Source organism: Eleutherodactylus coqui, chromosome 7 (genome assembly GCF_035609145.1).
Source record: "Eleutherodactylus coqui strain aEleCoq1 chromosome 7, aEleCoq1.hap1, whole genome shotgun sequence".
Classification (NCBI taxonomy): Eukaryota; Metazoa; Chordata; class Amphibia; order Anura; family Eleutherodactylidae; genus Eleutherodactylus; species Eleutherodactylus coqui.
This window is the reverse complement of record NC_089843.1, coordinates 50,926,526-51,214,883: the sequence shown is the minus strand read 5'-3', so window position 1 is coordinate 51,214,883 and position 288,358 is coordinate 50,926,526. Positions and strand designations below refer to the sequence as shown.

The 288,358-nt window shown below is 43.0% G+C and overlaps 1 protein-coding gene across 1 annotated transcript; it reads right to left on the bottom strand.

Annotated features, from left to right (window-relative positions):
- Positions 1-54,372: 54,372 nt before the first annotated feature.
- FGFRL1 (fibroblast growth factor receptor like 1) lies at positions 54,373-215,163 on the bottom strand. Its single transcript, XM_066572999.1, has 7 exons — positions 214,989-215,163; positions 206,841-206,932; positions 115,952-116,224; positions 69,304-69,384; positions 66,138-66,422; positions 61,179-61,532; positions 54,373-58,832 (listed from the first exon to the last, which is right to left on the bottom strand). Exons 2-7 carry the CDS (start codon positions 206,899-206,901, stop codon positions 58,432-58,434), a joined length of 1,455 nt encoding a protein of 484 aa, XP_066429096.1. The 5' UTR covers positions 206,902-206,932; positions 214,989-215,163; the 3' UTR covers positions 54,373-58,431.
- Between the last annotated feature and the right edge of the window lie 73,195 nt (positions 215,164-288,358).

Here is a 288,358-nt window from a genome sequence, read left to right as displayed (position 1 = left end):
CTTGCCCACCGCTGTGCTGCCACGCCGCGCGACGTCCTGCTGCTGCTGACACATCTAGATTGCGAGACAGAGGTTGAGGAGGAGGAGGAGGTTGCTTTAGTGGAAGAAGCATACACCGCCGAACATACCACCACCGAGCTGGGGCCCGCAATTCTGGGGGTGGGTAGGACGTGAGCGGTCCCAGGGTCTGACTCTGTCCCAGCCTCCACTAAATTCACCCAATGTGCCGTCAGGGAGATGTAGTGGCCCTGCCCGCCTGTGCTTGTCCACGTGTCCGTAGTTAAGTGGACCTTGCCACTAACCGCATTGGTGAGGGCGCGTACAATGTTGCGGGAGACGTGGTCGTGCAGGGCTGGGACGGCACATCGGGAAAAGTAGTGGCGACTGGGAACTGAGTAGCGCGGGGCCGCCGCCGCCATCATAGCTTTGAAGGACTCCGTTTCCACAACCCTATACGGCAGCATCTCAAGGCTGATAAATTTGGCTATGTGGACGGTTAACGATTGAGCGTGCGGGTGCGTGGCGGCGTACTTGCGCTTGCGCTCCAACAGTTGCGCTAGCGACGGCTGGACGGTGCGGTGCGAGACATTGCTGGATTGGGCCGAGGACAGCGGAGGTGAGGGTGTGGGTGCAGGCCATGAGACAGTAGTGCCTGTGTCCTGAGAGGGGGGTTGGATCTCAGTGGCAGGTTGGGGCACAGGGGGAGAGGCAGCGGTGCAAACCGGAGGCGGTGAACGGCCTTCGTCCCACCTTGTGGGGTGCTTGGCCATCATATGTCTGCGCATGCTGGTGGTGGTCAGGCTGTTGGTGGTCGCTCCCCGGCTGATATTGGCGCGACAAAGGTTGCACACCACTGTTCGTCGGTCGTCAGGCGTCTCTGTGAAAAACTGCCAGACCTTAGAGCACCTCGGCCTCTGCAGGGTGGCATGGCACGAGGGGGCGCTTTGGGAAACACTTGGTGGATTATTCGGTCTGGCCCTGCCTCTACCCCTGGCCACCGCACTGCCTCTTGCAACCTGCCCTGCTGCTGCCCGTGCCTCCCCCTCTGAAGACCTGTCCTGTGTAGGCGTTGCACACCAGGTGGGGTCAGTCACCTCATCGTCCTGCTGCTCTTCCTCCGAATCCTCTGTGCGCTGCTCCCTCGGACTTACTGCCCTTACTACTACCTCACTGCAAGACAACTGTGTCTCATCGTCATCGTCCTCCTCACCCACTGAAAGGTCTTGAGACAGTTGCCGGAAGTCCCCAGCCTCATCCCCCGGACCCCGGGAACTTTCCAATGGTTGGGCATCAGTGACGATAAACTCCTCTGGTGGTAGAGGAACCACTGTTGCCCAATCTGAGCAGGGGCCCGAGAACAGTTCCTGGGAGTGTTCCCGCTCCTGAGCATGTGTCATCGTAGTGGAGTGAGGAGGCTGGGAGGAAGGAGGAGCAGCAGACAGAGGATTCGGATTTGCAGCAGTGGACGGCGCAGAACTGTGGCTGGACGATAGGTTGCTCGAAGCACTTTCTGCCATCCAGGGCAGGACCTGCTCACACTGCTCATTTTCTAATAAAGGTCTCCCGCGTGGACCCATTAATTGGGCGATGAATCTGGGGACGCCAGAAACGTGCCTCTCTCCTAATCGCGCAGCAGTCGGCTGCGACACACCTGGATCAGGAGCTCGGCCTGTGCCCACACCCTCACTTGGCCCTCCGCGTCCTCGGCCGCATCCACGTCCTCTAGGCCTACCCCTACCCCTCAGCATGCTGTATTACCAGTGATTTGATTTCCCAGGCAGGAAATAAATTGGCGCAAGCCTGCAGGCCAAATATAATTTTTTCGCTTTTTTGCAAAGGGAAGGCCCCACTGCGGATATTCAATGAACAATACGTTTAATTAATAACTGTGGTGTGTCCCTGAAAAAGTGTCACACAACTTTAGTGTAGCAGAGTTATTAACTCTGGCAGAGCAGGTATTTGCCAGTCAGGAAAGACAATGGCGCAAGCCTGCAGTAAACCGTAGCTGGTTGCGTTTGATTTTTGTACGTTCTCCACGCAGCACACACGTACACGGAGACCTTAGGACTGACACAGGCAGGCCAAATGTAATTTTTTCCCTGCTTTTTTGCAAAGGGAGGGCCCCACTGCGGATATTCAATGAACAATAACTGTGTTGTGGCCCTGCCTACACAATTCTGTCCCTGTAGTATCAATGGAGGGTGCAATGCTCTGCACAGACGATTTTTTGAAAAAAAAAAATATGCAACACTGCTAACAGCAGCCAGCACAGTACTGCACACGGTTAAATTTGGCCCTAGAAAGGACCGTTGGGGTTCTTGAAGGCTACACTCACTCCTAACACTCTCCATGCCTAAGCACCACTTCTGTCCCTAATACCGGGTGCAATGCTCTGCACTGCCGATTTTGAGAAAAAAAAATAAAAATTTTCCACTGCTAACTGAAGCAGCCTGCACACAGGTAAATGTGGCCCTAAGAAGGACCGTTGGGGTTCTTGAAGCCTACACTCACTACAAACGCTCTCCCTACAGCAACTCCAATAGAACAGCACTTTCCCTCACTAACTCACACGGCATCTGAGCCGAGCCGCGGGAGGGGCCGACTTTTATACTCAGGTGACATCTGATCGCCCCAGCCACTCACAGCAGGGGGGTGGTATAGGGCTTGAACGTCACAGGGGGAAGTTGTAATGCCTTCCCTGTCTTTCAATTGGCCAGAAAAGCGCGCTAACGTCTCAGAGAGGAAACTGAAAGTAACCATAACACCGCGTGGTACTCGTTACGAGTAACGAGCATCCCGAACACCGTAATATTCGCACGAATATCAAGCTCGGACGAGTACGTTCGCTCATCTCTAGTGATTATCATAGTCAGTGCGGTACTGTAGATTAAGCCTGTATGTTGACAAAAGTATTGGCACACATATAGAAAGTGATGACATTTGATTTTATTCACATTTCTCAGTAGGGTGTTGGGCCGCCTTCAGCCTCAATGACTGCAGTAGCCCTCCTAGGCACATTTTTTCCACCAAATTCCACTAGGTGTGTGGAGAGATTTGCCTCCATTTCTGAAGGAGAGCTTCAGATAGTGATGTGGGGAATGGAAGGTGTGTAGAGTGTAAACAGATATGACTTTCTAGTTTATCCAAAAGATGCTTAATGTGATTGTGATACAGACTTTTGGTTAGCAAATGAAGTATGCAGATGTTCTGCTCCTCAAACCAAGCCTCAACACTGTGTGCTTAACGACATGATGCTCAATGATAGACACGGAGCTGTGCTAATTTATTCTCACAGGGTAGGTAATGTCACATTGTGTCTCTTTACTGATTGGTTTTGAGGGTGGACGTCACTATAACCAATGGTCCTAGTCCTTCTGAGAAAAAACACCCTCACACCATAACAGAACCTCCTTCAAACTTCACTGTTGGGATGAAACGGTCGCGTAAAAGCCAATCTCCAGGCAACTGCCACACCCAAAGGTGGCCATCTGATTGGAAGATGGTGTACTGTGATTCAGCTCTCCACAACACTTACTTTCACTCATTTACAGTCTAAAAACAACGCTTCAAGTACCATTGCAGGCGCCTCTGGGCATTTACCGCTGTGATGTTGGGCTTGTGTGCAGCAGCTCGTCCATGGTAAAGCTGGTTCTGGTGCTAATGGATGTTCCAATGGCCTGTGACTAGAGATGAGCGAGCACGCTTGGTAAGGTGAGTTACTTTTGCCTGACAGTGCAGGATTGGTGGGGGTCACAATACTTTTGCCAACATAGTGTATATGTATTTCTACTCAAATGGCAATAGTGGCATAAAGGGGGTGATTTCTGGTCAAGCTAACTTTATGCCTAAGAAGATTGTTACTCTTTTTCTTGCCTTGCTTTGTTAAACATGGCACACTGTTCCATTAAGAGGTATCGGAGCTTTTGTGCACAAAAAATCATTTCACACATACCTTGCCACATTCCTACAGAAATAAATGGTGCACTTTTCTGCTTTTAACATTGAGTTTTCTTTCACATGCATTTAGAAAAATTAATATTTGGTTTGCAGGCTCCCTCACATTTAGGTTTCCGGCTGGGGAGGGTTCCCAGCCTGATCAACTGGTCTTGCTCATGAATGTGCACAAGCTCAGCTCACCCTCCCCTCACTCAGTGACTGTGTAGCATAACCACACCCACCAAGTACTACACAGCTATCTCTCTATCCTCTTTCTAAGTAGCTCCTACTATGTTACTCCTCTGCTGATAAGAGCAGAAAATTCACCCACAGTACATTACAGCTTTCTGTAATAGTAGCGTTCTCTGTTCTCCTCCACCATCTCCTGACACTATCATACAGCCCTCTGTAATAGCTCAGTGGAAAGGCAGTGAATGCACGTTTACAGCATGGAAGGAGCTGTCAGTTTACTCTGACAAAATTTGCTGAGATTCCAGTCCTCCAGTCTGCAGTGCCTTGGAAAATAATTTAAGAATAGAAATCAAACAATCAGAATTTTTTAATGGAAACCAATTACAAAAAGTCTTCATTTCCAAAAACACTATGATTAAAAAAAAAAAAGAGTGTACATAATGCTGGTGCTTTTTGTTCTGTAATAGCAGGCAGGAATTGGAGCATGCATCACGGGGAGTCTGCCAAAACTAGGTGGCCCATACATATAAAAAGTCAACTCCATGTTGAAGCAGGGAGTGTGACACAGCAGAAAGTTGTTAGCATTAAGAAGTTGTCCCTCTTACTGAGACCATGTCCTGGTAAGTTAAGTATTAGCTGCTGATGGACAACTGAGGTCTGGATACCTACCATGTTTCCCCAAAAATAAAATACTGGCCTATATTAATTTTTGCCCCACAAGAGGCGCTAGGGCTTATTTTCAGGGAACGTCTTATTTAACTTACCCAGCAGGCTCAGTCCAGATCCTTCCCGCTGCTTTCCAGAGCACCAGCGCAGTTCCCACTGTCCTGGGCCTCCCACACAGGATCACTTCCTGGTTAAGGGATTCACAAATCCCGCCTCTATGAAGAGATGGCTGTGATTGGATCTTTGAGTGCTGCATTAATTGGCTGAGCAACACTCGAAGAACCAATCATAGCTATTGCTTTGAGGAGGCGGGATTTATGAATTGACTGAGCCACTGCTTAGTGAAAGAATCCCGTAACCAGGAAGTGATCTTGTGTGGGCAGCCTCCACAAAAATCCTGAAAAATCAGGCTAGGGCTTATTTTCAGGACAGGTTTTATTTTCATAGAAACATGGTAGTTTATGCTAACTTTGAACAGCTGTCACCCAAGGTCACTGATGCAACTCGCAGACAGTTATCTATTATGCTGTCATTGAATTGCATTGTTCTTCATTAGAGATGAGCGAGCACCAAAATGCTCTGGAGCTCGTTGCTCGAGTCGAGCTTTCTGCGATGCTCGAGAGTTCGTTTCGAGTAACTAACCCCATTGAAGTCAATGTGCAACTTGAGCATTTTTTTATATGACCCATGCTCCGCTAAGGTTTCATTCGTGAAAATCTGCAAAACCTACGAAAGTGATGGAAACGCCACAGAAATGGATAGGGCAGGTGAGGGGCAACATGCTGGGCTGCATGTCAGGTTCCCAGGTCTCACTATTAAGCCACAATAGCGGCAAGAGTGACCCCCCCCCCCTAATAATTTTTACTTCGGACAAACCCTCATTAGCAAGGCACACCTTAGCTAAGCACCACACTACCTCCAACTAAGCACAATCACTGCCTGCGGGACAGACCGCTGCCTCTTCTCCTGGGTTACATGCTGCCCAACCCCCCGGCACGACCCTGCGTCCGCAGCGCACGCAAAAGTGCCCCTGCGCAGCCCTCAGCTGCCCTCATGCCACACGCTGGCCTCATAGCCACACCACCCTCATGTCTATTTATAAGTGCGTCTGCCATGAGGAGGAACCGCAGGCACACACTGCAGAGGGTTGGCAAGGCCAGGCAGCGACCCTCTTTGAAAGTGTGGGCGATAGCCCACAATGCTGTTGAGAATTGATAATAAATTGACGTTCCCTCTTCATTCCAATCGTTTGCCACCTCTGTCAGGAGCTGCAAACGTGGGCATAAAGGGGAGTCCGCTGCCAGCCCAGCACTTCTACACATCTCCACAATGCAGCAATACTCGGTGTGGGAAGTATGTGAGCGGGCCCTGGGTCAGCCTCTGTCCCAGAAAACACCTTGTGTGGCCCAAGGTGCTGCGAGTGACATAGCAATGGGGAATCTATGTGTTCACACACTACTCATTCTGTTTGGGTGTCGGATACCTCATCGACAACGCAAGGGGTAAACCATCTGCACTCTGCACCCTACGCAAATCTGTCAGTGTTTTGGGGACAGACAGGTACAACTCTGCTATGGCAAGTCTGTGTGCACCCACAGCATGGGTGGCTAGCAGGAACACACAGACGGTACAGAAAGAAATCCCATTGCAGTGCCCCAGATAGCTGAGGTTACGTGAGAGGGAATACATGTTAGCTGCGGCCCACACACCATGCCTTAGACATTCAGGGTTATTTTTAAAAGTGCCAGGCAGGTACAACTCCGCTTTGGCAAGTCTGTGTGCACCCACAGCATGGGTGGCTAGCAGGAACACACAGACGGTACAGAAAGAAATCGCATTGCAGTGCCCCGGATAGCTGAGGTTACGTGAGAGGAAACACATGTTGGCTGCGGCCCACACGCCATGCCCTAGACATTTTTTTTTTTTTTTTTTAAAGTGCCAGGCAGGTACAACTCCGCTATGGCTAGTCTGTGTGCACCCGCAGCATAGGGGGCTAGCAGGAACACACAGACGGTACAGAAAGAAATCGCATTGCAGTGCCCCGGATAGCTGAGGTTACGTGAGAGGAAACACATGTTGGCTGCGGCCCACACGCCATGCCCTAGACATTTTGGTTTTTTTTTTTAAAGTGCCAGGCAGGTACAACTCCGCTATGGCTAGTCTGTGTGCACCCGCAGCATGGGGGGCTAGCAGGAACACACAGACGGTACAGAAAGAAATCCCATTGCAGTGCCCCGGATAGCTGAGGTTACGTGAGATGAAATACATGTTGGCTGCGGCCCACACGCCATGCCCTAGACATTCAGGGTTATTTTTAAAAGTGCCAGGCAGGTACAACTCCGCTATGGCAAGTCTGCGTGCACCTGCAGCATGGGTGGCTAGCAGGGACACACAGACGGTACATAAATAAATCCCATTGCAGTGCCCCGGATAGCTGAGGTTACGTGAGAGGGAATACATGTTGGCTGCAGCCCACACGCCATGCCCTAGTCAGTCTGGGGTTTTTTTGGGGCCAGATAGGTAGAACACCACGATAGGAAGACTTAGTGCACCCTCCTCCTCCTCGTCCACAGGCCATACACGCTGAACAGATGGGAGGCAAGCAGCATGGGTACCCTCTGCAGTTGGCCCAGCTGTCTCTTCCTCCTCAGGCTCCTCCCCCTCATCATCCTCCAAAACGCGCTGAGATATAGACATGAGGGTGCTTTGACTATCCAGCGACATACTGTCTTCCCCAGTCTCCTGCTCCGACTGCAAAGCGTCAGCCTTTGTGCTTTGCAGCAAACTTCTCAGCAGGCATCGCAGAGGAATGGTGACGCTAATGATTGCAGCTTCGCCGCTCACCATCTGGGTAGACTCCTCAAAGTTTCCGAGGACGTGGCAGATGTCTGCCATCCAGGCCCACTCCTCGGTAAAGAATTGGGGAGGCTGACTCCCACTACGCCGCCCATGGTTGGTATTCCACTATTGCTCTACGCTGCTCATAGAGCCTGGCCAACATGTGGAGCGTAGAATTCCACCGTGTGGGCACGTCGCACAGCAGCCGGTGCTCTGGCAGATTAAACCGATGTTGCAGGATCCGCAGGGTGGCAGCGTCCGTGGTGGACTTGCGGAAATGTGCACAGACGCGGCGCACCTTGCAGAGCAGGTCTGACAAGTGCGGGTAGTTTTTCAGAAACCGCTGAACCACCAGAATGAAGACGTGGGCCAGGCATGGCACGTGTGTGAGGCTGCTGAGCAGCAGAGCCGCCACCAGGTTATGGCCGTTGTCACACACGACCATGCCCTGTTGGAGGCTCAGCGGCGAAAGCCAGAGGTCGGTCTGCTCAGTCAGACCCTGCAACAGCTCAGGGGCCGTGTGCCTCTTGTCACCTAGGCTGAGTAGTTTCAGCATGGCCTGCTGACGCTTGTCCACCGCTGTGCTGCCGCGCCACACCGACTGTTAGCGACATGCTGGTCACATTTCTTAATTGAGAGGTAGAGGTTGCGTAGGAGGAGGAGGAGGGTGAGGGTTCAGAGGAGGTGGCATAGACTGCCGCAGATACCTGAACCGAGGAAGGACCCGCTATTCTGGGTGTGGGTAGGACGTGTGCGGTCCCAGGCTCTGACTCGGTCCCAGCCTCCACCAAATTCCCCCAGTGTGCCGTCAGGGAGATATAGTGGCCCTGCCCGCCAGTACTTGTCCACGTGTCCGTGGTTAAGTGGACCTTCCCAGTAACCGCGTTGGTGAGGGCACGATTGATGTTGCGGGGAGACGTACTGGTGTAGGGCTGGGACGGCACACCGGGAAAAATAGTGGCGACTGGGGACTGAGTAGCGTGGGACCGCCGCCGCCATCATGTTTTTGAAAGCCTCCATTTCCACAAGCCTGTATGGCAGCATCTCCAGGCTGATCAATTTGGCAATGTGCACGTTTGAAGCTTGAGCATGCGGGTGCATGGCGGCGTATTTGCGCTTGCGCTCCAAGGCTTGCGCTAGCGACAGCTGGATGCTGCGCTGAAAGACATTGCTGGATGGGGCAGAGGACAGCGGAGGTGAGGGTGTGGGTGCAGGCCAGGAGGCGCTTGTGCCTGTGTCCTGAGAGGGGGGTTGGATCTGAGTGGCAGGTTGTGGCACAGGGGGAGAGGCAGTGGTGCGACCTGGATGCGGCGAACGGCCTTCGTCCCACCTCGTGGGGTGCTTGGCCATCATATGCCTGTGTATGCTGGTGATGGTGAGGCTGGTACTGGTGGCTCCCCGGCTGATCTTGGCGTGACATAGGTTGCACACCACTGTTCGTCGGTCGTCCGCACTCTCACTGAAAAACATCCACACCTTTGAAGAGCTAGGCCTCTGCAGGGTGGCTTGGCGCGAGGGGGTGCTTCGGGAAACAGTTGGGGGAGTCTTCGCTCTGGCCCTGCCTCTACCCCTGGCCACCCCACTGCCTCTTCCAACCTGTCCTGCTGCTGCACTTGCCTCCCCCTATGAAGACCTCTCCTCAGTTGGCTTAGCGAACCAGGTGGGGTCAGTCACCTCATCGTCCAGCGGCTCTTCCTCCGAATCCTCTGTGCGCTCCTCCCTCGGACTTACTGCCCTTACTACTACCTCACAGATAGACAACTGTGTCTCATCATCATCGACCTCCTCACCCACTGAAAGCTCTTGAGACAGTTGCCGGAAGTCCCCAGCCTCATCCCCCGGACCCCGGGAACTTTCCAAAGGTTGGACATCGGTCACGACAAACTCAAGGCAGGGCCCCAAAACAGTTCCTGGGAGTCTGTCTGCTCATCAGAATGTGTCATTTTCATGGAGTGAGGAGGCTGGGAGGAAGGAGGAGCAGGAGCGAAAGGATTCAGAGATGCAGCAGTGGACGGCGTAGAAGACTGGGTGGTCGATACATTGCTGGATGCATTTTCTGCCATCCACAACAGGACCTGCTCGCACTGCTCATTTTGTAATTAAGGTCTACCACGTGGACCCAAAAATTGTGATATGAAGCTGGGGACCCCAGAAACTTTCCTCTCTCCTAATCCCGCATCAGCCGGCTGCAATTCACCTGGACCAGGAACTCGGCCTGAGCCCACACCCTCACTTGGACATCCGCGTCCTCGCCCGCGTCCACGGCCACGTCCTCTAGGCCTACCCCTACCCCTCAGCATGGTGTATTACCAATAGAGCAGACACAGAGCGGTTTGAATAATTATGCAATTAGTGGCGTGCAGTTGGAGGCTGACAGCGGTTATGTAACGCACACTGCAGTCCGCAAAAAATTATACGCTAGGCTGCAAAAAGGCCTAGCTGGGTAATAGTGAGCGACTACAACAGTAATGCACAGTAATGCACACGCTCACAGGTAGCACTAAGGAGGAGTTTTTTTCAGATTTTTTTGAAAAAAACAGCAGCCTAAGATAACGTGTATATGTCCTTCCCTCTATCAGCAGCTGTGGGCGTACGCTGTGCGTGAAGTTGACGGGACGCACAGAGCGGTGTAAAAAATTAGGCAATTATTGGCCTGCACTTGGAGGGTCACAGCGGTAGGTCAAACAAAATATACGCTGGGCTGCAGAAAGGCCTAGCTGGCTAATAGTGAGCCACTACAACAGTAATGCACAGGCATACAGGTAGCCCTAAGGAGGAGCTTTTTTGGGGTACTTGTTGACAGGATTCGACACTAGCACTGTCCCTGCCTGACCAGTACTGCCCCTATACTCTGTATAATTGGCTGCAGACTAACAACGCAATAGTCTGCAGAGCCCAAGATGAAAAAAAAAAGTGCAAAACTGCTCCCAGCTGCCACAACAGTAATGCACACGGTCAGATGTGGCCCTAAGAAGGACCGTTGGGGTACTTGTTGACAGGATTCTACACTACCACTGTCCCTGCCTGACCAATACTGCCCCTATACTCTTTATAATTGGCTGCAGACTGACAACACAATAGTCTGCATAGCCCAAGATGAAAACAAAAAAATTGTGCAAAACTGCTCCCAGCAGCCACAACAGTAATGCACACGGTCAGATGTGGCCCTAAGAAGGACCGTTGGGGTTCTTGAAGACACTAACACTCTCCCTATAGCTGCAGCAGCACCCTCCCTAATCTCTGCCAGCGTGTGTCTGAGGTGAGCCGCGGGCGGGACCACTTTAAATACTCTGTGGTCACTTGATCTCGCCAGCCACTCACTGCAGGGGGGTGGGATAGGGCTGGAACGTCACAGGAGGAAGTTGTAATGCCTTCCCTGCATGTCTATTGACCAGAAAATGGCGCAAAACATGCAGGGAAGGAAATGGAATTGACTCGAGTACCGCGTGGTGCTCATCTCGAGTAACGAGCATCTCGAGTACCCTAATACTCGAACGAGCATCAAGCTTGGACGAGTGCGTTCGCTCATCTCTATTCTTCATTAAAAACTGTTTGAAGCATGTGGTCAACTTGACTCTGCATTATCTCTGCATTACCTCTTATCCCGTTAACCCTGTGACCAGGCACATTTCCACCGATTACAATAAATAGTGAGAGTTCCAAGAAAAGTGGCTCCTGTTGTGCTTGAAGGCTTCCGGACGGTAAGATCGATTCTGAATCTGACTGAGACTGCACCTTTGATGCAGGTGTTTCAATGGCATCGGTTGGTAAGTCGAGCTTTCAATGGGGGTCCTGGGACTAAAATATTGATGACCTATACTATCAACATCTGATTGTTAGCCACTCACGACTCCAGACGATCAATTGTTTGAAAAGGCCAGTGACGTCAAGTTCATTCGTCACATGACCTGAGAGCAGTTTTGTCCCATTCAAGTGAATAAAACTGAGCTTTACCGGGCACTGCTGCTACGAAATGTATGACACTCAGCATGATATGCAGTGAAGGTTGTGGTGCTCGCCTGATTGCTGCAGCCACTTCAAACAGTTGGTCAGCGGAGGTGACAATGATAGGTCATCAATATTTTAGCCCCAGAAAGCCCTTTAAGCAGAGTCATAGCTAGTGTCACATCAGATACGACTAGTTTGTACAACCAGAGATTGCAAGTTTTAGATATAAATGCGGAGCTAAAGCAAAAAATTAACCAGAACCACCCAAACTGGACTGTTTTTAAAATGAAGTACCCACCCCATAAAGGACCATCCCATTGTGGGAGAGAGACCAGAAACAAGTCCAATGCTAACTGGCAACAATCACACAAACCATTAACCTTGGAGACTAAATCTACCAAAAGTACAAAGCTGACTAAAACACTACTTCTGGACCCTAGAATAACCTTGAACTATACACAAACAGTATAACCGGCACCCTTAGAACTAAGGGACCGGTTTATATACTTTATATTTACCACTGATAGGCTTATTGGGTTAACAGACAACCCAGCTCGTTTATCAGTGCTGACATCAGAGGAAGATATTACTCCCTTGGTGTCCAGTGCTAAATGGCAGCACGCATCACATGGTCCAAGGTGTCGTGCGGATGTTACCCTAGACCTAGATGAGAACCTGGAAGTCATGATGTTGTCAACGCTGTGACATCTAGGCTTTCCTTCAAAGATTCTGTGTACTATCTTAACCCTATATCTAAGTAACCAAGCCAACTCGGAGTAATTTGTTGGCACTCCTACTAGTGCCCTACCAGCTCTCCAAACTGATAAGCAAGCACAAGGGCCAAGAAATTACCCATTTATCACCCTTCGGGGCTCTCTGATGAATCATTGTAATAGACAGGGTTTTTTTCTCTGGAGTTCCCATTTAAAATGACAAAGTGCACACAATATGTTAGATATGCAGAAATCTTAATTATCCCATCATCTGTAGGAGATTTCATTATAGAAGGAAAGTACAAAGCGTACCCAGGTATCTGAAGATCACAGCTGATCCCCGCTGCAGATGTCTGTGATGATGATATTGGTGATCAGGATGCACCGGCTTCTGTCTGACAGGCGGTGTACACACGGCGTCCTCCTTCATTACGCTGTTCTCAGCATTTTATGTTTCCCTTTGCAAATCGTGCATTAAATTATAGTTTTCAGAAGCTCATTAGCTGTCAGATAGTCCTCTCCGGTTTACGCTTCCTGCTCACTCACAGGGAAATTAATGTCCTTTATACATTTGCTAATAGATTTTGTAAATGTCTATTTTTTGGGTAACTGCTAAGACTGGAGAATTCAGTATTGTATACAGGACTAGAGATAAGCGAGCATACTCGCTAAGGACAATTGCTCCAACGAGCATTGTCCTTAGCGAGTACCTGCCCGCTCGGGAGAAAAGGTTCGGCTGCCAGCGCCGGGGGGGGCGGGGATGAACGGAGGGGAGATCTCTCTCTCCCTCTCCCCCCCCCCCCCCCCGATCCCCCCTGCTCACTGCCGCAACTCACCTGTCACCCGCGCCGGCAGCCGAACCTTTTCTCCCGAGCAGGCAGGTACTCGCTAAGGACAATGCTTGATCGAGCAATTGTCCTTAGCGAGTATGCTCGCTCATCTCTATACAGGACCCAAGTAGTTATCGTTATCCTCCCCAGAGATGGTTTTATGTGGGATAGTACCCTATGTGAGACTTTCTATTGGTACCCCCAACCCATATTGTATACAGTTGTCGCGGGTGACATAGTTTCACGATACGATGCAGTTGACAGAGTTACAAAAATATGTGACTTTCATTATGAAGCAAAGAACTGCAAACAAACACTAAGGGCTCATGTCCACGGGCAAAATGTGATTTAAAATCCGCAGCGGATCTCCCGCACGCGGATCCGCATCCCATAGGGATGCATTGACCACCCGCGGGTAGATAAATACCCGCGGATCGTCAATAAAAGGCATTTTAAAAAAAATGGAGCATGAAAAAATCTGGACCATGCTCCATTTTCATGCGGGTCTCCCGCGGGGACGGCTCCCGCGGGCTTCTATTGAAGCCTATGGAAGCCGTCCGGATCCGCGGGAGACCTAAAATAGGAATTAAAAGCATTTACTCACCCGCAGCGGGCCGCAAAGCTCTGCTCTTCCTCACGGCCGCATCTCCCTTGCTTCGGCTCGGCGGATGTGCCCGGCGCATGCGCGCGGCACGTCGACGACGTGCCGGCGACGTGCCGCCGGCGTCAGGAATTCATCCGCCGGCCGAAAATGAAGATCCGGCCGTGAGGAACAGCTGACCTTCGCCGCCCGCTACGGAAAGGTAAATGCTTTTAAATTTCTATTTTCAGCGCTCATGTCCGCGGGGCAGGAGGGACCCGCTGCAGATTCTCCATTGAGAATCTGCAGCGGATCTGATTTTCCCCGTGGACATGAGGCCTAATAAGCTATGGCTAGCTAAGGCTTAGGAATATTGTTATATGGCAATAAAAAATAATACTTTTTCACACTTGGTATACAATAATCACAATTTTGGCAACACCAAATATCAATCAAGCAATCTGAGTTTTAACACAGCGTAGTGGAAGACCGGATCACAGATTACTGCACGCAGTCTATTCATCAAGGAATTCTCTTCCATGCTTTTTGGTATCCGGAAATTATTTACTTACACTCTACTTGCATGTAAGTGTCCAGGGTAGACCCTGGTCAAAGTCCCAATAAAAGTTTTCCCCTAACTGGTCAAGCCCTGGGTAAATCCCTACTGGCCATGTGACTAGTGCTCAAATTATTTTCTGACTCCAAATATGGAAAATTATTTCTGGATCACCGACTCTTCTGAAGTAATCAGTGACTATGACATGTAATATTAGTACACTCAAGAAAAATGCCAGGCCCCTCTCAAACTCGTTTAGTGAGTTCACTATCACCACATCCTCAGACAGAGAGCTCCATAAACTCACTGCTTTTACAGTAAAAACCCCCTTCTATGTCTGTGTAGAAACCGTCTTTCCTCTAGATGTAGAGGGCGCCCCCTTGTTGCAGTCACAGTCCTGGGTATAAACAGATCCTGGGAGAGATCTCTGTATTCTTACCTGATATATTATGCATAATTATTAGAGCGCCCCCTTGTTACAGTCCTGGGTATAAATAGATGATGGTTGAGATCTCTGTAGTGTCCCCTGATATATTATACATAGTTATTAGGTCGCCCCTCAGCCGTCTTTTTTCTAAACTAAATAATCACAATTTAATAACCTCTCTGGGTATTGTAGTCCACCCATTTTACTTATTACTTCAATTGCCCACCTTTGGACCCGCTCAAGCTCTGATAGGTCCTTCCTGAGTACCGGTGCCCAAAACTGTCCACAATATTCCATGTGTGGTCTGACCAGTGACTTGTAAGCTCAATGAAGATCTAAAGAGCCATGCAGTCATCTTCATATTACAATAGATGACATAGGTTAATAGGGAACAAGGATGTGATGGTAATGATTAGTGATGAGAGAACTTTTGAAAAGTACAGTTTGGCTAGTTTGCCGAACTGTTGCAAAAAGTTCAGTCTAGTCCGAATTAGTTGGAACCAAACCAGAAATTTACCAAAACCTCTAAAACTGGTGTATAACACTTTCTAAGAGCCATAAAAGTCCTACATAACTCTCTGAGTGTTATATACTGGAGTTCAGGACTAGTATTGAGCGAACCAAACCCTGTTTCTGTTAGAACTTTGCTAAAAGCTTGTTTCAAAATTGTGCCAAACTGAACTTTTATCAAAGTTCAACCCAAAACAAGGCTCTACTGGCTTGGTTTGCTCTACACTGACAATGATTGTTTCTAGTACTTCAGCCTTTGAATGATCTGGCATCTTGGCAGTCCAGAACATTAAGGTTGATCTCGTATATATTATCACGATACAAGTTTTGCTGACTATCCGGCCGATGTGATATTGTATAGAGTGTTGTACAGAAGTTCACATTCCATCAATGGGTTTAGGATAATAAGTGGAGTTCTGTCTTTATATTCCAGTACAAGGCGTTGCGCTCGCGAACATTCCTGTGGTAAGTTGTGTTTTTCTTTTATTTCACTGGATGGTAACATTTCCTTAGGGCTTACTAAGACTTTATAGTATTCATTTTAGACTTTGAACCTCCTGTCGCCCTTTCTTCTGTACAAGAGTTTGGCCAGTAACCGTAGAAACCAGCCGAGCTCTGTTATTAATTATACCTACTTTCCTAACTTTTTCTAGATTTTTACTAATGTGAATCTAAAGATTAAGTCAGCATGACCATCTAAGAACCAATCGATCTTACCACATCATGGATATTTGCTGGGCCAAGCTGCTAAAGTCATTATCTGTACTTGGACCACTTTCACTTAGTGTTTTCCAATGAGAGCTTTAGCTGTAGCAGAACATAATTCGCCTTAATACAATGCAATAGATTAGCAATAGGCTTGCATCCATCAAGTTGATGGATTGTATGAGGACAGGCTTATGTTGCCCATATATTAGTAATAGTGAACAGGAAAGGATGAATATCTAATTGTCCAAATTCTTTCTGGTTACATCTTGTTTAAGGACAACAATGCCGCTCATTATGACATATGCAGAGGTCTCTGGATAGGAAGAACAAGCAAATACTCTATCCTGTAATTGGACACCTGAGCAAGAATAAAAGTAGTATTTAGTTCCATGTGTTAATTTTTGTAGGGCCTCCTTTGGCCCTAATGACATTGGATATTCTCTATGGCATACTTTCTACTAATGTCTGATACACTTCAGCTGCTACTTCCCTTCATTCACCCTACAAACATCTGCTGTTCATATTTCCCGACACAGTGTTCCAGTTTCTCACAAGAATGTTCAATAGGATTCAGGTCAGGACTCTGTGCAGCCAGTCCAATTGTGGAACATCCATATCCTCAAACCAATGTAAAACAGCATTGGACTTGTAACAAGGAGCGTTGTCTTGTTGGAAGTTTGGCCGACCATTCCCAGAGTATTACCACATGGTCTGCAGAACATTATTGTCTAGAATGTCAAGGTACACCTCTGTGTTCATGGTTCTTGCGACTACAACCAACGGACTGTGACCATGCCACATGAAACATCCCCAGATCATAATGGAAACTCTGCCGTACTTAACTGTTGGCACAACAAACTCAGGAAAAGATGTTCTTCAGGCATCCTCCACATCCAGGGGTATGTCTATCTGATTTGAAGATGGAGTAGCATGATTCATCACTCCATAGAACGCTCTTCCATTACTCAACTGTCCAATGATGTCACTCCTTGCACATTGTAGATGGGCCCACGCATCTTCTTTGAGAGATCTTTCCAGATGTTTCCAGGATGAATGAAGGGAAATACCAGCTGAAGTGTATCAGATATTAGTAGAAAGTATGCCACAGAGAGAATCCAATGGTATTAGGACCAAAGGAGCCCCACTAAGTATGTACATATGGGAATAAATACTACTTTTCATTCTTGCTCAGGTGTCCAATTAGTTTTGGTAAGATAGTTGAAGGTCCAACAATAGTGATACATGCCCATTAGTACCAATCTGTTAATTATTGAAGATTTCCCATACATTATGCGGAAATGTTGGCTTGAGGAAGGTGCCATTCCTGAGCACTGAAATGCGTTTCCTGTACTGTCCATATTCACTATTGGAATAAAGGACCATTCTTATATGCTCTGGTGGGATTTGGATCTTCTTTCACAATACAGGAGTCAACACTTCTAGGAGAGGGGGAACCTGTCAATCATACCCCCCTCCTCCCGAGTAAGTGTCGCTCTATGGCCATTATCTCTCTTCTTAGATCGATATCTCTCTTGGTGCTGCTGCCATATCTAGGTAGCGCAGAATTTTTTCTGTGTATAAATTATGCCCGGGGGATTCATCATCCCTCTGGATAGGGGATATTGTCAGATCCACCCAGGACGCACTGGCTCTGGAACTCAAAATCTTCATGCAAATGCACACAAGCTAAGCACCAACTGAAAGTGAAGTGTAAAACTACAAACGGAACTCACGGACAGACATAAATCATGACTGACAAACACTCGAAACACTCACCAGCATATCTGCACTCATAGCCAGATGGAATTACCATAGAATGTATGAGATATTAGTTTGTTTTTTGTCCAAGATACTTAAGCCTATGAACCCACTTCAAGGATCCTCGTTGTCTCACAGGTCCCTACTCTCACAAGACAACTTCCACATGACTCCTGCCTGCAAGCAGGGTGATCGTCCTGATAGGGACGGCCCCACACTAGAACATAAGGACCTTACTATGCCCGAAATAGTAAACAACCCAAAGCAGGACAGGACACAGTTCAAACCACACACTAAGGAATGCATCCCCCATAGAATAGGACTGTTCATACACCATGTCCGGCCACCTGCACAGACCCATAGAACAACACCCCTGCTCACACAATACCAAGAAAAATACATGGATGTAAACCCTAGGGAAATGAGGAAACTAGCACCCATTAGCCAAAGGGGCTGGTTTATATGTGCAGCAGACCAGTGGGTATGGGCTGGCTGGACAAATTCCACACCCAGCCAGCTCAATTATCCCACACCTGTGAAGGTGTGCTCCTGGAACCCTGTAGAACAACAGGTCCCAGCATACAACCGAACAGATATATGCTGGAAAGAAGTAGTATGACCCCCGTCAGGGGATCTCTAACCATTGGTCTATGAAAGTCCCTATTAGATAATCCTGAATAGGTGTCAGTGCACCATTCAGCTTAAATAGCACTTTACAACTGTGATTGTCTATTTTTCTATGTTTAAAGTTAGTTCCGAGGGGGTATAAAGAGTTGCTGTTTTGTACTATTCATACATTTTGGACTATTTTGCATTATTGTGATTAATTGGTAAGTATACTAAAGCACGCATCAGTCGCACGCCCAGATAAATGGGGAAGGGGTGGAGAAAGCAATGGCAAACTACTCCACTATTTCTGCCAATGTACTTTATGGATCACAGCAAAACGTTTTCAAACACAGTGCCGGAAGGTGGGCCTCCTGGGCCAGAAAGGACTCAACACGCGACCGGGGAAAAACAAGGACAAAGTTTGAGTAGCTCAGTCATTTGTGACACAGGCTGGACAAATCTGCAAAGACTTTGGTCTGTTGATGTAGCATCATGCAAAATAAATCATCTATGTTTCACAAAGGTTCACAGTATTGGAACTTGGAACATCCGCGGCATGAATATAGGCAAACTGGGCATCATAAAATGGAACAGCTCAACATTGATATTCTTGGCATCAGCAAATTACACTGGACGGGCAGTGGGTATTTTAACATCACAACTACACGGTTTACTAGTCTGGGAAGGACAACGCCATATGCAACTACTCGGTTTACTACTCTGGGAAGGGCAACACCAGATGCAATGGAGTAGCTCTTATCACAAACAGGAAAAGTGCTAAAGCCTTCAATGCTTCAAGGCCATAAATGACTGAATAATGCCCCTATGCTTCCATGGGAAGCCTCGCTCTCACAGTTTTGCAGATTTATGCACCCACCTCTGATGCAAAAGAGAAGGACGTTGAAAAATTTTATGCGGATCTTCAACAAGCAATCAATCAAGTCCCTGCCAAAGAGATTATCTTTATTACTGGGGACTTCAATGCAAAAGTCAGAATGGGAGAAGAACCACCAGTTGTTGGCAAGTTCGGGTCAGGAGAATGGAAGGAGGCTGGTGATTGTTTGGTTCAATGCTGTCAAGAAAATCATTTATTGATTGCAAACACGTGGTTTGAGCAGCCAAAACGCCATTTATACACGTGGATAGCTCCGAATGGACGGCATTGCAACCAGATTGACTATTTTATCTGCCACCAACATTGGAAGAGCTCAGTACAAGCAGTCAAAAAGCTACCTGGTGCTGATTGTCGTACTGACCACTAGCTACCCGTCGCGAAAGTCAAACTCTGTTTCAACAAGACAATAAGATCACCTGCAATGAAACACTTTGACACCAGCAACATCCCAGAAAAATATGCAGTAGAGGTAAAAAACAGATTTGAGTTAGTCAGCACAACTGAAAAAACTCCAGATGAATTATGGGAAGAAATGAAATTTACCATAACAAATGAGCAGAAGAATTCATCGCTTACAGAAACCCACAAAAAGTCCAAAATGATTCTCGGATGAGACAATCAAAATTGCCAACAAGATAGGAATAGCCAAAGCCACTGGCAACAGCATTGATTTTGGATAGCTAAATGCTGAATTTCAGAGAGAAGTGAGACAAGATAAGAAGCATTACTGGAATATGTGATCGGAAGAGTTAAAGAAAGTGAGCGCATGGGGCGATACCTCAACATAAGGAAACAAAGGTAATGAAAACAGCAAGTAATGGTAGAGCCAAGGAGGGCAGAGAGCAGAGAAAGCTACTATTACAGGGGGCCGTGATTTACTCCAGGTGAATTTACTGTGAAAATCGACAATGAGGAAATGAGGAAGTTGAAGCTGTTAAAGATTTCCTCTTCCTCGAATCCCAGATTGACAGCAATGGAGAATCAGAACCAGAAATCAAACGAAGAATTGTACTTGGCTGCAATGCAATGCCAGAAATGGCAAGCATGTGGAAGAGCAAAGATATTAGCATTGCTTCAAAGATCCAAATGATAAATGTAATCGTGTTTCCGATCACCGTATACGCATGCAAAAGTTGGACACTTAGGAAGGCAGATAGAAGGAAAATTGATGCTTTCGACCTATGGTGCTAGAGAAGAATGCTGCGTGTACCATGGTTAGCAATGGTCACCAACAAGCAAACAGCGGCTCTCCTACTTTGGACATATCATGCGAGCCAATTCTCTGGAAACAACATTGATGCTCAGAATAGTTAGAAGAGGATGGCAAACAGTATGCTGGCTGTACACAATCAAGGCAGATACAAACGTGCACATGGAAGAACTGAAAGAAGCCATAGGGAAGCATGGAGAACAAGGATCCATAAAGTGACCAAAAGTCAGCCTCAACTGAACGGATAATCATCATCATGATTACCCTGAAGTGGTATGCAGCGGCTCTCCTTATAAGCCATTTATATATATATATATATATATATATATATATATATATTTTTTTTTTATGTACGGAACATAAATGTTAATGAAGAGCATCATTTTTGCTAATTCTGGTGAGCAGTGCACATCTCTGACTCTGATTTTTGTGTTTTGTATCCCATCTACACAATACTCTGAGAGCTAAACACATCAGCAGCACCTGCGCAAATCTCTATACTACTTTGCTATAATGTATCAGTCTGCAGTCCGACTGTTTGGCTCACAGAGCTTTGTGTAGACTGAATACAATTGTATCCACTACTAAACTGAGAGCAGAACTATCGTGTTTCCTCAAAAATAAGACCCTGTCATATATAAAATTTTGCCCCAAAAGAGGTACAGTGTCTTATTTTCGCATGGAGCCATGTCGGGAAAGTAGGGAGCCTGACTCTCCACTGATGTGTGCCCATCTTTGAAGTGGTTGTACCACTCCTTTATCTACGTGGTGCCCATTGCTTCGTCCTCAAAGGCCGTTTGAATCTTGCGGATTGTTTTTCACTTGGGGTAATCGCCAAGCCTTACACAAAATTTTATGCAGTAGCGTTGTTCAAGTTTTTCTGTCATTTTGTCAAAAGAGAAAATCAGACGGTGCTCACTTCCACTTCCTCACTCATCGGCTGTTTGCCAGCGACTGACAGCTTCTGCGGGCAGGAAAAAAATCCAAGCATTGCGATTCTCTGCTCGCGGCAGGCAATTCACAGCATGCTGCGAATTGCCCCGATTCTCCACGGTCAGCCTATCTATTAGATAGGACTGACCGTCAGAGATTCGGCGGTGGCTCCTGCTCCTGGGCGGCGGCTCCCGTGGCGGAGCTTCACCGCGGGATACCGCATCGCCCGTGGACAGCCGGCCTAAGTCTCAGTAGGAGGTCTGTCACTGAGGCTGGAGTGTCAGCTTAGTTTTCACCCCTTATCTCTTTTCTCCTGCACTTTATATCAATTAATTTATGACCACAACACAGATAGACTTTGCTGTGGTCATAGATGAGCTCACTAGAAGGTGCAGGAGAGGAGAGAGCTGAGGGAAACCAAATTATCAGTCCAGCCTCATTGACAGATCTCCTACTGAGACTTTGATTACAGTGCTTATATACGGTGACATGTAGAAGCTGCAGAAGACAAAGCGGTACAAATTCCTTCTGCAAGAATGATTGTCAGCCCAAACTACATGGGTTGACAATAAATAAAGGCTATATACACCTTTGCACTCTTTCTTTTCTATTAATCAATAAGTTTTTGGAAATGAAGACTTTTTGTATCGTGTTTACATCAAGCATTTCTGATTGATTTCTATGCTTGTGTTGTATTCCAAAGCACTGCAGACTGGAGGACTGAGATTTTAGCAAATGTTATCAGTCAGAGCAAAGTGACAGCTCCTCTCCCAGCCTGCTCCCCTGTTGTGAGGGCTCAGTCACATGGGCGCCGATCCGCCCGTATTTCTGGAAAAAAGAGCATATGGCTGGCAATGGAGCCGGTTATGTGGAGATTCATCCGCACACGGTGCGGCCGTTTTATCGTTTAGAAACACGGGTGGATCGGCGCTCATGTGACTGAGCCTTGAAGGTGCATTCACTGCCTTTCCATTGTGCTTTCACAGAGGGTTGTATGACACGGGATGGTAGAGGAGAGCAGAGAAAGCTACTATTACAGAGGACTCCATAACAGTGCTGGCGATGGTGGAGGAGATCAGGAGTGCAGAGAGCAGATAAAGCTACTATTACAAGGGGCTGTCGTTCACTCCAGGTGAATTTTTTGCTCTTATCAGCAGTGAGGGGGAATGGACTAGCAGCTACTCAGAGAGAGGATGAAAGATAGCTGTGTAGTATTGAGTGGGCGTGGTTATGCTACACAGCCTCTGAAAGAGGAGACATGAGGGGGGGCTGAGCTTGTCAGCATTAATAAAAGACTATCTGATCAGTGAACGCCCCCAGCCAGAAATCTGAATGTAGGAGAGACTTCAAACTAAGTATGAGGTTTTCCAAATACATAAGAAGTAAAATTCAATGCAAATACAGATACGTGCATTATTTTTTCTGCAGGGACTTAGTGAGTTATGTGTGTATTCATATTTTATGCACAAAGGATCCCATAGCGTTTAGGGTAAAAAATTCCTACCCTCCACCCCATACCCCCACTCCCAAAGGTGCCTTTGAGGTATAGTATATTCCATGATGTAATTTTATCTGACATAGGATGATTCTTCCATGAGTTCCCACAATATCACTGCACAGGTCTCTACAGAGGGAAGACTTGATTATGACCATGTGTTTGGATTTTATGAAAGCATAAACTGAGGTCCCCTGTCCATTCCAGCTCTGTATTGTTAGACCGCCGTATGAATTCCTACCTGAATGAAACCTGTAGGTTTACTTGCAGTAAGCACAAATGTTTCTTCCTCGCCATTGCCTTGAGCTGCAACACCAATCCCACATGTGACCTAGTCCAAAGAGCTGACACTCCTGCTAAAGATGTAACTATTCATATTTATATGTATTTATTAGTATTCGCACTTTATTCATATTTTACTACTATGTTGTATGAGAAAAGAAAATCCAATGAAAAATGCCAATTTAAAGTTACATGTAATCTCAACCCACTGATGTGAGTCCTAAACTGGGGGGTTCATTTTGCCCTCTGAATCCATTGGGATCTGTTTTTAAGGGTTCATGTGCATACCCCAAGGCAAAATCTGTTACAGGGCCCCCACCACCATGTACCATATAATACTGATGTCTTCTTATGTGGCAAAGGAGCCTCTGAACTTCCTCATAGATCCGGTTTTAATAATTTCTCATGGCTTTCAAAATCTCTGCTTGCGGTCAGTGACTGGGGACTTTCATTGTTTACTCCTAGTAGATAAATATCTGTCCACAGTCATATGATCAAACAGCTAAATAATAATAATCTTTATTTTTATAGCGCCAACATATTCCGCAGCGCTTACATAGACAGGGGGAATACAGAAAGACAAAAAATACAAAAATTACAGAACCATGGTTACCTAGTAATCAGTTGATTGAAGCAATAGGGGTGAGGGTCCTGCTCCAACGAGTTTACATACTACAAGTAATGGGGTGGTACAGAAGGTAAAGGGCTGGAGATGTGCGCGGTATGGCAAGGTGGAGAGTGAGGGATGCTATACACAGACAATGGTCAGACATTTAGCCGTGTGACGGCAGAAACGGTATGACTGCAGGAGCGGTTTATGATGGCTAGCAGGGATCGCAGTCAGTAGGTCAGGGAGCATGTTATCAGGCGGAGTACAGAGGGGTTTGTTTAGGGAATGCGGTATGCCTCCCTGAAGAGGTGCGTTTTTAGAGCACGCCTGAAGTTCTGCGAGTCCTGGATTGCTCGGGTAGCCTTTGGTAGTGCGTTCCAGAGGACAGGTGCTGCTCTGGAGAAGTCTTGGGGGCGGGAAATGGCTCAGTACAGTTATCAGAGCTGTATCTTCTAATGAGCAATCCTCCTATGTAGTGTTGGGTGGACTTTTGAAAAGTTTGTTTCGGCTGATTCGGCTGATTTGTCAAAAAGCTACATTTGTGTATAAATGTCCTAAAACTTGTGTAATACACTTATGTAACTCTCCTGCCTTACAGTGCTGGGTTCCGAGGTTCAAATCTGACCACAGGCAACATATGCATGGAGTTTGTGTGGGTTTATTCTTCATAATAATAATCCCATTTTTATATATGGCGCATACATTTATGGAGAAAAAGAACAAATAATTTTAGTGGGTTTGGCCAAGATGAACCGTCTGAAGTCACCTCTCTGCAGCTGCTGAATTCATGAATGGGTGAGTGCTGCCTCTGATTGGTCACAGTGCTCAGCCAATCAGAGCCAGCCCTTACAGCAGGCGGGGATTTTAAATCTTCATAGCAGTGCAGGAGAAGAGCCGACTCGACGCGCCAGAGCCCCGGCAGATGCAGAGAGGTGAGTATAGATTTTTTTTTTTTTTACACATTTTTGGGATGCTTTTCAGAAAAGGGCTTATATTTTAAGCCCTTCCCCGAAAATCACTGCAGTGCTTGCTGGCAGCCCATTGCTTTCAATGGAGCCGGCTGTATTGGCGGCTCCATTGAATTCAATGGGAGAACATCGCTCTCATCTGCCACAGCTGTGACAATGCTGTAACAGTGTTCAGTGACAAGGGGACTCCCCGTGGAGATAAAGAAATCATCTGCCACAGCTGTGGCAGAGAATCGCGATGTTCTTCTAATGTCAATGAGGCTGCTGCAACTGCCGCCGGCCCGATTGGCCAAAGGTGAAACCCCCTGGATGTGACAGCATCCAGGGGTTTCACATCCAAGGAATCCCCTGCTATAGCTGTCACAGCCGCAGCAGGGGATAGCAGACAGCGCACTTTTTGAGCGGAAAAACGCTGCTAGGTGCGTTTTTTGCTGTGTGCCGCGCAAACATTTGCATGTCAAAACGCCCGTGTGACTGAGCCCTTAACACTCTGCACCACATCAGGCCCGTTTGCTCAACACTAGACCTACAAAATCATCAACGCATTTTAATTTTTTGGAAGTAAGCAATGACAGGCACAATTCACTGACAGCAAGCATAGAGACTGGAATTCCCCTTTAATTCATGAGTTGTTTAAATATTTTTGTGATTCCATCGTGAATAACATGGAAAGGGTAAAATCTGTTGCATTACAAGAAAGGTGAGATTAAAGTTGGCACAAATCTCTTCTAGGCAGGACTTGATTATGACCATGTGTTTGGACTGTACGAAAGCATCAGCTAAAGTCCCTCGTCCATTCCAGCTCTGTATTGTTAAATTGACTTTGACACAGCAAATCCTACAGGATCTATATTTCATAGCTAGGAGAAAGATCCTGCTATTCTATCCACTGTTCTGTAAGTGGAGGATACTTTCTACATGTGGAATGTGCAGTAAAGAAGGCTACTTTGGGGAGTTGCTTTGCCTGTGACCTGCATCATCTCTTCCAGGCGTGGGTGGTTCTCCGAAATGTCCCGAACTATTTCAGGAGGCCCCCCCGTGGATTGCACAGGTTTTATTTAAAGGGTCTCACAGACCTACGTTTATGTGCAACCATCAGATGCAATCCTGTGGAAGAGAAATAATGGGACAGATTTCCTATTGCACCAGTTTTCATTCCTACACATCACAACATTTTCTTATGTTCTTTCTTCCACCTTAAAGGGGTTGTCCCGCGATGCAGGGGTTAAAAAAGAACACCGCACAGCGCTTACCTGAATCCCCGCGCTCCGGTGACTTCTTACTTACCTGCTGAAGATGGCCGCCGGGATCTTCTCCCTCGGTGGACCGCAGGGCTTCTGTGCGGTCCATTGCCGATTCCAGCCTCCTGATTGGCTGGAATCGGCACGTGACGGGGCGGAGCTACACGGAGCCGGCATCCTGCACGAGCGGCCCCATTGAGAAAAGAAGAAGACCGGACTGCGCAAGCGCGGCTAATTTGGCCATTAGACGCCGAAAATTAGACGGCTCCATGGAAACGAGGACGCCAGCAACGGAGCAGGTAAGTGAAAAACTTCTTATAACTTCTGTATGGCTCATATTTAATGCACGATGTACATTACAAAGTGCATTAATATGGCCATACAGAAGTGTATACCCCCACTTGCTGCCGCGGGACAACCCCTTTAAGGGCTTTACCCACTAGTCTTTTTTTAACGCTTCGATATCGCTGCGTTTTTTTAATGCAGATGTCAATAGGACTTTCTAATGTTAAAATCGCATCGCACAAAAATCGCAGAAGCGCAAACTTGCGATTTTTGTGCGATGCGATTTTCACATTAAAAAGTCCCATTGACATTTGGGGGGGGGGGAAGCTGTGAAATCGCAGCGGAAAAAAAAATGTTAGTGCGTAAAAGCCCTTAAAGGGTTAAATCTACTACAGATCTGCAGCAAACTCTGTAACAAAATCCACAGCAAATCAGCGACCTGTGAACGCACTCTTAGGGCGCCTACCCACTTGCGTTGCCGATTTTCGCGCGTGAAAAACGCTGCGTTTTTGCGTGTTTTTTGCAACCCTCCATTGACATTCATGGGTGCATTAAGAGAAAAATAAGGAGACATATGCAACTGACATTTCCTATGTGAAAAAACCCCACAAAACGGAAAAAAACCCAGATGGACAAGAACACATTCTATACTAATTGCTCTTGAGAAAAAAACGCAAAACATCACAGGAAAAAAAATCGCAAGTGGGTAGGCGCCCATGATTGTCAATGGAGGGCTGCAAAAAACACGCAAAAAACGCCACGGAAAACGCGCAAAAAACGCACGAAAATGCCGCGTTTTTCACGCGCGAAAATCGGCAACGCAAGTGGGTAGGCGCCCTTAGGCCTCATGTCCACGGGGAAAATCAGATCCGCTGCAGATTCTCCATGGAGAATCTGCAGCGGGTCCCTCCTGCCCCGCGGACATGATCGCTGAAAATAGCAATAAATGAAAATAAACTCACCTCCCATCCGCTCCGTTTCTTCTCTTCGCTGCGGCGTCATCTTCTCTGCGTCGCGGCCGGATCTTCTTTCTTCGGCCGGCGGATGAATTCGTCACGCTGGCGGCACGTCGTCGACGTGCCGCGCGCATGCGCCGGGCACATCCGCCGAGCCGAAGCAAGGGAGATGCGGCCGTGAGGAAGAGAAGACCTTCCCGGCCCGCTGCGGGTGAGTAAATGCTTTTAAATTCCTATTTTCGGTCTCCCGCGGATCCGGACGGCTTCCATAGGCTTCAATAGAAGCCCGCGGGAGCCGTCCCCACGGGAGACCCGCATGAAAATGGAGCATGGTCCAGATTTTTTCATGCTCCATTTTTTTTTAAATCACTTTTATTGACGATCCGCGGGTATTTATCTACCCACGGGTGGTCAATGCATCCCTATGGGGTGCGGATCCGCACGCGGGAGAAGAGTTAATATCCGCTGCGGATTTTAATTCTTATTTTCCCCGTGGACATGAGGCCTTAGGGTGACTATCCACTACAGTTTTTTTTTTCACTGCAAAATTTGCAGCGTTTTTTTTTCTGCAGGGGTCTATGGGACTTGTAATGTTAAAATCACGATTTCGCGGTAAATTGCAATTTTGCGCGATTTTAACATTACAAGTCACATAAACCCCTGCAGAAAAAAAAACACTGCGAATTTCGCAGTGAAAAAAAAATGTAGTGGGTAGTCACCCTTAGACCGGCTTCACATGGGCGTATTTGTGCAATAAAATGTGCGTGCGCACTATGCAAGAAATAGAGCCCATTTATTTGACTGCGCTCATTCACATGCAGGTGTTTTTCCTGCGCACTTTGGTAGCCCAAAAAATATAAACAGCATGCTCATTGAGGATGCACAAATTTCTGTGCGGGCCTCTACGAGACTCTCCCCCGTGTGCAGGGGGCCTTAGACACAATTTTTGCTATTCATATAAATGGGCGTGGCTTTATGTGAAGGGGTGTGGCTTCTGTAAAAACGAAGCATGGCCAAATTGTGACTTCATGTGCCAATATTTTGCTGCAGTCTAACGATGCTCAGGCAGAGTCACTGTGATAAAGCTGGGTCAGGAGGGGTGTTGTGTCTCCTTAAGGAGAGCACCCTAAAAGAGGTGTGGAGACACCTAAAAGGTGAGTGAGGAGACTTATAAGAAACCTACTGCACACTGATGAGGGGCAAAGACCCTGAAACAGCTGTCTGTGTATGGTCTTCTGGCTTGGTTTCCTATTCCCAATCATTGTTAAGATTTGTTAAAAAGTGACTTTGATTTGCAGGAATGCTGCTATCCAATAGGTGGCGCTGTAGAGGTGTTGTTCCATCTTCCTTATTTTGATAAAGCTGCATATTTTAAGACTCATGGGCATATTTACTTTAACCAGTGTTTCGTACTGCACACCGCCATAAACTATATGCTGCCATAACGGCAAGCCTCTTAATACATGTGTCTCATTTGGTGGCACTTCCATGTGGCAGATGGAAAAATTGCATTTTTTTGCCATAGACTTCAATGGAGAGGCTGAAATCTGCACTAAAATCCACAGTAATCTGCACAATAGCTGTGAACTTGGAGAGTAGATATCCACTGAGAGTTTTCAGGTGTTAGTGCTAGACTGGTTTCCGGACTTCTTTGCCCTGGGATCAGGAGATTCTGAGCAATATGTAACTTATACCCGGAGACTCCTGCCACTGATAGCCCCTGTTTCCACATGATGCCCTCTGCCAAACTGGTATGGCATGGAGCCTGGACACAAGTCATTATTTGCATCACTGCCAGAGTATGTAGATAAGGGCACGATGGTGACTCTGAAAGAGTTGGGTCTGGCACTTCCAGCCACAGAGTAGGAACGGTTGACCCCATCTCGAACCAAATTCCCATTGCCTCCAGAAAATAAGAAAAACCCTAAGCCAGATCCCAGGGCCCTCTCACAATTGTATGCTGGGGTTAGCTGTAGGCAATACATGGGGTAGCAGTTACACTCAGGCCCTGGAGCTTGGAGTAGCCCAATGAGAACACAAGGTAGGCTGTCCAGTTGTAAACTATTTATGGTTATCTTTAGGACAGTCCATCAATAGTAGATCGGTGGGAATCTATTGCCTGGAACCCCCTCTGATCAATTGCTCACCCACTGAGCTGATTTCTGCAGGAAACAGACAGCTCCATTCTCACTACAGTGGCCAGGCTTAGTATTACATCAAAGTTTCCATTCAATTCAATGGGAACTTACTCTGTAATACTAAGCCTGGCCACTACAGTGAGAACGAAGCTGTCTGTTTTTCGCAGAAACCAGCTCAGGGCACAACAGCTAATCGGCAGGGATCTCCGGCAACAGACCCCTACCAATCTATTCTGGATGACCTATCCTAATCAAACAATAGTTTAAAACTATACAACCCCTTTAAGGATTTTGCATTGGACCCCCCAGAGCATCATGATAAGCCTCTAGTTACAGATGCAACATTTCGAGGGGCCATTGGGAATTTGCCAATATTAATGCAACTTTTTTGTATATATTCTTTGAATTCAATTTTCAAAAATTCTTCCAATTCCACATTCATCTTGACCTTCTCTCTAGTGTCTTCAGACCCGTAAGCTCAGGGCAGTCTAGCTGCGAACACAATGTGGAACAAATACCATGACGAGGTTAATTAAATCCAGTTGGACTGGCAGCTTTTTAAACAAGCAAAAAGTCTCGGCTGGAAATTGAAAAAGACTCAGGTAATACACACAGCGTGGCTAGGGGAATTGGCTCGCTAATAGTTCTCTGGCCCTGAATCCTATGCCACTATCAGCACAAGAGAGCTATCTGTTTGACTCCGCTCAGAATTTATTTTACAGATCATGTTTCTGGCCTTCTGGGCCAAGTTTCTATCCTTTTTGATATAAACACTGGAGTAAGAGAGTCAGACACACAGCCGTTATCTGGCAGGATGGCTCAGTGCCTCTGCTGAATACTTGCGCTGGGAGATTTATGCGATCAGTTTCAGTCTCGAACTTTCCTCGTTATCGGCGTTGATAAGCGCTCTCATTCCTTCCACGGGAATGGCTGGAAAAATGAATAGGGCTAAAGAATTGTTATCATTTTGAGCCTCTGAAGAAGTTAGAGAATCTGTAAGAAACCGAGAGAGATTCATATCTTAAATCCTGCACTGAAAGGTGCACTAAGCAATGAGAGTTATCTTGAAGACATTGGAAACCTATGACTGGCTGAGTGACTTAGCAAAGGCTCCAACCGTCAATAGACATTTTCGTAAGGACTAAAATTGAAATTGGGCTGCAGAGGTTGAAATCACATCCATTTCTTTAGAGTTCAGGGCAAGATTATAGAGACAGCACAATCCACCTCTATAGGTACCTAGGGGAATGCCAACATTTACCTCCCTGCCCTAATCGGTTCCTCTGATTAAAATCACAACAGAATTGGGAGATTGTTGGTTGGCCAGCAGCTGTAAAGGCCCACTACCCTACTATTCTCTTTTCAAGGTTACCTTGGCATACACTTTCCATGCATGCAATCACCCCGAAACAGCTGTCTGTGTATGGTTATTCTGGCTTTGCTCATTGCCAGTCAGTGTTATAAGGCTTGTTATCAAAGTCTGACATTGACTTGCAGGAATGTCAGACTTTGATAACAAGCTGCCCTCCAGCTGTCTGTGTATGGTTATTCTGGCTTTGCTCATTGCCAGTCATTGTTATAAGGCTTGTTATCAAAGTCTGACATTGACTTGCAGGAATGTCAGACTTTGATAATGCTGCCCTCCAATAGGTGGTGTTGTAGAGGCATTGTTCTATCTTCCCATTTGCATATTTCCCAGAGGAGCACGGATGGCCTTATAAGCCTGCTCGCACACCTTCTAGGTGCTCTCCTTAAGGAGAAACAATCCCCTTCCTGACCTTAGTAGTTACTATTTATATGGGTAATGCATGTAATGCTCGTCTCTTGGACTCCCGATACTCAGGGAAACAGGAACTCCCCGATGGCCATTTTACAATCCTATCCAGCCAAGATTTAAGGAAGAGGTAAACAGGCATAAGTTGTCAGGGCTGGTTAGGAACGAATGACTGGAAGTCCCTACAACCAACCCTCTTCCCTGTCACTACCTACTTGCCCCCCCCTGCTCTAACCTCCAGGGCGACAACTGGGCGGCGGTCCCTACTCTGCACTGAAGGAACCCCGGGGACAGGGACAGGAGGGACCAACTAATCAGAAGACCGAAAATAACAAAAATCCAAGTCAGAACTACGAGAGTTAATAACCACCAAAGAACTATCAAGGGATCCAGACAAAGACAGATAGGTCAGAGCAAACCGGGTCAGAGGACTAGAGCGAGCAACCTGAGTTGATGTTAGCTGGAGAACAATTAGCAACCACTGGCAGGGACTGACAGTGTCTGCAGAGCTAAATACCCAAAACCCCTCCTAGGTCATGGTGGAGCCTGATGACACACCAGCCGGTAATGCATAAAGTCCGGCCCTCCTCCGGCCGTGCCCCCTAACAGGGGAACTCCGAGCCCAACCACCGAGGTGCCGCCTAGCAGCGCCTGCGGACCCCACGCCCAACACCAGCCCGGATGCCAACCACCCCAGACGACCCTTGGGTGACACCGCCACGCCGCGCACCGCCACCGGCGACCGCAAGTCCCCTCCTGACATAAGCGTCTCCATAAGCCCCATAGACCTTAGTGAAGAGGACAGCACACATGCTGCCAACTTCCTTATGTGTGGTTGCAAAATGGGGATCCACTGCTTGGGATCCCTAGCAATTAGCAGATCACTCGGTCCCCTGTTAGTGCAAAGAGGCAGGCCATTGTCAGACATAGGGGGTTGGAGCAGGAAGTTTTAGAGGCAGCTTCAGTCCCATTGAAATTAATAGGAGTGAAGCCGCCTATTACACCTCCGGTTCCGCATTGGAATCAGAGCAGGGAGTCTTAGAGGCATCTTTGCTCCCACTGATTTCAATGGGAGTTAAGCCACTTCTGAGACTTCCTGTTCTGACAGTGGGCTGGATGATCAGCTCATTGCCAGGGAACCCGAGGGGCAGATCCCCAACAAGAAACTACTAATGACCTATCTTGAGGATAGGTTATCAATAGCATTTGTCTAGAAAATCCCTTTGATTTCCCCATATGTGTGCCAATTGCGTGCCAACGAGGCCCGGAGACGTGTATTGTTTTGATGTGCTCCAACAGAAGGCTTTTCACCCTAATAGTTATATATGCTTCAACTTTAATTGAATATGCGTTTGCTCCAAAAGCCTACACAGACATATATGCACAACTAATGTCCGCTACGTAAAGTTCTCCATTCCAGAAAAAGCCAGAGAAAGACAGATCATACAATTTACCTATAGGATCTGCTTTCCCATGACTTCTAACGGGGTCTTGGTCTTCTGCTAGCCACAAGACTTCAATGTGAGGCGATTCTTTGGGGAGGTTAATAATCTGGATAAACTAATGGGAACCGAGGAAAAGTAACACTCATGACATTGTTGGTCACAATTGTACAAAACCATCATCACCTGGTCTGGCCGTTGATAGAAGTTAAAATGTTTTTTTTTTTTAACTTTTAATTGGACAGACAAAGCAAGAAAGGACATTCACGCTCTCAACTTGGTTTGATTGCTTATATGCATCCATAAGAAATCAGGGTATAACTAGGAAACAATCCAGCTTTTTTACACAAGTATGTCCATGCTCAAGAGAGTTTTCAAAAGTTCAAAAAGTTCATGTTCTTATCTTGACCCTTAACCCCTTGCAATCCAATTTTAGATTCAGGGTTTCCTAGGGGGCTTTCTCTTTGTCACTATACAATGGCAGTATCTGCTGGCTAGAGCCAGTACTGTGGTATGTGACATGCTCCCGCATGAGAGGCCCCCGACAACAGAGCGGCCAGTAATATACAGTAAGAAAACCCTGCCGGACGTCTTCTGACTTCGGAGCTGTACAGCCTTCAATCAGAATGTCTTTAGACATCAGACAGTGGATTGGAAAGAGTTGAAGGGCTACTCCAATGAAAGCACTTTTTTCCATCCCTTTCCCCTCATCGGATTTCCTGTCACATTCTGGAGGCCTCCTCTGTGTATTGCAGCCGCCTCCATGTAGAGCAGTGTAATGGAGGTGCCCAGTACCCTCCTTTACAATGTAAGCAGCTCGGCAGTTTGGAATCTGCGTCCGATGGCCGCACTATGAGTATCTGGCCAGAAGGGGGAGCGGAGAGACAGGGGACTGTCGCCTTCCAGTACTGCTCTGGTGAGAGCTGTGGCGCTGTGTAGAGGTCCCCTATGCAGGCCACAGCTGCAGCCGGGATGGGGAGGTGGAGAGAGGGCACAAGGCATCAGAGTACCAGACGAAGCCATTTTGCAGAAGCCTCCTAGAGGCTGTGTGTGTGGGGAAGGACTTTTGAGCAAGTTAGTTATTAATATGGTGTACTGGGTATTTGGAGGTTAATACTGTGTTGTGTAAAATGTACTAGTTTGGCAGAGGGCTTCACGGAGGCGCTAGGCGCCATGGATAAATTATGTGATAGAAGTGATGTACCGCATTTAGTGGAGTGTATCTGATGTACCTTATACACCAACGGTGCAGTTAGTCCGCGAGTGGGCGGAGCTCTGAAGATACATCTGAAGATCCGTGAGTGGTTGAGGTCCCTTGCCGGTCCCTTATTGAGAGACATATTGTAATGAGAAACTCCGGTTAAGTTTACGTAACATTCAAGTACCAAGCCATTTCTACTGAGCACAAATATTCACCCGGTTGTTGCTTAGTAAAGGTTATTTTTGCTAAAAAAGAAATCTGGCCCCCGTTTGTCAGCTGCTGTGCCATCCGGAACCTGCATGGCACTGCGACTCACGACAGCAGCCCCCTGTCTGATACTTATCTTGAGGCTACACAATTTCTACCTACCGGGGGACAGTAATGAATTATTTGCATTTATATTCATCAAAATAAGCTACAGACCATAAGTATACAGTCAGGGGGATGAGCTGTGATCTCCTCTAGTATAACTGTGTGATCATCATTTACTGTGACAGGAATGTTTGTGTCCCCCTCTAGGCAGTTTTTGTGGTAGGTTCATGTTCACATGCATGTATTTTCCTCTGCATTTCAGTTAAGCAAAAAACAACGCAACGTGCTCTATTATTCATCGCACGAAACGTCCCCATAGAAGTCAATGGGGATGCGCAAATGTGTGCAAAATGCGCTCGACGATGCGTGAAACAAGAAAAAGAACACATTTGGAACTCATTAAACTAATTAGCTATTTCAGTGGTGCATTTTAGTTTGCTAAGCGCAAGTGAACATGCAAAAAGTACAGTAAAATATGCCGGTGCACGCCCAAAAAAGCATTGTTCGTTCCGCAAAAACACTACGTTCGTGTGAATCTGGCCCAATACTGGTGAGCTTTCTGTTACATTGCATTAATTACAAAAAGGAGGGATGTGGAAATAATGATGTATATAGCTCCAGCATTTAAAAAAAATATATAATAATTTTTATTAGATTATATCCATAGAAAGGTAAAAATGCTCACATGAGCGAACAGGGAGCAACGCGTTTTGGCAAAAAAATAAGCATTAATTATAGCAAAAAACTAACGCAGAGGCCCCTGTTCGATCTGTTTACCTTTCTATCGATATATACTCTAATAAAGATTCATTTTTTAGAAGAAGGGCTGGAGCTATATACATTGTTCTTTCCACATTGCTTTCCTGAGAAACCGGCTTGGCATTGTTCTCCATGCACCCCCTTATTGGAGGTTGGCGGTTTGGCATAATGCTGTGGATCAAGAGTTTTGATGAGCTGTATTTTACCTTTTTACTGTTTATATAATATGTAGCAATAACCAACACAATCTAACGAAATCCAGGTTATAAAGTTTAACGCACAGTTCCTCTTTTTCTACAGCACAGATGTCTCTAAAGCCAACTCACTACCTTTCCCCTGGCAGATATCTCAGTCTGTAAAAATAGGGGCTTTAGTGATACAATAGTGTCTCTTATGGTCCGATCTCCCTACACATTGATGGTGCTGCAGCAGGCCTGCTGATTCTTCGCTAACTCTCTCTCTCTTGTTGTGTGCTCACAAATAGTCTTTTCTGAGGCCAGACTCACTTAACGTTTTATTGTGCAGGATGCCCCGCTGGTACTGTTCTGCCACAGGAGCCGTTAGCCCAGTTTCCTCTCTCAGGTACTTGTCGCTGCTACTGCACTCTCCTTACTCCAGGTCATGGTATTACTGCTTCATCCCTGGTCTCAAACAGCACAGGACCCTGCTTCCTGAGTCCTTGGTCCAGCCTCAGCTCCCTGAGTCCTTGGTCTGGCCCCTGCTTTCTGAGTCCTTGGTCTGTCTCCTGCTTCCTGAGTCCTTGGTCTGTCTCCTGCTTCCTGAGTCCTTGGTCTGGCCCCTGCCTCCTGAGTCCTTGGTCTGGCCCCTGCCTCCTGAGTCCTTGGTCTGGCCCCTGCTTCCTGAGTCCTTGGTCTGGCCCCTGCTTCCTGAGTCCTTGGTCTGGCCCCTGCCTCCTGAGTCCTTGGTCTGGCCCCTGCCTCCTGAGTCCTTGGTCTGGCCCCTGCTTTCTGAGTCCTTGGTTCGGCCCCTGCTTCCCGAGTCCTTGGTCCTACACCTGTTCAGTCTGCTATGCAGCAAAAATTGTTCTGTTTTATATCAGAGCACCAACCAATCACTCAATGTCCAGTGAACTTGTTCAATACTAAACATTAGTGAGGGTCCTTGTTTAGGAGCATCATCCTGGGAGCCTGAAGAACTTGATGACATGCGATGATATCTCTCACTAATGCCTTCTGTTGCTGAGTAGTCTGTGGCTCTTTTCATGAAATGTCTTCGTGAAGTTCAAATGTAAGAGTGCCCATGCACCTTCAATAACTGTTGGAAGAACGTTTATTCATCTCACAGCTGTTTCCACCTATCCCCCCATACACATGAATATTTGGTTTGCCCAAGCATTTGTGTATTTGAGGAGTTAAAGGGGCTATTCAGGAATTTGATTTCCTCGCTGACACCTGCGGAGTTGGACTTTCAGCTAGGTTCTGACAAGGAGTTATGTGGTCCACCTGTGCCGATGCAGTGATAGAAAGAGGGGCTTGCTTAGTTATTACAATGACTCCAGAAATGGCTGATGGACACAGATGCCAGAGAGAAATTGAAATCACCAGATAGCCCCTTTAAGCTACAGTCAGACACCTCTAGTGGTGGATTGAGAAATGAAATTCAGTATCCTCAATCTTCCTTTCTGCTGACCTCAATCATCTGTTGGGGATATGTTGAGCCACCCCATACACATTAGACAGTCGTCCAGATCCACCATTATCAGTGGGTTCAGACGACTAAACTCTAATTTGTATGGGGACCTTAAGAAAAATAAAAGGGATACAAAAACAAGTACAAAGCATCTCCTTTATGTCCTCCTAGATACCCACGGACCATGGTACAATGTTTTTTCTCCTCACTTCTGAAGAGCCGTCAGTAGATTTATCTCAAGTAATGCACAATTGTAGTAAACCTTCACAGACGATAAACAAGTTTGACGTCTTATTTAAACAAGATCCAGAACTAATGGAAACATTTAATCACCTGGTGACGGCGCCTTGTCCCTGTCGGAGTTCACTTCATCCCATAAAGTTCTAAACCTTTTATCTGTTGACGCCTCCTAACCTAGTAGTTTTTGGGATTGTAAAATCTTCTTCTTCATAGACTTAATCACCCTTCGTCTGTAATATTACCATATTACACACTTGTTCATGATTTTGTAGGTTGTGAGCTGAATATAGTGTTTTATGACTCGCTTTCGGTGACAGATTCTTACTACATAAGAGACAGATGTTCACAAGAAAATTTGGAATGTTTAAAAGACTTTTTGATTGTTTTTTAGTAGCCTTTTTTTAATTACACTAAAGGGGTTCTCCATTTTGGACAATAGCTACTCGTAACAAGGGCCCTTTGCTGAGTTGATTCCAAAGTATTTCCTTACTGGAACTCACAGTGATCAGCAATAATTTGCAAGGAAGTAGTGGCAGCAAGTGCTCAATTTCTCTACAGTGCCTCGAGAGGTAAAATTAAGTATTACACAATGTACATCTATATCAATGGATTTTCTATGTAAAGCCAGACAGCAGTGGTCCTCCAGAGAAACAGATGCTCTTTGTAGCCACTCTTCATTCTGACCAAGAGCTGGTCCTGAACAGTCAACTTTAAAGTCATAATTTCCCAGCTGTGCAAATTATTTAAGTAACCCATATTATGAATCACCCATATCACCCAATATTACCATACTGTACCATAGAGGTAGACTATGCAGCTTTCAAGAGGTCCCTCAAAGAAGGGGGACCTAGTCTTGGTTGGCTCTGTCTCTATTTTAATTGATGCAGCAATGCTATCAAACTAGAAAGAGAGTAAGTAGTCTCCCCACATTGGAAAAATGTATATAGATTTTTTATGACAACCTTAATAGTATGATAGGCTTAAATACAGCGGCTCAGCTCTAGTATAACTCTAGATAATGCAGTCACCATATAATGTACTTAGTGATAGTGATTACAGTGCAGATACCTCCAGTGATCACAGGTGACGTCATCCCTAGAGTTGTCCGCATTTGGTTTTCTTCTCTCTCGGACCAGGCCGCCATTGAGATTTCTTCCAGCCATGACTCTCCTCTGCACACTCTCTCAATCCTACTGCTGCAAAACCTAGTCAACTGTTTAGCACCCCCCCCCCCCATAGTAAAAATATTCTCTCTTTGGCCCCACTTAGTAATAGTCATGCCCTCTGTGGTCCCACTTGTTGATAGTGACTCCCTCTGTGGCACCACTTACTAGTGGAACCTCCTGTGTGCCCCATTGAGTAAGACCCCTTCTGTGGCCTTACATCATAACAGGACTCTGTGGGTATTCCCATTAAGTAACAAGATTCCATTTGTGGCCCCAAATAGTAATACAGACCCCCTGTGGCATCTTACCAGCGCTGGATAGGAGCCACGGGTGTAGTAGCTGTGCAGGTCACTAGAGAGTAGTCAGGATAGCCAGGAGTCGTTAACAGGAAGTGTTGGTTTGCAGTACAAATGGATGAGGTAGGTAAAATAGTGAGATGGAAAGTCAGGAGTCAGCAATGGGTGGTTTTGGTTTGCAGTACAGAGGGATGAAGCAGGAATCATAGTCAGATGGAAAACCAGAAGTCAACAAAGGGGAGTCTCGGTTTGCAGTACAGAGGGATGAGGAGGGAAACGTAATCAGATGGAAAGCCAGAAGATGGTATCAGGAGTTCTTGTAACAATAGCAGAGGAGCAGGCGGAAGTGCAGCTGATTACTGCTGTGAAGCAGAATAATCATGAACTGGAGGAGTGTCAGGGTCAGGCTTTTATAGTGAGCCTGATTACAAGCAAGACAAGGCCAGGACAGGGAGGCAGGAACTAGAATACATAGGATCATGGAACAAGATAGGTTCATAAGGGGAGCTTTGTCTAGCAAACTGGATAGCTCAGCAGTGAGAGCTACTGACTGGAGCACAGGAGGTCCCCAGGTCGATTCTTGACACCTCCCTTGTGAACCTACTTAGTAACAGGACCCCACGGGTGCACCCATCTAGTAATAGGACTCCTTCTGTGACCTCAAATAGCAATAGTGACCCCCTTCTAGGCCACCACCTTTATACACAGCTGCGGGGTCTCACACCTAGAAGTCCAACTACTGGTAGAGAAAGGGGTTAAAGTAATGGATATACACCACACAGGTCACCCTGCTAAGACCATGCACAGCGTCAGCTTAACCCCTCTCTCTACCCACTGCCAGATATCTAAGAGCGGGTCTGGGCGGATTACAATAGGGAAGGTTTGACTGGCCCCATCACCCTTATTATAATCCGCCATTGGTGGTGGTACAACAAAGCATCTGAATGAGACCTAATCTTGGCTATAAGGCCCTATTGTTTATGTATAGCTCGGCTCTAAGGTCCACTACTCAAATGTTTTACAGGTAAAGATAGAGTAAACTTGGTCATAGCTATACTTGTTAGTGGATTTAGTGGATATAGTCGAAGAGATGAGCTGCAATACCAACACAACCAGTAGACAGATGTGGTGATGTTTCTGGAAGAAAACAGACAAGTTTTGATAGACTCCAGCCATGTAGTTTCTGTAGCATCTCCTCATTAGATATCGATACGGACGCACAGACATGCTTGACCAGACACAGCAAAGATGCAAAAAAGACAAAAAGAAGTCCAGCTCAGCTAATAGGAAAAATATATAATAACACTAAACTTTAATTTGACATGCTTCTTAAAAAAGTATTAAGGTCCAAAAATGACCATAACGCACAAGAAAAATACTCTAAACCTACTGATGTGTTTCCAACACAATGCAGAGCTCTTAGTTGTAGCCAACGACTAAGGGCACTGGATGGTGTCAGAAATGTTTTTTTCAGTCTACACGACTTTAATATATATTTTTTAAGAAGCATGTCAAATTAAAGTTTAGTGTTTTTATACATTTTTCCCATTGGATAAGCTGGACTTGCTTTTGTCTTTTTTGCTCCTTGAGGTAATCTTATTTTGTATAATACTGTAAGGGTTAAAAATGTCCAAAAAGTGAATTATACACATGAAGTCGGGTGGTCTGCTGATCTCCACTAAGCCCCACTATAAAAGTTATCAGCCAAGCTCCCATCATAAATTATTGTTTATTGCTAAGGCAAACATTGCGTTATTCAGTGACATAAACATGGATTCATCCTGACAATTTACAGAAGTGAGGTTTCTTCAAAAACTGGGTGTCTGCCTCCAGCCTCTTCCATATTTGGTAACTTTTTACATTGTATACAAAAAAAATAAGACGTAAAAGAAGAAATGAAAAAAGCGGACAACATTCATGGGAGTGCTAATGGCTATCGCCAGACACAGATAATGGAGCCATGTACAGTATTGAGGACTACACCATAGCAGTCCCGGAACCTCAAGTGTTGTCATATTAATGTCATAGCAGGATGTATACAACACACTCCAGATACTGATGTAGTAGAGCTTAATATGTCATTGAAATGTCTGGGCAAGATAACATATTAGGGGGATCTATTACAAATCACAGGGAACACATCATGATGAACTGTGCCAACTCTACTACATAAATCTGTACAATAGTAGCTGTATTTAAACAAACTTGTAAAAAAAAAAAAGTTTTGTTTCTTAAAGGGATTGTATTATCCGAAAATATAAACAAGGACACACAGCAGGCTGATGTTTCTTGTTTACTGCAGCTTTTTTTTTTAAGCTTTGCTGTGTAGACTGGGACAGAGCCAATGGAGTCATCTCATTATCATTAGTGGTGAGGGATTTAATGGCAACTGTATAGTATTGAAGGTAAGGCAGGATTGTAACACACATAAGGCTCTGTGTGTATCTTCTCTGTGGTTCTAATGGCTAATGGTGAAAGGGTTGTGCTTAATCTCTTTCTGGAGACTGTATTAATCTATTGACACTTCTCTGGCCATTAACTCTCATTCATTAGACGTGACCTGTTTCCATGCACAGACCAGCATTAGGATGGTCGGACAGAGGACTTTGCAATAATACTCTCTGGAAGCCAGTTTCCTCTCCACCAATAGACTGTTTACCTGTCCAATCCTGAGGTTAAGTAAATAAGTCGCCATATAGTGCATTGTTACAGTTTTACACTGTGACTGAGAATAGTAAGTTGAGCAGTATCTATGTTTCCAAAAAGTTCTATGTGCTGCTCGAGTATTCTTATTTCCAGATCGGGTCCTGGTTCTTAAGCATCTAAAGGGCTGCAAACCTGGAGCGCTTTCGCCATAGGTCATCTGTCATAGGACCCGTGGTCGAATGCCATTCTCCGCAGCCTGCTCGTCGGCTTTCATTGTCTCCTTGCTGCACTACCTCAGTTCCATCCTGTTTTTGGCCCAAAGGCCGCGTACTCTCATCTCTCTTCTTAAAAGACAATGTGCGTGCTTCAATTAAGGTCCCCCACTGATCTCCAACCACTTCCGGCTGTATTAAGCCTCCTACCCCCATGGAGGATGCCTAAGCAATCGGTCATATAGCCATAATAAAGTCTTCATGTTTAATGCTTGAGGGGTCTGGACCGGACATATACATGGTAGTTATTAGCTAACTCCGGTGTACACCTCCAACTTTCTGAGCAGAGGCGTACATATATTTAAAGGCTGCACTCAATTCCAGTTGCAGCCACTGTGCAAGAATATAGAGCCCCTTTAAATGAGTTCTCATATATACAACATGTGAAAAAAGCAAAAATCCATAAATGAATCATTATAGTGGTGGGGAAACAGTTATATAATTCCCCATCTGTTCAGGTTCTTTGTTTGTACTCCATTGTATGCCAGCGACTGTCTGATCGGCTTGTGTGGACATTGCTGTTGACTAGGCACAGCATCTACCTATTATTTCACACAATATTCCTTTACAGGCACTGATGAAGTGTAAGTTACTTGGATAAAGTGTGTCATAAGCAATACCAAACAAAACAGCGAGGCCGAGTGGAGGCCAGCAAAAGCCGCACGCTGATCCTGACCGGCTGAGACACTATTGTTACATTTTTTTGCTTGGTGTGGACAAAAGCCAGAGGCAATAAAAATATATATAAAGTCTTTCAGAATGACTGATTACTGCTGACAGAATTCCTCTTTCTTTTACTGTTGAAGCGGAGTCTAAAAAAATGTATTCTAGAGCCAGGCAATGAGATGGCACCACCCGTCAGGAAAAGGGCAACCAGGCCAAGTCCACAACTCATAGTCATTTAGTATATGACTGCTTCCAGAGAGTGCAGCAAGAACCAAGATGGAGCCCCTCCCGATGCTGAGTCATGCTACCAGCCAAGCAAAGAGATGGCAACACCCATCAGGGAACAGGAATCCAGGCCAAGACTGGTTCAAGGGTGTATAGCAAGAATCTAAGTGGAACCTCTCCTGGTAGTGGGTCATGCTATCGCATTTGGACATGAAAGTTAAAGCTCACTATCCCTCATGAGAGAAAAGGACACCCTGAGTTTTGGACTAGTTCCTCTTCTTAATATATGTTTCCATAATTGAGGAGAAGGATAGACATAACCATGTTGAAGGTTAATGGGTCCAACCTGCTATAGCTCTAGAGGCAATGAGATGGCACCACTCATCAGGGAACAGGAATCCAGGCCAGGAACCATCAGGGAACAGGAACCAGACTGGTTCAAGGGTGTATAGCAAGAATCTAAGTGGAACCTCTCCTGATAGTGGGTCATGTATCGCATTTGGACATGAAAGTTAAAGCTCACTATCCCTCATGGGAGAAAATGACACTCTGAGTTAGATGCGGCCATAATCATTTAGCATATGACTGCTACCAGCGAGAGCTGCAAGAACTAAATGAAGCCCCTCCTGATGCTAGGTCATACTACCAGCCAAGCAATGAGATGGCAACACCCATCGGGGAATTGGAATACAGGGCAAGACTAGTTCAAGGGTGTATAGTAAGAATCTAAGTGGAATCCCTCCCTGGAGGTGGGTCATGCTATCACATTGTGACATGAAAGTTGAAGCTCACTATCCCTTGTGGGTAAAAAGGACACCCTGAGTCTTGGACTTGTTCCTCTTCTTAATACGAGCTTCATAATTGATAAGAAGGTTAGACATAACCATGCTAAAGGTTATTGGGTCCAACCTGCCACAGCTCCAGAGGCAATGAGATGGCACCACTCATTGGGAAAAGAGTAACCAGGCCAAGTTCACAACTCATATTCATTTAGTACATGACTGCTTCAAGAGAGTAAAACAAGACCTAAAATGGAGCTCCTCTATAGCCCCAAAGGTGTCTGTACTATAGAGGCAAACCATGTGGCTGCTATGAGGCCTGAGGACAGTGGGAGTCCCATCCTGTCTGTTTTAGGGTGGCAACAAGAACCTGCACAAGACAATATTTTATAGAATAATTTGTTCTTGTGTCGCTGCAAGATTACTAACTTTTTCATTTCTCTGCTGATGGGTTTCATGGGGGGCTTATATTTTGCATCATTATGGATGCAGTGATAGCAAGTATGTCAGTGTTACACTGACAGGCAGCCTATTAGGTTCTGCCTTTGGTTTATGTACGGTACATGACAGATCTGGGGGCCAATGTTACGGTTCAAAAGAATTATTCAAGCTGCAGGTTCTTCAAACAGTGTGTACAGAAATGCATAAGATCACATCAATAAACGAATACAGTGCAGACTGTTTCTGATACGGTATAATCTGTAACACCTTAAAGGGATTCTATCAGTAAGATTAAAAAAAATATACTCACCTGCATCCTGCCCTGCATCCTTGTAGAGTTAAATCTGTAAAAAGAAAAGAATAAACCCCCCCCCCAAAAAAACTCACCTAATCCAGTTGATGTATTGCCACCGCTGTTTACCTGCCGCGTGCAGGGTCAGCTCCAGCGGCTCCTGAGCGCTCCCACCGTCCTGGCCACATCTAACCTCTGTCAACCATGGAGAGTTGACAGTGAGTGCACATGCGCACTCGCCGTTGACTCTCCGAGGATGGCAGAGGTTGGATGCGGCCAGGCCAATCAGTTGGCGACGTGTCACTTGTGACGTGCCGACCACTGACCCGGGCGGCAGTACTTGCCGTCCGGCATTGTCAGAGCAGGGGCGGAAGCTGGCACTTTGCCAGCTTCTGCTCTGGGATCGGACAGCTGCCGGAGAGAAAAAAGAGGAGCAGCAGCCTCCCGGTGACCGGCCCCGTACGGCACAGGTGAGTATGTTTTTGTTTTGTTTTTTCTGACAGGACATCTTTAAGTATGAGCCAATTACTTTATCTATAACTGTCAACAAAACAAGAGACTTCTATACTGGAGCAAGTAAAATGGAAACGAAGAAGAGAAGAAGAAGAGAGGAAAAGGGTAGAGGGTAATGGGGGAAGAGGGAGGACTGGTGAGGGGTGGGGGTCACCTAGTTAGGTCTTCCGGGAGATACTGGGATTTACTTAGCAGATTATGACCTGACAGGGTCAATGCATAAATCACACATCGGCACGAGGCTCAGGACGGAGCGATCCCACTAGCTAGCAATAAATCTAAGCCTGGAGAGGCCCGAAACTGAATCCAGACAGCCCATGCTGTGTAGAATTTGTTGCATCTCATCTCGTCAGTAGCGCAGAGTTCCTCCATATATTTCAAATTGTCCAAGGACTCAGACACATTAACCTCGAGGGAACAACAGTGGACTTCCATTTCCAAGGAATGATTTGCCTCATGGCAAATAAAAAGAATCTCAGCAGAGATCCCTTGGTTCAGTCCAAAGAGCCTGAAATCATTGACAACAAGGCAATCTCGGGGGTGACATCTATCGGACTCTTACACACTGAGGCATAGAGAGCAACAATCTCCTGCCAAAGAGGCTGGATTAAAGGGCAGGACCATCACAGGTGAATAAAAGTCCCTCACTCCTGTACGCACCTCCAGCACATATGCGGATACTGAGGGTAAATCCCAGCTAACTCCACTGGTGTCTTGTACCATCTGGTCAAGATTTTATAATTAAGTTCTTGTGCCCTACTGGACATGTTTATCTTATAGGTCAATACATAAGCCTTCCTCCACAACTCCTCCGGGGGTTCGCTGCTAAGATCTCATGCCCAGCTCTGTTCTAACGTCCTGCCTCCCTCTCTCAGGTCGCTCTCCAAGAGCAGTCTATACAACACAGAGATCCTAGATAGGCTCTCCGGAGTCGCAAAGCACAGACTCTCGAAAGAGGTTGAAGGGTGCCCAAGAGATTGTATGTTACCTGGTGACCTAATATAGTGACAAAGTTGTAGATATTGAAACCACGCTCCGGTCAGGGGGTCCTCGCCATCTCATATCTCCTGCAGGGACTTGATGCTTGAGCCCACAACAAAGTCACGTACCCGAGGGGATGGGTCTATTATTCTTGCCGTCAAGTAGGTGCCCCGGAAAAAAGGTTGGGACATCCAGGTTGCCCACCAAGGGGGTCAGAGGACCCTGGTTGGTGATCCGTCTTGCCCTACTAGCCTGATCCACTCTGACTGCAATAAAGTTCTCAAGGAAAGGTGATAGCCCCAAGTTCTTATACTTCTCCCTACCCAGTAGCCAGAGAAGCCCAGGCCCCTGGTATGGGACAGAGCCCTGTTCAGAAGAGAAACTCCTGTTGAGAGGAGAAAGAGGTACAGAAAGAAATGACTTTACACACAAAGAATTGTGTGTTTACTGTGTCCTCTTGAATAGAGAAAAAGAAGTGCTGTTGTGAAGAAGAAAAGGAGTGCTGGTTGTGGGGGATTCCCTATTGAGAGGAACAGAGTCTGCTGTCTGCAGACCTGACATCTCACGAGAGGTGTGTTGTCTTCCAGGTGCACAAATCAAAGGTGTGTCTAATAGGCTGTCAAGACTTTTCAGTCCTACAGAACACCACTCATTCCTACTAATACATGTAGGGGCAAATGACACTGTAAAAAAGGACCTCCCAGTGGATGGAAGAAGGCTTCTAGAGGTGAAGAAGATGGAACAGGCTTCTAGAGGTGAACAACTGGAACTGCTGTAAGCAGCAGCACATTTGAAAAATACTTGGGTATACTAATAGATCATAGACTGAACATGAGTTAACAATGTGATGCAGCAGCCAAAAAGGCAAACACAATTTTGGGATGTATTAAGAGAAGCATAGAGTCTAGATCACGTGAGGTCATTATCCCCCTCTACTCTTCCTTAGTCAGACCTCATCTGGAATACTGTGTGCAGTTCTGGGCACCCCACTTTAAAAAAAACATAGACAAACTGGAGCAAGTTCAGAGAAGAGTTACCAAGATGGTCAGCGGTCTGCAAATCATGTCCCATGAGAAACGATTAAAGGATCTGGGAATGTTTAGCTTGCAAAAAAAGAAGGCTGAGAGGAGACTTAATAGCGGTCTACAAATATCTGAAGGGCTGTCACAGTGTAGAGGGATCAGCCCTATTCTCATTTGCACAAGGAAAGACCAAAAGCAATGGGATGAAACTGAAAGGGAGAAGGCACAAATTAGATATTAGAAAAAACTTTCTGACAGTGAGGGGGATCAATGAGTGGAACAGGTTACCACGGGAGTTTTCCTTCAATGGAAGTGTTCAAACAAAGGCTGGGCAAATATCTGTCTGGGATGATTTAGTGAATCCTGCACTCAGCAGGGGGTTGGACTGGATGACCCTGAAAGTCCCTTGCAACTCTACCATTCTATGATTTAGCTTCAACCCACAGTTTGTGGGCTCTACCGTGTAACAAATCTAGTATGCATTTAGTCTAGGAGGCCCTGTAATAAAGCAAAAAATGTGGAAGACCCATACCTTCTACTCCCTTAGAGCTAGTGAGAGCTCTCCAGTTCTGCCTGGGCCTGCAACACCCCCCCCCCCCCTACTGAGATTAGCCTCATCATAGATCTTCTGATTCGCAGAGGGACCGCCTGAGGAAGTTTTATAGGAACAGTCTGCAGAATATACAGAAACCTAGGCAAAGAATTCATTTTGACTGTGTTGAACCTAACAAACCATGATAACAGTAGAGTCTTCTATCTATCAAAATCAGCTTCTAGCGCAGTGAATATTAGTCTATAGTCTTTCAAAAAGGCTGTTTAAATCTGCTGTAATCACGGTCCCAAGGTACCTAATCTCATCCTCCTTCTATGTCAGAGAGAACGTGGGCCTCAACCTCAGGTGCCAGAAGGTTTATACTGAGTATTTCTAATTTGTTTAAGTTCACCTTAAAGTTAGATAGCCTCCCATACGTCTCAAATTCTTTTAATATACAGGAAAGCGCCACTCTAGGGTTGGTGACAAAGATCAGGAGGTCGTTTGCATACAGTGCAGTTTTGTGCTCCCTCTGTCCCACCTTCACCCCTCAAATGTTAGAGTTTGTTTTAGGAGCGTTCACCAGTGTCTCCATCACCATAATATATATGAAGGGGGACAGGGGACAATCCTGTCTTGTGCCATCTGCATTGGGGGAGACAGTTGTCCATTAACGCAAACCTGTGCCGAAGGGCCCCGGTAATAGGCCATGACCAAACTCAGGAACCTAGGGCCGAGGCCCACATGGGGGCCAAAGGGATTACAGAAGAGATCACAATTGACCACAGCATCTAAGGGGTTGAAATGAGTGGAGTGTTGCCTGTAAAATATGGCTGGTATCTGCAAGTGATGGCATGGGCACAGCTCCTGGGCACTACATCAGTATGTAATTATATGGTGGTTTACAGGAATGTCCCTCTTACTACAATGTCACGCGACAGGAAGGCGTTAAAGAGAACCTCTTAGCTCTCCTGACATGCGATTAGTGTTTCTCTTTCTAATCAGCCAGGTGAATAAATCAGGCCAATTTTCATGAAATTGGCTTAGGTCAGCCCAACCAGATTTTTGACAAAAATCACTGAAAAAATGGCTTCCCCAAGTATGTCTTCAATTAGAATCTAGAACTTCAGTACTGCAAGGCAGCAGTGCTAAGAACTAAGCCACAACATTTGTTCCTCCTTGTTTTTAAGAGAAGTACAAAAAGAATAAATGCAAAGAAAATATAGAAATGACATACAGTTGTTGTCCTTGGACAGATTTAAACCTAGAACTCTAGCACTGCAATGTAACTCTAGCAGTGCTAACAACTGACCTTTTTTCTTCCGCAGAGGAAGAGAATAACAAATGCGAAGAGAGCATACAAACTCCATACAGATGTTGACCATCGTCAGATTTGATCCTAGAATTCCAACACTGCAAGGTAGCAGTGCTAACAACTGAGCCACCACACTTGTTCTTTTTTTCTTCAGAAGAGGATAACAATAAGAATAAACCTAAAAAGAACATAAAAACATCATACAGCTGTTGCTTTTGGTCAGATTTGAACCCAGAACTCTAGCACTGCAAGTCAGCAGTGTGAACAACTGAGCCACCACACTTGTTCATTCTTCTCCGTTCAGTGAGGCGTACAGAAGTCTTTTCCAGCAGCCCACCTCCATTCAGAGTAAACAGGCAGTCACTCATAGATAAGAGACTACCTGTTTAAAAGGGCCAGCAGCAGCTTAGTTTATAGACGAGCTAAAAAAAAACTGCTTACATTCCCTGCCGGGTCCCATGTTCTTAGTGAGGCACATATTGGCTTGTGTAAAAGTGCCCTAACACATAGCTGACAGTTCTTTCATACTGAATGTTTCCAGGATGAATGACAGAGAAACTGTACAATGTTGAGTCTTGAGAAAATAAGCTCCAGAATTGTTGTTTTACTGAGGACTTACATTTACTAAAACAAACATACGTTCCTTTAATGGGATTAAGTAATTTAGAAAGTCCATCTTCATATACAGTATCCGTTTACCAAATTCCAAGTTAATAGGAGAAGGATCCACTTCTCTTGGCCAGACTGGGTAACGACTACAAAGAGCATCTCTCTCTGGAGGGTCTATTCTGTCCTGCATTACATAAACAACCCACTGATATGAATGGACAATGTGTAATTCTTAATTTCCCATGTAGGAGTGATGTAAGGAAATTAAACACTTATTGCCAGGTTTCCCTGCAGATTACACCTTATTACTGGGGATTCCAACAGGGGACCACTTTGTGATCCATAGTGATGAGCAAATTCTGAAAAGTTCGGTTGGGCCCAAATTTCGGCAAAAAAGTTTGGTTTAGTCCTAATTAGTTCGAACTGAACTGGAACTGGAACCAAAACCCTTAAAACTAGGGCATAACACGGTCTGACAGCCATAAAAGCCCAATATAACATTCTTAGGTCACCTAGGAGTGTGTCTAAGTCTTTTTGAACTATTTGTAAGGCAAAGTCAATGAAGAAAAAGAAAGGAGAAAAAAAAGACTACTGTTTTTTTTTTTCTTCTCCTTCTTTTCCCTTAATTTTCTCCTTTTTTTGTTTTTTCTTATTCTCCTTTTTAAAAAAGGGAAAAAGGACAAGAAGACGAAGGAAAAAGAAGTTCACAGGGGTCTGCCGAGCTGAAGCTTTCCGAGGTTTGGGTTTGCGCAGAACCGATCTTTTAGTAAATCTCTATCCAAAAGATGCTTTGACTGTTTCGGTTTGCTCAACACTAGTGATCAGCTCATATTCAAGGGACTCTTCAGAGATGAAGGGAATTCCTAAATGGAGAACCCCCACTAAGAACCTTGATAGAAAGTTTCTACTTGTACTGCCCACATAACTTCTCCCTTATTATGTTTGGCTTCTCTGTCTCCTTAACATGATATCACAGTAATGTTCTCATCTACTTGAGCCTGAAGATATTTTTCTTGCCTCTGCTGATATGTTTGGCAATTACTATATTGTTAATATTCAGTCATTCAACCCCTCAGTTATTTGCTGATTCTGCCATCATATTACATCGCGCTACGTCTGACCGTGGAGAACACATTTCCAGTGATGCCTTTTTTGCACTTCTTCATTAGACATAGTCTTCCAGAAACAACAAATTGAAGGACATTGATTGAAGTCATTTAGATTCTTTCCATCTTTTTTTTAACCATTTCTTAATTCCTATAACCATCAATGCATGTTATACCTATTTTATTACATATAGTTATTGGACAGCTATAAGCAGTATCAGACTGAGGCTCCTCAGTCTCACCAGATTAGATTACTGCTTACAGCACGTGTATATCCACTTTCAACCCCTTCCCGTTGCACTTTTTTTAAAATTTTTTGTTCTAACTTTTCAATGTAGCATATAATTTATTGGAAAACTTAAATATTTCTAAGTGGGCTGAATTTGGAGTCCCTCCCCCCAGTTTTGCCATTTTAGGGTGGGAGGGTTTTACAGTGTACACGGCACAGTAAAAATGACATGTCCACTTTATGCTGCAGGTCAGCGTGATTACAGCAATCCCAAATTTACATAGTTTTTTTGTTGTTGTGGAGCTGGTACTGGTATTCCATTCCTTCCCATATTAGTGAATGGAATGAGCTGCCATGCTAGACACCTAAACAGAAGAGTTGCATGACTATATAAAGAATGAAGGAGCTGCAGCACTTGTAGGAGCAACACATAACTAGGTGGGTCTAAAAAGTTCTCTTGATTGATGATTTAACATTTTTCACCACAAGGCTTGGCTATTTTTGGCTAAATTGAGCCTAATAATTCCCTTTTGACTGTTACTGCAAAGAGAGATTATTTATTATCCTTGTGGTTACCCACAAAAAATATTAAAAGAAAATCTGTTCAAAGAATAAAACTGTTTGTGCTGTGAATGTATTGGCACCAGGCCTTTTACAAAAAAGAAAGAAAGACTTGGTTTATTAGCATTCAACAGGACTTTTTTTTACCCTTTTTCAAAAAGTTGCTCCTTGGATCTGGTTTATGAAGTATTGAGTGTACAGCTGGGTATGGAGTTGTCTATACACCGAACGCTGAGTGGCCATATAAATGCCAAGTGCCAAATTCCCCCAGTATATGTGTTCAAGCTCCTAGTTCCTGTTATTGTGGATCTTTGGTGGTTGGAAATTATCATGTTGACTGTATGGTTGCTACCACCTGGAACAGAACTGAGAACACAGAACTGTTGAAAAGTTCAGTTTGGCCGGTTTGCCGAACTTTTGCAAAAAGTTTGGTTTGGTCTGAATTAGTTTGAATCGAACCATCAGTTCATCAAAACCCATAAAACTGGTGCATAACACTTCCTAAGAGTCATAAATGCCCTGTATAACACTCTTGAGTATGTCATACAGGACTTTTATGGCTTTTAGATAGTGTTATACACCAGTGTTCAGGAATAGTGTTTAGCGACCCAACTAGTTTCAGGTAGAACTTTGTGCCAAACTAAACTTTTAGCAAAGTTCAACCTGAAACAGGGTTGGTTCGCTCAACACTAGAGAGTGCTTTATTAAAGTAAAGCAAAACCTGATGGTTGCTGGACCATTTCACCTCAGCCATCACTTTATAAGGTGGGAATACTCCTTTAAGTATGCTACTCATTCAACATCGTATTAATGAACATGGACTCAGCATTTCGTTTTACTAGTAAACCAGTAATTTGTGGGTCAACTCATTTTTACAGGTGTCCATAAACCAATGTTAATAGACAAATGGTCCAATATATTACCCGAAGAGACTAAGATCCAGCAGACTGTGGTCTAGTGTCTACAGCCAGTCTATGGAAAAGTGAGAGCAAATAAAATACAGTGGTAGAGATTGACTAAGCTAAATGCGCCAGCATTCCAGTAATGTTTGTGACAAGCTTGCACCCACTTTTGTATTTGAGACACTTTCTACATCTCACATGTCAAAAGGGTGTGGCTTTGTGGAGAAGACACATGCTTTGGTTGGTTTATCACTGGCATTTTACTCTTAAACTTAAGTATGTTGGAATAACATGCTAAATTTAATAAGAGGCGCGCTGCTTTTAATAGATGTGGCACATGTTTGCTTGACCGTGTGCCAGATATTTAATCGATGACTGTTATGAGCTTCTGGCATAAATTATAGTAAATATGTTGGTACATTGGAGACTATGCCCCTCCCACTAAGCCTCACTCACTTTTTTGGAAAATGATGAGAGCGCCAGAAAATAAAATATGACATGCACCAAATATTATACATATCTGCATTATTTTTGCTTAAAAAGGATGTCCAGGGAGGCGAAATACTTACACAGACCCACGTGTCGGAACCTAAACGTCTGGCTAGGTTCGAACACCGAGTCACATGGTAAGGTCCCTTTCTTAGTGCATGTCACATAATTAAAAGGGTTGGCTGTTTGGCTCATTTTCGTAACCAAGCCACCCCCCTGCTCTGTCTTGATATCAGCTGTAAAAAAGAAGGGGGCTGGCTTAGCTGTAAAGCAAAGATAGATTCCATACCACGTGACTTGGTGTCGGAACAGAGTCAGAGGTAGAGCTTCAGACACTGCAGGTCCATATAAGTATTTAACCTTCTTGGACAGCCCCTTTAAGGTATTAAATGGTCAAGATCAGGGTTCAAGGTCTTTGGAAAAAGTAGAGTGAACCCTACAGAAGATGAAGTAGAACTTACTAGTGTTGCTGCCGTTGATTGGCATGGGTCACAGAGGTCATGATACAGATGACATATCTATGACAAGGTTCGTTGCGAGATAACCCCATTTAAAATGTTAAAAACTTACATTTTAATAATGGGCTACATAGTATTTTGCTATTGCTTCATTTTCAATTACATTTTTATTATCGTCTTTGTTGTATTCCATTGTACTCAGATGATGACAAGATGCTCTTAGGTAAACACAATAGAAAAAGGGCAGAAAATGTATTCAAGGGGCCGATCTGATACATGTATAAAGAACAGGGAAAGAGCAAGGTTTCCATCACAATTATTTTTGTGTTCCTATAAAAATCATAAAGCTTCCTCCAACTATTATTTTCCCATGGATTCTACCACTATATAAATAGTTTACGAGGACAAGTTAACACTTAGCCAGTGGTGGTTTGGCCGATCCCCACCATGTCATGGTTTGTTGTAAATTCTTATTCAACAAAACCTCCAGGTCACATTACATCATGGATTTCTTGGTTTGTCTACCTTGGGTCAATTGACCTTTTAGGGTACATTCATCTCAGTGTTTTTCAACTTAAGATTCTTGCAAATAGGTTAGAGGTCTCTCGTAAGACAGCAACAGAAGTCGGTTTTGCAGTAGGCAAGGATTAGTTGTAGGAGTTTTTTGTTTAGGTAATATGTTTGAGAATACCAGCCTAGCTAACGGGATGAGTCTTATGACCAGGACCAGGACCCTCTTTAATAGTGAAGACCTATTAAAGCTGTGTAACTCTTGGCATTGAAGGGATGCTTAAAAGGGTTGCTCTATCCGGACAACTGCTACCCATGTGCCTTACTAGAGCATCCTGGCATCATGGTGGGAAAGATTCGCCAATTGAGACCCCAATCTATAAGCCAGAGTGAAGAGCTGCTAACAAGCAACAGCTTCAACTCTAGTGGACTTCAGTTGTCCATGTATTAAATGAAAAACCATTAATTTAATTTCTACCATAATATTCTACAAGTAAAACTAGCACCCAACTGCATTATCCACTGGCAACATTAGCTGTTAGCTATGTTTATCTTTTAAGTTGGATCTGTGATGACCAAATGATTGTGACAGCAGCTCACAGATTAGGGGGCTTGTAATGAATATCTAATGATTTGAATGGGTATCATGACATGCCTGATTTCCCTTGGCAGGGCTTAACCCTTTCCAATCCAATTTGTATCCTGGTTTTCCTAGGGGGCTTACTCTTTTTCTGCCGTTATACAAAGGCGCTATCTGCTAGCTAAAGCCAGTACTGCATGAGGTGACACGTTGGAAAGGCTCTGACAGCAGAGAGGCTAGTAATATACAGGAAGGCCGCCTGCAGACGGGCGGGTCGGATCCGGCGGCGAGAATTCTTGCCGCGGGACCCGACCCCAGCGCCTGCAGAGAGGAGCGCATACTTACCCGCGCCCGGTGGCCCTGGCTCTTTCATGTGCCGGCTGCTCGGCGCATGCGCAGACCGGAGCCGGCGGGCCAGGTGAGTGACGTTTCTGTGCGAGGCTCTGCGAGCCCCGTACAGAAATAGGACATGCCGCGGTTTGTTTTCCGCGCGACATTTCACGCGGCCAAACCGCGGCCGTCTGCATAGGAGTGTGTATTGTAATGCACTCCTATGCAGGCTTTCAGTGGCGGAAATCCCGCGGGAAATCGCGCTGCGGGATTTCCGCCCGTGTGCAGGCGGCCTAAGAGATCCCCGACGGACGTCTTCCAACATCAGAGATGTACAGCCTTAAATCATGATGTCTTCAGAGGTCAGACAGTGGCTTGGAAATGGTTAAACCATAAATAGCTGATCAAGAGTCTTACCAAAACCCCACAATATGCATCTGGTCCGAGGAGAAAGACGAAATATAAACAATTACCTATTGAATTCGATTTTCCATAATTTAGAGGCAACCGTCTGTGCCTTACATGAGTTTCATAAAGAAAACTGGCACCTAAAAGGGGCTTCAGACCAGCAGAACAAAATATTGGCATGATGAAGAGGTAAAATGGCCCACCTAACATCAGTATACATAAGGGGAAATCAAATTGGTGAACTTAATGATTGGCAGTTAGTGAATCTGAAAGTCCGGCAGACCGACTCCTTCGTTAACAAAATGAATAGCGTAATAAACAATCTAAAAGAATTATCCAAAGTAAAGAAAAACAGAATTAAAAACAAGAAGAAAACAATGGGTTCTGGACCATAGGCAGATTTTATGAAAGCTACATATGGCACATTTTTATACACATCTTACTATACAAAAATGTATAATATACACTTTTACATATCTAGATGCAAAAAAATAAAATAACAATACAAACGAAACATAAAGGGAGGTGATATTACAGAGATTATCAGACACTGAGCTTCATTAGATACAACAGGAACATTCTAACATTTACAAAAAAAATAATAATAATAACTTCTTGCTGTTACCAAAAATAAAATCTTATAAAAAGCCATTTTGCCCAGAAGTTGGGATTATTATTTTAACTGTACAAACACACCTAACAAAATTAGATGACGATTTATTTGTGTTTCATGAATATTGCATGGGGACTAAATTGTAATATTAGTTTGGTTTTTGCTAACTATTGATCTTGGATATCTGATATATATATTAATTGAATATAGCCATAGACTTCTTTAGCTAAAGGTCTTTCCTTAAAAATTTTTGAGAAATTTGACAAAAAAATTTTGAGAAATTATTGCATTTTTTAATTTTTTGGATTGGCAGTAGATAATTTGCTAAGAGCAAGTTCCACTTTTTGGGTTGTTCGTTCTTGACTTGGTTGTTTTGGGTTTACCACCTTGTGTTGAATGAATGCACAATTCGTTCCTATTTTATAGGTGTATTCACTCATACTGGGGCTCATACCCCAACTTCAATGGACCAATGATCTAATGTGTTTTTGATAACCCTATTGGTTAGAACCAGGTAAACAAATAAAATTTGTGTTGACTGCATAGAGTAAATGGAGACACTTTTGAAGACTAACCAGCCTGGATATGTGGAAAACCAACACATCCCCAGGACTGAGTGAAAAAAACAAAATTTGAACAAACTTACAAATCAGTGTTCTTATGCAATTTTTTGCCAATTATTTTTGCATTATACAGATGTAGCAAAGATTATCTTGAGACTTAATGTGTTAAGAAAAAGTTCTGTACCACAGTTTATCCACTCTTTCAATAGTTTTAATGGCTTTTTTGTTGTTAAGACAATACAACAATAGCTCTTCCATGGCTTAATATAAGATAACTTGTCATGGAAAGTTATAACGGTTAAGTTAAACTTTGCTGCATCTGTACATTACTGATTTTAGAAATGCTAACCTAATAAAATGCTATCCACCACTGTGCGCAGGTACGGAAAATTCTGGGACTTTATCTTACAAATCTCAGGTAAATGAGAACAGTGGTGTTGTCCATAGTAACGGCACGGCATTATTGGTTGTCATGGCAACAACACTGATTCTTCCTTCAGTTATTTTTTGACCAGCATTGAAGGGTAGGTATAAATACCGTGATATAACCCATGACAACATATTCATTGTCAGATTCCAAGTGGGAATTAAGTTTACCCCTTCATTTATTTACCTTAATTTTATGGTTGTTACAAACTTTTTTTGGATTATTATGTATGCAAGAGAGGTGATACATGTATATAAACTTTACGTCTCTCTCCTCACACTGCTCTTATAATACACCTAAAACAGTAGTTTTTTTTTAATACAGACAGAAATATCATAAGGCACGTGGGAGATATATAATGTTTGGCTAGATACTGGTAGCATTTGCGTCATTTCTTAATCATAGTCAACATTTTTCAATAAAAAATGTACATTTTTTAGTTGTTTTTTTAAAAATATATCTACAATTGTAAAAGTTTTAAAGGGGTTATTTGGTTTTCGAAACCCATTTTCAAATTTCCTATTAGAGGGCGGTAAGAGGCTACAAATAGTGTCTCCCACACTGGAGAACCCAGCATATCCATGTAATAAATGGACAACTCACTGATTTCATGTAATGCTTAATTTTGCCTGTGGAGGCACTGCAGAGAAACTACACAGCTGATTGCTGTAGGTCCCTAGTGATATTCTGCGATCAGTTTATTTAAAGGAGTACTGTCTAAGGGGTACTTTACACAGGGCAATTATTGCCCCAATTCTTACTGGAAATAGGAAAATTTGGGCGAAAATCAGCCTGTGTACACACGGCCTTCGGCAGGGCACTGCATGATAAATTTTTAGTTCTTCTAAAGACTAAGTGACTGTTGGGCCTTGTCAACAGGAGCCACTCAATGCTTGAGCAACTCCTGTTTACTGTGAATGGAGGCAGGCAGCTCGCTCCGCTTCCATTCACTTGAACAACTATTGCTCATGTGTAAGCACAGGCGCAATATTCGGCCATGTTAAGGGACCTTAAGATTTAAAAAAGGCGTATCCAAGTTGACAACCCTTTTAATTTCTTATTGAAGGTGCGACTTTTGAGGGGCAGTCCTACCTTTATGCTGTAGCATCCGAACAGCTCCCCAATATTGTGGAACAGTAACAAAAGACTCTGATTAAAGATTTGTGCAGGCAACAATGTTTTTTAATAGGAATTGATCAAATTCTGAGTTATCCGCATATTTATTTTCTACAGACCAAACGAAATACGAATTTGACCCATAGGACACCCAATATCATTCCAGGTGTTGCCATATTGGGAATGTCAATAGGTAAAATTGCTGATTGCTAAGTAAATTCAGTTACTTTGCATACTAAAAAATAAAACATTTGTTTTTATAGTTTTATGATATTTTGGTCACTAAGTGGCGCCATTCTAAATCCGATTGACTTTAAATTTGACAGAATAACCGCAGTATCAATAAATAATGTGTGAAAGATCTCTTCTTTTACCGAATTTCTAAAATCTAAAGAAAATTCTCTTTCGAATCTGAAATGTTCAGATTGAGAAATGATAAAAATACCTGCAGAAGAACACAGACAAGACCGGAACACACACATAATAACATTTATCTCTAGGCATAAAATATACATTTAACCAATGTCTCATAAAGCTTTAATCTTAGGAATGAGGGGATACTCTGTACAAGATTGTCAACAGGAGCACTGCAATTACATAGGTAAAGTTGAGCAAAGTATACAAAAACATAACTCCGACTTCATGGACCATTTAACGATAACAATAAGGGCGGTGTAAGGGGTGTCGAAAGGCTAAAACTTTTCTTTTAAAATAAAAAATAAAAAGTATGTGCCCCTTTGCCCTGTACTATACTCTTTAAATAGTCAATATAAGTTGCTACATAAGGAACATTTGGGAGTCACAAGAAAATAGGCATACAAAAAAAAAATTAAAATTAACATCTCGTCGAAAATAATATTTTACATAGACATTTTTTCTGTTTAACAAAATAAATTAAATATACATGGCTTTAGTTTAAAATCTATATAGAATTACACATTTTCTATAGTCACAAAATTGCTTTATAAAGTCTGTACTCGTTATGGTAATGATTATAAGGCATCTTTCTGAGACGGTGAAATGTTATTGTTTTTATTAACTGTAGAATATTGCTTTTTTTTCTCGAAAATACTCTTTAAGTGAGTTTTATCCACATTTTTATCCTAAGCGGTTTGGTTTAGAGAACCCATTCTATAGGTCTTTCCAGCTTCTACTGTGCTTAAGATCTTCTATGATGTGAGTGATATCCATCAAGAAGACACAAGGCTTAGTGACTTGACTAAGAGAGTGTTTAAGGGTTAACGGAAGCAGGCACTTTGAGCAACATGAAATCACTCAAGAAGAGACTACCGTATTCTTCACTGTTGAACATGCTAGCTTATCTCTAATGCTAAGAAATACTACCTTCATGCAAATCTGTCCAATAGTTGACTTTTCATACTTCGGTGGACCTTTCGGAAGACCAAACGTTGACCAGTACCTAGAGCTTGGTCAACCAAAAAGGCACATATGTGACAAATGAACTAGTGAGCTTGAGTGACCGTTGAGTGGGATGCAGCGCTGAATGATAATTGACCCACTCATTGGTGGAGCACAGTGCTTCTGATAGAAATACAAAAACAAACAAAAAACAGCAACATTGTCCCCGATTACACGGAGATTCTATCATCCTTCATGATTCCATTAATTATAACATATTCATGTCTACTGGCAGTGTAGGCTGAACCAGGCAGTCTTTTCGTGAGGTACCGCTGAAGAAAAAAAGTTCTTGGTGTATAGCATTTAACACTGATAGTGAATATGTTGGTGCTGATGAACTTTGCCTTCGACATGAGAGTGCGTATGGGTATGGATGTCCGTGTAAATCTTTGGGTACATTTTTGATGCCATTCCATTAGCCAAAATAGGTCCTTGGGGAAGTAAATGTTGCTGTTGAGCAACGTACTCCTCATAGTTTATGGAGGAGATGCAGTCTTTGTCTACCATTTGTGGTATACAGACTCTTGGCTGCGGTCTATGAATGACAGCCGCACTCGGAGGAGAACATGGTTTCTTCTTGGTTTGGCAAAGCCATAGGAGAATAGTTCCAAATATAAAAACTGCTCCGGCTGGAACCCCGATAATCACTGGCCATGGAAGACTACTGGTTGACACACTTACAGGTGCACTTGGAGGCTTCGGATCTGTAGATGAAGTAGAAGAGAAGAAAGTTTATGAAAAAATGGATTCAACTGATTAAATCCAGAAAAAGAAGAATGAAAAACAGATGTCAGGCAAAACTACGGACTACTAGTGCTCTACAGAATTCTGATAACACAACATCTGCCAAGTAGCAATGCACGCTGCCAGGAAATAAGGCTTTGTTGTAGGTGTCCCATTAAGGTCTTAAAGGACAAACAAACAGTTTGCTTTTGTTCAGCGCGGATCTCCAAAGGTTCTGTTTTATTTTGTCTTTGCCTTAATGTAGCAGAATAAACCTTCTCTGGCCACATGTGGTTTCAAAAATACCATCGCTCAGCAGTGAGTCTGGCTGCCTAGAGCAGCCTCGAAATAAAATGTGGTTAATTGTCACTAATACCTTCCTCTAATGTCAACAAGCCAGTCATTTCAACTATGCAGGTCCAGTTGCACAAAGCTTCCCATGCCAGATTCCACTGTGCCAGACAACTTGATGTTCATCCAGGTCTTTAGATAGAATAGCAGTCAACTGGCCAATTATTGTATTACACAGTGCAGTCATTGCTACCTATACAGTTTCAGGCTTTAAAAGCAGATGTTTTATGGGACCCCACTGCACCTCCATATGCCTTCAATCACATACATGGGGCTATGTTCCATCGGACATCGTATAATGGCATATAATACCCCATGAGATTTATATGACTTCACATAGACTCAATTGAGGTATCATACAGCCTTTACTATGTGCATGAGGTCTTTGGACATTGTATAGATGTGAAATTGTGGATTATGGATTTAGATATAATCAAAATAAATTAAGAGCAAGATCAATTAATTGTGGGTTGCTTATACATGCATTATCTAGACTGGATATTTAGTGCATATAATACTATAATGTAAAGGGCTAGGAAAATTAATCAAATTAATTTGATTAGGAATCATTTTGCTGAGGTACAATTCTAAAGGCCCATTTAGACACAACGATTATCGCTCAAAAGCCATCTGTTGAGCAATAATTGTTGCCTCTAAACGCGCGGCTGTCGTGCACTGTGCGTGCACTATTTGTTCATCGGTGATTTCTAGCAAGCTAGAAATCACTGATGACTCTTATCAGTGCCGCACACTGATTATCTCAGAGGGCTGCGCTGATAGTATTATTTCAGCTGGTATCCCGCTGGCAGTTCTCAGTGGTACACCAGCTGAAAGCTCTGAGAACAATGCAGCTGTTTGCATACACAAAACAGCTGCTTTGTTCTCAAAACTATCGCAGTGGTATCCTGCTCCATCTGCATTAACTCTTAAGTAGCTAATTAGCTACTTAGAGTTATGCAAAGATGATCACTTAAAACTGTCACTCAAACTGTCGTTTGAACGTATTTTGAGCCATCATCGTTCCGTGTAAATGGGCCTTCAGTTTCGTCAGAATAGTGAAATCGAGATCGCTCTACTTTCTGTGGGTAGGGCTACTATAAGGCTGCAATTCCCTTATGGTATTTCTAGCGTGTCTAGCAACAAAAGAAAAGAAAACTGAGCTTAAAATCGAGGAGAGATTGAAAAAAAAAATTAAGATTTAGTCTCTGCCCAACTTGCCCAACCCTAATTATGCCTATCAAAAAGTGACCTTTTAGACTCTCTTCGCATATGGTATTCATTTTCCACAAGGAGTATTTTTGGTAGTAAAAATAGTTGAATTTCGACAGAAGCATTGGGATCCCATTATTACTCAATTGTATCCCTCAGAATCTTTTGGAATCTATTTGAAAATTGATTTCTCATAGCTGTCATGGCCCCATTAGCTAAAATGATAGTAGTGTAAGCCGAGCCTAATGGCCCCAATCCAGACAGACATTGCCAGTCAAAAGAGCTAAAATATAAACAGGTGTCTCATATATGTTAATGATCATACTATATATATATCTCTTAAAGGAAATCTCCAGTTTTGAACAACAACTTACAAAACTCTGCAATAAAAATCTACAGAAGATATTAAGTAGCATTGTAAATACTTTGATTTACTTATATTGTACTTATCCTGAGTTTACAGGAGGTTTCTTCTTCATTTATGTCTTAATTCAGAATAGTGCTGGATCACATGTCTGAAAGAAGGTGGAGCTCATCTGCTTGATGTTTGTAAGGCAAGTATGTACAAGAATGGAGAAGGCCAATAGGTTTGGTTGCTATGGGTTATCACACACAGGTATTATATGGACCCTAACATACAGTAGCCATTTTGTGGGTGGCATTCCCCAAAGACTCGTTCAGTCCCCAACAGGTCTTCCTCCACTATATATATGTGAATATCACATTTAAAATCGAGTATATTTTTACACAATATCATTTCAACTTACCTGGTAGTACTGTCAAAAAGGCAATTTTAAAGCTGTATCCCATTGTGTTGGCGCCAAGGCAAATATACATCCCAGCATCCTCTTCTTTTGCTCGTGTTATAATGAGTTTATTTAAATAGGAACCATCAGGCCGAGACCAAACATCTCCATTGGGTAGGACAATAAATTTTTGGCCACCGAAATCGATGGTGGAATTGTACTTGCTTTCTGACCCATACTCAACCCTCTTCAACCATTGAATCACTGGCTTCACATCACTACGGACTTTACACTGGAAGGATGTTGTGCCCCCGAAATCCACAGTGGTGTTGACCGGGTGGTTACCCGTCAATATAGGCTTAGACTTTGTTCTCTCTGATGGAGAAAGAAAAATAAATAAAATTATTGTATTACTGCAAGGCGTAGTCACTATTTGTGACTACCAGATCAGTTTTACAGCAGGTCGTAAAATGGGATCGCTTTTAGATTTCATAAACAAAATGATCAAAACGCAGGGAACACAAGATAGGGCAAATAACAGTAACAGACATATGGGGATGGGGACGCCATCACTAACCAACTTAAGTGTAACAGACCCTGCCTAAAAGCAGGGCGATCACCCCGATAGGAATGGCCCTCATCAAGAACCTAGTAGGCCTAGTCTGTCACTAGATTGAGGATGGGGAAGATGTTTAATGCAGAACGATGGAGCTATGTATACAACATGGTATTTAGTAGAAGTGAATAAGCTCTATAAAGAATAATTAATTACAGGTACTTAGCTGACGGAAGTCAACTATCTCACCGAACATCTCAGGCAGGACAATAACTGGTGCCCAGAATAAATACACTTCCATCACGGCTGATTGGCTGGTGGGGGGAAACACTTCCCTGTCAGCCAATCAGTCCATATACCACAGGAGAAGTGGTAGCAGGGTTGTAAAGAAAGACATATTACAGACTGAACCTACTGAACGATTTTTGACAGATGACACCCCAGGGACTTTCTCTTGTGACAGGACGAAAGCACTCATTGGCACTCAGCACCGAATGATAAGGCACATGTGTCAAAGGTGCGGGCACATGGACCGGGGCTGACATTGTGATGTCTTCTTGGCTCTACCTGATTGCAGCTGGTGCACTGCACCACCACTAAAACCATGATAACCCATCAGAAAACAGAAGAAACTTGATATTTCCATTACTATATTTGGCTATGGTCATAATTAGAGATGAGCGAGCACCCAAATGCTCGGGTCCTCGTTATTCGAGTCGAGCTTTTTGTAAAATTCGAGAGCTCTACTCGAGTAATGAACCCCATTGACTACAATGGGAGACTCGAGCATTTTTGTATTTGGGCCGCCAGGTCCCGAGCTTTTTTTTTTTGGTTTGTGTGTGTCTCTCTCTCTCTCTCTCTTTCTCCCCCTGCTTGCCAGCCAGCCAAAAAATTTGCCGTTGACGTGCGCTGCATCGCAGCGGGGAGGGGCAAAAACTGAAACGTCACAGCAGGGAGGGGCCAAAAACTGGGGCAGGGTCGAACACGGCGTGATGCTCGCTCGAGCACCATAGGGTATGCTAATACTCGAACGAGCATCAAGCTTGGAAGAGTACATTCGCTCAACTCTAGTCATAATCTTTACATCTTTGAATTCTTTGTGTACAGAAATGTGCCTAACTCATTCTCACATTTTTCATTATTTATTCCCTCCTCCCCTCAACTTCAGTAAATCTTAATATCATCTATATAAACAATAATAAACTGATAACTATTAACTAACCCCCAGTGTACCTCTCTAGCGATCATTTCTTTTCTATACTGGTTTATGTTATCTTTATAATTCCCAGCCGATTCCTGTCGTTTTGAGTATAGTGCCACGTTGTATTGGTGAACTGGTTCATACACTCAGTGATTTCGTTGGGGCTAAGGAATTTCTCTAAAAAATCTCTCCATTTTTTGAAATATTTTGGGTCTTGGGATTCTACGAGCTGCTGTATCTCCACTCCCTCCATTTTTAGGAGATATTTTAGTTGCTGTATAGTATCCGTTATCTCCGGGGGTTTGGCTAGCAGACAGTCATTCAACAAGCACCTCTTACTGATCAAGAGAATAATATGAGTCAAATTGGCCTTTCTTGTCTCATACAGTAGAGAGTAGAATGTGAATGCCTGCAGTTTTAGCTGTAAAAGCTGACCCCGAATGTCTCTCACCAGCTTTTGAGTCTCGACTCAGTACTTTTTAATCTTAGGACAGTGCCAGATGCCATGCAGGAAGTCGGATTTTGATAGGGAGCATCTAGGGCAATCATATAACCTCATTGGACCGTTGGGATTCTGAGGCTTGTCAAACCCATATATTGCCCCGTGAACTATCTTAAAGTATATTTCTCTCCATTGTTCATTTGATACAGCTTTTCTCACAGATGTCCAACCCTTAATTATTCCCTGGGGCAACTCTGAGTCTTGGAGATCTCGCTCCGATTTTTTAAAATAAAATAGAGCTGTCCTCTGCCATCCACCCATCTCTAAATCTAGAATACAAGATGGAGATTGAGTGTTTATGTGAAGAATTTTTCACTAGGATATCAATAGGATTAAGTATCGCTTCCTTAGATGCATCAGTTTTCCCGTAAGAAATTTCGCACTCGTGCATATGGGAGGAAGTAAGATGTGGGGAAATTGTATTCCTCACACATTTCCTTAAACGTCCTGTATCTAGGTGCTTCTGGGTGGATAAGATATTGAACTTTCATAATACCTTTATGATGCAAAATTTCAACCATTTTATTGTCACGCTCCTCCTTAAATTCTGGGTGTTTCCATAGGTCCATGTGTTTAGAAATTTTAAATGACAAGCCATATGCCCTACAAGCTGTTTTCCAAGCTACTATGGTATCCTTTGCCATGATAGAGTGTTTACTCTTAATTGGAAGATAAGTGAAGCTTGTATGTAAGAGGGCATTAAGGCTCCATGGGTTGTACAGTATCGACTCTAGTCTTTGTTTGAATAATCATTGGAGCCCAGCACCCAATCTAAGGAGTGTCTCATAAGGCTGGTAACATTATATGTGCGAATATCTGGAAAATTGAGTCCTCCTCTGCTCTTGGAGAGCATCAACTTTTTCAAAGCAATGCGAGGGCGTTTTCATGCCCTTATAAAGGCCACGAATGCCGTATGCAGTTTCCCCAAATCTCACCATTGCAGTAAGAGTGGTATTGTCTACAATGGGTAGAGGAGCCTTGGGAAGCTGATCATTTTAATTAAATGACATCTGCCCAAGAAGGCGAGCGGAAGGTTGCTCCATCTATCCAATTCCTTAGTTATTTTTAGTAATATTGGGGGATAGTTCAGTGTGAATAGGGTTTCTGGCCTCTTATCTATATTTATTCCAAAGTACTTGATAGAATTGCCTTGAATCCTGTTTCCCAATAAACCAAAGACTCGTGGTAAATCATATTGCGGTCGCGCAAACGCTAACAAGATACCGTCTGCAAATAACATAGTCTTAACTGTCCGACCACGGACCTTGGTGCTTTTGATCTCTATGTTCCCTTCTAACAGTCGTGCCAACAGTTCGATGGCTAAGTTGAATAATAGTGGAGATAGGGGGCACCCTTGCCTGGTACCTTTCTATAGAGGAAATCTTAGGGAAAGGAAACCCGGTGTGTAGATTTGCGCTGGAGGAGAGGAATATAGATTCCATATATAGGAACAAAAGAATCCCATTCTGTCTATTGCTTCCTTCAACCATGGCCATGAGACATTATCAAATGCCTTTTCCGCATCAATCGTGAGAAGAGCCGGGGAGGGATGATCTGTTGAGTGTAACTTAATGTCATCGAGGACTGTCAAGATTTTCCGTATATTTATAATAGCCGAACGCCCTTTTGTAAAACCTGTTTGCAATGGGGAAATTATTTGGGGCATGATGGTGTCTAGGCGGTCCGCCATAATTTTTGCCATTAACTTTAAGTCAGTGTTAATTAGGGAAATTGGTCTACACGATTTAGCGTCGGTAGGGTCTTTTCCAGGTTTGGGTAGCAGCTTGATATGGGCTATATTCATATCAGAGGAAATTGGACTTTCCCACATATAACCATCAAACAGAGTCTCAAAAAAGGGGTGGTCTGGTCTTTTAAAATTTTGAAAGATTCTCTATAACTATCTTGTCCCAAGTAACGATTTTTATACCAAAACTCTTTTTTTGCATTTTTTCAAAATCATCAAGTTTTTTTTAACTCTGGACTATTCGAATTAAAGGTCAAATGATTTTTGCTTTTTTTTATTAGGGATTTTTTGATATAACAAGGAAATGCCTCTACGTCTAACCAAGTAATTTTTGTAAGACCTGCATATATTGATTCATAGCTGTCAAACAAATATTATCTGGCAGAGTTTATGACAGGAGGACTACTCTTTTACATATACCAAACAACGGCAAGTCTTCCCACCTCATAAAAGTTTTCTATTTTTACTATCAACTCTTTGTTATTTTGTTATGTCTTATATTACTATATTGTAGCCTGTTGTAGCCCAGCCAAAAGGTATCCAGGCACAGATACGAGTTGTAAGCAACAACGGTAGACCTGGTATAGTAGTCTTTATTACATCCTGGGTAAAGCGAGGTCGAACTGAATAGAAAGATACAAAAATGAAAATAATACAATAAAATACGCTTCCTAAGGGTGTTTGTAGAATCTAAAGATATCTGGGGCACAATGAAAATGCCAAATCTGACATTGGGATGAGGGTTGATTCATTTTTCTGTATGTGCTCCTGGTTTCAGTGTAAACACATGTTTTAGTGTCTCTACACAGCTGAATGGTGATTGCTACCAGATGTCTCCTCCCAGGTTTCTTCTTTGAGAGCACCAGGCTGGCCAGCTCATGTGCTTCGCATCATTACTGATACGGAAGAAAGAGAAGAAAACTGCAAGAAAATCCCACTGAAAACATCAATACTATGGCAGGAATGGTACTTACGGATAACTTCTACTTTGTACGTTGCGTTAATCTGTCCGACTCTGTTGAACACTTGACAGGTGTACTTGCCGCTGTCTTCTGGCTTGAGGCTCTTCAGATTGAGCGTCCACTTCTTCTTTTTGTTCTCGCCAATCTCCTGAGTGGTCAGAGGCTTGTTGTCTTTTAGCCAGGTGATCTCTGGCCTGGGATTTCCACTGGCAATGCATTTCAGGCGAACGGAGCTACCGACCGGACGGGCAATAACTCTCTTCCTCATTTTTGCTGGTTGGGTAAAGCGAGGTCGAACTGAAAAGAAAGATACAAAAATGATAGAAAATAATACAATAAAATACACTTCCTAAGGGTGCTTGTAGAATCTAAAGCTATCTGGGGCGTCATGGGTCTTTGGTAGAAGGTTAGGACACAGACACAACTTAATGTGGTAATTGCTAAAAAATTTAAAGGACACATGATCCCTGGTGCCCAGTGGCAATCCTACCAATGGCAATCCTAGCAAACTAGGTTGTCCATGAGCTGTCTTCTTCTGTCAAGTCATTAAAACTCTTATATCCCAATACCACTGACATTACAATTCTCTTTGGGGTTGCCATTCAAGATTTTTTTTAATCTCCTGAAAAACAAACCTTCAATGTATGTAACCTGTTGGTAATGATGGTCATGTTGGTTGACATCTAACTTCTCAGAAATTCAGTAGAAGACAACTCAAAATACTAAAATGATCATAAATAACAGAATAGAATACAATCACTATGGGCGTTTTCACATTGTGAAGATACTTGGGGCATCATGGGTCTTAGGTGGAAGGTTAACAAGAAGGTACAACTGAAAGGGCTGAAATATCCAGAGCATTTGAGCCCAGTGTTACGAAAGCCAATGGCAATCCTACCCAACTGCGTTGTCTTCTTCTGTCAAGTTATAAAAACTCTCAAAAGATTACAACTCTCACAGGGGCTGCCAATCAAGATTTTTTAGCCTTCTTAAGAACAAGCCTTCAATGTATTTCACATAGTGATGAACCTAGTGATAATGGTGGTCACACTGGTTGACATCCAATTTCTCACACACTGGGCAGGAGAAGGCAACTTAAAAAAACTAACTTTTTGTTTTATCTTAGAAAGAATCGAGCTTTAAAGCGGTTGTCTCATCAAAGAATATCCCTGTCAGAAAGTAGTGATCCCATATGGCTTTCAGCACCTCCAGCAAATAGCTGGACTGCCCAAAAATTTCCTTTAGCGAATGGCCATCCAGATCATACATGGTCGTCTCAAGTCTTACAGAACATCTGTGTGTTCAGACTCATACAGAGGGATCCCAAGCTAGAGACCCCCCTCCATGATATCCATATGCCCAAATAGGAGATATGAACAGGACTATTCATATTGAATCAACAATTCATAGGGCCGAAAGGGATTAGAGATGATGAATAACATATCATACGTCCACCAGCGAATATAAACATACACAAATAAGCCAAATATGGATAAATTAGGCCCTTGAGCCAGTATGTCAGAGGTTGCAGTCAGCACATTCATTACGGTAACATCACTTATGCTGTTTACTTGTCAATGGAAATTTTTGTTTTGTGCAGACAGATTTCCGTTGCTTGTGCTCAAATACTTGTCAAAGTCAACGCCGAACATATGCTTCAAACATCCCTTCATATATACAGTGAAAGGCCACATTCAGAGGAGGTGACGCCATCACCCCTCTCAATACACTGCTTACTTCCCTACAGTACAGAAGCCAATTGACCCTCGTAGCAGAAAAAGAAATGTTTTAGGAAAAACTAATTTGTTTTTAAGAGATGGGCAGACTCAAAGGGGCATTCATATTAGGAAAATTACTTACTAGAATGGAACTTACTGAATTTGTACAAACTTAGCAGCACATTTAAAAATTCGAAATGTGATGCAAATAGTGTCAAATCATAGAAATTGTCTTATATGACACTATCATGTCGGAGTATTGGGTGCTAGAGTAAAGGAAATGTACTAAAGCTAATGGATGATCTCTATATATAAGAAAGTAAACTCTATGGAAAACCATTAGGATTTGACACATCATGTATATACCCTGAATGGCCACTCTATTAGAGACCACAAATCTTTCATGATTGGAGCTTCCCTGTATGGAAATTACAACTTACAAGTCTGCGCTGTCCAAACTGTTATTTTTGATACCGATGGAGTCTGGGATGGAGGGACTCTACGACACTGCTCTACATTCGATCTGCATCAGGGAGTTCTACCAAATGGTGGATACCGTTACCGAAAGGAAGTCAAGAATCGTTCTGAAGAACAATCGCTGCACAGTCACGCAAACTGCAGCCGAATACAATGCTAGTGATCCAACTAACAAGCCCGAATGCAAAACTTGCCATTCCTTGGCACAGACGGGCTATGATGATTTCTATCTAGGAGAAACAGTAAGGCAACCCCGGTGGGCAAAAGTCAGATGGCTGAACAGTGGGAAAAAATCACCTGGACAGATAAATCCAGATTTCTGTTGCACCAAGCTGATGGGAGGGGCAGAACTTGGTGCACGTAGCATGAATCGGTGACCCCTTCCTGTCAGCTGATCAGAACATGTCAGCACCTCCATCCAATTTGTGGTAACTATAAGAAGCATCCTGTCCGCAGGGGCCGATATTCCTGCAGAACAATTTAATCACCTAGTAGAGTCTATGCCATGATGAACTGCTGCATTTCTGAAGGCCAAAGGAGGTCCAACGCTCAACTAGATGGAGGTCTCTATTAAAGTGGTCATTCAGTGCATATAACTCCCCGAGAGGATCTCTCACTATCCCAATGGAGCTGGAGTCTCAGCATTGATAATGTGAAATTTTTAGAGATACGCTAAAAGTCATAGAAATTCATTGAATTTGGCGCAGCAATGTTACTCTGCTTTACTGAAGTCAATCGACAGTGAATCATGATGAACAGAAAAAGTTCTACTGATTGGAAAATTTCTTTGACTGGAAATGCATGTCGCCTCCCAGGCGGCACAACAGACCAGATATGGATATTCTATGGTAATGTGGCCATGAATCCGGTAATCCAGGAATTCTAGTTTCCATCACAGAATCACATGATCATCTACTGCCGAGCCACAAGACTTCTTCATAATCACCAAAAAAAAAATTGGGGAGTCAAAAATGTCAACTCACCCCACTGCTTGTTGGAGAATTCCTCTAAATCTGGACTGTGCCCGTCGGGAGGTTGGTTGGGTTTTCCTGTGCTGGAATCATCTGCAAAATATAAATGGGAATATTTAATTTCAGTATTAAAAATATTCAATATGAAATGTAATATAAAATTTTGTAATTATTTAGTGTTTTCGCTCCATATATCCAGAGCTGCTTTCATAATTCTGCTGGTTGGCCCTGAAAACAGACTGCAGTTTAGCTCCTCCCTCTTGTTGGTCATGTGATCTAACAGTGACTCACTGTGTAAGGGCGCACTCACGCGGGCGTATTTTCTCTGCGTAATACACAGTGCTGAATCCAATGGGCTTGTATTGGGTATATAATGTGTTTTTCATGTGCGTGTTTTATGCGCGTGAAAAAATTAGTAAAAAAGACGTGCAACAAAGAAAAAAAATTGCGTGGAAAAAAATCGGAAGTCCGTTTGAAAATCGCTTGCAAAATCGGACCGATTCAAACGGTTCAAACTCGCAAGCGCCCGTGTGATTAAACGTTTATGCAGCTTGAGTCTATATTCACATGGGTGGGGTTTTTCAGTCCTTGTGTGAATAAAACCATTTAAAATATACTTTATTTGCATCTGAGTTTGGTCTGATTTTTACGGACAGGAAATCAGATAGAAAAAATATTCATGTGAACATAGATGTTGACTTTCGTAGCAGAAAGCATCGCATGTAAGTGCAAGCAAAATATTTACAAAATTTGTAGAAATTAAATGTTGACAAGTGGAGTTCCCCTTTAAATCTGATTTATCTTGTCTACATTTTCTAACTCACAAACATTGATCCTCAACTCAAAAAATGATTACCAATCGCCCGTTTGTTACTTCTGAGGTCATGTAACAATCACTCTAAGAGAGGCTGACAAGGTTGTCAACCAGCTTTCCATAGACACCAAAGAACACTAAGTATTAGGACTCCCATCAGTCCTATGTGTCAGGTGATGTAAAAGCTTTGTGTATGAGGGCGAGCACCCACTGGCGTTTGCGTTTTCCGCGGGATTTTTCCGCGCGTTTTTCGCTGCGTTTTCGCGGCTTTTCCATTAATTTCCATTGACTTTCATGGGTGCATTAGGAGAAAAATAAGGACACATATGCAACTGACAGTTCCTATGTTAAAAACGCAAACGCAACGCAAAAAAAACGCCAGTGGACAGGAGTACATGTTATCTCTATGCCTGTGCAGGAAAAACGCAAAACGCAGGTAAAAAAACGCCAGTGGGTGCTCGCCCTGAAGGAGGGCATCACACATCATATCCCAGGACAGAAACCATCAGATGCCACCAGGTGTAGAGCTGACCCTCTTCCAACGGGGTCTGGTGGTGGGATGTCATCTGATCAACCAATTGGTATGGGACATTGTGGCGCTTTTGGACCTTCTAAAGTCCACTGTTAGCAATGTTAGTTAGAAATAGAGACCATCTAGTGTGTGTGGAGGGCCACGTTTAGGGAGACCTCGTAAAGTGATAGAACGTGGACAACGTAGACTTGTATGGGCTGTGAAGGCATCACGCCCATCACCTGCTGAAACACTCTCTCAGGGGGTCTCACAGGCTGTTGGAACATCCATTAGCACTGGAACCATCCATAGGGAATGGCATATGAAGGGTTACGATGGACGAGCGGCTGCACACAACATCACAGCGGTGAATGATCAAAGGCGCCTGCGATGGTGGAAGCAAGTGTTGTGGACCGATGAATCTGAGTACATCATCTTCCGATCGGATGGCCGCACTTGGGTGTTGGGTGTTGCCTGGAGAGCGGTGTCTACATGACAACATAGTCCAAACAGTGAAGTTTGGAGGAGGTTCAGTTGTGGTGTTTCTGCAGGGAAGGACTAGGACTGTTGGTTATAATGAAGTCCACCATCAACACCAAAGGGTACAGAGACATCCCAGACAATGTGGCATTATCTACCCTGCAGCAATACTTTGGTACAGCTCCGTAACTCTACCAACATGAGGTTTGGTTTGAGGACCAGAACGTCTGCAAAGTTCACTGGCTAGCCCAAAGTCCGGCTCTCAATCCCATCGAGCATCTAGAACGTCATATCCGTGCACGCCCAACACGCCCATCATGCCCCAATTCACTATCTAAAGCTCTTCTCAAGGGATCCCTCCACACATATATGGAAAGGGAGGCAGCCTCGGAGGGTTGCTGCAGTCATTGAGGCCAAAGGCGGCCTAACACCCTACTGAGAAATGTGAATGTGCGGCCCGATACTTTAATCAACATAGTTAGAACCCAAGCTTTTTCTTTCATCTGAGTCAGTCTTTACTCCAGTCCTCGCATTTTATTCATGAACCAGAAAATTCAGGAAGGATCTGAAAACACATTTCTTTGCAAGAAAACATATGTCGGAGGCTGTAACCCTGACAGGTTTACAGGCGAGCAGCGATGTCACGAAGTATCAGGAAAGGAATGTAAAGCATTTGTTTTTTCGAACCCAACAAGAAGCAATATTTTATGGATCGGACTTCATGCAATGAACTTTCCTCTGGGATCCTGAGTTGAAAGGAAAGATAAACGTATTCGCAATGGCGTTTGTAACATAACACCGAAGCCAATTAAAGCCATCGAGGGCTGCGTCCAATGCGGCGTTTCAAGTCACGTCTTCGTTATGCCAGCCGGTGGGAGGAAGAAGAGAGGCTGCATGTATCTTACCACCCCCTCTCCCCGCACTTGTGTTACAAGAGTACCCACCATTGACATATACTTCCAGCATGTGACTGGCATTCCCTACTACCACTTGAGTTGCTGCCAAGCCTTTGATGTGAGCCGTAAGGCTTGAAATCCATTTGATCCTTTGAAGATGTCGCTTTCCCCGCTCCTTGTTATCCTGCCAAATATCAGAAACCTGTGCACTTACTGACAAGACACAGTCCGTTAACTGAGCAGCGGCTTGGGGGTATGCTGTGCCCACTCTGCAAATAGCTTGATTGAAGCCTGTGCCAGCTGTGCTGTGTGCTACCACCGCTCGCCAACAAGACAATGCCCAGTATCATCAGAGGCATCTCATTTCAGCTTTTTTATATTCGCACGACATGCAATTCACTTTTTAATGGGAATGAACTGGCCAGGGACTATGGGTTGGCTGGTCCTTAAAGGGTCATTGAGAGCAACAGTCCTTAAAGGGGTTGTCCAGTTTAGAAAACCTAATTTATACATCCTATTAGGGAATTCTAAAAGGGGGCCTCTTTTTAGGATAGTCTTCTCTTGGCCAGAATACAGAGTGTCTCTCATTCTGGAAGACCTGTGTAATACTATTTTTCCCCTGTGGGGGCACTGCAGAGAAAGTGAACACTTACTGCTAGGTTTTGCAACAGATTACAAATGATCAGTGGGATCTCTGTAGGGGGGCACTTTGTGATTTTCAAGGGATCTTTCTAAAAAGTGGAAGCTGTCCACAGTGGAGAACGTATTTAACTCTTTCTGCCCCAGGGTGTAAATGTGCTTCCCTAGTTGCAAGCAGCTTCTGTGAAGTGGACGTATCATTACGATAGCACAGGCTCAGAAGCTGAGACCATGACATTCGCAGTGGGAGCTGGCTGTGACAAAAGTGGGGATTGGTGAGATTGCCATTAACCCCCGATCCTCGCTGTTGACGCCAGTGTGGCCGGCCCCTTACAGCAGAATTTCCCGGAGGTTGGCCCGTATGGGAAGAGGTTAAAGGATGTTCTCTGATGTCCTGTTAGGAAATATAGATGTCAACTGGACCCTCTAGAAGTCAGAGTGGATCATGTATTTACATGGTCACCCAACAATTATACTGGGAAAACTGCAATACCAGACATGGCCTAAAGATGAGGGTGGCGCTATTTCTGGAACAAAAACACTCAGTAACAGCCTATTGCCATTACACAATGGTCAGGAAATGTATGGGCAAGGGAGTATTTTCTGGGCAGCCTTCACACATCCCGAAAGTAACATTTTAGTGAAATCTCAGTCGGTAGAGTCTGGATCCCATATATTATCCCTTTTCTGCGTGTCACCAGCTATAACAAGCGTTACTGACAGCCTCAAATCCTTCCTTCCAAAACGCAGTAAATAATCAGCGCCAAAGAAAACTTTAATAACCTCACATGCAGCAGATGTTTCTACCTTCCATGACAGATTCCTTACACCGGGTGCCCGATCACACCGGGCTGCAGGCTGCGGCATCCAAGAGAACAAATAATAGCCGACACACTGGGAACTGCCAGGACATACTGTTCCACTGCAAGTACTAGAAGCTACAGATGCAGCAGAGCCGAGTAAATTGGGCTGATTTGTGAGAAGTGGCAGAATAGATAGAAGTAGTATAAAGTTTGACATAGTTGTTGAGTTGAGATTCTTCGATTTAGTGCAGATGCAGCAGCGCTGAGCAGGTCAAGTGTACCAGAGGTAAGAAGCAGGATTCACAGGGCTTGTTTACACGGATGGAAAAATTGCATGAGTTCTGTGCATTTGCGCAAAACACAGCGCTCGTGTGATGTATTAACCTATGGCGTTCAATGGGCTCATTTACAAGGGCGATTTCTTATCGCAGCGGGCGGCTTCACGCGGACGTATTTGCACGCGCAAAACACCGAGAATGAGTTTCTACCCATGCCTCTTTTTTGTGCACGCAAAAATATAGGGCCTGCCCTTTTTTTTGCACATTTGCGCACCATGGGTCTATGGGAGCTGCGCAGATGTATCGTCAATGTGCGCGCAAATGTGCAATATGTAGCACAATTCTGTGAAAAGAACGCATTGTGAGCTCATTAGGCTAAACAGCCTTTAAATCACGGCAGAGGTAAGTCCCACGTCCATGTGAACATGCCCTGCGTGTGGGAAAAGCACAGTAAAATGCGCCAATATGTACGCAAATCTACCTTGTGAATAGCTGAAGCGTGTGCAATTGCGCATACACTCGTGCGAAACTGCTCTAAGGAATGGGAAAACTGCAGCATGTCCTATTTTTCTGTGACATCACTCGGCTATTATTTGGTATAGACGAGTTAAAAATCACACCGCACTCACGAGACTCGCAGGTACACGCAAGTTTCCTGAGAGCGTGACATTTGTCCCCTATTGAAACAGCGAGCGTGTGAAAAAAATTGCGTGTACTGTGATCTTCTTGCAAAAACACATCACACGCGTATAGAAATCGCGGATTTAAGAGTGCGGCATAGCAGAATAATGTTTGGATGATCGCCATGCATATATGCGCAAAATCCTAAATTTTGTGCAGATTTTTTTTTGTGCCCACTCATCCTAGCACATTTTGCAGGCATTTGCACATCCCCATTGACTTCTATGGGGACTTTGGGCGCGCAAAATAGAACAGCAATGGTGCGGATTGTGATGCAGTTTTTTGGTGCAGATTTTCACGACAATTGCGCAATTTGTAAATGTACCCGTAATCAATATTTACATAAACCTGGAAAACCCCTTTAATAACATTACCAGCTCTGCTATACATCCCAAATCTGCCTCCCCCCCCCATCATCAGCAGCACCTCTGGGCTGAGCATGGGACTACTGTTTGCCGCTGATCTGCTTGTGGATTCCTTCACGTGTTCTGCGGCCGGCTACTGCGCCGACCTGATAGTCACATCTGTAGCGTTTGATGTCGGAGGCCCTGAAAGTCCAATTTCACAGGAGATCCAGCTTTGCATAAATAAACAGAGTGACCCCTGAACTTAATCCTGGGACCAGAGCCCACATCAAAGAGAAGAGGCTGGGGGGGATGAAGCCATCAGTACGCACCATTAAGGCAGCCCCACTTGTGGAAGGACAAGGGGGTGGACAGGGAATAAAAGCCAAGGACGGGGTGGGGGGGATAGTGAAATGAAGGGGAAAGTGATGTAATCCCGTCAGAATGAGGGAACGTCTTCAGAAGAAAAGCTGGGGCCTCGTTAAGACCACTCCACCTTTTTCCCGATGGGACAAAGGCGACAAACACTTGCGGACTTGAATTCTTAGGCTGCTGTGGGTGGGAGGGAGGGGTCCTTTAAAAAAGATTTTTCCCATAAAATTCTGTCATCTAAATTGTCATTCAGAAGTCAGGGAAAGCTGGGTTACAACCCATGTATGCGCTCTAATGGCAGCCGTATTGGTTGTCCCTCAACTTGCCCAGAAGGAGATATAATTAGGACGCCAATACTGATAAAGATACAAGAGTTGGATGATTTGATTGACGGGTCTAGAACAACAGGGGCTATGAAGAACGTGACATGGTATTGTGAAAGGGGGCACGAAGGGCAGCCATTTATCTCTGGTCAAAGCCCCCATCTGCATGGGAATTTTACGACTACATATTGGGAGACAAAGGGGCTTTTGTTAGCAAATTTTTGAAGCCCAATTAAGGGGATTAGTTCCCATTCAGACAACAGGTAAACTGGGCAACTAAAACACGTTTTGTCTAAAAACAAAATATATTGCGTGAAATAAAATTTAAAAAATTTATTTTTCAAAATTTCAAAAACTTTACATATAAATACAAAAATATTTTCCAGTTTCTATCGTTGTAAGTGTAAGTATCAGTAAGTCTACAACTTTCGGTAATACAGTACATCTTGCAAGAACATAAAAAAAAAAAAAGAAAAAGTTGCTAAATCTCCAGGGATCAGCCTGCCAGGAAAGTAGGGTGTAGGACATGACGGAATGCTTCACGAGACCCAGGAGTCAAGTGATGTATAGGCCTGACCTGCTTTCGGCCTAAATCAGTCACTTCTGTATAAACTGAGTATGAAAATGTGTTGCATACAATGTAGTGGAAGAGCCAAGACCACCAGACTGTGAAAAACTGTGAGTCAGTTAGTTCAGGTCACAAACTTACCAGAGTAGAGAGCTACCGAGGCTTTCTAAAGTCGATAGTCTGAAGATAAAAAGTACATACATGGAAAAAAGTAAAGTAGATAAAAATATATATTCCAGGACGTATGCAAAGGGTGCAATTATAATGTCCTAGGAAAGTCCAGGGGCGTATTACCACACGAGAGCTAAGTAGGGCCACTGGGGGACAGTTTGTTGGAGTGCTGGCCTATTCTACAATGTTGCCTATTTATGAGAGTGACGGCTACTTAGAGTAATTTTTATTTTGTAGTTTTTGTTTACAGGGCAATGGCCAGAATATGGTGATTACATTGACCATGCTGCTACCAGATTGGACTTCTACCCTTTCGTGCAGAAATGCCAATGCAAATGAAGAGATGATGATATCAACAACATTTCCAGACATCCAAGACCAAAACAAGAAGATAGTTGCTGGTCTCCAGCCTGGAGAAAGTTATTTTTTTGGCATTGTGGAAGAAGGGCCAATAAATGAATGGTTGGTGAGGAACTTTACAGACTCCATCAACAAGTAAGGAGAACATGAAGTGATCAACAATTAGTTGGTAGTCCTAAAAAATCTTCTCCGGTGATGGTGGCTTACTGAGTAGACTTCATTTTTTAACAAATTACTTATTACCCATTATATGGTGTCAATCTATGCTATGCAGCCAGAACCATCACCTATTGTCCTCATGGGACTCTTGATCAAATTTTGCCATCTCAGACATATATATATACTAAGGGGTGAAGTTTGGTTCTCGAAGACAAAGCACACAAATTCGAGAACAACATATAAACACAAGTTTATATCTTCTTCTAGAATTTGTGTGTTTTTTCTACAGGAACCGAATCTGGGTGCATTGAAATGTCTCTAGTGATCCAATGTAGTTTCTATCTGGCATGGTTGCGCTGCATCAAAAAATGTTAACTGAAGCCTTTATCGATCCAGCTAGTTGACAGATCCATTGGCGAACCACATGGAAAGCCAAGAGGGATACTGAGTGCAATGCACCCAGGAATCCGACATTGCTATTTGGGGTTGCTCCGGCACTCTCTATGGATTGCCATACTCTAATCTGGATGAAGTTGGACCCAAATTCCCAGGATTGGCCGGATACAATGCTAGTCACCCAGTTTCCGTAATTCCTAAATTACACATCATTAGATATGTCAGTAGCAGTTTGTTTCTGAGTTTTTTTTTCAGGGGGTTGTAGACGGAAACTCTACTTCAATCACAAGGAGTCATTTCCAGTATAATGATTTTAACAAGGCAATTTCAGATAAATGGAGCACACGAGATGTTAAGAACCATCATAAACTACCATGAGACTCTACATAACAGTTGACATGAGATTTCAAAGGTCACTTATGGGACACAACAAGGTGTTAAGACGTTCCAGTTCTCTACCCGAAGTCTTCTCCCAGGAGCTGGACACTCACAGGTCTTTGCCGATCAACTTTACAAGTCAATCCGTGAAGATTAATCTACAAAGAGGGTGGGATTTTCCAGTGCAGCCAGGGATTTTCGAGTGACATTTCTCTTCATAGAAGACACCTCTGCCAGCTGCTTAACCCTCATCTACCATCAAAGATTTCAACACCCAAAGCACGTTCCTGTCAAACATGGACATGGCTCGTGAGGAGGTAAAAAAGGCCTTCATAGCGGCAAAATGTATTGATAGCACAAGAGGAAGGACACACAACGGACCCTTCCTTCTCCATGTGCACATACTACACTACAGCTGCTTAACGTAACTCTAGCAAACATCAAGGAGAACAGGAGGCTTTAGTGAATTAAAATTTTTCAAATACTGACTGCTCATCGTTCCCTTTGAAACTAATACCAGGCCTCGGATTTGACTACTCGGAGACTGCTGCAGTCTTTCCATGCCATAGCCCAAAAAAGTTCAGAGGGAAATGCATTGTTTTACAGTAGAACCGCGTCGTAATATCCAATAACCTCTCACTTGCAAGCGCAAATGACAGAATAACTTTACTAGCATCTTATGATAACATCAGCCCCTAGTGGTGTCTCATAGGAAAGGCCAACAGAAGTGGTTTAGGTGGGGGATCTTGACTATTTTCGCCATCACAGTTGACTTGAAAACCAACCAAAGCTTAGTGGTTGGAAGCCGATTCTCCATAAATATCAATATGTGGTTATATACATAAATATTAATGTGACCAGCATCTATATTCATCTTCCGAGCTGTAGAGAATAGAGTCTAAGCTGTATACTTATATTGTACCAGCTGTTCAGTGTCATATTTGTGATGCCCTTCATTGTCAGCATACCGCAGAGTGCCAGATGTATGCACTTATGTGTCTTTATGAAGATTGTTCAAAATACTGTATACTTACATGATTTTCCTTCTTTTTAATTTTTGTTATGTCTGGTACGATTGGTTAGCTCAACCGGAGATGACAAGAGTCAAGCCGGGGAGCAGGTAATCCAGGTCTTTTCTGATTTGCAGAGAATGCTACAATGAACTACAACGAGGAACGGAGAAGAACATGAACAAGTCCACCAGAACTGCCCGAACCGGAGTATTCCGTCAAGTACACCACCTGCCCCGAAAAGAGTGACCCCACTGTGGGAGAGAGACAGAGAACCAGTCTGAAGCACACTTTAGTATACGCTAAGGACCTAAGTAGAAGGCTAACTGTAACTAGACTGCTGGGTGCAGAATTTCAAGCTACAAAATCCCAGGACGCACTGGCCCAAAGTGATGACCAGTTCAGGGAACATATAACTGGCACCCCTTTTATCTGAGGGCTGATTTGCATACCTTAACATGGAAGCTGATGGGCTGGCTGAGCTGAAAGACAACCCAGCCAGCCTATCAACACTGGCACCACAGGAACATGTTACTCCGTTGGCGAACAGTGAAGGAAGACATCACCGGAATCCATGACAATGTTGCAGTGTATCAGACAATCACCCCAGATACCAAGACTTGATCAAGACTGGTTTTCAACCTCCGAATGGAAACAAGAATATTTTCATGAATTGACAGCAAGCAGAGATCCCCAGAATGGTCATGAAATTTAAAAGTGGGTGGGAGGAGCCTAGTTGCTACACCTTCATGCTTATATGATGAGTAAACTAAACAGTGCCACAATTACTGATGACCCGCTAAGTATAGGCTGGATAAAGCAGAATGAATACAATGTCTAGGAAGAGTCTATGAAAGGTCTCACGGGGAGATAATGAGATATTACAGATATTGCCAGTAAATTATAAAGAAACGGAACAGGTAAAAAAAAAATGAAACAAGTCTATCAATATAAAAAGGCATTCTCCCACACCCGCATTAGCTTGGGCAAACAATTCTGTTATTTGTTCTTGGAAGCGGCCCAGAAGGGGTAAGGGCCAGAAGGAGGGGGGAGCATGTTTCAATTAATTGGTTCATCTCTTTTCCATCTTTCCAAGACTATGTATGGGTCTGACCCGACTGGTAAGCCTTACTCAAGTCCGTAATTAACCAGGAGGAAGACAAAAGGGAGCCGGTTGTAAGAAAGTTCTATTAGGAGAAAGGACTCTTGTTCTTACAACATGTCACACAAAAGGGAGACCATTAGGAATCCACAGGCTTGAAGATTCTTGAAGGTACCCGGCCTCTTTGAGTACCATCCCAAGTGTCTTTTCAAAGCAGCCTTCCGACATCGCTAATCCCTCCACCGCTTAATGAACTACAAGCTTTCTTTTCATTCTTGAGTCTAATCAAGGACAAATGGTACCCACCATGGTATCTGTTAAAATCCCATTCCCCATTTTAATGCATGGAGCTTTGTGAGGGGGAAGGATAGAGGAGGGGGGTGGGGGGGTTCGTCTAAAAAAGCAACCCTTCACATAAGATCTTTTGCTCCGCTGAGACATAAGTGGGACAGGAAAAAAAATTCTTTACGGCATCTGTTATTTCAATGGTTTCGTGCTCCTGGTGATGTTTTATGCATGTGTGGAACAAAACTGTTTTATATTGTTGTTGCTTGATGAGGCTTCTGGTGGGAACATCGCCTCAAGACAGCAAGAAATGTGAAAAGTGAATTGCGCAATGAGAATTTCCCCTCAAAAATAAAGAAAAGTGAGTAAGTATTCCGTTGCTGCTTTTTGGAAAAGCTTGACATCAATGAATATGGTTACTTTCATATATAGCTTCTTTAAGGGTGATTTAGGGTCCAGACCCCCAAACTATCTGTGAAAGGAGGACTGGGTACTTGTTTGCCCCTCATCTCCTATCTATGATCCTCGGGATGATGTTCTACATTCTCATTTTAGGGTCAGTGGAGAGCGAATTCCTCCACAGTTCTCCTTCCACCCATCAAAATAAGAGGTGCAGCCAACCAACCTGGTCTGTGTCCTCTCTTTCCAGGGGCCTCATATGTACAACTTTGGCCCAAGAGGTCTTCCACTAGAGCTAAGAGACCTTGGTTAGCCCTCATTTGACAAAAAACTGAAGTTAAAAAAGTCATGTGTAGTGTTGCGTAAAATGAACTAGTAGAACGCTGTTTTAGGTAGAACTTTGCTAAAAGTTCGATTCGGCACAAATCCGAAAAAGCTTTTAGCAAAGTTCTACCTAAAACTGAGTTCTACTGAATCGGTTCGCTCAACACTAATCCTGAACCTAAGAGTGTTAAACAGGGCTTTCATGGCTATTAGACAATTGTATACCAGTTTTAGCGATTTTGGTGAACATCCGGTTCAAACTAATTTGGACTGAACTGAACTTTTTGAAAAAATTTGGCAAACCAGCAGAACTAACCTTCTTAATGTTTGCTCATCACTAGTCATGGGCAAACACATAGCAACTCCATTTTTTTATGAACTCTGCCATCACCTAGCGCCAATTCATGAGGGGACACATGGATCATTCACAGTTCAAGATCTGTACAACCCACTGGGCAAATGTGAATTAAAAAAAAATAAATAAACTTGCCCTTTAACTATGTCTATAAAATGTTTGCATATTTTTGCAAAATCACAAAAAAAGCTGCAGGTACCACTTTAATTAATAATTTTTGTCCAATTTTTTCACATTTCTTTTAATGAAAGTCCTTTAAGGTCCTCTTCTTGCTGTATGAGAATGAAGATCCAGCGATGCCTCAGTAACGTTCTCTCCACAAATAATAAATGCCACTTTTTTTTTTACTAGTCCTCTGCTACAGGAAGCAATTCGGCAGCGCTCACACTTCCCCACTCCCCAGAGGCCTAGTGTTTAAGAGAACCAGTTTATTAAGAGCCGCGCTCGAAGTACAAAGGTGTCAAAATGACTGTTAATCAGCTTACAAGGGCCGTCCACTGCTGGGAAACAAAAGGGCGGCTTTTCAGACCTGGCATATATGATTCAGCTAAGAGCTCCGCATGACTTCCCAATACCTGCTGAGTGGCACAAAGACGCGGTTTCATGGGCCACAAAGGGACAATTAGCCAAGAAAAATGTACAAGAATATTTAACCCTAGGACGACGAAACGTAAGAAATGAAGAAGAATCTGGCTTCTGACAGATGTAATTTGCAGTTTGGGGCACGATTGCAATAAGATTTTTGCTTAGCTTTTTTACAACGTTTTTGGGAGAAATCAGCCATGTTTTCATAATCCTAGACAAAGCTTTTTAAAAGAATTGTGTCTAGTATTATGTCTCAGGTACACTGAAGTAAATTGCGCTGAGGTGTAATACCACACACAACCTGTTCACTGGTGTGGCACTGTTTTTGGAAAAAAGCAGTCATGTTTTTCAAATTCTGGAAAGCCCCTTTAAAGCGACTCTCCGGTCCTGGGAGCAGAGGAAAGGTGTTATATCACGTGCCGTTGGTCTTCTGGTTAGTGTGATCCGCTGGTTCTGGTTCCTGTTTTCAGCCTTCCAAGATGGCCACTGAGCAGCTCTAGCAAATCAGAGAGCTGTATAGATTAGGTAGTTAAAAGACTACAACGGCCATCTTGGATGTCCGAAAACAGGACTTGAAACTGGAGGGTCAGAGGGACCGCAGCACAAGTAAAACCTCCGACAACTGGTCATATAAATCCTCCCTCCAGTCCCTTTCTGTTTTTTTAAAGTGCAAAACAAAGATTAAGGGGGTCGTCCAGGACTTTTAAAATTGATGAGCCATCATCAGGACAGGTCATTAATAGTTGATCGTCTGGAGTCCGCTGCTTGGGATTCCTGCCAATCAGTCGATCCCCCGGCCGGTTAGCGCTCTCAACACTGCAGTGGTCTGGGTTGGTACTACAGGCACACGTCCCATTGAATTTGGTGCATTACCAACCTGCTACAATATGGACAGCGCTATCTGCTTCCACTGCTGTCCACACTGATAGTGAACCGGGAGGTCAGTGGAGATCACAAGCGGCAGGCCCCCACCAATCAGCTATTAATGACCTATCTTAAAGGGGTTGTCCAGCGCCGAAACGGGGGTTTTTTTTTTCAATAGGCCCCCAATGCATGTGTTTAAAAAAAAAAACGTTTAGTACTTACCCGAATCCCCGCGCTGAGGCGACTTCTTCCTTACCTTACTAAGATGGCCGCCGGGATCTTCACCCACGATGCACCGCGGGTCTTCTCCCATGGTGCACCGTGGGCTCTATGCGGTCCATTGCCGATTCCAGCCTCCTGATTGGCTGGAATCGGCACACGTGACGGGGCGGAACTACGAGGACCAGCTCTCCGGCACGAGCGGCCCCATTCACCAGGGAGAAGACCGGACTGCGCAAGCACGTCTAATCGGGCGATTAGACGCTGAAATTAGACGGCACCATGGAGACGAGGACGCTAGCAACGGAGCAGGTAAGTGAATAACTTCTGTACGGCTCATAATTAATGCACAATGTACATTACAAAGTGCATTAATATGGCCATACAGAAGTGCTGAACCCCACTTGCTTTCGCGGGACAACCCCTTTAAGGACAGGTCATCGATAGAAAAAACCCAGACAACCCCTTTGGTTTTAGTAGAAGCACATGGGCAAAAATTGCTGCGACCTGTAACCCATTGGATGCCATATCGCAAAGAAGTGCCCTTTAATGTGGATGATCCTCCCTTCCAAGAGTCTGTGGGAGTTATGGAGATAGTCGGGCCAGCAACTACAAGAGAGAACACCACGCACGTGTCACCAAACCTTCTTGCCTAGGTGGGATTATTGAAAGGCCATCTGGGGATCCGTTTTCCTAGAAGGTGTAGGTTCCCGAGGTGAGCATACAATCAGTGACCACCTAACTAGAAAATACCAGGTGGGTCAACTGGAAAAACCAGCCAGGGAAGGTAAGGTGGATGTTGGTGGCCTTCTAGGTTTTGCAATTTGTGAAGGTCACATGCCCCTTGTGTGCCCCCTGTAATCAAGTCCTATTGAGCCTTATGAACTGAGAAAGACTGCTTGCTAGGGAAGTGCTTCTCGCCAATCCCTAGCAACCAGACACTCAAAGCATGGTAGAAATGCTGGTGAACGGGGAGCACAGAAGACGTGGCAGGGCTTAAATCCTAGATTTCTTCATCAATTGTTGACTCAGCCACCAAATTTTTGGGAAAAAAAATTAAGTGGACAATCCCTTTAAAAATTTGATAAAATACTATATATTCTGTATATCTGTGTAGGCCATCGCCAGCTACTACTCACAGCTTCCAGATCAGGCACGCCAGTGGTCTCGAACCTGTAGCTCTCCAGCGGTTGTAAAACTACAACTCCCAGCATGCCCTGATATCTAGGGAATCACAGGTTGGCTGGCGGCCACAGAGGTATACAATATACATGACTAGGGGCGACGGAATTACTTCGATTTTTTTCTGCTAACGCATGTATAAGTTGGCCCGATTATACGGAGAGCAAACAAAACCCATGTCAGCCAGAAGCCAGACTATAATACCGTCTAACATCAAAGCCCGGCGCAACTTCTCACATAATACAAAATCAATCCCCTTAAAAAAAAAAGGAAAAAGTAAATTACATCTGTGTCCATTGTGTGGAGAGAATGGGGCGCGGTGTCTCACCTGTAACGCAGCGAGTTCCCATTACCTTCTACTTCACCTCTTTACCTAGTAAAGCCCAGCGACTGTCCCCGCACGCACGGCGGCCGACCGCTTTAGAAGGGCGATCTGCTTACTTTTACCTGTAAATCCACCTTTTCTGCGCCGCGCCTCAACTACAAGGAGGCAAAGAAAAGGCCGAGTCCCAGGACAAAGCTGCAGCTGTGTGATCACACAGAGGTTATCGGGGTGTAAATATCGCACGCCGCGCACTTGTGGCGCTCGTTTATTACACGTGTCACACTGAATCCTTCTATTGTTTCCAGAGACATTCGTCTTGTTTCCGCCTCTCCATGTCAAGTACAAGTGTGCAAATCGGAGACACGGCTTGTACTAGCAAAAATGTCCTACCACACGCATAGAGGTTAACCCTCACACCAACAGAGCCCGACATACACCGCAAGATACACACGCTACCATGCACACAGCCCGACATACACAGCTAGCTACACACACTACCATGTACACAGCCCGGCATACACCGCAAGATACACGCGCTACCATGTACACAGCCCGACGTACACTGCAAGATACACACGCTACCATGCACACAGCCCGGCATACACCGCAAGATACACACGCTACCATGTACACAGCCCGACATACACCGCAAGATACACACGCTACCATGTACACAGCCCGACATACACCGCAAGATACACATGCTACCATGTACACAGCCTGACATACACCGCAAGATACACACGCTACCATGTACACAGCCTGACATACACCGCAAGATACACATGCTACCATGCACACAGCCCGACATACACCGCAAGATACACATGCTGCCATGCACACAGCCCGACATACACCGCAAGATACACATGCTGCCATGCACACAGCCCGACATACACCGCAAGATACACATGCTACCATGTATACAGCCCGACGTACACCGCAAGATACACACGCTACCATGTACACAGCCCGACATACACCGCAAGATACACGTGCTACAATGCACACAGCCTGACATACCCCGCAAGATACACACCTAACCATGTACACCGCCCGACGTACACCGCAAGATAGACACGCTTCCATGTACACAGCCCGACATACACCGCAAGATACACACACTACCATGTACACAGCCCGAAATACACTGCAAGATACGCACGCTACCATGTACACAACCCAGGATACACCACTAGCTACACATGCTACTATGCTCACAGTCCGATATACACCGCTAGCTACACACGCTGCCATGTACACAGTCCGACATACACTGCAAGATACACGCGCTACCATGTATACAACCCATGATACACAGCAAGATACACACGCTACCATGTACACAACCCAGAATACACCGCAAGCAACACACGCTACCATGTACACAGCCTGAGATACACCGCAAGATACACACGCTACCATGTACACAACCCAACATAAACCGCAAGCTACACACGCTACCTTGTACACGGCCCGACATACATCGCAAGATACACACGCTACCATGTACACAGCCTGACATACACCGCAAGCTACACACGCTACAATGAAAGCTGCGCTGTGATTGGCTGCTATTTCTTATACAGCTGAGTTAAAATGAAAGCTGTGCTGTGATTGGTTGCTATGAGCAACACAGACAGATTGTCTTGTAGACAGCTCCCATAAGAGTGTCCTGCTCATAGCAACCAATCAAGCACAGCTTTAATTTTTATGTATTCTTATACAGCTGAGGTAAAATGAAAGCTGCGCTGTGATTGGCTGCTGTAAGCAGGACACTCTTATGGAAGCTCTCTAATAGAAAATCCTTGTTGCCCGTAGCAACCAATCACAGTGCAGCTTTCATTTTACCTCAGCTGTATAAGAAATGAAATCTGTGCTGTGATTGGTTACCATGGACAATAAAGACAGATCTTCCGTTAGCTTCCATAGGGGCGGTTTCAGATGGCTGTATGCGCTCCTACGCCTACCATGGCTTTTTCCTCCAGCTGTTCAAACTCTGTGCCATGGCGCATGAGTTTGAAAGAAGCTGCGGGAAGATGCTTCCTGTCCGATCTTTCTCTCACATAGCTCATACTATTTGTGGGGAAGATAGGACAAGTCTTACATATTCCCAGCCGTTGTATTAACCCTTTCCAATCCACTGTCTGACCTCTGAAGACATTCTGATTTAGGGCTGTACAGCTTCGATGTTGGAAGACGTCCGTCGGGGTTCTCTTACTGTATATTGCCAGCCTCTCTGCTGTCGGAGCCTATCCAACGTGTCACCTCATGTAGTACTGGCTTTAGCCAGCAGATAGCGTCATTGTAGAACGGCAGAAAAAAAGTAAACTTCTAGGAAAACCAGGATACAAATTGGATTGGAAAGGGTTAACCGGCAAGAAACGAGCTGGTGAAAGCTAAACCACTGAAATCCGGTGAAATCAGTGGTTTCGTATTGTCCCATTAGGCGTCCATGATTATCACGGCCACATAAGCCTCATGCCCACGGCGAGGTCGGATTCCGAGCGGAACCAGACCTGGCGGACCCCAGGGACCCTGTACTCACCTGTCCAAATCCGGCGCGAGTGTCTCGGCTGGTGCGCATGCGCAGTACAGGACATGACACGTCGGCGCTGGGCTGTAACGTGGATTCTTGCGATACTTCTGCAGTGCTCACAGCAAAAGTATTGCAGGACGGACGGCTTCCATTGACTGCAATGGAAGGCGTCCATGCGATTGTCCGCACAGTATAGAACTTGCTGCGATTCTCCCTCGTGAGCGAAAAACTGCAGTTGATTTCCGCTCGTGGGCCGGGGAGAATCATTTACCACAGCATGTCTATGGACGGACATTGCTGCGGGTGTCTGACCACGAATTCCACAGCGATAATTCATCCGTGGACATTCGGCCATAAGGGGAGAAAAACACGTTCGGCAGAATTCGCCCTTCCACACAGATGTTGCATAGGCCGGTACATATATGCATCCATACGCCGCACATCTACACATTGCCGTACGCACCACCAATACACGTCTACTTATCAAACAGAGACGTAACATAACATAAAGCACTGATGTAGCAGAGCTGTGTGTGTCACTTTGCACAACTCAGCTCCATATCCCAACATCCAAAACGAGACCAGGAATCTCCGGCCCGGAGCTGACCATCCAGCGGTAATCTCATCAGATGTATAATTTACAAAGTCCCGAGCGGCGTATCCTGATCCGCTGTCAGTCTACCGGCCTTCCACCAGGAAGGTGACTGCGAAAAATAGCCTGATCAATAAACAAGCCATGAATGGCCGCCTATCGAATTACTTCATTATCACATAAGTGGAAACAACAAATGTGTCACACGAGTGTTTTCAGATCTGAATCCATGTGGAACGTCTGCTTCGGGGTCCGGCCCTGTCGGTCTCTATGAAATCGATACCCCAGACTCATATTAACAAACAGCGAAGCGTGAAATACAATCTCGCATCTGCAGGGCTCCACTCTTCCGTATGGCGTCTGATGTGTGTCAGCCGCTGGGCTTGTACTCAGTAGTTTCTAGTAATCAGTGACAAATGGGGCAATGCCCACCCGGGCACGTATGTATTAATCAGCACCCATTATGTCTTTTTGTGCTTTGCATCGTTTTAACCCCAGTGAAGCTGGAAGCAATCTGGGGGTCCAATTAGAAGAATGTGGCAAGTGGGGTACTGTCCTGGGCCCAGTGTTATTCAATATTTTTATAAATGATCGGAAGGAGGGAATTAAGGGAAAACTGATCAAATTTGCCGATGACACAAAGTTAGTAGGGATAGCTACCACTAGGTAAGAGAGAGAGGATTCAAAAAGATCCAGACAAGCTTGAACAGTGGGCAGCGACTAACAGAATGGTATTTAACAAGGAGGAATGCAAAGTCCTACATCTGGGCAAGAAAAATTAAAATACAGAATGGGAGGAATTGAACTAAGCAGCAGCACATGTGAAAAAGACTTGGGTATACTAAGAGATCATAGACTGAACCTGAGTCAACAGTGTGATGCAGCAGCCAAAAATGGCATGCTGCGATTTTGAGAGGCTTCCGTGCGGACGGCTTCCATTGAAGTCAATAGAAGCCATCCAACTAGCTGCCCTTTTGCAATTATCATTGCAAAAGGTTGCGGGATCTGCGTCATCGGCTAATGACGGTGCAACATAATCTGTACTGCGCATGTGCGCTGACTTGACAGCAGCACAAAATTATTAAGACAGCGGACAGGTACGCAAAGGCCACCGGCTGGGCGCAGGGTCAGATTCCGCTGCTGAATCTGACCTGGCCGTGTGCAGGCAGCCTTCACAATCTGTGCTGTGGATGTGCCGGCCGGCGCACGTGCGCAGTACAGATTATGCAGCGCCGTCGCTAGGCGATGATGCAGATCCCGCAACCTTTCCGCAATGATGATTGCGGCAGGGCCATGGGTCGGATGGCTTCTGTTGACTTTAATGGTAGCCATCCATGCAAAATCTGCCCAGAATCGCGCCAGATTTCTCATTCGCGAGCAGAAAATCGCAATTGATTTCTGCTCATGTAGAGGAAATCACGTTTTGTCATAGCATGCTACGAGCAGTAATTGCTGCGGAATCCAGAGGCGGACGCCGCACCGGATTCCGCAATGCAAATCTGCCTGTGTGCAGCAGGCCTAAGTGACAACTTCACCTCTGTGGTATGTGCCCAGATGCCAGTTTTGCCTTATATATGACTTTGGGACGTGAACTGTTGTTGGTCTCCTGCCTCTAGTGGAAGAACTTGCTCTGTGTATCCCGGTGGCACAGTAGTCTATAAATCCATGCGCCTGGGCAACGTTGTCCGCCGCGTGCCAGGGTTTACAAATGAGAGAAAACATAACTCCCTTCCACTACATTCCACTTCTGGGAATAAGCACCTCATGTAGTGCAAGCGCTTGGCACATTTTCCTGGAAAATGATGAATATTGTATTTATGAACTTTAAGGAAAGTTTCAGAGATGTAAGTGAGTTGAAGACAACATTTGAAGGATGCATTACGGCCGGCTTACATGATTAATCTATTTACATGGAAGAGACAAGCTTGTAGTCTTGGAAAGTTGGCCAACGTGGTATTTGCGCAGCCATCATGATGCAAATGTCAGGACTAACAACCAAGCTTATGTGATCAAGTGTGTACAGGTGTAGATTTGCATAAAATGAGCTGGGGAACAAACGTTGCCACTTAGAATTATCATTAACAGGAAGTGGAGGCAACCAATCAGAGTGCTTAAAGGGCATCTCCACTAACAACTGATATTAACACCAATGATAGAGAAAGTATTCTAAAGTCTTATGCTGTAGACCTGCAACTAAAATACATTTTACCCTCTCCTCTCTGTATTTTATATTTAATGTCCCTGCTTATCATGCCTCAGGGTGGAACAAAGACTTTATATTTTCTTTACTATGGGAGGAGCTTATTCCTGCCCTCACTGTCGCCCCCTGCTGCAGAGTTGTAGACAGGCATTGCATCAACCTGGGGCAAAAGATTCAGTTTCCTGTCCTAGTTCTGTATCTAAAAATCCTAGTCAAGCCTTAGTGGCTTGTTGATGTTGTTGATGCCAGAATCTAACACCCATCACCCCTGCCCAACAGGATGGTGGTGCCACCTACTGTTGAATATTGACACTTGCAGGTAGCCTGAAAAAGGTTCCCTTTAAAGTCACCCGCAAGTCTGGAGCTCAAAACTGATATGTAACCATCCTTTTAAATGGGACCAGCAATTAAGCCAGTGATTATTGCTCATGCGCCTTCACCCAGACGTGATGATCGTTCAGTATATGGATGGCTTGCGGCCGCCCACCTGCATTTACAATAAACAAGCCGTCATTTACAGATAAATGACTGTCGGTTTACACAGGCTGATCGTCGCTTGATTTTATTGTATGCACAAACCGAATGACGAACCATAACAAATTATCGTTTGTCGTTCAGTCGCTCGCAACACTTACACTGAATGATTATCATTCACATTTGCACGATCCAGCAAGAATCTGTATTCTAATTGTTCCATGTAAAAGGGCCCTAAATCAATACCTTCATTTACACCGCTCTTTGCCCTTTGCTGCTTTTTAGTTCATTTCTATTGGGACAGAGTGTGATCTGTGACTATAGTTTAGCTACAGTGCCTGATCTGAAGAAGTCTGGGACACACCCCGTCTATTCATTGGTTCAAGCTGCAGAGAACCAATGATAGGGCAGGGGGCGTGTCCCAGACTACCTCAAACTAGGCACTGCAGCTAAACTATAGCCACAGATCACACTATCCTAGTAGAGATTAACTAAAAAGCAGCCAAGAAGGAAGACTGGAGTAAAAATAAACAGCAGGTAAATTATTTTCCTGTAGGTACTAACTTCCATATCAATTTTGATCTTCTGACTTGAGCATCACATTAAGGAAATTACATAAAACAACACGAAATGACAAAGTCCTTGCCAAGACACACAGACTCAGCTCTGCTACATGCATATGATTATTTCTCTGACTTGACATCTAATTCCCTATGCAAAATACACACATTTTTTGCATCCTACAATCTCTAGGGAAATTCTGTCCCACCAGTTATTTTCACACGTCATGTTTTTTCTTGCTTGTCCCCCTCCACATCATTGCTGGATAATAACAAACCCCTCCTACCCCCTATTCTCTTACTTTGGTCATATTGTCCTGCCTCCCCCCCACCTCCTCTATGCCAATTAATGCATAACATTTGTGCTCTCATCAGCCGGTCTGCAGACACATGCCTATTGAGGGCCACTGAAGGACAAGTAAAGACACATTTACCAAGCTGAGAGGCACAATGTCTTATTTAGCACATGAAAGGGTTTCTGGGGTCCAAAAGATCCAATTCTGGCATGCTTTCAGCCTGGGAAGCAGGTGGTGTCCAGATCGCAGCCTATCAAAATGCCTTCCTCGAAAAAGTGAAAAAAGTGATGGCATCTGCTGTTAAGAATAAGGCTGTTCCTGCAAGTCCTCGCTCCCTCGCCCCTTCCGAGAAGGGTCCTGCTAGAAAATAACTTACAGGTGACCCTGCTGTGGAGAGGGAAACAATCCTATATTATGGGGCATGTCACTCTGTAACTACTACTGATAATGGTCCTCCATGGTGGGAATGTCAGATGGAAAACATCTGCTGGATGGAAAAAAAGTAACCTTCGGACCCAAACAGTCTGTTTATGAGTGTGACAGCTTACGGTGGGGTGTTTTTGAGAAATGGAGTATATTTTTACACTGGTGTGCAAATAATCTGTAGTCAGGTGCAGTGGAGGACAAGGGAGCGGAGAAGTGGTCTTCTGGGACCTCGTGGAGAAAAGAGCCCAACCTTGGGTAGTTTCAACATGTCTTAAAGTGACGCTCCAGTTTGGGAAAAAATTCAGTTCTAGGACCGGAGAGGGAGGGGCGTACGCTGCCTGTAGTTATTCCTCTCTGCCATCCTCCTGTCAGACAGTTCCTGGTCCCATCCAATTATCAGACTACATAAGCCCAACAGTGCATTGCTAGTGTTAGACTACTGATGCGCTACTCCTGCTCTATGATTGGTTAAATCTCCTCATGTGATCAGCACTGGCCAATCATAGAGTAGTGCATAGTGTGCATTATGTAGTTAAAAAAGTTGTTTTGTGCATATTGAGAGCTGAAAACAGGGCCCAGAACCGGTGGATCAAAAGAGAAACACTGCAGGTAATGCATCACCTACCCCTCTTGTCCAGGAACAGGATTTTGCCCCAAAATCGGAGTGTCATTTCACTTTCCCAACAGTCTCCACAATGTAACCACTCAAGATAGAACAACCATTTGCCTGGCAACTATCTTCCTGTACTCACCCATGGGTGTTCGGTCTGATCAAAGGGGCTGTAACATGAAGACACCTCCTATCCAAAGTGTCCTTCTCAGGACCCCTCTCTGTAAGCCAGAAGGGAGAGCCACTCTGTGCAGGTGGCTCCCATTCCGAAGTACTTGAGCTCATCTGAATGGCTGTCATGTAATACTACTTTTCTCCTGCAGAGGCTGCTGCAGGAGAATTGTCTGGTTGGTGAAATAAGCTGCTTCCCAGGTGTGCCAGGAGCGGCGATCAACCGATCGTTCCTGCAGCTGCATTCTAAAAGGGGTCATCTCTGATGAGACAATCTCTCTTTAAAGTAAGCCTCTGGCTTTGCTGCCCCTCCAATCCACCAGTTCTGGGCCCTGTTTTGGCCATCCAAGGTGGATGCAGCCATTTCTAACTACGTAATGTATATTGTGCACTACTGTCTGATTGTCCAGTGCTCATTGCATGAGTCTATCCATACTAATGCATTGTGGGGATTAGGGTGCTTTCACATCATAGTTCAATTCATGCATGCCTAAAAACTGAATGACGGATCAGCCTGCGCAAACAGGCAGTCATTCATTTATGAACAACTGCCTGTTTACTGTGGATGGACATGGGCAGGCCGGATGATCTCCATCCTGCTCCACCTCCATTCACAAGAATGATCATTGCTTGGATGACTTGTTGGGGAATCTGCACCCGACAGATCGTCCCGAGTAAAAACAACCGCAGTCAGGTTGTCTCAACAGACATAAGATTGCCATGCATACTTTTGAGATCATTCGGATCCACCAATATAAGGGAAGGTATTCCTGCAAGGCATGGGGCAGGCCCTCCAGCTCCGGAATGATGTAGTGACCAGCTCTAGGACCCTATGAGTGGCCAACTAAGGACATTACATAGCTGACCACCAAGGAAGACAAAGACTCATCCAACTGCTTATCGAAACTGAGCCTGTACCTAAGATGTCATAATCAATAGGCTAATAGAGAAAAGGGTCAACGCACAGAAAGAAAGGGAGCTTCTACAGTATAAAAGTACATGCGTCACGAAGAAGGGCTTTTCTTAAATATCTTCATTAGGAAAAGGAAGTCCGCGTCTTTAATCTTCAGCCCTCGGACGTCAGCAGCATTTTCCTTCTCAATTAAGTGAGAGAAATGCAATTTCTCAGAGATGAAAAGAAAAATTGTGGTCTTGTACAAAAAAACAACAACACGGATCACCTCGAAGGTGAACACAGTCAAGCAGCCATATAAGAAGACTCTGCACTTGCAGGGTGTGCTTGAATTTGTAGTTCACCGGCTGGTTCAGTTACTTACAATGACCACAGCCTATAGGTATACACATATGTTCAGAATGCAGTATAATTTCCATTACAGGGATATGCAGTTGAAAACTATTGATGCCCTTTTCTTAGGATAGCCATCAATAGTCGATTGGTGGAGACCCCCCGCTAATCAGCTGTTTGCTAAGCTGGTGAGCTGATTGACTGAGTTGATTTGTGTAGGAGGCAGACAGCTCCGTTCCCATTGCAGTGGCCAGGCGTGGTATTACATGCAAACTTCCCATTCTCTTCAATCGGGACTATGCCTGTAATACCAAAGCAGGCCACTGCAGTGGGAACGGAGCTGTCTGCTTCATGCAGAAATGAGTTTAGTACACCAGCCCATTGACCCAGCGAACAGCTGATTGGCAGAGATTCCAGCTAACAGACCCCCACAGATCTACTATTGATGGCTTATATCAAAAGTTTATAACTAGACAACCTCCTAAGAGGAGGAGTGACAACCCCTTATAGGAGAGGTAGTGTAGGTCATATTGGGTACCACCAAACTGTCTAACTGGGATGAGGAGGTTTTAGTGTGTGGAGAGGTACAAAAGTTTACATCTCCAAACTTTCTACCATCACTTACATCGGTCTTGTAACCAGTAAGGTAGTTATACTTGATGCAGAGGTACCAGATGCCTCAGAGTCCTGGTGCCAGATATAAAACACCAGTGCTAATACATCGTGCATATGGGGCCCTGTTACGTATTTTACATTGGGTCCCAAGAGCAACAACCTCGAATTGAAGCCAAAATCTTATCCATAAGTTGGTCATTTGTACATAAGAGCATGAAAAGGTCTGGACACCCACATCTCAGAACCCTGTAGAAGCAGAGACACCAGAAGCATACATCATGAGTAAATCAATCTCCCGGCATGGCGTGTTCCCATTTGACTATACCTTGTTGGGGCAACCTACTCTAATGCCTAGAACCGGGGCAGTAGATAGGCAACCTTGTGGAGGCCTTAGTCATTTTTGCATGTCTGTGCCATTTAATAATCAGCCATATGCATTCACTTAAACTCTTGAACCCTTTTATTAATTACTTCTTTTTCACACCCAACCATTTATCTCAACGCCCAACTCTCAATGAACCTCCCCAGAGAACTATCGCGTTACTCCCCGCTCTCTAAATCTTCACACCCGTCGCCTCGGCGGGCCCCAACTACTCAGATTTATAATTTAGTTCACGGCCTTTCATCCTGTGAGATCCTGTTTAATCGATATGTAACCAATCCAGCTCGGCTGCTCAGCAACGTCCCCAACTCATGCCAAAAATAACATTCTCCCAGAGAATCCAGTAGCCGAACCGTCCGCTAGACCCTTTTATTCCAAAGAACAAAAAGGAGATGAAATATGCAGAGATGGAAGATTTTCCCAGAAAAAAACAAGCCGTCTATCTGTAATAAGCATGGTATGTGAATAATGATATTTATCTAGGGAGAAACAAGTTAACTGATACCAGCCAACAGAAATATGGAGTGCCTGCCAGAAACAGGGGCTCAGACTATATGGTTTTATGAAATTCAGGATTTATTTTACAGGGTGCATTAAAAAGCACTTCCCAAACCATATGTTTTTATCCTATAGGAAAATTAGGAGTATGCTTGGGTCCTGTTCCATAGATTCAGGCTGCTTATCTTGATAGCAACCCGTTTCATTGCTGAAACGTAATAGCTACTGACAAAGTTTTCAAAAATTTCCAAAAATTGTGAAAATATTTAGCAATTGGTTTTTGCTATTTTCTGGAATAATGTGCACCTCTCTCCCTGACTTTTGTTGCCCCTTATTATGTTAGTTATGAAACTTGCCGCTAATATTAATCAATGGCTGTAAATGCCTATAGAGGTTCTTGGCACAGCAGATCCACCACCCCTAGCCTTATATAGTTGACAACAGGGAACAATAGATTACATCCAACCAGTGGAGATAAGCAAGAATTTAAGCTGCCCCTTACACCTTCAACAACTGTCGGAAGAACAATCATTCGTCCAACAGCTGTATCCACCGGCTCCCCTATGCAGATGAACGTTTGGCTCGGCCAAGCATTGCTGCATTTAGGGGGGTAAGCTGAAGCCATACATCTCTGGTGGCAGCTTATTTCTTGAGGAGCGAAAGAATGAAGCGTTGAAATTCAATATTTCCTTTCTCTAACATCATCTGTCGGTAGACAGTTGAGATTCCGCCATATATATTAGGGAGTCGCTTGGACTCGCTGTTAATGGCAGATTCGGGTTGACTAAACTCTAATGTGTATGTTGGCTTTTAGTTTTTGTCCCCTTGACAAGAGATACCGCCTGTCCATATGCCCTATTGAGGTATATGGCTATCACAGAGCATCCCACTGTTGGAGAGACACTAATTAAAGGGTCCTCAACATTGAAAGATAAAGCACTGATGATGGGCGCTAATCAATAATTCAGCTCTATTGGAGATGAGTGATCATTGGTATAATTGTTAGTTCCTACAGAGATTCATCATTGTTGGCAGCACATCCCCCATTCAAACATGGAGCTGTCCCGACAACAACGAAAATTTTTGGGGCATGCTTGCGCCTTGTGTAATCAGCGGCACCTTCACAGAGTCCAATGATTGGGCAAAAGAACTTTCCTATGAAGATTCGTGCCTGATCATTGGGCTGTGGAGATGGCCCTCAAAAGTGACTCCTGACGTGGTGGATCCAATCTGTTTAAGTATTACATGGTTGGCCATACTATATTGTTCAAGTATTACATGGTTTGACCATGGCTGGCCAAAACGTTCTCTAGTAATGGGGGCTGTTTTATAGAAGGGGATATCCCGATTAGATAACAAGTCTGTTTTAGTAAATGTAAGGTAAGGTCCTCTGCTGCAAGCACCGAGTTATGACTGACTCCTAGGGTGACGTCACATTGTGACGTTTTCTTGACAGACTCTTTTTGCGGAGTGGTTTGCTATTGCCTTCCCCAGTCATCTTTTACCCCCCAGCAAGCTGGATACTCATTTTATCGACCTCGGAAGTATGAAAGGCAGAGTCAACCATGAACCACGTGGGGATTGAACCCACAACCTGGAGGACTGCATTTCTGCTGCCTTAACACTCTGCGCCACAGAGATTCATCATTGTTAGCAGCACATCCCCCATTCAAACATGGAGCTGTCCCGCCAACAACGATAATTTTTTGGGCCTTTACACCTTGCGTAATCAGCGGCACCTTCACAGAGTCCAATGATTGGGCAAAAAAACTCCGTAATAAGAATTCCTAGAATTTTGTCAGTTAAACTGACAACTGGGCATGTCTTGTCAGTTGGGCGTGTCTGTGTGAACTGTCCAATCATTGCTGTCAGAATTAGTGCAGGGACCTACCCTACTGATAAGGAAAGGTCCTTTTTAGAATGACGATTATAGAGACAATCGTCCCAGCGATTATCCTTCCTGGGCTGGAGTGACAATCATTCAGTGAATGGGGGCGGAGCATTTACAGTAAACAGGCAGTCTTTCATAGATGAATGATTGCCTGTTTACACAGGCTTATCATTATTTGAATTTCATGCCTGCCTAAAGTGAATAACGAACGATCAGTGGCAATGTTTACACTGAACGATTATTGTTCAGTCTCGCACAATCCAGCGAGAAACTGAACGATAATCGTTTCGAATAAAAGGGCCTTACATTTCCAGGAGGAATAACAGAGGAACATTATAAAGAAGAAATATTCTATAATTTTTTTTTAATAGGGATTAACTAAAGCCAGCGTGTCAGAAGAGCTGAGAACGGTCAGTGCAGAATACGAATGCACAAACTGAAGAAGATAAAAAATACACCATAAAAGTAAAAAAAAAGAGAAAAAGCAACAAAAAAATAAGCCCAAATGGTTATTTCTCAATTCAGCTCTGAAACTTTATGATCTAAGTTGACGCTAGGGGAGGACGGCTCACAGTACATGAAATGACCATGTAAGTAGCTAATATGGAGAAGTCTGGACCTCCTGTAGTGACGAACATTGTAAGGAAAATACAATATCTTGAAAGTAGCCATTACAAACTCTGCAGAACCCAAACATTGGCTCAGTGCATCCCATAAATCATCCTGCCCTCACCGTGGGGCACGGCGCTGCTGCGGAATTACAATGGAAACCCTGACAGTCTTTACAATTTCCTGCCACTGTATATCTGTCAGCGGAGTGCGCTCTCTATCAGTCTGCATGTATGAACAGAACACTTCACTTAGCTTATAGCTATGGGATTCCTGGGGGGACCTGTTAAAAGCATACGAGCCTGACTGCTCTACCTATAAATCAAAACACTTTACACACTGACATTTTTGGTCTTGTAGGAAACTGGAGAGTTCCATAAAAAAATAATGGCAAGAGACTGACAGGTCTGTGTACTCAGGGGGTGCAGGTTCCTTAATATTCTAGGATATATGTCCACCTAGGAACACCACATTAGTTAAGTTATACAAGTACTCTACCAATTCAGAATAATTGTAGCTTACATTGTAATCGAGAGCTGCATTAACAATTCTGCAAACTTCAGAGCTGAAATCCCATAGATGGATTTAAGGCCAGGCATATAGGCTGAACTGGAAAGATGGATGTCTTTTTTCAGCCTTACAAACTATGTTACACATAACTTGTACAGCTGAGGGGACCACTCTGATGACAGGTGGTTTAATACAATTATGTTTCTCTTGCCCTGCTTCCACTCGCCATTGGTCTCTGGTAGATTACACATGCCCTTTTTCATCCCAGAGCCTTCAGGATTATCTAGGTTGTTCTGTGATTGGCTGATGGTTGTTTGAGCAGACTACAATCACAGATGGAGTAGCAAGAGGAAGTAGTTATCCCCTTCATTACATTACTCTAGACCACCAGGGACGTTATGATGTACACCTTCACTCCACTAGACAACTAGGAGTGCTATCATGAATGGAGGCGCGGTAGTGAATAGAGGTGCAGTGGCCTGTTTACACAGAACAGGATGTCGTTCAGTTTCCTGCAAGCAGAAACTGAACGACGAATGAGAGGTGAACAACTTTTCTTTTATCGCTGCATACATTTACGCTGAATGATAATTTAAATCGGTCTGATTCTCACTGAATCGCAAGAATCGGAACAATAGTCGTTCCGAGTAGAAGCACCTTAACTCGGTCCCTACACTAGACCACCAGGAATGTTATTCCCAACTGTTAAGAAAATTGTAGATCAATGTATCAGTTATTTGTTTTTCTATTAGATTGTAGATTAGAAAGATATAGCATGCAGCTAGTATAAGCAGTGAAGGGGTTAAACAAAACCTTTTTTATACCAGTGAATGGTAGGGATAGAGACAGACAGAAGATAAGATAGCCCTCCAGAGCCCCCCTTGCATTCCTTTTTACTGAATTGATAACACTTTCTTTGTATGTTATAGTTACACCTTAAAAGGTGTAACTTATGTTAAACATTTTAGTTGTAGCCTATCATGTATTCCTATCAATCTTGAAGGTATGTACTTTTCCTGTGATGTCATTTATGGTATATAAAGCACTTGCACCTTTGAATACATTAGAAATCATTTGACACAAGGCTGTGTGATTTGTATTTCTCCTGGGCCTAGACTTCTACATGAGATCTGGGATTGTCTTCTCCTTGATAAACACATAAATTCTCCTTACACCAACTTCTTCACTTTCTAAAACCACCATGGATATTGACATGAACCCCTGCACTTCCCTAGTCCATCAATGATATTATTAATAACTCATTCCGTATACTAGCCTACTAGGAATAATATCACTGACCCCTTCACATACCTAGGCCACCAGGAATACCACCATAACTCCTTCACTTCCCTAGTCCATGAGGAATATTATCAATAACTCAATCGCTATACTAAACCATCAGGAACATAACCATGAATCACTACACTACACAACCCGAAATGTTATGATGAACCCCTGTACTACACTAGACAACCAGGAATTTTAACATGAACTCCTTCCCCTCACTAGTCCATCAGAGATGTTATCGATAATTCATTCACTATATCAGAACACCAGTAATGTTAGCATGAACCTCTTCACTACGCTATAACGCCAGGAATTTTATCATGAACCTCTTAGATTCCCTAGCCCACCAGGGATGTTATCATTAAAAGGGTTTTGTCATTAAAAAAAAAAAAAAAAAACAATACTAAAGGTCCTGACACTTGTCCCCCCACATACTTGCTCCCGTGCTTCTGCTATCTCCGCAGTCCCATTGATAGTGAATGGGCCTCGAGAATGGGGGTCCCATGTTTCCGTCCTCCTCACTACAGAGTTTCTTCGCAGTGAGGAGGAGAATGAATGGAGTGTGTGCTGGTCGCGCAAGAATGCTGACGCTCCATTTACTGTCAATGGGACTGCAGAGATAGCAGAGCGGCAAGCATTCAGGTATTTCCGGCTTGGGCACCACTTCATTCATTCTGGCATAACTGTGGGTGAAGAAGCGAACCCATATTGACAGGCAGAGGGGAGCAAGAGACGCCTATTATCAATATTAATGGGGGTCTCAGTGGTGAGATCCTCACCGATCATAAACTTATCTTTTACCTTGTGGATAGGGAATAACTTGTAATCTGGGTACAACAGCTTTAAGTTCTCATGGGTGTGACCGGCAACAAATTTGTCGGCTGCTTCCAACAGCAGTAACAAGGTTTGTCCCAGCTGAAGGTGTGACGACTCAAGTAGTAACTCCACCCACATTATATTCATACAGAGCTTATGTGTTTTGCCTTCTTCTGGATCAACGGACCAACAAATTAAAAGTAAGGACTTTAAAGATTAATACAATGTGACATATATCGCTGGTCAACAATCACAATATTTTCATATGGCAATGCAATGTGGATCATCCCTTAAAAAAAATTCAAAAAATCCAAAGTCGCTGATCGTGGCAGAAACCGTGCGTACCGCCTTTGCAACTTTTTGCTTGAGTTGTTGCGCGGCTCTTGTACCAGTGCCGAGTTGAAACGACCATTTTCACAGCAGGTTGCCATCTCATTCTTTTGTCTGCCTGGATCGAGTAGTGTCGCCACCTCTGTCCAGTCCCACTGGCAGTGAAGGGGTTAAAATAACACACACACAACAACAAAAAAAACAAACTGGTGAGCCGCTTCAGCTGTTGGCTGGATCTGTGAAAAACCACAGAACATTCTTTGTACTTTCATCTCCGCCATAAGGGAGTATGACATCACCGGGATTCATGGGACCGATGGGCCAATAAAAATAACCGTTATAAACCGAGAGGGCTATTCGCGGGGAATATTTTTGGAAGCGTGCTCCGCATTCCAGTAAGTCCCTCGCTTCCTAGTGCAAACACATTGTGGCCTAAAAATTCTCTGCATTTTCTAGTTCTTTCCTCGGAGCTCACACAATAGTGCACTTCTTCTGACGTGTAGTGAGGTCCCGTCGTGAAAAATGGCAGCTGCACTATTCCAGAATGGCGCACGTGCGCTATATTAGTATATATGACCGCAACTACCTATGTATGAGATGAAGCCGGAGACTCGTGATCTATATTGGGAACTGGATACATAGACCATATATGCTTGTAGGATGGTTAAATCATATATGGTCTATGTATTGGTGTCTAGCCATATACGTCTATCTGTAATTCAGGAGTTTTGGAAAGCTGGGTGACAAGCGCTGATTGCCGCCATTTGGGCGTAAAACTGAATTTTTCAGATTGAGCCCATGCTTTTTGTCTGACAATTCCCTTGTTTTACAGTCGTCAATCATACTTGGGGAAAAAAACGAGGACCGTGTCGGTAACAGGGATAGATGTAATCGCTATTGTTTGTCTGCTAGACGTTCTCCAAGATTCACAGTTGCTTTGGAGACCCGTGAACAAAAAACTTTCTGGCAGCTGCGCCCAGAGATGAGTCCTGCAGATTGATTTATTAACCGGCCTCTCCAAGTATTACTGCTCAAACATAGCAAAGTGTGACAATTAAAGCCAACATCTGGAAGTGATCGGTGGAACTGATCCTAAGTAAACAGTGAATGGACGTCCACTTCCTCCACGCTGGATTTCCTTCGGCTACCAATGCTTAACTAGTGTCATCCTGCCTGATGGGGATCAAGATAAGACAGGCTGGGATATATACAGGAAGGAAGATCCTACCGTAGGACAGGCAGGTGCCAAGCACTGGGAGCGTGCCCGACCGATCAGCATGGCATGGTTTACAGATGGAAACTGCAACATGGTGCTCAATAGTGATCAGAGTTAGAAGACAAGTGTACTCTTGGATATTACTTTACAGGATATGGAAAGAAATTACCTACACACAAAAACACATCTACACAAAAGTAGAGTCCCTTTATAAGTACATTACATTACTTTGTCTATACTAAATCTGTAAGTTACATTCTGCATTATACTCCAGAGCTGCACTCACTATTCTGCTCCACTGTGTGCATACATGACTTATCCTGTACTGATCCTGAGTGACATCCTGTATTATACTCCAGAGCTGCACTCACTATTCTGCTGGTGGAGTCACTGTGTACATACATGACTTATCCTGTACTGATCCTGAATTACATCCTGTATTATACTCCAGAGCTGCACTCACTATTCTGCTGGTGGAGTCTCTGTGTACATACATTACTTATCCTGTACTGATCCTGAATTACATCCTGTATTATACTCTAGAGCTGTACTCACTATTCTGCTGGTGGAGTCTCTGTGTACATACATTACTTATCCTGTACTGATCTTGAGTTACATCCTGTATTATACTCCAGCGCTGCACTCACTATTCTGCTGGTGGAGTCACTGTGTACATACATTACTGATCCTGTACTGACCCTGAGTTACATTCTGTATTATACTCCAGAGCTGCACTCACTATTCTGCTGGAGGAGTCACTGTGTACATACATTACTTATCCTGTACTGATCCTGGGTTACATCCTATATTATAGATAGACAGACAGATAGATAGATAGATTAGAGATAGATAGATAGATTAGAGATAGATATGAGATACTGTAGATAGATAGATAGATATGAGATAGATATAAGGTAGATACTAGATAGATAGATAGATAGATAGATAGATAGATAGGAGATAGATAGATAGATAGATAGATAGATGGATGGATGGATAGATAGATAGATAGATAGATAGATAGATAGATAGATAGATAGATAGATAGATAGATAGATAGATAGATAGATAGATAGATATGAGATAGATAGATAGATAGATAGATAGATAGATAGATATGAGATAGATAGATAGATAGATAGATAGATAGATAGATAGATAGATAGATATGAGATAGATAGATAGATATGAGATAGATAGATAGATATGAGATAGATAGATATGAAATAGATTAGAGATAGATAGATACGAGATAGATTAGAGATAGATAGATATGAGATAGATAGATAGATATGAAATAGATGATAGATAGATAGATAGATAGATAGATAGATAGATAGATAGATAGATAGATAGATATGAGATAGATAGATAGATAGATAGATAGATATGAGATAGATAGATATGAGATAGATAGATATGAGATAGATAGATAGATAGATAGATAGATAGATAGATAGATAGATAGATAGATAGATATGAGATAGATAGATAGATAGATAGATAGATATGAGATAGATAGATAGATATGAGATAGATAGATAGATATGAGATAGATAGATATGAAATAGATTAGAGATAGATTAGAGATAGATAGATACGAGATAGATTAGAGATAGATAGATATGAGATAGATAGATAGATATGAGATAGATGATAGATAGATAGATAGATAGATAGATAGATAGATAGATATGAGATAGATAGATAGATAGATAGATAGATAGATAGATAGATATGAGATAGATAGATATGAGATAGATATGAGATAGATGATAGATAGATAGATAGATATGAGATAGATAGATAGATAGATAGATAGATAGATAGATAGATAGATAGATATGAGATAGATAGATAGATAGATAGATAGATAGATAGATAGATATGAGATAGATAGATAGATATGAGATAGATAGATAGATATGAGATAGATAGATAGATATGAGATAGATAGATAAATATGAGATAGATAGATAGATATGAGATAGATAGATATATATGAGATAGATAGATAGATATGAGACAGATCGATCAAAACAATTACAAATGAAATTGGAGCTGACATATCAATCAGCTGATCCCAGTGTTTTCAGGGTTTAGCATCCACAAATGACCCATGGGATCGGACAGGTGCCAGATTATCAAATATTTTAGACTAAAAGATCTGTATATACAACTACCATAATAACTTGCACTAAACCTACAGGGGAAAATCCCAATATGTAATGTATACATACGGACTATAAATGTTTTCTTCCAACATTAAGAAAAAATGGTGAAATTGACAAGTGATGCTTAATAAGTGTATGTTGTGCTGGCTGTAATGAGAAGGGGGCTGCAGCGAGGGACTCGTTCCTTTACTGCCAAGTTTCTTTTTGTCTTTGTCCGTTATGAGGTTTCTGGCCGCAGTCGTCCCTTCTGTTGTATCGTTAGGCTGACTATTTAATTACAATTTTTATGGACAAAATGAAAATGGAAAAAATATGGCTAATAGAAATGAAGTGCTAGGGACCTGGCATGAAGCACCACTCTTCGTTCCATCCTGAGCGCTTCATAATAATGGAGTGTGTTTAACCTCTTCACATCAAGAACACAGACTAATCTGGAAGTAGTAGAAACTTAAAGGGGTTTTTCTAGAATTTTTTTTACACCAGCCGACCATGGTTAAAAGAACATATACTGACCCGTCTCAGACCCCCGCTGCTCCAGCAGACCTCAGCAGTGGACCAACACTGACCATCCAAGATGTACCATCACCGAATAAGGACATTACATTCCAACACTGTTCATAAACTTGGCATGGTCCATGAATTGTTGCCTTTGATTTACCTGGAAAACTGGGGTAACCTGAAGAACATGATTTTATGTAGCCCTGACTTTGGGCAAGCATGAAGCATTGACATTGAGATCTCTGTGTGCCAATGTTGCACCATAAAAATAGATGCCGGTAGCAATGGTAACGACTCACCACTATGCCATGAAGTCTTTGTTTGAGCCTAGATCTGAAAATCAGCTACTTGTAGACCTTATCGCTAATGTAACCCAAAGCGAAGGCTATGGAAAGAGAAAAAAAGTACACATCTATTCCTCAGGCTCAAGGTACCTAATTAGAGGCCAACCAAACCCCCCCCCAGATATTGTCAGTTGTCACAATGACATGCGATACAGACTAGGCTGTACCCTAGATCGACCTACTGACATCAGCTACTTGTAGAACATATAGCTGTTGAAAGAGATGAGAATGCTATGTACTAACATTGCACTATGATGGATTTGTATACTAGAACCACCATGCTGTAAAGTCCTGGCTGTACCCTAGATCAACCTATTGATACCAGCTACTTGTAGACCTCATGGCTATCAACAACATGGCATAATGATGTGTAGCCTAGAAATAATGGGTCATCATTTCTTGCTTTGTCCTTCAGACTCACTGGAATCTTAAAATGGACCAATCATAAAAACAGATATTGGCAGTAGTGGCAATCATACATCGCCATGGCATAAAGTCTTCGCTGTAGCCTGGAACAGCGCTTTGACAGTATTTGTACACCTTCTAGCTACTGCTACTAGTAAACAGAATAAATTAGTACCGTGTTAGCCAATAGAGCAAAGCATGATTGTTCCCAGTAAGAGAAATCAAGTGATCTTGTAGATACGATACCTTTTAATGGCTAACAAAAACACAAGATGTTATAGCTAGCTTTAGAACCTACACAGGGTTCTTCCTCAGGCATTATGAAACAAATTCTGAAGATGTACTCATGTAAAAACATGCCCTCTAGAGATGAGCGAGCATACTCGCTAAGGACAATTGCTCGATCGAGCATTGTCCTTAGCGAGTATCTCCCCGCTCGGCAGAGAAGGTTCGGCTGCCGGCGCGGGTGACAGGTGAGTTGCGGCCATGTGCAGGGGGGAGCGGGGGGAGAGAGAGATCTCCCCTCCGTTCCTCCCCGCTCTCCCCGCCCGCCGCCGGCAGCAGAACCTTCTCTGCCGAGCGGGCAGGTACTCGCTAAGGGCAATGCTCGATCGAGCAATACCTTTAGCTATGTGCTAGTATTGGATATTGAATTGTATTTTAGAACTGCTGTGCCTTAAAGTTTTCATTATAGAGTAGATCTACATGTTGGCATCAGCTATTTGTGACTTTACAGTTTTTGAGAAAATGGCACAATAATGTGTAGCCTAAAACTGATGGGGCATCATGCCTATACGACTATGTTTGCTAAAATAATCCATGTTTGTTCCTCAGACTCACAGGGTACCCTAAAAGTGTCCAATCATAGCAACAGATATTGGCAGTAGTGGCAATAGCATGCCAATTTATCTGGGTTACAGCCTAAATCTACACGTTGGCGTCAGCTATTTGTAGACCTTATGGCTATTGACATGGTATAATGATATGTTGCACCTAGAACTAATGGATCATCATGGCTATAAGATTGTTCTTGCTGAAGGGATCTGCATTTGTTCATCAGACACCATAACAAAGTCCTGTCTGCAGGACTACAAGTTGGCAAGAGTTAGTTGTAGATCATAGGACTATGGACAATATGGCATAATGATGTGTAGCCTAGAACTGATGAGTCACGATGACTTTCTGGCATTTCTTGCTGAAATGATTCATGGTTGTTCTTCAAACCAAAGGGTACCTTAAAAGAGAACAACCGTAAAGATAGATATTGGCAGTAGTGGTAAAGGCACACCTCCATGCTTGGTAAAGGCACACCTCCATGCTGTAAGTCTTATCTGCAGTCCAGATCTACACGTTGACATGACATAAACTACTAGTAAACCTTACGGCTACCGACAACACTGCATAATGATGTGTACTTTAAAACTAATGGGTCATCATGGCTATATGGCTTTTCTTTCTAAAATGACCCATGTTTGTGCCACAAATGCACAGCGTACCTTATTAGAGACCAACCAAAAACAAGATATTGGCAAGGGTGGCTCTCATGGCCCGCAGTTAGCAAATACATCAGCCCTGGGTGTTAAAAAGCATAAATCTGTCATCATTACTAAAGGGTAAAGGGTCATCAACCAATTTCCACAATAAAGGCACTGTGAATAATCAGTGGGCTAGTGAGTACAGAACAAAGTAGGCCTTTTACAAATACTTTACTGCTGATAGATGGATGTTTGCAGGGAACTTAATGTCTTTAGCAGGCCCTCACTGAAAGCAGAGTCTAGATTTTCAGAGCTCTCGGGACTTTGAGTCTCGAGTCTTCTTTTCCAAGCCTTTTGCCAAAATAATTTTTCAGCCCCCATTTCAACTCTGAAATGGCTCTTCACGGAGCTGTGTGTACATATGCAGAATGCACATTGGGGGAACAAAGATTTTATTCAAAGGGACAGTTTAAATAATGTGATTTCTTTTCTGCTTCGGCCGGAATCGAGGAACGTTAAGTTAAATAAATTAGCAAGTGATCTGCCAAAAAACTTTTATGTTGCAAAATATCGTAAATCTCATGGAAGAGGTCCAATAATGAGAAATTCAGCAAAGATATAACTCATTAGTTAAAAAAGTAGTAGTAATAGCCTTCTTAAAAGAGCACCTGTTAAACTCTGTGGAGAAGGACATGTTGAAGACCAAACCTAAGGAGAAGAGGCATTGAGACCTCACAAGTTTTGTATCGCAAAGACAAAACTATTTGGTGACTGGTAATTGTGGGATAGACTGCGTTGAAGTATGGTCCACATCCTCTATTTGCTTTAAGATGCTCATGCCCTTAGGACTGGGAAAGGGCAGTAGTCATAAGACAATGCACTCCATGTGGCTGGACATGAATGTCCAACAGCCAGGACCTCTTCCATAATTCAACTCTATTGAATGCCAGTTGTATCTTTTAGATACCCATTGCTTCAGTCACAAACCACTCCTGGTGCCAGGCACTATACAGGTTCTTCTCACTGTCTTGAATTGCCTACATCCCTATTTTTTAAACAATTCATGGGTTTTCCATGTAAAATATTGTAAAATGTTTTTTTTTTTCAGTTTAATAAGATGACAAAATAGCTGCTGGCTACACAAGTCCTCAACTGCCTCTGATCTGAAAGAATGTCAGCCTAGATATCCAAACCACACCAAGAGGTGACAGAGCATATACTTCAGCTTTGATTAGGAACACAAACCCAAGTGATCAAGACCCGTAAAGATAAGGCAACGTAAAACATCTGCATAGCCTTTGATCTTCTCATTGCCATCAGAAGAAGGAGAGCTAAATGCAAATACCAGTCATAGCACATGGCATCAATGAAATCTGAAAAAGTTAGCAGCTGAAGCACATAGGCAATGTTAGGATTCTAATGGTTCTGAACAAAGAGTTGGAAGGATGGGGTGAATCTTTAAATGTCAAGAGATAACAACATCATAGCAGCATCCATGGCACATTCAATTATTCAAAGGTCATAAAAACCATAGACTAATCAGTCATGCTTCTGATCATAGTTGTCCATATCAGCTAGGCATCAACAGTCAGCTCTGTACAAAACCCATTGACAAAGGGGCCACTATTACCTCTATGGTGTCAATATTCTGACAATTCTGGTGGACATGTCAAAACTGGTTACTCAGGAAAATCCTTATAACAAAAGATTCCTAACTGGAACCCACACCGCTGTCAATCCAATTCTGGTGCTCATCCACTGACCACAAAGGCTCCAAACCGTGAAGACTAGTTTTTGCTAATCTCAATACTTTCTATTGAATCAAATCAGTAGAACCCTGTTTAGGTCAATCGTTACTAAAAGTTTGGCTTGTCACGAAATCGAACAAGGCTTTTAGCAAAGTTCAATCCGAAGCAGTGTTCTACAGGTTTGATTCACACAAGACTAATCCTAAACACTAGTGTATAACACTGTCTAAAAGTCATAAAAACCCTGTATAACGCCCTCAAACAGTTTTAGGGCTCTTAGATAGTGTTATACACCAGTTTTAGGGGTTGTGGTGAACTTCCAGTTCGGTTCATACTAATTTGGACTGAACCAAACGTTTTGCTAAGGTTTGGCGAACCAGTCAAACTGAATTTTTCAAAAGTTTGCTCATCACTGCTCTCTGGCAATATTAAGTGACTGAACCGTACTACTGGAACAAACCTATTGGAAGTCGTAGTGGCAACAAGTTTATGGGCCATACCAATAACTAGCCTAAAAATTTCCGATGAGCTCAATTCCTAAGGAGCATAAAGAGGCAACCAAGCACATTTGCCATTTTGCATGCCTTGTTGAGACGATGCATGCGTTGTGCCAGTCATACCATGGATGAGACCCAACTCATCGAAATAGATGTGTACTTTGTACTCACTGACCAAACTGAAGACACATCAGGTAATTCCTTTGACCATGCCAGTTTTTCCCAACCGAGCGGAGAACATTTATTTCAATAAATTATTACTAAGCAAATACGTCTGTTTACGCAATTGGTTTAACCCGGAACACATAAATTAATAAAAAAAACACACCGACTTCCTCTAAATCCCTAAAGGAAATTATATTTAACAGTTCCTCAAGAAGACGATGGACAGCATTACGCTTTTTACTCTTCGCTTCAACTCCAACTGCTTATTATTTTTTCCAGATTTTTCAGATATTTTTATCTTTGACCCTTTCTTAAGCTGAACTTTTTGATTGTTTTCTATTTTTTTTTTTTTATGAACTTCAATAGCCGTTAGTTTAGAGAAGGATTTCTCTCGCTGAACTTGTAATTTTTGTTCTTGTATAGTAATTGGCATTCCAAATCTTGTGGTAAGCCACAAAGCCTGTTTAACTCGACTACTGGTTAAAGACGACACGCTCTGTTCTCAGCTCTCCCGTTTCTTCATTAAATTAGCAAACATCTACATACTGGAAGAATATAAACAAGTAAGACGTCAAACAGATATCCACGGTGAGGGAGTTCTGCTTCTCTTATTAGTCTGGGAAGAAATCTACAGATGCAGCAAACCATCAAAAAATTTGCTTGCAGCACTACCAAGGAAAACAAGAGCGTGGAGACGTAGGTCTGACTAGACAACTTTCATAAGGCACTACGTGTGTTTGCCGCAGCCTCCGCAATGATTCCTTAGGGGCTAGAAAGGGAACAGAGAAGAATATGCCATTCATAATGTTCTACAAAAATATCATATACCGCACAAGGCTCAAAAAAAATATGTACTCGGGGCTCACAATCTACAACGAGACCTAAGCTCATTGAGATGAATCCCAAAGAAATGTTTTTCTGAACTTTTTCCTAAATCTCTATTGAAATTTTTAAATCTTTTTGAAAACCAGTTTATGAGTATCTCGGCACATTTGTATGGATCATCATCAAAGCTGAACTACCGTAGTAGAAGCACTTGCATCAACCGGATGGCACTCTTAAGGATTGAAAGATGGCTAGAGCAAGGGAAAGCCACTTACCTAACCAGGGCTGGCATGAGAGGTACGAAGAGTATACCGTTGCTGTGTTTACCACTTAGGTTGGGACAATGTACATATGAAAGTTGAGCCAGGCGAGGAGGTGCAGGAGCTGAAGGACATGGATGAAGGGACTTAGGATGGTGGGGAGTGTTCTGATACCTCTTCCTTGGGCACCATGACTATTTCGAGTGCCCTACTGAATATCTGAGAGTGCTCTAGCAGGGGAAAGGCAAATTATGTTACAGCCTCTCGTATGACGTTCAAAGAGATGGTTAGCAAGCTCAATTGTGCCAACTGGTTTAGCACCTAGTTTAGAATTATTACATAGGTAATACAGTATTATGTATATAGAATTAATCTGTTATAAGACCTTTTAAATTCATCAAATATTTGCAAATTGCTGGAAGGCGTGTTTTCCAGAGAATTCCGAGCAAAATTCGTTTAATGTGTTGTTGAGCGCCCATTTAAATCCCTCTAGTAAAATCAGATGCTCCAAACTCTCCCATCCTCCTAACTTCAAAGGAATGACAGCGAGGAACTTAACAGAATGATGCAACACAGATCATTTTGGACATGAAACACAGCATTGGCACATGGATGGGACACAGCGAGAAGATGGTTAGGAGGGCTCTTCAGCTGATGATGAACATTAGGACCGCAAAATCTAAGCGTTGGGTTTGACCAATAATGATGGTCAAACAGCAATCCAGCTATGGAGGGCACCTCCATTGCTCCATGACTGTCCGCTTGCAGTCTTCTGAAATATCACATTGTGGTCAACAAATGCTGTATTAATGAACTTTTTGGATAACTGGATGTCATATTAAATACATTTCACCTGAGTTTTTTTATACCTTAGGAAAGTGAATAATTTTGAACTCCTATACAATTTTCTCAAATTCTTGACCAAAAATAGGATTTTTGACTGCAGAGACGAAGAGAATTGCCATCATAAATCAGCGTTTTCCAGCTAGAGGGCCCTGAAATGCTGGGGTTCCCTAATACCTGATTAAGTAGTGTTCAGCGAACCGAACCTGTCAAACTTGTTGGTGGTGGTCCTGTGGCTAGGCACTGTTGCCTTGCAGTGCTGGGGTCCTAGGTCCAAATGTGACGAAGGAGAACATCTGCATAGAGTTTGTATGTTTTCCATGTGTTTCTGTGGGTTTCTTCCCATGCTGATAGGAGAAAATAAATTGTGAGCCCCAATAGGGAGAGAAAATATCAAGTGACGTAAAGTGTTGCATATCTTGCATGTGCTTTATAAATAAAGTTGATTAATATGAACCATAAGAGGAAAACAATTAAAAACTCTATGCAGATGTTATCCTTGGTTGTTTTAACCTGGGACCCCAGCGCTCCAAGGCAACAATGCTAATCACTGAGCCACAGGAGGACCACCACCAGTGATGTTATAAACCAATTGTACGGGTATTGGTGAAGTTCTGGTTCAATTAGAACTAATTCAGACTGAACCAAAACTTTTGCTGAAATTCGGCAAACTGGATGAACCGAACTTTTCAAAGGTTCGTTCAACACTACTCCAAAAGCTACTGAGTAATCACTTGTGTACTAGGCATGGCATAGTGGTAAGGGTTTTCCAAAATTGGACAACAATTTCCAGGGCTTTCCTCATGGTAAAAAGATCGGAAATTACTGGTGTAGATCAATTATTGCTTTAAAAACTCTTTATTAGTTAATTTGGCATAATTTTTTTTTTTCTTTGGAAAAAAATATGAATAGGAAAATTCCAATAATCGGGCATGCCGGTCATCACATTGGCATTGGCACTGTAAATTTTTTGTTCAGGTGTCCTTTTTATTAGTTTTAAGTGCATTGTGAATTGTGCCCTTTGGCCCATCAGAGATCTTTTACATCTCACCCACCGCAGAGGGCAAGTGTTAAGCAAGCAATTTTTGTGATCATCCGGCATAAAGCTATTTTTGCTTATACCAGATTATTGGGAAGTCCGTGGCCACTAGGTGCCGGATTAATGCAATTTTACTATATCTATTATTATTATATAAAAAAATAAACAAAAAGAAACTTTTTGGAAATCAAAAATACTTCTCAGCCCGCAGACTATACATTTTTTCCTCTGAACTGATGACTGTTGCCTGATAAGTTTCACATCTGCAGACATTGTAAGGCTGGATTATTCCCATCTCTGACATTTATTTGTACAACATGCAGTACGCACAGGCAGCTTAGCTGAGAAATCTCTGCAAAGGACATTTTTGGAAGCTGAAAAAGTGGATGTTTATTCATTTCCATGCATATATTCATAATCCTTCCAGCTTATTCTATATCCACCGTGCACTAAACCCCAGCATCTGGAGAAAGCATGGATGTCATATGTGGGCGAACAGAATAAGTTTCATTTCTATGACTTTTCAAAAACATCTGAAAACATTAAAGGGGAAGTCATTTCCAGCATTACAAAAATATGTTTTCGATACTGCTAAACTATAAATAGTGTCTTGGACTCTAATTTAATCTGGAAGATATTTTATTTACTAGCCCAAGGAGAACACGTGTGAGGAAACTCACAACGGCCAATTGGAGACAAGCGTACGAAAAGCTAATTAATATATCAGCCATGATATTATGTCATCCACAATTTCCATGAGTCAGTTCTGTAGGCATGTCCTAACTACCCAGCATTAGGTTGTATGGCCTGCATTCTAGAATTAACTATATTTCTACACCTTTATAAGGATTGACAGCAAAGCCTCAACGGCGAGGCATAACAATCATTTACTCAGGTTGAAATGACAAGGCAATTTGTACTGAGGGAGCCAGAGGGCCAAAAAAATTATGAACTTACATTATTGTAGGATTGCTTTTACAGACCATACATTTTTAACCGAGTGAAAGAGAAAAACCTTGTTTCCAAAGACAATAGTGACCATGGGCCCCCTACCAACCAACCAACATAGCTAAAATACACTTGAGCCAGGTTAACACAGCTACTTTGAGCAGTGTTTACTTCATGGGGGAAGAAAGGGTTAGAGGAGAACCTGTAGACCCCTCTTGGGCTTCTTGTAAGCTACCCGTATGCTCAACTAGTCAATCCACCATTGCCCCAGTCTCATTCTATTGACCTATTATACATATATCCTCCAAGGATCTTTTGGGGTAAGGTGAGCTAGGCAAGAGGCTATGTGCCCTTTTTGGCCATGAGCACTCAGGTTCTGCCACAATGTCCAACTGGTCAATCTATGTCAACTTCTGTCTCATCCATACTGTTAGACCTCAGGTAGATACACCCCCAAGTATCTCTCTTCAAGAGGGCCCATTTCTACTTTGGAAGAATGGCTCTATACTATGGTGTCATATCAAAAGTGGAAGAGCAATATCTTATAGAAAACACATCCATATTCCTCTGAATTCAACCAAAAGGAATATATTAATACAGTAAAACCCCAAAGAACTGGCATTAGTACTTAAAAGGGGGGTTGTTCCGCCAAAACAACTTCTCACCTATCTACAGGGGTCGGAAGGGTACAGTTTTTTTCCTTGTGGAGAGCACAATGTAGGTGTGTCATAAGGCCATGCTGCTCTGGGAAATTAAGTATGCAAATGGTAAGTGGTACCTATCTACAGGATAGGTGATAAGTATCTGATCAGTAGGGGACTGACTCTAGAATAGTCAGGGTCCTGATTAAACCCCTTTAACCGATGCAATTTGCGATGGGAATCCTACTTTTTTAAACTAGAAAATCAGATTTTTTTTTTTACATTTTGTTTTAAAAAGTTTTATCGATAAACAGACAGACAATTTTTGCAAAAATCCTCATTTTTGTAATCAAATAAATACATGAAAATCTATGTTTATACACACTGATCTTCTCCCTCTCTGAATGCTATTGGTATTTAAATACTATCCAAGGATAAGTCAGGGAAAATATCCTATTTTATTCATAGTCATGCAGAATTCTGCCAAGTACACACACCACAAGTTATAGCCTTCTTAACTAAGCTTCTCCTCAGAGCTGATACTGAGAAGATGACCTGGATTTAACCGATTCACCTCTCGGGTTCCTTCAGGGATGATGCAGTTGGTGAAAACAGTAGCCAAATATTACTCATTTAAGGGAAAGAGTCATCATGACCAACCCTGCAGCCTCATTCACTAAAAATATGGAGCCAGGGCGAAGAGTTGAGTCATCAACGTTGGAGAGAAGGAATTTACAGCTGGAATCTGTCACTGTCATCGTGTCTTCGAGATGCAAGTGTATACGAAAGGCAGGATCGACTTTATACAGTTTATCCGTCCTTTACGGAATCTTATACCAGAATATCAAATTTTCTAGGTTATTTGACAGTCATCGAAAAGATATAAAACTCAATTGTAAGGACAGAAAAGATTAACGCAAAATAAGCCATCGACTCTTCTTCATCTACGCCAGTATTGTGAATGTAGCACCCGAATTCCCTCAGTCATGGTGAACGCAATTTTTCCCTATGGTGTTAAAAAGGAATTCTGTCACCGGGTTCAGGAAGTCTGACTGAGAGCTGAGTCACGGAGGCGGCCCGTGCAGACTTCTCCCCACAACATGCTCACTTACAGCTCTCTACTCTTTTGTGTATAGGGAGAAAGCAGTCAATCTGCATGCGGCAGGCGGGGAGAGGTGGGGCCACCCGCCTTCATGACTCATAGCTCAGCTCCAAGTCAAACTGCATGAACCTGGAGACAAAATCCCTTTAAATATGGTTCAGTAGAGCCACTAGTGGTAACAAGTGTTACATCTGGAATACAAGCAGTAAATGGGGTATGATATGTTTGTTTGAATGAGACTTACGCTCCTTCTCTTGAGCAATACAAGTTAGGCTGAGCTCAACCTGCCGTAATTCACTGCGTGCCATCAGCGGGAGACACGCACACAGCAAGTACGTAATAACATTGCGTACTTGCTACTCACTGCCAATCACCATGCGCTATCTTGGTGTAGGTGCTTGGGTAATATACAGCAAGATGCTCTGATTTTTCTTGCAGGCATTTCTTGCCCAATTGATGTGGGGGTGTGGAATGCGCTATACCAACACGGCCGTGTGAGCCCAGCCTTTGGACACAGTATTAAAGGGAACGTCTGGAACTTGGGGATTTTTTTTCTTGATGACATACTCTCAGGATAAGTCATCAACATATGATTGGGGAGGTTCTGCCAATCGAGATCCCCGCTGATTCCCGTCAGTATAGACAATGCAGGAAGCAGATGGCGCTGTCCATATTGTATTTAATGGGGGCTGTCCTCCAGTACTAAACCGGGCCGCTGCAATTTTGACAGCGCTATCTGCTTCTAGCACTGACATACTTGATAGCAGGGCCAGGAATCATCTGATCAGTGAGGATCCTGATTGGTGGACCCCTGACAAACATCTATTGATGATCTATTCTGAGAAATAATCCCTAAAGTCCCAGACAACCCCTTTAAAGGAATTACATTCCACACAATATACTGCCACCTTCAAAACAAAAAGTACAGGTGTTGTAAAGACCACTAATGAAAAATGTACAGCCTGTATGACAGCCCAGCGCTGCATACACAATTAAGTCAACTGGAAACAGTCAGTAAGCTTGTTGACAAGCACACCCCTAACAGCTTATGCCCTTTTTCCTTCTAACAAGAAATATGCATGCTCATTTTTCCTTTACGCTTTGCACTATACTTCCCAGCTCAAATACACATTAAAATATAAATTCACCTTTTGAGGCCCATTATGGGGCTCCAAGGTGAGGGAACGGGGGAGTAAGCCAAGTGGTTTCATACTCACTGGGCGTCCTATTCCAGTTTTCTGTCCCCATCAAGTTGACGCATGCTAGCTGCCTGACTCTTTCTTTGCGCACCTCCCATAGAGATAAATGAGAGATGTGTGTGCCGAAAACGTCAAACTGCTAGCATGCGCCAACTTCTTGGAACATGGCGCCTGGTAAGTATGAAACAAAGCTCCTCGGATTCCCTGTTTGCTCCCCTTCAAGTCTCAAAACATATTTTATGGTCCTCAAAAGCTGACGACACATTCCCTTTAAGCCTAAAAGGAATGCTGCGAGATTTCAGCACTGAGGTATAAAGAATTGTGAATACAGCTTTGAACTGTGATGTTATTCACTGTACACTCTAAATATGGGGAATGTTTTTATGGAAAAAATGGATGTACATACCGATGACAATCAGCGTGTAATTCACATTGATGCTTCCAAATCCATTAGTGGCCTTGCAGATGTAGCTTCCCGCATCCTCGCTTTCCACATCCTTAATTTTCAACCCTTGAACATACGTCCTGAACCTGGTCCAACCGCTATGGATTGAACGGCCATCTTTCATCCACATTGTAAGAGGTGGCGGGTCGCCCTCAACCGGGCACAGCAGTTTGATGGTTCTTCCTAATCTTACCGTTTGCCGGTGTATCACTTTGTCTGAAATGCGCGGAGGACCTATTGGAGAAACAATGTATAAAGTGTCAATTTTTACAAAAAGTTTTAGCAAAATTATATATATATGTATTAAAGTCAATCGATTCGCAGATAAGATCTTAAAAATTACACAAAAAATGTACAAAAATAGCATGGCAGTCACTTGGTCCTTCTCTGGTTACATGGAATAGTTGAAGAGCCAATAAATCAAGTATGGATTCTCAAGAATTCCTGAGCTGTGATCCTACATTCTGAGGTGCTGGTGCCAGGCCCAGCCCCAGGACCACTTCCATGGCATTGACCTTTCATTTTTGTCCTCTCCTGTCATCAGATTAAGATGTGCAAGGAGACAAGGAGTCACCCCAGTGTCCTTTGTTCTTTTTCAGTATCAAAGTTAACTATGTAAAAGTTAAAAAGATATAAAAAAGGTGAAACCAACGTAAAGGATGACATACCATGTATTAACGAAGACAGAAATGTAAGCCATTACTAAAAATATTGTAAAGCCTCTGCTCAAATTTGACAGCATATAGTATCCTTACAAATTAGCAGATTATATCATAACTAGAGATGAGCGAGTATACTCGCTAAGGCTAACTACTCAAGCGAGTAGTGCCTTTGCCGAGTATCTCCCCGCTCGGCGGGGGGCGGGGAGCGGCGGGGGAGAGCGGGGAGGAACGGAGGGGAGATCTCTCTCTCCCTCCCACCCCCCCACTCCCCGCCGCAACTCACCTGTCAGCTGCGCCGGCCCCGGAATCTTTAGAGACGAGCCGGGAGATACTCGGCTAAGGCACTACTCGCTCGAGTAATGTGCCTTAGCGAGTATACTTGCTCATCTCTAATCATAACCAATAAAGTTTAAGAAGTAATAACTGCCTATACAGTTATGTTCCATATTGAGAACATAATTGTAAAAGGAACCATAAAATACCTGAGAAAATAAGACACCGGCTGAAGGCCACGAAGACAAAGGGAAAGAAAGGAAAAAGAGGAATACAAGGAGAAATAATAATATAGTAACCTAGTGTTTAAGGCTAAAAAAAGACATATGTCCATGTAGTTCACCCTACTACCAATGTTGAGCCAGACGAAGGCAAAAACTCCAATGATGTGGAAGCCAATTTTTCTCATTGTATGGGAAAAAGATTACTTCCCGACTCCAATCTGGCAATCGGAATAATCCCCGGATCACCGACCCTCCTGAAGTAATCAGTGATATAACATGTAATATTGTAACTCTCAAGAAAGGCGTCCAGGCCCCTCTTGTACTCTTTTAGTGAATTCACCATCACCACGTCCTCAGGCAGAGAGTTCCATAGTCTCACTGCTCTTACAGTAAAGAACCCTCTTCTATGTTGGTACAGAAACTTTCCTTCCTCTAGACGTAGAGGGCGCCTCCTTGTTACAATCACAGTCCTGGGTATAATATGCTCGTTCGAGTATTAGCATACTCAATGGTGCTCATTACTCGAACGAGCATCAAGCCGTGATCGACCCCGCCCCAGTTTTGGCTCCTCCCTGCTGTGATGTGCCTGTTTTGGCCCCTCCCCACCACGACGCAGTGCGTGTCATTGGAAAAATTTTTTGTCAGGCAGGGGAGAGAGAGAAAGAGAGAGAGAACCAAGAGAAAAAAAAAAAACCTCGGCTCTCACATACAAAAATGCTCGAGTCTCCCATTGTAGTCAATGGGGTTCGTAACTCGAGTAGAGCTCTCGAATTTTACGAAAAGCTCGACTCGAATAATGTGGCCTCGAGCATTTGGGTGCTCGCTCATCTCTAAAGGGGACCACGAGTGCCTCAGAATAACCAATGTAGCTGCCGATAAAAAATTTTTAAATAGCCCTGTTTCGTTCGAGAAACCGGCCAAGGGAAAATGGAAAGAAGGTCGATAGCAGGAGTCATTGGATAGGAACACCCAATGAGACTATAGTGTAGTTCGAAAATCTAAGACCAGAAGGATCGTATGAGTAGGCAATCCCACTACATATATGACATTGTCCCAGGCGTGTCCACACATCTCCAACACAGATCCAGCATGGAGGGGAAAGCTCTATATAGGGCTGCAGGAACACAACATTTTCCTAGGTCTTGGTAAAGGCCAGTTGTGATAGAGGAGAAGAACCCCGTATGAGGCTGCCCAGTTTTGAACTGTACTATTTCCCCGAAATCTCCATTTTTTCTTTTTGAACTTATTAAAATGAGTTACATTTAATTTTTATTTTTGTGTTTGGGTTCTCGCCTTCAAAAGCCGTTACATTTGTCAGCGCTGAGCCAGCACAGCATATAAAGGCAATTATGGAATCTTCATGTGGTTTTGTACTAAGATGCGCCTACGCTGCACTTTATAGCAATGTGATACATTTTAATTCCGCGTGTGCTTGCTAAATCGCTGCCCTCCGGCTGCTAACTATTTTTCACATTCAGATGCCCATTGGCACCAGTCCCCCAACTAACGCTCCACACATCTGAAAATAAAATATATATACCTATAAAAATAGCGGCAATCTCAAAAACACCTTGGCGGTACATAATCAGGTGCCGCTTACGTTTCTGTAAGAATCATTATGTCAGTCATAGCTGGTGAAAAAAAAGTTTTAAAAGTTTAGTGCTTTGCAACTGGATAAAAAAACTGGACAGCAGCCTACAATCTGAAGGGGTTCAGCCAACATTAGCTTCATGCTGGCACCAAAGTGAGTTACTGGAAGATAGTTTGTTCCATATTTCATATTACAGGACGGCAGTATAAAGGCATGGCAAAAATTATTATACCCGATGACACAGCAAACAGGTCATATAAGGACCTGCCTAAAGTAAATTCCATAGTTATATACAATAATCGTTCCTTATTCTTTAGACTTCCACTATTCCCATTATTTCACCTATGATGTCCTTAGGCATTCCTCAATTTACTCTCCCAGTAGCCTTTGGCTAGTGCTATATAGTTGATAACAGGGAACACAAGAACTCCAGCATCATAGAACATCAATATATTGTTAGGGTGAATAGGAAAATCTGTTGCAGATATATGGGATCCAACTTTGAGATGATCAAACAACAACCATCACATCTGACAAAAGGACTTTGTTGTAGTCATGTAGTCAACCTCCTTCGACTGGAATATACTCCAATAAACAAACCTAAAGGGGTCTTTCAGGCTATTTTTATTGACGAGCTGGGGTGGACAAAAATATGGAAACACCATATGAAATGCATGGGATTTTAATCATTAGCCCTGAGCTGCCCTGTTGGCCCCTGCTTGGCTGAGAACTTTCCCACCAAATTTATGTTTACTTCACCTCTTGCCCTGCTCTAGCTGGTTTTGGGAGCCAGATGGTAACAGCAGCTTAATGCCTCAAACCCCTGACCAATGGAACCTTGTTGGTCGGGCAGATGTTCACTTCTGCCTGGCAGTATCTGTGTCATATTAGCTCCACTCAAAAATGGGATATACATGTCTTATTGAAATATGATTTATAATCCCATGTAATTTAGGGCATGCATTATGTATTCTCTGAATAGGTCATTCTATTCTGGCGCCTGCTGTTACCAGCAAAACACAGTGGGTACAGAGCGGAAGTAGATCACTTTGATCCCCGTGTAATGGTTAGCGCTGGTAATTGCAGGAGTAGCTTCTATTAAAATCAATTAGAGTGGCGCCTGCAATTTCCAGGGCTGACCACTACACAAGAATCAAAGCAATTTGTTTCTACTTTACACCCTGTGTATTTTGCCGGTATCAGCAGGTGCTGGAACAGATGATCGGTTATGGTCCTGAGTGACGAACCACAACTAGTCAGCTATTGATGACCTATCCTGAGGATAGATCATCAATAAAAGTAGCCTGGAAGACCGCTTTAATAACCTGAAGGCCCCCATATACATTAGACTACAATCATCCAAACCCACCAATTTTGGTGAGACCGGATGACTCTCAAATATGTATGTGGGCTTCCCAGCTTTCACCGTGACAGATGATGCCATGGTTCACTTGCGGTCAAAGAAGCCCCTTTTCCAGGATTGGTGGGGGTTTCAGTGGTTAGACCTCCACCGATCAGCAAGTTATCCCCTAGCCTGTGGATAGGGAATAACTTGAAATTCTGGTCCAATCCTTTTAATGACTATAGAAGGAACCTGTCAATCATTGAGCTGAGGAAGACCAAGGGCAGAAGCACAGGACGAGTCTATGCGGAGCGGCCGGTCCACCGGACGACTTGAGCTCGTGTGCATACAGTGTGTGGGGTAGAAGAATGAAGACTTCTCCATGATGGAAGTGCTGCTGGAAGAAACCATGTATGATGCCCCTCCACGTCTGAGCGCTGATCTGACAGCGCTAACAGTTGGGTTAATTTCACCTGACAGTCTTCCATTAAGCATAATTTATGGCAAATCGGAAAAAAAAAGGGATACTGGGCAGCGGAAATCCAAAAATATTTCTAAAAACGACTCCACATAGGAGCAATATTACGGCACGCGTCTGTACTAACATTTCATACGAGCGTAGACGCATACTGAAATTTCAGAAATATTTTTTTATGCTAATGGTGTTAAAGGGATAAGAAGATTAGTAAATCTGACGTCTGAGTCGTCGTTAAGTCATCATAATTACCCTGTGAAATTTGTCTTTTAATGCAGCAGCTTATCACCGTATATATTTAATACATCAGCTGCTTAGCTCTTCCTCGGACGCACAGTAACGCATCCTCCGCCGGCTCTGGTATGTTTAATGATATACCCACATGCACACATGGAGACACAGAATTTTTCACCCCGTCTGATGACACGGGAGGACGCTCTGGCTAAAAGTGATTTGACTATAAAGTGCCAGTGATGACATCACCTGGACTATATCCAACATTACTCTTACGCATTTCTTATTAAAGCCTCTTTCAGACAAGTGTATTTCAAATCTGTGAGTAATTCGAGTATGGCGCTATTGAAGATCTATGAATCTATTTACATGGGTATATAAAGCATGCACGTATATGAAAAAAGGGTCAGGAACACTATCTTTACTCCTTAGGGAGAGCACCAAGAAGGTGAGTAAGTAAGGAGACTTATAAGGCCATTCATGCTCCTCTGGGTAATATGCAAATAAGGGAGATGAGCAATACCTCTGCAGCGCCACCTATTGGACGATGGAGCACGTGCTTTTTTCGTGTGTTCTATGTGCCTGGCAGCCGTCCCAGCGATAATTGTTCCTGTCCTTTTACACAGGGGTGATCATTGCTCAGTGAATGGGGGTGGAGTGCGCTGAAGATTGCTTCTAGCCACCCACCTCCATTCACAGGAAATAGGCAGTCGTTCATAGATGAATGACTGCCTGCTTACACAGGCCTGCAGAGACTGAACGACGAATGATAGGCGAACAAATTATATCATTCGGCGTTCAGTCGCTGGCAGCATTTACATTTAACGATGATTGTTCAGAATTCTGTAGCCCGCGAGACTCTGAATGATTATGAGTCCTGGAGCTACAAAGGGAAGATAAAGCACTTCCTGGAGGGGCTACTGCCCCACTGAAGGGGGGCAGTGTTTCCCCTGGGGGCTGCTATTAGCACTATTAAGCCGCCTTCACACAAGCCTAAGCACAATTGCGCATGCCTCAGTGCAACGTGTTTGTGTGCACTGAACAAGGCTTTTTTGTGCACATATTGGCGTATTTTACGGTACTTTTTCTGCCCACGGGTCATGTTCATTTGTGAGCGGCAGACAAACTCACCGATTGAAATGGCTAATTATATCCAGCTGTGTTCTTTTTCCATTGGAATTCCGCAGTATCTTCTTGCGTATTGCACAAACATTTGCGCTTCCTCCATTGACTTCTATTAGGATATTTGGTACGTAAATGCGCAGAAAAATAGAGCATGTTCTATATTGTTTTTTGTGTGGCTGAAACGTGCACTCAAAATACGTGCATGCGAGCGAACCCATTGAAATCAATTGGTCTGTGTGAAGTCGGTCTGAGTACTTGAGGGCCACTTTTACTGCTGGGAGTGAGAGGGGGCATAATTACTATAGGGCCACTAAGAGGGGGCATGATTACTGTAGGGCCACTAAGAGGGGGCATGATTACTGTAGGGCCACTGAGAGGGGGCATGATTACTGTAGGGCCACTAAGAGGGGGCATGATTACTGTAGGGCCAGTAAGAGGGGGCATTATTACTGTAGGGCCAGTAAGAGGGGGCATTATTACTGTAGGGCCACTGAGAGGGGGCATAATTACTGTAGGGCCACTAAGAGGGGGCATGATTACTGTAGGGCCAGTAAGAGGGGGCATTATTACTGTAGGGCCACTGAGAGGGGGCATGATTACTGTAGGGCCACTGAGAGGGGGCATAATTACTATAGGGCCACTGAGAGGGGGCATAATTACTGTAGGGCCACTAAGAGGGGGCATGATTACTGTAGGGCCAGTAAGAGGGGGCATTATTACTGTAGGGCCACTGAGAGGGGGCATGATTACTGTAGGGCCACTAAGAAGTGGAATAATTACTGTAGGGCCATTGAAAGGGAGGATAATTACTGTAGGGCCACTGAAAGGGGGCATGATTACTGTAGGGCCACTAAGAGGGGGCATGATTACTGTAGGGCCACTGGGAAGGGGCATGATTACTGTAGGGCCACTAAGATGGGGCATGATTACTGTAGGGCCTCTGAGAGGGGGCATGATTACTGTAGGGCCACTAAGAGGGGGCATGATTAGTGCAGGGCCACTAAGAGGAGGCATGATTACTGTAGGGCCATTGAGAGGGGGCATAATTACTGTAGTGCCACTGAGCGGGGGCATGATTACTGTAGGGCCACTGAGCGGGGGCATGATTACTGTAGGGCCACTGAGAGGGGGCATGATTACTGTAGGGCCATTGAGAGAGGGCATGATTACTGTAGGGCCACTGAGAGGGGGTATGATTACTGTAGGGCCACTAAGAGGGGCGTTGATTACTATAGGGTCACTGAGACGCTCGTCAGAAAGAGCCCTTATAGTCCGAAAAATACGGTATTTAGTAAACTGCTTAGCCATATATTTCCACTTCTATATAATGCTGTAACATTTAGTTCTTAAAACTTTTATTTCTTAACAACTCCAACTTTTCTTTGCAAAGTCTCATCTAATCTGATCCTCTAATGTTCAAACACGGCTACATTTTTAGCAGTAATGACACTCAAACCTACAATTGGCAGCATTGTTCATACATCATTTTTCTTTGCTTCTTTTCTATACCCATTTTTTTTAGGCAACGTGATACGAAGGCTCAGAAAATATATATAACTTTTTTTTTCCAGCTCCTTCCCCCCCGAGACAAAAGTGGCAATGTATTGGTGTCAGTAAAGGATAAGCAACTGCAGGGTCAATTCTGCGAAAAAGAGATGAGTTGTCCACCTGTCTCAGGGAACAGCTGGGCGACTTTCAATGTATATTGTACTGTGGATTATAATGGGCCCCATCCAGAATTGGAATCCCGGCCAATACAAACACAAACCCCGAACACATAGAAAAGGCCGTGTGATGCCATACTGGCAGAGGAAGGATAAAGCCCTTTATCAAAGCATAGCTCTGGTCATGTGCAGCCGGATTCTTACAGCCCAATAAACTGCTGCTATTTCTATTTTATATATTTTTTTGTGCCGGTTTATTTTCTCTTCTGCGGGAGGGAATTTTATGAACTCCTAATTGAAAGGTGGTTGCTGGTATGAAGTCAAGGTCTATTAGGAAAGAGGGAGAATTGTCTTTCGGTTTGAAATAGAGTATTTTTAGAAATAAAGTAAACATGCAATCCATTTTTTCTTAAAAAAAATTACTTTCAGGAAACCAGGTCTGGAAAAATTACTGCTGGTCCAAAAAAATTTTTTTTTTTTTAGCACAATGGATATATTTCCTTACTTGATAAAGAGATTATGTCCTGAACTGGGCGACAGCCGACCTGACGAAGGACATTGTTACCAGGCTAGAGTTTAGCGGAATTTTTTTAACCACAAGGGTATAGCCACACAAATAGTTTCTATCCGTAAAAATTAGCCCGAAATCGTACGAAAATAAAGCATATGCTAAATGGTTATATTACATGTCTTTTCATCAGACAAAAAATTGCGATATGCCCTAGTTTGCTGTGATTTTCAGACAAAAACTGCCCACTTAAAGGGGTTGTCCCGCGAAACAAAGTTGGGGTATACACTTCTGTATGGCCATATTAATGCACTTTGTAATGTACATTGTGCATTAATTATGAGCCATACAGAAGTTATTCACTTACCTGTTCCGTTGCTAGCGTCCTCGTCTCCATGGTGCCGTCTAATTTCAGCGTCTAATCGCCCGATTAGACGCGCTTGCGCAGTCCGGTCTTCTCCCTTCAGAATGGGGCCGCTCGTGCCAGAGAGCGGCTCCTTGTAGCTCCGCCCCGTCACGTGCCGATTCCAGCCAATCAGGAGGCTGCAATCGGCATTGGACCGCGCAGAAGACCTGCGGTCCACCGAGGGTGAAGATCCCGGCGGCCATCTTCGCAAGGTAAGTAAGAAGTCACCGGAGCGCGGGGATTCGGGTAAGTACTATCCGTTTTTTTCTTTAAACCCCTGCATCGGGTTTGTCTCGCGCCGAACGGGGGGGGGGCTATTGAAAATAAAAAAAAAACGTTTCGGCGCGGGACAACCCCTTTAAATCGATGGCTATGCCCCAAAAAAACAGATTGCCCTCGTTTGATGCCCTTGTGATCTGTTTTTATTGCATGTAACCTTAAAAAAAAGTTTGCAGAACCCATCCTGCGTTTTTTCTTTCCTTTAGGGGACGTTCAGACGAGCGTATTTTCGTGCGCAGAAAACCGCGCGCCTATTAAAACCATGTAGTTCCTATAAAGTGTTCATATGCCCGTGTTTTTACTGCGTGTGAACGCGCACAGCAACGAAAAAAAAGGACATGCGTGGCTGTTTGGTCTGTACTGCGCTGCTCTTTACATTGGCTCCTATGGGACACGCAGCAGTCCGGTCGTGTGAACAACCCAATAGACAGCAATGTAATTTTTGCCAGAACATCAGAGCCCTGCTGGTGAAGGCCAATCCCAGGAGGTGTCTGGGCAGGGCAGCCCGGAAAAAAAAGAGAAAAACAACCGGGGTGAAAAACCACAACAAAACACACATAAAAGCCAAAAAAAAGGTATAAAGGAAGAAACGTAGTAATCAAACGTTCGCTGGGGCGCCAAAGAAATCGTGTGGCTCACAACTATCAATGCATAAAATACTGGCGCCGTGTATATGTGCTGCGATGCTGATACAGCTCAATGTATGGAGAGCATCTATGCCAAATTCCAAATTTTGAACACGCATATCACAAGCACGGACCTTTGTTCATGCGCATTTTTGCGCGCATGTACGCGCAGATTAACGCATACGCTCGTGTGAACCCTCCCTTATGCACTTAAAAATCAGATGCCAAAGGGATAAAAATTAAGAAGAAAAAAGGCAGGAACGCATAAAAATGTTGTAAAAACAGCACAAAAAATTGGTCCGATTTCTCAGGACTGAAAAAAAAACAGCCTTTGTTTATATAGTCTCCAAAAATACAATTTTGAGGGATATTTTTTCTTAGATATTACCACTCAAGATGTATTATATAAATGTTGATTATACTGCAACGGCTTTTGGTTGAGGACTCTGTAATCAGAAATTATGATATTGTGCACCAATCAGCACATCCAAGGAAGCCATTTTGAGCAGAGGGAAAAAAACTTAAAGCGATCCTCTGGTTTTGGGACAAATTTCTTTCCCGGGACTGGAGGGTGCCGTATGTTACCTGCTGTTGTTCTTCTTTGCTGATGTACATCTATTCCACCAATTCGGGTTCCTGTTTTCAGCCATCCAAGATGGCCGCTGCAATGTTTTTGCTGACTAATGCACACTGTGCACTGCTCTCTGATTGGTCAGCACTGATCATATGAGCAGTGCTGGCCAATCAGAGAGCAGGTGTAGTCCATTGGTACTCTAACACTACCAATGTACTCTTGGATGGCTGAAAATGGGATCCAGATCTGGCGGATGAGAGGGGCATTGGCACAAAAGGCCAAAAGCAGGTAGAATAACTGCGTCCTTTGGTCCCAAGACAAGATTTTGTCTGGAAACCCAAGGGTCGCTTTAATGAGGCAACAATTCTGTGTATTAAACACTGTCATGAAAATTAAACTACGGTTATGCTTATGGTGACCAATCAGATGCTGCATAAATGTTGCACTACGAGAGAGAATTCTATTGGTTGCCACGAGCAACAGCACTGTACTTATTTGTTCTTCGTGTTACATACAATAGCCAGTACCTCGGTTTACCATATGTCAGCTCATGTGTGTATGTTCTGCATATAAACAGTAACATCGTGTGCACTATAGGAAGTGGATTTTTGCACCTCAAGGCACTAACAAAATCCCTCTCCACATTCCTAACTTTCCGTGAACCACTTTTAATGGTATCCTGGGGAGGGAGTATGAGTCCTGAGATCATTCCTTCACATGATGGAGAGTTTTGAAGGAAAAATTCGCATATGGCCGCCATACATGTCATGAAAAGCTTACTGGGAGACTATTTGATGTAATATAGTTCAAAGTTTAATAATTAACACATTAAATATAATTATACAGACGAAATTCCAAGAATGAATGTACGAGTGGAGATAGTTAGATAGATAGATATGAGATAGATAGATAGATAGATAAATATTAGATAGATAAATATTAGATAGATAAATATTAGATAGATATATAGATAGATATGAGATAGATAGATAGGAGATAGATAGATAGATAGATAGATAAATATTTGATAGATAAATATTAGATAGATATATAGATAGATATGAGATAGATAGATAGATATGAGATAGATAGATAAATAGATAGGAGATAGATAGATAAATAGATAGAGATAGATACATAGATAGATAGATAGAGAGATAGATACATAGATAGAGAGATAGATAGATATGAGATAGATAGATAGATAGATAGATAGGAGATAGATAGATAGATAGATAGATAGATAGATAGATAGATAGATAGATAGATAGATAGGAGATAGATAGATAAATAGATAGAGATAGATAGATAGATAGATAGATAGATAGATAGATAGATAGATAGATAGATAGATAGATAGATAGATAGATAGATAGATAGATGAGATAGATGATAGATAGATAGATAGATAGATAGATAGATAGATAGATAGATAGATAGATAGATAGATAGATAGATGTGAAATACATATGAGATAGATAGATATGAGATAGATAGATAGATAGATAGATGAGATAGATAGATGATAGATATGAGATAGATAGATAGATGATAGATAGATATGAGATAGATAGATAGATGAGATAGATAGATAGATGATAGATAGATAGATAGATAGATAGATAGATGAGATAGATAGATGATAGATAGATATGAGATAGATAGATAGATAGATAGATGATAGATAGATATGAGATAGATAGATAGATAGATAGATAGATAGATAGATAGATAGATGAGATAGATAGATAGATAGATAGATGATAGATAGATATGAGATAGATAGATAGATAGATAGATAGATAGATAGATAGATAGATATGAGATAGATAGATAGACAGATAGATAGATGTGAAATAGATAGATAGATAGATGTGAAATAGATATGAGATAGATAGATAGATAGATAGATAGATAGATATGATATAAAAATAGATAGATAGATTGTTCTAATCATGCAGTGTTAAAGTGACCCTCTGTATTTCCTGTAGTTGCATTTCTGTGCCATCCTTCTGATCTACTGGCTCTGGGTCCTGTTTTCAGCTGTCCAAGGTAGCTGGTACAATCTTTACACTACTCAATCCCCACAGTGCATTGCTAACAATAGACTGCTAATGAAGCATACCTGCTTTCTGATTGGTCATAGCTGCTCATGTGACCAGCAGTGGCCAATCAGACAGTATGCATTGGGTAGTTAGAAAATTGCTGCAGCCATCTTAAATGGCCAAAAACAAGGCTGTCCTGTCCCAGAACAGAAACCGGAGAGACACTTTAAGTGGAGAAGGAAACAGAGTGAATCTGAAATGTGCTGTATATCACCTTTCTGTACTAAACATCTGACAACTGGACTGAAAATACCTATGCCATAACCTTTAATACATCAACCGGAGGGGATGCGTTGGTTATTGGAGGGATGGCAAGATGTGAGCCCTGGGTGCTGGGTACTAAGAGGGGTATTAACAAGTTGCCTTTTGAGGTTGTAGTCTAAGGGTATAGATCAAATCCTTGCCCGAGGCATCAATGGCTCCTTATGAAATCCCCAGATTCTCCGTCGCACAGGTAGATGTATTTAGGAATTGCATAGATACTAAATTGCCCTTTTGGCTAGGTAGGATAGTAGTGGCGGTTGTCAGGCTTTCTTGATTTGGGATCATGTAACATTCCATCCAGTCTGGCAGGGGGTATTGCACGTCACCTCTACGGAACGTTGTCAGATCATCTTTGTTCTATATTTACAATGTATGCAAGAGGCCGTGCACATATACCATGGTCATAACAATGTCATCACTGTACATCAAAGTCTACAAGTCGAAAGCCATTCAAAGAAGTCCAGAGTCTCAATGTCCATGCAGCCTAGAAAGGTATCTGCTATGACAAAACGGGTCTGCACAACTAATGCCATAGAACAGCTGAGAGAGGTGGAGAGAAATCCAGCAGCCAATCAGAATATAAACCAACTATTTACGGGGTCCTCTTAACAAGACAAAGTAGACCCCACATAGAAAAGTGTCGAAATTGTGAGTCGGATCATCTGGCCTTCCGCCAGTAGAAAGACATCCAACATCAAAGCAGCATGTCTCACTTAACATGAGTACATAACTCGCAGGGCTGTTTATGTAGAATTCTTGCGTTGTGAATAGCTTCTGCTTGTCAGCACTTAGTGTGCCTTTTTGGAAAAGATATGGGATTTACTCTTTTATCCCCAGGCACAAGACGAAAAAAAAAAATCCAACTAATGTTCTGAGCAGGCCATATGAAGCATGAGTAATACTACTTGTAATGACAGTAATACTAAATTAAATACTATTTCTAACTTTTTCATTTTAAGTTGTTTTTTTTCCTTTTACACAATTTTTTGTATTGTGAGAATTTTTTGAATTGGAAGAAGGACCAAAGAGAAGTGGATAAAAACAGTCCATGCAAAGTTTATTCGGATAGGTACAATCTTTAAGACTTAGCATAAAAAATCTAATAAAATATATAACTTCTCAAACTATATTTACAATAAAGGGCGTTACTTCTCCAGTGTATCTGCCACATACTAATGTTACCTAATTACTCTTGGCGTTATGGATGGAGAACCGAGAACGATTATTTGTCTAAAATAGAGGCCAAATAAAAAAATAATCTTGAAATTAAGGAAAATGTATATATATATATATATATATATATATAAAATAAACCCATATGTCATATGCAATTCTAGCCTTTGATGGTTTTCTTACCATATCCATAGATCTCTACGTAAATTATACTAAATTAGAGTGGTTGCCATAGAGAACAAGATTTTTTTGCGACCTTCTCTGTATTTAGAACTGTATCTATATCCTACTAATTACAGTGATATTAAACACACCCAAACTTAAGCCAACACCTCTGGTAGACATTTGTGGAAAGCCAATGTATTAATGTATCCCACTGATTCAAGTAGATTCCAAAATCCACATGGGCAAAAAGTCTTCCATTAGGAACGTGCCCACAATAGCACTAGAAGAACATTTGCTTTTCTAATATTAGATGCCATCACCGACGTTGGTGCAGAATGTGTTTTCCCACAACACAGTCATATTTTTTTTAAAAATCAGTTTATATAACAAATTTTAGAAAATTTAGGACCTGTGTCTCTAACACAGAGGTCTTCTGGACCATAACTGCTTGGCAACTTTCATTGTGTAAAAAAAAAAGGGAACATTCTTCAAATCTTAACCAGGATCCATTTCCTTGGCGGCAGTCCCTTGGCACCCTTCAATTTCTGATTATCTCCAATGAATATATTTACATTCACTGTTCAGTAGATAGCTTACGCTACTGCCAAGGGCCTCATGAGGGTCTTAGAAGGAGGAACACCAACAAATATTTATGGAACCCAGAGTGAAACTTAAGACACTGTTAAAATAAAGATTGCTTTTCTTTTTCTTTTCCAAGAGGAATTGATCGGGCTTCTTGGCAGATCGTCCTGTCCAGCGTAGTTTTAATAGCTCATAAGAACCACATGTTTCTTGAGAGTCATTAAAAAAACAACTTTTCAAAAAATTGTTAAATCAAAAATGACAATGAGAGCGTAAACAGCCAATGAAAACTCAGCAAGACACCAGCCGCTAGAGTATTTTGACCTGATAGATCTCACTGATCGGCGCTCATTTAACACCACGATCAGCCTGTGTAAAAGCGCCATCAGGCTGGAATCGCAAATACAATTTTTGATGGTGTTTTTTTTCTCCAACCAGAACCAGCAGTCAATTGAAAAAGAAGGACTACATGTTAGCATCAATGGAAAGATTATGACATTTATTAGACATATTCCGAATCTTTCTTTCAGCTGGTAATCATTCTTGCCATTATTGAAGCACTGATATATACACTGATCTTCCAAAACGTTTTAATGCAAGGCAAACATTTTTGAAATTATGGAAAGTCACATCAATATTTTTTTGGACTCCACTTTTCAATAATGAACTTTGGGACATTCATTTAAACACATCTAAAAGTCTTCGGTCTTTGGACATTTTTATACAGCATCTAGCCTACACCAATAGGCATGGGTTTGCATCCTAGCTTGTAAAGACCTAACGATGCATTCACACGTAGCGGATTTGGTGCAGATTTTATGCAGCGGAAATATCAGCACCAAATTCCGTGTCAAAATCTGTGTCAAACTTCACACCATTTTGATGCAGAAACAGACTTTATCACTGCCATTGAATTGAACTGAGGGGATGAAATCTAATGTGGCTCCACACCAAAATTCGCATAGAAATCAATTAGGATTTTGACATGGATTTGGGTGTAGATTTGCTGGGAAAAAAATCTGCAGCAAATCTGCCATGTGTGAGCGCACCCTGAGGCCTCAGTCACACGGGCGCATCGGCACCCATACACCGGCGCTGATGCGCCCGTGTGACTGCAGCCAGCAAACGGAAGAACCTGAAGACAGCCGTCTCTCTGCAACGCCGGGAGGAAGAACATGTGACCGGCTCCATTGCCGGTCATGTGTTCTATGATCAGCGCTGGAGAGAGATGGCCGTCTTCTAACTGTCAGTCACACGGGCGCATCGGTGCCGGTGTACGGGTGCCGATGCGCCCGTGTGACTGAGGCCTCAGGAACAAAGTTTTGGAACTAAAATTATCTTCATTCGTAAATAAGGTGCTTCAATGTAGCACAAGTAGAGCGGGATATTTCTATATCTATCTAATCTAACTTTAGAAGTTAAACAAAAAGTTGAATATATTAGTCAAAAATTCGTTCTGCATTAAAAAATGTTTGTAGGGATATTTGCCACTTAGTCCTGAACACCAAAAAGTGTAAAAAAATATTGAGGCCAAAATCAGATAACGGATCCAGATGTGCTGACAAGTAACAGGGACCGACCGGCAGTGCATATGAGCTCACACCTGTGACATCACCTCAGCACATGTAATCTTGTGTATCTGTTTGTGTTTGCCAGATAGTTTTAATGAAGTGCAGACAGAAACCTTCGGACCCTATCCTTGGCCATCTATTCTATTCCGAGGACCGAAACAGATTGCCTGATGTGACAGAATAACGGCCTGGCGTCAACATACACACACTTAGACAGGTTACACGTTTTACTGGCTGAGCTGTTACAGGTCAACAGCAGGCAATCCATATCATTTTTAGTATTTGGCCCCAGGTTTCCTGATTCTGTTCTTCTCTTGAACAACTGACCTTTCCATGTGGAACACCTGGAGTATGATATCCAGACCTTCCAAGCAAACATATTACCGAATTTCACTCCTACATCAGCTCTCTGGCCCGAGCAAATGAAGTGTACAGGGATGGGAAGATACTCGGAAACGCTCTGAAAGACACTCTACAGCCAAAAAAACAGATTTCGATGAGCCAAGAGTAAATACTAAAGATCAGACTAATGCAACTGTTACTAACATTTCCATACCCAAAATCGACCCTTTTATCTCCAGAATAGATGCCAAACCACTAGATGCTGTATGCCTCTCACTCTATAGACTTGCCTAACTTCGGGATTCAACTTATTGGTTATCTCCACATCTTTCCTAACCATCTGTCCATCCAAAGACAGATGAAGAGAAGCCAAGACCACCATGGAAATTATTTTAGAAACCCTTAAGTCCAGCAAAGTAGTCATTGTAGGACCCCTTAATCTCACAGACCCTAACAACACAAGACCTTCCAAACATTGTATCACCTATTTCTATCATTGTACATACAGTGTTTGATGCCCACTTAGTACATAACATGGACCCAGTGATGTTGTGACTTTTACAATAGCGGGGGGGGGGGGGGGGGGGTTTGTAGACATTCCCGTGCAAGATAACTTTTTACAATGGTTCCATCATGGTAAAAAAAAAGAAAAAGAGAATTACTGATATAGAAAGTCTTGAGTCTTGTCAACAGGAAGTGTCCATAGCAAATACGGGAAACTACCATAGTGATTTGACATTGTAATCGCAAAGGTGTTAACCTTGCGGTACAAGACATATTTTAAAAAAATAACAAAAAAAAATTAACTGAGCAAAACTCCAGCAGCAATGTCTCATGAAAACATGGTTAATGAGACGGCAATCCATAACCATGTGTTGAAAAGAATAACACAAGTCTAACACATTACCTCACCCACTTACAAGCTGCTAATGGTGCCATAGGAAAGTTGAGAGATGACACTGGTGTTTCATAATGCCAATGACAACCGTTCACCATTAAGCCATATGGTTCGGCGAAGTTCCAAAAGTTTAGCTTTTTTTTACTGTTCAGGTCTAAACTTTCTTTTCATACCGGTATAAACCTACAATTATAAAGCATTTCTCATTTAAGTATCAAAAGTTAGCTCTAATGCTATTATTCGTGAGCTGTTTTCTTCTTATGTCAACCCAGTTACGTTCCTGAGCTCATCTGACTCTTCTAGAAAGCAGATAAGTTACAGCAGCCATTTTTCAGAGGAACATAGCTAGTCCATGGGTCAAAGAAATGCATAGTCCCTGCCGTGTCCTCTCTCGTATTCCTCTTTCTGTGGCTCATCCTGGTTTTCAAGAGTTAAATGGAAGTCACTAAAACTCTATTACTTAAAGGGGTTGTCTCGCGGCAGCAAGTGGGGTTATACACTTCTGTATGGCCATATTAATGCACTTTGTAATGTACATTGTGCATTAAATATGAGCCATACAGAAGTTATTCACTTACCTGCTCCGTTGCTGGCGTCCCCGTCTCCATGGTGCCGACTAACTTCGGTGTCTTCTTGCTTTTTTAGACGCGCTTGCGCAGATGCATCTTCTCCCTTCGGCTGGTCTTGGAAGCATCGGCGTTTTGGCTCCGCCCCCTTGTACGCATCATCGCGTAGCTCCGCCCCATGACGTGTGCCGGTTCCAGCCTCCTGATTGGCTGGAATCGGCACGTGACGGGGGCGGAGCTACGCGATGACGCGAAAAGGGGGCGGAGCCAAAACGCAGATGCTTCCAAGACCAGCCGAAGGGAGAAGATGCATCTGCGCAAGCGCGTCTAAAAAAGCAAGAAGACACCGAAGTTAGACGGAACCATGGCAACGGGGACGCTAGCAACGGAGCAGGTAAGTGAATAACTTCTGTATGGCTCATATTTAATGCACGATGTATATTACAAAGTGCATTAATATGGCCATACAGAAGTGTATAGACCCACTTGCTTTCGCGAGACAACCCCTTTAAGGCATTTTTGCTATAGATTACCGATCTTGTGGGTCACCCCCGTAAGGGGTTTATGGGGCTGAACTGCAGTACCTGCAAAGTACCAGACTGGATGTGAAGCTTCACAGGAAACAGCTTTCAAAACCCAGTAGCCATAATGTTCTAGTGATTAATGGGTAGGTTACGGTATATCATATGGGAAACCCCCTCACCGCATACCACCCAGTAGAAAAAACCATCACGTGTTCCTTTTTTGGTTGAGCAGAGATCTTTTTGGAAAATTTGGGGTCAAAAACAGGAAACCCCACTATTGGTTGACCATTGCTGATATACTTGTTTGCAAATCCAGCTGCTTTTACAAATGGACAACCGTGAAGTCAACTCTAAAATAAGAAACACAAAACTACATAGTTATCTACGTAATTACAGTCCAGGCCATCATTTTGCATCACTGAATCCAGAGATAGGAAGTGCCCAAGTCCGACTTATACAAGGTGTATGCTACTCTTCAACTTTCCAATAGGATTTTACTCTCTATTTCTTACAGGGGACACAACACAAAATTGAAAACCATGCTCCGGTGGCCCCCCGGGACCAGTACGCCACATCCATGCCTTCCTCTTCAAGTACACTAGTGTTAGTTCCATACAGGACACCAATATGGAGATGTAGTGCTGGATCAATCTTCTTTGACTACAACCCTGTATAGGGACAATGACTTTATTGGGTATAAATGTCATATAGTGAATTTGCAACTATATACCAGTGTCTATCTACTTCCGACTGCATATCCCAAAGAGATGCCAAAAAAACCCAAACAATGGCATACTTGAGTTAGCAAAAAAGTGCTTATATTTGTTCAGGAGTGAAAGCAAACTGGAACACAACATCATCCAGAAGAGCCCCGGGGCGCCAGCAGATGTCACAAACTGCTTCCTACAAATTAGTAAAGCAAAATCACTCTTCAGGTTAATTACAAGGAGATGCCACACACGGAGCCAAACAACAGGCCCGCAAAGCACAGACAAGAAAACACCTCTTATTGTATTACAGGAGACAGAGCATGAAATCTCCTGTCACAATTACATGACGTTTATTCAAAGCTCTGGCTGTTCTTCTGGGCGTCTCCTTGCACAATGTTTTCCAATGTTTGGAAGTGTCATACTAGGATGTACGAGGCAGAGGATGTAAACATAATAAAAGTAGTTTTTTTTAAAAAAAGGCCTAATATGAAGAAATGAATTTTAGAAACCTTGCCTCCTTCTCGACTATAAATGGCGGTCACAATTCATATTTAATTTATTACAGCAGACACTTTCACTCCTGATCATTGCCATACGTAGATGACTAGTGTAAAGGTTTTATGAGTTGTTAAGGGGAGTGGTTAAAAAGACAACTACTCTGGGAACAGTTCCAGCTCAGACAAATAGGATGTCACTTTTGAAGCTTTAGCGTGCACAAGTAAATAATACTGCCACCTATGTTCAAGAATGTAAGTACTACAATACTATCCCCTACATACAGCAATATTAATAATATAATACTACCTCCTATGTACAAGAATATAATTACTATAATACTGCTCCCTATGTACACGAATATAACTACTATAATACTGCTCCTATGTACAAGAATATACCTACTATAATACTGCCCCCTATGTACAAGAATAAAACTACTATAATACTGCTCCTATGTACAATAATATAACTACTATAATACTGCTCCCTATGTACAAGAATATATCTACTATAATACTGCCCCTATGTACAAGAATATAACTGCTATAATACTGCCCCCTATGTACAAGAATATAACTACTATAATACTGCCCCCTATGAACAAAAATATAACTACTATAATACTGCCCCCTATGTACAAGAATATACCTACTATAATACTGCCTCCTATGTGTAAGAATATAACTACTATAATACTGCCTCCTATGTACAATAATATAACTACTATAATACTGCTCCCTATGTACAAGAATATATCTACTATAATACTGCCCCTATGTACAAGAATATAACTACTATAATACTGCCCCCTATGTACAAGAATATACATACTATAATACTGCCCCCTATGTACAAGAATATAACCACTATAATACTGCTCCCTATGTACAAGAATATACCTACTATAATACTGCCTCCTATGTGTAAGAATATAACTACTATAATACTGCCCCCTATGTACAAGAATATAACTACTATAATACTACCCCCTATGTACAAGAATATAAATGCTATAATACTACTCCTATGTACAAGAATATAACTGCTATAATACTGCTCCCTATGTACAAGAATATAACTGCTATAATACTGTCCCCTATGTACAATAATATAACTACTATAATACTGCCCCCTATGTACAAGAATATAACTACTATAATACTGCCCCCTATGTACAAGAATATAACTACTATAATACTGCCCCCTATGTACAAGAATATAACTACTATAATACTACCCCCTATGTACAAGAATATAACTACTATAATACTGCTCCTATGTACAAGAATATAACTACTATAATACTGCCCCCTTATGTACAAGACTATAACTACTATAATACTGCCTCCTATGTACAAGAATATAACTGCTATAATACTGCCCTCTATATACAAGAATATAACTACCATAATACTGCCCCTATGTACAAGAATATAACTACCATAATACTACCCCCTATGTACAAGAATATAACTACTATAATACTGCCCCCTATGTACAAGAATATAACTACTATAATAATGCCCCCTATGTACAAGAATATAACTACTATAATACTGCCCCCTATGTACAAGAATATAACTACTATATTACTGCTCCTATGTACAAGAATATAACTACTATAATACTGCTCCTATGTACAAGAATATAACTACTATAATACTGCCCCCTATGTACAAGAATATAACTACTATAATACTGCCCTTATGTACAAGAATATAACTACTAGAATACTGCTCCTATGTACAAGAATATAACTACTATAATACTGCCCCCTATGTACAAGAATATAACTACTATAATACTGCCCCCTATGTACAAGAATATACATACTATAATACTGCCCCCTATGTACAAGAATATAACCACTATAATACTGCTCCCTATGTACAAGAATATACCTACTATAATACTGCCTCCTATGTGTAAGAATATAACTACTATAATACTGCCCCCTATGTACAAGAATATAACTACTATAATACTACCCCCTATGTACAAGAATATAAATGCTATAATACTACTCCTATGTACAAGAATATAACTGCTATAATACTGCTCCCTATGTACAAGAATATAACTGCTATAATACTGTCCCCTATGTACAATAATATAACTACTATAATACTGCCCCCTATGTACAAGAATATAACTACTATAATACTGCCCCCTATGTACAAGAATATAACTACTATAATACTGCCCCCTATGTACAAGAATATAACTACTATAATACTACCCCCTATGTACAAGAATATAACTACTATAATACTGCTCCTATGTACAAGAATATAACTACTATAATACTGCCCCCTTATGTACAAGAATATAACTACTATAATACTGCCTCCTATGTACAAGAATATAACTGCTATAATACTGCCCTCTATATACAAGAATATAACTACCATAATACTGCCCCTATGTACAAGAATATAACTACCATAATACTACCCCCTATGTACAAGAATATAACTACTATAATACTGCCCCCTATGTACAAGAATATAACTACTTTAATAATGCCCCCTATGTACAAGAATATAACTACTATAATACTGCCCCCTATGTACAAGAATATAACTACTATATTACTGCTCCTATGTACAAGAATATAACTACTATAATACTGCTCCTATGTACAAGAATATAACTACTATAATACTGCCCCCTATGTACAAGAATATAACTACTATAATACTGCCCTTATGTACAAGAATATAACTACTAGAATACTGCTCCTATGTACAAGAATATAACTACTATAATACTGCCCCCTATGTACAAGAATATAACTACTATAATACTGCCCCCTATGTACAAGAATATAACTACTATAATACTGCCCCTCCTATGTACAAGAATATAACTACTATAATACTGCCCCTATGTACAAGGATATAACTACTATAATACTGCTCCTATGTACAATAATATAACTACTATAATACTGCCTCTTATGTACAAGAATATAACTACTATAATACTGTCCCCAATGTACAAGAATATAACTACTATAATACTGCCTCTATATACAAGAATATAACTACTATAATACTGCCCCCTATGTACAAGAATATAACTACTATAATACTGTCCCCAATGTACAAGAATATAACTACTATAATACTGCACGCTATGTACAATAATATAACTACTATAATACTGCCTCCTATGTACAAGAATATAACTACTATAATACTGCCCCCTATGTACAAGAATATAACTACTATAATACTGCCCCCTATGTACAAGAATATAACTACTATAATACTGCCCCATATGTACAAGAATATAACTACTATAATACTGCCCCATATGTACAAGAATATAACTACTATAATACTGCCCCCTATGTACAAGAATAGAACTACTATAATACTGCCCCCTATGTACAAGAATATAACTACTATAATACTGCCCTCTATGTACAAGAATATAACTACTATAATACTGTCCCCTATGTACAAGAATATAACTACTATAATACTGCCCCCTATGTACAAGAATATAACTACTATAATACTGCGCCCTATGTACAAGAATATAACTACTATAATACTGCCCCCTATGTACAAGAATATAACTACTATATTACTGCTCCTATGTACAAGAATATAACTACTATAATACTGCCACCTATGTACATGAATATAACTACTATAATACTGCTCCTATGTACAAGAATATAACTACTATAATACTGCCCCCTATGTACAAGAATATAACTACTATAATACTGCCCCCTATGTACAAGAATATAACTACTATAATACTGCCCCCTATGTACAAGAATATAACTGCTATAATACTGCCTCCTATGTACAATAATATAACTACTATAATACTGCCCCCTATGTACAAGAATATAACTACTATAATACTGCTCCTATGTACAAGAATATAACTACTATAATACTGCCCCCTATGTACAATAATATAACTACTATAATACTGCCCCTATGTACAAGAATATAACTACTATAATACTGCTCCCTATGTACAATAGTATAACTACTATAATACTGCCCCTATTTACAGGGGCAAAAGAATTTCTCCTATTTTATGAAGTAATACCCATGTAGGTGGCATTGTGGGTTAGCTTGCAAGTTTTTAAAAGAAGTGTGCTCGACCCAACACAAACACCGGGAGGAATGAAAAACGAAAACATGTGATATCCAAAGTGTTTTATCATTGTGTTTTAGTAACACATTGACACAATAAGCACCCTGTCTGCAGACAAGACACACGCTACTCAACCAAACAATATGACCTAGAGAAACCCAATGCACTCAATAAGACCGCCACCTTGTTACTGGCAGCTCTATGTCTAAGTGTAAGGAACCAGAATAGGCATGTAATAGTGGAAGCACCACTACGCCACAGCACATAGCACACTCCTCATTATAAAAGTATTATGTCTGTAAAGGATATGTATACTTTTGCAACCAATTTCTATTGCTCTAAAGCATCTAAAATGGAAAATTACCCATGGACACATAGGTCTGTGTAAGAGTCATATACAGAAAAGGTGAGGACCAATTAAAAATTTGCTTATTTCTTTACTTTGAGTGCGCTGGAGGAATAAAGAAATCAGTTTCAAAAGTATACACACCCGTTAAGGGAAGCTGTCATCAGCAATTCATCAACCAAGTTTCACTCACCCCCAATTTGGCGCAATGGTACTAGATTACAGTAAATGCAGTTTTTCCCACCCTGTATGAAACTTAACAGCGCCATACTACTGGGTCTTTCTGCATTATGGCCCTGCCTAACCCTGCCCCATCCTGTACCTGGATCTCACTAGTCTGGGGGAAGGATGCCCAAGCAATTGGTCCCATCAGCCACTCTGACAAAGTCCATATTTGTGTAATCCGGTTCTGACCCTTGCCTATGTTCTGGACATCTCTTATCTTCTATGCTCCCTTCCTTCTGCTTGGACCATGTGATTCCTCCTGTGCTGCCAGCTCTCACCGTAGCCAGTCCTTTGGATACAAACCCGTTTACACCATCAGGTATCGTGCCTTGGCCCTGTCCAGTGTTAGCAGACACACAACCGGGATTATATGTGTGAGTACTAGCTTGGGAACCTCTCAGCGAACATCGTTTTCCACTTGGAGGGGTCGAGGATGAAAATTAGTTTTTTTTCTGGTGCTGCTTCCTCAGATAGCCATAAGTCAAAGCAGTGAGTGGCAAGGCGGTTCCACATCCCTCTGTCTGACACTTGTTGGCTATTGCGCATGAGCCAAATACTCAAATTTTCTTCTCATTCTTTCCTAGTTCACAGCTCACGTGCCTTTTTTCTTCCGAGATGTGTACATGCGCCAAACTATTGTCTTAGTACACATGCGCAGGATTTTGGGGAGTACTATAGGGTGAATAAGAATGGAAGCAAGGTTGGCACAGCGGTTGTGGCTCAGCATGATTCTTTTCCCCTTATTTACATATGGCCCGGGAAAACTACAATGAGGGCATTAAAAAGGTACAGAGGCAAGTTAAAGCATAACATGGAGTTTCAGTATATTCTTCTATCATCGCCATTCTTGGTTTGATTAGTAAAATGACTGCGACAGGTTCCCATTAAAGTCTTAACATCGGACAGTACAACTCTCGTAAGGGGCCTTCAAAGAAGGATTCAACCAGAGGCGTAACTTGAAGCTCCTGGGCCCCGATGCAAAATTTGAAACAGGGCTCCAACTATAATGCTTTATTCCTAATACTGGGCTACCTACATGGAGAATAGAGGCCTTATGGGCTCCCTAAGGATTCTAGGCCGAGGTGCAACCGCATCCCCTGCATCCATTATACTTACACCCCAACAATAAGAGGGCAAGAGAAGAAGAAGTGAGTTATTATACTTGGAGCTCCTTCACCCAATGAGGATGACATAGTTTGAAGAGGTGACCTCAGAAGGTATCAGACCCTGTACTAGTGTGTCACAGCTGACTCATGCGTTCCCCTCAAATCCATGAAGAATGTGAAAAATAACCACATCCCGCTCAAGTGTAATTTGGTGTCACAAAATTCACAAGGAAAATATGAAGCGCAAGTCAAGGAAGCAAATGCCAACACGGTCCACTCATTTAGAATATTATACATAATAGATGCAGTTAGATTTTTTTTTCCATGGCAGATTGCAGAAGACAAAAGAATTTCATTCCTTTCTCTCTTGCGCTGAGAACCCGTCTGCCAAGAGATGACTAACAAGCCTACCTAAATCACAATTACATTAGGAGTCCAGGAAGAGGGATCAATGTACTCAGCCAACGTAAGCTATTGAGACAATCTGTCTGCCTGCCAAGCTTTTCCTAAATTCAACACCTTTCAAAACAGATTGTTCTCCCGTCTGCTTCACAATGTCTCTGCTAAGCCTCACAAGCCACAACCTAGTCATTACAAGTCAAGCTCTGCCAACCCACTGAATGGCCATGCTTCAAAAAAAAATTTCTTGATATGGTACACAGCTCCTCAATAAGTATTTTGAGGAACATCGTCTAAAACCTTGTCTACAGGACTGAAGACAAGATCGTCTTACAAGTCTCTGTGCCTAATAACTGGGCCATGCAAAAGAGCGCTTACTGTAGATTCCACAACTGGATAAGGAAACAAACTTTATTTACCTTTTTTCTGAGGTCCAGGGGCAAACACAATTTTTCCAGATACCCTTTTGCTCTGATAATAGTGGTAGCTGCCATCGTTGATTACTTCTTCATTGATGAAAACAATCTTTGCGTCTACTCTTTATTAGAGTTGTCATAGTTGGCTACTTCTTCATAGATGACCAAGGCAGTCTTTCCATCTCTTCTGCTCCTTACTATTGTTGCCACAGTTGGCTACTTCTTCACAGATGGCCAAGGTGATCTTTCCATCTACTCTGCTCTCTACTAGAGTGTATATTATTTATACAGACATGTAAGACCCTCACCAACATAAAACCATCTATACACATCATTCAGCTCCATTCACCTCAATAGGTTTGAAAGAGCTAGGCAAGTGCTTGAACCTCTATTTTTGGAGGTCCCATCAAAGTGAATAGAACAGAGGTATGCATGCGTAGTCACTGCTGTCAAAACTTCAAGACATGTCTAGGGTGAAATCTCGGGATTGGTGGAGGTCCCAGCAGTTAGACCCCTAATAATCATCAAGTTATCCCTTATCCCGTGCATGGGAGATAACTTGCTGAGATGGGAACACACCTTTAAGGCTTCGTTCACATTAGTGTTAGGGGTTCCATTTGCAGCCTCCATTGCTGATTTCCATTTAAGTCCAGCATGAAATAGTTCAGCATGATGGACAGAAATTGAAAAGAATCCGTTATAGTCAAGGAGGCCCATTCGGTTCTCTTCAGTCAGTAGATCCCGTTTTCCTGCTCTCATAACAAAGCAGGAAAATGGAACCCAAAGTGTTAAGCCTTATAAGCACATTGGCGCAATTTTACACAGAAATATAAACACATAGGTCGGATTGTTATTTTATCTCAAAATTATGGAAACGCCCATATAAAATGAAAACATTTGGGCATACGGTGATCCAATTTTGCATAAAAGCTGCTAGGGAGGAGTTACACCTGTTAGGCCCAACATGACGGCCATTTTGAATGCTGTCACCTAGTGTATGTGATATATCAAATTGGCAGAGAATTTCACCAGAAAAGCAATAGTGTGCTCCATTTTATCATAACTTTATTTGCTCTCAACTTAAATGGGTTGCCTGAGCTATATAAAGGCTTCTCACCCGGTCAGCTCATACCTACCTGTTTCTGCCGCCGGCTCCGGTCTTCTTGATGACACCATCTTTACAGGCTGCAGTGGACCTGAGCCATCTACAAACAAGCTGCGATAATATCTGACACTGTCATTGGCTGCAGTAGCGGGTTTACAGGACATCATAGGTAGCCTCTAAACAAATGCAGTGGAGACCGCAGCTGGCGGAGGTTGCCATCAGGGAGCGGTGAGCTGATTTGTTATTTTAGAGCATGGGGGATCCAATGAGAGGCATTTATATAACTCGGATAACCCCTTTAACACAGTGATTTTTCTTCATCACAGCCAACGTGAATGATGGCGATATCCCAAGCAGAATGTGTTGAGATCATCCTTATGTCAGGTGAAGGGGGCACATGTATCATCATAGCAGATTTCAATGAACACCACCCATCCAGACCTCCCATTACCCACAGTGCAGTCGCCAAACTTCTTTCCAAATTCCGAGAGACATGTTCTGTTCGCTGATAAAACCAAAATCTGGAAGACCAAAAACCGTTACTGATGAAGCATCAGCCACCACTCTTCTTGGGCAACTTTGCTCCTGAGCTATGTAATCCTTTTTTTTTGTTCGGAAGCTACATGTGAGCAGTTGTTGACATACAAGCATTTCTGTTTCCACATAGCTGCACAGAATGGCATCAAGGGTTACATTTGGTCGTTCACCAATGATCTAGAACATGATCTAGTACGTGCCGCCCAAATATCTCAATGACTGAAGATTGCATGACTAAATTTGATAGTAGTGCTTTAGTGGTCATGTACAAGTTTTTCGATATTGGGTACGATCTAAGAACAGTCCTTTTAATAGCAATTAATGAAATATTTGTTTGTATTGTCAGATGTAGAACATGGATGATAAATGCTAACTACAATAGAGTAAAAGTCCATACTCCAAATATTAGACGGGTATGGATGACCTAGCTATCAGTAGTGACTTCTTTACATTACCCAAATAAGATATTTTCTTTGCAGATATTTAGCGGAAATGTGAATCTATGAGGCTATGAGGACACGTTCAAAGCAAGAAAGAACAAGACTCGCATCTACAAGACACTCAATAGACACGACAAACAAGCAGCAAAACCAATAAAGTTTTATCTGGAGGGTGAAGTCTGGCACTAGAACAGAGCTACAGAACAAGAGCGGGATTTGGGTATTGTAAGTGCCATGTTAGCTCAGTTCAGAGAGTTAAGGCTTCTCTATCATGTGGTCTTTAGGACTTTCCTGCCATTTTCTATCTGTCTTTCTGTATTCTAAAGAACAAGTATTGCTTACTTTATAGAGAAATCTTTTGATGATGTTCGGCTAAATTACATGTCCAAAAATATGACAGTAGGTTGTGCGATACAACTGGTGACAAATATCTATGGATAGTCCTTCAAGGTCAACAATTAGTCATTTGCAAGCCCAATCCACTAAAAGGATTTCGGCATCAGTACTGGCTCGGTAATCTACAAAAGGTCCACCTTGTATAATGCTAATTTGAAAGTACCATATATACTCGAGTATAACCCGACTTTTTCAGCACATTTTTTATGCTGAAAAAGCCCCCCACGGCTTAACAGAGTTTGAGAGAGGCGCATTATTGGAATGTGAGAAGCTGGATGGTCCTATTGACTAATTACCCGCCACCTGGGCCGTTCTGACCTGATTGTTATGAGTGAGGGGTTGGGACAAGTGAAAGTATGAGGGCATGCACACAAGGTGACCGGGCTCAGGACACCATCAACAGACCACCACTAGAGAGAATCATCTGATCATCCTACAAATACAAGCAGAACCAATTGTTTCATTCTACGCCTACAAGTTTACATGATCTTGAGGCTCAGTTACAACAAATGTGGACCAAAATGGAGCAGAATAACATAAGGAACCTGTATGCATCCATGCCTGCTGGTATCACATCTTGCATCCAAGCTAGAGGTGGCCCAATAAGGTACTAGAGCCCCCATGACTGCCCGTATCACATCTTGCATCGAAGCTAGGTGGCCCAACAGAGTACTAGAACCTCCATGCCGTCTGTATCACATCTTGTATCTAAGCTAGTGGCATTACAAAAGGGTACTATAGCCTCCATGCCCACCCGTATCACATCTTGTATCTAAGCTAGAGGCGGTACAACAGGGTACTAGAGCCTCCATTCCCATCCATACCACATCTTATGTCCAAGCTAGTGGCGGTACAACAGGTTACTAGAGCCTCCATTCCCATCCATACCACATCTTATGTCTAAGCTAGTGGCGGTACAACAGGGTACTAAAGCCTCCCTTCAAGGGGTCAGTTTTCCACCATAAATGACCCTTTTGCTGATGTTGTAGTCTCTTACTTATATCATTATAATATATAAAGTTTAGTTTGATTCCAACAACTCCTTCCAGGTGCTTGATTTAGTTTTTACAATTAATATAATACATCACATGATATTCTTCGCCCTTTCCACTGGTCAGATAACCTAATACCGCTTGGACATTTTGCATGGTTCTCTTCATGCCTAAAAGAAAGCAGGTACGGCCCGGATGACAAGAATCCCGTAAATGTGGTTAAAACTGTATGCATGATATGCAGATGAGTAATAATGTGCTAAATGTTTTTTTTTTCATTAGTCATTAGTTCTATGTTTGGTGCCAACTATAAAACTGTTGGCGCCAAAGCAAACAGTCTCCTTAGTACGAGCTGTAATGAGTTAGAATGAGGCAGCTCTTGTAAACTTGCTTTTCAGTAGTAGTTTTGAAGATCATAAAAGACAGTAAAAGAAAACGAGAGGAAAAAATTTTCCATTACTAAGACTATTATCTTGGATAACACTAATTCCTTAGGCAAGTGACTGTCAGTTGCTCACTAGAAGATGCAACTGTGTTGAAAAGTTTTCTTTATTGTTTCTGCCCTTGTGCTTTTTGTCTGACCTACCTCCAAAGCTTTCTATTCAACTACTTTAGACCCTACTTTCAGGTTAGACACCCCATTGCTCATCAGAAGACCTCAACATATGGCAAGGACAGATTTTACTTGGTATATGTTACAGTGTAACTGCACTCTCTAAAACCTTGTGACACGTCATAGGGACATGTCAAACATTTTGATCACTGGGGGTCTGGCTGCTGAGACTTCCACCAATCCCTAGAAAGAGCCAGCAGAAGCATTTACCTGTCGCTAGCTAAAGATTGTCTCCTAGACTTACCATTGGATCAGTCTTCAGCTAGCGAGCAGTGAAAGTGCTTGGACGAGAACTTCAACTGACTCGTTCCAGCTATCACTGGGGTCTCAGCAGTCCAAGTAATCAAAACTTCTGACATGTCCCAATGACAAGTCAGAAGGTATTATAAAGTAGAGTTACACTTTAAACACTCTCACTTCACCCCATTCCAGCCCCATTCCCTTGCCCATGGCGCATCTGCATGATGACCAGCCTGCTCTTACGACTTTCGCGATGGATGCCTGAGCTACTACTGTCCTTCTGAACTAGATTATTAATATTTTGCCCTGATGTAACCCTGATTTTGGCTTTATCTTTGCTATTGCACTTTGCCTAGGTTTTGTTGCCTGATACTTGTCCAACCCCCTGTGTTGACCTCTGACTTGCCTTCTGATTATACCTATATTTTCTTCTCTGGTTTGATGCATCCCGATTACTCTTGGTGACAACCCCTGGAATAGTGTCAGCTCTTATTCTGCACCCCTATTTCTAGAGAACAGCTACCACCAATGACTACTCTAAGGACAGCAACCTGGGAATCTTTCTTGGAATCATCATACCTACTTGCAGGTGTTCTAGGGTTAAGAATAGGGAAACTCCTTAGGTTTAACCAGTATGCAGTTAAGGATCAACTTCTCCAGTGTGAACCGTAATATATCGATTGTATGTTGTCTATTTCATGTCAAGAAAGCCCCTCCTGGAAAGAAAATATCATTCAAGATACATCCAAAGTAAAGAACACGAATACGCTATCTATGAATCCTGGTATATCGCATTTAATCATGAATGAAACCTCATACAGCAATGATGAACCATTAGTATTGTCCACTGCATAGCAGGGAAATCCGATAGCCCCAATTTTTAGAATTAGTCTTCTTCTCCCGAAGGAGTTGTATTTCAGAGTCCTGCAGATTCCATCAGTCTCGGAATAAGAACCAAGAAGATACAGAAAATACCAAGAGGTCCCAAGACAAACTAAACAGGTTATCAGGAGCCGGTAACCAATCCGGCGTCATAATCGATTAGGCAGAATGGACTCCAAGAATGTACAAAGCGTCTTTATTCCTTACTTCTTACCCACAGTTTCAAGTCCACCGTAGAATAGAAAAAAACGACTGGGAAGGAGCACATAGAAGTGGACGCAAGGCCTATCGGGTGACTAATGTTCAGCTGTGATATGGACTTTGTGTCTTGAAATAGACAGGCATCCTTTGAAGAACATGATCCGGGCCAGTCACAATGGCTGCAAGTAAAAAGAATGACTTCATTGACTTTTTAGGATGGTCCATCAGATTATATCAGGATACTCATCGGGATTCAAACCAATTCAAATGGTAATGGTCAAGAATGTAGGAAGGCTCCAATTTCTGGCTTTACTTACTCATCCAAAGGTAACACAAAAGATTTCTACTACCCTATAAAAATATAAAATTTACTGGAATCCGATGGGTGGAGGAGGGGGAATGTAATTTAAAATTATTTAAATATCCATGACAATACAGAGAGTCAAATGTTTGATACCTAAATAGTAAACTTTTACTTCTAAAATTTAAAGTGTAAATGAGTGGTGAAGGTTTGGGTGCTGAGCCTCCCACCGATCCCCAGACTGCAGCACAAGGAGCACTCATCTGAGCACTGCATCTGCTCGCTAGCTGGAGGCAGACTCAACACAAAAGTCTATGAGCCCATCTTCGGCTGACGAGCAGAGGCAGCACTCGGAGGCGTGCTTCAGCTGCTTTGTTCTAGCAATTGAGGGAGGTCTCAGCACCTGGAGCCCCAGTGATTAAAACTTTTGACATGTCCTTATGACAAAGTTTTTTGAAAGGGCAGTTACACTTTAACCCTTTCCAATCCAATTTTGGATTCAGGTTTTCCTAAAAGGCTTTCTCTTTTTGCTGTTATACAACGGTGCCATCTGCTGGCTAAAGCCAGTGTGTGTGCGCCGGAGTGGCTGGCAATAGATGGTAAGAATACCCTCTCGGACGTCTTCTAACATTGGAGCTGTATAAGCTTCAATCAGAATGTAGGAAGACGTCAGACAGTGGATTGGAAAGGTTTAAATTAATCCTTCAGCTCAAACATATTTTCGACAATCAATGGGGCAACCATTTTGGTTCTAGTGAGTCAAAAACACATGGTACACTAATAATTAGCGCAATCAATTGACCTGGTAACACCGAGATACTAATGACCATCTTCTCCAATTGTTGTCAAGCTTCAACTCCCATCATGTCCTGACAGCTATGAACTGGGATTCAGAGTTAACTAAGGGCTCATTTACAGGAGCATATTTTGCGGTCCATAGTATGCACATATGTTTTAAGGATATAATATAGACAGCATTAACCCCACTGTTTTGCATCAAGGTATTTAGAGGTGCGTTTTATATTTGCACACTTAAAGCAAAAAAATTGCAGCATGCCCTATTTTGGTATTTATTAGTGACAGAAATTGACCAATTAAAGTCCATGGGATTGCATAAAAACGCAGCAAATACACAGTTGCATGCATATTCACTGCCATTTTACGCATGTTGGCAGGAGATAGTGGTTAAAAAAACAGTCACATCAATTAGGCCTTCTTGGATTTTTTTTTTTGCGAGTACAAAATGCAGTGAATAGGGATGCAAAAAAAACTATGAAAAATACGCACCAAATATGCATATATACATGCAGCAAATACACTGCAGATTTTACGGACTGAAATTGCATGTGCCCATAGGAAAGCGCCCTAGGGTTGCATTAACAAAGGCTAGTTGTCCATGTGAGTTCTGTCTGAGTTTGAGATGGAAAGGACTCGCTCGAAAAAACACACTTGCAATTTTTCACTTGGATCAAAAGTTCCGTCTGTGTGGGCTGTACAATGTGAATTGGTCCCTAAGCTGTTCAATGTTTAAATAAAGCCAAAAAATAGGAAAAAGGTCTGCACAGGAGCTGTATACACAAAACGAAAGAAGATCATGTGATCGGCTGACAGGCACGAGAAGCTCCAACTCTTTCGTTCTTCACCATCCAGAGAAAGGTGACACCATTGTTACCCCTGTGTCTGTCGAAACCATTTCCAGGCACTTGGCTAAAGGACATTTGGTCTCATGGTGCATTAAGTGTTCTGCCTTTGATACCCATCCACCTTCATCTGCGTTTGCAGTGGTGTCGTGAACGACGAAATTGGACTGCTATGGAGTGGAACCGAATTGTTTTCAGTGTCAAATCCAGGTTTAGTTTGGGCGCTGACGACGGCCATGTTCGTGTCTGGAGACCTCGGGGTGAGCGCCTCAATTCTGCCTTTGCTATGGGGTGGCACACTGCCCCCACTGCTGGTGTGATGGTCTGGGGGGCATCACCTATGACAGTCGGTCCCCCCTAGTATTGGTACGAGGGACAATGACAGCTCAGCGATGTGTTCAGGACATCCTGCAGCCACATGTGTTCCTCTCATGGCGGCTTCTAAGAGGCAGCAGGATAATGCTCGGCCGCACACACAAGGGTGTCACAGGAATGTCTCCACAACATTGACATTCTTCCGTGGCTGCCCGGTCACCAGATTTATCACCAATAGAACATGAATGGGACCATCTGGGATGCCAACTTGCATTATTTAGAAACTCAATTACATGAAATGTGGACTGAAATGCTGCAGAATAGCATACAGAACCTGTATGCCTCCATGGCTGCCTGTATCACATCTTGCATCCAAGCTAGAGCCAATCTAACAGGGTACTAAACCTCCATGCTTGCCTGGCACATCTTACATCCAAGCTAGAGGCGGTATAACAGGGTACTAGAGCCTCCATGCCCGTCCGTATCACATTTTACATCCAAGCTAGAGGTGGTACAGCAAGGTACTAGAGCCTCCATGCCCGCCCGTATCACATCTTACATCCACGCTAGAGGCGGTACAACAGGGTACTAGAGCCTCCATGCCCGCCCGTATCACATCTTACATCCAAGCTAGAGGTGGTACAACAGGGTACTAGAGCCTCCATGCCCGCCCGTATCACATCTTACATCCAAGCTAGAGGCGGTACAACAGGGTACTAGAGCCTCCATGCCCGCCTGTATCACATCTTACATCCAAGCTAGAGGCGGTACAACAGGGTACTAGAGCCTCCATGCCCGCCCGTATCACATCTTACATCCAAGCTAGAGGCGGTACAACAGGATACTAGAGCCTCCATGCCCACCCATATCACATCTTACATCCAAGCTAGAGGCGGTACAACAGGGTACTAGAGCCTCCATGCCCACCCGTATCACATCTTACATCCAAGCTAGAGGCGGTACAACAGGGTACTAGAGTCTCCCTTTAATAAATTCTTCGCTTGCTCTGACATTGTAATCACTTACTTAGTCATCATTACAATCACACAGAGAAAGTTTCGCTCCATTCCGACAACTCCTTCTAGGTGCTTTTTTTTTAGTCTAGTTGAATGTGGAACATTTCCCATTGCTCCATGTGTCTGTTGCTATGTGTTGAAATAAATTAAAGGCTAAACAGAGTATGATGTATGAGCCTCTAGAGCTGTCGGACTATGTAGATAAACCTATACTCTTCTTATCAGAAAACCTCTGTAAAAAGGAAACAAACAGGCTGGCTGATAGCAGAATGGTGGAAGCAGACTGGTGCATACACAACATGGAGACACTGTTATCCAGGCCTCTGGATCCTGGAACACAGAAGATTACCAAAATAATACCGGCTCCCTTGGCTCATTTCTCCTTGAAAATGAATGATCTTAGGCAAGAAATACTGATGTCAAGGAGTTCTGCAAAGGTCATGTACCGTCAAAGTGTTATGAATGTCACCAGAGAACCTTGGCCCTTCAAATGGCCTTCAACATGGTGTGATGTAGAACAAAGACTCCATAGACAGACCTTCACGCCATAACTCCAGGATCCCAACTTCATTGATTCAGTGTAAAAATTGAAAGTCTTGCATACTTTATCACAGAGGAGATTCATAAACACCTCAGTGCACCGCTGAGACGGAATAACACGGCCTAGCCTTAAACAAATAACCATCCTGTGTGATTGTAATCCTCGACTTCTCCGGTTTCTTCTTAAAAGCTCTATTTATTTAACTTCTTGCTGGTAGCATCTTTGAGCTTTAGTTTTTTTCCCTGCTTCCTTGTCTGAGTCCCACAATTGAATAAAATGATCATTGATTGCAAAAATGGAAAAAAATCCTCAAAAGCCTCATTTTCTGCCATCTGTTAAAGGGGTTGTACTAAGATTACAAGTTATCCCCTATCCACAGGATCGGTAGGAGTCTTGCTGCCAATCTCGAAAACAGGTCCTGTGACACCCGTCCTTCTCACTAGGGGGTTACTGCACCCTCCCCAGTGAGAAGGGGAGTGAATGAATTGCTTTGCACAAACATATTAATGCTCCATTCACTTTCAGTAGGACTACAGAGATGGTTGAGCAGCAAGCACTTGAGTATTTCCGTCAGCCCCATTGAAATGAATGGAGTGCCAAACGAACCCCTGTTCTCGAAATCGGTGGGGTTCTAAGCTATGAGAACCCCACTGATCAGTAAGTTATCCCATCCAATCGATATGGAATAAATGAGATGCTGGTACATTTCGCTTGAACATCAGATGTACAGCTGACCAATGATGGTCGTATGAGGAGAAACAATTGTGTTAATCATCATTCATGTTCATACAGGAAATTATCTGCCTGTCTGAACAATATGAACGAGCGCTGAGCAACATGATCATTGTTGGTCTGCACATCTTCGATTAGCATGTGAAAAAGTACCCTTAGGCTACAGCTTAGAACCTTTAAACAAGGACCAATTATCGGGTTTGCCTGATCGTTTGACTGTGTAAAAGGGACAAAGGACCAACGATCAGGCGACAAACGAGCGATCCCTACTCTTTAGCAAATGGTCGCTGGTTGGCTGTACATTTCCCTGTGTGTACGAGGAGATGCTCAGCGGCTGTAAGGAGAAAAACCATGGTAATAACAATCAGTCATCCCCACACCAGTGTTCCCGGCCCGTGTAAAAGAAATGTAAATGAGTTCCGATCTACATGGTTTTTTTTTTTCGATCAGCACTCTTTACATCGGGTAAAGAATTGACCCATGTAAAAGGACCCTTATTAGGGCAGAGTTGGCCCTTTTACATGGATCATAAATCAAGTACAAATATTTTTTTTTCAGATAACTGCATGTTTCATGCAGCCAAAAAATCATCATTCTCCGCGGCACAACTCCTCATGTGAACGAGAATATGTTGCGAAGAGCAATGACTCTCTATAACAGTGGTTCACAAACTTTTTTAGCCATGAAGCAAAAGGTTCTTGTGGAGCCCCAAGGCAGGACAGAGGGTGTGATCAAGGGAGGGGTTAGGGGCATGGCTTATCATTGCCCTCCGCAGTGTGAAGCCGATCTTGCTCTACTCACCTCTGTATTGCTTGTCGGATTGGGTGTTCTGAGTAAACAAACGTTTAGGACCTGCGGACGGCATAGCAACGTGGATGACATGACCAGAGCCGGCTCATGTGATCCACGTTGCTAAGCCAATCCCAGGTCCTGGACATTGCTTTCCTCAGCATAGTCTGTCGGGACACCACTACAGCGGTGAGTATAGTGGGACCTAGACCCTCTGTCGAACCAATCGGTTGCTCCTTGGAGCAAAGTTTGGGAAACCTTGCTCTAGGCGAAACAAACGCTAAACTGCATAGTCTGAATGGGGCCATGGTTAGGCAAACAAGCAGGAATCATCATGACTAATCACCTAGATTGGTTTATGTCAAAGGTGTAGACTCAGCAGATATCTGCCAACTAAGTCCTTCAAGGAACACCAAAAAATATCCACCACACATGACTTTGGACTTCTTTGAACACAGCCTCAAACCTTCATACAAAGTGACTGTGCTTTGACTTGTGGGCTTCCTTACAACTAATGGACTTTGATATGGCCACAAGGTGAAGGCTTCTCCATTATGGATCATTCCAAAGCAATCTACAGCATTTACAGTTTAACGAGCTGATACGCCGAGACCTTTAGCACAGTGCTAATCTTAAACGGAGAGGGAACCGGTCATAGATTATCTTCGAACTAAGCAAGTCATTTTATCAGAATACTTTGAGCAAATAAGACTCCTTCAGAAAAAGCAATTTCTAAAGAGCTGCTGTATCACGCAATTTGGGAAGTTGAAGCCAATGTTATCAGAACATGAGTCTATGTCTACACCACCTTTGCCTTCCTCCACCCGTCTAAAGGCTGGTTTACACTGCGGTTAGAGTCAGTTAACCATTTCCGTTTCTCTTAGAGCAGTCAACTGCGCCATTTGTTCCGATTGAAAAACGGAAATGAAACAGAACTGAATTAAACGGAAATGTTTCCATTTTTAATGAATACTTGTTGACATAAATTGGGAACAATACGGAACCGTTTAATTCCGTTGTTATGTGCGTTTCTCTGCCCTTCTAGTGGAACAGATAAACGGAAACGACTGACTCCAACACCAGTGTAAACGAGCCCTAAGCTGAGCGCTCTACTGTTGGCATGTCTCATCGAGACGATCCAGTTTTATTAGCTAGTAAAGTCTCTTGATATAAAGCGTTCAGACTTTTTCATCAGTAGAAACAAGTCAAAATAGTGCATGAAGAACAAGAGTTCGGAGACAAATGTTTGGATTCCGAGGTTCCCATGAGGGGTGGAGGCGGGGTGAAGTGTAAACAGGTCATTAATTTAAAAAATAGGCTTAGGTGGTTGAGGCTCCTTTGTGCAAAGTAGGACTGTAAAAATAATCATGTGCAAACAATGGGGAGCTGAAAGTATTTAATGCAGTTGTTACAGTATATATATATATAGTCCTTGTGTCCCTTGATTCTAAACATTAGTTTAAAGAGAAGAAACAGTAGACTAACTTGACGTCACTAATTGAGAGGTATACTACAAGTCACTAGAGAGTAACAAGAAGATAGATAGATGGATGGATGGATGGATGGATGGATGGATAGATAGATAGATAGATAGATAGATAGATAGATAGATAGATAGATAGATAGATAGATAGATAGATAGATAGATATGAGGTAGGTAGGTAGATAGATAGATAGATATGAGGTAGATAGATAGATAGATAGATAGATATGAGATAGATGGATAGATAGATAGATAGATAGATAGATAGATAGATAGATAGATAGATAGATGGATGGATAGATAAATAGATATGAGGTAGATAGATAGATAGATATGAGGTAGGTAGATAGATAGATAGATAGATATGAGATAGATGGATAGATAGATAGATAGATAGATTTGAGATAGATAGATAGGAGATAGATGGATAGATAGATAGATAGATAGATGGATGGATAGATAGATATGGAGATAGATAGATAGGAGATAGATAGATAGATAGATAGATAGATAGATAGATATGAGATAGATGGATAGATTAGATAGCTATGAGATAGATAGATAAGATAGATAGATATGAGGTAGGTAGGTAGGTAGGTAGGTAGATAGATAGATAGATAGATAGATAGATAGATAGATAGGGTTTTACCAGGGTTTTCCAGCTTTTCTAAATTATGCCCTCAAATGACATCATCCATGTACCTTCAGTGCTATGGTTATATACTATACTGTCTACAACATAGACTTGTCATGCACCCCTGAGATATGCCTGCCACCGGTTGAGAACCTAAGGTTTGGACATTGTTGACTCCATAGATAACTACATGCAGTTTTCGGCTGTGATAGATTCTCTGAGAGTACGTCTGATGACAGTACTGTTAAATAGATGACGTTACAATAAGATATCTGGTGCCGAGGTTACAGGTAAAAGCCAGATCTCAGCAGGGTACACGATAATAATATGTTAAAGGTGATAACAAACCACAACTTGGATCCTTCACTTGGTACAAATGAAAACTTGCCATCTGGCAAAAGTATTATGATTCACAGACAACCGAAGCTGCTACCAATGTATATTACTGAGCTCGTAAAAAGTGTAAGAACACAGGAAAGTTCCTCAAAGCTGCTGAAGGCGCCAGACAGTAAGATCAGTATAACGTGAGGCTACATGTATGGGATGTTCAGTACACTCATCAAATACTGAGTAAGGCTTGTGTTCAGCGTATGATAAGGGGTGTCGTTGCAGTCAAGGGCCTCTCTCGGGAGTAGATGTATGAGCAAATGCAAGTGTTGGACATTCAACTTCCCTTATTTTTCAGCATAAGAGAATACACTGGTGATGTTATAGCACATCAGATATCGTGCATCGTGGTCACAGTCCTCGTGACCTACTACTGGTCTGATTTGTTTTTTGACTGACCCAGAAAATAACCAAGATAGGGCCAAGTAGGGTATTCCCTTTATCAGGGATTCTTCTACGCAACTTTGGATGTTTAGGACTCTTAGAGATGGACAAGCGTACTCGCTAAGGCAAATTACTCAAGTGTTGCCATTTTCGAGTACGTGCCAGCTCGTCCCAAAAGATTCTGGGGGCGGCGGGGGAGAGCAGGGAGGAACGGGGGTGGGGGAGATCCCCGCTCCCCCATGCTCACTCCCGCAACTTGTTTATGGACATCTCCAGCCTGTTACCCTTAAAATTGCATATCAATGCATTAAATAAGAAGCTTAGCATAATGATCAATAGATTTATAGTGTTTACTTCTTTAAAAGGCTATGAAAACCTTGGTGCATTAAAAATCAATATACATATCTTATTTAATTCCTGCAGAAAAAAAGTAATGCACTTATCTGTCTCTGCATTGAGTTTTCCTTCTCATGCATTTACAAAGTTAGTTTACAGTATCTCCTACATTCAAGTTTCTGACTGGGGGAGGAGTTCACAGCACTAATCAGCCGATCTCTTTCATGAACGTGCACAAGCTCCATTCCCTCACTCCTCTTTCAGAGGCCGTGTAGCATATCCATGCCCACTCAATCCTACACAGCTATCTCACCATTCTCTCCATGAGTAGCTACTGGTCTATTTCCCCTCACTGCTTATAATGGCAGGAAATTCACCTGGAGTGAATTACAGCCCTCTGTAATAGTAGCTTTTTCTGCTCTAATCTCTTCTACCATCCCCTGACACTGTCATACAGCCCTCTGTAATAGCTCAGTTGAAAGGCAGTGAATGCAGGTTCACAACAAGTGATCAGGCTAGAGGAGGAGCTGACAGTTTATTATAGATGACAGAATTTGCTAATATTTCCGTCCTCCAGTCTGTAGTGCCTTAGAAAACAATAAAAGCATAGAAATCAAACAATCAGAATGTTATTAATGAAAACCAATTACAAAAAGTCTTCATTTCCAAAAACATTGCTTTTATCAAAAAGCGAGTGAAAAGGTGTACATAGCCTTTAAGGCAGACGCTAAATATCCAAGTTGTGAAAGCCTTCTGTTGGGTAGGACATTAATTTCTGTCTCCACTTAACTTATGAGAATTCCATGGATTAGTGTGAAATCAGCAGTAGTTATGATGGTTCAGCAGGAGAGCACGGGTCATGCCCTCTAAAGCCACATGCTAATGATAACAATCTATCAACATGCCATCTAAGTCTACAGAAAAGTCTTCCTTTATATGTCTAGGGCATGTGGGTATTTTCACAAGCTTATTTATACGGAGATGCAACCTGGTCCCAAACAGGATGCACAGACTGCAGCACTGTCTCTCTAATCTCGACGGCTTTCCATTCACTTTCCTCGCTCCTCTATAAAATCCCCTAATCAAACCCATAAAACAACAGAGCAGATTCCCAGTTCATCTCTACATTAACAAGCAGAGACTAAACAAGAAACAACGCCAATCTCCGAACTCACAAGTTGACACTTGTAGGATTAGAGGGAATCCTGAAGAAGAGTTATATGTGCATCTGTGGAGCAGGTATAAAACAATGGCAACAATATCAAGTATCTTACAAAATTTTTTCAATTTGTTATTTACAATAAAAATGTTATATTTTCTGAAGAATTCCCATCAGGTAATAGAGCACTTTTCTTTTCCTAATACCTTTTGTAGGTTTTCCAATATGGGTTATTTAATAATGCTACCACTAGTGCGGCGGTATAGAGTAAAGAAAAAGAATACTAAGAAGATTCCTCCCCTTTCATCATTGATCAAAATGTCAGATAAAAAACATTTTTGGGCGGTATTGATCACTTCTAAGAAACCCTTGTAACAGATTACATACTCACCCTTCCATACTCCCCGCCACCTCCATCTCGCTGACTCTCCAGTACCCCCTGGTCTTCACTACTGGGTGCAGGGAGCTTTTAATGAAGTCCCAACACAAGGGCCGTGTGACCGCTGTAGTCATTCAACAACTCCCTAAGGCCTCATGTCCACGGGCAAAAGAAGAATTAAAATCCGCAGCGGATTTTAACTCTTCTCCTGCCCGCGGATCCGCATCCCATAGGGATGCATTGACCACCCGCGGGTAGATAAATACCCGCGGATGGTCAATAAAAGTGATTTTAAAAAAATGGAGCATGAAAAAATCCGGACCATGCTCCATTTTCATGCGGGTCTCCCGCGGGGACGGCTCCCGCAGGCTTCTATTCAAGCCTATGGAAGCCGTCCGGATCCGCGGGAGACAAAAATCAGATTTTACTCACACGCTCCGGTTCTTCTCTTCGCCGCGGCTCCATCTTCTCTCAGTTGCGGCCGGATCATTTTGCTTCGGGCCGGCGCATGCGCGGGGCACGTCACCGACGTCATCCTGCGCATCCGCCGGGCCGAAGAAAGAAGATCTGGCCGCGACGCAGAGAAGATGACGCTGCAGCGAAGGAAGTATCCGGAGCGGGCGGGAGGTAAGTTTATTCTGATTTATTCTTATTTTCAGCGCTCATGTCCGCGGGGCAGGAGGGACCCGCTACGGATTCTCCATGGAGAATCCGTAGCGGGCCTGATTTTCCTCGTGGACATGAGGCCTAAGGCTGGTGAATAGCTGTGCTGCTAATATGACCCTGTGTCAGATCGTCATTACCTCTCTCTCTCTCTCTCTCTCTCTCTCTCTCTCTCTCTCTCTCTCTCGTCACAGCAGGAAGTGGTAATGCGAGGAGGGGTCAAAACGGGGAGGGGACGAACACGGCGTGGTACTCGTTCGAGTAATGAGCACCATCGAGTATGCCAATACTGAAACGAGCATCAAGCTTGGATGAGCATGTTTGCTCAACTCTAATTATTATTTATGTCTAATCTAGAAATCACTGTTATATTGCAATAATGTCAATGCACTTTTTAGAATAAAAAAACTATGCGAATGGGGAAAAAAATAAAGCAAAAATTCTAACAAAAATTATAGAAAAAAATACAAAAATAGTAGTGCTAACAATTTTCTGTGGGTTTTATAGTATATTCTCCAGATAGAATGAATCTGATGAATATGTCCATATGGCCGTCACCCAGGAAAGCGCTGTTGGAGTACTCAGATTTATCTTTATATTTCAGCTGATAAGGGAGCTATGAGCTCAGACACGGCTCGCATTCCTGCAGCGAGGAGATATTATGAGTAGGGAGGCAAAAGTACTGGCAACTCACAGTTCACAGGCAGGGGAAGCGATATCGAAAGGAGTCGGAGATTACACAGGGCCGGCTAAGGCTAGTGGAATCTCAAAAATTTGGTAGCTACACTACACTGTACGTCTGATGGCATTCTAACACCTCCACATGCGCCGCCTAAAACCGTTCACTTAATGATAAGACACCTCAAAGACTGAACCTAGAAGAGGAATTCCACTTACTAATGATATAAAAATCTGTCGAAGAAATTTGAAAAAAATCTGCTTTGAATTCCATCAAAACTAATTTTTGGACGTTACCCTAGATTTTTCATATACTTACCGTTGCTCCCTGCTGGATAAGAGAAGTGGGAAAAGGAATGTAACAACTGCTGTGAACACAATTTAGGCCCATAAAGGCGGTTGTTGTTTTCCAAGCCTGTTTAACCCGTTGTCTTAAAAAAGTTGAAAATATGACCAGCTATAGAAATTATAAATTTAATTCATTGGATTCATTCAAAATTTACCTAGAGGTGCAACTCTATGTATCGCCTCTAGAGGAGCACCTCTGTATGTTTATGGCCACCTTAACACCAAGTTCTCCAATTGAATAATGGACCCAGCATGCATATCTAGTAGCCCATAGGATCAAAAATTTAAGATGCCAATGCTGGAGATAGCCAGGTTTTCTACACAGTCTCTTTCCAAAAATTTTCTTCATTCCCCTCTTTTTCAGAATTTTTGGAATTTTTTCATAAGCCTTTTTTTTTTCCTGAAGTGGAGTGAGTGATAGGACCAGCTGCACTTATAGTGGACAGGTGTGAAAGACATCTAAACATTTAGCAATTGTGACTCTTTTCCATTGGTATGAGGGTGGTCATACCTCAGCTGTGAAAACACAAAGAAAGAAAAGCACCGAGTGATATGTTAAAAAAAAAAAGCTTGTCCCTCCCTACATATAGACCACTCCAATTACATAGGCCTGGCTAAATGACATGTGCCTCTTCCTGAACATGTAGGGCTTAAAGAAAAAGTCACATGTATAAACATGACCAAGACTCAACTTAGCACATCCCGAAACAAAGTCATTTGCTCAAGGTGAATTATTTGGTCATTTTTTGTCTGCAAGAAAGGAAGCTGCTGGAGATTATTCAAAATTACAAAAAAAAAATGGAGAATACAAATAATTCACTAGTTCCTCTTTGTACATCTGTGTTCTGTTTCGGCTATAGATAGTTGAGAAGGCAACTTTGAGATTCTGATGGCGCCTGTGTAAGGGACTGCAGATGGTTGAAGATAATCTGTGATGGTACATGTGTACAGGACTATGGCTATAGATCAGTGATGAAGAACCTTTTAGAGCTCAAGTGCCCAACACGCCACCCAAAACACACTTATTTATAGCAAAGTGCCAACATGTCAGGGGCGGGGCTCACGTGACGTATGATTTTTACCTCTGCCATTATAGAAATGAGAGGGTCGTTTCAAAATAGACAGGGAGGCACGCTGTGTGTTTTTTTCCTTGCTAGAGCCATGGAGTACCATTGGTGTGAATTTTGACTGGAAATCAGTTGCATATCTGCAGCTGACTTCATACTATGCGGTGCTCCCCCTCACCTCCTCAGTAGGCTTCCCGCTGTCAGCGCTCCCCAGCTAATGGTTCCCAGAGGCCTGTAGTAGCCTCACCTGAGAAGCATCACCTGACCAGCGGCGCCGCACCTGACCAGGCTGCTGGAAACTGGAAGCCGGGGGGCGCTGGCATTGGGAAGCCTTCAGAGCTGGTGAAGGGGAGCGCTGCATAGTATGAAATCAGCTGCGGACACGCAACTGATTTCTTCTCAAAATCCATAGCAATAGTGTGGATTTTGACTGTATTTTTGATGTGGAAATTGCCACGGAAATTTCCGCTGCGGACATTCTGCAGCATTTCCACCATGTGTAAACATACCCTGAATTAACTTGAGGTACGTAGAAATACGGTCTCCACAGTGGCCTCAGTAGTAATAGTGTCCCCCACAGTGATCTCAGCAGTAATAGTGTTCCTCACAGTGGACTCAGTAATAATAGTGTCCCCCACAGCAGCCCCAGCAGTAATAGTGTCCCCTACAGTGGCCTCAGTAGTAAAAGTGTCCCCCACAGTCGACATCAGTAGTAATATTAACCCCACAGTAGCCCCAGTAATAACCCCCTCAATAGCAATAGTAACCCCACAGTAGCTGCAGTAATAATAATAACCCTCTCAGCAGCCCCAGCAATAATATTAACCCTTTCAGTAGCCCCAGTAGTAATATTAACCCCTCTTAGTAGCCCCAGTAATAATAGTAACCCCTCAGCAGCCCCAGTAGTAATTTTAACCCCTTCAGTAGCCCCAGTAATAATATTAACCCCTTCAGTAGCCCCAGTAGTAATAATAACCCCTTCCGTAGCTCCAGTAGTAATACTTCCCCCCCAACCCATATACTTACCTTCTCCTTGTAGTCGGAGCTGCTCTTCCTTTTCTCAGCGCTGATGCCGGTGCACACGGATGTAAGTGTGTGAGCCTGGAACGTTTCCTCCCTTGTCCTCTCCTGCGGAACTAAGGAGGAGAGAACTCAGGGGAGGAGGATCCCGGCTGCACACTGACCTCAGAATGTTCGCTGACATCAGCGCTGCCTTGTGATTACCCCAGACGGTAATCTCTACCATGGTGACCAGCCAATGCCGATGTTTGCCAGCAGGGAGGGCTCCATGTGCTCTCTTTGGCACGCATGCCATATGTTCACCACCACTGCTATAGATGGTTAAGGAGGCCACTTTGAGATTATGATTGCACTTGTGTACAGGACTGTGGCTACAGATAATTGAGGAGGCCAATCTCAGATGGTTGTGGCACCTGGTTGAGGAAGATACTTTAAAATTATGGTGGCACCTGCATTCAGGGCTGTGCTTACAGTGTACTAGGCTGTAGCTATAGATTATTAAGAAGGTCAATTTGAGCTGGTGAATGTGTGCAGGACTTGGGGTTACAGACGGTTGAAGTTAACAGTTTGAAAGGGCACCTGTGCACAGAACTGTGGCTACAGACAGTTGAAGATACCACTTTAAGATGGTTATTGCACCTGCGTACAACACTGTCATGGTGTACAAGACTGTGATTACAAATGGTTAGTTAAGGAAGCGGCTTTGAGGTTCTGATGGCATCTGTATATAGGACTGCGGAATATATTAGGACTAAGTGATGGGAAAATGTACGCTTTCTTGTTCCACCAAGTGACCAGGAACGACTCTTCAGTTTTCACATGACGGAGGAGTGCTGGGAGTATAATGTGATTAATAGGCTTGTGTACAGCTTTCAGCCATACAAAAACATAAAGGAGAAAAGCAGATCCAATGGAATGTGTTGTAAAAGATAAAGCCCCCAGTCTGCACTGTTTCCACAGCTGGGTTCCTCTCGACTCCTCCACAAGAAGACCTCCTAAGAACTGAGTTGTGACCCTGGAGGTCCTGCTCAATCACAGCCCTTCCTTACAGTGGAGTATTGTGAAGGAGATAGCATCCCACGTGTTGACATTGTTCTCTCATTATACTGGGGGACCTTCTCTGGTGGGTACATTTTCCTGGATCTCATATTGCCAATTCAGTGAAAGACAACATGGAGACAATATAAGTTGTCTCATCAATTTACTGCATGGGATGATGCTCCCGACATCCCACTACTTCACAATCTATTGACTCTCACTGAAAGGAGTTCTTAAGGCTCGTAAATAAGTCTACGCCTTATATTTTTGGCACTGTAAAAATGAGGGGGCTCTTTGTATAGACAGAATTAATATGTAAAAACTAAAATCCTTATATGAGGAAGGCATCAAACTAGAGATCAAGTGCCTGTCACTTCCCCATACCAACTTATACATGGGTACTCATTTCTTAAAGTCATCACATAACTTTATGCAGATGACATACTTCAACAAAGACATTGATCCAATGACTTGAAACTCCCATAGATATCTTATTTTTCATTTTCTCATTTCCAACCATCATCATCTTATCCATCCAATTCTGGGCGGACGGTGGAGCTTGGCTAGAGCTTGATTGCTGGAGGTGACAACCACTCCAAGTATATTGCAGAAACTGGCAAACAGTGGTTAATTTCTGATGTGTATGAGCATAAAGCCATTAAATGAGTGACTTTGGGCAGAGTTGTACTTTAAGTCTATGTTATGTATAGAGATGAGCGAGCGTACTCGCTAAGGCAAATTACTCGAGCGAGTATTGCCATTTTCGAGTACATGCCCGCTCGTCCCAAAAGATTCGGGGGCTGTCGGGGGAGAGGGGGGAAGAACAGGGGAGAGATCTCTCTCTCCCCCATGCTCACTCCCACAACTCACCCCTGCCGGCCCCCAAATCTTTTGGCACGAGCAGGCATGTACTCGAAAATGGCAATACTCGCTCGAGTAATTTGCCTTAGCGAGTACGCTCGCTCATCTCTAGTTATGTATCAACTGACAAAGCTGAACATTAAATAGGCAATATGATGAATTTTCTTGACATGATGTGTTTTTGTGGACATCATAAATATGAAAGAGGTTGTATCAGCTTTCATCCAAAAACAGCGCCACTCTTATTCGTAGGCCATGAGTAGTACTGCAGCCTTCATTTGATTGAGGCTGAGTTGCAGTACCAGATAAAGCCTATAGAAAAGAAGCGGTAGCATTTGCATAGATTCTTTCATTTATGTCTCACCCAACCCCTTTAAGATGGCATTATTGTTTCTTGCGCATACCGAAAACCGGGCCCAAACCATTCACAGTATATGGATTTTTTTCACTATAATGGGATCCGATGCATGCAGAACACACCTGTTTGGAAAAAGCAGATTTAACTTAATTTTCTCCATAGATTTTGAAGGCTGCCCTCCAAGTGGTAAGTGGCCCTGAACGGTGCGGCAATCAAGCATGGCAGTGGCATGGCAGCAGAACTTGGGTAATAACAGTGAATACACAACATTATGCTTTGTGCTGAAGAATTCAGTTGTGGCAATAAATCAACCTGAGTCACCTGCCTTACGTCAGCGCTGGCACGGACCACGCTGAATCCCTTATCCCCCTCATTCCCCTCCCCGACTACCTAGCAAGTGGGGCCTGCCAAATGCTCGCTGATGGTCTAAAGACCATATTCAGTCTCCAAATATTGTTTGAATGAATCTGTCATCGCATCCCTGTTGTACCTGTCATTACACTCTGATTCCCACCTCCGAGAGAAGCAGGCAGCCAGTTCAATCTTTCTAAGCAGCTTCTTTTACCGACAATCACACAAGGTCAGGGGCTTTGGCTCGGTAGTTAAAAGTCAAACAAGGACCTTCTCTGTCTCGACTGCCAATTTTCTTTCCCCCCCCAAGCATCCATTAAGTATCCATTTATCTGCTTGATTGAAAAAAAGCCCTTTTTAAAGCCAATAATTCAGGTATCATTCTATTCAAAAACCGGAATTACCTCTAGAGAGGGTTTTTTCCCCTTTACAGTCTTTTATGCGATTATTGTGAACTGCAGGCCCCTAAACGGTACTGTCCAGAACTTGGCTCCTGGTTAGAGCTTACTGAAAAAGAAAAGGATATGGCAGCTTGAGGTCTGAAAAGTTTACCTCCCCCTCCCTTACCTTTTATATCAGGTTGGAACGCTTGCCCGGCTCTTGGATGCTCTGAAATAGCATGTGATATTAAGCTCTGTTTACCAAGAAGTTAATTGTGTGGCTATGAGAACGTTTCGATAGTTTAACCAAACAACCATGCAACAAAAAATAACGACCTATCTACTCATTGATAAGACACTGCACTTAAAGTCATGAGAAAACCAAGTACACCCTCTTTGAATTTTATGGTTGTACGTATGAGGCCATAATTAAAAAAACAAAAACATCTGGTCCTTAGAAGGTCTTCAAACTAGGTAAATGCAGCCTCAGATGAACAAGGACACTTGACAATCTACACTATGTCATTATTTATTTAACAAAAACTAAGCCAAAATGCATAAGCGGTGTGTATAAAAACCAGTACACGGTTACTGCTTCCATGGGAAGGGCAAGTAGCAGCCAGGTGCTGTTACTCACAATACTCTTGATCATCATCAAGCGTGACCACCTTCGTAAAAGCAGAAGTTTGGGCAGTTTGCTGGTCTGGAGCATTCAAGCGTGTGTTAACGCAATGCCAACAATATATTTTTTGTATATTCCTCTTTATACCAAAGTATTCTAGAGTCACATGTAATAGTAAGAATTGGCTGGCGCTCCTAGCAGGAGGTAATAGCCATCAGGACTCACCTGGCATAGAGCCTGTCAGTGACAGGTCTTCGTACCCTAGGTCCAGGTAGGTGAATATCCTCTGAAGTGGATCCTGCTGGATGGACCACAGCCAGGAGAGCAGCAAGAGACCAGTCCGTAGACAAGATGCGTCGGTAGTAAGCAATGTTAAAAACACAGGGTCACAGAATGTACCCCCAAAAAACGGAGTCTTGCGCTTGATTGATAATAAGCAGAGGATAAAAAAGGAAGAAGACTTACTTCAATGGAGGTGTTCGGACAGCATCCAACTCCCCCCCAGATCCCGGTCAGCAGATGATAGTCACAGGTCGCTGGAACCAATCATTCCAAATGTTTTATTGTAGGTAAGGACAAAACAATAATCGGCATCGCGTTTCAGGGTGTCGGGGAGTAGGACTGAGTAAGAGGTCCCCGACACTCCAAAACGTGTTGCCTATTACTGTAGGGGAATTGGATGCTGCCCAAACCCCTCCAGTGAAGTAAATCTTCTTCCTTTTTTTATCCTCTGCTTATCAAGCAAGCGCAAGACTCTGTTTTTTCGGGTACATTCTGTGACTCATATGTAAGGCCATCCATCCAAAAGCTAAAACTTGGCTGAAAAACTGTGTCATGCAACTGGACAATGATCCCAAAAACACCAGTAAAACTAGATTACAACTTAAAAAAAGAGTAGAATCAAGGTGTTGCAATGACCAAAGTCCAGACCTCAACCAACTGAAATTCTGCGATGGGACCTTAAGAGAGCAGTGCAGAAATGAATACCCACAAACCTCAATGAACTTAAAGGGGTTGTCCCGCGGCAGCAAGTGGGTCTATACACTTCTGTATGGCCATATTAATGCACTTTGTAATGTACATTGTGCATTAATTATGAGCCATACAGAAGTTATAAAAAGTTTTTCACTTACCTGCTCCGTTGCTAGCGTCCTCATCTCCATGGTTGCCGTCTAATTTTCGCCGTCTAATGGCCAAATTAGACGCGCTTGCGCAGTCCGGGTCTTCTTATCTTCTCAATGGGGCTCCGTGTAGCTCCGTGTAGCTCCGCCCCATCACGTGCCAATTCCAGCCAATCAGGAGGCTGGAATCGGCAATGGACCGCACAGAAGCCCTGCGATCCACGGAGGGAGAAGATGCCGGCGGCCATCTTCACCGGGTAAGTAAGAAGTCACCGGAGCGCGGGGATTCAGGTAAGCGCTGTCCGGTGATCTTTTTTAACCCCTGCATCGGGGTTGTCTCGCGCCGAACGGGGGGGGGGGGGGGGGGTTGAAAAACAAAAACCCCCGTTTCGGCGCGGGACAACCCCTTTAAGCAAAGCTGTACAGAAGAGTGGGCCAATATTTCCCCAAAATGATATGAAATGTGGATAAAGTCAGATAGAAGACGACTACTTCACGTTGTTGCTGAGAAAGCTGGTTCTACAAGCTTCTGATTCATGGGGTGTACTTAATTTTGGGCGCAGTTTTTGGTAAATAAATAATGACACGGTGTAATTTGTCATGTGTTGTTGTCCATATCAGGTTGTATTTACCTCATCTAAGACCTTCTAAGGACCAGATATTTTTTATTATGTCTGGATACGTAAAACCATAGAATTCAAAGATTTTTTTCATGATTGCATGTGATGGAGGGAATAATCAGGTATTGGAATAGATAAATAGTAGACATAATCTATCAGGTTTATAGATATTCATACATAGTCCAATATGTATTATTGAGAAGTTTGGTCAGTATAATATCCAGGACCAAAACTCAAACTTCTAGCCAAATGTTCTCGCTGTCAATTTCACCTCCACAGCTCCTTCTACATCTGTCACTTGACTCTATGTTTCATATAAATGAGTAAAAGTAGTACATAGGACCACCATGTTGACCATATACTGCTATCTAGCGTTAGTTTTCAATGACCAAACATTGGTTACATGGCACCAAACATTCTCTTTAAACAAATGTACTTTACTGACAACACCTATGGGCAATAGAAAACAAACCAGGATGAATATCAGTAATGGATGAGACTGAACTACTTGATGACCATGAAGTTCAGTCCATTTCTGTCTGCAATAGTAGGCTTCCAAGGACCCAATTGGGTGTCTCGGATCTATTGGTGCATGTTGTCAACATAACATCACCGCTTCATTGGTAACTCTGGAGCAACAGGAGATTCCAAACGTAATTCTATTTTACACCATCCTTTGTCCACTTTCATCCGCTATCAGTCAACCCCTTTAGGGTGTTTAAAGCTGCCCATAAACTTCAGATAGCCATCGACTGCCAGCAATTTTACCTGACTCCACAATGCACACCAATTGGAATGTGCATCTGTTCGGAAAGGGAAGAGTGATGTGGAGAGACAATTCTGGCGGCAGCTTATCTCACCTGAACAGAAAAAGATTGGCCTTGTTGAAACCCAACGGTCTCATTCTTCTTCCCCCAATATTTGCCATCTAGGGGAAGTTTGAGCCACTGCCATACACATTAGATGGTCAGCCATCCCTGCTGAAATAGTATGGCCACCTTAAGAGCTGACCTAACGGACCACTGCAGTGGGACGTATGCTGCTTGCATACAAGCTCTAGCCCATAAGGCTGGTCATTGGATGAGTTACAAGGAATATGGCCATAGACGGGTATGGACATAAGCTTTTAGTAAAAAGTACTTTTGGACATAGATGGAGCCCTTTAGCTGCATAACAGATATAGTCAGCCCATACGCTAAAAGTAATTAAATGACAAAAACAGAGCTTTCTGAGATGCGATGATAATAGTCAATAGACAGCTATACTATTTCCAACCTAACAAAAATAGTCATGGCCACTCGTGGTGAATCTATGTACCTAGTTATGCAAGTAATTGGGTTTTATTTAACTAATCTCCCATTAAAATGTCCGGACACCGGGGAGTAATCTGGAGAGAGAGACAGAGGATGTCAGCTGAGGCCCCGTAATCTGTGCACAGAGTGATTTTTTGTAGTCTGTGTGTCTGACATGTCTAGTGACCTTGCCTGTGTTGGGGGAAAGCACGGTTATCTAATGACAAAGCACGAGACTCTTGTGTCTCTGGAGCAGAGAAAAATTTCACAGGGCACTGAATTAGATACGGAGTAAGTCATAAAGATTGGAACATGCTGAAAAGCTCTTCTTATGAAATGACTTGCTCTGACTAAAAAATGGTACCATGGAAAGTTTATAGCAGTAAACCTAGGTCATTCCAACCGGTAGCCAATGGACAAGGTGCAGCCCCTTCAACTTTTAAGTAGAACTGGGATGCAAGCAATATATATTTTGGACAGAAGAAGTTATCATAGACCCAATGCCCTTTAATCAAGTCGAAATATAGCTTATTAATGAGAAATGGGTTTGGAATCACCCCTTATTCTCCTCCCACATCCCAGATCCTGCTCAGACGTCATAATAGGCATTAACTGGTAGTCCAGACACAGCTGCCACCTGACATGAGAATTCTGTGGTTTATGGCTAAAAGGTTCTTAGAAGGGAATTATGTGGGAACTGCTAGGTGGGCTTAATCATGCTGCATTATTGTATGGCTAGTGATGAACAAACTTTCAAAAGGTTCGGTTTGGCCGATACGTCGAACTTTCACCAAAGTTTGGCTCGGTCCAAATTAGTTTGGTCCGAACTGGAAGTTAAGAAAAACCCCTAAAACTGGTCTATAACACTGTGTAAGATCCGTAAAAGCTCCATATAACACTGTTATACACAGCTTTTATGGCTCTCAGACAGTGTTATACACCAGTGTTCAGAACTAATTCTGAGTAAGGATGCCTAACTGAACCAGTAGAACTTTGGGTAGAACTTTTGCTAAAAGCCCGGTTCATATTGGAGCCCAACCAAACGTTTAGCAAAGTTCCACCCAAAACAAGGTCCTTCTGGTTCGGTTCAATCAACACTATTTATGGCACTGTGACGCAGCATGGATACTACTATGTAAATAGTATAATGTATATGGAATCATATAGGTACGGCAACAGAGCTTTTTTTATTCTTCTTTAAGATTTAGCGCCTTAGTGGATTTTTGGGCAAAAATCAATCACATTTTCATACAGACTGATTTACTGCAGAAAATAGTTGCAAAAACTTATTTTGTGTGACTGCCATTGTCCTGGAGGTTCCACTACCTTGGAACTCTTCAAAACTCTTAAAAAAAAAGTCCCAGGCACATTTTTTTTCTACATTTGGGCAATAATCTGCAATTTTCATAGTTGAAACACAGAAACAGATGAATCCAAACACCACAATTTGTATGACTATTAGGTCAACGTGTGTCCTTTATTGTGCTTGTCCCAGTGGTTGCTACAACTTCTTGTAGGATTTAGTCAATGAACAGATCCTAAAATCTGTACATTTTCACGGGGAAACATAATGCCGGATAGAAGTGCACACTTTTTTGATAACACCTGCATGACCTCTGTCAAGATGATATTGTGCTAGAAGCTGAAAGCCAAAGCGTAATCTATGCAACCACCATGATTCACACGCTCCTGCAGATATAGGATAGCTCTTACACCTCAATTCATGTCTGGGGAACCACTCTCGCATTGCACTGTATCAAATTTCTCACTCCATATAGTTTATGAATGGACATGGTGCTTTGCACTGTCTTTCACTAGGCTCCTTATCTCAATAAATGGAAATCGCTGAGGTGGTGGTGGTGGGGGGGAGGTTAAAAGACACAAGGACAAATTGAAGCTGCAAAGTAATATATTATTCCCAGGCAGTTCAAGGAGTTTCTATGAGAATCGATGCAGAGCAAAAAAAAAAAAAAGTCTGTCAGTAAAGAGGAATTCCTGGAAATGAAAACATAACCCTAACATTTTTGTTTTTAGAAGAGCTGGGGAAGAACCCATAACAGGGCCGGAAAACCATAGGTCTACCATAATATGGGTTTGGTACATAAGTAAGTACTCCCATGCCCCATTGAGATCTCCTGCATCCACAATCAGCTTCTGTATGGACGAAAGTTTGCATATGGAAGCAAACTGAAGAAATATGACTTAAAGGGGTTGTCCCGCGGCAGCAAGTGGGTCTATACACTTCTGTATGGCCATATTAATGCACTTTGTAATGTACATTGTGCATTAATTATGAGCCATACAGAAGTTATAAAAAGTTTTTTACTTACCTGCTCCGTTGCTAGCGTCCTCGTTCCCATGGAGCCGACTAATTTTCGCCCTCCGATGGCCAAATTAGCCGCGCTTGCGCAGTCCGGGTCTTCTGCTCTCTTCAATGGAGCCGCTCGTGCAGAATGCCGGCTCCGTGTAGCTCCGCCCCGTCACGTGCCGATTCCAGCCAATCAGGAGGCTGGAATCGGCAATGGACCGCACAGAAGAGCTGCGGTCCACGGAGGGAGCAGACCCCGGCGGCCATCTTCAGCAGGTAAGTATGAAGACGCCGGACCGCCGGGATGCAGGTAAGCGCTGAGCGGTTTGTTTTTTTAACCCCTGCATCGGGGTTGTCTCGCGCCGAACGGGGGGGGGGGGGGGGGGTTAAAAAAAAAAAAAAAAACCCGTTTCGGCGCGGGACAACCCCTTTAAGACGATTGCAGAAAGTTCTCCCAATTCTTGTCCCTGTCTATTTACGCCCTTTGTAGGTGGTTTACACAATCTATAAAGGGAATTGCACCAACATTAGCTAACTCATAACTTGCACTCATACAAGTCCCCAGGGGCAACAAAAATAAGATAGATGAAATTTATAGAGCTCCCGGAGAGTTGGATACTGATGAGGTATCTTCATGATAAGCCATCGATACTATATTGGTGGTGGCCCACCACCTGGGAATCTATTCATCAGCTGTTTGCAGAGACTGCAGCACTCAGATGAACACTGTGGTCTCTTCTTAGGCCACAAACATCATATTCATTTGTCATACAGCCTTTCAATAGCCCATTTAAGTGAATGTAAGTAAGCTGCTATACAAGGTAGAGCCACTAAGAAATGTACGGCATTGTGCCTGGTGCTCAGCCATTTCAAACCACTGAACCCCACCGGTTGACCACCACCTATCCGATATATCAAGCTCTCGGAAAACCCTTTAAGCAGCTTGACACATCATTTTCTTGGACCTAAGCAGAGTCAGAGACATCAGTCATTTACTTATCTAGTCTCTCTATGGAAAAAAAACATACCTTTGGTCCAAAAATGATTGCCCTTCTATAGCTTGATATGGCCTAGATAAGTATTTCCCAATCCAGTCCTCAAAGAATTCCAACAGACCATGTGATTTAATTAGTTTCACTAAATAATTAGCACATGGGTGTTCTCTACAGAAAACCCTCACGACACACTGGGGCTTATAATACTGTCCAAAAGTTAAGGTACCTTTACACGGGACTACCACCGGACTACTGCTCCTGTGCTTATACAGAAAAGATAGTCATTCAAGTGAATGGAGGTGGAGGCCTGGGGATTGTTCCGGACACCAGCCTCCATTCACAGGAAACAGGAGTCACTCAAAAATTGTTTGAATACACCAATTTAATTCAATGGGTCTGTGAGTGTAATGTATTCATCCAGTGCACTGAATACGGACAGAAAATGCACCCATCTGAATGGGTCCTTAGGTTAAGAAACACTGTTCCAGACTACAAGACCAGGCTCACCTCCATTTACGGCTTATTTTCATACACCCTGTCTGGATATTTTGAGTTATTAGAGCAGGGTCCTGATCTATTGGTAACAGTTGAGACTGATTACAAAGACTGTCTCTCTCTCTCTCTCTCTCTCTCTCTCTCTCTGGAGGACCCATCCTGTTCTGCATTGCCCAGACAACCCATTGATATGGATGGGCACTGTGTAATGCCTATTTTCTCCTGTGGTGGCACTGCAGGGAAACTGAACACTTACTGCAAGGTTTTCTCACAGATTAACCCTGATCGTTGGGTAGACTGTGATCAGTCTATTTATTAATGGCCACTTCTAATGCGTAGAGATTGTCCAAAGTGGAGAACTCCTTTAAATTTACCCTTTCAATGTCATTTTAAGCAAGGAAACAATTACAAGGGAACACATACAGTATGCAGAACTCTGAATAAAAATTCACACCACGCTTTAGCAACCTAGTAGAAAAAGCCCCCCCATGCTGTGATAATAAGAGTCTTTCAAAATGTATGAATCTGCATAATTCATTTAGGAGACAGCCCATTCTCCCTATGCCATAGACTTCTCCAGACATAGGTTCACAAACGAGACAGCGTTCAATAGCCGATGCAACTCGTGCCAAGACCATGTGATGTTTCTGGCTTCAAAGTTCTATCGATGAGAGGGGCACAGGTGACCCCATGGGCTCCGGCTGCAAGAGGAACCTACAGGGAGTTCTCCAGCTGGTGCAACTGGGGAGATTAAACCTGTCTGTCTCTCGGCAGGAGAACGCACTGCCCGGGGAAGGCAGAAAGACGGCAAAGACTCTGCAGCTGGGGAATGACACAAGCCAAGTCAATGCTTCTCGAAATATGCAGCCGTGTGGAGCATAATGCAGAAATAAAATGTTTTACAGATTAAATGCGAGATAAAGTAATTTCATGGTCAGATTGATTATTTCATGGACAGGCTAATGGCAGTGTTGAAAAGACTTAATCCGGGCACAAAACGTCTCTTTAAACTCAGAACAACTATATATTGTGTTGTCTATGCAGGCGGAAAGAAAAAAAAACGCCCGCAGACAATCTGATGAATTATTATTAACCGCTTATGTAGATGCACAAGACGTATTTACTAATAGTGCCATTAAAGAGGATTTACGGTGTAGGAAAAATTAGACCGTTTCATGGAAAGAAAACAAAGAAGATGGGTGTATTACATATATTTAGAGACAGACGGACTGATAGCATGTGATGTAGAACTAGACCGCCTTCCGGCAGGTTGATCCGTGATACAGTTTACTACCCAAGTCCTTGGTGATTGGCTTGGACCTGAACACTGTTTAGCGGTATTATTAGGGAATTGTGTTTATATTAAAAGGGCTTTCTGGAACTAAAGAAAAGTAGGCATAGGGAATGGTGTAAAATAAATAAGTGATACTCAACTCCTTAAGTGGTCCCTCAGTCCAGCACAAGCGCCCCGGTCTGATCCCAAAAGAAGCTGCGTCGGTCTCGTGCTATTCATTGTGCAGCTGACCGGTCAGCCAATCATAGGTTGCAGCAGTGACTTTGCATAAACGGCACTGATTGGTTGAACAGTCAGGTCCACGATGAACGGCATGTGACCATCGCAGCTAGTTCAGGGATGAGAGTAGCGGGGATCGTGTCTCTTGCGCTGGCCTGAGAGAGGGTGCACTTAATAGGGTTGTCCTGTTGCAAAATTAGTTTTTAAAATTCGATCCAAATAAGTTAAAATAATAAATCAAACGGTACTCACCTTCCTCAACACCGGAGATCCAGCGCTGCAGCCCCATGGTCCTCAGGGCTTTATTGTAGAACAGACGCCAGGTGACAGCTGCAGCAATCTGAGACTACAGCGATCGGGTTCCGTTCTCCTGACATCTTGGCTCCCAGCATCTGAACGGATATGCCAGAAGAATGGCACCCAAACACTGCGGCCTCTGATTGGCTGCTGCATTCATGTGGAGTCCATTCCATAAGAAAGACCAGGAGGACCGTAGGGCTGCAGTGCTGGATCACCGGGGCTGAGAATGGGTTAGTACTGTTTGTTAAATCTGGTCCAAACGAGTTAAAAACAATAAAACAAAGTCATTTTGTAATTGGGCAGCGCCTTTAAGGATGAAAGTATGGATTATTTATGAATTTTACAGTCTCCCTGCCTCCGATTTTTCCTGTCCTGGAAAACTCCTACAAGGCACAATTCTGCTCTATTATTTGGGCATTGTGATTGCAATATTTTGGCACTGTATGTCACTGTTCTTTGTGCACTGCATAATAGTCTTTAGGACGGGATATAATGTTTTATAGAGATAGATAGATAGATAGATAGATAGATAGATAGATAGATAGATAGATAGATAGATAGATAGATATGAGATATAGACATGAGATAGATAGAAAGATAGATAGATAGATATGAGATAGATAGACATGAGATAGATAGATAGATAGATAGATAGATAGATAGATAGATAGATAGATAGATAGATAGATGTGAGATAGATAGACATGACATAGATAGATAGATAGATAGATAGATAGATAGGAGATAGATAGATAGATAGATAGATAGATAGATAGATAGATAGATAGATAGATAGATAGATAAGAGATAGATAGATAGATGGATAGGCGATAGATAGATAGATAGATAGATAGATAGATAGATATGAGATAGATAGACATGACATAGATAGATAGGAGATAGATAGATAGATAGATAGATAGATAGATAGATAGATAGATAGATAGATATGAGATGGATAGATTATAGATAGAATGCAATGCATAACTAAATCATCATCCGTAGGATGATTCATAACATAGTTTCTTTTGTTTTTTTTTAATGTTTTTATTAATCAATCAGGACATATATCCAGCATTATAATAACATCTCAGCCATTTCTAACATTTCCAAGTTCCAGGATCCAGACCAAAACATGTAGTGTTATAACATAGAACCATCTCTGACTGCCTATTAGCAGATAGATATGTGGACACAGTCTTGATATATAATTTTCTTATTTCATAAACTAACAACCAGAAAACAAACAAAAAGGGTCGCAAAAAATAATAAGAAAGAAAGAAAATTATAAAATAAACCCAGAAATGAGAAAAAAAAAAACCTAGATCTGCTATGAACACAGAGTTGTGTATTGTCTCCTTTTTTTGTTTGATATGGGCAAACAATACACGCCTGCTTTCAAGAGTTGTTGTCAATACACCTTCATGCTTGGAACAGACCCCCAGGTTATATATTGGAGACTTGGCAGAAAACGTAGAGGCCCCCCACAGCAACGGCACGATAGATAGAACACCCTAAAGGGGGATACCCCCCAATGCTATTTGTTTCTCGAGCCAACAAGTGTGATAGAAACAATTTCTCAGTTTTTCCCGTATTCTTCGCGGCAGCAGCTGGACAGAGCTCCCCCAGGTCTCGAAAAAAGGCTGCACCATGTTTTCCTTGAAAAGCGATGTTTCAGCCCAATCCATTTGGAACAAGAAAGCTAATTTGTCCAGAAACATTTTAAATAGAGGGGCTGTCGGCTGCATCCACATCTGTAGGATAGCCTTTAGTCCCACCGCTCCCACAAAATGCAAGAGCTTGCGGGCTCCCTTTGAGCAACGTTACGTTTTTGGGTCTAGATATCCAAAGATCGCCCACAAAGGCTCCTATGGACAATAATTTGTCAAGTGTGTGGTGGTATATTCACGAACTGGAGACCAGCAAGCCTGAATCAGGGGACAAGTCCATAAACTGTGGTCTAAATTAGCATTTGGTGCTTTGCATTTAAAACAATTTGGGGTGGGATATATTCCCATATGGTACCCTCTCACAGGGGTTAGATAAAACCTCTGTGGACGACCTGTAGTCTCATTTCTAGGAACCTGGCCGAGGGCAGGTACTTGTAAGCCGACGACACAGATTCCATGATTAACATGGGTGGAAGGTTTGGGTCGTCCAAAGACCATTTTCCGACCCCATGGTCAATCATAACATAGTTTATGTACCTGACTTGGACTTAAACACTGTTTAGTGGTATTATTAGGGCACTGTACCTATTTAAGGTACAATATAGCGCTACTATTTTAGCACTCTGCGGTACTATTACTTGTGCACTTTATAATACTTCTTGGATAGGCATATGATGTTTTACAACAGGCTACAGATAGACAGACAGACAGATACGTATAGCAAACAGAAGAAATAGACACAGACAGACTTCCCCGTATATTCTTTATAAAGAATATTCTGCCATGAACCAGCTGTAAACCCGGAGACTGAATAATCTGCTATTTCACATTCACACTCCATCACAGGGACGCGGGTAACGGCTAATATTTGTTCAAGCCTTTCAGCTGCGGAACAACATCAGACTCAGAGTCTGGAAGAATTTCACCTGAGTTCTCCCCAAAATGGGAATCTCTCTACAGACACAATATGGCTCATTTCATTGGACGACATGAGCACAGATAATGGAAGCTTCTTTCAACTCCAGTGTGCAAATGAGGCCGGGACTTGTTTTCTGCAAAGTCAGCCAGGCATTACTGCTGCCACAGTCACTTTCAATCAAGCCTTTAGAGCAGAACAAAACAAAGGAAGGAGTTTAAACCATGGGAGATTTGCAATGAATACTTAAGTCAGGGAATGCAGATGGATAGGAGAGCCTCGGCAATCATGTTATTTTAGCAAGGTAGGGTTTTCATTTCCAGACTACCACTCATGGGGGTCAGCCATAGGGGGATTAATATGCCTTGTTGAAAATATCCTTTTTTTTTAGGGGTAAAGGAAATAAGGAACAAAAGCGTTGGAAGATGAAAGACGCCGGGACACTGAAGAGAAGAACCTGGAGGTGTGCAAACTTGCTAGGACTTCTACATGCACCAGGTGTTCAGGTATATCAAATAAACAGGACAAAAGCCAACATGGCGAATCCCGGAATGAATAATGGATCAGAGGATCCTCGAGAAATCTAAAGAAAATACACTGTGAATAGAAAAACAAAACAGGACTTAAAATAAAGAATAGAAATAAAAAAAATATAAAAGGGAAAAAAAAATATCTAAATATATTTAATCGTGTAGAATGTTTAATCATCACAGATTGCTACATAAGATTTAAGTGTTAAGAATTGGAACAATTGTAATGTTTTACTATAATATCTGATGTATAAATTATAGTAAGTTACATAAAAAACGTCACATGCAACCATCATTTACAATTACAAAAAAGGCAAAAATTAAAAATAGCAAAAATCATGTATTTTGCATTAAAACAAATAATAATTAAAATAAAGTTATTTGATTTTACAATAATCCTCAGTGTTAAAGAAAATGAAACGAAACGTCGAGTATAATGACAGCACACTAACGGAGCTTTCACACGGGACGGAATTAGTCAGTGTGGACATTTATGTTGTCCCTATGGGGCTTGAATTCCGAATCTGTTAAAATTTGCGTGTTTTTAATTCAAAGCCGCAAGATAAAATTCCATTGCGGAAATTGTTTTAATTGCGGAATAAAGGATGTCTTGTGGAGTTGCTGTTGTGAATTTCTAACATACAAGACATGTAGTTTAGCAATTCGAGTCTACTGAAAAAAAGCAGGAAATTCTGCAAAACGTTCTCTAAAAAGGCATTCCGCAGTTAAAAAAGCAACAAAATCCGCACGATTTGATGAAATCCGCAACTGCTCTGCATCCCGTATAAAAACAGGGCATTAACTTTGCTTGGTGTTATGCTTTATTGTTATGACGCATTTCAATGATGGCCGAACCGCTGATGCACATTGTGCGTTAGTGTACATCAGTAGTGTAAGGGTGCTTTAATACGAGATGATTGTTGGATGCCTAAATACTGATTAGCACTCCTGTACTTCCACACAGAAATGATGATCGTTCCGTGAATGGAGGCAGAGAGGGACGGAGATTGTTTCTAGCCATCCGTCTCCATTCACAGTAAACAGGAAGTCAATTGGAGATTGAGCGATTCCTGTTTACACTGAGCTCACTGAAACGGGACGACTAGCGACTACTGAGCGACGTCTCGCCCAGTGCCCTGTCGGTGGCCATGTGTGTGGGGGGCAGCAGTCACCCATGATCGCTTGTTTGAGAGATTATTCGGGAGACTATTGAAATGTGTAAAGGTACCTTAGGACACTACACTACTGCTTCGATTGACCAGTCTTGTCCACATGAGCAGTGCTGCCCAGTCAGATTAGGGTTGCTTTAATGTCGTCTGAGTGTGATGTAATTATAGTCTACATTGAATTTGGGGCCAGCAGACCTTGACAAATACCTCATGACTCTACATTTAGGTGCGGCCAATTCATATTTAAATAACTAAACTGCAGCACGTTGAAGAGGTGGTCCACGATTAAAAAAATATGGCTGCTTTCTTCTCAAAACAGTGCCACACCTGTCCATGGATTGTATCTGGTATTGCAGCTTGGCTACACTGAAATTAATAGGGTTAAGCTGCAATACCAAACACAACCCCTGGAAATTTGTGGTGCTGTTTTTGGAAGAAAGCAGTCATGAGTTTTTTCTAATCCTGGACATCTCCTTGACAGGGGTAAAAAGTAAAGATTCTAATGGCTGAAGGGGTTTTCTCTACAGTTTTGTCTTGACTTAAAATTGAGTCACAACTACTGTTGTGGCCAGTGATTGGCTGCAGCAGTCACATGTCCTAGTCAGCAGCAACCAGGAAGGACAGAGTGGTTGAAACAATTTTAAGTTGTGGGAAAACACCTGTAAAATTCTATGTGTTGAAACAGTAAATCTAAAATCAGGAGGTACATCACTAAGAGTCCTGAAGCCTGGGTGGTAAAGCCGATTCACCACCATAATTTGAGTTGAAAACCTCTAATATAGAGTTTCCTTTCTCTAACTATAACGGCGGGCCGGGTCTACGCTCTAAGAGCCAAGTCATTCTGGGAGGCTTAGAATGCAATGATGAAACAATGGTAGATCCTTTTAACTGGCTACTTCGAGACTCTTCACACCCCAAGCTTATTAAACTCCAACTTCAAAAAGAAGGAGGAAGGTCATGAAAGAAGCATGAGAATGTGTCTGATCATCCCAATCAGCGCTTTTAAAATAAAAGAACACGGCGTCTGCAAAAACTGATATGGCCGGGAATTTCTTGTCATCACGTATCTCATTAACTAGTTAAAGAACTCCAATAGAACTCCCACATGGTTACTCAACTACATTGTTGGCAATCCAGAGCATTTTTGGGTTCTGATACCTTCTAAAATATGTACGAAGAAGCCAAAAGTTCGTGCTAAGGAGTCAAGTATAAATACAGAAAAAAACAATGAAAAGTAAAAGAAAAAACTTCTCTAAAGAAGGATACAACACTAAGGGTTTAAGAAGGACAAAATGTAAAATATTGTATATCCTACATCCAAAAAATTCCTCCAGAGGTATTCACATACATGGACAGACTTTATCATTCATTTTTTAAAGTGACATTCAATTGTGACTACTATTTAAAAAATTCCACACAGCGCTTTCAGCCCTTCTAAAGTTGGTAGATTTTTTTGCCAAAAACAGATGAGGAACCCATCATGGAACAGCAAGTGAACCTGCCTTTACGGTTATACGACTTTCTTCCAACAGGATCACCTCCTGTTTTTGAAAAAAACTGGAAAAACAGGGGAAAAAAGGTGAATATCTGATCCCCACATCTTTATCCACAAGTACTGAGTCTACATATAGAATCAGGGTCCCAAAGGGCCCGGTGATTTCGTCTTTAGACCTATACTAGCTTCCTGTCAACTAATCTCCCTGATAGACACTGAGGTCAACCTTTCCTTATCTTATAATAAATGGTCAGAAAATAAAAGAGTTTGTATTTCTTCCAACAGAAAATGTTTGGATATTTGGAAAGAATTCAAAAATGTTTGTCAAACCTCCGGGAAGGGATGTATAAAAGCTATTGATGTACACTCTAACCAAAATTGTTGGGGCCTGCACTAGGCATAACATAGTGTATTGTTTTGACACACCTGAAGCGTAGAGCAAGTTAACCAATACAAGAATTTGGCAAGTTGGACAAAAAAGGATTTTTAAAAAATCGACAGAAAATTGACATTTTTACAACCAATCTCTTGTTTTCTGTCTTTGTGGTCTAAGCAGTAGGACCACCATGACATTTTGAAAGAAAAGGTCAAGTACACTCTGAATATCCATGATTACTGTAATGGTAAACCTCCAAATTAATTTGGGGTCAAGCTAGGAAAAAAAGAAAAAACAACAGAAAATAAAGACTTTAATTAAGAAAAGATTTGTGGGAAGCAGCACGTGACAGAGACCGATGTTTTTCTAAAATCTCACATGTGCAACAGACCCTTCCGTAATGTTGTTTTATGTAACCGAAGCTTCAAAAAATAAAGGCTAGTGGGTTGTATTTGGAGCACTAAAAAGTTATCAAGTGCTACAAAGAGGGCTATACTCCCCAGGACAAATGCAACATTACAAGTCACACATGACAAATGCCAGCTGGACTGGGACTAGTGGCAGATCCTAAAGTTCCTTCAAGGAATTCTCAAAAAAGGCAAGAAAGTCGAAAAGCCCTACTTCATAAAGGAAAGCATTCCAAGGATTTAGAGGCAAAGAGTAAGTTTTAGATTTATATGTATTTTAAGATTCTTAGATCTGATGATCTGTCCAAGAACTAGCTTGATACGTCACAGAATTACACATTGGAAACTTCTTCCGATACACACAGTTTCACTATTGAAAGACTGCTGTTCATCCCTTATAGAGTTTGAGGAAGGGAACATGTTTTATTGCCCTTTGGTATCAGTAAGACATTTACATATCTATGAAAATCATATAGCTATCTAGATCATGACCAATTCTGCTTGCTGTGCATTTAATAGTCTGGACAGCTCAATCCAAGATCCAGCAAAGGGGTTGTTGATGTCTTCTAAGACTACATTCTTCAACATTTTGTAAACTGAACTCTGGACCAACTTGCCTACCAATTATGAATTTTTAGTTTAAAAAACAAGGGTCAATCTAAGAGTCGTTAAGATGACCATATGGATCTACCTAGCGGGCTTCATCAATTGATAACCAACTATAGTCAATGAACTTCTATTTACTCTGCAATCCCTTGACGTCCATCAGTGCCGAGAACCAATACACAGACCATGGTTTTGACTACTAAATGGAAGCCTCAAAAGAAACCATCTAACCCTTTATTTTTTTTCCAGAGCCAATGAGAGTATTCGACCATTTATCATCAAAGTGGTTGTTCAAGGTTAGAAAGACTGGACTACTTTCTTTCAAAAACAGCACCACACCTGTCCTCACATTGTAAGTGGTATTGTAGCTCAGCCCCATAAGCTTCACTGGAGTTAAGCTACAATACCAGACACAACCCATGGACAGTGTTTTTTAAAATTCTGTACACACCCTTCAAAGACTAATATACCCTTTATATATTAGTTGTGTCCGGGCAGTGTTTTTACATTGGAGCCATCTGGAGCCGGACACAACTGAGGTCATCTTGGTGAACTTTTTGAACTGGTCTGGCGCTCATAGCTGAACATAAAAAACACAAGAAGCAACATTTATTTTTTCGGCGCAGGGAGGCACCCGGCATCAAAACTGATATGCCGAATGCATTGAACTGTGAGATCAGTTTTGGATTAAGTTTCCAGCTGGCATTTTACTACAACACTACGGAAAAAAAAGGTGGATCGCCAAATAAATGGGAACCCGCCTTACTTAAAGCAAGTCAACATATTACAATATCAATATGCACCCAATCAGAACAAGACAATCATATAACCACTGTATAGAGACATTTAGGTCTATCTAAATAATTTTCACTTTGATTCGTATGATGTATGAGTGAAGGCAGGAGTAGAACAGACTGGGATATGCAGTCAAACAGAACCCAAAAAGTTACTTAGTCCAGTGCTACAAAAGCAAGTGAAAGTCTTAGCCCTTCTGCGCAAAGTCTCATATAGCTGACACCCTCTGACCTGCACATTTAATTGACTACAAATGTTAATGACACAGTAAGGCTTTGTATTGTGAAGTACAGTTCGCAGCAAACAGCCAAAACCACCTTCCTGTATTGAAAAAAACACAGCTTTATAAATGAAGACTTGTGTGGTTAACATGACTCTAATTGGAGAGCTGCTTGAAATTAATATCAGATGCTGCAAATTTTACCTATGTCAACACTAGCTGAAAAATCAACATTGTACCCGGCCCGATAATACAATCTTATATACACTGTTCCTTTGTTGTAGCCAATCAACAAACAAATGAGAAACTTAAGGTTAAATGTAGGAGGAGAGCCACCAAAAAACACAACAGTGCGGCATTGTTAGGGTGCGTAGAAAGGTGATAACGTAGTAAGAGTATATTCAGATATGAAATAATTTACGGTATATTACATTCACACACATACGGTATTTTATAATTAGACATTTTAACCACGAGATATCAGCATCCAGCAATGGTTCATGGACCAACAAGTGACCTAAGTAGGCATGGACACAGTTTTAATTCTAGACTGCTCAGTGGTCTGGGCATACATGAGAGAAAAAAGAGCCTAATGAGAAAATAAAAACAGCTTCTACAGTGTTGGTGGTTCATGATACTTCCAATAAGAAGGATGCAAGGCAGAGACAAAACCAGGTGGGCAGAGCAATATGCGGGAAAGGCAGAAATAAGCACTATGTTGCATTGTCTTAAGGAGTTTAAAGGTGCTGCTAGCCTAGTGGCACCGGTTAGTCCAAAAGGGCCATACAGTGCCAATGAGTGAAACTTGGGCTTTGGTGCAACCTGATAAACCAAAGTAAGGAAACTGATGATAAGTGGTAGTAAAAACTTTATCTGGATAACCAGTGTGTGACACATTTCGAGGCTCTTCTTCAGACGGAGGGGTAGTAAATTCCAAGAGTTGATTAAGGTGTTCACGAAACGGAACACTCACATTTAAATTCAGAACTCTATATGGGACAATAGCACCACTAGTGGCCAGCAGTTAGGATCTCATTTACCATTAACATAATTAATATATAAACATTTTAATCAACTCTTGGAATTAACTACCCAACTATCTGAATAAGAGGCATCTAGCTTCCAAACCCATCCCATGCTGGTCATTCAAATAATTTTTTTTCACTACCACTAATCACCGTTTTGTCTACTTTGGTCTGTCAGGCTGCACCAGAGCCCTAGCTTTTTTCCACTTTAGCCACTCACTTTCAGTAATAAGGTAGATGTGACCCTCAGGTCTGTTCGACCACCATTGTTTAAAGATAGTAATATAGTAAATTAGGCTGAAGAAATAGGGTGTAATAGGCTATCCATTTAGTTCAGCCTATTACACCCCACTTACCCCCCAATGTCGATCCAGAGGAAGGAAAAACCCCAATGAGGTGGAAGCTAATTTTCCTCATTTAAGGGAAAAAAATTCCTTCCGGACTCCAGGTCTGTCAATCAGAATAATGCCTGGATCACCAACTCTCCTGATGAAGGAATCCAAATTCAATCTACAAATTGAGAAAAGTGGTGAGAACAGCCTCCAACTCAAAAGGCCCCAACGTTCTCGTAGTACCTGCACTTATGATGTGTGTGCCCATGGGTCTGGCTATAGTAGTTACATTTCAGAAAAGCTAACCCAAAATGCTCAAATCTTATTTAACAGCTATTTCTCTAAACTCCACCAAAAATATGGAATAAACTACTGCCACACAAAGAATTTGGGCATATAGAAACCCTCTTGCTCCCAATATTTGCCATGAAGATAGTCAGGCGGCTCCCCTTTACATAAGATAACAGGCTGGTTATTTCAAACAAATTTCGATCTTGTGTTTGACCACCTTAAAGAACTGCTTTTGGAGAAGAGGAAGCCTGTAGATTTTTGTGAGAGTCTAAAACCCCTGAAAGCAATGTTCGACTAAAACATCTAATAGTTAACAAAAAAACAGCTAACCTGGCATCACTTTGGATCTCCAAAAGCTAGACATTTTTCTATATTCCCTATGTGTTGAACATAAAAATGCTGTGAAACGTCATCCACACAGCTAGATTCTAAAGATATCATCGATATTTTCCAAATTTGCTAAAAACTCCACAAAACTCGAATGTCAGATGCTAGACTTGGCCTACACCAAACAAAGGACTGTTCAACCTACCCGTCTCCCCAGCACCTGGACCACACCATCTACAATTTCCTATACATTATAAACCTCACTATTAACCAGTAATTAATTCTTGGGAACAAAAAGGGCATTTCATACTAATTATATCAAGGTCAGTTCATGAACACCCTACAATTACCCGATGCGTATCGTCTCCTCGGATCTCCCATACAAATATTTTTGAAAGCCGGTTCCCCGTTTGGTTTGAATTAAGATGTAAATTAAAAATACACAATAGCTTAAAGATTGTGGAGCAGCTGGCTGAAGCAATTTTAATGGCGGTGTAATATTATTTTCATGGCATTTGCACACTCTTTCCAGTCCGTGTGAAACCGTACACCGCAGGCCTCTATGCTAAGCCTCATCAGAGGTCCCGATGTTACTGGTTCAATCAAATGAGAGGTACAACAGGAAATCCTATTAGTGTTCAGTCACTACCTGAATATGTCTGCGTGCCAACTCCCATTACAGAAGGCAAACAGTATATCCAGTGTTCTCGAATGGAACATAAAAGTGCGTCTTCCCTATGTTATATCTGGCCTTAATTTACTTGTCATACCTTTCACATCACATCCAGGCCACAAGTTACAGATGTGAACAATTAAACTGAACCTGGTGGTGGTACACATTCATTACCATTCATGGTGGAGAGACCCCGAGTTAATCCCAAATTGGAAAAAGGGTAATAAAATGACACTGGAGGAGAGAATATATTGAGAGTAGCCAACAGTGAGGAGCAGCGCTGAACTCCCCCCTGCTTTCCCTTTTACAAATTAGGTTAGCTAAAGAACTTTCCACGGCTTGACCTGCGAGGCTGCTTCAGGAGTTGGACAAAGATGTGATTGTGTGTCCTCCTAAACTGTCAATTATACATTTAACTCCGCTGTTTGTTTTTAAGTGAAAATATTAATTTACTTTATAACACAAACGTAACAATATTCTGAGTAATCGCAATCCTGACTAAAATCTGCTGGTGTCAACTTTTTTTCAAAAAGTTTGCAGAACCTTGAAAAACGAAATTCCCCAAATCCATGTGTTTACACTTTTTTTTTAACAAGCTTCCTATTTTTCACACCCGACCAAAATTACATCCTTACAAGTAATTTTATAGTTAAATTACTTTAATTTGGCATGTGACCATCCACAACGTGTTATAATGCAGCACAGAACTGCAGTATGATGTGAAAGTTCACAAGAACAGGAGATCCAGAAAAACTTTTTACAAACTTATGCGGTATTACAGCTGCGTACAGCCTCTGAGTTAGGGCCCATTTACACCCGTTGATTCTCTACCGTTGTGAACGAGGGCCAATAATAGCATGTTGGTCAACACTGGTTATACTGTTCACACCAGCAGACAATTGGCTCTATGGGGACTAACGATTGCTATTATGATCATTCGACCCCCATCCTCGACGGCACATTACCCCATTCATACCATGACATGTGCAGCTGACCAATGAACATTTTTATGTTTGCATAAATGGGCCAATCAGTCAATAATCATTTGTACTTTTACATGGCCACACAACCAGGGAAGCTAACGCCTGATGTTTGTCACCGATTGTTGGCCCTTATATGCACCTGTACTACAGCACAAGTAGAAGTGTATGCATCACTAAATGCCTCCATATTCCTCTGACTACAGAGAAATTATGGCATGTACCATCAGATGTCATATTGTCAAGGTATTTCCCCCCAACTTTGGTACTTTTATGGTACCAAAGTCTGTATTACAATTCTATCTCATACTTTTCATGAAGGCACCCTACCCTTACTAGTGACACTTATATACATTTTTATGGTAGTCTAGTAGTCTCTGAAATTTGTCACCTATCAAGTCCCACGGATGCCAAAATAACTTGTGCGAAGGACTTTACGCCCTATTTACGTGTGGTGGTTCTCCAAAGCATTCTCTGACAGCTTCCTGTGCACATCATAATGTCGGTGAAAATGTATAGAAACAGTAGGATCCGTCAAGAAGATCCTAATATGTATGGAAGACTTTAGCTCCACCAATTCTAAACTGTTGGTGACCAAGCTCAAAAAGTAGCTCAGTACCATAAAGTTTGGACTAGGCTATTCCAGTATTAACAGTTCTTCCAACAGTGGCAACCAACCCATTTCTCTCATGCCACAATGGCATCACAACGTAAGGTGGTAGAAGATGTTGGACCCATGTATGGCTGAGAAGCGTCCAGTTATGGTCCAGTTTTGATTATAAGAAAACTGAAGAGAATAGACAGTTAATGCAGAGACCAAACTAGAACTAATAAGTTAAGCACCAAGCACTCTTGTTTCCCGAAGACTGAGACTTCCCGAGGTCTAAGAACCGCTGCTCAGCATTCTATTTGTTAAGTGACAAGAGGAACAGCTGGGGGGGCAGCAATCTGGTTTCTGTCAAAAACCATGTTCCTAGAAGACTTCAAGACCCCCAACAACAACAGAGACCTGCCCTGTTGTTACAAAACGTGCTAAGAAAGGTTGTTAAGCCATCTACCCTTGACCTTAAAATGCTCACTCCCTTTTCTGTTCAACATCTAATTACCCAGCAGGCTCACAAATCTCCGAGGTGACGCAGGAAAGATGTTCGGACCTACGCTAATATTTATTCCTTTATCCAGGAGCTTCAGAAATCCCAGACACCCAGCTGGAGAGTACACAGCAGTTGACTTATGAACTCGGCCTGTGGACTTTCTTTGTCTCGGGCTGTAAATAACTGCAGGGTATTACTACTCAATACAGACCTCATGAACGTCTCCTGCTCTGTGTGCCATAGTAGCCTTGGTAGTTGTCCAGTGATGGCCTTCCCTGCATGAACCAGGAAGATTGGGATGAACAAAAGGAATACATTTGTGGAAAAAGGTTTTTTATAAAAAAGCCTAGCCAACCCAACTCTATTGGATGACATTAACAATAAACAGCAAGACTGAACATCGGTTATATGAGCTAGATAGTTAAGGGTTTGTTCGGGACTTTGGGTGTTGTTTTTCTATTGATCACCTAGGTCATCAATGTATGATCAGTGGGTGTCTGCCACTATGGATCCTCACAGATCTGCTTATTTCCTACCGCCACTGTCAAAGTGGTCAGCGCTGGAAGCAGATAGCGCTGGCAACAACGCAGTGTCCCGATTCGGTAATGCAGGCACAGCTTTCATTGAATATGCCTGCAATACAAACCTGGGCTACTACACTACAGACAGCGCGGTCTGCTTCTTGCAATGACTGTGCTGACAACAGCAATGTGAATCAGATGATCGGCAGGGATCCTGAGCGGCGCACCCCTGCCGATCATCTATTGATGACCTATCCTGTGGATAAGTCATCAATAGAAAAATAGGCAACATCCTGGAAACCTGTTTTAGCAAATTGCCTTTCTGGCCTCTGGGAAGCTGGGTTTCGTATATATTTGTTACCACTCCACTTACCCAGGTACAGATATCCCTAAAAAAAAAGTTTGAACAGACTTTCTAACAACCTGGCAACAACAGGGACTGATTTTAGCATAGCGGCGGAGAGCACTGAATTCTTTAGCTTGTCTTTAGAGAAAGTCTATGTCTCATAATCAGGTTATTGTTCTCTGTAAATGGCCCCAGACTCTGTAAACATGCTCGGAGGTGGCTGTAGGGAAGGGGGTTCACTATGTGTCTTGTTTTAAAAACAGTAAATTATGTTAATTCATTTCCTCTGGCCAAACAGTGGTAGTAAACCTAAGGGGAGCAAGGGCGGACAGGATAAACAAGACTCAATTACACAGCCACTGGGAGAGCCTTAACAAATGCTTCTTTTTCCCCATCTATATAAAAGACCCTTACATTATATTCTGACTCGTGCTGGTCCCTTACTGGCGTCTTCAGGCGGAAAAGAAGTGGAGATTTTCTTAAAGACATGGGGCATGCTGGTGAAGCTTGACAACTGAATTTGGTTATCACACATTGATACTGAGCTAGATTTTGTATTACTCTCCAGAAATTCACTCACTATTCTGCTGGTGGAGTCACTATGTACATACATTACTTATCCTGTACTGATCCTGAGTTACATCCTGTATTATACCCCAGAGCTGCACTCACTATTCTGCTGCTAGAGTCACTGTGTACATACATTACTTATCCTGTACTTATCCTGAGTTACATCCTGTATTATACTCCAGAGCTGCACTCACTATTCTGCTGGTGGAGTCACTGTGTACATACATTACTTATCCTGTACTGATCCTGGGTTACATCCTGTATTATACTCCAGAGCTGCACTCACTATTCTGCTGGTGGAGTCACTGTGTACATACATTACTTATCCTGTACTGCTCCTGAGTTACATCCTGTATTATACTCCGGAGCTGCACTCACTATTCTGCTAGTGGGGTCACTGTGTACATACATTACTTATCCTGGACTGATCCTAAGTGACATCCTGTATTATACCCCAGAGCTGCACTCACTATTCTGCTGGTGGAGTCACTGTGTACATACATTACTTATCCTGTACTGGTTCTGAGTTAGAGCCTGTATTATACTCCAGAGCTGCACTCATTATTCTGCTGGTGGAGTCACTGTGTACATACATGACTTATCCTGTACTGCTCCTGAGTTACATCCTGTATTATACTCCAGAGCTGCACTCACTATTCTGCTGGTGGAGTCATTGTGTATATACATTACTTATCCTGTACTGATCCTGAGTTACATCCAGTATTATACTCCAGAGCTGCACTCACTATTCTGCTGGTGGAGTCACTGTGTACATACATTACTTATCCTGTACTGCTCCTAAGTTACATCGTGTATTATACTCCAGAGCTGCACTCACTATTCTGCTGGTAAAGATACTGTGTATATACATTAGTTGTCCTGCACTAATCCTCATTTGAATCATGCATTATACTCCAGAGCTGCACTCATTGTTTTGCTGGTTGAGTCGCTGTGTTCATACATTACATTACTTATCACATATTGATGCTGAGTTACATCCTGTATCATACTGCAGAGTCGCATTCACAGCTTCCCAGGATTCAGAGCTAAAATCTTCCACTGTTCCTTGATGAGTCAAGTGTCTGCCCACTGCTTGTTGTGGTGAAGTAGCCTTTCTACACCGGGCATTGAACAGTAGGAAAAACTGTCACCTAGGATTATGGAGCTAAGCTAAGCTATTAGGGGTGTTGCTGTCAACAAGTTTGCGGTTTCCAATAATAGCAAGCAGAATTGTGAATGCAGCTCTGGAGCATAATGCAAGCTCAGGATCAGTATAAGAAAAATAATACAAAGTCAATGCAAAGCTGGGAAAAAAAACCCTATTAACCAACCAAAAGTGTGAAAACATGAACATAAACAGCACATATAGAAGACTGTGTATAACATCGAGTGATTGCCCTTAGCGAGTATGCTCGCTCATCTCTATATAACTGTCATAGTAATACAGAGATAGAATGGCAGAGGAGGAAGAACTGAAGAGCAATCTGGGAAAGTAGGGTGACAACATCTGAAAAATGTAACGGCCATATGAACACCAACGTATAAAACAAATCGGATCGATCAGGTCTGCAACATCTTGTAAGCTAAATAAGTTCCAAAAAACTGCAAAAATTACATGAAGCGCAACTCGGAGTTATAGAAAACGGTTAAAATAAGCAGGAGAGCTGCATGTTTTGAATGATAAAGTGGCAACCTTATAAATCCATCATGCCCTGGAAAGGGCAGAGACTGGCAGAACAATAGGGGTTGCTTAATTGCCAAAGCAAAATCCATTCAGGCATTCACACTGCAGAAAGGAGAGAGTCAGTGAAATGACAGGGGCTGGCAAGCGATGAATACAGTCATTAGGCCCCTGAGATAGCATTCAGTAATTCACACATACAGTAGTCGGCCATTCACTCACAACTGGTTTATAGCTACTGTGTCTCCTTCAATCAAAACTGCTTAAAAAAACAAACATCTTATAAAACCCACGCTGGGCTGTAATACCAACACTAATTAATGCACAAAAAGGAAGTGTGGTGGGCATACTATGGGTTTAATGACCCGCCATTGTCTTGTTTTATGAGACTGTAGTGATAGCTTCTCCCACTGTCTCTTTATTCCACGTGGTCATTATAGATGAACAGGAAAACCTCGCCTGATGGCTATAGGAAAATCACATGGGTGCACAGGTCACTTTACCTCCACAGGATCAACATATTCTTCCTCTGCTGCTATCAAAATAACTACGGTGCTATGCCTATAGGGTATTGCTTGCCCATGCTATTTCATGATACTGCCCTATCATATGCAGTACTGCCCTCAATACTCACATGAAAGGGTGACTGACTGCCACCTACAAGGTCATCACACTCCTCTTCTGCTGCTCTTACCTTTGCCATGATCTGACTGGCTACAGGGTGTTCTATATCTGCCCACTTAATGACACAGACCTGCCATGCATTTACTTATTGCCTAACATACTCACTTTAGTGGATGGGTCCCTTTTCCCCGTAAGATTAGTATACAGTACTCATTTCTTGCAACAATCTAAAATCCATTGTTCTCATTGGCTCTAGTACTCCATTCATAATACCAACCCATCAAACCAAAGGACAGGTCATTGCCCTTCACAAGATCAACACCCTCCTATTCTGCTGCTCTCATCGTTCCCATGTTCTGTATCTGCTCACTCAATGTCATACTCCGCTACTTTCATTTCTTTGTTGACTAAAAAGCTCACTTTACTAAACAAGTCACTTTCCTTCTCAAGATCAGTATACTCATCTCCTGCAGTCATCATAAATCCTATGCTCTCATTGGCTCCGGGACTGCCCAGTTCTTAATAGCACCCCATCACATGCAGCCCCCTGCCAACTAATATTATCACATGAAAGCACAGGTCGCCCTACACAACACTCCTCTTCTATCATTAATTTCATACTCTCAATGGCTATATGACATTGTATGCCTCCATCACTGAACAAATAACTATTTAGAAAAACTTGGAGGACCAACCCCCTCAATATATTACTTTATAGAACAAACAACAACCCACTACTCCTCTCTTGCTTTCATCTTCCCTGATCGGCAGCAGGGTGTTCTATATCTGCCCACTTAATGGCACAGACCTGCCACATGCATTCTCTTATTGACTATCATACTCACTTTATTGGATAGGTCACTTTCCCCTGCAAGATGAGCATACTCTTCTCCTGCAGTGGTTATAAATCCTATGCTCTCATTGGCTGTCTGGTTCTTAATACCACCCATCACATGTACTAACATTATCTTAATACCACCCCTCTCCTCACTAACATGATCACATGAAAGAACTGGCTGCTCACAAGGTCAAAACACTCTTCTTCTGCTGCAGCTATCATAAATTTCATACTCTTAAAGGGGTTGTCCCGCGATGACAAGTTATCTGTATGGCCATATTAATGCACTTTGTAATATACATCGTGCATGTAATATGTGCCATACAGAAGTTATATACTCACCTTCCCTGCGCTGGCGTCCCCGTCTCCATGGTGCCGTCTAATTTCAGCGTCTAATCGCCCGATTAGACATGCTTGCGCAGAAGGGTCTTCTCCCTTCTGGTCGGTCCGGGCACGAGCGGCGTTCTGGCTCCGCCCCCTTCTACGCGGCATCGCGTAGCTCCGCCCCGTCACATGTGCCGATTCCAGCCAATCAGGAGGCTGGAATCGACAATGGACCGCACAGAGCCCACGGTGCACCATGGGAGAAGACCCGCGGTGCATCGTGGGTGAAGATCCCGGCGGCCATCTTGGAGGAAAAGAAGGAAGAAGTTGCAGAGAGGGGATTCAGGTAAGTAAATTTTTTTTTTAATTTCAACACATCCCTTGGGTTTGTCCGGCGCTGAACGGGGGGCCTATGCAAAAAAAAAACGTTTCGGCGCGGGACAACCCCTTTAATGGTTGTATTTTATGCCTTTATCACATGTAGCCAGGACCTCATCAAACTCATAGCTATTTATGAAAGCTCGGAGGACCCCTTTACTACTATACACAACACACAAATACTGCAGGGAAAGCATTGTCTGCTCCATACAATCCAACTACTATTTTCAGAGGACAGAAAACGGACATTGTTACCTGATCGTGGGGAGAAAAGAAGAAAAACAGTAAAAATAGATTCAGCATGTAAGGACACAACACTTGCCAAAATTCCCTTCGCAATTTTACTGGCATCATAAAGAACGTCCAGAATATACGAGTGGAGTCATATTTGTGGGTAACGGGAAACTATTCTACAAACAGTAGATTTTCATTCTCAAGTATCAACTCCGAGACGTAAAACCAACACCAGAAGTCATTGCAGTTTAAGGGAAGAGGGGGGTTCAGCACTTTGTGCAGTGTGCTCTTTGGTGAAGCGACACCTCAAATTCCATCAAACGCTTGTGGAGTAAATTTACCAGATGGGAAGAAGGAAGGGTCGGGGAGGGGAGTGCTAGAAAGGGGGGGAAAATAACTTAGCCGGCTGCCAAGACGAAAACCACTTTGACTTCTTGAGTTACGCAGAGGAAAAAAAAATGTCTGCAGGAACAGAAAACAGAATAAACCTTTTCGTAAAAAAAAAAAAAAAGTTTCTGTTCTTAATTTACAATTTTTTGGACGAAAAAAAAACCGAAGGCATAAAAAGAAACCAAAAAGTTGACACACTGGATGGAAGACGTAGGCTACGAAAAGCGGCCAGATTTCCTTCTGATAATTGAAGAGTCTTTGATGAAATGAAAATTCTAGGTTCTTCACGGCACGAAGGAATAATATGTTTCTGTTGGGATACAATGGGACGACTGTGTAATCAGGGCAACACCGTACAGCTGACGCTGACTGGACTCGGAAAAGTGAAGGAAAAAAAACTAAACTAGGAAAAAAATGAATGAACACAATGTCAGACGGCATTTATTAACTTTTTGTATGCCAAGTCTGATCTCGCTCCAGAGAGAGTCACACTCCTGGTCAAACTTAAAGCTGGGGTTCGAAAGGAGGGGGACTTGGAAACACGATAGGGGACTGGCACACCATATATGCCAAAAGGCAACTCCTGCCATACGACTTAAGCCAAATCAAGTTATCCACCGGCATCGGATGAAGTGAACCGTTTAAAGTGGCAGTAGTTGATTTTCACTTGATGAAGAACATGTGTTGAGGTTACTTGATGTCACAAGTGATGCAGTCAGGATTTTGTTTGAGCAGGCGGGAGTACAGTTGATGTCACGGAGGTGATATTTTTTGGATAGCAGCATAGCAGACAGTTCGACATTAACCTGCAAACTCTGGATAATTGACAGAAAGCCTCTGATAACGGCATACCAATTAGAGGCCAGGAGAAGGTAGAGCCACTTATCTGATCCTCCGATAAATATATCACAGCAGTGAGTGAGTGGTGGAATTTTCTTTCTTGGTGGAAAAATAACTTCTTCGAAAGGTCTAAGCATTAAAAAGGTTGATCTTCATAAATTACACAAGCTGTACTATGGCCTCTTATAATATAACAGAGATAGCTACATGGTCAGGAGTTGTCTTCGGCCAGTGGTGCCTAAACGTGGTCTTCAAGATCTACCAAGAGTTTGTGTCTTTCATCACCAATCAGCATTTCAGCTGTTTTAGAGAGGTGACTATTAGCGTGACGGTCCAGCTTCCTGGTAGTGTGGAAAATGTGTAACAATTGGGGGACATTAGGATCTTGAGTTTGGCCATTACTGTCTTAAAGGGGTTTTCCAGTCAAATACTATTGATGACCTAAGAAAAGTTGATTGCTGGGGGCACAATGCTTAGCATCCCCAGCGATTAGCTGATCGTCGGTCCCACTTTCAGCATGACAGGGCTGGATGTCATCATCGGAGTCAGAGACGGAAACATCATAGAGGGCTTCACTCCCTTTGAAAACATTGGGAGCGATGCCGTAAGTGAAGTAGGAGGCATCGTTCTCACTGATTTCAGTGGCAGTGAAGCCTTTCTATTACAGTTTCGGCCCTGACCACCTATGATGATGTCCAGCTCTGTTACACTGACAATCGGGGCCGGTGGATCAAGTTATTAATGGGGATCCCAAACAAGTATTGATGATGTATCAATAGTAAAATCCTAGCATACCCCTTTAAGCAAATTGGTACTGGTAAAATAAAAGATCTTAACCCCAACCTACAAAAAACTGAAGCCTTACAAACAATGTAGGCACCACCTGACATTGTGAACACACAATCTGTCATCTTAAAACTTGGAAGAATATATTTTTTTAATTACAGTAAGGGATTTCTGCTAATTCGTTCGTAGAGCGAAATGTCTGACAGATTTCCCAACTGTATGTCCAGAAATAATAATGAATATTCTATTATTATTTTAAATGCCCCATTTAGTAAAGGCCTCATACGCAACGTCTCGCCCCCAAATTACTGGCTAATTAAGGTCTGTATTTATCTGCAGCACCGTGTTCCTCACTTACAAATCCCTTTACGGCCTCCATATAATGTGGTCACAGGTTTTTCTTGTCTCTGGAAAACTAAACATCTCTTTTGAAATCCACTCTTAATAAACACTAGGGGAAAGATGGCAGACTTTTCCAAATTAAGAAACCCAGACGGTGTTTTTATTTCTTTCGACAGGTTTGAAGGCCTACTTACAACCGGCATCTTAAAGCGTAATGAAATATGGATGTATAAAACGTAGCTGCATTATTTCATGATGGAGATTAGGAGGGGGTTCGACGGAGGAAGAATTTTCTTTTCTTTCAGAAGTTCTTACCTTGTGTATATCGCAGCCTCGTCGAAACAAGAAAGGACTCAAAGATGGGTGGACAAATAAATGTATGCTTAAGGAGTAAAGTAGACTTCTCCAAGAATTAGTTTCGCCTTCTCAGGGACCAGGTAATAAGAACTTCCAAAACAATCCAAAAACTCCTTTTAGGCGCATCAGCTACTTGGCACCAGAGATTCGTCTGGCCCTTGTCTAAAATATTGATAGGCTGCATCTTCATGAACCTTGGCTGACTCGATAACATGGCTGCCTAGTGCATTAATTTATGGAGGCGGAAGTACACAAGTGGCTGCCAGACACGTCTTCAAGAGTACCTCCACTTTTAGACTATCATTGAGAAATGTCACAAGATAACATTACATCTCCAATGACCTCAGTGGAGCTCCCGTCAACATATCCAAGAAATACAGCTAAGGCTCAACGGACACTGAGTTCAGAAGGGCTGTGTCCCCATCCTGTTGGAGGACCCAGTTCACCCCAACTGATGCCATCTTATGAAATGTCTCAATTATGTATAATATGGCCATTCCATAGATCCTGACTACGGGACACTTGTCAATCAAAATATCTAAAAGGGCAGAGAAAGTTAAGTTGCCGAATATATTCAGACATGGCCAGCAGTAGCTACATGCAACTTCTGCAGTCGAATAGGGAGCCAGCCACCAGCTTGTAGGCGGTACCCCCCTTAAGTCTGCCTGGCCAGACAATCTTCCTCAGTCCAGCAGCATCTTGTGGAGCTACATGAATCATCCTCCTCCTGGCTCTGTCTTCTTCTCATTAAAGAATCAAGCTGCCACAGTCAGCCCATCAGCATCCCCACTATATATAATCTCTTAGTTCTGCTACTATACTTAGGTTATGAGCTTGGCTCTAGTATTGTATCTTTGTTCTGAGCTTGGTTCTGGGGCTGTATCTATGTCATCAGCTTGGTTCAGGTACATTATTTATGTTCTGAGTTTTGTTCAGGTGCTCTATATATGCCTGGTTCTGGTGCTGTACTTATGTACAGCTTGGTTACGGTATAGTATTTATTAACTGAGCCGTGGGTAAGCTATCTTGCTGCTTTCTGCACCAGTAAAAATAACTATATATGTATATATATATATATACAGTATATATATATACACATTACATATATAGTTATTTTTCTTATGATAGTATAGTGCTAAAAAAAATTCTGCTAAAGGCACCATCTAACCTAGGGCTGATGCTGTATGTAGGTATCGATTTTTCAAAAGTTTTTAACCTGAAAATGGGTTCAAAAATAGGTCCAAAATTGGTCAGATAAAGGTTGTCCCTCACTAAAAAGGAAAGGAACTTCCAGTTTCTAATCTTGGAGCAAAAAATCTGGCTTTTATCTTATCACTTGTCTGACACTAATTACAGAACTGGATAAGCACAGGGTGACCCCAGGGTCTTGGGCGGCTGCTGAAATGAATGGTAGAAGCCAGGTTCTAACAGATTATGGAGGCTCCAGAATAGAACGTCTTATATGTATCCGATGTCACCAGCTCTGCGGCCCGTGCACACATGGACAAAATCTGCATCCTGCACCTGAATCCCTGGCCGCAGCCAATCCCAGTCCCCTCACCATGTGATTCGCCAGTACCCAATAAGGGTTAATTACGCTACTTACCAGATACACCGGAAACTCCACTTTAGAACAATGATGATGGTTTTACACCACCCACTAAGAAAGCTGTAATTATGGCTCATCTCCTGCCACAACACATCCGATACATATGTGTAGAGTGCAAGCTCCACGGCACAGTTGGATTGGAAACATGTTCTCCGTTCACATCTAAAGCAACAGTGCAACAATTAAAAGGGTTTTCAGACCTTTTTAGAAAGGCATAAAAATAAATTAAAATGCCATTACTCCAACCCCCACTGTGTCTCCGATCTACCACCGCCATCCAGTCCACTCTGCTTCAATCCCCGCGGAAACAGGAAGTGATGACGTCATGTTCATCAATCACATGACCGCTACAGCCAATTGATCTGCATAAACGGCATGTGATCACTAAGGCCAGTGATTGGTTGCTGCGGTCATGTGAGCGATAACCATGACCTCATTGCTTCCTGTTTCAGCAGAGGGGACCGGGTCAGCGGCGATGGACTAGAGGCACAATGGAGGGGTGAGTAACGGCTACTTTACTTTTTATGCCATGGAGCAAGTATTTTTTAAAGGTCATCAAACTTGAACTATATCAAGTTGGCAACTCATTTCTATACGCCCTATTGGAGTATGTTCACAAGGCAGATTTTGGCGCCGATTCGGCACCAAAATCAGTGCCACACCAGCCGACCATTAATTTGAATTTGAACCCTCATCACTGTGTCCACAACGCAGACTTTTCTGCCGCGGACTTGAAATCAGCGCTCCATAACAAAAGAAGTGACATACAGATCTTGTTGGAAATTTCGAAAGCGACTTTTGCCTGTTCACAAGCACCAAACGCGCAGCAAAATATGTGGCAGAAATCCACAGCTTAGCCATAGGTTTAACCCGCAGTTTTAGGGCGCTTTGCATGTGGAAAATGTGCACGCACAATACGCAGAGAACAGAACCCAATGATTTTGCGTGCTCCAAAAAATGGGAACTGCTCTATTTTTGTGTGCATTTGTGCACCAAAGGTCCCCATAGGAGTCTGTGGGAGGTGCGCAAATGTGTAATACGCTGCGCACATCTGGAGCTCATTAGGCTAAATAGCTATTTAAATCATCGGGTGTTTGTCTGCGGCACGCAAATAACCATGCCCTGCGTTCATAAAAAATACATAAAAATGCGACGATACACACGCAAATCTACCTTGCTCAAAGTGCAAATACATGTGCATTTGCACATACGCCCGTGTCAAGCCAGCCTCATCTGCATGGAAAGATCTGAATCAGATTCCACGCTGTTAACATTCACACGTGCGCATTTTCTGTTCGCATTACGTCCGCATTTTTAAGGACATGATTTGGACAGCAGAAACCCCATTCATTTGCACTGGGGTATTCAGATGAGCGTTTTTTTTCGCACACTGACTGGTTGCAGCATGTCCTATTTTGGTCCCTATCACACACTGACATTGCCCGTTCAGGTATATGGGATTGCGTAAAACCGCAGCAAACATGGAGTTGCACGCGTGTTCACTACGATTTTACACATGTTGCCAGGAGACAGGGGGTAAAAAAATAATGACCTCAGTTGGGCCTTGTTGTATTTTTCTGTGTGCGTGAAAAACACGGTAAATACGGATGCAACACACATGTAAAAAAATATGCACACACAAGCACCAAAATTGCATACGTCCCTGTAAATGTGAATTAGGGTGCTTGTCCTCTGGGAACCCTTTCCATAAACACCTCAAGGATCTATTTAACAAGCAGGTGGGAGATCCATGTATTAAATGGACCGCCATTCATTAGAATAGTCCTGTGTAATACTGTACATCACCTCTAGTGGCCGCTGCAGGGAAAACGTATAGTCAGTAGCAAAATCAGCTGTCGGCTGAGGGTCTTAACAGGCGGATCAGCTGATCATCATCTTAAAGGGGCTTTTCCATTATAGACATTTATAGCATATTAATAAAAGCCTGAGCCTAAGGGGGGCAGTGACCATTGGGATGTCCACGAATGTCGAGAACAGGGGGTGCCTTGCTCCCATTCCCAGGAGTGAGGCAGGTGCACATGTGTCCGTTAGGGACCTTTCACACAGGACGGAATATTCGCCAACAGCGCTGCAGTATACGCCCTCCTGTGGAATATTCAGCTCCAAAATCCGTACCGCTAACATGCAGATTTTGGCGCAGAATTGAAAATAACAGAATCCTGCCGACAATTCCATATCAAAATCACTGCGGGTTTTAGTGTGGAAGTCGGGGGCGCCGTTGCAGAAGATTCCGTCCCGTGTGAAAGGCCCCTAATAGTGAATGGGACATACAGTAACATATAGATCCATAGTAAGTGTCTAGAATTCACCGATCATCCTGATCTCCAGGACAATAAATGGTTAAACTGATCCTTTTTCTACAAATACAAGTTACATATCAAAGAATAATATAAAAAAATAAATAAATAAAAAAGAAAAAATGTAACAAAAATAATAATGTTTCTCTTATTGAAGCAAAAGGTCGAATCACCCGCAGAACGCCTGGATCCAGAATAAACAGAGCACAACAAAATAGCAGCTCTCCCACCGCACTCCACACCGCCTGGGGTCAGCCGCCTGTAATTATGGCCGCCCGAGTCTATACTTTACAAATCCAAGAGCAAAGACTTTAAAACGTTAATGATAGAAAACATCTGACGACCCTATTAGCCCAAATACAGTTATTTCTGGAACATTCTAAATATAGTTTTCATGTACAGCGTTGCGGGGCGACCATGGTAGTGCTGGACAACGGACGGATCGCTGGGTTCTAGGCCAACTTTACTTCTAGGGCTATAGCTGGAGTAGTGGTAGAAAAAAAGTTTTTAATAGTTTTGAATTTTTAAAAAAATTTCGAACCCTTTTTATTACTTTTGATCTTTTTTTGTACTTTTTCGAAAACCGTTAAATATTAATAAAATGCTATTAAAACATCAACAGTCATAAATGTAAGAAATATCACAAGTTTTAGATTTTCATACAGCTTTAGATTTTTTTCTCATTTCAATATTTTTGTTTTGCTACAAATTCAGATGTAGCAGAGCCGAGTGTGTTAGATGGCGGCTCAGTTGGTGAAAATGATGGGAGTTTGAGCAACCTTTCACACGTGCGGAATATTTTTGCAAGACGCACATAAAAACATACGTGCGGATTTTGGTGCAGAATTTTCTGCTTCTTGGGGCTTATTCACACGACCTTACTTATTAAGACGCACGTTGCGCTCAGGCAAAAGTACACTTGCCTGAGCGCAACGTATTCGCACCATGAAGAAGGTAGATTTTTGCACATATTACCATAGGACCTGTTTGCATGCGCACGCAAATCACCCCTACTCTGATTTAAAAGGCTATTAAGCCAAATGAGGTCCAGATGTGTTCTGTTGTTCATGAAATTGCGCAGTTGCGCGTGTACTTGCAAACCTCCCAATAACTTGTATGGGGGCTTTTGCTGCGCAATACGAAGAAAGATAGAGCAAGTCCTAATTTTTTGCGTGTGCGTTGGCTTCAATGGGTTCTATTCGCAGTTTAAGCCGACTTGTAACTGTACCATCATGGTGCAGAAAGGAAATAGCAATGACACATTCAGCTCTGCTACATCTGTATTATTATCCTTTATAGCATCATTTCTCTTCCTCAAACACAAATTCAGCTCTGCTACATATGTATTATGGACCAGTTTTAGTTTTTTGGGTTTTTATGACTGAGGCTGCAGGACGCACACAGTAATAGATGTAGGTTCCTCCATCTTGGCGCTACTATATGGTTTTCCACAGGGCTATAGGTAAAGGAGCCGTACGCTCTTTCCTCAGCGAGTCCCCATGGTGCACACAGAGAGCAGCACTGCCGAGTTACTTAAAAAAAATCTCGTTTTTTTAATGACAAACTCAGCTCTGCTACATCTGTACCAGGCACGGTAAAGCAAAGCCACTGAAATGAATGGGCTCTATTTTCTGTGTTTAGCGTGCACAGATTTTACGTGCGCAAAATTGTGTGCAAACACATCTGTCTGAAGGAGCCCTTAGGCCTATGCCACGCGGGCGTATTTACACGCAATACAAAGTGAATAGAACCCACTAGTTTCAATGGGCTAGTTCACATAGGCGTGTTTGGCGTGTCCATTTAGTTTACGCAAAAACATAAGCTATTGATGCCTGCGCATTTGCGCACGAAAATAGCACATATTGAACTAATTACCTTAATGGAGCATGCTTGCGTGTTTTTTTGCACGCTAAAATGTGTATAACTAGCGCGCAAAAATGACAGTAAAACACGCACATTTGCGCAGAAATATGCAACACTCATTGTGCAAATATGCAGCGCAAATTCGTTAAAAGTGACGTTTTCCCTAGTACGACAGATATTATCTTTGCTTGTCACGATGCAGACGTAAAATAAATTGCGCACTCAGCTCATCTACTGTGTAGTTTAAAAACAGTCATCTTACTTTCTCAGTGACAAATTCATCTCTGCTACATCTGTTTAAAATAAAAGAATCTGTCTTCCTCAATAACACACTCAGCTCTGCTACATCTGTATATTTTTTTTTCTATAGAAGGCACACAGTGTATACCTTGTATTACAAGCCCACAGCTGCTGCGGCGACTCTTTATACAGTAAACCTGGTGTCGAGAGACAAGCCAGCAAAATATTTCCCCCGGCTTCAAAAATAACCAGGAGCTCACAGAATAAATTCTAGGTTACCCCGGCCCAACAAAAGCTCCTTTGTGAGCGACATCCTGCGCCAAAGTCACATTACTACTGTACCAGGTACCTCCACGCTCCCGTGATGGGGTCTTAGCACAACTATGTCACTGTTGTAATGCAAAAAGCCCTGGCTGGCTGCATCAGGAGACGTGTACCCGCTGCACGGAGCTACGGGAGATGTAGTGTACCCAGCAGCTGCTGCGCCCAGGGCTACCGACACCTGTTACATAAAGCGTATAGACGTGGACGAGCTTAAAACAACACGGTTTCCTGCGGATTCCAGCATGGCCGACATAACGCCTTCATTGAGAACTCGCAGATCAGGAAATGAATTACAAATTATGTAGAAATTTGTAGCACTAACACATAACATGAAAATTACGCCAGATGTGCGGCGCGTTTTTCTACCCCCCCCCCCCACCCCAGACTTTGGCTTTGTTCTCGCAGCGATCTGTGCAGTTTCACACTTTTTCCGCTTCGCTAAGTGAACCGCACCATTAAAAGATCAAGTACAGGTTGTGAGGAAGCCAAAAGAGGGGACGGCGGGGGGCGCGGAGGCGAAGCCGGACAGGAGGATATAATCCGTTAACTAGAAATGTATTAAATGGCGTCAAAGTCGCCTCATCCGACAACCCGTAATCCGGACACTTCGATAATCCGGCATACAGCTTCAAAATAATCCAAACTGAGCGGACAGAAAGGACAGCAGTCATGGAATGTTCACGCCATATTCTATATTCTGATCATCTAAAATATGCCGGATTAAAGCATTTTACCACGATTTTCCGTAACCACGCCAATTTGTTTTTTTTTAGAAAGCTACAAATCAATATACATTAATAAAACTAATCTGCGATCCGGATTAGCAGATATTCCAGATCATCAAGCAGAAGTAAAGTATCCCAAAAAAGGCGGCGTTCGCACTGCGTTACACGATCCGTCATGTTAGGTGGGGAAAAATGGCGCAATTTTTCCAATAAAATAATAGCCGAAACCCGATGAACGCAATTATAAATCAATGGCTTCTGTCAGGCATCGCTGGTGTCCGTCGGATGACGAAGCCCTCACATTTTGACAGGACATAAAAAAACGGAATTCGCAACGCAGATGTGGACTAAGCTGAAAATACAAGGCAGAGGAGCGCATGCTGGCGAGGCGGAGGAGCGACAGAATTTTCACCGCTAATGTAGCACTTCTCAGGGAGTCTCAGGGCTCCTTCACACGGGCGTACGCATTTGGCGTAGACCTCAGTGCGACGTATCTGCGCTATGTACAAGGCTTTTTTGCGAGGGTATTGCAGCGTATTTTTCTGTACTTTTTGTGCATAAAGGACTCGCCCGACGTACACGACGCGATTTTGTTAATTTGCGCTCAGCAGATGTACACAACGCGATTTAAAGAACTGTTTAGCCTAATGATCACCAGATGTGTTATTTTTTTCTCAGAATTGCGCAGTGTTTCACGCAGCTCCTTGGGTATTGAACGCACATTTGCGCACTCTCAAGAGACTTCTATGGGGACCTTTGGTGCGCAAATGTGAAGGAAAGTAGAGCATGTCCTATGTTTTTGCGGGCATAAAATCGGGAAACGTGAATGAAGCCATTTAAATTGATGCGCACAAATATTTTGATGGAACGATTATCGTTCAAACGAGTAAAAATGAACGCGAGCCAACGATCGATAATTGTTGACTTTTCGCGCAGCGTTCATTTCACGCAAACATAAAAAATATTGTTGACTTGTTCGCTTATGGTTTGTTTAAAAAGCGCTCGTTCAGTCCGTCTCCGTCGCTTATACAGCGAACGTGAATGATTCTCGTGTAAACGAGCCATCGATCTAACAGGCTGCACAGGCTAACGAGCCAGCGGTGATGCTACTCGCTCGCTCAAACGATAAATCCACGCGTCTACAAGGACCGTTAGCACCCAGACCCGCGAGCCATTTTCACGTATCGCGTGCGTTCCGTATTTGCACACGGACGGCACACAGAAGTGTTAGGACACTTTTACACACCGGAAGATTCCGCAAGACCCTGCAGAATATTTCTGTCGGCACGCACGCATTGATGGGGAACTGCTGACAGAATGAAGTCATTTTCAAATCTATGTCCGCAAGTTAGACGCGCAGATTATCGTGCAGACTTTTTCCATACGGCAGAATATTCTGCGGCGTTATGCGTAATATTCCAGTGTGTGTGAGAGCGCCCTTATAGTCAGTAGGGATGTACAGACCGGCATTCTTTTACACAGATTGCAAAGAAATCGCAGCGTGTCCTATTCTGCGCAAATTTTTGGGGACGAAATGAGTGCGTGAAAAAAAATGGCGGACATCCGTGCGCTCTCCGTTTTTCACTGTTCATTGCTAAAAGAGATCACACACTGACGTAAAAAACGGACACGCAGAACGCATATGGATGCGCAGGCATGAAAATCAGTTTGTTTTTCACGGCCCAAATCAGATCTGCTCGTGTAAATAACCGCGACAAGAAGATTTCAGTCAGACGGCGGCACTGGCGCACTATCTCCCAGAATTCCCTGCTGCCTCATGTATATAAACAGCATGACGGATGTTGTTGCCCATAGCAACCAACCACAGCAGAGATGAAGGAGCAGCTCGGATTGGTTGCTATGGGCAACAAGGCCCACTTTACTGTTAGGCCGGATTCACACACAGCGTTTCACAGCATTTTGCAGCATTTCACAGTTCTTGGCAAATGAGGCCCAATATTATTCACACAGAATATTTTCTAGCCACCATTTTTAGGGTGTTTTCCTGACAGGGAGAAGCTGCAGCCGTGCGACACATAACTATGTCCACAATCCCTGAGGACAATGTCCCATATACAACCACAGAATGCAAAAACGTATTATACGGGAGCCGCCATGACACCACCTATCTATTCCCTGGGGGACAATTTCTTAAGGGTCATAAAGCATTTAGTGTGGGGCTTCCTCCAAGATAACCAAGTGATCTCTCAGGCAGCTGCCATTGTCCCATGATGGTGTCGCCCCGCAGGGGGCCTCACGCCTCAGGGGTGACAGGAGGGCTTGTTTGCTTTACCCAGGAAAACAAAAAGTGGATGAAAGCTTCTTCTGATACGTCCATTAGGGCTCATTCACATGGACGATCTTGTGCACCTAAGTTACACGTGCAAAAAAAAATCGCAACTAATAGAACTTTTTAAGCCGCGCAAAAAAAAAAAAATTTGCACCTAAAAAGATAGGACATCAGCGACTGAAATTTCCCGCTGCGCCAAAACATAGGTCTTGATCTATCTTTTGACTGAAAATCACAGGAGTGTCCATAGACTCCTATGGGAGCTGGAAAAAATGGAGGGAGAGGGAGTTTAGCCGCGTCCAACGCACGGAAGAGAAAACAGAGGCTCTATTTAAGACATTAGAAGTCATAAGGAGGATTTCCACCAACCGAGGGAATTCCAAACAGCAGCGCATTTTTTCGGCAAAGTGCCGCTCCCGATCGTGTGAATGGGCGATTTTAACGCTAATGAGGTTCAGGACTTCTGACGCCCATGTGAACGGGCCCTTAGGGTGCGTTTACACCAAACGACTCCTCGTATGAACGAGTGTATTCATTCGCTAACCCCAACGATAATTGAATGAGCCAACGATTATTTTGATGCCTGCAGAGAATGAACAATTCGTTTGTCGTTCAGTCGTTGGCTCGCCTTTAAATCGAACGATTATCGTTATAACTAAAAGCATCATTAGTGAATGAGAACGACTGAACAATCGATATTTAAACCGAACCATTAGCAAACGAGACGATGAAATGAATGGTACGTGATTTCGATGGGTTCGGTCACATGTGCGTTTTAGGGTTTACTCACACGGGTACGCTGGTGTGCGCATTGCTCATAGAACCCATTGTTCTTAAACATGCACTCTCACGCTAGCGACATGCTCTATTTTTGTGCACCCCAAAGGCACCATAGGAGTCTATGGAGGTGCGCAAATGTGCACCCGATCCCTGGGAAATTGCGCATAGAACTGTGCAATTTTGCAAGGAAATCAATAACTAATTAAGCTGCACAGCCTTTTAAATCAATGTGTGGTCGTGTCCCGTGCCGATGTTAATGGCCTCCAGTTGCGCTATCGCGAGTGTTTCTGCGCTTCCACTCGTTTGCAGGAGCCTGCAACGTTTCTGCAACGTGTGAGCACACCCTCAAGGTTCCCTCTAGTGATGACTGTAGGGCTCACTCACAAGAGCGTATTTAGGCTGTGTTCTACTCACATATTTTTTGCATTTTTTTTAATACGTAGCGCTAAACAACCATTGATTTACATGGCGCCATTCAGACCAGCGTTTTTCATACGCACGTGTTTCACACGTGAAAAAAAAAACAAAGCATGTCCTATTCGGGCACGTGTTACCAATGTAATACACACCATTATAGTCTGTGGGTGCATAAAATACGCATTTGCGTATTTGCCGTTTACTGCGTATTACACGCGTACAAGCATGCTCGCATAATACACAAATATCATATACGAGTGAACTAAGAGTCAAAGAAGGACAGCAGGAAGTCATTGGCCTAGATAGACAACCATACGACGCCAAAGCTTTGCGAGTTTGGCACGCTTGCTTACTTAAGCAACCAAATCACCCAATAGCCGAGCTGCATCTCCGCGGATATCGCGGCCCAAAGCAACTCTTCATCTTCCAATGTGGCAAAGAGATGTCAAAAGGTTGGACACCCCTGATTAAAGGGTACCTTAGTGATATTACCGCCATGTCTCCAACAAGAGGTGCAGCTGCAACCTGGATAGTGGATGATTTGACGGCCAGGGCAACAGTGCTACACCTGCATATGGTTTCATATGGTTGCTTGGGCCATTGACTGTCCGCTCTTCTGCTGACACTCTTGTGGCAACAGTCATCAATGGAGGGAACCTTTAAAGGGGTTTTCTAGTTTTCAATAAATTAAAGGGGTTGTCCAAGCTCCCAAACTCCAGAATACGGCCTTACTCACCCGATACATCCCCCACTGTTCCATCGCCAATACTCTGGTGGTCCTGCTTTATTTTCCTTCAACGACGACCCGCTGTAGATTCATCTGACCGCTGCAGTCAATCATGCAGTGATGCTGCATGTTGAGCACATGACGGTTGAGACTAGTGATTGGCTGCAATGATCCCATGGATGTACATGTCATTCCTTCAGGAAAGAAGACAGGAGGGGACCAACGGAGAATCAGCGATGGTGCAGGGTGGGGTTCAACTTTTTACAGGTGAATAATGGGTGTCTCTTTTTTAATATTTCCTGCCACTGGTTGATTTTTGTTTTTTTTTAACTGTTGGGCAATTCCTTTAATTTTGAAATGCTCATAGTTTTCAACATCTCTGTTAGTTGTCAGTGAATGGGAATATTCCTGTCTATACCCAGAATGCTAAAAACAAGAATCACCGCTATCAAGACAATATCACAATGCATGACTGATCTACGTATAAGGTCATGAGATATTACGCAAACACCACACATGCCATAAGTGACCCCATTTACCGTCCCAACGCAGCAAAAAAAACACAGCTCAACCGCTGAATCACAAAAAGAGAGTCTTGCAAACATCTTTAAAAGAAATCACCAAAAACAGTGCATCTCGTGTATGAAAACTGCCTCGGAGGTTGGCCTGTGGCCCATAGCAGCCGGTGACACTCCACGTCTGTCTTTACTCAGAGATCATTGGTGGACTTGACAGACTAATATACCGATGTTGCCTACAGCAACCAATTAGATCACGACTTTTATTGGAAGAATGAAAGCTGGAATCTGATTGGTCACCATGGATAGCTCCTCCTAGTACTCCCAGTTTTCATACATAAGGCCCAGCGTATTTTCAATAATGAGTCTTACCTCTCGCAGAGTCGCAAAAGGCAATTAGTCCAACAATAAGGAAAGCAAACTGAAATTCCATGATGGTGCGCTGGTTAAAGCCTTTCAAATACCTAAAATACAACAAAAAGAAATACAAATTAAACTACCAAAATTAACAGTATCCAGCGTGGAGTATAAATAAACCTGAAATAATAAATTTCTATATACAGGAACAAATAATGTTCAGTTTACCATCTACATAATTTAATTTTAATTCAAATTTAAAAAATACGGACAGATAGATGATGGATAGATAGATAGATAGATAGATAGATAGATACTGTAGATAGAGATAGATAGATAGATAGATAGATATGAGATAGATAGATAGATAGATAGATAGATAGATAGATAGATAGATAGATAGATAGATAGATACTGTAGATAGAGATAGATAGATAGATATGAGATAGATAGATAGATAGATAGATAGATAGATAGATAGATAGATAGATAGATAGATAGATAGATAGATAGATATGAGATAGATAGATAGATAGATAGATAGATAGATAGATAGATAGATAGATAGATAGATAGATGATGGATAGATATGACATAGATGATAGATAGATATGACATAGATGACAGATAGATACCGTAGATAGATAGATAGATAGATAGATAGATAGATAGATAGATAGATAGATAGATAGATAATATATAGATATGAGATAGATAGATAGATAGAAATAGATAGATAGATAGATAGATAGATAGATAGATAGATAGATAGATAGATAGATAGATAGATAGATACATAGATTGATATGAGACAGATGAAAGATAGATACTGTAGATAGATAGATAGATAGATAGATAGATAAATGATAGAAAGATAGATAGATGATAAATACCGTAGATAGAGAGATTTTAAGATAGATAGATAGATAGATAGATAGATAGATAGATATGAGATAGATGACAGATAAGTACCATAGATAGAGAGATAGATAGACAGCTAGATAAATGATAGATAGAAGAGATAGATAGATAGATAGATAGATAGATAGATAGATAGATATGAGATAGACAGATATGAGATAGATGATAGATACCGTAGATAGAGATAGATAGATAGATATGAGATAGATGATAGATAAATACCGTAGATAGAGATAGATGATGTATAGATAGATAAATGATAGATAGATAGATACCGTAGATAGAGAGATGAATAGACAGCTAGATAAATGATAGATAGAGAAGAGATAGATAGATAGATAGATAGATAGATAGATAGATAGATAGATACTGTAGATAGAGATAGATAGATAGATAGATAGATAGATAGATAGATAGATATGAGATAGATAGATATGCGATAGATAGATAGACAGATATGAAATAGATGATAGATAGATAGATAGATAGATAGATAGATAGATAGATAGATATGAGATAGATAGATAGATAGATAGATAGATAGATAGATAGATAGATAGATAGATAGATATGAAATAGATGATAGATAGATAGATAGATAGATGATATATAGATATGAGATAGATAGATAGGAGATAGATAGATAGGAGATAGATAGATAGATAGATAGATAGATAGATAGATAGATAGATAGATAGATATGAGATAGATAGATAGATAGATAGATAGATAGATAGATAGATAGATAAATACCGTAGATAGATAGATAATATATAGATATGAGATAGATAGGTAGATAGATAGATAGATAGATAGATAGATAGATAGATAGATACCGTAGATAGATAGACAGCTAGATAAATGATAGCTAGAGAAGAGATAGATAGATAGATGGATGGATAGATAGATAGATAGATAGATAGATAGATAGATAGATAGATAGATAGATAGATAGATAGATAGATAGATAGATAGATAGATAGATAGATAGATAGGAGATAGATAGATAGTTAGATAGGAGATAGATAGATAGATATATAGATAGATAGATAGAAAGATATGAGATAGATAGATAGATAGATAGATAGATATTAGATAGATAAACATCCACTTGGTCATTGAGAATATTCTGCATTATATTATCTATAATGTTTTAACTGGGTCCAAACAGTGACAAGCTTAATAATATAATTTGGCCTTTCTTGCTTTTGGGACAAATATTATCTATAATGCAATCATGTCTTTATTTTCATCACTCTGCTTGTTAATGACAGAGCTCTCACCACAAGAGCTTACAATCTAAACAACTAAAAAATATATCAGTTCCCATGCCATCTTGCCTATACATAGGACTGCGAATCCCCTGCAGTTCATCCCCACATGTGTATGTGACAACGCGACGTCGCTTCCAATTAATCGTACGACGCGTGTGTCAAAGGGCGTCACGATTTACAAACGCGCTGCACAAACAGCCCAGAGGTGCACATTAATTGCAGCCAAGTACACTGCTCAACTCTCACTCTCTAAACAGTGTCAGAATTCCTGGCGCTTGTAAACGCTTCCCACCCCGGGGACACACAACAATCCTCGTATTGATTCCAACAAGTTAAATAATTACACCTCAAATCTGGATGACAAATTTAGCAAAAAAAAAGTGGAGGATGGGGGAAGGGGCTTTTAACCCCTTGTGAGACAGAAAAAAAAACAACTTAATACTTAAGGGGTTAATCCTCTGGTCCAAACTGGGCTGTAACAATAGCGCCACGTGCTCCATACGTCTCCGCTTATTATATAGTGCAGTCACATTGACCATGAAAAGCTGCATTCAGCGGACCAGGGGAGGGGGCAGCCTGCCGCTCCGGATGAACACAGGACACTTGTGTACGGCGTCCGACGCGGTTCTTGGTCAGAACATGAAATTCTGAGCGGTTTAAAGTAAATAAAAGCACATTTTTCACCCAAGAAGAAGCTATTTTAAGAAATCCAGAGAGGTCCGGAGAAAGCAACGTGCGGCCCTTTAAATACGTTCATTCATCCACGGGCCGTACAAGGGCTCATTCACACGGGGCTATTTGCATTTTTCATGCGCAGACTTTTTTTTACGTACGTGTTGCGTACATATCGACTATGTTTTACGTAAAAACGTAAAAAAAAAAAACATTCTGTCTCCCGGCAACATGCGCGAAAAACGTAAGGGTATGTTCACATTACAAATCAATGGAACACGTTTTGTAAGCGTCTTTTGGTGCGCCCATTTCCGAACATGCAAATTCACTGCATTTTTTTACACTTCCATTGATCTACATGCGCGATTTTGATGCGTTTTACGGACTAAAACCGCACCTGCTGCAATTTTTTTCATAAGCGTAAAATACGCACACGTCCGTAGTACGTGTGTAAGAGATATTAACGAACCGAAAATACGCCCACGTGAATGAGCCCGCCTGTAGACAGACAGTGGTGGGGATTATATAGGTTGGTCCTGAATTCCAATAATCCGGCACTTCTGATAATCCGGTACTAACCGCCAGATTACACAAATGTCTTTCTCTTTATGCACGCTGTAAAAGTCTATTCATCTGGCATCAATGAGAGCTGATTGCTGCTGGATTATTGAATATTCTGGATTACTGGACAGTCATAGAAGAGACCTCTAAAATGGGTTACCGTCACAGGCATATTAATCAGGGGAGACTCCTAAATGGTTCTCTCTGCTCAGTCCAGCGAAATTACAGATTATTAAATGGTAAATCGGAGTTTCTGGATTATAAAATTCCGGATTAGAGGAATTTTGCTACGAACAGAAATAGTACCCAGGAAATGATACTATTTGGTCTTTACACGTGCCTGGGACATTATGAAGGTCGTACGGGCTGTAAATTGACGCGGAGGTCATCACATGACGTTTTCATGAAACATTCAATGGCGCAAAAGTGTTGGAAAGATCAGCGAATAGCGGTCACCCCCTATACAGCATAGTGTACCTCGTGAGGCACTCAGACACCGTATCATAATATCCACAGAGTAATCTGACATAATTATCTAATTACTGGTCGCCAGAAAGGGGGGCTTAGTGTCTTCCATAGGCCATGTGTGCAGTATACATTCCCTGTACAGTAGGGCGCTGTGTGGCTTATGGTATATAGGAAATGTATAGGTGCTTGCTGTTCTTGGAGAACTACAGGCTGCACATACAGGTAGTACTATAAGGTACAGGCTGCTCTTATAGGGCACTATATAGATTATGGGTTATAGGCTGCTCTTTTATGGTACTCTATAGGTTAATGGTTGTGTGTATATGGCACTGTATATAAGGTAGGCTGTTTGTATAGGGGACTGTATCTAATATGGGATGTGTGTATAGGGGCTGCATCTATTAAGGGCTCTTTGTATAGGGCAAGGTATCATTTGTTGGCTGTTTGTATAGGACACTGTATCTATTATGGGCTGTTTGTATAGGGCTTCGTATCTATAATTGGCTGCTTGTATATGGCACTGTATCCACTATGGGATGTGTGTATAGGGCACTGTATCTATAAGGGCTCTTTGTATAGGGCAAGGTATCTTTTGTTGGCTGTTTGTATAGGGCACTGAATCTATTATGGGCTGTTTATATAGGACATCGTATCTATTATGGGCTGTTTGTATAGGGCTTTGTATCTATAATTGGCTGCTTGTATATGGCACTGTATCCACTATGGGATGTGTGTATAAGGTACAGTATCTATAAGTTCTTTTTGTTTAGGGCATGATATCTATTATGGGTTGTTTGTATAGGGCACTGTATCTATTATGGGTTGTTTGTATAGGGCACTGTATCTATTATGGGCTGTTTATATAGGACACTGTATTTATTATGGTGTGTACAGGACATTGTATCTATTATGGGCTGTTTATATAGGACATTGCATTTATTATGGTGTGTTCAGGACATTGTATCTATTATGGGCTGTTTATATAGGACATTGCATTTATTATGGTGTGTACAGGACACTGCATCTATTATGGGCTGTTTGTATATGGCACTGTATCTATTATGGGCTGTTTATATAGGACACTGTATTTATTATGGTGTGTACAGGACATTGTATCTATTATGGGTTGTATACACTGTTGCAGATATTTACTTGTATATAATAGGATATGCACATTGCTACATTTAGCACCATGAGGTGTCTCTGCAGGTCCCATAAGATATTACTACAGAATCCCTACAAGACGTCGGTGCTGCTGTAGGGCTTATGGTTATTCCTATAGGGTAATGTATGGCCTAGTAATTCTAATTATAAGGTATCCTATAGGTTACTATAAGTGGGCTCTCGGTGATTTTCTTGCAGGGCTTTCTGCACTTTAGGATTTAGCATTCTTCAGGGGCATTCTATGGGTTACAGGGCAGCGTAGGGGTACATCCCTTCTTTTATAATGTATCCTATAGGTTAGTGACAGTGATCTTTGGTCTAGGTTATCTGGCCTTCTTGTCCGGGACTCTACGGGCTGCCAGCTGTGTCAGGTGCTGCTCTATCAGTCGGACGAGGTTCTCCAAGGGAAGTTGATAGATTAGAAGCAGTTCTTACACAATATTTGTAGATTTCTAGCTATTCCTGTAGAGAACTATATGGGTTTGTGGTTATCCATAATGGGACATACAGTCCTATGGGTTACTTGCTGTTCTTATGGGATGTTAAAATAGGTTCTGAGCATTGTATGGGTTAGTTGCGGCTCTTAATGAGTGATAGGGCACTGCGTGGGTTAGTAGTTATTTTTATGGGGCATGCTATGGGTATAGGGTAACATATGGGTTAGCTGCTGCTCCAATGGTTGTTCAAGAGATATTCTATAGGTATAGCCCACCATACCTGTTAGAGGTTACTCTTTTGGGATATTCCATGGGGTATAAGACATTCGATGGGTTAGTGATTATTCTTATGGGATATTGTGAATTCTATGGCATGGTATAAGTTAGCTATTGTTCTTATGGGTATTATACTTGGCACGGTGGTTAGCTGCTGTTCTTATAGGATGTTCTATTGGTTATATGGCAGTGCGTGGATTAGTGGTCATTTTGTGGGATATTATATGATTTATATGGCATTGTATTGATTAGCTTTTTATTCGGATGGGATATTATATGGATTATGTGATATTGTATGGGTTGATTTCTATTCTCATGAGATATTCTATGGTATATGGTTGTGTCTGCTTTAGGACCACCTATGGGTCAGTGGTTATTCTTATGGGTTATTCTGTGGCACTACATAGCTTAGTGATTATTGTTATAAGATTTATATGGCCCTGTATGGGACAGTTGTTCCTCTTACGGTATATTATATTGCACCGTGGTTAGTTGCTGTTCTTAGGTGATATTCTATGGGTTATATGCTGGTTTATGGTAAGTAGTTATTTAGGGGCTATTATATGATATATATGGTATTGCATGGGTTAGCATTGATTCTTATGGGATATTACATGACATTTTATGGATTAATAGTTATTCTTATGAGATATTCTATAGGGAACTGGGTAAGTTGTGTCTGCTATAGGACAATCTATGAGTCAGTGGTTAATATTACAGGTTTTTATATGGGTTATATGTCACTACATGGATTAGTGATTATTCTTATGTGACATTATAAGATTTATATGGCACAATATGGGTTAGTTGTTGTTCTTATGGGACATTCTATAGGTTCTAGAACGTTTTATGGGTTATGGTATATAATATGACATTTTATAGATTACTAGTTATTCTTGGGAGATATTTGTGCCATATAGGACACTGTATGGGATAGCTGTATCTGCTATAGGGCAATCTATGGGTCAGTTGTCATTCTTATAGAATATTGTAAGATTTGTATGGCACTGTATGGGTCAGTTATTGTTTTTATGGTATATTATGTGAGTATTATATATGGATATTCTATGGATTATATGGCAGTGTATGGGTTAGTAAATATTTTGGGGGAGATATAGGAGTTATATGGTATTGTATGGGTTTGTATTTATTCTTATGGGGAATTACATGGATTATATGACATTTTAAGGCTTCATGGTTATTCTTGTGAGATATTTTATGATGTATGGGGCACTGAGTGTCTGCTGCAGGACAATCTATGGGTCAGTGATTATTCTTATGGGATATTATAAGATTTACATTGCATTATATGGGGTAGTTGCAATTCTTATGTGACATTCTATGGGTTCTAGAGCATTTTATGGGTTATGGTATATTATATGAAAATTAAGAGGTTGCTAGTTATTCTTATGAGATGTTCTATGATGTATGGGGTACTGTATGGGTAAGTTGTGTTTGCTATAGGACAATCTATGGGTCAGTGATTATTTTATGGGATATAATAAGATTTATACGGTACTGTATGTTTTAGTTGTTGTTCTTATGGGGAATTCTATGGGTTCTATAAAATCATATGGGTTATGGGCTATGGAATATGGGGCAGTGTGGATACTAGCAGCAGTTATATAGTAATCTATAGGTTTGGGGTTCTCCTGGGGTGTATGGAGCAGTATTATATAGTAATCTATAGGTTTTGGGTTCTCCTGGGGTGTATGGAGCAGTATTATATAGTAATCTATAGGTTTTGGGTTCTCCTGGGGTGTATGGAGCAGTATTATATAGTAATCTATAGGTTCTCCTATGATGTGTGGAGCAGTGTTATATAGTAATCTATAGGTTATGGGTTCTCCTGTGATGTATGGAGCAGTGTTATATAGTAATCTATAGGTTAATGGGTTCTCCTGTGGAGTATGGAGCAGTGTTATATAGTAATCTATAGGTTATGGATTCTCCTGTGGTGTTTGGAGCAGTGTTATATAGTAATCTATAGGTTATGGATTCTCCTGTGGTGTTTGGAGCAGTGTTATATAGTAATCTATAGGTTATGGATTCTCCTGTGGTGTTTGGAGCAGTGTTATATAGTAATCTATAGGTTCTCCTATGATGTATGGAGCAGTGTTATATAGTAATCTATAGGTTATAGGTTCTCCTGTGATGTATGGAGCAGTGTTATATAGTAATCTATAGGTTATGGATTCTCCTGTGGTGTTTGGAGCAGTGTTATATAGTAAACTATAGGTTATGGGCTTATCTACGGTATATGCAGCTCGGAGGGTGAGTACTGCAGTGATATAGTAAGCTGGGGTGCTGTGTAGGTGCCCATCAGTGATGGGGAGCACATGGTGATAATGAGGTGATGGTGTAGATGGATGCCGCCGCTGATCACCCACCTCCGGGCACTCTGTGCAGTGTACGGGCTCCTCTCCTGGTAGCATCCACATATACTATAGATCCCGTTGGCGGTAGGTGCTCCCGGCTCCCGTCCTCTCCTCCCCTGTGCTGGCCCCGGGCGCTGGGACACGAGAGCCCCGGGATCCCCGCTCGGTGCCGCCGTGCTGTGCGCTCCCCGCAGGCTTTGTGATTGCAGGGACCGCAGAGCAAGAACACAAGCTCCTCCCACTACAAAACTTTCATCCAATCAGCGAACGCTGCTCTCCTTCTTAGCCAATAGCGGCGTCCGGAATGTTAACTCTCAGCGCGCTGCAGCTGTTACGCTGTTGTGTGAGCGCAAGGTAATAGCGATCCCCGGGGAAGAGCAACCACGGACACACCGAGGAGCCCGGCTAAGGGGGAACACTGGGGGAGCAAGAGGGGATATAATAGGGAGCTATGGGATGTAGCAGAGCTGAGGGGGGATTATAATAGCAGAGTGATCTGTGATGTTACACAGGAATGCAGCAAAATCAACTTTCTAATGTGTTTCAATTCCTCAGCATTTTCAAGATCTCTGCATGCTGTCAGTGTATGCAAACCATCTTTACATACAGAAGCTGCAAATCTGTACAGACCTTCTCCATCTGGGGGTTTGCTATAATTGTATCTAGTCTCGACAAATCCCCCAGACTGATACCGGTGCTGATGGCAGCGAAGGATCAGCTCCAGTTGTTACAAACCCCGTGCTGTTAAAAGCATTAGGGCGCTAATATTCCACCATGACTAATGAGAGTATTTCGATATGGAACTGAAAACAGCATAATCGCGCATCAATTCCTCATCGAAAACCTGCAGATTTTGACAGCGGAATATTCTTTCCCGTGTGAAGGCAGATTTCTTTGCATGGATTCCTTCTGTATAACCGTGGAAAAATCTGCAGTTAGGCTGCGTAGTTCTGCCGAGGATCCACATGCAGATTTAACCCTTGTCAATGGGCAGAATCAGTGTGCGGCATTTTCAATGCGGATTCTGTTTCCACAACACAGATATAAAGTCAGCAGCAGAAAAATCTGTGTTGTGAAATTGGTTATATCGCATTCAATTGAAAGCAGATTTTTGTGTGGATTCCACACCAAAATCCACATCAGAATCCACCGTCTGAACTTACCCTTAGGACTGTGTAGGTTTTCAGCCCATGCGGTCAGTGAATGAGGGCTTACTTATTCAAATGCAAATGTTGAAAATGTAAACAGACTAGATAGATATGAGATAGATAGATCTGAGATTGACAGATATAAGTTAGATACATATGAGATAAATATGACTTTGATACATACAGTACATACATAGATAGATATTAGATATATAGATATGAGCTAGATAGATAGTTACGTAGATAAATAGATAGATAGGGGATAATTATGAGATAGATAGATAGATATGAGAGATAGATAGATATGAGATAGATAAATATCAGACAGATAGATATGAGATTGCTAGGTATTAGATGGATAGATATCAGATAGATATGAGCTGGATAAATATGAGATAGATATATAGATATAACATAGATATGACATAGATAGATACATAGATATTAGATGGATAGATATGAGATAGATAAATAGATATAAGATAGATATGAGACAGATAGATACATACATACATAGATGGATAGATGTGAGAGATAGATAGACAGATAGATATGAAATATAGATCTGAGATAGGTATTAGATGGATAGATATCAGATAGATAGATTGATATGAGATGATAAATTTGAGATAGTAGATATGAGATGGATGAGGTAATTATCCCCCCTCTACTCTTCCTTAGTCAGACCTCATCTGGAATACTGTGCCCAGTTCTGGGCACCCCACTTTAAGAAAGACATCGACAAACTGGAGCAAGTTCAGAGAAGAGTTACCCAGATGGTGAGCGGTCTGCAAATCATGTCCTATGAGGAACAGTTAAAGGATCTGGGAATGTTTTGCTTGCAAAGAAGAAGGCTGAGAGGAGACTTAATAGCGGTCTACAAATATCTGAAGGGTTGTCACACTGCAGAGGGATCAGCCATAATCTCATTTGTACAAGGAAAGACTAGAAGCAATGGGATGAAACTGAAAGGGAGGAGACACAAATTAGATATTAGAAAAAAACTTTTTGATAGTGAGGGTGATCAATGAGTGGAACAGGTTACCACGGGAGGTGGTGAGTTCTCCTTCAATGGAAGTGTTCAAACAGAGGCTGGACAAATATCTGGGATGATTTAGTGAATCCTGCACTGAGCAGGGGGCTGGACCCGATGACCCTGGAGGTTACTTCCAACTCTACCATTCTATGACATAGATAGATACATATATGCTTAGATAGATATGGTATAGATAGATAAGAGACAGATAAATAGATGGATAGATATGAGATACAGATATGAGATAGCTAGGTATTAGACGATTAGATATAAAATAGATATTAAATGGATAGATATGATATATATGGCTAGATATTAGATAGATAGATATTAAATGGATAGATATGATATAGATAGATAGATGGCTAGATAGATATGAGATAGATATGAGATATATATGACATAGATAGATACATACATAGATATTAGATAGATAGAGATAGATATGAGAGAGATAGATTGATATGAGAGAGAGATATGAAATAGATTGATAGATAGATTGATATGAGAGATAGATAGATATGAGATAGATAGATAGAGGTCACATTTTAGGCACTGGAGACAGAATTGTGTGAATTACTCTCTATTATGCAGCCCTAGATTGCAATTGAGCTCTGCTGCATCTGTATAAAACGTCTCCAGCACAAGGATGTGCACAAGATGGGACATGTATGAGGGAGACACACTACAATGCACATACATAAAACACTGCACACAAACTAACAAAACGCCGAGCATGGACAAAAGACAGGATACGGATCCAGGCTGTGTTTAGGCGCCTTCTCCCCACCTCAGTCTTGTTTTTGCATTATTAGGATTGCTAAGAATTTTTTTTACACATGATTTTTTTGACTGTCAGTCTTTTGCATAAGTATACACACCCTCCATTCATTTTAACATATTAAGTCCTCTAACCCAAAGCCTCCTTTTTGTGATTCTGCTGAACTAAACTTAGATCACCGCAGGGTTTATGTTGATTTTGGGTTTAGTAGAACCGCAGGGGGTCAGACGGTTAGCTGTGACCACATTATGTTCCTGTGACACCAGCCAGATGCATCTAATAATTTCTCTGCACTGCAAACATCATACAGTCGTCTTAGGAAATCATTATCAGCGCCTCTACTGGACAAGAAATCTTCACGCCTTCATGGAGCGATACACTGTTGTGATTGTATCGTGCTGCACGTTAGGGAGGCAGTACCTGATTGTCTCTGTACAAATATAACAGCTACATTCTCATTGAGTCGAAGAGAAAGACATTTTTTTTTCAATTAAAGAGACCGCAGCGCAAATGTAGCAAAGCTAATGGTTTCATTCAGAATAATAATGATTTAGCGAATGCAACCAATATGGAGTGATCAATCTGCTAGTATATATTTTTGAATTAGGCAGAGAATTTGCCATATGTGACTGTGCACAATTTTCGGGTGTACTAATTAGTGTTGAGCAAACTTTTGAAAAGTTCAGTTCAGCCAGTTCACCGAACTTTGGCTAAAATTTCAGTTCAGTCCCAATTAGGTAAAACTGAATTGGAAGTTCACCAAAACCACTAAAATTGGTGTTTTAAACCGTCTAAGAGACATAAATCCCATCCTCTATAAATGTGGCTCAGTGGTTAGCATTGTTTCCTTGCAGCACTGGAGTCCTAGGTTCAACTCTGACCAAGGACAACATCCGCATAGAGTTTGTATGTTCTCCCTGTGCTTGTGTAGGTTTCTTCTTCATGATAATCACCTTATATAGCACATTTATTGAGAAGTAGAAACACAGGGATAACATTCAAACTTAATGCAGATGTTGTTCCTGGTCAGATTTGGACCTTAGACCCCAGTGCTGCAAGGTAACAGTGCTGATCACTGAGCCACCATTCTTCCTCCACTCTTCATTCTTCTCCACTTACTCCACTTACTTCTCTCTCACACTCTCTCTCCAATTGGTAATTCACTGGGTTGACCACTTTCTTTTAGGGGTCAACCCAGTGAATTAGTTTGCAACAATTGTTGATTCCTCTGCCTCAGTGATTTACTCTCCAATTGGGACTCACTCCTCTCTCATTCTTGATCAGGCAATCCAAGGAACCTCTCTTCCTCTTCCATTCTTCACTACATGAGGGTTAAAGGTACCCCCATGTAGCTGGCACTCTTTATCAAGAACCCAGAAGACATGGACCTCTTCCCACTCTCACACACTCCTAATTATACTCTCACTGTATGCACATGTACTGGGCCACTACAGCTGACAGCATCCCAAAATATCGGAGTACATATTCGACATTTAGGAATATCCATTTACCTTATTGCATTTTGATCTCTTCAAGGTTATTCCTTCCATTAATACCCTCCTTACAAGGAAGCCAAATAAAAAGTGATCTCACCTCTTTGCCAGGTTCTGAGTTAATCGAAAGGCGTTCTCCATGCAATCCTCATGTGTGAGCACTGATGAATGAATAAGGCCTCCTTCCCACGAACGGATTTACGCCGCGTAATTTCGCGGCAAAAATCCGCTGCGTTGCCCCCTGCTATTAGGTTCTATTGAACCTAATAGCACAATGCTCATGATGCGTAATTCCACCGCGGAATTTCGCACCGTGAAATCTCCCGTCCTCACCCGCAGGATGCTCTATTTGCCGCGGGTGTACGCGCTGACGGCTTCCATTGCAGTCAATGGAAGCCGTCGGTTAACGCTATCTCCCGCTGTAACACAGCGGAACATAGCGTGAAAAAACGCTTCCCCGCCTACCGCCGCGCGTCATGTGACGCGGTGGGCGTGTCACATGACGCGACGGCGGTGGGCGGGGAAGCGTCTTCACGCTATCTTCCGCTGGTAAGTATGGGGTCTCTGGGGGGCGCCGTGATTGGCTTCACTGCGGAATATTCCGCAGCGGAGCCCGTCACGCTCGTGTGCAGCCGGCCTAAAGCAGGAAAAAAAATTTCACATAGCCCGAGCTCCCGGATTTCTTATGTCTATGTCTTACAAGGAAGCATAGTTCACTTCAGTGGCTCCAACACAGCCGCTTATCACATAGTTGCCTATTCATATAAATGCTTGATTGCCGGGATGGTTTCTTTGTAAGAGGGACAACCTCCTTGATACTTTTTTCAGATTCATTTCCAGCACTATATATAGAGCGGTTGCCTGGTAATAGGACCGCCCATTGGACTGTTCAGCTCATGATGTGCAGCGATATAAGTGAATAAAATACAAATAGAGATGAGCGAACATACTCGTCCGAGCTTGATACTCGTTCGAGTATTAGCGTGTTCGAGATGCTCATTACTAGAGGCGAGCACCACGCGATGTTCGAGTTACTTTCACTTTCATCTCTGAGACGTTAGCGCGCTTTTCTGGCCAATAGAAAGACAGGGAAGGCATTGCAACTTCCCCCTGCGACGTTCAAGCCCTATACCACCCCCCTGCAGTGAGTGGCTGGCGAGATCAGGTGTCACCTGAGTATATAAATCGGCCCCTCCCGCGGCTCGCCACAGATGCATTCTGACATAGTTCAGGGACAGTGCTGCTGGTGCCGGAGCTGCTATAGGGAGAGCGTTAGGAGTTATTTTAGGCTTCAAGAACCCCAACGGTCCTTCTTAGGGCCACATCTAACCGTGTGCAGTAGTGTGGAGGCTGCTTTTTGCAGTGTTGCACTTTTTTTTTTTTTGTATATCGGCCGTGCAGAGCATTGCGTCCTGCAGTAATTTGTCTACATTGTCCAGGGCCAGTAGTGGTGAGGCAGGGACAGAAGACATATTTAGTGTATATGGGCAGTGGGCCTTTCCAAAAACATTTGGGAAAAAAAATCTATTTGGGCTGCCTGTGACCGTCCTCAGTGTACTGGGTCTCTAGTGGGGGTAGTTGTCCTCCTAATTCATACGCAGCCAGCTAAGTGTTACAGCAGGCTTGCGCTAAATTCTTTCCTGCCTCTGTGTTGCCTCTTACATCACCACTGTATTCCTGTCCACAAGTGTACTGGGTCTCTGCTGGGGGTAGTTGTCCTAATTCATACGCAGCCAGCTAAGTGTTACAGTAGGCTTGCGCAAAATTCTTTCCTGCCTCTGTGTTGCCTCTTACATCACCGCTGTATTCCTGTCCACAAGTGTACTGGGTCTCTGCTGGGGGTAGTTGTCCTAATTCATACGCAGCCAGCTAAGTGTTACAGCAGGCTTGCGCAAAATTCTTTCCTGCCTCTGTGTTGCCTCTTACATCACCGCTGTATTCCTGTCCACAAGTGTACTGGGTCTCTGCTGGGGGTAGTTGTCCTAATTCATACGCAGCCAGCTAAGTGTTACAGCAGGCTTGCGCAAAATTCTTTCCTGCCTCTGTGTTGCCTCTTACATCACCGCTGTATTCCTGTCCACAAGTGTACTGGGTCTCTGCTGGGGGTAGTTGTCCTAATTCATACGCAGCCAGCTAAGTGTTACAGCAGGCTTGCGCAAAATTCTTTCCTGCCTCTGTGTTGCCTCTTACATCACCGCTGTATTCCTGTACACAAATGTACTGGGTCTCTGCTGGGGGTAGTTGTCCTAATTCATACGCAGCCAGCTAAGTGTTACAGCAGGCTTGCGCAAAATTCTTTCCTGCCTCTGCTGTGCGTTCCGTAAGCGAAGTCAGCCTCCAACCAAAGGCCAATAAGCGGCACATTTAATTACAGCGTTCTGTTTCTGCACTGCTGGTAATACACCATGCTGAGGGGTAGGGGTAGGCCTAGAGGACGTGGACGTGTCAGGGTGTGGGCACAGGCCGAGCTCCTGATCCAGGTGTATCGCAGCCGACTGCTGCAGGATTAGGAGAGAGGCACGTTTCTGGCGTCCCCACATTCATCTCACAATTAATGGGTCCACGCGGTAGACCTTTATTAGAAAATGAGCAGTGTGAGCAGGTCCTGTCGTGGATGGCAGAAAGTGTATCCAGCAATCTATCGACCACCCAGAGTTCTGCGCCGTCCACTGCTGCAACTCTGAATCCTCTGGCTGCTGCTCCTCCTTCCTCCCAGCCTCCTCACTCCATTACAATGACACATTCTGAGGAGCAGGCAGACTCCCAGGAACTGTTGCAGGGCCCCTGCCCAGAATGGGCAGCAATGGTTCCTCTCCCACCGGAGGAGTTTGTCGTGACCGATGCCCAACCTTTGGAAAGTTCCCGGGGTCAGGGGGATGAGGCTGGGGACTCCCGGCAACTGTCTCAAGAGCTTCCAGTGGGTGAGGAGGACGATGACGATGAGACACAGTTGTCTATCACTCAGGTAGTAGTAATTGGAGTAAGTCCGAGGGAGGAGCGCACAGAGGATTCGGAGGAAGAGCAGCAGGACGATGAGGTGACTGACCCCACCTGGTTTGCTACTCCTACTGAGGACAGGTCTTCAGAGGGGGAGGCAAGTGCAGCGGCAGGGCAGGTTGGAAGAGGCAGTGCGGTGGCCAGGGGTAGAGGCAGGGCCAGACCGAATAATCCACCAACTGTTTCCCAAAGCGCCCCCTCACGCCATGCCACCCTGCAGAGGCCGAGGTGCTCAAAGGTCTGGCAGTTTTTCACTGAGAGTGCAGATGACCGACGAACAGTGGTGTGCCACCTTTGTCGCGCCAAGATCAGCCGGGGAGCCACCACCACCAGCCTCACCACCACCAGCATGCGCAGACATATGATGGCCAAGCACCCCACAAGGTGGGACGAAGGCCGTTCACCGCCTCCGGTTTGCACCGCTGCCTCTCCCCCTGTGCCCCAACCTGCCACTGAGATCCAACCCCCCTCTCAGGACACAGGCACTACCGTCTCCTGGCCTGTACCCACACCCTCACCTCCGCTGTGCTCGGCCCCATCCACCAATGTCTCTCAGCGCACCGTCCAGCCGTCGCTAGCGCAAGTGTTGGAGCGCAAGCGCAAGTACGCGGCCACGCACCCGCACGCTCAAGTGTTAAACGTGCACATAGCCAAATTTATCAGCCTGGAGATGCTGCCGTATAGGGTTGGGGAAACGGCGGCTTTCAAAGGTATGATGGCGGCGGCGGCCCCGCGCTACTCAGTTCCCAGTCGCCACTACTTTTCCCGATGTGCCGTCCCAGCCCTGCACGACCACGTCTCCCGCAACATTGTACGCGCCCTCACCAACGCGGTTACTGCCAAGGTCCACTTAACAACGGACACATGGACAAGCACAGGCGGGCAGGGCCACTATATCTCCCTGACGGCACATTGGGTGAATTTAGTGGAGGCTGGGACAGAGTCAGAGCCTGGGACCGCTCACGTCCTACCCACCCCCAGAATTGCGGGCCCCAGCTTGGTGGTGGTATCTGCGGCGGTGTATGCTTCCTCCACTAAACCACCCTCCTCCTCCTCCTACGCAACCTCTGTCTCGCAATCAAGATGTGTCAGCAGCAGCACGTCGCCAGCAGTCGGTGTCGCGCGGCGTGGCAGCACAGCGGTGGGCAAGCGTCAGCAGGCCGTGCTGAAACTACTCAGCTTAGGAGAGAAGAGGCACACGGCCCACAAACTGCTGCAGGGTCTGACAGAGCAGACCGACCGCTGGCTTGCGCCGCTGAGCCTCCAACCGGGCATGGTCGTGTGTGACAACGGCTGTAACCTGGTGGCGGCTCTGCAGCTCGGCAGCCTCACGCACGTGCCATGCCTGGCCCACATCTTTAATTTGGTGCTTCAGCACTTCCTGAAAAGCTACCCACGCTTGTCAGACCTGCTCGGAAAGGTGCGCCAGCTCTGCGCACATTTCCGCAAGTCCCACACGGATGCTGCCACCCTGCGCACCCTGCAACATCGGTTTCATCTGCCAGTGCACCGACTGCTGTGCGACGTGCCCACACGGTGGAACTCTACGCTCCACATGTTGGCCAGGCTCTATGAGCAGCGTAGAGCTATAGTGGAATACCAACTCCAACATGGGCAGCGCAGTGATAGTCAGCCTCCTCAATTCTTTACAGAAGAGTGGGCCTGGTTGGCAGACATCTGCCAGGTCCTTGGAAACTTTGAGGAGTCTACCCAGATGTTGAGCGGCGATGCTGCAATCATTAGCATCACCATTCCTCTGCTATGCCTCTTGAGAAGTTCCCTGCAAAGCATAAAGGCAGACGCTTTGCGCTCGGAAACAGAGGTGGGGGAAGACAGTATGTCGCTGGATAGTCAGAGCACCCTCCTGTCTATATCTCAGCGCGTTGAGGAGGGGGAGGAGGAGCATGCGGAGGATGAGGAGGAGGGGGAAGAGACAGCTTGGCCCACTGCTGAGGGTACCCATGCTGCTTGCCTGTCATCCTTTCAGCGTGTATGGCCTGAGGAGGAGGAGGAGGATCCTGAAAGTGATCTTCCCAGTGAGGACAGCCATGTGTTGCGTACAGGTACCCTGGCACACATGGCTGACTTCATGTTAGGATGCCTTTCTCGTGACCCTCACGTTACACGCATTCTGGCCACTACGGATTACTGGGTGTACACACTGCTCGACCCACGGTATAAGGAGAACCTTTCCACTCTCATACCCGAAGAGGAAAGGGGTTCGAGAGTGATGCTATACCACAGGACCCTGGCGGACAAACTGATGGTAAAATTCCCATCCGACAGTGCTAGTGGCCGAAGGCGCAGTTCCGAGGGCCAGGTAGCAAGGGAGGCGCAGAGATCAGGCAGCATGTACAGCACAGGCAGGGGAACACTCTCTAAGGCCTTTGACAGCTTTCTGGCTCCCCAGCAAGACTGTGTCACCGCTCCCCAGTCAAGGCTGAGTCGGCGGGAGCACTGTAAAAGGATGGTGAGGGAGTACGTAGCTGATCGCACGACCGTCCTCCGTGACGCCTCTGCCCCCTACAACTACTGGGTGTCGAAGCTGGACACGTGGCCTGAACTCGCGCTGTATGCCCTGGAGGTGCTTGCTTGTCCTGCGGCTAGCATCTTGTCAGAGAGGGTTTTTAGTGCGGCTGGGGAAATCATCACGGATAAGCGTACCCACCTGTCAACTGACAGTGCCGACAGGCTTACACTCATCAAGATGAACAAAGCCTGAATTTCCCCAGACTTCTCTTCTCCACCAGCGGACAGCAGCGATACCTAAGCAATACGTAGGCTGCACCCGCGGATGGAAGCATCATTCTCTATCACCATCAAAAACGTGGACCTTTTAGCTTCATCAATCTGTGTATAATATTCATCCTCCTCCTCCTGCTCCTCCTCCTGAAACCTCACGTAATCACGCCGAACGGGCAATTTTTCTTAGGGCCACAAGGCTTAGTCATATAATTTTTGTAAACAATTTTTATACGTTTCAATGCTCATTAAAGCGTTGAAACTTGCACCTGAACCAATTTTTATTTTAACTGGGCTGCCTCCAGGCCTAGTTACCAATTAAGCCACATTAACCAAAGCGATTAATGGGTTTCACCTGCCCTCTTGGTTGGGCATGGGCAATTTTTCTGAGGTACATTAGTACTGTTGGTACACCAATTTTTTTGGGCCCTCGCCTACAGTGTAATCCAATTAATTTTTTGCCCACCTGCATTAAAGCTGACATAACATCAGCTGTGCTGGGCACTGCAATGGGATACATTTATGTACAGCCGGTGGGTTCCAGGGAGCCACCCATGCTGTGGGTGCACACAGAATTCCCATTGTGGAGTTGTACCTGCCTGTGACTATTTATAAAAAACCGCGGTCTGACTGGGGCATGCAGACACCTTGACAGAATGAATAGTGTGTGGCACATAGGTTCCCCATTGCTATGCCCACGTGTGCAGCTCCTGATGGCGGTGGCACAGGATTATATTTCTCATTGCTTCTGTACAGCATTGTGGGCTATCGCCCCGCCCCTTTTAAAGAGGGTCGCTGCCTAGCCGTGCCAACCCTCTGCAGTGTGTGCCTGCGGTTCTTCCTCATGGCAGACGCACTTTTAAATAGACATGAGGGTGGTGTGGCATGAGGGCAGCTGAAGGCTGCGCAGGGACACTTTGGTGTGCGCTGTGGACACTGGGTCGTGCAGGGGGGAGGGGGGGTTGGGCAGCATGTAACCCCGGAGAAGTGGCAGCGGAGTGTCATGCAGGCAGTGATTGTGCTTTGTTGGAGGTAGTGTGGTGTTTAGCTAAGGTATCCATTGCTAATGAGGGCTTTTCAGAAGTAAAAGTTGTTGGGAGGGGGGTTCACTCTTGCCGCTATTGTGGCTTAATAGTGGGACCAGGGAACTTGAGATGCAGCCCACCATGTAGCCCCTCGCCTGCCCTATCCGTTTCTGTGTCGTTCCCATCACTTTCTTGAATTGCCCCGCTTTTCACAAATGAAAACCTTAGCGAGCATCGGCGATATACAAAAATGCTCGGGTCGCCCAATGACTTCAATGGGGTTCGTTACTCTAAACGAACCCTCGAGCATTGCGATAATTTCGTACCGAGTAACGAGCACCCGAGCATTTTGGTGCTCGCTCATCTCTAAATACAAATTAACCCCTTAACGACTGCCCCATCGGGAAACTACGTCCTCAGAAAGTGGGCCTTAATCCTAGAGGACGTAGTTTTATGCATCCTCTTTGGATTAATGCCCACTTGCCTGAGGACGTGACAGCTCCATGCTGTCGGTGTCCGCAGGTAGCCGACAGCATGGAACTGTCATCCCAGGATGCGGGCAGTCCCCCCCGGCATTGCGATCAGCGCTAGCCAATGGCTAGCGCCGATCGCAAAAAAGTAAAGAAAACTGTCAAAAAAGTTAGTTCTTCAGCTGCCCTGCTGGATCGGCTCCACCAGGGCAGCTGAAATTACTTACCCGGCTTGTCGGCGGTGTCCCACGGAGATCTCGTCCTCCCGGACCCGCCGGCGGCCTTCTGCGCATGCGCGCCAGACGATGACAAAACGCGCATGCGCAGAAGCCCGGGAGCCCCCGGCAAATTTAAAATCTCCTGGCTCCCGGCTCCTGAAGGTAGCCGGGAGCCAGGAGGTGTTACCGGGGACCGCTGTGAGCGGTCCCCGGACCCGCGATCGCCGCTATCGATTAGATAGCGGCGATCGCGAAAAAGTTGAAAAAGTAAAAAAAAAGTAAGGTTTCACCTCCCCTCATGGATCGGATCCATGAGGGGAGGTGAAAATACTCACCCCCGGTCCTCTGCGATGTCCCGATGTCCCGGGACCCGAAATCCCCGTCTGCGCATGCGCGCCCGATGATTGACATCGGGCGCGTGCACAGAGGGGCTCTAGCCCCGGGAAATTCAAAATCCCTCTGCTCTTGGCTGCCATGTGTAGCCAAGAGCAGAGGGATGTCACTGGGGACATGATCACTGTCATCCAATGGATGACAGTGATCATGTAAAGTTAAAAAAAAGTGCAAAAAGTTAAAAAATAAAAATAAAAAAGGGGTAAAAAGTAAAAAAAAAAAGTGCAAAAAGTTAAATAAAAAAAGTTTAAAAAAGTTTAAAAAACTTGCGTTTCATCTCCCCCCACGGATCATATCCGTGAGGGAGGATGAAATGACGTACCTAAGGCCCGCTGGCTACCCCAGCTTCTGCGCACGCGCCCGTCGCCAATATGGCAGGTGCATGCGCAAAAGCCGTGGTAATTTAAAATCTCCCTGCTCCTGGCTACAAAACTTAGCCGAGAGCCTGGAGATTTCACGGGGGGCCGCGGTGAGTGGTTCCTGATCACGTGTTCGCCGTTATCCAATGGATAATGGCGATCACGTAAAAGTAAAAAAAAGGTGAAGGTTCATCTCCCCTCACTGATGCGATCGGTGAGAGGAGATGAAACTTTTTGCCGGAGGCCTCCGTATTTGCGCCCCGACACAATCTTCTTCCGTGAACGTTCCCGGATTCTGCGCATGCGACCGCCGGCAAAACATCGGACACATGCGCAGGAGTCGGGGAGCCCAGGAAATTTAAAATCTCCTTGCTCCCAGCGACCAACGGTCGCCGAGAGCCTGGAGCAGTGACGGGTGGCCTCGTTGGGCGGTCGCCGGTCACGTGAAAAAAAGGTAGCGATCTACCTTAGGTCGGTCTCACATGACCGGATAGGAATTACGGATTCCGCATGCTTCTGATCCGCGGTAATACGCAGATCAATCGCATTGGATTACCCAATTCCGCTCACATTAGTGGGTCGGAATTGCGTAATCCACTCGCAGAAAAGAGAACGCAGCAGGTTCTATTTTACCGCGGATATCCGCAACATAGAGCCCATTGTGCTCCATGGTCGCGGATATACCCGCAGCCCATACGCAACTACCTTGTATACGGGCTGCGGGTACCCGCGTCATCGCTAAGCGACGGTGCGGAAAATACAAACAAAAATATATATATATACTGCGTATGACCGCCTGTGTGAGTAGGCAGTTATGCGCAGTACATTACGCAGCCGTACGCAGGGTCACAGCCGGGCTCACAGCTGGGATCCGCTGCGGGCCTCCGCAAGCTGATTCCACCTACGGCTGTGTGAGCCCGGCGTTATTCAGACCGCTACCTGTAATACGTATTTTACAAGGAGTCCCAGGAACGTTCGCCTTCATGCAGTTCCAGGAGCAGCTTGTTGAGCGCCTTCTGTGTGAGACCGCCGCACCTTAGCAGGCTTACGGAGACTCACAGAGCGCCACTTTTTACACCCCATACCCGCTACTGAGGTCAAGAAATACCCCCAAAAAGCATGAGAGGAGGGGAGATACACGGTTTTATAGCCCCATATACCCATCCCAACCAGCCTCCGTAATTACCCTTGTCTTTGGAAATATTACACAGTTCACATTATTACTTTTATCTAAGATTTGGGTAACGCCGAAAAGGGCGGAGCGGTAGGGGTGGGTGTGTGTGTGTGTGTGGGGGATATTTTTTTAAGGTGTCAATTTTTATTCCGTACAAGTGGGCAATGGGGCCTGGAATGTATTCAGTTGTGCCCTGCAATCCAACGGGTGTTCCCTCCATTATAGGCCTAGCCATGTGTCCAGTAAGTAGATTGGGGCCACAATGGGTATGTTTTTGAACACGGGACAAACGGGGGTATCCATTTTGGGGTAAACGTCTTCATTCCTATGTACGCTGTACAAAAAAAACAGTTTTTAAATTGACAAAATTGCCAAAAAAATGAAAATCGTAATTTTTTCCTTCTGCTTTGCTTAGATTTATTCAAATACTGTGGGGTCACAATACGCAATACACCCCTAGATGAATTCATTAAGGGGTCTAGTTTTTAAAATGGGGTCATTTGTGTGGGGGTTTTATCGTTTTGGATGCTCAATGGCTCTATAAGTGGGCAATGGGGCCTGGAATTTATACCGTTGTACCCTGAAATCCAACGGGTGCTCCATCCATTATAGGCCTAGCCATGTGTCCTTTAAGTAGATTAGGGTTACAAGGGTTATGGTTCTGAACACGGGACAAACGGGGGTATCCATTTTGGGGTGAAAGTCTTCATTCCTATGTGTGCTGTACAAAAAAAAACTGTTTTTAAATTGATACAACTGCCGAAATAATGAAAATTGTAATTTTTCTCCTACTGCTTTGCTTAGATTTATTCAAAAATTGTAGTGTAAAAATACACAGTACACCCCTAGATAAATTCGTTAGGGGGTCTAGTTTTCAAAATGGGGTCATTTGTGGGGGCTCTCTGTCGTTTTGGCCGCTCAAGGGCTCTACAAGTAGGCAATGGGGCCTAAATCACCTTCATGCTAAATTTCTGTTCTGAAAGCCACCGATTACTCCTTTCATTTTGGGCCCCGTTGTGCATCCAGACAAAAGATTAGGGCCACAATAGGTATGTTTCTGAACACGGGACAAACTGGGGTATCTATTTTGGGGTGCAAGTCTTCATTCATGTGTGTGCTGTACAAAAAAAGCTGTTTTTAAAATGACAGAATTGACAAAAAAACGAACATCACAATTTTTTCCTTTTGCTTTGCTTCAATTCTTTCAAAAACTGTGGGGTCAAAATGGGCAGTACACCCCTAGATAAATTCGTTAAGGGGTCTAGTTTTCAAAATGGGGTCATTTGTGGGGGTTCTCTTTGGTTTTGGCCATTCAAGAGCTCTACAAATGTGCTATGGGGCCTAAAACGCCTTCAAGCAAAATTTATGTTCTGAAAGACACCGACTACTCATTTCAATTTGGGTCCTGTTGTGCATCCAAACATAAGATTAGGGCCACAATGGGTATGTCTCTGAACACGGGAGAAACAGGGGTATCCATTTTGGGGTGCAAGGCTCCATTCATGTGTGTGCTGTACAAAAAAAGCTGTTTTTAAAATGACAGAATTGACAAAAAAACGAAAATCACAATTTTTTCCTTTTGCTTGGCTTGAATTCATTCAAAAACTGTGGGGTCAAAATGGGCAGTACACCCCTAGATAAATTCGTTAAGGGGTCTAGTTTTCAAAATGGGGTCACTGGTGGGGGCTCTCTTTGGTTTTGGCCGCTCAAGAGCTCTACAAAAGTGCTATGGGGCCTAAAACGCCTTCAAGCAAAATTTATGTTCTGAAAGACACCGACTACTCCTTTCATTTTGGGTCCCGTTGTGCATCCAGACATAAGATTAGGGCCACAATGGGTATGTTTTTGAACACGGGAGAAACGGGGGTATCCATTTTGGGGTGTAAATCCTCATTTTCATGGGCTCTATAGGAAAAAAATATGTCTTTAAAATGACATATTTGCAAAAATATGAAATTTTATTTTTTCTCCTCTAAATTGAATTAATTCCTGAAAAAAACTGGTGGGGTCAAAATACTCATGACCCCCCTCAGTGAATACATTAAGGGGTGTAGTTTTTAAAATGGGGTCATTTGAGGGGGTATCTATTATTCTGACACTTATGAGCCTTTGCAAACTTGGTTTGGTGCAGGAAAGCAAAGTGTTCCTCAAAATGCTGAAAAGTAATGTTAAATTTGTATGTCCTCTAAATGGTTAAAAAAAACACAAAAGTTTTTCAAGTGTGCATTCAGAATAAAGTAAACAGATGGAAATATATATCTTATCAAAAATTTGTACAGTATGTTTGGACATATTTGAGCTATTACGGTTGAAAATGTGAAAAAATGACAATTTTTTCAAACTTTTTCCAATATTGGTACTTTTAATAAATATACACAAATTATATTGGTCTCGTTTTACAACCTAAATGAAGTACAACATGTGGCGAAAAAACAATGTCAGAATCACTTGGATATGTAAAGCCTTTATGGAGTTATGCTACGTTGAACGACGCATGTCAGATTTCCAAAATTTGGCTCCGTCACTAAGGCGCAAACAGGCTTCGTCACTAAGGGGTTAAACAGAATCTTTCCCCATAAAACTATATATCAATGCCTCCTCTGTAACATCATGCCAGCGGTGTAGATTGTATGGTCAAGCTGGCAGGCTCCTTTTAACCAATAAAAGACCAGAGTTTTTCAGTCCTAAAGGATCAGACACATTTTAGCAATTTTTAGCAAATGGAGGGGGGGGGGGGGGGGGGCGGCTACCAAAATTATTTTCCCTGTAGTTTTTTTTGTCATGTATTGGGCTATATTTGATACATCTTTTTCACTGAAGTTGTTTTTTGTTTTATTAGGAGTAACGGCTGCAAAAAGGCAAAAAAACAAGATTTTTTTTAAATTTATAGTTTGTTATTTTTAAAATGTGCATTTTGTTTCAGATGCTTTGATATGTAAGTTGTATATTCTCGGATTACAGGCCGCTATGGCGACGGTTTAGGTTGGTGTTGGCGGTAGGTTTTCTTTTCTTTAAAAAAAAACAAAACATTTTTGTATTTTATACTTTTGTTTGCCTAATTTTGTATATATGTCTTAAACCTGTATGTCTCCATGACGTCATATTAGACCTCTGGGGAATATTCACACTGTCATTTTTTTTTATTTCATAGTTTTCCACTGAAACTGGGGCATCCATAAGAGAAGCATCCATAGGAGTCCCTGTTACAGGGCCAAACATCCCCTTATAGTGACAGTAGTCACTGAACTGGGGTCTGCTAAGTTCTAGCATGCTAGGGGTCGCCTTACATTCCAGTAGAGGAAAATGCACTGCTGCTTCCAGAATTCACTACATAATGCTATTGAAAAAGTGAACACAGAAGTGTTTATAAACCGCTTTTGTCTTCTCTGGGTCCTTGTCTGTCTCTGACAGCTGAATACCCAATCTGCTCCTGCCAGATTGCAGGAGGACCTTTAAACCTGCTCCTCATGTTTACAGTGCTTTAACACCCAAGACCAAGTGCTGTATGTTTATGGCGCCTAGTCGTTATTGGGTTACAGAGGACATATCATGTCTACAAATCAGTGGGGCCAGCTGTATACAGATGTAGCAAAGTTTAACATGACTGTGATAACTTTCTGTGACAACTTATCTTAACCCTTTCCAATCCACTGTCTGACGTCTAAAGACATTCTGATTGAAGGCTGTACAGATCCGATGTCAGAAGACGTCCAGCAGGGTATTCTTACTGTAGATTACTGGCCACTCTGTTGTCGGGGGCCTCTCCAGCATATCTCATATCGCAGTACTGGCTTTAGCCAACAGATGGCGCCACTGTATAGTGGCAGAAAGAGAAAGCCCCCTAGGAAACCCTGAATCTAAAATTGGATTGCAAAGGGTTAATCCATTGAAAAGTTATTATTCTCTTATCTTAACACAACAAAAGACATTAAAAAGTTCTAGAAAAGACAAATAAACCGTGGTACATTTTGCTAGTGCATTAAGTGTTAAATGTCAAGTTAAGCTTTGCTACACCCATGGTCCACTGTAATGTTTCTTTTGTCTCTACGGTCCGCGGTTCTCCTACGCAAACCTCCTTTAGGTTCGGCTCCCAGTAATTTGAAACTGTCGAGCAAGCAGTCTCCACCTTTCACTGTCAATGGATGTTATATTTAATAGACAGCTTTGACCGATTCAGAGCAGCAAGGGGCGCATCAAACCAAGGTCCATGTGGCACAATGGGGAGAGTAGAAACAAAAGAAATGCTATGATAGAGTAAGCTGAGCTATGCAACTATCCCTGCCCAGAATCATAAAATAGTAGAGTTGGAAGGGACCTCCAGGGTCATCTGGTCCAACCCCACAGACTCGGGCCTTGTGTCAGCTGAGCTACGCAACTATCCCTGCCTAGAATCATAGAATGGTAGAGTTAGAAGGGACCTCCAGGGTCATCTGGTCCAACCCCACAGATTCGGGCCTTGTGTCAGCTGAGCTACGCAACTATCCCTGCCTAGAATCATAGAATGGTAGAGTTAGAAAGGACCTCCAGGGTCATCTGGTCCAACCCCCCAGATTCGGGCCTTGTGTCAGCTGAGCTACGCAACTAGTCCTGCCTAGAATCATAGAATGGTAGAGTTGGAAGGGACCTCCAGGGTCATCTGGTCCAACCCCCCAGATTCGGGCCTTGTGTTTGATGTGTGCATTATAAGGCGGAGTCACTAATGGCAGGAGTGCCCTAATGCAGCAGATCTAAAAAGCAGCCAATGGCGAATAAAGTCAATGGCATCCTCCAAGTTATTGAATTATAGTTGTTATAAAGGGGCGGTCTTATGACGCTACACCGTTTGTAAATTGTTGTCCGCCTGGTAATCCGCTTGTTGCGGCAAATCTGGCCTCTAACCCCCAGCACTCAACTGTTGTCGCTGTGGGGTGCCACATCCAGGAAAGGAACTGTCATCATGAGATAACCCTTTTAAAGAGGTTTTAGGTGTGAAGCTTACTTTACATAGAAGATCCAGCCTAATAGCTTCCTTCCTAGAATCAGCCCCCTCATCCCTGTGCAGACCCCTCTCCCCAGCATGGCATAGCGCAGATACACAGGACGTGCCATGCCAGACACAAATATGTATTGCCTGGGATTATTTTCCAGGCTTTGATGTCTATACTGTTTGTACTGGGGTAATGATAGCTGCACACAGCAGGCCTCCCCTTCTATCATATGATCCTGCGATGAAAATGAGTGAAATAGAAGCCTGAACTAGGACGGGGGGCCGCAGTGCCCCCTCCATCCCCTTTCATAACAGGTGATTTTCAGGACATGTTTGGGATTAATTGGATTGACTTTTGGATTTAGGGCCAAAGTTACACCAGTGTATAAGCACTCCTCTTTGTTGTGTCCTATTTTTTTATATGTGCCATTCTGTATACCATCTGTATGCAGTCCGTGTGTCCGTATATTACTTCATTATGTTATCCGTTTTTCACATTCGCAAAAAAAAACTAAAATGGGCCCAATTCTTTTTTCTGCATTTTTTAGCAACAGATTCCTGAAATAAGCTCTGCACATAGATGACATCTGACTGCTGTCCTTGTTCAATGTACCAGTGTCTGGCATAAATTTTACATAAATCTGTTTGTCCATGTGCCCACGTCCCTCCGGACAAACCCTGCCCACTTTTTAGAAAAGTGGTGGGATCAGCGCAGAAAGAAGACAAGTTGCAAATTTGCGTGCAAATATCAACTTGGGCAAAAAGTAGCAATTTTTTACATCAGAACCTGGCATAAAAAGCTTTATAAAAGTGCCCTAATGCCCTTTTTAGTTATATAAGTGTATATTGATGCCCTGCCGTGAATAGTTGTAGATCTGGTTGGATGCTAACAGTTGGAGCAACACTGATCTCACTTTTATGGCATAGCAAGTCAATACGTCGCAACACTCTGGGATGGGGAATCCCCTTAGGACCGCATGCATACATCAGTAATGCAGCCATATGTTAGTGTCTGTATTATGGCTGCAATACCTGGATTCCGAACAGTCCTACTGTTCTCAATTTAGATCACCATACAGCTATCTAATTTCAATTTTGGGGTGAGAGTGTTGCAGTCATAATCCAACCTTAAAATGTGGCCACTTTCCGGCTGTCTGAAACCCTTAGGGCTCAGTCACACGGGCGTTTTGTCGCACAATTTTTTGAAAGCAATGGGCTGCCGGCCAACGCTGTAGTAATTTTCGGGGAAGGGCTTAAAATATAAGCCCTTCCCAGAAAACCATCCTTAAAAAGTGTAAAAATTAAAAAAAAAGGAATACTTACCTCTCTGCAGCTGCTGGGGCTCAGCCGCGTCCAGCCGGCTCTTCTCCCTGCACTTCTCTCAGTAGTATTCAGCAGGCGGGGATTTCAAATACCCGCCTGCTGAATGGGCTGCCTCTTATTGGCTGAGCACTGTGCCTAATCAGAGGCAGCTCTCAGCTATTGAATGACAGCTGAGAGCTGTCTCTGATTGGTCCCTGCGCTCAGCCAATCAGAGTCAGCACTCACCAATTCATGAATTCATGAATGGGTGAGTGCTGTGGCAGAGGATCACGATCTTCAGTATATGTTCTCAATGGGGTCGGCGCTGCCGCCGGCCCCATTGAGCGCAAGGTGAAACCCCTAGATGCGATAGCATCCAGGAGTTCCACATGCACAGAACACGGATTTGTCGCAGAATGCAGTTACATGCGTTCTGCGAATCGTTGTGTCCTATAATTTTCACCGCATGCGTTTGTGCGCATGTAAAATTCGCACATGTGACCTTTCCCATTACAAAGCATTGGGTCTATATAGATGTGGATTGCAAACGCAACTGTCAGACGCGCGTTCAAATGCCCGTGTGACTGAGCCCTTAGGGTGAAGTCAGACAAGTATTTTTTTGCGCTCGCCTATATGCGCAAAATAACTGCGTCTATTAGAACCATTGGTTCCCTATGAAGTGCTCACATGTCGGTTTTTTAGAGGCGCAAAATCTTTGTGCCTGCAAAAGATAGGACATGCGTGTCTTAAATGCGTGCCGGCAAGGTCCGTGCTGCGCATTAAACACAGAGGTGACAGGGGATGAGGGAACTGTCACAATGTTTAGTGATGAGGGGTCTGCAGCGGGGACAAAAGAATCCCCTGCCACAGCTGTCACTGCTATCCCATTGCTTTCAATGGGGCCGACGATTCTGCCGCCCCATTGAAAGCAATGGTTTGCAGGCAACCCCCGCAGAAATTTTCGGGGAAATGCTTGAAATATAAGCCCTTCCCTGAAAATAAGCCCTAGCTGCTGTAAAAACAAAAAAGACATCACCTAGCAGCACTGTCGGGGCTCCAGCGTGTCTTCTCCCCGATTCTCCGGCCCTCTTCTGAAGCATTTCTCCTGGCCGGGGATTTCTTCTGCCATAGCTGTGGCAGAGGATCGTGATCTTCTCCATGTGTTTTCAATGGGGCCAGCAGCGCTGCTGCTGCGGGCCCCGTTGACAACAAGGTGAAGCCCCTGGATGTGACAGCATCCAGGCGTTTCACATCCAAGGAATACCCTGCTGCAGTTTTCACAGCCGCAGGAGGGGTTAGCGATCCGCTCCCATAGCTTTCAATGCTGTGGCAGTAGCGCCAGCCCCATTGAAAGCAATGGGCACGGAGCTTCAGTCACACAGATTTTGAACATCCATGGAGCGTATCTTTTTTGCACACATAGGCATGCAAAAAAAAAATTGCTTGTCTCACTGAGCCCTTAATGAGAAATAGGCATTCAAGTATTATTGACTTGAGTTCCTCAAGATATACAACCCATAATAAGAGTAAAAGTAAAACAATGAGATCTGTCAGCAGCAGCCTATTCATGGTTTCAGAGTGGTAACAAATATTTCTGCACTGCACAGAGGCATTGTGACTGTGATTGGTACAGAAGTACAAGTGTTATTGAGTTGAGCATTTGTAATTTATCATACTACCTGTTATGGCCATGTCTGGTGGCTTCCCCTACCGAGCTCTTCTTCTCAGTCGCAGCCATCGGCATCCTCTCCGAGTTCTATGCAGCAGGCCTCCCCTTCCATCACATGATCCGACTATCCAATCTGGGTATACCTTGAGCTTTTTAATGCACCTACCCTCACAGGTGGGTCCCTAAGTAATAGGTTCTGTTGGATCTGCAGGGATACTACTGATTTCTGGCTTGGGCCTATATACAAAATGAAAAACAAATATATCTCATGTATGAAATCTTAAATCTGGCAAAAAGCGACCATCCAGTAAAACTATTTTATGTTTTTTGCTATATCTGACCCATGCTTGTTCACCCAGCTTTTCTGTCTTTTCCTATCCTGACCGTGGCTTGTTATTTAACCAGGTTTTGCCCCATTGTCATTTACCCTGACCCTCTCGACATTTGTACAAGAACTCCACCTATTATGACCCATGTATCGACTACATCTCTGTCTGTCCCTCAGGTATCGCAGTACGGTGCTTCTGACCTGTCTGCGTCAGCGGCCAATGCATCGAGACAACGCTTATGGTAATGGCCCGGGCGCCCCTGCAGTTAACACCAGATCCTGCTTGTAGAGGTTAAACATGGGGACCACTACCCTGTTTCCCTGAAAATAAGACATACCCCAAAAATAAGACATAGCATGATTTTCCAGAATTTTTGAGGATGCAAAATGATTTTTCAGGCTTTTTGAGGATGCTTGAAATATAAACCTACTCCAAAATTAAGCCCTGCTAACAGTTAATTAAAAAAGTCTAGTTAAATAGTGTCCAGGCAGCTATACATGTAAAAAAAGTTAAACCTTTTTGAACAAAAATTAATATAAGACACTGTCTTATTTTCGTGGAAACACAGTAGGTGCTGCCCTCACGGGTAACCTAAAGTTAAATCGGTCAGTGACCCAGTGGATCCACACCCGCTGCATGATGCAGCCAATTATTGAATAACAGAATCTTTCAGTAGCGATTCGGTGATGGTTCCAAGCGGCAATAATCGTGTCCGACCATGCCGTGGTTGGTGATCGCTATTGTAAGCGACAATGCACTACACTATAAAAGTACTGTAATGCAATATCATAGTGGTTCAAATCCTCTACAGGGACATAAAAAAGTACAAAAAAAAAAGTAAAATAGTAACAAAAACATTTTTTGTACCAATAAAGACTACAGTTTGCCACACAAAAACAAGCCCTCATGCTGCCACATCGATGGAAAAATAAAAATATCATGGCTTTTGAAAAGTAGAGATGAAAATCCCCAAAAAATCGTTGCATCCTTGTAGCCAAAATACGTTGTGTCCTTAAGGGGTTAAAAGGAACCTGCCATCATCTTTCAGCCTCATAAGCTATGTTATGGGGCTCAAAAATGAGGGTATGGGGACTTGTATTTCATAATCACCAGGTGCCCTTTTCCAGCATTGTGTCCCCGAGAAGTTGACACCAGAAGTTTCACTCTTTCTGCAAGTGCATCTCTCATTGATCTCTGTGGAAGGCGCACACGCAGAAAGAATTAAGCTGCAGGTGAGCTCCAACTGCGCAGGAACAGCTCCACAGACTCTCTGTTACCTCACCTTAGAGCCCTTAATGTAATGAGGACATATTAATGGAATATGTCTTTTTTTTTTAAATCTGTGGGTTAAAAAAAAACATAACTCGATTTAAATTGCTTAACCCCCCACAGGAGTCAGGTACAAACAGACAGGTTTTGCAGTCGTGGCACAAACAGCAACTCCTAAACAAACCCCAGTGGGATAATATTATCTATCTATATCATGTCTATATCTATCCATCTCATATCTATCTATCTATCTATCTATCTGTCTATCTATCTATCTATCTCATATCTATCTATCTATCTATCTATCTATCTCATATCTATCTATCTATCTATCTATCTATCTATCTATCTACTCCTGTAATACTATGTTCCCTCACGTAAAGTCCTTTTAGACGGAACAGTATCATATCTAAATCTATCCATCTCATATCTATCTATCTATCCATCTCATATCTATCCATCTATCCATCTCATATCTATCCATCTATCCATCTCATATCTATCTATCTATCTATCTATCTATCTATCTATCTATCTATCTCATATCTATCTATCTATCTATCTATCTATCTATCTATCTATCTATCTATCTATCTCATATGTATCTATCCCATATGTATCTATCCCATATCTATCTATCTATCTATCTATCTCATATCTATCTATCTCATACCTATCTATCTATCTATCTATCTATCTATCTATCTATTTATCTATCTATCTCATATCTATCTATCTATCTATCTCATATGTATCTATCCCATATGTATCTATCCCATATCTATCTATCTATCTATCTATCTATCTATCTATCTATCTATCTATCTATCTATCTATCTATCTCATATCTATCCATCTCATATCTATCTATCTCCTATCTATCTATCTATCTATCTATCTATCTATCTATCTATCTATCTATCTATCTATCTATCTATCTATCTATCTCATATCTATCTATCTATCTATCTCATATCTATCTATCTATCTCATATCTATCTATCTATCTATCTATCTATCTATCTATCTATCTATCTATCTATCTCATATCTATCTATCTATCTATCTCATATCTATCTATCTATCTATCTATCTCATATGTATCTATCCCATATGTATCTATCCCATATCTATCTATCTATCTATCTATCTATCTATCTATCTATCTATCTATCTATCTATCTATCTCATATCTATCCATCTCATATCTATCTATCTCCTATCTATCTATCTATCTATCTATCTATCTATCTATCTCATATCTATCTATCTATCTATCTATCTATCTATCTATCTATCTCATATCTATCTATCTATCTATCTATCTATCTATCTATCTATCTATCTATCTCATATCTATCTATCTATCTATCTATCTATCTATCTATCTATCTATCTATCTATCTATCTATCTATCTCATATGTATCTATCCCATATCTATCTATCTATCTATCTATCTATCTATCTATCTATCTATCTATCTATCTATCTATCTATCTATCTATCTATCTATCTATCTATCTCTATCTACTCCTGTAATACTATGTTCCCTCACGTAAAGTCCTTTTAGACGGAACAGTATCATTCAGAAAAATTGTTGAAGCGTGCAAAAGTGAACGATAATCACTCAGTGTGAACACGAGCCAGCGACCGAACGGCGTGCAATAATCGTTCACATTTAGTTCATTGTTCATTTTCTACAGACATAAAATCCCCGTTGTCTCGTTGGCTTACCGTTCGGTTTACCCAGCGCTCGTTCGGTCGCTCTCAGTCACTTATACAGCGGATGTCAACGACTGAAGGATTTCTCATTTGAACGATCCAACGATCTATCTGCCTGTATAAGCAGGCTGCACGTGCGAACGCGCTATCGGTGACGTCATTCACTTGTTCGCCCGGTTAAATGATAATCTTTTGGTGTAAAAGGATCCTTAGAGAGGCTGCATGTGATGGATGGTGATGGAGACAGCAGTGGACAGCTCTGTAGGCGATCGCCCGGATTAACTAGTAACTGAGACGTTTGCTCAGGAAGAGGGGCTGCAGTGTCCGGCATTTACATACAATCAGGATTGCACAGGTGCAGATGGAGAACACAGAGAGGATTGGGTATCAAAGCCTTAATGGACAGTCACGTTATACCCCTCCTAATATTTGCACTGGCTCAGTACATAGATGCAAATCAGTTGATATTATGTGGGTGAGAGACCTTTGGGTCCTGTCACATTCCTGGGCCTGCTACCTTTACTTACAGGTATGGTGATGAGAGTAACAATATAGGGCCTGAACACACTAGTAATTTCATTTCTGTCTTGCTGTTCCGTTGTGGAAAAAGAAAAACAGAAAGAAAATGGTTCCTTTTTTAAGCCCATAGAAAAGTATTGAAGCGAAAGGTCTCCAGTTTCCATCCACTTTTGTATTTTCCATCTCCAAAAGTGGTTCAGTCAAAATACACTAGTGTGAACGTGTCTGTTAAGGCTGTGTGTCTGGGACCTGTTCTACAGGCTTCCTGGTGCACACCTTCACAGGTAGGGGTTAATTGAGCTGACTGGTGTGGTATTCTCCACCAGCCAATCCCTCTTGCCTATTGCAGATAAATACCTGCAAACTCTTGGGAGAGATTGCTGGTCATTTTAGTGTTTTAGTTCTTCACTGTTAATCCCACTCATAGCTGGTGTTGTGAATGCTTATCTGTAGGGTCCCTCTCTCCTCCTCTGAAGACAATCTGGGCACCTGCTGTCCCTCCCCTCTTTGCGTTCTGGGGTGCGTGCATTGTGTAGTGTTTGGTACGTTGACCACACAGGTGCAGGCGACCTGCAGGTTTCTCCCTATCCATGGGCAGGTGTGGCCCCTAGACGTCTGATGTCCTATGTGTGTGTCAGATGGGTGATGCCTGACACTGTTCTCTATGTCAGCACGGTGGCGAACTCCATATTCCCCTGGTGTGAGGACACTTGGACTGGCTATGGTTACCATTTGTATGCATGTGAGCTCTTGGTGGGGTTCCTGTTATATGTTGTATGCACAGCCATGTGTGTTGGTGTGAAAAGTGACGTGTCTGTGCAGGTGGCTTGACATGTGCTTTATGTGCAGTCCTGTTCTGTGTTCAGTTTCTGTGAACAGTGTCCTATGTGTGTCTAGTGCAATTCTACAGGTTCCTGATCAGGGATAGCCAGATCCCAGATGAAGACAGCAGGGCCGACCTTATCAGGACGACTACCCTGCTTTTAGGCGGGGATTCCCCACTTTCCCTGATTAGTAAGGGGCAGGGATCCTTCCATCTATGCCTGAAGAGGTGCAATTGGTCTATGCAACACTGTGTGAGTGATTGTGGTTTTAAAAGGACACAATCCTGCATCCGCATGGAAGCGTGGTGATTTAGTGCGCCGAGCAGGCGTAACAGTGTCCTTATTTGTATGATTTGTCTCAATAACAGATGTATGTTTCTTGTTTCATGCCAGCAAATAATATTATTCTTTTTTTCTATAGCGCGAACATATTCAGCAACACTTTACATTTGAGGGTATCAAACAAGCGAAATTACATTGCATTAAAGGAAAGGAAGAAATGATGAGACAAAAGGAGACGGTCCCTGCTAATAAGAGCTCACGGTGTCTAGTATCAGAAATCCTTTGTTTCATTTGTTAGTTTTAATCCTGATACCTACATAAGAACAGATAAGATAGATGGATAGTACAGGGCAGCTTTCTTTACTAGGACTGTGAAAAACCAACGGAAACCTGATGGAAAAGAAACAACACCTGTGTCAACAGAGTCTTAGAGAGTCACACTCCGTTCTTGTTCGACACTATCTAAGACTCAGCATGCTCAAAAGCACACAGTTAGTTAATTAAGCCCCAGTTAATTCATCAATACTTAGGATGGCTGCTGAAGGTAACGATTGGCTTTACAAACCCCACAGATGTTTATTACATATGGGATGCCATCCCTATGACAGATCCCCAGTCATTAGACTGTACTCATTCTGGAAGGGGTCATTCATGTCATTTGATGATGAATCAGCAGCTTTCATCTCATGTTGGGGGACTGGGTGACAGCATGGAATCACTGGTTTGGATCAAACAAATTAGTTGTTGTGTACAAAAACAGCATAATGTGATACTGGAGGTCATAGGATTCAATGGCTGCTCTTGACAAGTCTTTGCAGACACACAGAGTAAGGTCGGTCATACGATAGAGAAAATAAGGTTTCTACCCCAACATAGAAGGGTTCTTTACTGTAAGAGCAGTGAGACTATGGAACTCTCCACGTGAGGATGCGGTGATGGTGACCTCACTTACAGAATACAAGAGGGTCCTGGATGTCTTTCTTGGGCGTTATAATATTACATGTTATATCACTGATTACTTTAGAAGGGTTGGTGATCCGAGGATTTTTAAAATTCTGATTTGGAATCAGTAAGAATTGTTTGCCTCATGGGTTTCTTTTTTGCCTTTTATGTTTTTTTTATTTTTATGCCTGTATAAAATGCCTTCTGGATCAACATTGTAGAATAGTAGGCTGAACTGGATGGACATATGTCTTTTTTTAGCCTTACAAACTATTACCATGTAGCTTCTTTGGGGCCGTAGGAGAGAGAGGACGACAGTCCTGGATGGTTCCATTACCTCTTTTAATGCATGGTGAGAACCTGTGCAGGACGCCCTTCTCCAGATAAACTGCAAGCAAGGGGGTGGAAAATGGTCATAGGGTCACAGAAAAAGGGATGGAGAGGGAAACACAGTATATAATTTCACACTGATTAATTTTTCTTAGGGTATCAGTAAAGGTCTGGGTTTGAAATATTGTTACTAGCTTCGTGGGGTCAGCTGCCTTATTTTTAGGGGTTGTCCAGGATTAGAAAGACATGGCCACTTTCTTCCAAACACAACACCACCATTGTTCATAGGGTTATGTATGATATTGCAGCTGAGCTCCATTAAAGTAAATGGTAGCTGAGCTGTAACCAGAGACTCAACCCATGGACAAGCATGGCGCTATGTTTGGAAAAAAGCAGCCATGTTTTTCTGGACAACCCCTTTACTAAAGCCTTCTTGTCTTGGGCGGAGCTTAGTTGTTACCTGACGGAGCACAGTCAGCTAACTACCTTGTAGAAGGATGGTGTGTATGTGGCTGATGTACTACTCACTGGGGGGAAAAGTTCTATGGAGATAACAGCCACAAGTGATTACAATGTAGAAACCATGCCGTGCTCACCAAGTGACTATTGTAACCCAACAATTATCTTGTATGACTGTATATGCCCTTCCCATATATGAGTTGACTTACCATAGGTATTCACAGAGGTGGCAGGGATAACTCTTCCTAGGTTCATGAAACACAGGAAACCGCCAGGTGGGCTAACTTCTTCTGGCCCCAGAACTGGAACTTTGAGTAATGAGTTTGTAGGTACCATTAAAAAGACTCTTTCAGCTACTTTGAACCTTATTGTCTTAGCTTCTGGGCTCAACGTAGTTGACCCGCTGAATCCACAGAAGGAAGTTTTATTCTTACCTTCCCCGCCATTGCTTTGTTGTCAGCGCTCAAAGCCACCCTTGAATGCATTGAACGGTGTGCTATGTATTCCTCCGATTCTGTTCATAGAACGGGAGGACTACTTAGCACGCTACTCAATGCAATCAGGGGTGGCTTTAAACGCTGACAACAGAGCAATAAAGAAGTCTTTAAATGTTCGTACTTTGTAACACTGGAACATAGAGGTGACCAAGACCTGCATTAGGTCGAAACGCGTCCTGTTCCAGACGTGTAGCACCATATATAAATAAAAGCATGTGTGTTCACATGTGAAGCCAACCTCTCTCTGGCTATTTATTAGAGGAAAGAAGGTTTCTACACTGACATAGAAGGGGCTTCTCATCTGTAAGAGCAGTGAGACTGTGGAACTCTCTGCCTGAGGACGTGCTGATGGTGAACTCCATAAAACCGTACAAGAGGGGCCTGGATACCTTTCTTGAGTGATACAATATTACATATTATTAACACGGATTACTTCAGAACGATCGGTGATCCGGGGATTATCTCATTTGGAGATGGGAGTTGAGGGCAATAGCTCAGTTTGCACCTCCCCCTTACGCCGACTCTACATGGAGTGCACTGTTACTTAGTGGGACCACAGTGGGCACATTGTTACTAGAAGGGAGGAAGTGAGAAGTTAATTATGGGTTGTAGCAACAGGATCAGGAGAATGTGCAGAGGCAACTCATGTCTGGAAGTAGTCTTGGTGGCAGTCTTGGCCTAGAGAGAAGAAAACAGAATACGGACAACTCCATACAGAGATGACCTAACTTTTGATCACTGGAGGTAACTGCACTGTGATCACTATCACTGCGTAGAGCTGTTATTTGAGTACATCATATGGTAACTGTATTTTTTAGAAGTATACTAAAGCTGAGCCGCTGCACAGCATCTTAGCTTGCCATATTATGAAAGTTGTCTTTTAGAATATAGTCTAATTTTTTTCTCTTTGCGGGGGCGAGTTGTGTGAACAGAGCTGGACTCATGCTGAAGTTAATCCACCACTGACTCACACTAATGCGTGAAACGCCAGTCTAAGTAAATATGCCCCTTTATGTCCTCCTTCTCTATTAGAGAGCTCTTAAAAGTTAATGGGGTCGGCCCTATAACAGTGATTGTGTTCATCGTGGGTGTTCTATTGATACAATGTAACTGAATACAATTGTACTTTATATAGTCAGAAGCTTTATAGTAACGGTGTATCTGTTTACAGGTAATGACCCTATTACACTTTCCTAATTACTTCCCCCCACTCATTTGTAATTTCCTTCATGAAACAACGTTATTTCTTTCGGGTTTGTTAGGCAGTTATTACATTGCGGGGTGTGTATTAAAGGATTTAGCCGCACATCCAGATCACTGAGGGCGAAGGACCACACCCAGGGTGTGCATCACAATCCCTTAATGCATCCATTGCCTGTCATGTCTTATTGCTCTCTTATAAATCACACGATATAAACACCTCAAGTGGAAAATCTATTGGAACAAGTTGCTCGGCAGTTTAAGACGACATGCGATTAGTAGTACAATTTAATCCCAGCTCTATGAATATCATCATGCTGCTCCCCCGTACAGATGACATTTGGAAATTGAACATTTAACACATTTTCCATGGATGTCAGTCGTTGGGTGGTAGAGGACGGGTAACGCAGAATTAACCCTACTGTTCATTGCTGTATATTCCTTATGCAAAGGGTTGTGCCACTAAAAAAATATCTGTCTACCGGAGGAAGAGATGGCACTAGGGTGCACTATGGGAAGAAGACAAGTTGGTGGTGGCAGTGCAATCCTCTGGGCAATGTTCTGCTGGGAACTTGGGTCCTGGTATTCATGTGGATGCGATACATGCCACCTACCTAATCACTTTATAGACCATGTACTCCACTTCATGGTAGCCATATTCCCTAATGGCAGTGCCTTTTTCAGTAGGGTAATGCACCCGGCCATACTGCAAAAGTTGTTCAAGAATGGTCTGAGAAGCATGAGAAAGAGTTCAAGGTGATGATTTGGCCTCCAACATTTCCAGATCTCAATCCGATTGGACATACGTGGGATGGGCTGGAAAAACATGTCTGATCCATGGATGCCGTATCTCACAATTTCAAGTAATTATTTATATATTACCTCCCAACAAGCAGGGTACACATTTTACCAACCTTGGAAGGATGGAAGGCTAAGTCAATCTTTAGCTGGCTACCTGAACTATGCAGTGATTGAACTTGCCAACCTTCAGGTCGTGAGCGAGAGCTTAGGACTTCATTTCCACTGCTGTAATACTCTGCACCACACGAGGCTCTGCTGCTAATATCTTGTAGCAGAAACCACGGACAACTTCAGAGGTTTTATGGGGTCCATGTCTCAACGGGTCGCAGGTGTTTTAGCAGCACAACGGAGGATCTACATAATATTACACAGAATATTACATTTATTGACATGCAACAACCAGAGTTTCATGAAAAGATAGAAGTTTAAGTTTGTATTGCATCGTGGGTGACACGGCAGATGACAAGTCTAGAGTCCAGCTCTGCCCAGATGTGTCTCAGCGTATTCTCTGTTATCAATCTAACTGCAGTGGAGATCTGGTATTTTAGTTCATCTAGTTTCACCAATGACGCCCATGTTGAACGTCTGTAATGGGTCACTCTGGTTATCTGTTTTTATTCATTCATCATGTAGCTATTATCTCAGTATATATAAGTAAGTTAGTGTTACCTTGGTTAGATATTTCTTTCTGTCTGCAACTTTCAACCTCTGTTTCCTCAGATGATCATGTGATCTCAATTCTGACCAGATCTGCTTGGAGGTTATGGATTTATTTTCTGGTCAGTTTTTTCAGTCTATGTAATGCTGTTAAATCGATCTTGCACAAAAAAATGCCTAGTGGGGGATACAGGCATTTTTGTCACAGTTACTCATGATGATCACACAGCTCCTGTCACACGGGTATAATAGAGGAGATCACAGCTCATTCCTTTAACTTTATACTTATGGTACGTGGCTTATTTAGGTGAGTATAGAAGGCAATGATAATTAAACTGCCCCCTCTGCAGGTAAAAATGGTATAGCTTAACTAATGCAGTGCTTATGGATCATGGGAGTTATTGAAAGTGAAAGTAAACGTCCTCACCATCAAAGTGGAGCCTGATGAGCATCAGACAGGGCGCTGCACTGCATGGAGGTAGCTGCAATACACAGAGGAGATCTCCAGAACATGGCAGGCAATCAGGTGAGGCGGTAGAGATGGAAAAATTTGTTTTTACTGTAACACAAATATAATGAACATAGAACACATAACAGAAAGTGAAAGTGAGACATTAAGACATTTTTCCATTTCACTCTAAAGAATTAACTCATTTAGAAATTGCTGGCAGTAATACATTTTTAAAAAGTTGGGACAAGGGTAACAAAAGGCTGGAAAAGTGAGTGGTACTAATGAAAAACAGACTCAAGAGGAGAGGGACCATCCAACTTATTATCAGCGCTCATTTCAAAAGCCTGTATCTCTGATGCTATGGGGTTGCATTAGTGCCTATGGCATGGGCAGCTTACACATCTTGAAAGGCACTATTAATGCTGAGTAGTATATACAGGTTATAGAACAACATATTCTCCCATTCAGGGAAGGCCTTGGATATTTCCGCAAGACAATGCTAAACCCCATACTGTATCCATCACAACAGCATGGCTTCACAGAAGAAGAGTCGGGGTGCTGAACCTGCCGCCAGACCTTTCACCAATAGAAAACATTTGGTGTATTATGAAAAATCTGGCAAAGAAGACCCAGGACTGTTGAGCTGCTAGAATCCTACATCAGGCAAGAATCCTACATCAGGCAACATTCCTTCACCAAAACTACAGCATTGGTCTCCTCACTCCCCAGACGTTTACAGAATGTTGTAAAAAGAAGACGGATGCTACACAAACATAGACATGGCTCCAAAACCAATTTTTGTGAGATGTGTTGCTGCCATCAATTTCTGAATGAGTTCCTTTTTTTAATGAAAAGGAAAAATGTTTCACTTTCACCTTCTTATGCCCTTCTGCACATGGCCGGGTCGGATCCCACTGCAAGCCATGCCCCTGCAGTGACCCGTGGCTCACCTGCTCTCCGCATCTCGCTCCGCTCTGCTATGTGCTGGCGCACAGCTGCACATGCGCAGTGCAGAGCCGGCGCGTCACTAGTGAAGTAGTATAGAATAGAACATGTTGCGATTTGAGTTTTCACGCGGTCAAATCGCGGCTGTCTGCATAGGATTGCATTATCTAATGCAATCCTATGGCACCGGGCACAGGCGGAAATTCTGCGGGAAATCCTGCCGCAAAATTTCTGGCCGTGTGCAGGAGGCCTATATGTGTTCTATGTTCTGTTGTGAATAACATATTGTTATCTTTACATTTATTTACATTTTTCACGACTTTTTTTGGAATTGGGATTGTACCTTATAGATGCCTTTCCGATCTACACACTATCCTAATAAGTCAGCATGTCGTTTGTGGTGTGCCCTATTTTCTAGACCATTTTGTCTAGCAAGACGCAAACATCTGTTTTTTTTGTGCAAATCATTCATAAATTTGACACAACTGATGAAGGAATTTTGACCATTATTTACTAGCGCATTATATGTATTATGGACTCCATGACCCAAGGATAATTATATACCGCTGAGCCTCAATGGCCTGGTGAGTACCGCCCTTCATGGTAGCCATATACCCTAATGGCAGTGCCCTCTTTCAGTAGGTTAATGCACCTGGCCACACTGCAAAAATGGGACCACTGAAAGTACTTTTTATAGTTAACACTACATATTTCGCCTGTAATTGAGGAAGTTACATGAAAAAACAAACTTGAAAAGGTCCTCCCAACCCCTTCAAGAATTTTCCTTGATCATCCAAGATATCTTGGGTTACAGCGATGAATCCTTCTTCCTACTTTACAGAATTAAATGCTCCCAATTTCATTGACAGCCCGGGGCTGCTGCAGTCTGAGGGATGAAAATCTAATCAGCAGAATTCTGTTTGGGATGGTAATTTGTGCAAAGCTCTAAACACTGAAATGTTTATGGAAATGTAGAAAATCACTTGTTTATTGGCTGACATCACATGTAAACCGATGGCTTTGTTTTCTAACTCTTGACTGTGAGAAGATTTTAATTGCCGCAAGAACAATGTGATTTATATGTTATTGATCTCCGTTTCCCGTTTCGAGATAATTGTGGTTTCTCGGTGCAGGATAAGACGGAGATGTGAATTGTTATATGATCCTCGATTTGTTCTGTTCTCTCTTTATATAAACAGTTTATGCCATGATTAAAAGCCTCGTGTTAATTCTCGAACAACAAAGTCTATACCTTTAGGGTAGTCATGTGCCGTATACACACAGTGAAACTCTATGAGCAGACCACCCAAACTTGCAGTGATGGTTCTCCATAGGGAAGTTCTTCTCAAAGAAGAGTTTCAATATGCATAGGATATTTAGTCCGATTCCTGCAAGGCAACCAGATGGCACAACCTCACCAATAGCACCGCCATTTTCCATAACTTTGGTTAAAGTAGTAGTCCAGAACTTTTACTATCGATGACCTATCCTCAAGATAGATCATCAATAGTTGATCGGTAGGGGTCCACTGTTTGAGATCCCTGCCAATCATCTGTGCATTGGACCATCATCAGTATGGACAGCACTGGAAGCAGATAGCACTCTCTATTTTGCAGTGGTCCAAGTTGGTATTGCAGGCACAATTCCCATTCTATTCAATGACAGTTGTGCTTGCAGTACCATCCTGAACAGCTGCAATGCTGAAGGCATTATCTGCTCCCAATGTAGCCCACCCAAACAATAGGCTCAACAAACAGCTGATTGGCAGGAATCTCAAGTGGTGGATTCGTACCAATCAACTAATGATGACCTACTTCAATAGGTCATCAATAGTAAAAAGCCCAGATAAACCCTTTAAGGTTATGACCTAAGTGCTGGAGTTGATATGGTGGCTGATTCCGATAATAATGGCAACAGGAGACGAACCAGACCAAATGGGAGGTACAGTGGCTGTGGGCATTAACAAATATAAAAGTCCCTTGAAACATACCTGGAAAGTTATAACAAATAGATAGGAGAACAGAAGCATGATGAAGCAGTCTAGAAGTCAGCAATTGGAGTCAGGCAAACACAGATGTGGTACCAGGGGTGATGTGTAAACGTAGTTGGGTAAGCCAAGGGTCTGTAAAAGTAATCAAGCAGAATCAGGGCTGCGGTACAATAACATAGATGAATCAAGGATTTGGTAAGGGTGCCAAGTAGAGCTTTCAATGTGGTAGGAAGCAAGACAGAAAAGACATCAAACAAGCCCAATCTAGATCAGAGATCTACTCATAGTCTTCTCATAGTAGTATTTTGCAGAGGTTTTCATTACTGTAAAAAAATTGCAGAGGGAATTCTTACCTCCATTATGCCTTAGAGCAGGGGTCCCCAACTCCAGTCCTCAGGGACCACCAACAGGTCATGTTTTCAGGATATCCTATGATCAGTACACCCGTGACAATGTCTGAGGCACCAACAATAATTACATCACGTGTGCAACACTGAGGAAATCCTGAAAACATGACCTGTTGCCGGTCCCCGAGGACTGCAGTTGGGGAACACAGTCTTAGAGCCATCATGTGAAAACTTCAGATAACAAATCACATGCTCATATTGGTCAATGGTAACAAAATAGTAATTTCCAACGAAGTGCCTTTATTAGGAAATGTAAGTGAAGATGGCAATTAATGTTACTCAACTGACAATGAGAGGTTGGAAAAATCATGGTGGGTCTAGGATTACAAAGGCTTTGTCCGCGACCACTGGTTTCTATTGGTTGACTTTCCAGTTAATTATTGTCCCAGTTTGGAAGGACCATTCCATGGGAATGGTCTTAAAGGGGTTTTAAATCCTCCTGCCGTTTTATCATCACACCCCAGTTCTTCAAATTGGGCTTTATTTATCTTGCTGCAGCAATGGCGTCATGTCTACAACATATGACTGCTGCAGAAAGGCATTAGTGGCACACCTATTGGCATCAGGTATGACACAGTATTACTGAAACTTGGTACTGTGGTAAAAATATGTTCACTGGTAGTTGACATAAGAAGCAATGTGACTATTAAAAGCGATGTGCCTTGATAATATCTTTGAAAGAGGTTGTACCAAGCTTAAAACATATCCATTGTCCACAGAATCGGAGATATGTGCCTGATCAGTGGGGGTCTGACCATTTGGACTCTCATTGAATCATGAGAACAGGGGTCCTATGTACCCCCAAATGAATGGAGCTGGGACTATGAAGCTGACTGAGATAGCCAAGTACAATCTAATGATCTCCAGCAGTCCCCGTTCTCAGGATCCATGGAGATCTCAGCGGTCGGATCCACACTGATCACTAATACTTGGGTAGAGGATAAGTTTTAAACTTGGAGCAATCTCTTTCCCTCTAAATACTCATCATGTCTCCACACCACCTATCCTATCTGAAAATGGCTCATGTGTTCGAAATGTATTCTACAGGAATTATAGAAACATCTGAACAAGCTTGAATAACTTTGTAAATACATCACATTACAAGAATTGTAGCTCTGAAGCTTACAGAACTGTGAAGGCAGCTCTGGGCTATAACATGGCCTGAAGATCAGTGCACGATGAATTATGTAATGTATTTACAAAGAACCTGATTAGAGCACTCCGGTAGCTATTAGTAGGGTCCAAAATTAGATGTAATTCGGTCCCTGTTAGAATCCGGAGTTGTATAGACGGTGACTTGTGAACTTGGGGAGGTGGTGAAATGTCTGTGTAAAATCTCTTAGCTAAGAATGCTAAGCTGCTCCTTAAAATAGTATGAACTGTCTCTCTTTTCACATCCTGCAAGGGATCTCCGACAGTTATTTCAAAAAGACTAAAGAATAGGATGTAATGAAATTGGAGAATGCAGAAGATGGTGGATTCGTACATCTACTTTTCAAGGTGTGTAATAATTTTCAGGTTCTTAGACAAAAATGACTTGACCCTTTACAATTGTCACATTCAAATCCAGAAGGTCCTTACTCTAATATAGAGCTCAGAACCGCTGCTGCAACCGTTAGTCCCAGGATAGGCCTCCAAAGTCACAGGCCAAACCCTTTACAATGACCATGACGCAGTTCTACACCGAGATAAACAAATCAAAATGTTCTCTACTTCCTGCATTCATGCACTGACAATGCTGTAGCCAGGACAGGAGAAGTTAATGGCAACTTGTAGCCCCTGTCTAATATTTTTAGAAACACATTGTCAAAAATACTGTATTCTACTGCTTCTGTTGATTAGTGGTGGTAAAACCCATATGGGCAAAACTGTAATAGTATAAACGTCTCATGAAGGTCCCATATCTTCATGTCAACAATTTTATTAAACTTGCCTAAACTACTACTTAGCCTCATTGGAAACTCCATATTGGTTCACTTGGGACTGTAGTTTCAGCTACGCATGAAGTTAAAGGTACACAGTAAGAATCACTGTAAACATATCTAACTCAGATTTTAGAGGTCAGGTAAACATCCCATTAGATTCATCTAACCAGTAATCCACAAAAAAGCAATTCTGATTCCTAAATATTTACACAAATTTGCTCATTAACCACATTAGGTTTCACCACATTCATGGGGTCAATTTGCTAACTATTGGACCAAAGTTACAATATTTTTCACTGTTGAGATGCTGGTTATCAAATGGGCTCTTATGGAAATTTGGCAGTCTATCCATGTTTGAGGGCCATCAATATTTGATTAATGGGGGTTCCAAACTTGGAGAGGTCCAGTGATCGGCACAGTGAAGGGAGTGTGGTGCTTGTACCTTGTTACATTCAAATACTTATCCTAAGGGGTGGGCCATCAGTGGTAAGGCATGGAGAACCCCTTTATTGGGATTACATTACAAGATGTCTACAACAATTATACACATGCGTCTTTGTACACAATGATCATAGCCTTTAACCTGTATTGTGAGAGGAGGAGGAACAAAATACTGGTATGTGGCGCAACGTTTGGGATGTGAAAAAAAGCTCAAGACAGGAATAAATCTACCTTCTCTGTTATTGTAAGTAACAGCAAAAGATGTGTTTCGAGGCATAAACCCCTTCCTCATTAATGCTTACAACTAGAGATGAGCGAGTATACTTGCTAAGACACATTACTCGAGCGAGTAGTGCCTTAGCCGAGTATCTCCCCGCTCGTCTCTAAAGATTTGGGGCCTAGCGCGGGTGACAGGTGAGTTGCGGCGGGGAGCGGGGGGAGAGGGAGAGAGAGATCTCCCCTCCGTTCCTCCCCGCTCTCCCCTGCCGCTCCCCACCCCCCGCCGGCCCCCGAATCTTTAGAGACGAGCGGGGAGATACTCGGCTAAGGCACTACTCGCTCGAGTAATGTGCCTTAGCGAGTATACTCGCTCATCTCTACTTACAACCTATTAATGATGCATCATCACTTTTAGCCCAATAGGTTGTCCTGTACCTTACAAGTGAACTACATTGGCTCTGACACCCTGGGCTTCCCCAGCATCTCAATCCAAACAGCTTATTGCACATAGAATGCTAAATACCAATACATATGAGATATTAATTAATAGTTTGCCCAAAAATACGCAAGCTCATAACCCACATCAAGGTCCGCTTCACATGGGTGTAATTGAGCGCGCAAAATTTGCACACGCAATACACTGAGAATAGAAGGCATTGATTTCAACGGGTTCATTCACATTTCTGTATTTTGTGCAAGCATTTCAGTTGCGCAAAAACAGAATGTGCTTTATTTTTCTGCGTATTTATGCACCAAAGGTCCCCATGGGGCAAATGTATGTGAAATACGCAAGGAGATGCATAAAACACTGTATAATTCTGCTGGAAAAAGAACACATCTGGAACTAATTAGCCATTTCAATAGGTGCATCTTTGGTTGTTACACGCAAATGAACATGCCTTGTGGGGGGAAAAAGTACAATAAAATACGCAGTTGCGTGCACAAAAAAAAAAGCGTTGTTCATTTCGAATATACACAAACACTCATGTGAAGCCTGCGTAAGGTCACTCTCACACAAGTGTTCGTAAAAATGCTGCAGTTTGCCTGCATTTATACCGCATATTGTGTGCAGTAACAACGACAGTAAAGTAAGCTGATGACATCACCATTTTTTCCCCTCCCGGTTGCATAGTAAGCAGTGTTAAAAAAGTTGTAAAAAACGTCTGTGTGAGAGGCCTAAAGGTCCTTATTTCTTCCGAGTCTCTATAGTAACATTACAACCAAATCACAGCAAAAAGACAAATCAATTCAAAAATCACAGTGAAAATACTTAATGGTATACTGATACAAAATGCAAGGGCAGCTGTGGAACCACACCCCTCAGCACGCAGACAGCAAATTTGCTATAGATATTTGTAGACGGCTATTAAGTCTCCTCTCAGGCTTCTCTTCTGCAAGCTAAACATTCCCCAAACATTTAACCGTTCCTCATAGAACATGATTTGCAGACCGCTCACCATCTTGGTAACTCTTCTCTGAACTTGCTCCAGTTTGTCTATGTCTTTTTTAAAGTGGGGTGCCCAGAACTGGACACAGTATTCCAGATGAGGTCTGACTAAGGAAGAGTAGAGGGGGATAATTACCTCACGTAATCTAGAATCTATGCTTCTCTTAATACATGCCAGAATTGTGTTTGCCTTTTTGGCTGCTGCATCACATTGTTGACTTTGTATTTCTCCTTGTTAAATACCATTCTCTTAGTCGCCGCCCACTGTTCAAGCTTTCCTAGATCTTTTTGAATCCTCTCTTTCTTCCCTAGTGTTAGCTATCACTCCTAGCTTTGTGCCGTCAGCAAACCTGATCAGTTTCCCATCAATTCCCTCCTCCAGATCATATATAAAAATGTTGAACACCACTGGGCCTCGGACAGAGCCTTGTGGTACCCCACTTGATACATTCTTCCACTTGGATGGGCAGCCATTTATGACCACTCTTTGAGTTTGATCACTCAGCCAGTTGTGAATCCACCTAACAGTTGCCTTGTCAATCCCATATTTGGTCATTTTTTCAATAAGTATAGTAAGAGATGCTTTGTCAAATGCTTTACTAAAGTCAAGATATACTATAACCACTGCATTTCCCTGATCAACCCAGTCAGTGATTCTGTCATAGAAGGAAATTAGATTAGTCTGGCATGATTTGTTACAAACCCATGCTTGCTCCGGTTAATTACTACATTTTTAATTCTGTTAGTCGCCAACCACTATTCAAAATTGTCTAGATCTTTTTGAATTTTCTCTCTCCTTTAGTGTTAGCTAATAACCCTCCTAGCTTTGTGTCGTCTGCATAGCATGCTTAGTACGACCGGTCGAAAAACAGGGATCTTCAGTCTAAGGCTCTCCCAACTGAGCTATTTCAGTTCATTTAAATGCTGGGATCAAGAATAACTCTTGGGACATGTGTGGTCTACTTATGACTATGGATAGTCTGCAGCTTGCACTTCTGTAACCCCTTTAGGGTGGTGGAGGCTCTGCATGCTCTCCCTATAATCCGGCCTTGCACACAGTCAGACTTTGGCTATAACAGTGCATCTGTAAAAGAGTGCATAGCAATGTCTTGGCAGATTAGATGTAATGACAATGCTGTTACTGGGCTACAAACAAATGATGTCATGACTTAGCCCTTGCCTAAAATCTCTGCCCAACTCTCCGGCCATCAAAACTTTTGCAAACTCCATCACCAGAGTTTTGCTTTCCAGAACGCCTTTGCTATTTTCGTAACTGATTCGTATGTTATTTATTCCCGGCACTGGTAAATTAGGTGCAGTGTGACAAATTTTATTAAGGGTGTGTAATGTTCAGCAGACCGGCCCACAACGACTTCCAGTCTATTCCTAGAACTCTTTCAGAACTTTGCCAATTCTACGATGAAGTCATGAACTGTGAGCGTTCACAATAGTAACTCAATGCCACAAGTATTCCTGTTCGACTTCATGTAAAAATATTCAAGTATGAACTCTTAATTGGGTTGTCGAATCCAGAAGCCAAGAGGGATTTTAATCAGTTGTGTAGCACAGGGGATAAAAACATTTATAGTGCATGGGGTGGGGAGGCCGGGACACAATAAAACTAGAGGCTACATACTCACTGCATTAAAACATGTCTGAACTTAGACTGCAGTCGTTAAATCTTTCAACCCCTTAGTCAATAACACAATGGCCCCGGAGACAAGCACAGACAGACTCGCCACATTGAATATGCTTCTCAATTGACTGAGGAACCAGAGGTGAAGCCCCTCTCATCATCTCATGCTGTACTGAAATTTCATTCATCTCAAGCACACAGGTGGTTCAGATGCGTCTAGTCTAGAGCAATGCAGCCGATGATGGGGGGAGGTCATGGAGGGGTTAAATGCTCTAAAGGACATCTTGTTAGGTCGTTTCATGTACACAGCTGTTGAGTTCTGCACTCCTGCATAGCCAAATGTTACAGAATAACAAACACAGTTGGTTCAAGGTTTTGGCCTCTTTTTGCTTTTGCTCCAAAAAGACTATTTTCAGAATAAAATAATAATACATTGGAGAGAGTAGCACATATAAAATGGGTACTGCTCTCATGGGCAACTTATTTACACTAAAAAATAAAAGTTAAGTAAAAAATTATAATATAATAATAATACTCTTTATCTGTATAGCGCCAACATATTCCGCAGCGCTTTCAAGTTAGGAGAACACAGACAACACGGCAATTACATGTGATATACAATCAGTTTGAAACAAACGGTGTGGAGGTGATACAGGAGGTATAAGGCGGGAGGGATAAGGTATGGGGGAACACAGGCAGTATGGGAAGTACCTGTGGAAATCAGGTATTAAGAAGCAAACAGTGTGGGTTGGTGAGGAGGTGCAGGGGTAGAGGTCGTATGCAATAAGCAGGGTGAAAGGTGTGGGGAGCTATACGGAGGGGCAGGGGGACTAGGAGATTCGGTATGCCTCCCTGAAGAGGTGCGTTTTTAAGGTGCGTCTGAAGTTTCGGGCATCGGGAATTGGTCAGTTGCCTTGGGGTAGAGCGTTTCAGAAGATGGGTGCAGCTCTGGTGAAGTCCTGTAGGTGGAATAAGTACAAAAATATTTAAAAAATTATAGTTAAAACATTAGAAAAGAAAACAGTCAAAAAGTTTCCAAATTCTAACTAAAATTTAAAGGGGTTGTAAACTATTGATGACCTATCGCCAAGATAGACTAACAGTAGTAGATGGATAGTGTTCCGCAGCTTGCAACGCCCACTGATCAGCTGTTAACCGAGCCTCTGTACTTGTGCAGTGTGTAGATTTCTGCAGGACGCAGAGCAGACAGCTCTGTTCCCACTGCGGTGACCTAGTTTGGTATTACATGCAAATTTCTATTTTCTTCAATGGCAATTTTGCCTGTAATAGCAAGACTGACCACTGCAATAGGAATAGAGCTGTCCCCTTCCTGCAGAAATCAGCTCAGTGCCTGAAGAGTTGTAACCCAGCTTTGTCAGACTTGTGAATGGAAAAAAAAATCACACATTTTGTGCAGTAATAAGTCCTCTAGTGCCTCATTACCGCACAATTTGTCATTTGGGATTATAATATGCATGAGGGAGCTAAACAGCCTGGACTCCAGACTGATACATTGTAGCTCACAGAACACTGTCTACAATTGTATCTACTTCTCAGCTGAGAGCAGGATTATCTGTATACAGATGTACGGCCTCTGAATATATACAAGAGTGTTCTCATTCACTGACAGCAAACTAACAGCTGGACAATTGTGAAGAATTGAAGCACAAAGTAAACTCTGCAACAAAAAAAAATTAAGTTCCTAGAACAAGTTGTTGTTTTGCTGCAAAACTTGGCATGCAGTTACATCTCAGACAGATATGCAAATTACTAGAGTTTTGGTGTGATTAGATGAAGGGTGTTGCCACCTGAGGAACTAGAAGTGATTCAACCTTAGGCCTATAAAAAGGCTCTCAGAGGCTCCTTGTATGTAGTGACTTCTTTTTCCGCTTATGTGGAGCTTGTTGACCACTAGACCCCTCTACGACGCAGAAAAGGGACTTCACCCCATTACCAAAGTCTGAGAGGGGCGCATTATTGGGATGTGAGAAGCTGGATGGTCGTATCAATGAATTACCGCCATCTTTGCTGTTCTAAACAGACTGTTAGGAGGTGTTTGCACCAGTCCCTCCATGCCCGCCTATATCACTTGCATCCAAGCTAGAAGTGTCCCAACAGGGTAGTAGAGCCTCTATGCCAACTCGTATAACATCTTGTACCTAAGCTAGAGGCGATACAATACGGTACTAGAGCCTCCATGCTCACCCGTATCACTTCTTGCATCCAAGCTAGAGGTGGTACAACAGGGTACTAGAGCCTTCATGACTGCATCATATCTTGTATTCAAGCTAGAGGCAGTACAGCAGGGTACTAGAGCCTCCATGCCCTCCTGTATTACATCTTCCATCCAAGCTAGAGGTGGTACAACAGGGTACTAGAGCCTCCTTGCCCTCCCGTATCACATCTTGTATCCATGCTAGAGGCAGTACAACAGGGTACTAGAGCCTCCATGTCCGCCTGTATCATATCTTGTAGCCAAGTTAGAGGCAGTACAACAGGGTACTAGAGCCTCCATGCCCTCCTGTATTACATCTTCCATCCAAGCTAGAGGTGGTACAACAGGGTACTAGAGCCTCCTTGCCCTCCCGTATCACATCTTGTATCCATGCTAGAGGCAGTACAACAGGGTACTAGAGCCTCCATGTCCGCCTGTATCACATCTTGTAGCCAAGCTAGAGGCAGTACAACAGGGTACTAGAGCCTCCATGTCCGCCTGTATCACATCTTGTAGCCAAGCTAGAGGTGGTACAACAGGGCACTAGAGCCTCCCTTCAAGGTTTCAGTTTTTTGCAATAGATAATTATCCTTTTGCGCTGATATTGTAATCACTAACCTATATCAACATTAAGTTAACTGAAAACTGGAAAATACCTTTAAAGGGGTTGTCCCGCGCCGAAACGGGGTTTTTTTTTTTTCAACAGCCCCCCCCCCGTTCGGCGCGAGACAACCCCGATGCAGGGGTTAAACAAGAACACCGGACAGCGCTTACCTGAATCCCCGCGCTCCGGTGACTTCTTACTTACCTGCTGAAGATGGCCGCCGGGATCTTCTCCCTCGGTGGACCGCAGGGCTTCTGTGCGGTCCATTGCCGATTCCAGCCTCCTGATTGGCTGGAATCGGCACGTGACGGGGCGGAGCTACACGGAGCCCCATTGAGAAAAGAAGAAGACCCGGACTGCGCAAGCGCGGCTAATTTGGCGATTAGACGCTGAAAATTAGACGGCTCCATGGAAACGAGGACGCTAGCAACGGAGCAGGTAAGTGAATAACTTCTTATAACTTCTGTATGGCTCATAATTAATGCACAATGTACATTACAAAGTGCATTAATATGGCCATACAGAAGTGTATAGACCCACTTTGTTTCGCGGGACAACCCCTTTAAGTTGAGGAGACATAGTAACTGACCCATAAAAAAATCTGTAATGCCAGTCACTGGACTGACTATGAAGAAAACAACGTTCATGCATTTGGTGCAGTCACTTTGGAAATCAGCATAAAAGCTCTAGTATGTAATAGCAGCACATATGAATGTACATTATCACATTCTTCAGCTTCACACTACGATTTGGACATTTTTATGGACTGTAAATTCATCATTGAGCCAAAATAACGAACTAATCTACAATACCTGGCTCATATATGGTCACACAACTCCTTGGCTATCCTTCACATTATCATCAGAGCGATACACCAAGAATGAACCCAGATTGTTAAAGTTTTTCCAACTTGATTCTCAAAGTTTTTCTGTTAGGTTCTGTTTTCTGGTTTTGATAAACGTTCCTCTCAATGTATGAATCACCCTTCACAGAACGTGTTAAGATCCAACCTTGGTCCACCCAAAAAAGCCCACAAAGCATCTCAGAAATGCCCCATTTGAGTATATTTCCATTAACTCTGCCCCTTTGAGGTTTGTTTTGGAGGATGTTTGCATGAAAAACAGGACAGTTGGATGATATAGAAATTACTAGTAATTATTAGGAAATTATAATACCAGTGTTTCTGGTGGCGCGATGCACCACACAGCTGTGCTACATGTTACATCCATCTTGATTACCAGACATCACACACACAGCTCTACTACATCCATCCTGATTCTCAGACATCACACACACAGCTCTACTACATTCATGCTGACCCCACACAATACACAGCTGTACTACATCCATCCTGATTTCCACACATTACACATACAGCTCTACTACATCCATGTTGATGCGCAGACATTACACACACAGCTCTACTACATCCATTCTGATTCCCACACATGTAACAAACAGCTCTGCTGCATCCATGGTGATTCCCACACTTCACACAGTTGTACTACATCCATCCTGATTCACACACATTACACACACAGCTCTACTACATCCATACTGATGGCCAGACATTACACACACAGCTGTACTACATTCATGCTGATTCCCACACATGACACAAATACAGCTGTACTACATGCATGCTGATTCACATATATCACACACAGCTCTACTACTGCATTTCCCAAAAATGAGCTCTACCCTGATAATAAGCCCTACCCCGATTTTAGGGGGTGGGAATATAAGCCTTCTACCCCTAAAATAAGCCCTAGCTGAACTACATGAATAAAAGAAACAGCAATGCTAACCTAGCAGGCGGCATCTGAATCTATCGGCGCTGTGGCAGGCTTCCATGTTCTCAGCGTAGACACAGCACTCTTTGATGGGGCTTTGCATACCCCGCCTCCAGCAAGTGAGTGCTGTGTTTGGATCACAAACACCGCTGGCTCAGCCAATCAGAGCCGGCGCTTGATCATTCACAGCCATTCCGTGAATGACATCACTGAATGGCTGTGATTGGTTTATCGAGCGCCAGCTCTGATTGGCTGAACAATGATCCAATCACAGCACTTGCATGCTGGAGGCGAGGTATTTAAAGCCTCGTCACCAGAAAGAGAGTGGTGTGTCAACGCTGAGGACACGGAAGCCTGCTGCAGTGCGGGGGACCAGTGCAAGGGACCCAGACGTCGCGGGCAATGTGACTATAAGACTTCCCCCCCCCCCCAGCCCCCAAAAATAAGACACTGTGCCTCTTTTGGGGCAAAAATGAATATAAGACTGTCTTATTTTCGAGGAAACACAGTACATCCATCCTGACCTCCACACATCACACACACATCTCTACTACATCCATGCTGATGGCCAGACATCACACAAGCAGCTGTACTACATCCATTCTGATTCCCAGAAATGACACACAAGGGTGGTACATTCACATCCATCCTGATTTCCAGACATCACCAGCACAGCAGACTCCTGGATACAGTGATCAGCCCCTGGTCATGCGATCCCTGACTCCATCTACACTGGTGATCACATGACAGTGATGTCATCACAGGCCCTGGTAGCTGCTGTCGGCTTATCCAGTATACAGCATTTTCTACCAAATTGCAGAATGGCTCCTTCCACAGCAGTGCTAGTCACGTGGAAGTGATGTCACTACAGGTCCATCAGCCCACCGGAGCTCTGTGGTGGCGGTAGGTCGGTGTCTCCTGTCAGGACTGCTGAGTTGTGTCTGAGATAATAACAGCTTAGTTGTATTCTCATTTTGCTATTTTTGTCCTTCCCTTCCAAGAACCCTAACTTTGTTCTTCTTCTGTCGGTCAGTCTCTGTGTTTTATATATGCTGTAGGGCCTGCGATGATGTCACCAGGGGCAAAGCGATGACATCACCAGGGGTGGAGCATGAGAAGCACCCACACACATGCATACTAACAGACAAGTGGTTGTTAGTAGTTTGATGTAAAGTCTTCTCATTTTCAAAAACACATGTAAAGAAAGTAGTCTTCGGGTAATTCAAGAGAGGCAGTGGGGTGTTAGTCCCAAATCAACCACACTGAGCCAAGATGGGTCAAGACAGTGGTTGAGTTGGTGGATGGTAGCCTATACAACCCACGGGTGGTCCAATTAGAAATCAGTGGGTCATCTTATAACATTGTATACCTCTGAGAGGAGCCTATCGTCCTTGACACCAAGCATGATAGGTACAGGGGTATAATTATAGTAGCTGCAAAGGATGTGGTTGCAACCAGGTCCCTAGGGGAACCAATTCTACAAATGAAACATTATAATTGGGGGGGGGGGTCCTGTTACAGATTGTGCACTGGAGCACAACAAGTCCAAGTTACACCTCTGAATATGTATATACTAAGGGTTGCACCATCCATGAGGGAGGCAAAAATTTGGTAGATACTTGATCACCTCCAGGTTTGGGGGTAGTGGGGGGTCTTCTTTTTAAAGGCAAGAAAAAACAATGTATACACTCTTAGAGTTAATAATGACTAATCTTAACACTGATAGGAATGGTCAGAGTTGTATTTGCCGCAAGTGGCTGACGTGAAGTGGTTAATACCTGATGTCCTCCTGACTTTCAGCCTATAGCGCAAGTAGCTCTGGAATAACACACAAGGTCAATAAACTCCTGTCTTCCTTATCTCCCCACCTGATGGACTTTACTGTTTGACTTTCTTTCAGGCTGTTTACCTGCAGGTACAATTTCTAGAGGTGACCTTCACTATAAATCACATGACTCCAAATCCAAACACGATATTTGTGCAAACGCCGCATTGCACCGTGTAAAGTGCTTACTGTATGAACGGAGCCGCTCACAGCTATGGGTATGAAGAACACTGCAATAGGGGTCTATCATTAGTTATTATTATTTCATAGGGAGGCACTGAGTTACCTAAAAATTCACCCAAATTTTTGTACATTCATGACAATTACCCTCCATAGGAGATAATGATAAGCGGCACCAGGTGTGACTGTTGTGGAATAGTAAAACGACTCTTACTTTGACCCCCCAAAAAAGTTGCATCACTCATGTTACATGGGCGTATATGAGCCTAAGACTAAGGGCTCCTTCACACGGGCGTATACGATTTTGCATATAACTCAGCGCAATATATTTGCGCTATGTACGAGGCTTTTCCTTGAGAGTGTATCATCGTATTTTAATGTACTTTTTGCGCATGCAGGGCATGTTATTTTGCATGCTTCAGACAAACACTCCCCAATAAAATGTTTATTTAGTCTAAGTTCCAGAGGTGTTCTTTTTTTCCATAGAATTGCGCAGCATATTGCACATTCTGTTGCTCATTGCGCTCCTCCCATAGATGGGTGTTTTTTCACTGGACGATCTGTCTGGCGCACATGCGCAATAGTACAGGATCACTAGGATGACCTATTACACAGGAACAGCCATCGCTAGTGAATGGAGGTGGAGCGGGGTGGGGATCGTGGAGTCTTGGGATGGGCTTTGCATACTTAACTGGCTCCCTGTTCGCACGTGGTCACTCATGGCAGGCGGACTCATCTCTACAGGCTGTGCGCGCATACAGTGTTCTCTAGGGTTTGCTTTTAGATTGTTTCCCCAATTGGATAAACAGTATATTTGCATGTACTATAATATACATAACAAAATGTCCAACATTGCATTACATTATCTTGTACTGATCACAAGTCACAGCCTGTATTATACTCCAGAGCTGCATTCACAATTCCACTGTTTCTTTCTGTAAACAGCCAACAAGCTTGTCAGCTTTCTTGCATCAGATTACAGTACAAAGCCTGGTATAAAGACTAAGGCCTCCTGCCCATGGCCATGTCGGACTCCGTCAGCAGAATATCACAGCGGAGTCCAACACGGCGCCCCACAAAGACCCCATACCCACCTCTCTGGATCTGCCACGAGAGTGCCCTCCGGCGAGCTGGCACGCATGCGCAGCGCATGACGCGCCGGCGGTGGACGGTGACACGTAATCACGCGTTACTTTTGCTGTGCCCATAGCGGAAGTATCGCGTGACGGACGGCTTCCATTGATTATAATGGAAGCCGGCCTTACGTCTTTCTGCGGCAAAAAGAACATGCCGCAATTTCTTTCAACATTGCAAGGCAAAAACCTATTAGGTTCAATAGACCCTAATGGCTGTGGAATAATACTGCGGATTTCCACCGTGTGAAACGCGTCAGAAATCCGGCCGTGGAAGTTAGCCCTAAATGTCTCATAATGCAAATCACCAGAAGAAGCCAACAAAAAACATTGGTAGATTTCAGCTCTGAAGCCTGCAGAATTGTTAATAAAGCTCTGTAGGATGTGTACAGGATTAGTACAAGATAAACTAAGTCATGTATTTTCAAAGTTTTCACAATTATATGCAGAGGTCAATATAGTGGAGAGGAGGCCCCATAACAAGAGCAAGACAGGCCCCAGCTTCATGTCACTGTGCCATACTATTAACAGTCCATTCTAGTGCATCTTGATGATCCTACCCATCTGACCCTCAGTCTGCCTTCCACTTCTCTTATTTTGCTAATGTGGAGATCCCAGTGTAAAGGGAGCCTTGTGTTAACATTAATTGGCTTGTAGTTGATTAAAGGGGTTGTACCAAGTTATAAAGTTATTCTCTATCCTGTGGATAGGGGATAACTTTATGATTGATGGAGGTCTGACACCTCTGATCCCGGCATCTGGGACCCCCACCAATCCCGACCACAAGGGTCTCTAAGCGAATGGAGCGGAGGTCGCACAGGCGTGTCCGCGCTCTGTTCACTTCAATGTCAGCACTGGAGATTACCATGTTCAAACATTTTGGCAATCTCCCGCACTCATTCGTTGTCCAGATTTTCGCACCATCTATAAAGTGATAAGGGTTTCATGTTGTAAAACAACCGCTTAAGACCTTCAGTCCCACAACCCTCTCTCCAAACCTAGTCATGTTGGCCTCTCTAGGTTCTACCATCCTTCGAGCCTCACTGGTTGGTCCTTGGCAGGCACAGTTACATGGCAGTAGTTTTTCTTTGGCCAAGAGTTGTGTAATTATATAAAGCTATCATTATTATAATGATTAATAACTTATTGGCTAATATTAATTTTCTCACCATAAAATTGAGACCTAAGCTTAGTATTAATGATGTATTGCTCTCGCAGGAGTTGTGTAATAGTTTCGCCTATGCATATGAAACTTTTTCCTTTATACCCTGCTGGGTGTTACTAGTTTGTATACATAAGAAGATACAACCAACCAGATTCCCGCCATGTCTAATAATGGGATCAGATAGACATCTGTATATGTCATTGTTTGAAGAGAAGGGCTTGGTGGTGTCTCATTGAGGAGGAGAAGGTGAGAATCCCACCACTGCTGGTGTCAGGAGCTCAGCTCACACTTTCCTTCAGGATGGAGGGATCTTGAATACAATACTACTGGGTGTTGTTAGAAGCAACACAGGATGAGACTGAATTTATTATTGCACCCCAGGTGATCATTACCCCCTTGGGACACTGTGACCTTAAGTTGGCCATAAACATTAGATGTTTGCCTGCAGATCCTGATGACTTCTGTTGACAAAGTATTGGGTATGGGAGCAAGTTGTCATTCAGTATCTCAATGGGCAGATATAAGCTGTGAACAACTTTTTTCTTTGAGAGGACCGCAGTGTTGTCAGCCCATATTGCCTTTTTTGTTAGGGCATGCCAGTGCCAGTGCATTATAGTATAAAAATACACATCCAAAAATTAAAATCCGCCTTGTTACAATCACAATCCTGGGTATAAATAAATGATGGGAGAGATCTCTGTATTGTCCCCTGATATATTAAGTCGCCCCTCAGCTATCTTTTTTCTAAGCTACATAACTAATTTCTATTGATTTGTAAAGAGAAAGAACAATGTTCTCGTCATGTGCCCCTAGACCGTGCTTGATGCACCTCATGATCCTATTTGCCTTGGCAGCAGCTGCCTGACACTGGTTCCTCCAGTTAGGTTTTCAGTTAACTAAAATCCCCAAGTCCTTTCCCATGTCAGTGTTACTCAGTGGTTTCCCATTTAGTATGTAATGGTGACATGTATTCCCTCTACCCATGTGCATAACCCTACATATATAAGTGTTAAACCTCATTTGCCCCCTTTCTGCCCCTAACTTATCCAGATCCATTTACAACCACATTCTGTCCTCTCTTGTGTAAATTACTCTATACAGTTTTGTATCTTCTGCAAATGTTGATATTTTACTGTGCAATCCTTCTACCAGGTCATTACTAAATATATTAAAAAGAATATGGTTCAGTACTGACCCTTGTGGTACCCCACTAGGAACAGTGACCCAATCAGAGTATGTACCATTTATATCCACCCTCTGCTTTCTATCACTGACCCGTTACTCACCCACTTACACACATTCTCACCCAGACCAAGCATTCTCATTTTATATACCAACCTTTTATGTGGCACAGTATCAAACCAATCCAGTCTAGAACTTACCTCCTCATAGAAGCTGATCAGATTCGTTTGACAGGAGTGACCCCTCATAAACCCATGCTGATATGGAGTTATACAGCTGCATTCCTTGAGATCCTCCACGTTAGCATCTCTTAGAAACCCTTCAAAAATGTTACCGCCAATTGAAATTAGACTTACCGGCCTGTAGTTCCTAGGTTCACTTTTCAACCCCTTTTTGAATATCGGCACCACATTGGCTATGCGTCGTCACTATTGAGTCCTTAAATATAAAAAACAACAGTCTGTCTATCACATTGCTAAATTCCCTTAGAACCCGGGGGTGTATACCATCAGAACCCAGCTGTTTGTCTATTCTAATCTTTTTAAGATGACTCCGCACTACTTCCTGGGTTAAACTGGTGACATTTAGTGGAGAGTTTAGTCTCCCATAATAATTACCTCATTGTGATTTGCTACTACATCTATTTGCCTTAGTAATAGATTTTTGGTGGCTTTTTCCCTCCGTGTATTTCTACCCATAGAGACTCCACATGTTCATCTCTCTCAGATATATCTTCCCGTAATGTGGACTTAAAACAAGATTTTACATAAAGACAACCCCGTCCTCCTTTCCGTTTTTTACGATCCCTCCAGAACAGACTGTAACACTGTAAGATCACCCTCCAGTCACAGCTTTCATCCAACCAGGTCTCCATAATTCCCACTATGTTGTAGTTTTCCTCAGACATTGTTACTTCCTGTTCAACAACCTTATTGGTCAGATTTCTATCATTAGTCACCATAAAGTTTAGAAGGTTTTGGTTATTTTTTTTAAATTTTAAGTGTATCCCTATCAACTATTCTGCCAGTTCTAACTGTACTAACCCCTCCCACCGCTTCACTCCCATTTCCATTACTTAGTCCCAGGTCATTGTCTATACTGTCTTCTTCTCTATCTTTCTGGTCCCCCCCTAGCCTATAGTTTAAACACTCCTCCAACCTTCTAGTCATCTTCTCCCTCAGCACAGCTGAACCCTCCTCATTGAAATGCAGACCATCTCTATAATAGAACCTGTAGCAAACAGCAAAGTTAGCCCAGTTTTCCAGGAACGCAAACTTCTCCTTCTACACTAACTCTGAAGCCACTGATATTGGCATAGCTGAACAACTCGCTAATGTATATTGGGGCGGATGATCTTTTGCCTGACAGGTGATGTTGCGGAAACAAAGGATTGGCACGTTTAATTTCAACAAACGATCCTTTTGTTCCATGACAGATAAGCTGCCGCCAGAGGTCTTTGGCTGCAATTTACTTCCCTAAGCATACAAATATTCACCCAAGCCAAATATTAATGTGTATTGGGGCAGCCAGAGGAAACCGCTATTGAAGGAACGATCATTCGTCCATCAGTTGTTGAAGGTATTAGGGTACCTTAAAAGCTCAAGAGCGGCAGGCATATTTGCTACTAATCTAGCTTTTGGACTATCTTTTTTGGATGATTTCAGATGCTGGCGTGATGTTAAGCTTTATTGAAATGAATGGAGTTGAACAGCAATACTAAATACCACGTGTGGAAAGACATCGTGGAAGGAAGGAAGGAGCAGTCAAGTTTTTCTAATCTTGGATTACCACTGTAAGGGCTCCTGCACACTTGCATTTTTCTTGCGCGTTTTTTTCACGCAATATCGCTGCATTTTTCTCATGATTGTCAATGGGACTTTCTAATGTTAAAAATGCATCACACAAAAATTGCAAAGCACCAACTTGCGATGCGTTTTTAACATTAGAAAGTCCCATTGACAATCGCGTGAAAAACACAGCGATATCGCGCGAAAAAAAAGCGCAAGAAAAACCCAAGTGTGCAGGAGCCCGAATTCTAACATTATCCAATTTCTGACATGTAGCAAATGTACTTCAGATTTTGCCTTCAAATCATAAAGCTATCATACTCATAGAATCCTAGAATGGTAGAGTTGCAAGGGACCTCCAGGGTCATCTGGTCCAACCCCCTGCTCACTGCAGGATTCACTAAATCATCCCAGACAGATATTTGTCCAGCCTTTGTTTGAACACTTCCATTGAAGGAGAACTCACCACCTCCTGTGGTAACCTGTTCCACTCATTGATGACCCGCACTGTCAGAAAGTTTTTCTAATATCTAATCTGTGTCTCCTCCCTTTCAGTTTTATCCCATTGCTTCTAGTCTTTCCTTGTGCAGATGAGAATAGGGCTGATCCCTCTGCACTGTGACAGCCCTTCAGATATTTGTAGACCGCTATTAAGTCTCCTCTCAGCCTTCTTTTCTGCAAGCTAAACATTCCCACATCCTTTAACCGTTCATAAACAAAAATGGAAATTCGAATTAAGGCCGGTAGTTCAAAAGTTATATTTTTTGCATTGTTGAGATTGATTGAATAATTCACAAGGATCAATCAAAAGTTTTCAATAAATCTCAATGCAAAAAATATAACCCTTGAGCTACCGGCTTTTTTTGGGATTTTCTTTAAAGGGGTTGTCCCGCGTGCGCAAGCGGTGTTAAGCACTTCTGTATGGCCATATTAATGCACTTTGTAATATACATCGTGCATTAAATATTGGCCATACAGAAGTTATACACTTACCCCCTCCGGTGTTGGCGTCCCCGTCTCTATGGCGCCAACTGAAGCCGCCCTCTCCCTCGATTAGACGCGCTTGCGCAGTCTTCTCTTCTGTTCTGTTGAATGGGGCCGCTCCGCTTCAGTCGGCGCCATGGAGACGGGGACGCCAACACCGGAGGGGGTAAGTGTATAACTTCTGTATGGCTAATATTTAATGCACGATGTATATTACAAAGTGCATTAATATGGCCATACAGAAGTGCTTAACACCGCTTGCTTGCGTGGGACAACCCCTTTAATTTCATCCTCACGTTCCAAAAACTATAACTTTATTTTTCCATTGGCATAGCCAAATAAGGACTTTTTGTTAAAGAGAAAATTGTTTTTTGTCATCATATTCTGAGCCCCATAACTTTATAATTTTTCTGTCAATGGGGGGCGGTGTGGGGAGGTGCATTTTTTGCTATCGAACTATAGAACTTTAGTTTTTATTGCTACCATTCTTTGTTATAAGACTTTTTGATCATTTCTCATTCAATTTTTACTGGTAGTGAAGAGGTGACCAAAAAACAGCAATTCTGGCATTGTTTATTTCTTTTTCTAGCATTCACCATGTGAGATAAATAATGTGATACTTTTTCATATGTGAAGATGAGAATTATGCTTTTTTAATTCTTTTGATCATTTTGTAGAAAATAAAAAAAAGGCTTTTTGTTTTTATTTTTAAAAATGTAACTTGACTTAAAGGAGATGTCCCGAGGCAGCAAGTGGGGTTATACACTTCTGTATGGCCATAATAATGCACTTTGTAATATACATCGTGCATTAATTATGAGCCATACAGAAGTTATAAAAAGTTTTTTACTTACCTGCTCCGTTGCTAGCGTCCTCGTCTCCATGGTGCCGACTAATTTTTGGCCTCCGATGGCCAAATTAGCCGCGCTTGCGCAGTCCGGGTCTTCTGCTGTTCTCTATGGGGCTCCGTGTAGCTCCGTGTAGCTCCGCCCCGTCACGTGCCGATTCCAGCCAATCAGGAGGCTGGAATCGGCAGTGGACCGCACAGAAGAGCTGCGGTCCACGAAGATAGAGGATCCCGGCGGCCATCTTCAGCGGTAAGTATTGAAGTCACCGGACCGCCGGGATTCAGGTAAGCGCTGTGCGGGTGGTTTTTTTAACCCCTGCATCGGGGTTGTCTCGCGCCGAACGGGGGGGGGGTTTAAAAAAAAAAAAACCCGTTTCGGCGCGGGACATCTCCTTTAAGTTTTATATGATTTTTTTTAGTTCCTTAGGGGACTTAAACTTGCAATTGTTTGATTGCTGCTATAATATACTTGTCCTCTTCCTAAGGAGAAACGATACATTTCCCTAAGAAAATGTTCCCTACTCTTCCTAACGAGAAGTATCTCGACCATTAATAGTAGAAGCGAGAAAAGATAGGACTTGCCCTATCTTTCTTACACGCAGTAAATACTAAGGACCAATCTTCTCGCTCTTTTATTCAAACTTCCGTACTATGGCATGGAGTTTGAACAGCCTGAGAAGAAGAAAAAAAAACATTGATGCGCTACTACGCTCCATAGTGTTGAGCGTAGTTGCACATATAACCGTGTGTTTTTGCCGTTACCTTGTAACATAGTAACATAGTATGCTAGGTTGAAATTAGACAAATGTCCATCCAGTTCAGCCTGTTTCCACTCCCACCCCCCTCCCCGTGTAATGCTGGAGTCATAGATTCAAATCTCAAAGACAATATCTGCATGGACTTTAAAGAACTTGATACAAATGTTGCCTTCGGTTAGATTTGAACATAGAACTCCAGCACTGCAAGGCAGCAGAGCTAGCAACTGAGCCACCACACTTGTTCTTTCTTCTCCAGAGGAGAAAAATAAACACAAAGAACATAAAAGCTTCATAAAGATGTTGTCCTTGGACAGATCTCAATCTAGAACTCCAGCACTGTAAGGCAGAATTGCTAACAATTGAGCTACAATACTTGTTTCTCCCTTGCTGGGGTTCTAAGTCTATGCAGATGTTGTCCTTGTTGAGCAATGCAACAGTGCTAACCATGAAGCCACATTCATTGAAGAGGTGGCACCACCACCACCACCATCCAAAATGTATTATAGGAGAGCTGATTTTTGAGCGTTTTTTCCCAAAAAAACAGGTCAGGCTGATCAGATTCTGAGAAAATTGTCCCGATATTACCCAACGGCTGATCATGACGAGTGACTCTACCAATGACAGCTAATCCACTACTTAGATGCCATTGACAATAGAGACTGTGGCACCTAAAGAGTTTCACAGATGGAAGAAATTCTCTCTGTCGGCCCATCAATGCCCACAATGCAATTGCTGGATGTTGATAGGTAACTTGTCAGCTAGGGACCTAGAAAAAAAAAGACTCCAAATTAGCCACCGCTGAAAAACTAATAGATTACTAAAACTATGATGGTAATTAGAGATGAGCGAACGTGCTCGGCCCCGCACCTTTTTCGCCCGAATACCGCGATTTTCGAGTACTTCCGTACTCGGGCGAAAAAATTCGGGGGGCGCCGTGGCGGCGTGGGGGGTTGCAGCGGGGAGTGGGGGGGAGAGAGAGAGGGCTCCCCCCTGTTCCCCGCTGCTACCCCCCGCACCGCCGCGCCTCTCCCCGCCCCCCGGCGCCCCCCGAATCTTTACGCGCGAGTACTGAAGTACTCGAAAATGGCGGTACTCGGGTGCGTAAGTACTCATTACAAGTACGTTCGCTCATCTCTAATGGTAATATATACACACCACAAAAATTGGTAAAAGTTAATCACTAAATTATATTCTAAGACTCAAAAACAAAACAATTGTTGCACGTTACATAGGATTGATAGAGGCATTCCACATAGTACCTGACAGACTGGGAAGAATAGGGGGGCTAAAAGGATTCCCCATGTTATTGTGTTTGAATCCTTGCCTGTATGTGGAACCTTTAATACGGAATGAAATAACACTTTCGTGTGCAATGCATCTTATTTCAAGAGCCTGTGGTGCGATTGTTTCATTTTGGAGTCTTTGAAAGTTATGAGACCTTGAGGCAGTAAGGGTCTACATTCACACACAACATTTACTTTTTGCATCATGCATGCTAGGCTCTGGTGCGACCCACTCTAAAAGAATCACTCAATTATATTTCATGTACACCAAAATGGTGCCAATAACTCCTCCAACTCTTCACCCAAAAATAAGCCCTTATACAGCTAAGTCAACAGAAAATTAAAAAAATTATAGCTTTCAGAACGCAACACACAAAAATAACATTGTTTTTTTTTTACAGAAAATCAGTTTTTTTTTTATTAATTACACAACAATAATAAAATGTAAAAAAAACTTATACATAATTGTTGTCACTAAATTTGTACCATAGAATAAATAACACATGGAATGTATATCACACGGTGAGTATGCAAAAAACATTGGAGGAATTACTGGTTTTTCCATTCCCTTTCTAAAAACATTAATAAAAGCTAATCTATAAAGTAGATGTTCCTCAAAATGGTCCCCTCTGAAAAAATGCAACTCCTTCTACAAAAAAACAAGCCATCATACTGCAAAAGTGATAGAAAAAGTAAAAAGTTATGGCTCTTGGAATGCAGTGATGAAAAATACAAAAGCAATTGGTTGGTCCATAAGGAGTCACATCCAGAGGCTCCAGTTCTCCTTCTGTCTTCTAAGGCCTCATGTCCACGGGCTTTAAATCCGCAGCGTTTCTCCCGCACGCGGATCCGCGTCCCATAGGGATGTATTGGAAACCCGCAGGTAGTTAAATACCTGCGGATGTCATTTTTCCTGTCAGGCGCGGATTCGTGTGCTGGAAAAAAAATGGACATGCTCCATTTTCATGCGGGTCTCCCGCGGGGGCAGCTCCCGCAAGCTTCTATTGAAGCCTGTGGAAGCCGTCCGGATCCGCGGGAGACCCGTACCAGAATTAAACTCATCTGCTCCGGACGATGCGGTTCTTCCCTTCTTTGCGGCTGGATCTTCTTTCTTCGGCCCGGCGGATGTGCCCGGCGCATGCGCGCGGCACGCCGCCGGTGTGTCGAGCACATCCGCTGGGCCAAAGAAAGAAGATCTGGCCGAAGGAAGGAAGAAAGATCCACATCGTCCGGAGCAGGTGAGTTTATTCTGATTTTTAGGCCTCATGTTCGCGGGGCAGGAGGGACCAGCTACAGATTCTACATGAAAAATCTGTAGCGGGCCTGATTTTCCCCGTGGACATGAGACCTAAGGGGTAAATATACGTTCAATAGTTGGTGGCCAAATGCTTGATAGCAGTGGCTTAAGGTACCTTTACATAGGGCGAATCATTGCTGGAAACACCTACAGGGCACTAAGTGAGAAATCGCTCACTTGTTGGCTTATGTAAACAGGCAGTCATTCCTCTATGAATAATTGCCTGTTTTCTGTCAATGGAGTCGGATGGGCCGGAAGAGATCTCCGGCATGCTCCGCCACCATTCTCTGAACAACTATCACTCCTGTGTGAAAGCTCAAGAGCGACAATCTGTTGATGGCTGTCAGACACTTGTGTACCCTTGTAAAGCTACCTTTAAATATTGAAGTAACAATGGATTGGACATATTGAAATTCAACATGCCCAATCCTTTTTCCCCCCAACATCTTCCATCAAGAGAGAGTCGGGATACTATGTACACATTAGATAGTTGGCCCATCTTGCTGAAATCACTCTCCTTAATATGCATGGGCACCTTAACCCTTACTTTATGGTGTCTGTACAGCTTGGATACTATGTAGAAGCATAAACCCTCACACACAAACCAGAACGTTAGCGCATTAATAAGAAAGAGGGATTCTAAACTACAAACAACTCTACTGATCAGCTATCTGCCCCACAGATATAGTGGGGGAAACAAGACACAATAAGGGACATGATGGGAGTTCTTCATTATATTAGGTGTTCAGATGTATATACAGCATTAATATTACTGCTATGTCCAATGCTGACCATACAGAATATAGACTGCTGTGATTCCTACAGCTTTCTGGGCACATTGTGATGTAACTTTATCAGAGACCCATGCTTATACAAGGCTGCAAATGACCTTTACTGTGGCTGAAATGAAAGGTTACTTTATTTTTACTTGATCTTTCTGCTGATTTTGATGTTTTCTGTCATTCTATTCTCATAGAAATTTCACTTTCCGAGCTTTAAGGATGTAATTGTAGTACTGATGTTTCTCTACACGTCACTCATTCCTGGGGGTTCTGCATCACTTGTCTGTCTGTTCAGTGGATTTGAGCACATTTTAGTTCCACTATTCATCTCTTCAACACTGAATGTATTCATTTGAATGCAATTATCTGTAGCAGTAACTTTGTCTAGTGCCATATTCTTGTGCATAGGGGGCAATATTAGTAGTATAATAGTGACATAGTATGTCAGGATGAAAAAAGACAAATGTCTATCCAGTTCAGCCTATTATACCCCCCAATGTTAATCCAGCAGAAGGCAAAAAAACTCCAATGAGGTAGCCAATTTTCCCCTTAAACTCCAATCTGGCAATCGGAATAATCCCTGGATGACTGACCTTTCTGAAGTAATTTGTGATATAACATGTAATATTATTACACTTGAGAAAGACATCCAGGCCCCTCTTGTACTCTTTTATTGAGTTCCCTATTGTCAGGGATCACACCTGGTACCTCTTGTGCTCCAGACAGTTTATCTCCCCAGTGAGTTATCCAGCTTGCTGAACAAGCTCAGCTGCTGATCATAGCATTGTCCTGACTCCTGATAAAGTTCCTGCCTCTCTGTCCTGGCCCCACCCTGCTGCTAATTATTACTTCCTATATAAGCCTGGCCCTTCCACCCACTCCTTGCATGATTATTGTGCTCCACAGCCTTGATCTAGCTCCTCCCCTCCTTCTCCAATACAAGTGACTTGGAGACTTCCCGAAAATGACTCCTGGCTTCCCTCCCAACAACACTACCTATCTCATTCTTCTGTACTGCATACCTAGACCACGCGTTACTGACTTTTGGCTTTCCATTGGACTAGGTTACCCGCCTCATCCTTCTGTACTGCATACTAAGACCACCCATTGCTGACTTCTGTCTCGTCCTTGATTACCTCTCCAGAACTGGACGGCTTCTACACCCGTGGCTCCTATCTAGTGTCGGTCAGATGCTACAAAATAATCACACCCAAACATGGAGTCCTGCGGAAGCAAGTTACAGAGCTCCAGGAATTTTGTGCCTCCTACCAAGAGAAGTTGCTGGATTATAGACCCTGGAACTGGATCAACAGAAGGAAATAATCAGTTTACAGAGGCAACTTCTGGATTTGCATCACTTAGGCTCTAATGTCCGCATGTCACTGCCCGCAATATTCGGTGGGGATTGTCGTCAGTATAGAGACTTCCTTAATCAATTCCAGAATCATTTCTGGGGTGCAGCACACCTTGTTTACCAGCGACAGGAAAAATGTGTTTTTTATCATTAACCCCCTCACTGATGAGGCGCTTGCATAGGTTACACTATACATAGAGATCAATAGCAATCTTCTCGACAGTCTTGATGCCTTCATGACAGCTATTGGTCAAATCTTTGAAAATCCAAACCGTTGTGCCACAGCTAAAGGGAGGTTACATAACCAACAACAAGAGAGGCATTCCATGGTAGAGTATACGGTGGAATTTTCTTCACTGGGTGAATGGTACCATGTGGAATCCAGCTGCACAACAGAAACAATGCCACTGGGAAAAGGATGAACTTGCCAGAGTGAAGCCCCCTGATAACCTTCAGTCAGCTATGCATCCAGATTGACCAGAAACTTTCCAGGCGGCAAAAAGATAGACTGTGAGGTTTGGGCACCAGCACCCCTTGCTCCTTCAGTCAATCTATGTTGAGTCCCCAATCAAGGACTGAAGCCGCACCTAAATCAATGCAGGTTGATGTAATCCACAAACCCCTCTCCCCCACTGAAAAAGAAAGGCGCTGGGCTGAAAATCTATGCCTTTATTGTTGAAGCTCGGGACATTATGCCCTAAATTGTCGAAATAAGTTCCAAAGGACTTTTGCTCTAGCCAACGTCAAGACCATCACCAATCCAGCTGTTATGAAACAAAAGGATGCCACCAAACATACCTTTGCATCAGTAGTTCAAGACAGTGTGAAAACCCTTCTCCCACTCCACCATTTTGTCCTCCCAATAGAGATTTTAACGAGTAATCAGAAGACACATTGCTCAGCGATATTAGATTCCAGAGCGGGAGGTAACTTCATGCACTTAAGATTTGCTTGTGACAAAAAGATTGTAACCAGACTTAAGCCTATACTGCTCGATTTGGAAACAGTGGATAGGTCACCCTTGTCCCCGGGTCCTATCACACAGGAGACAATTGAACTGGAGCTCCACGTGAACCTTGATCATCAAGAAACAATTAGCTTCCAGCGCATCTCATCCCCTAAATTTCCGGTGATTCTTGGGATCCCCTGGTTCTCTACCCATGATCCCTCTATCAACTGGGGAACCAGGACTATTGCCTTCCCTTCAGAACACTGTAAGGAGAACTACCAGATGGCACCATCCCCCCCTAAACCAGTGCAAGACATCGAGGATGGTCAACAGGACTTTGAGAAATTATCAGTTCACTACCAGATGTTCAGGGATGTTTGCAGCAAGAAGAAAGCTGACCAGCTGCCATCTCACTGGCCATATGATTGTCCTATTGAGCTGCTCCCTGGATCTTCTATTCCATTTAGGCGTATCCATAACTTATCAGAACTTAAAGACCCTTCGGGAACATTTGGATAAAAATCTAAAGAAGGGCTTCATCCGGCCCTCTTTTTCCTCTGCAGGAGCTCCCTTTTTCTTCGTTGAAAAGAAAGATTTTACTCTTCGACCATGCATCGATTACCGGGATCTAAACAAGATTACAATTAGGAATCGATATCCTCTCCCATTAATCCCATAACTGCTGGAGAGGCTTCAGGCAGCCAAGGTCTTTACTAAACTGGACTTCAGAGGAGCATATAATCTGGTATGGATCCATTCCAAAGATGAATGGAAGACGGTCTTCAGAACAAGATATGGACACTTTGAATCTCCAGTGATGCCGTTCGGTTTCTGCAAAGCTCCCACTACCTTCCAGCACTTTATCAATGACGTATTTCGAGACCTATTGGATCAATTCATAGTGGCATATCTCGATGACATCCTCATCTTCTCTGACAATTTGCAGGAACATCACAGGCATGTTCTGGTGGTCTTGGAACGACTCCAAAAGAATAACCTCCACATGAAGTTAGAAAAATGTGAGTTTGAACAGACCCAAATGCAATACCTGGGATACATTATCTTCACAGAGGGCTTACGTATGAATCCCAGCAAGATTAAAGCCATCATGGATTGGCCTATTCCAAGAAATTTTAAGTACGTACAGCACCTGATTGGTTTCGCAAACTTCTACAGAAGATTTATCAAGAATTTCTCAAAAAGGCATCTTTCCCAGCATCTCCCTCACAAAGAAAGCACACGTTTTCCTGGTCCCCATAGGCACAAGTTGCTTTGGATAAACTAAAGACTCTGTTTACTTCAGCACCAGTACTGATCCACCGAAGACCAGAATTGCCTTTTGTCATGGAGGTGGACACCTCCGACTCAGCTGTGGGAGCTATCCTATCACAACAAGTCAGAAACAAGATGCAACTACATCCTTGTGCATTTCTGTTCCACACCCTATCACTGCAAAAAAAAAACTATGATGATGAGACAAGGAACTTGTAGCCAACAAGGTGACTTTCATTGAATGGAGACACCTCTTGGAAGGAGCCCATCATCCAGTAATGGTTCTTACGGACCATAAAATTTAGATATTCTCCATACTGCCAAGAGGTCATCTGCGAAACAAGCACAATGGGCCCTGTTCTTCTCCAGGTTCCATTTTGTTGTGTCCCACCACCCCGATTACTAAAATGGCAAGGCAGATGCATTGTCCAAGATATTTTCAGAGCCTGAAGAGAAGTTAAATACAGAACACACAATTCTGTACCCCCAAATTTTTTTTAGGTATTCTGCATTTTGAGGACCTCCTAACAAAGTTTAAGGGGCTCTACGAAAGTGACCCTTTCCTGAGTCATACTTCTAAGGATGCGAAGCTCTCTTTCAAAGATGGACTTTGGAGGCAAGAACATCAACTATACGTTCCCGAGGCTGGTTGACTCGAAGTCCTTAAACTGGTCCACGATTCCAAGGTGGCCGGTCACCTCGGGGGTCACAAAGATTTTGGAATTCTTGCTTTGTTCCTTCTGGTGGCCCAACTGAAGGAAGGATGTGAAGAAATATGTTATCTCTTGCGAGGTATGTGCCCAGAATAAGACGCCAAAAGCTCGCCCTCTGGATTTCCTACAACCTCTGCCAATACCATCCAAGCCATGGGGATCTATTTTGATGGACTTTGTAGTGGACCTACCCACCTCGAAAGGAATGGCTACCATCTTTATTGTCATGGACTGACTAACGAAGATGGATCACTATGTCCTCATAGAAAAGGTTCCCACCGTCCACCACATCACGGACTTGATGATCCAGGAAGTTTTACGACTACATGGAATTACGGATGATATCGTCTCGAACAGAGGGTTTCAGTTCACCTTGAATTCTGGAGACACTTTTGCACAGCCCTGGAACTATTGTGAGTCTCTCCTCTGCCTTTCATCCACAAACTAATGGCCAAACTGAGAGAACTAACCAGACCCTGGAGCAATATCTCCACTGCTTCATCTCCCATCTACAGGATGATTGGGTGGATATTTATCGATGGCAGAGTTCACATATAATAATGCCCAACATAGTTTTACCACGCAGAGCCTTTCTTTGCCAACTATGGGACGCACCTCGTTTTCATTCCTGGTCTTCCTACTAAAACTCCTGTCACAACGGTCAATCACAGACTGGCAGCATTGGTGGAAATTCAAAAGGAACTGAAAGAAGCCTTACTGGAAGCCCAGAATGCCTATAAAGAGTCTGCTGACCGACACCATCAGGCAGCTCCTACCTTCCTAGTTGGAAAAAAGGTGTGGTTATCCACTAAAAATCTGAAGACCCATGTACCCTCTCCCAAACTTGGGCAAAAATTCATTGTGCCCTTCCCAGTCTCTGTGAGGGTCAGCCAGGTAGCTTTTCGATTGAAGCTCCTGGGAAGCCTAAGAATTTACCCTGTTTACCATGTGTACCTGCTAAAACTATTCTGGGAAAATACGTTCGTGGCAAAACATCAATCACCTCCTTCTCCCGTAAAGATTCAGGGCCAAGACAAGTTCACAGTGGAAAAAATCCTTGACTCCAGAAGGCACAGAGGAAGGCTACAGAATCTGGTGCAGTAGCAGGGATATGGGCCAGAGGAGAACTCATGGAGCCAGACCAACATGCACATGCCCCCAAGCTCACAAGGGAATTTCATAAAAAGTACGCAGGTAAACCAGGCCCTGGGATGTCCAGAGGCCATCCTTGAAGGATGGACCCACTGTGAGGGATCAAACCTGGGACCTCCTGTTCTCTGGATGGTTTCTCCCCCCAGTGAGCTATCCAGCTTGCTAGAGAAGCTCCTCTGCTGATCATAGTAGTGTCCTGGCTCCTGATCTAGTTCCTGCCTCTCTGTCCTGGCCCCGCCCTGCTGCTAATTAGCACTTCCTATATAAGCCTGACCCTTCCACCCACTCCTTGCATAATTATTGTTCTCCACAGCTGTGATCTAGCTCCTCTCCTCGTTCTCCACTGCAAATAACTTGAAGACTTCCCAAAAACGACTCCTGGCTTACCTTCCGACAACGCTACACACCTCATCCTTCTGTACTGCTGAGACCACCCCAGTTGATGACTTCTGGCTAGTCCCTGATTACCTCTCCAGATCTGCACAACTACTACACCCGTGGCTCCTACCCAGTACTGGTAAGATGCTACAGTCATCATCACATGCTCAGGCAGAGAGTTCCGTAATTTCATTGCTCTTATAATAAAAAATGTTGGTGTAGAAACCTTTTTTTTCCTTTATATGTAGATGATACCCCCTTCTGACAGTCACAGAAGGGTATAAGTAGATGATGGGAGAGATCTCTGTACTGTTCAATGATATATCTATACATAATTATTAGGTCGCCACTCAGCCGTCTATTTTTCTAAACTAAATAATCCCAATTCTGATAACCACTCTGAGTATTGTAGTCCGCCCAATCTGTCTGTTACTTTACTTGCCTGCCTGTGTACCCGCTCAAGCTCTGATATGTCCTTCTTAAGTACCTGTGGCCAAAGCTGTACACAATATTCCATGTGTGATCTAACAAGGACTTGTAAAGAGGAATAACAATGTTCTCTTCATGCGCCCCTAGAACTCTTTTGATGCACCCCACGATCCTATTTGCCTTGGCAGCAGCTGCCTGACATGGGTTGCTCCAGTTAAGCTTACAGTTAACTAAAATCCTCAAGTCGTTTTCCCTGTCAGTGTTCCCTAGTAGTTTCCCATTTAGTGTGTAATGGTGACATGTATTTCCTCTGCCCGTGTGCAGAACCTTACATTTATCAGTGTTAAACTTCATTTGCTACTTTTCTGCCCCCAACATATCCAGATCCTTTTACAACCACATTCTGTCCTCTTCTGTGTTAATCACGATACATAGTTTTGTTTCCTGAAAATATTTCTATTTTACTGTACAATACATCCACAACGTCGTTAATAAATGTATTAAAAATAGGGCCCAAAACCGACCCATGTGGTACCCAATTAGTAATTGTGACCCAATCAGAGTATGTAATAATAACCCCCCTGTTTTCTATCACTGACCAGTTACTCACCCACTTACATACATTCTCGCCCAGACCAAGCATTCTAATTTTATATACAAACCTTTCATGCGCACGGTATCAAACATTTTGGAAAAGTCCAGATACTTAAGATCCAATGACTCTCCACGGTCCAGTCTATAACTTACCTCCTCATAGCTGATCAGGTTGGTTTGATAGGAGCGACCCCTCATAAACCCGTGCTGATATGGAGTTATACAGCTACTTTCCTTGAGGTACCCACAATAGTAGTAAAGCTTAAGACCCAATGTCCACAAACGGGTTTGATTGGCGGAATCCACGCGGGACACCAACAACTCACGGGACACCCACAAATCAAGCTGCCCATAGAGATGCATGGGCATCTGCAAATGGTTTAAGACATGCGGATTTGATTTGCGGATCTTTTGGTCTGGAAAACAAATTGAAGCATGCTCCATTTTTCTGCAGATCCCGCACTAATGGCTTCCGTTGAAGTCAATGGAAGCAGTCGTATCCACAGCACACTCACAACTGATACTGCGGCCGTGCGGCGGATCCGTGGGAAACCAGGAGATTAAAAAAAAACTGCACCCGGAAGTGGAGAAATCCGTACAGATGCCGCTGCCGGAAAAATGCAGGTAGGCAGAGCTCACTGGCCGCAGCAGTGCTGGATTCCGTGTGGGATTCCCTGCATGGAATCCACGCATGCCATGGACATGAGGCCTAATAGTCAATAGTTTCCAGGTTCGCTTTTTGACCACTTTTGAAAATTAGCACCACAATGGCGATGCATCAATCCGGTGGAACAGACTCTGTCACTATAGAGTCCCAAAGATCGTGTTTGATGCATCCAATGATCCTATTTGCCTTGGCAGCAGCAGCCTGACATGGGTTGCTCCAATTAGGCTTACAGTTAGCTAAAATCCCCAAGTCCTTTTCTATGTCCATGTTCCCCAGTGGGTTCCCATTTAGTATGTAATGGTGGCGTATTTCCTCTGCCCATGTGTATAACTTTACATTTATCAAAGTTAAACCTCATTTTCCACTTTTCTGTCTAAGTCCCCAACTTATCCAGATCCATTTACAGCCACATTCTGTCCTCTCTTGTGTAAATTACTTTATATAGTTTTGTATCATCTGCAAATATTGATATTTTACTCTGCAATCCTTCTACCAGGTCATTAGTAAATATTAAAAAGAATAGGGCACAGTACTAACCCCTGTGGTACCCCACTAGTAATGGTGATCCCTCTAATACTGAGGACAGTGGTTTCCCAATAATAACAGTGCCCCCCTCCAATACTGCACTCTGTGGTACCTCACTAGTAACGGTACCTCAATCAGAGTATGTGCCCTTTATAACCACCCTCTGCTTTCTATCACAGACCAGTTACTTACCCACTTACACAGATTCTCACCCAGACCAAGCATTCTTATTTTATATACCAACGTTTTATGTGGCACAGTATCAAACGTTTTGGAAAAACCAAGATATATAAAATTCAATGACTTTCTGCGATCCAGTCTAGAACTTACCTCCTCATAAAAGCTGATTAGGTTGGTTTAACAGGAGTGACCCCTCATAAACCCGTGCTGATATGGAGTAATACAGCTATTTTGTTTGAGGTACTCCAGGATAGCATCTCTTAGAAACCCTTCAAACATTTTACCCACAATAGAAGTTAGACTTACTGGCCTGTAGTTTCTAGGTTCACTTTTCAACCCCTTTTTGAATATCGGCACCACATTGGCTATGCGCTAATCCAATGGAACAGACACCGCCACTACTGAGTCCTTAAATATAAGAAATAACAGTCTGTCTATCACATTACTTGATTTGAATAATTGAAGAACAGTTTAGGGTTAGTTTTACTCTCTTTGGCTGCCTTCTTGTTTTAGTAGTTTAAACATTTTCTTTTTGTTGTTTATTGCCCCCTTTATATCTTTATTGAGCCACATTGATTTCCTTCTATTCACAACCCTTTTATTCCTGTAAGGTATGAACCTCTCACAATAAATATTTAAGATAGCTTTAAAAAATGTCCCATTTATTGTCTCTACTTTTATTTCTGAGAGCATTGTCTTAGTCAATAAGGCTAAGAGCATCTCCAAGCTGGTCAAACTTTGCCTTTCTAAAGTTTAGTATTTTTGTAGCTCCCTGACAAAATTACATTTTGAAAGACAAATGGAAATTATTATATTATGGCCACTATTTCCCAGGTGCCCCCCCCAGCTCACACCCCTGTTATTCTGTCAGGTCTGTTGGTTAATATTATTCTAAATGGGGATCGTACAGATAGATTGGACAAAAAATAAGATATGCCAAAATACAAGGTAAGCACTAAATAAATACAAGTGACTCTTCCAAAGTTCTTAAATCCAAAGTCACTAATCCTAAATCACACACTAAAGAAATAGCACACCTTGAAAGACATCACACTTAGGCTGAATTCACACAGGTGGATTTGAATTGCAGAAACTGAACCATGCTGACCATCTGCAGTACAGAGAAGCCGGAAGAAAAGAGGTCTGCAAAGGCGCCAGCGAAGACGACGACAGGTACTCAGGGTCACCCGCCGCGGTCAGGGCTAAATTCCGCGTGGGATTCCTCAGCTGCAATCTGGACCTGCCCTGGTCATTCAGTCTTAGAATACAACCATGCACACTCAGCATGCATGCTCACTTATGTTTGCTGTATATAGCAGTTATCTGTAATACTTATGCTTCTTCTCTGTTATTATAGTAGGTATATACTTGTACATAGCGCTTGAGAACCAATCAGAGCCATCGCTTCCTGGAGGTGGGATTTATGAATCCTGTAACCAGGAAGTGATCTTCTGTCAGCAGCCATGGACTACAAGAAGCACAGTTATAGTAGTATTAATAAATATATATTAGCTTTGCCTGAGTTAATTTGATACAGGTGTTTACGTGTTGTTCGCATGGAAAATTTTATGAAGTCAAAGTTACTTTAGAGTAACCGAGGAATAAAATATGTGTACATATAGAGGAGTGTTAGATTCTCCTCAGGCTGCATGTACTGATGTCCCTCTGCAGAATGTGCCACCTCTCCCACACACCCCTTTTAGGACCTAAAGAATGCTCGCGCCAATTTCACGCTTGTACGACATCGGGAAGTTACATTACATAGGGGTACACTTACTTTTGCAATTAACATTGCATAATCAAGTTGTGATCCCTTTACTTTACCTTTTTAGGACCTAAAGAATGGTTGTGCCAAATTTCATGTTTGTACGACACCGAGAAGTTAGAGAATAAAATTAGGCACATTACACAGGGGTGTCAATACTTTTGCACTTAGCATTGAATAATCAAGTTGTAATCCCTTTACCATTCCTATTTAGGACCTAAAGAATGCTTGTGCCAAATTTCATGTTTGTACTACTTCGGGAAGTTATATTACATAGGGGTGCCAATACTTTGGCAATTAGCATTGAATAATCAAGTTGTGACCCCTTTACTTTTCCTATTTGGGACCTAAAGAATGCTCGTGCCAAATTTCATGTTTGCACGGCATCGGGAAGTTAATGAATAAGATTAAGTACATTACATAGAGATGCCAATACTTTGCACGTAGCATTGAATAATCAATATTGTCTGACTTGGGCACCATATAGCAGAATACAGAGTGCCAAGAGGTACGTATTATAGCAATATGTAATTTTCTGCTTTATAGGGACCATATATGTGTTATAGCATGAGGTGCCCCTCTGTCTTTCAAATGACCAAACCATATAGCAGATTTTTACCAGTTAGGTATAATGGAATAGTAGAGCTGTGCTAAAAAATTGGCTGTTCCATTATCAAAAACTTTGCCCCTATGCCATATGAAAACATATGACCATGATAGCAGGAAATCACTAGCAATTCCACTCTATGAGTACAAGTTGAGGGCTGCTCCTGACAATTTTTGGTAAATTTTGCCATTTGACAAAAGGTAGTAGAGGCAATCTAACAATATGACATCTGGCATGAAAATATGTATAAAGTAAAGTTGTGTAATGTACTTCCTCTAAGTAGAAAAAAATTGCTCCCAGTGACAATGATCGAAGCTTGCTGAATACTTATGGAGACCAAACAGTGGATGTTAGCACAGTGAGACAAGTCATGTTCCATACGACTATGTAGAGGTGTTACACCATGAAATGAAGAGTGCCTGGATCAGCTCATCAGTGCCAATCGCTGGATCATTGCTTCCAATGCATTGAAGCCAATATTCAGCTGCTTATACAGTTCACAGGTTGTAATCTGTCGATGAGTTGATTGAGATGCTCTTCATTTCATGGTGTGACAGCTGTGTATGGTTGTCTGGAATGTGGCTTGTCTTCCATGTTGCTGTCGCCACAGTTGAAACACGCCACCCACCACCTCACTGTGCTAACACCCACAGTCTGGTCTCCGTAAACGTCCAGCAAGCATCGATAAATGTCAACGGGTGCAATTTTTCCTGCATGAAGGAATTCAATTATTCACCTTTGCTTACCATTTTGTGAGACTACCTATCTGCTGCCATCTATCATACTGCAACAAAATGCAAGGAGGTTCAAACTCTATTGGCATACGGTCTACATCTTCTGATGGTGGATGCCAATGTGACGAGACAGGAGGCATTAGTTCTGGAGTGACCCTCATACATGTACTGTATGGACAAGCAGTCTACCAGAGTGGTAGTTCTCTTTTCGCTCACAGAGGGAAGTCCCAACCAGGAGAGCCTTATCTCTTTCATTGGGGGAATAAAAGAATGTAGGCTATCTTTAAGCAAAGAGATGGTGATTCCCACTTAGTGGTGTTCCCACTTAGCTAACTTAAATGAATTCAAGTCTCAAGGGCCAGATGAATTACATTCTAGGAAACCAAAGGAAGCAGCAAAAATAATTGCTGAACTACTCGCCATAATTTTTGAAAATTCCTGGAGAACTGAAGTCCCAGAAGATTGGCAAATGTTGTCCCTATCTTCAAAAGAAGGAAGAAGGTGGATCCAGGAAACTACAGGCCTGTGAGCCTGACTTCTATACCGGGAAAGATCTTTGAACAAATTATTAAACAGCATGTATGCAAGTGCTTGGATAAAAATGGAGTAATTAACCAGAGCCAGTATGGGTTTGTAACAAACAAGTCATGTCAAACAAATATAATTTCCTGGGTTGATCAGGAAAATGTGGTAGTTGGATGATATCTTGACTTTAGTAAAGCATTTGATAAGGTATCTCATACCATGCTTATTGAAAAAATGACCAAATATGGGATTGGCAAGGCAACTGTTAGGTTGATTCACAACTGGCTGAGTGATTGTATTCAAAGAATGGTCATAAATGGCTGCACATCCAAGTGGAAGAATGTATCAAGTGGGGTACCACAAGGCTCTGTCCTGGACCCAGTGTTGTTCAACATTTTTCTAAATGATCTGGAGGAGGGAATTGATGGAAAACTGATCAAATTTGCCAACGACACAAAGCTATGAGGAATAGTAACACTAGGGAAGAGAGATAGAGAGAGAGAAAGAGAGAGTATTCAAAAAGATCTAGAAAAGCTTGAACAGTGGGCAGTGCTTACAGAATGCTATTTAACAAAGGAGAAATGCAAAGTCCTACATCTTGGCAAGAAAAATGAAGAAAGCATATACAGAATGAAAGGAATTGGGCTAAGCAGCAGCACATGTGAAAAAGACTTGGGTATACTAATAGATCATAGACTGAACATGAGTCAACAATGTGATGCAGCAGCCAAAAAGGCAAACACAATTCTGGGATGTATTAAGAGAAGCATAGAGTCTAGATCACGTGAGGTAATTATCCCCCTCTACTTTTCCTTAGTCAGACCTCACCTGGAATGCTGTGTCCAGTTCTGGGCACCCCAATTTAAAAAAGACATCGACAAACTGGAGCAAGTTCAAAGAAGAGTTACCAAGATGGTGAGCGGTCTGCAAATCATGTCCTATAAAGAACGGTTAAAGGATCTGGGAATGTTTAGCTTGCAAAAAAGAAGGCTGAGAGGAGACTTAATAGCGGTCTACGAATCTCTGAAAGGCTGTCACAGTGCAGAGGGATCAGCCCTTTTCTCATTTGCACAAGGAAAGACTAAATGCAATGGGATGAAAATGAAAAGCAGGAGACACAAATTGGATATTAGAAAAAACGTTTTGACAGTGAGGGTGATTAATGAGTGGAACAGGTTGCCACGGGAGGTGGTAAGTTCTCCTTCAATGGAAGTGTTCAAACAAAGACTGGACAAATATCTGTCTGGGATGATTTAGTGAATCCTGCACTGAGCAGGGGGTTGGACCAGATGACCCTGGAGGTCCCTTCCAACTCTACCATTCTATGATTTATGCTGAATATGGTATATGAAAGGGGATAAAACCTTTAATTTGTCTGTTTTTTTGGAGAATTGGAATGCCATTTTTTAATTGTACATTATTCTATCCAACAGCATATATACCATAGAGCTTGCCCTTGTGGTAGCATGTGTAGGGAGCAATGCAAGGAGCAAGCAACCAAGCATGAGGTATGAACTGGTCTGAGGGTTACACCACACTTCTACCTCCAACAAGAGATGAGAGCAGCACCCTAGGTTTGTTTCTCACATGTATTTTAATTATTTAGGACCTGTACTTCCAAAATTTTGTGTAGTTGCCCAATGCCAATACATTGTTGGATTTCGTTGATATGGGTCTATGTGCAGTAGACGTCCCTTACACAATAAGACTCAAGATGCCCCTGCCTTCCTTCATTTGCTCCTTAATCAGCAGTGTCTTGTCCTAAGTGATGTGAAACAAATTGAACTGCTGTTTACCATTACATGGTGGTGGACTGAAAACCAACTCCACACAGTACAGCTGCCACCAGCGCTCTGTATCTATGCCATACATTCCGGGGGAAGCTTTGAAGCCCCTTTTCCCAGCAGCTGGCAGAGAGCTTTACACTGGGATAGATTGTCACTTGTGTCCTGCTAATTATTTCTCACTTAAAAAAAGAACCTGGTTTGAAGAAGAATTTTTCTTTCTTAAAGCACTTATAAAATGCGACCATTTTTTATTTGTTCAGTGATATAATGTTACATGGAGAAGATCTTATTCGATGGTCGTGCCGCCTGTCGTGCCGGCCAAGAATGGGTCTGCAGGCAGCATTACTACCCAGGGAATGATTCCTTTGTCAGGACAGTTGTTTACCCAGCTTGACCCTAAACCACAAATAGGGCAACACATCCATACAGCATGAAGAGTTTCTTGAGTGAACATACCAACATTTTTATAGCACTTGTGTAAGAAGCAACTTTCACAGTCTACTGAGGTCAATATGAAAGCCAAGAACCAGAAGCATGTATAGAAGAGGGAAAGCCTACAGCAGAAATAAATACTCCCCCCTTTGATGATGGACTGGATTGCCTAAAGCCTACTGTTAAAATGATTAGGATAGCCAGTCCTCCCATGAACATCATTAGTAAGTTCATTGTATGTGTCATTAGTTTGACCTAACGAGTGCTGTTATCAGAAGCTGACCACAGCAGGTGATCCTCTGTTGAACCACCAGCTTATTCATAAGTTTGCTTTGATCTGGTACCTGCCATACCAAGAGGAAAAAATTAACCAGATAGTGCAATTCACCAATAGCACCCTATAAGACGATGAATTCTA

Coding starts and splice junctions, on each gene's coding strand:
- FGFRL1 (XM_066572999.1), bottom strand. CDS start 206,901: ATGGAATTTCAGTTTGCTTTCCTTATTGTTGGACTAATTGCCTTTTGC. Junction 69,385..115,951: donor TTACACGCTGATTGTCATCG/GTATGTACATCC, acceptor TATATTTTGCAG/ATGATTCCAGCACAGGAAAA. Junction 58,833..61,178: donor CTTTTTGACAGTACTACCAG/GTAAGTTGAAAT, acceptor CTTCATCTACAG/ATCCGAAGCCTCCAAGTGCA.